Source organism: Scyliorhinus torazame, chromosome 7, assembly GCF_047496885.1.
Source record: "Scyliorhinus torazame isolate Kashiwa2021f chromosome 7, sScyTor2.1, whole genome shotgun sequence".
Classification (NCBI taxonomy): Eukaryota; Metazoa; Chordata; class Chondrichthyes; order Carcharhiniformes; family Scyliorhinidae; genus Scyliorhinus; species Scyliorhinus torazame.
The window spans coordinates 275,496,278-275,762,530 of record NC_092713.1 but is presented as its reverse complement, the minus strand read 5'-3'; the positions used below and the strand labels follow the sequence as shown (position 1 = coordinate 275,762,530).

At 51.9% G+C, this 266,253-nt stretch overlaps 1 protein-coding gene across 4 annotated transcripts; it reads left to right on the top strand.

Annotated features, from left to right (window-relative positions):
• Nucleotides 1-23,891: 23,891 nt before the first annotated feature.
• On the top strand, nt 23,892-238,325 carry LOC140427052 (organic cation/carnitine transporter 2-like). 4 transcript variants are annotated; one of them, XM_072512502.1, is made up of 10 exons: nt 23,896-24,380; nt 50,479-50,582; nt 74,408-74,562; nt 93,444-93,615; nt 117,832-117,958; nt 124,883-124,983; nt 174,020-174,234; nt 180,186-180,368; nt 221,164-221,299; nt 235,108-238,323. In XM_072512502.1, exons 1-10 carry the CDS (start codon nt 23,991-23,993, stop codon nt 235,145-235,147), a joined length of 1,623 nt encoding a protein of 540 aa, XP_072368603.1. In that variant the 5' UTR covers nt 23,896-23,990; the 3' UTR covers nt 235,148-238,323. The 4 variants fall into 4 exon arrangements, with proteins under 4 accessions (XP_072368601.1, XP_072368600.1, XP_072368603.1 ...); XM_072512500.1 differs by lacking the exons at nt 221,164-221,299; nt 235,108-238,323 and adding an exon at nt 197,525-198,094 and having other exon boundaries at nt 23,892-24,380; XM_072512499.1 differs by lacking the exons at nt 221,164-221,299; nt 235,108-238,323 and adding an exon at nt 197,522-198,094 and having other exon boundaries at nt 23,892-24,380.
• Nucleotides 238,326-266,253: the final 27,928 nt, after the last annotated feature.

The following is a 266,253-nucleotide window of genomic DNA, read 5'->3' as shown; positions in this document are numbered from 1 at the left end:
AGGTAGCTGATATTCAGGACGCCAAAGCGTGTAATGAGGCAGTAGGGAAGGGAACACTGACAAAGGAGAGTACTTGCAGGCACGGAGATGGGTTGAAGTGTGTATACTTCAACGCAAGAAGCATCAGGAATAAGGTGGGTGAACTTAAGGCATGGATCGGTACTTGGGACTACGATGTGGGGGCCATCACGGAAACTTGGATAGAAGAGGGGCAGAAATGGTTGTTGGAGGTCCCTGGTTATAGATGTTTCAATAAGATTAGGGAGGGTGGTAAAAGAGGTGGGGGGGGTGGCATTATTAATTAGAGATAGTATATCAGCTGCAGAAAGGCAGATCGAGGAGTATCACCCTATTGAGGTAGTATGGGTTGAAGTCAGAAATAGGAAAGGAGCAGTCACCTTGTTAGGAGTTTTCTATAGGCCCCCCAATAGTAGCAGAGATGTGGAGGAACAGATTGGGAAACAGATTTTGGAAAGGTGCAGAAGTCATAGGGTAGTCGTCATGGGCGACTTTAACTTCCCAAATATTGAGTGGAAACTCTTTAGATCAAATAGTTTGGATGGGGTGGTGTTTGTGCAGTGTGTCCAGGAAGCTTTTCTAACACAGTATGTAGATTGTCCGACCAGAGGAGGGGCAATATTGGATTTAGTACTGGGTAATGAACCAGGGCAAGTGATAGATTTGTTAGTGGGGGAGCATTTTGGAGATAGTGACCACAATTCTGTGACTTTCACTTTAGTAATGGAGAGGGATAGGTGCGTGCAACAGGGCAAGGTTTACAATTGGGGGAAGGGTAAATACGATGTTGTCAGACAAGAATTGAAGTGCTTAAGTTGGGAACATAGGCTGGCAGGGAAGGACACAAATGAAATGTGGAACTTGTTCAAGGAACAGGTGCCAGGTGTCCTTGATATGTATGTCCCTGTCAGGCAGGGACGAGATGGTCGAGTGAGGGAACCATGGTTGACAAGAGAGGTTGAATGTCTTGTTAAGAGGAAAAAGGTGACTTATGTAAGGCTGAGGAAACAAGGTTCAGACAGGGCATTGGAGGGATACAAGATAGCCAGGAGGGAACTGAAGAAAGGGATTAGGAGAGCTAAGAGAGGGCATGAACAATCTTTGGCGGGTAGGATCAAGGAAAACCCCAAGGCCTTTTACACATATGTGAGAAATATGAGAATGACTAGAGCGAGGGTAGGTCCGATCAAGGACAGTAGCGGGAGATTGTGTATTGAGTCTGAAGAGATAGGACAGGTCTTGAACGAGTACTTTTCTTCTGTATTTACAAATGAGAGTGGCGATATTGTTGGAGAGGACAGTGTGAAACAGATTGGTAAGCTCGAGGAAATACTTGTTAGGAAGGAAGATGTGTTGGGCATTTTGAAAAACTTGAGGATAGACAAGTCCCCCGGGCCTGACGGGATATATCCAAGGATTCTATGGGAAGCAAGAGATGAAATTGCAGAGCCGTTGGCAATGATCTTTTCGTCCTCACTGTCAACAGGGGTGGTACCAGGGGATTGGAGAGTGGCGAATGTCGTGCCCCTGTTCAAAAAAGGGACTAGGGATAACTCTGGGAATTACAGGCCAGTTAGTCTTACTTCGGTGGTAGGCAAAGTAATGGAAAGGGTACTGAAGGATAGGATTTCTGAGCATCTGGAAAGACACTGCTTGATTAGGGATAGTCAGCACGGATTTGTGAGGGGTAGGTCTTGCCTTACAAGTCTTATTGAATTCTTTGAGGAGGTGACCAAGCATGTGGATGAAGGTAAAGCAGTGGATGTAGTGTACATGGATTTTAGTAAGGCATTTGATAAAGTTCCCCATAGTAGGCTTATGAAGAAAGTAAGGAGGCATGGGATAGTGGGAAATTTGGCCAGTTGGATAACGAACTGGCTAACCGATAGAAGTCAGAGAGTGGTGGTGGATGGCAAATATTCAGCCTGGATCCCAGTTACCAGTGACGTACCGCAGGGATCAGTTCTGGGTCCTCTGCTGTTTGTGATTTTCATTAATGACTTGGATGAGGGAGTTGAAGGGTGGGTCAGTACATTTGCAGACGATACGAAGATTGGTGGAGTTGTGGATAGTAAGGAGGGCTGTTGTCGGCTGCAAAGAGACATAGATAGGATGCAGAGCTGGGCTGAGAAGTGGCAGATGGAGTTTAAACCTGAAAAGTGTGAGGTTGTCCATTTTGGAAGGACAAATATGAATGCGGAATACAGGGTTAACGGTAGAGTTCTTGGCAATGTGGAGGAGCAGAGAGATCTTGGGGTCTATGTTCATACATCTTTGAAAGTTGCCACTCAAGTGGATAGAGCTGTGAAGAAGGCCTATGGTGTGCTCGCGTTCATTAACAGAGGGATTGAATTTAAGAGCCGTGAGGTGATGATGCAGCTGTACAAAACTTTGGTAAGGCCACATTTGGAGTACTGTGTACAGTTTTGGTCGCCTCATTTTAGGAAGGATGTGGCAGCTTTGGAAAAGGTGCAAAGAAGATTTACCAGGATGTTGCCTGGAATGGAGAGTAGGTCTTACGAGGAAAGGTTGAGGGTGCTAGGCCTTTTCTCATTAGAACGGAGAAGGATGAGGGGCGACTTGATAGAGGTTTATAAGATGATCAGGGGAATAGATAAAGTAGACAGTCAGAGACTTTTTCCCCGGGTGGAACAAACCATTACAAGGGGACATAAATTTAAGGTGAAAGGTGGACGATATAGGAGGGATATCAGAGGTAGGTTCTTTCCCCAGAGAGTAGCGGGGGCATGGAATGCACTGCCTGTGGAAGTAGTTGAGTCGGAAACATTAGGGACCTTCAAGCAGCTATTGGATAGGTACATGGATTACGGTAAAATGATATAGTGTAGATTTATTTGTTCTCAAAGGCAGCACGGTAGCATTGTGGATAGCACAATTGCTTCACAGCTCCAGGGTCCCAGGTTCGATTCCGGCTTGGGTCACTGTCTGTGCGGAGTCTGCACGTCCTCCCCGTGTCTGCGTGGGTTTCTTCCGGGTGCTCCGGTTTCCTCCCACAGTCCAAAGATGTGCGGGTTAGGTGAATTGGCCAATGATAAATTGCCCTTAATGTCCAAATTGCCCTTGGTGTTGGGTGGAGGTGTTGAGTTTGGGTAGGGTGCTCTTTCCGAGAGCCGGTGCAGACTCAAAGGGCCGAATGGCCTCCTTCTGCACTGTAAATTCAATGATAATCTATGATTAATTTAGGACAAAGGTTCGGCACAACATCGTGGGCCGAAGGGCCTGTTCTGTGCTGTGTTTTCTATGTTCTATGTTGGAGGGGATGGGCAAAGTAATGTGAATCTTGGGGGAATTTGGCAATTTTTTGGGGTATAAATTGAACATGGGGAAAAGCGAGATGTTTGCGATCCAAGCAAGAGGGCAGGAGAAGAGACTGGGAGAGCTGCCGCTTAGAATGGTAGGGAAGAACTTTTGATATCTGGGAATCCAGGTGGCCCGGGAATGGGAGGTACTACACAAGTTAAACCTATCCCGGTTGGTAGAACAAATGGAAGGGGACTTTAAGAGATGGGACATGCTCTGGCTATCACTGGCGGGGAGGGTACAGACCTTGAAAATGACGGGCCTCCCCAGATTTCTGTTTGTCTTTCAGTGCCTCCCCATCTTCATCCCTAAGGCCTTTTTCAAGCGGGTGAATAAGGTTATTTTGGGCTTTGTGTGGGCGAGTAAAATCCCACGAGTGAAGAAAGTGTTGCTGGAGCGCAGTCGGGGGGGAGGGTGGGTTGGCGCTGCCGAACTTCTGCAATTACTACTAGGCAGCTAGTATAGCCATGATCAGGAAGTGGGTAGTGGGGGAGGGGTCGGCATGGGAGCGGATGGAGGCGGCGTCATGTAGAGACACCAGTCTGGGAGCATTGGAAATGGCACCTCTGCCGTTCTCGCCGGCCCGATACTCCACAAGTCCGGTGGTAGTGGCTGCTCTGAGGATCTGGGGGCAATGGAGGAGATATAAGAGAGTGGAGGGACCATCGATTTGGACCCGATTTATAACAACCACAGGTTTGTACCGGGTAGGCTTGATGGCGGGTTCCGGAGTTGGCAGAGGGCAGGAATTAGAAGGATGGGGGATCTATTTATAGAGCTTTCCCAGTTTGAAAGCTTTGGAGAATAAATTTAAATTGCCAGCAGGGAACGGTATTTGCAGGCGCAAGACTTCCTGAGAAAACATGAGCCAGCCTTTCCGCTGCTGCCGCCACAGGGGATACAGGATAGAGTAGTCTCCAGTACCTGGGTGGGAGAGGGGAAGGTATTGGATATTTACCAGGGGCTTTTGGAGGCGGAGGAAACTCCGGTGGAGGAGCTTAAGGCAAGTGGGAGGATGAGCTAGGAGGAGAGGTAGAGGCGGGTCTATGGCCGGATGCCCTAAGCAGGGTTAATACCTCCTCATCGTGCGCCAGGCTTAGCCTGATACAATTTAAGGTAGTCCACTGGGCACACATGACAGTGGCTAGGATGAGCAAGTTTTTTTGGGTAGAGGACATGTGTGCGAGGTGCGCGGGAAGCCCAGCAAATCATGTCCACATGTTTTGGGCATGCCCGAAGCTTAGAGGGTTTTGGCAGGGTTTTGCTAAGGCAATGTCCACGGTGTTAAAAACACGGCTGGTGCCAAGTCCAGAGGTAGCGATCTGTGGAGTGTCGGGATATCCGGGAGTTCAGGGGGCGAAAGAGGCCAATGTCCTGGCCTTTGCCTCCCTGGTAGCCCGGAGACGGATCTTATTAATGTGGAGGGATTCAAAGCCCCTGAGTGTAGAGATCTGGGTTAGTGACATGGCTGGGTTTCTCAGTCTTGAGAAAATAAAGTTTGCCTTCAGAGGGTCAATGTTAGGATTCTCCCGGTGGTGGCAGCCGTTCATCGACTTTCTCAGGGAGAATTAAAAATGTCAGCAGATGCACTATTCCAAGGCTGGGGGGGGGATTGTTGTTGAATGGTCGAGGTGTGTGAAGATTGGGATGGGGGGGGAAATGTTTATTTTTACAATGTTGATGTCAATGTTTTTGTTACTGTAAAAATTTTCAAATATCTTAATAAAATGTTATTTAAAAAAAAGATTTAAGATTCTTGCTCCCTGCGAGAGTGGGGACTGGAGGGTGGATCAGCAAACTGACCATACCACCATGGCACAGGGAATCATTCATGTTGGGGGAGAGAAAAGAAATGTAATTGCAGGGACGATAGTGACGTTTAAGGGGCATCTTGATAAATACATGAATAGGATGGGAATAGATGGGACCCCGGAAGCGTTGAAGCTTTTAGTTTAGACGGGCAGCATGGTCGGCGCAGGCTTGGAGGGCCAAAGGTCCTGTCCCTGTGCTGTACTTTTCTTTGTTCTTTGTTCTGTGTTCTTTGTTCTTTGTATTCGGAGATCATATAGTTAGGCGCACAGACACCGTTCTCTGTAGCCAGGATCGAGGTTCTAAAGATTGTTTTGCCTATCTGGTGCCAGGGTTAAGGATATCTCACCTGGTAGCAGAGGAACTTGGAGAGGAAGGGGAAAGATCCAGTTGTTTTGGTTCATGTAGGTACCAACGATATAGGTAGAATGAGGAAAGAGGGTCTGTGGAGGAAATACGAGCAGCTAGGTATCAAATTAAAAAGCAGAACCAAAAAAATAATAATATCCAGATTACTACCTGAGCCACGAGCTAATTGGCACAGGGTCAATAAGATTAAAGAGGCAAATACGTGGATCAAAGATTGGTGTGGGAGAAATGGATTTGAGTTCATGGGATATTGGCACCAGGACTGGGGAAAGAGGGAGCTGCTCTGTTGGGACAGGATCCGCTTGAATCATGCTGGGACCAGTGTCCTGGCAAATCAAATAACTTAGGGCTGTAGATAGGGCTTTGACATAAATAGTTGGGGGAGGAACTTAAAACAATCACCATCACTTTGGGAAAAAGTATTGAGCAAACTATTAGAATTAAGGACAGACACGTCCCCAGGACCGAATGGCGTATGTCCTAGCTTCTTAAAGGAAGTGGCAGCACAGATAGTGGAAGCATCGTTTGTAATATTCTTAAATTCCCTGGGGTCTGAAAAGATTCCAGTCGATTGGAAAATGACTCATGTAGTGCCTCTGTTCAAAAAGGGAGAAAGGCAGAAAGTAGGCAACTATACATTAGTTAGTTTAACGTTTGTCATTGGGAAGTACTAATGGGGCATTTGGAAAGTCAAAGCGTAATCCATTATTTTATGAAGGGCAAATTATGTTTGACTAATTTTCTAGAGTTCTTTGAAAATATAACAAGCAAAGTGGATAATTGAGGTCCTGTTGTTGTAATGTATCTGGATTTCCAGAAGGCACTTGATAAGGTGCCACACAAAAGATTAATACAGCAGCGAAGATCCCATGCAGTTGGGGGTAATACATTAGCTTGGATACATGACTTGCTAACCAACCAGTGAGTGGGGATAAATGGATTTTTTTCTGTTTGGCAAGTTGTAAATCGTGATGTGCCACAAGATTCAGTCATTGGGCCCAACTATTTACAATCTATATTAATGACTTGGAGGCAGGAATAGAAGATACTATAGCAACAGTTGCAGACAACACAAAAATAGGTATGAACGCAAGTTGTTGCAATGGGGAGATAAGAAATTTATAAATGGATATGGATAGGTTAGGTGAGTGGGTCAAAATTTGGTAGATGGATTTTAACATGGATAAGTGTGAGGTTATCCATTTTGCTTGGAAGTATAACAAAGCAACTTATTATCTAGAGACGAACTTCAAAATGCTTCGGTGCAGAGGGATCTGGATGTCCTCAAGCATGAATTGCAGAAAGTTGGTGAGCTCAGTTGGCTGGGTGGCTGGTTTGTGATGTGGAGGATGCCATGGGTTCAATTCCTGTGCCAGCTGGTGTATTCAATGGAGCCCCTGCCTTCTTAACCTTGTCCCTCGCCGGAGGTGTGGTGACGCTCAGGTTACATCACCACCATTCAGCTCTCTCTCTCAAAAGGGGAGAGCTTCGGTGACATGCATTTTTCACCTCTGGAATTCAGCTCTTTGGTCCATGTTTGAACCAAGGCTGTAATGAGGTGAAAAGCTCAGTGGCCCTGGCAGAACCCAAACTGAGCGATTGTGTAGGTTATTGCTGAGCAAGTGCCCTGACATAGCATTGTTGGTGACCTCTTCCATTACTTTCCTGGTGTTTGAGAGTAGACTGATGGGCGGTAATTGACTGAGTTGTATTTGACCTGCTTTTTGTGTACATATAACCACCCGAATCAAACAATTTTGGCAAAAGGCCCCCGATGTTAGTGAGGAGGACTTTGCATGGTCAACAGGGCTGAGTTTGCTGTTGTCGTTTCTGGTCCATAGTTTGATGCTGGGTGGTTGGTCGGTTTAATTCCTTTTTGTTTTCTTTGTAGCGGTTGAAAATAACCGAGTGACTTGCTAGGCCATCTCAGATGGCATTTTAAGAGCCAATTAACTGCACTTCTGAAGTTATTCATTTGTTGGGAATCACTTTGAGATAGCCTGAGAATGTGATCATTGATTTAAAATACAAATATTTTTAATTTTCTCTACCTCGGAATTTACTTAGGTGAGCAAGTTTTAGTGTTTTTTTAAATTCTTTCACTGGGTGTGGATAGCACTGGCTAGGCTGTTAGTTATCACCCATCCCCTTGAACTGCTGCAGGCCACGTCATGCAGGTACACCCACTGTGCTGTTAGGAATGAAATGGAATTTTCAATATCCTTTTCAAACTACATTTGAAACACACTATAGCTAACACACATAGGAATATACAGAGATTGGATAATGTTTAAATTAAATTCATTGAATCAGGTGGTTATATATATTTTTTAAATTCATTGCTGGGCTGCATATGTCAGGCTACTTGGCTGTTCTGAAACTCTAATGTTGTGTCAATTAAGGAAGCTGATTACAAAGCTCGGAAGGATTTTTCTAAGACCATTTCTTCACTCCCTTCCACGTTGCTGCTTTCTTGTCTCCACACAAGAGCTGACATTTACACAAGTCAGTCCTCCACTATAATGAGCAAAGCAGCAAGATTCACAAGAGAACAAGAAAGAGGAGCAGGTGACCAAATGGCCCATTGAATCCTGCTCCACCATTCAATACGTTCATGATAGATCTTCGCTTTAATTCCAGTTACCTGCCCATACCACATATCCCTTGATTCCCTAAAGACCATCAGTATCGTGCAGTTGGAACAAGGGTTTATTGGTAACAAGCAAAGGTAAACTATACACAGGCACAGAGTGACTGAACAGGTCTTCACTCTCTGGCTCCAGGGTCCACTATGCCTGTGACCCACCCGCTCCCAGGGCCCTCCCTCTTTTTCCTATTGGTCGGGTTTCGCTTGCTCCCACGCGATAGGCCCCAAGCCATTCACATGAACCACGATGGCTCGCCACTTAAAGGGGCCACATTGGCACATGGCCACCACTTAAGTTCCTTAATGTACAGTAACTATACACAATTAAAAGGCTGAGAAACACAAGGGGAGAGAATCCATAACAGTTCATCACAATCCCAATCTGTCAGGGACATTCTGGGTCTGGTAGACCGCCTAATTGGCCCCTCCAACTATGAGGTAGCAACGGAATCACCCATGAAAGATTCCCTCTGAGATTTGACCACTCCAGCAGGGTTATTCCCTTCTCAGGGTCCCTCCTGATTTGTTGATGGGGCCTCCTCAGAACTCTTAGGTTCCCTCTGTTCTGGCTATACCACAGGAGCACTGGTGCTGCCTGCCGACTCCAACTGTTCCGAAATTGGAGTTGTTGTCTCTCGGCTTCTTAAATGGCCAGCATGTTTCCGCACTGTCCTACCATTCAAATCTATTCAAATCAATCACTTATGAGACTGGGCCTGATTTTGATGCAATTTTGCCTGATAACCATAGTGGGCCTGAGGCCAAGTTCCTGAAGAGGACCACATCACCCATTTAAAATGACCTGTCACCTTTGTACAAAATATGCTTTCTCTGGGAGGCCTAACGTGCCTCTACTCTACCCGCCAAATCCAGAAAAACCAAGTCTAATCGGGTCCGGAGACAACAGCCCGAAAGGAATTCCACCGATCTGATGCCCATGGTGGCATGGAGGGGTCTTATTATAAGACAAAAGAAAATTGGTTAGCCTAAGGCATAGTGTTCAGCTAGACTGCTTCCATATGGCTGTCTTGAACATCTGCACAGCTCACTCCACTAGCACTTTTGAGGTGAGGTAATAGGGGGCTGTTATCGTACGGCAAATGAAATTTGTTCGGACAATGTCCTGAAACTCTTCTCCAGTGAAAGGAGTGCCATTGTCGGGCACTATTGCTTCGGGGATGCCATGGATATCAATCATCCACCACAGAACCTCTATTGTGGCCGTCAAAGTCATTGTTCCAATCTCTTAAGCCTGCAATCACTTTGAATGGGCATCAACCAAAACGAAGAACATTCTGCTGAAGTAAGTGCCAGCAAAGTCCACATGTACTCTCATCAATGGGCGACCTGGCCAATCCCAACGATGGAGGTTGGTTGTGGGTGGTAACATCTGCTGTATCTGGCTGCCACATTATGCATTCTGTTACGATTCCCTGTGATCAATTCCAGCCCCACTTGGCCCGGAGTCGCAACAGAATTGAATTAATCAATAATTCTTAAAAAAATACCCAAAATCTTTGGTCCTTGGCTGCCCAATAATTACAGTCACCAGGTTTGTAAACTTAAACACAATTACTTTTTATTTATATTTTTTATTCATAAAAAGAACTGTAATGAAATATGCAGTAAATACAACTGGTTAACTGTTATTTAATTCCTAACCCCAACTTGCACCCACCCTCTACACACATACACATACAAGACAAACAAACACAGAGGGGAAGAGAAAGAGATGGGTGGAAAATAATAAGTAAAAGTAAAAGTTAAGAATCTTTGTTTCAGATGGTTGGTTTGAGTACATTGTCCTTCAAACCAAGCTTTCAGATCCGGATTTCTGCTTTCCGGTCTGTAATGGTTTTCTCTGAAGACTCATTCAGTTCTCTGCAGTTTCAAAAATACAGCAACTTGTCGTGTTAAGCACACTGAGATAACACAGGCTTCAACTGGATGCAGCTATGACTGACATAGACTCCAGACCTTGAAGTTAGTTCAATTTGAATTATTGAACCTGTCACACAGTTAGCACAGTTCTCTGTGAGTTCGACTCTCTGCTAACCTAAGTGTGATCTCTCTGTCTGACTGAACCAGAGAAGCTCTTAGCCACGTGCTGTATGCGTTACGTGATATATACACCGGACTCACTCTGTAGATGTCCCTAGTGGTAAGAGGCGGAGTGTGAGTGCCTCGCGCCTTTTATAGTGGGAAACTTCCCCAAGTGTTCTGCCTGCTGATTGGTTATGTCCTGTTCTCTGTGCTCATTAGCTGCCTGTCTGGATCTCATTATGTGCATGTCTGCATATCATGACATCTCACCTTTTGAAATGTTTTTCTGCAGCCTATGTGAAAGTATTTACATGCGGAGGCCAAAAAACTATTACATGAGATGGCAGATGGGAACATATGTACATATCAAAACAGGTGTCTAATGTGTGAAAACAGAACATAGCTAACAAAACAAATGGTCATAACTCCAGTCTCTGGGGCTTGTGTCTGATCCTGGTCGACCGCTGAAGAGGTGGTGGTGGGGACGACGGCGCCTTGATGGGCGGGATTGCAGCCAGATTGGTGGCCTCGTGGTTCGAGGTATCAGGAGGTGGCACAATAACAGATGGAAACAACAAAGAATGTGGTTGCGGGCAGGCAACTGTGCGCAATGCCCGTCTGTTTCGCCGCACAACAGAGCCATCAGCCATACGCACAACGTACGATCGAGGAGCAGCCTGTCGAACAACAACAGCTGGAGCTGACCAGCCTCCATCAGGTAGCTTGATCCGAACAGCATCCGCCAGGGATAGCACAGGCAAATCGGTGGCGTGAGCGTCATAGTCCTGCTTTTGCCGGTCCCTGAGTTTCTGCACCTTCTGCAGCACCGGGAGGTGATCCAGATCAGGCAAGTGTATGGCTGGAAGAGTCGTCCTCAGGTCCCTGTTCATCAGGAGTTGAGCCGGTGACATGCCGGTAGACAGAGGGGTTGCCCTGTACGCAAGCAGTGCAAGGTTGACGTCAGAAGTAGAATCCACGGCCTTGCAGATGAGCTGCTTCACTATGTGCACCCCTTTCTCAACCTTCCTGTTGGACGGCGGGTAATGCGGGCTGGAAGTGACGTGATGAAACTGATATAGCTGGGCAAATCTTGACCACTCTTGGCCGCTGAAGCAAAGACTGTTGTCACTCATGACAGTGAGTGGAATACCATACCTGGAGAACGTCTCCTTCCAGACCTTGATGACGGTCTTGGATGTGAGGTCTGAGAGCTTCACAACATCTGGATAGTTGGAAAAATAATCGATGATGAGCACATAATCACGACCAGAAGAGATCTTTGGCTGTCTCGTCGCGAATGCAAATCACCTTTTCATCCGACGCCGGGAGGTTGCTGGCCCACAGCTGCACCTGTGATTCGATCCGTTGGATCAACGCCGGCTGGTCGGCAGGCAAGGTTATGGAGCGGGACAAGGCATCCGCAATAATGAGCTCCTTGCCAGGCGTGTACACGAGCTCAATGTCATACCGTCTGAGCCTGAAGAGGATGCGCTGCAGCCGGGACGTCATGTCGTTCAGGTCCTTGTGGATAATGTGGACCAGAGGCCTGTGGTCCGTCTCGACGGTGAACGTCGGCAGGCCGTAGACATAATCGTGGAACTTGAGAATTCCAGTGAGAAGACAGAGGCATTCCTTTTCAATTTGGGCGTACCGCTGCTCGGTGGGTGTCATCGCCCGTGATGCGTAGGCAACTGGTGCCCAGGATGAGGTGTCATCGCGCTGGAGCAACACCGCGCCGATGCCGTCCTGGCTCGCATCTGTCGAGATTTTTGTTTCTCTGTCAGGGTCAAAAAATGGCAGTACAGGTGCAGTGGTGAGCTTGGCTTTCAGCTCCAGCCACTCTGCTTGATGAGCTGCCTGCCACTCAAAGGCAGTGGACTTTTTCACCAGGTGCCTGGGGGCCGTGGTGTGTGAGGCCAGGTTTGGGATAAACTTGCCCAAGAAGTTCACCATTCCTAGGAAGCGCAGCACCACCTTCTTGTCTTCGGGGGTCTTCGTGGCTTCGATGGCCTTGACCTTGTCTGTGTCCGGGCGCACACCCTGCTGAGATATCTGGTCACCCAAGAACTTCAGTGTCGACATGCCAAAGCAACACTTGAGGCCATTGGCATGGACACGGCGGAATACCTGCTGGAGACAAGAGATGTGCTCTTCAGTAGTTGTGGACCAAATGATAACGTCATCCACATACACACGAACCCCTTCAATGCCCTCGATCATCTGCTCCATGATTCTATGGAAGATCTCCGAGGCCAAGACAATGCCGAACGGCATACGATTATAGCAGTACCTGCCAAACGGTGTGTTGAAGGTGCAGAGCCTTCTGATGGACTCATCCAGCTGGATTTGCCAGAACCCGTGTGACGCATCTAACATTGTGAAAAACCGGGCGTGTGCCATCTCACTTGTGGGTTCCTCCCACTTTGGGATGGGGTAGTGTTCCTGCATTATATTCTGGTTGAAATCCATGGGATCAATGCAGATGCGCAGCGCCCCCGAAGGCTTTTTTACACAGACCATCGAGCTGACCCAGTCAGTCCGTTCTGTAACTTTAGAGATGATGCCCTGGCCCTGAAGATCCTTCAACTGCGCCTTCAGGCACTCCTTCAGTCGAGCCGGGACCCGGCGTGGAACGTGGACCACAGGCGTGGCATCAGGCCACAGCAGGATCTTGTACCGATATGGCAGAGTGCCCACCCTGTCAAACACATCCGGATACTGAGTGAGGATATCGTCAAAACCGGCTTGAAGATCCGCGTTGGGGGAAGTCTTTGTGTAGACCTGCTGCACAAGGTTTAACTGCTTGCATGCATGTGCGCCGAGCAGGGAGGCCCTGCCTGACTTGATGATTTAAAACCTTAGTCTTGCGTGAATGCTCCTGTTGGAGACAAGCAGATGGCAGGATCCCAGTGCTGTGATGGCATTGCGATTATAGTCCAGGAGCTGGCAGGCTGCTGGAAGGAGCTTGGGTGGCTTCTTGATGCAGTTGAAATCTGCCTGTGAAAGGAGGTTGGCAGAAGCAACTGTGTCCAGCTTGAACTGGATTGAGCATTGATTTACTTGCACACCTCATGCCATTGGTCCGCAGAATCCACAGTGAGGATGGGCAGGCTCCGTGATGATGTCGGTGAGGCATGTTCACGTGTGGTGATGATGCGCACATGGTAGGGGGACTCCAGGCAATTGTCCTCTGGATCTGTAATGTTGCCAGCATCAGAATCCTGTAAACCTTGCTGGACACTCCGAACGCGCCTGCGTTGGAGTTGGGAGTGCTGGCCCTTGACTGGTGGTGCAGTCCTGCATAAGGCTGCAAAGTGTCCAGGCTTCCCGCAATTTAAACAGCGCCTGCCTCATTGCAGGGCAGTGTTTCTTTAAGTGAGCGGTGCCACAGTCCGTGCACGCCATGACGTTGTTAGGCTCCGTGCGTCGTCGCACATACGCAGTGCGGTCGGCAGACGTTCGCACCGGCGCAGTGTTTTGATCGGCCGCTTCGTTATCCCATCCGCATTGCGCATGCGTGGGGCTCCGGGCAGAGTGCGTGAAATGGACACTTTCATCAAGGCTGAGGCGCTGCATCCGGGCAATGGCCTGCACACTCTCTGCCTCGTGGGAGGTGAAGTGTTGGGTACTCTGATACACAGACGAGCCAACACGGTTGCGAATGGTACAATGCAGTTTTATTTCAATTAACTATTAACATAGTAAACTCTGGTACTCAGCACATGGTGAATGTCTGAGTGGCTGGCAATGAGGTCTGTGCCCTGAGCCGTCTCCTGCTCGAGTGCCCAGGAAGTGTCGTGTTCCCTGTTTTGTACTGTGTATGCTCTTGTCTGTGATTGGCTGTCGTGTTGTGTGTGTTGATTGGTCCGTTGTTCTGTCCATCGTTATGTATGTATGTATGTGCTATGATGTTCACCTGAATATCATGACAGGAGGCAAGTTTCTCATTTTCAGCCGATTTGTATTGGGAATACCGATTTTTGGCGTGCTCATGCACTGTATACGTTTCAATTGCACCTGGCAGGGTCAAATGCTTGATTTTTAAAAGCTGCTCTCTCAGAGGATCAGTGTGAACGCCAAAAATGATTTGGTCACTGATCATGGAGTCAGTAATATCACCAAAGTTGCAGGATAGCGCTAGTAGACGGAGATGAGTTAGGAAGGAGGTGAAAGATTTGTCTTTACCTTGTAGGCGTTGTTGAAATATAAAGCGCTCGAAGATTTCATTGGTGTCCACTTCACAATGACTATCAAACTTGTCCAGGATGGTCTGAAACTTTGCCTTGTCCTGGCCTTCGGCGAAGTTAAACGAGCTAAAGATTTGGATGGCTTGATCCCCCGCAGTTCTACTCCCACTTCCACTACTCCCCGAGGAGAAGCACGATCTTTCTTGTATCAGACGCACCCGCGAAGTCTGAGGCTTCGATGTACAGCAGAAACCTTTGCTTGAATGTCCGCCAGTTGGCACTGAGATTGCCGGAGGTCCGCAGCAGTTGAGGAGGCTCGATCTTCTCCATAGTGCCGGGATGTCTTTGCTGGTCATCACGGAACAGATTGAGGTGAACCACCTAAGGATAGTAGTCTACTACTGGTACCATGTCGTGTTAAGCACACTGAGATAACACAGGCTGCAACTGGATGCAGTTATGACTGACATAGATTCCAGACCTTGAAGTTAGTTCAATTTGATTTATTGAACCTGTCACACAGTTAGCACAGTTCTCTGTGAGTTTGACTCTCTGCTAACCTAAGTGTGATCTCTCTGTCTGACTGAACCAGACTAGCTCTTAGCCACGTGCTGTATGCGTCACGTGATATATACACCGGATTCACTCTATAGATGTCCCTAGTGGAAAGAGGCGGAGTGTGGCTGCCTTATGTCTTTTATATTGGGAAACCACCCCCAAGTGTTCTGCCTGTTGATTGGTTATGTCCTGTTCTCTGTGCTCATTAGCTGCCTGTCTGTATCTCATTATGTGTATGTCTGCATATCATGACACAATTCACAGCCTTTCTTGAGAGAGAGAGAGAAGGTCCTTTCCCCCGAGTGACCAGGAACCTGACTCTGATTTCCTTAGATCTCTGGAAATTATCCCACTCAAGCAGTACCAATCACCACCTGTTACCGGGCAAAATACGACCTTTTGACACATTCATTGGCCACTCGTCAACCAATTGAACCCGAGTCCCACCCCATCTCTCGGATGCCACAAAGTCTGAGTTCTGTTGTCTAAAGCTAGCACCATATACTATATTGCGACTTTCTGAATTTCTCATTCTCTCTGCTGCTTGACTTTCCGATACCTGTCCATTAAGCATCCATGGTTCAGAATGATAATGGCAAAAAATAAAGAAAGCGGAAATAAGGGCATCATCAGGAAGGATCCTGACAGTTTGATATCCTTATCTATGCTGAGCCATCAAATGTAGCTTTGAACCTGCAACAGGGGTTGTATGACTCTATCCTTTCAATTGAGTTTGGACTTACAAGTAAGGTAAGGCCTTAACATGTCAGATTTATCATGGTGTCACTTGTTTTTTTAAATAAATTTAGAGTACTCAATTACTTTTCCAATTGAGGGGCAATTTAGTGTGGCCAATCCACCTATCCTGCACATCTTTGGGTTGTGGGGGTAAAACCCACGCAAACACGGGGTGAATGTGAAAACTCCACAAGGACAGTGACCCAGGACCGGGATTCGAACCCAGGTGCTCAGCGCTGTAGGCAGCACTGCTAACTACTGTGCCACCGTGCTGCCCCTTGGTGTCACTCGGTTAAGATCACGTGCTTCACTTTGGACAAGATTGGATCACACTGTGTCCAATTGTTCATTTGACCTGACGATACTGGCAAAGAGTCAAAGAAAGTTCAGGGTCAGGATTATTTCTTGAGACACCGGTGGTGGTGCCAGGTTTTTTGGATGTGAGAGCTGGCTTAGCGCATCAGTGTTCAAAATTTGTGTGCCTGTCCTCTGCTGAAAGATGTAATCATAGGTAGCCAGCAACAAAGCCCACTGTTGTACTCTAGGGGCTGGTTTAGCACAGTGGCCTAAACAGATGGCTTGTAATGCAGAACAAGACAGCAGTGAAGGTTCAATTCCCATACCGGCCTCCCCAAACAATGTGGCGGCTAGGGGCTTTTTACAGTAACTTCATTGAAGCCTACTTGTGACAATAAGCGAGTATTATTATTATGGTGTTATCAGCTTGCCTTCACGAAGGAGCCCCCACAGAAACTTGCGGTCCGTTATGTATATTACAGCAAAGCCTTCCTTCTTGATCTACATGTATTTCTGCTCAGCATTAGAAAGAGGTGAAGGCAATTGGCCTCGCAGAGCCATTTTCCATTTTATGGGATAGGACTGACCCTATTCCAGGTTAAGGTGATTGGCTTACCCTGGTCAAAATTAACCAATACACCCGATGATTGTAAGGCCAAGTTGACAAGCTGTAAGTGGAGCCTTCCAATGTCAATGATGGTGTTTTCCTAAGAGTAAGTGAAGTGGTGCTAATGTCATTGCTAGACTGGAATAAAATGACCATAGTAGTTTACAATCCCAAGGAAAGACTTGAATTCTGCTATGTTATTAGCTTGTCTTCGAGTGGGTTCAGGCCTTTTGAGTCCACTTTGAACCCTGGGTGAGTGACCTCACTAGCTTGAAAAGTGAAATTTGCATGCTTCAGATGGATTCCAGTATCTCTAAATCTTCTCAGCACCTCTTCTAGGCTTGCTAGGTGCTCTTCATGTGATGCTCCTGTTACTAGAACATCATCCAAGGAGACCACAAACTTCAGGATGCTCTGGAGTAGATTCCCCATTGTGCGCTGGAATATCATATAGTCTAAGGAGATTCCAAAGAGTAATCTGGTGCATTGAAAAAGGCCCTTATGCGTGTTCATTATCACAAACCTTCGGGAATCTTCGTCCAGTTCTAACTACAAATGAGCATGATTGAGGTTGAGTTTGGTGTACGTGAAGCCCCCTCCAACTTTGCATAAAGGTCTTCAATTCATGGAATTGGGTATTTATCTACTGGGGCTGTTTGGTTTATTTTAAACTTGTAATCCCTGCATATTCTAACTGAACAGTTTGGTTTGAACACGGGGACAATGGGCACTACCCATTCTGAAAACTGGGTCTGATAATTCCCAGTTCTGCCAGGTGTTTATGTTCAGCTTCCATTTTTTGGTGCAAGGAGTAAGGGACCGGTCTCGCTCTGAAAAGCTTTGGTCAGTTTTGATGTAAATCTTGGCCTTTATTCCCTTTATTCGACCCAACTCATACTTTGCATTTGCATAAGACTTCCTGGAAGACACTGTCTGAGAGTTTTGAAGATTTCCAACCAGTTCAACTTAATTTGCAACCAATCCCCTACCAAGAGATTTGGTCGATGTCCCTTGACAATAATCATCTGTAGTCGCCACCTTGTTGCTGATATGACACTGGCATCTTGGTTATTCATAACATTTTCAGGGTCTCCCCCGTATATGTCGCCAACTTGGCTGTTGTGCTATCCAGGTTCAAAGACTGAACTCCGCTTTGAAGATATTTAAACATTTATAATGCCGTCACTGCTTTCCACTTCTCTGTTCATTTTGGATGCTTTTCCTTTCCCCTCGAATTATTAGCTACTGCGGGCTTGTGATCAACTTGATTTGCACTCATCGCCAATGTGGTAGCTCGAAGCATTACCAGGAATGCTTCCAGTCCAACGGAACAAGGGTTTTGTGGCAACAAACAAAGGTAAACTATAGAGATGCCAAAGAAAAAATGCTGGCAAATCTCAGCAGGTCTGGCAGCTTCTGTAAGGAGAGAAAAGAGCTAAAGTTTCGAGTCCAAATGACCCTTTGTCAAAGCTGCGGCACCAAGGTAAACTATACACAGGCACAGATTCACTAAACTGGTATTCACTCTCTGGCTCCAGGGTCCACCCTGCCTGGGACCCTGCTACCTGGACCCCGTGTTTTTAACCCGTTGGTCAAGGTTTGCAGGCTCCCAAGTGATAGGCCCCAAATCAGTCACGTAGACCGCGAGAGCTTACCCCTTAAAAGGGCCACACTACCACATAGTCCCAATTTGCTCAACCTCCCAAGATATTACTTCCTTTGCTGTAATGTCTCCAATAGAAGTATATATTTTCTTAAATGTGGATACTAAAAGTGCGCATAGTACTCCACATGTGGTTGCACCAAAATCCCGTACAACTTTCCCAAATCTTCTCTATTCCAATACTCAAACCGCAACATAATTTGTCTTTAAAATTAGGGGAGGCACAGTGGTTAGCACTGCTGCCTCATGGCGCCGAGGAATTGGGTTCAATCCTGGCCCCGGGTCACTGTCCATGTGGAGTTTGCACATTCTCTCCGAATCTGCTTGGGTCTCATCCCCACAACCTAAAGATGTGCAGGTTAGATGTATTGACCATGCTAAATTGCCCCTTAATTGGAAAAAAATAATTGGGCACTCCAAATTTATTAAAATTAGCTCAAACAATCCATGTCAATAAAATGTATTTGAAGAAAAATTGGTTGGAAACAGAAACAGAAAATACTGGACATTCACAGCAGGTCTGACAGCGTCTGTGGAGAGAGAAAGGAGCGAACGTTTCAAGTCTGGGTGACTTGAGGGAACTGGAAATAGGGTCAGATTTATCCTGTTGTGGGGGTGCGGGGGGGGGGGGGGTGCGGGTGGAGGGGGACAGGACGGTGGAGGTATGGGGCTCATAGAGGACCAGCAATAGGTTGAGATTGACAAAGATGTTACGGACAGAAAGACAAAAAGAATGTAAATGGAGATGATTAAGGCAAAGAAGGGTGCTGTTGGCGGCACATTAAGAGATTAGAATTTGTTAATGGCAGAACATTGTATTGTGTCAAAGGACACCTCGGAACATGGAACAGATTGCTCAAAAGGGTGAGGTGGGGGAGGGGGAATAATTGTGAGGGAAAAACAAATCGATGGAAGAAATTAAAATAAATTGACAGAAATAAAAATGGTGTTAAGGTGGTGGAGGAAGCGCATCATCTGAAGTTGTTGAACTCAGTGTTAAGTCCGGAAGGCTGTAACGTGCCTAATCAGAAGATGAGGTGCTGTTCCTCTAGTTTGCGCTGGGCTTCACTGGAACATTGAAGCAGGCCAAAGACGGACATGTTGACCTGAGAGTAGGACGGTGAGTTGAAATGGCAAGCGATAGGAAGGTCTGGTTCTGCTTGCAGATGGACCAAATGTGTTCTGCAAAGTGGTCACCCAGTCTGCATTTAATCTCTCGAATGTAGAGTAGACCACATTGGGAGCAGCAAACGCAATAAACCAGATTGAGGGAGGTGTACATGAAGCGCTGTGTCACTTGAAAAAAGTGTTTAGGCCCTTGGATGGTGAGCAGGGGGGAGGCAAAGGGGCAGTTGTTGCACCTTCTGTGACTGCATGGAAAGGTTCTGTGGAAAGAGGGTGATGTTTTGGGGATGGACCAGGGTATTCCAGAGGGAACAGTCCCTGTGTAATTCTGACAGGCGGGTGAGGGAAAGATGTGTTTGACGGTGGCAGCATGCTGGAGTTGGAAGGACTGGCGATTAATGATACTTTGAATGTGGAGGTTGGTGGGGTGAAAAGTGAGGACAAGGGGGACCCTATCCTGATTCTGGGAGGGGTGATAGTAGAGGTGCGGGATATGGGTTGGACACAGTTGAGAGGCCTGTCGAGCACAATGGGTGGGAAGCCACGATTAAGGAAGAATTAAGACATGTCAACAGCACCGTATTGCAAAGTGGCATCATCAGAACAGATGCGATGGAGGTGAAGGAACTGGAAGATTGGAAATGGGAGGCTGGAAATACATATTGGCTGGGGTTTTCTACTCCTGTTTTTTGTGGGCTCGGGTGGGTTTGGCAACAGGAACGGAAAATCTCACGGGAGACCCAAATGGCATTTTATGTTGACCGGAAATCTCACTGTGATCATTAGCCCCCCCCACCCCCCAACTTCATCGCCAGTGACATAATGGATTTCCCATCAGAACTGTTCAGCACACAAAGTACATCCTCCATTGTGTGCTCGGTTCCCGGGATGTGTGCATACAGTTTGTGATTCATACATCCTCAGCTGCTCTCAGATCCCTGCCATGTTTGAGGACCCACAGTGGCTAAAGGGTTGGTTCCTTGGATGTAGACCAAGTGGCCGTGTAATCACGTGATGACGTGACTGCAGAAGAGGTGACGTGTTGGGAGTGTGGGAGTCAGTTGCCCCAGGAGCACGGGCAGAGCACAAGTGTTGAAGTAGCCGCTGAGCTGCAGAATAAACTATTCTTTGCTATAGTCTTTGTTGTCTGTGATTCAGAACACAACACATTTACATGGTGTCAGGAGTTGGCAGTATGGCACAAGGACTTAGCTAAAGCAGCTGTGGTGGTGGTGGAGCAGAGCGGTGGACCTGGGCAGAGAACCCAAGGTACAGAGGGAAGGATAAAAAGGCACAAAAAGGTAAGGCCTGCCTGTCTTAACTTACAGCAGCAGCGGGGACCATCATCGCCACCAACAGTGGCTTTCGGAGTTGATGTTACAATTTACAAAGTGACGCAGTCCCAGTGGAAACAGCTGATTGGTAAGTGAGACATGCAGAGTATCTTCTTGCTAGTTTTAAAGTATAATATATTAACTTAAATAAAGGTGGGGATTTTTGATTATAATAGAAATGGTTGAAACGATGCAAGGTCCCTAGCTTGATTAAATTCACTTAAATCTAAAGAGAAGTCACTTAATCTAGAGAGAAGTCATGGCTGGAGACCTCAGACCTGTGGTGTGCTCATCTTGCGTAATGTGGGATATAAGGGAAGCTTCTAGTATCCCTGACGACCACATGTGCAGGAAGTGTGTCCAGCTGCGGCTACTGGCTAACCACATTCCGTAACTGGAGCTGCGGGTGGACTCATTGTGGAACATCCACGATGCTGAGAACGTCATGCATAGCACGTTTACTGAGGTGGTCACACCGCAGGTGAGGATTGCACATGCAGAAAAGGAACAGGTGACCATCAGACAAATTAAAAGTTCAGGAAGAAAGTGCAGGAGTCTCGTGTGGTGATCCCCTCTCAAACAGATAAAGCGCTTTGGATACTGTTGTGGGGGTGAGCAGCAACAGGGGAAAGCAGCAACAGTCAAGTTCATGGCACCATGGGTGTCTGCTGCATAGAAGGGGTGGGAAATGAGTGGCAGGGCTGTAGTGATAGGAAATTCACGAGTCAGGGATACAGTCAGGTACTTTTATGGCTACAGACGTGAATCCAGAATGGTATGTTGCCACCTAATCCAAGGGCCAAAATATCACCGAGCGGCTGCTGGACATTCTGGAGAGGGTGGGTGAACAGCCAGTTGTCGTGGTTCACATAGGGACTAACAAAATAGGTAAACGAAGGGATGAGGATCTGCAAGCTGAATATAAGAAGTTCGGAGATAAACTAAAATGCAGGGCCTCAAATGTAATTATCTCAGGATTACTCCCAGTGTCACACGCTCGCGAGAGTAGGAATAAGAGGATAGATCAGATGAATGCAACGAAATGGGAGGTTGAACATGTGTTTATGATGTAGTTAGCGACTTGAACAGAAAAAAGAAACAAGGGTTAAAAAGCGTCCATCAAAGCAAATTGACAGAGTTGGACAGTTTATACTTCAATGCAAGGAGTATTACAAACAATGCTGATGAGCCAAGGGCACAGACAGATATGTAGCAGCAGGATATCGTTGCTGTAGCGAAATTCTGGCTAAAGGAGGGGCAAAATTGGCTGCTCAATATCCATGGATATAAAGTTGTTGCCAACCCAGGGCGTGTTGGGTCTGATGCACAAATTGTGCATTCTTCAGTGCCTACCCAGGCCCATCCATTCTCGCCCTCCCCCGCAGCCTCCTCGTCAGAGGAGGACTGGCTATACATCCTCCTCCTCCAACACATTGCCCCTCTGCTGTGCAATGTTGTGGAGGGTGCGGCAGGCCACCATGATGTGGGCGACCCTCCCAGAGTTATAGAGGGCCCCTACACTGCCTGGGCATTCTGGTGGGCTCGGCCCACATTGAAATGGCTGTATAGTGCCGACTGGGCAGATAGGGCTCCCATGATGGCATGGATGCACCTGTGCATCGAATTCTGAGAGATCCCGGACAGGTCCCCACTTGGCATCTCGAAGGACACTATGGCGGAATAGTTCAGGGCAAATGGCATTTTGACGGCCACCGGAAGTGGGTATCATCCCCATTCTCCCACAGTACCAGGTGTGCCATAATACGGCAGAAATGTCGCACTGACCTCCTGCTCAGCCGCAGTCTTCGACTGCATGCCCGGTCCAGCAGGTCCTTGAATGACAGGCTCTGCCGGTCCACGTGAGGCATCATGCGGTGTCTCCTTTACACTACCTCCTCCTTGGCCTGTTGGGTGGCCGGCTCTCCATCCTCACCTGCTGCCTCCTGTTCCTCTGGGGCAGGCCCTGCTTCTGCAGCCCCCTCCTCCTCGAGCAGCTCCAGCTCGTAGAGCCGCACGGCATCCCCCAGGGCTGCAACGACTAGGGGGAAGGTCACCATTGCTAATTGAATTCCAATATCCATTGTCTGCAGGGGGTGAAAGGCCAACAGGTTAGCATGGTGCATACCCCTGTGCCCAACCAGATCCAGCAGGCTACACGGTGGCCCCGGTTAGGACTGTGGACTCTGCCCTTGCATGTTCCCCTTACTCCCATCCCTGCCACCCTGGCTCCGTTGATGCCAGGCATCATGGGGGCATCTGGCTCCGTGCCCATCCCTGCTGCCACGGGTACCGTCAGGTGGCAAGACCCTTGCCAGCAGTACGCTCCGCAGCCCCAATCACCACCCTCCCTGTGGAGGCTACTGTGGATGTTGCCTTTGGGCGGGCCATGTACTGCTCTGCTGGCGGGTGCCGGCTGGCTGGCATGGTGGGGCACCCATATGGCCGGTGACACTCTGCAGAACCAGGGGCTAAGCTGGGTGGTCAGTGGGGTGCGCAGCAAGATGGCTGCCTTGCAAGCCGTGGCAATGGTGGTCCGTGCCTGGTCGCCGCCCCAGTCCCATTGGGGGTCACCTGGCCCCATCGCCCATCCCTCCATCACCACCTCCCCCCCCACCCCCCCCACCAAGCCCTTGCAGAGGCCCCCGCCGCCAGCACTGCCGGCGGTGTCAGGACTGGCAGCCCACTGTCGTGCCTCTGCGCGTCCTACCTCCTCTCTCCCCCTCATCAGCCACGGCACCTGCTTCACGATTTTTAAAAGCACAAGTGGATCGCGCTGTCGGGAATTCCCCCAGTTCAGGCTGAGAATAGCAGAGGGCCCAGACAAAGCCTGGTTAGGCCTGCTAATGATATGCAAGCGCCGTTAACTGTATGTGCGGAGTGGGGCGCATTGACCGTGCTATCGAGGCTCCGGAGAATTGCAATTTGGCGTGGACCCAGCGCCCGCAACGATTCGCCATCAAAACCAATTCTCCGCCCAATCGTGTTTCCCGATTGCGCCGTGGGAAGAAGTAGAAACATATCCCGTGTTTCTCGCTCCAAAAGAACAAAAACACTTCAATGTTGACGAACCCGTTTTTTATTGAAAGAAGTATGTGGTGAGGTTGGGAGGGGCTCTGGGGGCGGGGTGCGGATTGGATGTGTACGTGGAAACGATTGAGGTTTAAATGAATTTTGAAATAACTCCAGGCTGTGGTTCCGCTCCGCCCCCGAAGGTAAATTGCTGCAGTTTGAGGGAAGTCAGTCAGTCGCTCTCAGTCCTCCCGCTGTCACTAACATGCGGGATTACGATGAAATCACCGCTTTCCTCGGAGAATGGGGACCCTATCAGAAAATGATCTTCTTCCTTTTGAGCGCCAGCGTCTTTCCCAACGGTTTCTGTGGAATGTCCATCGTTTTTGTCGGGGGTATTCCGGAGCATCGCTGTTTAATTCCCGGGAATCTCAATCTGAGTGAAGCGTGGCTGAATCGGACTATCCCTCTGGAACAAGGAAGAGGCAAACTCCAGCACAGCCAGTGCAGACGGTACCGGTTGGATGTGATCAGGAATCTTTCAGCGACGTTTGCCGACCCAGGTTCCATCAATATGTCTGAGGTGGAACAGGAGCCCTGTTTGGATGGTTGGGAGTACAGTAAGGATCAGTACATCTCCACCATCGTCAGCGAGGTAAGTAGCTGGAGGAGTACAGTCATGACACTGGCAATAGTCAGTTTGAGAATTTGGCCATAACTTCCTGTATGCTTCGCATTTGGGGACTGCCTCAAAGATGCCCTGAGGAATCCCTCTTGGAAGTTCCCAGGAAGCGGTTACCTGAGATTGTCCAGAAGTTCGAATTTACCCTGGATAATTGCACTTTGCTGGGAACTCAGTAACATTGGGTGTTTCTGACAGTTTTACACTCATAATTAGTCTGATAGAGTGAGAAGGAAAAAATGCTTCTAGGTTCAGAGTAATATTTTAAAAACCCCATACCGAGCCCCACACAGGACACCGCCCACTTGCCTTCCCACCTATTTTTGTGTCATCCACAAACTTGGCAAAAGTACATTCATTTCCTTTGTCCAAGCTATTAATATGTATTGTAAATAATTGCACTCCCAGGACTGATCCCTGTGGCATACCACTGGTTACAGGTTGCCATCCTGAAAATGCTCCTCTTATCCCAACTCTCTGTCTTCTGTTAGTTAGCCAATTCTGTCCATGCTAATATACTATCCTTAATATCATAGAATCCCTGCAGTGCAGAAGGAGACCATTCAGCCCATTGAGTCCGCACAGACCCTCTGAAAGAACACCCTTCCTAGGCCCAATCTCCCACCCTATCCCCGTAACCCCATCTGGGGGCAAATTGACTTTCCAATCCACCTAATCTGCACATCCTTTGACTGTGGGAGGAAACTGGAGCACCCGGAGAAAACCCATGTAGACCAGGTGAGAATGTGCAAAATCCACACAAACAGTCACCCAAGGTTGGAATCGAACCCGGGTCCCTGGCACTGTGAGGCAGCAGTGTTACCACTGTGCTACTGTGCCCCATGGGCTCCCACTTACTAAAGTAGTCTTTTATGCCTCCCAAACAGGCGCCAGAATGTGGCGACTAGGGGCTTTTCAAAGTAACTGATGATCCCGACTTCCCACATGGAGCAAGAGGAGCAAACCAAGGCATTCAGCTCTCCTGCCATTACCTACCCCTTTAAATTATAACTTTGCAAGATGCTTGATATTATATTATATCCAATTATCAATGGCCCTTTTTTCCTTGTCCTCATTACTACCAATTATGCCCCTTACATTAGAAACCACAAAACATATTTTCAAACTGTAAGTAATAAATGTTGTAAAAAATTACCAACCTCACCCACCACTTGCCAACCATCTCTCTCCCATGTGGCCTCAGATGGAGCAGGGAAAGACCACTCTCAAAGCAAGGAGAAAAAGCAAAAGGCACCTCTTCCCTCTCTGCACCGATTTCCCACTCTGTTTCAAATTTCTGAGTTTCAAACTCACTCTGGCTGTGTCTCACTCCGGATGTGGTCTCTCCCACTGCTTGTGCGCAAAACTCACTGTGAGTGCACTTTGGAGCCCCTTTCTTAAATAGAGCTGCGATGGGCTGAGATCATCACACCCCAGTTAAACTTCAAACGTATGTCACAACACCTCTTGCCTCCTAATCAGGCTTCAGATCTAAGATGATCTTAGGCTCCCACCAAGCATGGACAAAGTCAAAGCCACCATCAAACACGTGAAGAATGGAAAAGCTGCAAGTGTGGTTGAGATTTCAGTGGGAATTTTAAAATTTAGAGGAGAAGCGATCACTCATCATTTTCAACACCTATTACTGAAAATCTCAGACAGAGAAGTATTTCCTGCCGATATCAGGGATGCCATCTTCACCACCATCATTAAAAAAGGAGACATAGCGGGCTGTACAAATTACCAAAGAATCTCCCTACTCACCTTTGCCGGGAAGATCATCACTAGAGCCTTTTCCCATCTCTGAAGAAACCCCTCTGGAAAGCCAGTGTGGCTTTGGACCAAACTGTGGAACAGTGGACATGATTTTCACTGCTTGCCAACTTCAAGAAAAATGCCAGGAGCAACATCAACCACTCCACATGGCCTTCATTGGACTGACTGAGGCTTTTGATTCAGTAAATGGTTAAGTGCTATGGAAGATGCTGTCAAAGGCTGGCTGTCCAGAGAAATTGATCAATGTCCTCAGACTCCTCCATGACACGATGTCGGCGACAGTCTTCACCAATGGAAATAAGACAGAAACATTTGAGGTCAAGCAGGGATGTGTCTCCGCCCCCACCCTTTTCTCCATCTTCATCGCCACCATCCTTCACCTTGTCAAGAACAAGCTTCCCATGGACATCATCAACATAATTGTTGGAAAAATCTTTCAATTGCAGGACCTTGAGAAGTACCGAGGATTAGAGGGGCCTTGGTGTGAATGAACGCTGGTCCCTGAAGGTAGAAACACATGTGGATACAGTGGTTTAGAAGGCACATGGTATATTTGCTTTTATCAGCTGAGGCACAGAGTTTAGGAGCAGGGAGGCTATGGAGGAACTGTATAAAACGTTGGTTAGGCCACAGCTAGAGTATTTGTGCAGTTCTGGAATCCACATCATGGGAGCGATGTGATTGCATGGGAAAAGGTGCAGAGGAGATTTACTAGGATGTTGCCTGGGCTGGAGAGTTTTAACTATGAAGAGAGTTTGGATACACAGGGGTTCTTTTCCTTGGAGCAGAGGAGACTGAGGGGGGACATGATTCAGATGTATAAACTTGTGAGGTACAGAGTTGGATAGACAGGAAGAAACTTTCCCCTTGGTGGAAGGGGAAGACATTTAAGGTAAGGAGCAGGAGATTTAGAGGAAAAGCTTTTTCACCCAGAGGGTGGTGAAAGCCTGAAACTCACTACCTGAAAGAATGGTGGAGGCAGAGACCCTCATAACATTTAAGAAGTATTTAGATGGGAACTTGCTATGCCAGACAAGGCTATGGGGGAAGTGCTGGAAAATGGGATTAAATAGTTAGGTGGTTGTTGTTGTGTTATGCTTCTTCATGAAGCATAAGCTGCTTCCTTGACGTATGCACTGACAAAGGAAGGTTCAGACTTGGAGATAGGTTTAACACATTTATTGAACAGTTAACAATTCTCCTACTTGAGTCCGACTCTCCTGCTCATCTTGCTATAGTAACTCAGTCTAACTAACCTGTCTGCTCCAAGCCATGCGGTGGGTGTGATGCCTCTGATCTGCCCCTGTTCTTCTCTCTAAGTGTTGCCTGTGGAAAGAGAAAGAGCATGTGTGCCCTGTCTTTTTATATGTGGGTTGTGTAATGCCCCCTTGTGGTAGTGTCAACTCTGGGTGTCTTGACTGCCCATTGGTCATGTCCTATTCTATGTGTTCAGTAGCTGTAAGTCTGCATGTCATGACGTCTCAGGTGCTCCCTCTAGTGTTTACTTCGTCTTAGTGTATTTACATTAACCCCTTGTGTATTTACAGTGATGCATATCACCACATCCCCCCTTTTTTGTGTTGTATATTTTCTGTGCAGTGTTAAGGAAAATTGAACAAAATAGGTGGATAAGTGCTGACATGTACAAATCATGATGACAGTGATGATTATACAATATCAAATAATATGTATGAGTCCAAAGTTCATGAATTTATATGGTCGAGTGGCTGTCTTGTTTTGTTATTGAAGTGTCGATGTTGATGTTGTCATTTCCGTGTGAACGCCGTCAGTGTCCCTGGGCTTAAGGAACCAAGAAGTCATCAGGAGGTGCGCAAATGGTCAAATCACTTTGTTGTCTGATTTGGACTCTTTTTTTCTCTGCTTGTGGTTGCGATTGTTGATGACATCTTTCTTGAAAGTTGGTTTGCTTGTCTGTCGTGTAGCAAATGTGAATTGGTAAGATGCGTTGTCATGCCATTGTATGTCATTGTACTGAGCTGAGCAGTAACATAGTCCTTCATGGGCAGAGTTGTACCATGTCGTACCAGTTATTGTTCTATCGTCGTAGTCATTGTTGTTATTGACGTGCTTGTCGATTTTGTTGCCTCTGGTACGCTGCTTGTTGTTGTCCTTGTTGTTTTTGTAGGTTTTGTTGTTGTGCTTGTTGTGCTCAATGACCACACCGAGTGGAGAATTCGAACTCTTCACAAAGTTACTTGTGTCAGTGTGCTTTGTGACATCTGCTGTTTCATTGAGCCTGCCGTCTCTGATTCCTCGGCGCTCCCCGTCTGGAGTCATGTCCGGTTCGCAGGAAACATCTTCGGCTTGTCGATGCTCCCCGTCTGGAGTCCTTTCTGATTCACCTGAATCACCTTTGGTTTTTTGACACTCCCCGTCCGGAGTCATTTCAGGTTCACTTGAATCATCTGAGATGTCACTTGAATCATCTGAGGTGTCTTGATGCTCCCCGTCCGGAGTCAAAACGTTCAGGAATGCATTTTCTTGTGGAGGGGCTCGAGTGGATGAGGTTTGAATTAACGTGATATCACTGGAGTCACTAGTAACCTCACTTTGATCGTCGAGTGCCTCTGTACATACTAGCTGAGGTCTGTCAGTTGCGCTGAGATGTCGCACATCTTGTATGGGAATTGTGAAGCCTTTGTCACTTGTCGCACATACAGTGGGTAGACCTTCAGTGTCTTCTTGTTGGTTAAATGAGCTGGGTAGATTGTCAGAGTCTTCTTCTGGTGGCTCAAATAATCTGGGTAGACTGTCATAGTCTTTTTGTTGTTCACGTGAGCGCGGTAGAGTGTCATAGTCGTCTTGCTGTGCACTTGAGCATGGCAGACTTGCATCGTCTGCTGCTGGTTGCTCAGTTAAGATTGCTAGACCTTCATGGTCTTGTTCATGCAAGGTCTGCACTCTGGAGTCTTGCGTTGCTTTCATCGTGGAGTCTGCCAACGAGCTCGCAGTGGAGGCTTGTATCGCTCTCTCAGTGGAGTCTGCTATTCCCTGTGTGGAGTCATGCAGTGGTCTCGCTGTGAAGTCTGTCATCGCTTTCTGTGCGGAGTCTTTGCGCAACTGCACATGCGCGGCTTCTCGCGGCTGCGCAAAACACTGTTTTGCCAGTTCGTGTCTTCTGGGGAACTGCGCATGTGCGGCTCCTATCGCAAGATGGCTGCCAATCAAAACTGCTGTTTTCCTCTGCTGCAAGCCTACCTTTGCCTCGTGGTGAGGATAGGCGCCAGTTTTACCGATTTCTGTTGTGTTCACCTCGCAGTAGTTTTCAAACTTGTCCAGGACTGTCTGGAAGTCTCTCTTGTCCTGCCCTTTGGACTACCTGAAGGAGTTGAAGATTCCTGTTGCCCTTTCACCCGCAATGGCGAGTAGAAGCTTTATCTTCTCAGCATCGGCCACACCATCTAGGTCCGATGCTACCAGGTAAATCTCAAATCTGTTTGAATGTACGGCAGTTGGCACTGAGATTGCCGTGGCATCTGAGCTGCTGAGGAACCGGAATCTCGGTCATCTTGCCTGGGTGCTGTTGCTTGTAGTCACGGATCTTGCTGAGTTGAACTATATAGATTCAACAGGCACTCACTGGTACCATGTTGTGTTATGCTTCTTCATGTAGCATAAGCTGCTTCCTTGATGTATGCTCTGGCTCCAAGCATAGATTGCCCCCTTAGTCCCAAATATGCCTAACTCTTTTCTTGGTTCCCTTCCCTTAATATACTTACTGAATGTAGCGCACAAAGACTCCGAGAGACGAATAGAGTGAAGTCGATGAGGCTTTATTAAGCGTGACTGTTCCCCCGCAGTTCAGTAGTAGACTGGCCTGCGGGGGAGGACTCCTGGTTCTTATACTCCGCCTTCAGGGCGGAGCTAGAGGTCAACGGCCAACCAGGACCCGGGATCTGTCAGCCAATGACATCACGGCTTCACAGTCCCACATGACCCCTAATGCATACTACCACATTGACCCCTTGTTAAAAATGAACCCGGCGGGGTGATGCTTCGCATGGTGGTAAGGGTTTACAAGGCTGGTCCTGGGAGGAAAACTTTTGCATGTTATTACAGTATGTACAAGGTTTTTTTTGTTTCTAACTATTTACAGTAATCGTCAGGAGAAAAAGACAAAATGTTCTCGTTAAAAGTCCACATATTGTAGTGTTAGATCGACGCCACGAGTCGGTCGGGCGGTCTGGTCGTCCGTGTAGATCGCCTCGGCCCCGGTGGTGGTGGTGGTGCTTGTTCCGGTGTTGTCGTCTCCGGGAGCCTTACGGTTTCAGCTTGGGCTTCACTCCTGGTCGGGCCTGGGAGGAGGACCGATCCTCCTGGGAAGGGGGCGGTCGCGGGGTGCGGCGGTGGCAGGGAGGGGGTGATTGGTGTCGGGGGGATGTGTGTGTTGCCGGCGGGCGCCAGATCTCGCAGGGAGACCGTGTCCTGTCGGCCGTCGGGGTACTCCACGTAAGCGTACTGTGGGTTCGCGTGAAGGAGGTGAACCCTTTCGACCAACGGGTCCGACTTGTGCGCCCGCACATGTTTTCGGAGCAAGATGGGTCCTGGGGCCGCCAGCCAGGTCGGCAGCGACGTTACAGAGGAGGACTTCCTGGGGAAGACAAGGAGGCGCTCATGAGGCGTTTGGTTAGTGCTAGTACACAGTAGTGACCGGATGGAGTGGAGGGCGTCCGGGAGGACCTCCTGCCACCGTGAAACTGGGAGGTCCCTGGACCGTAGGGCCAGTAGGACGGTCTTCCAGACCGTGCCGTTCTCCCTCTCTACTTGCCCGTTCCCCCGGGGGTTGTAGCTGGTCATCCTGCTCGAGGCTATACCGTTGCTGAGCAGGAACTGGCGCAGCTCGTCACTCATGAAGGAGGATCCCCTGTCGCTGTGGACGTATGCGGGACAACCGAACAGTGTGAATATGGTGTTCAGGGCTTTAATAACTGTGGCCGCGGTCATGTCAGGGCAGGGGATGGCGAATGGGAAGCGGGAGTACTCGTCCACCACATTAAGGAAGTATGAGTTGCGGTCGGTGGAGGAGAGGGGTCCTTTGAAATCCAGACTAAGGCGTTCAAAGGGGCGGGAAGCCCTAATCAGGTGCGCACCATCCGGCCTGAAAAAATGCGGTTTGCACTCTGCGCAGATGTGGCAGTTCCTTGTGACTGTACGGACCTCCTCCAAAGAGTATGGGAGGTTGCGGGACTTAATAAAGTGGTAGAACCGAGTGACCCCCGGGTGGCAGAGGTCCTCGTGGAGGGTTTGGAGGCAGTTAATTTGTGCGTTGGCACATGTGCCGCGGGATAGGGCATCGGACGGCTCGTTCAGCTTTTCGGGACGATACAAGATCTCGTAGTTGAAGGTGGAGAGCTCGATCCTCCACCTTAAGATCTTGTCGTTTTTGATTTTGCCCCGCTGTGCATTATCGAACATGAAGGCTACCGACCGTTGGTCCGTGAGGAGAGTGAATCTCCTGCCGGCCAGGTAATGCCTCCAATGTCACACAGCTTCCACTATGGCTTGGGCTTCCTTTTCCACTGAGGAGTGGCGGATTTCTGAAGCGTGGAGGGTTCGGGAGAAAAAGGCCACGGGTCTGCCTGCTTGGTTAAGGGTGGCCGCTAGAGCTACGTCGGAGGCGTCGCTCTCGACCTGGAAGGGGAGGGACTCGTCGATGGCGCGCATCGTGGCCTTTGCGATATCCGCTTTGATGCGGCTGAAGGCCTGGCAAGCCTCTGTCGACAGAGGGAAGGTCGTGGTCTGTATTAGGGGGCGGGCCTTGTCTGCATACTGGGGGACCCACTGGGCGTAGTATGAAAAGAACCCCAGGCAGCATTTTAGGGCTTTGGAGCAGTGCGGGAGGGGAAATTCCATGTGGGGGCGCATACGTTCGGGGTCGGGGCCTATTATCCCATTGCGCACTACGTAGCCCAGGATGGCTAGCCGGTTGGTGCTAAAAACGCACTTGTCCTCGTTGTACGTGAGGTTCAAGGCTTTAGCGGTCTGGCGGAATTTTTGGAGGTTGGCGTCGTGGTCCTGCTGATCGTGGCCGCAGATGGTTACATTGTCGAGATACGGGAACGTGGCCCGCAACCCGTGTTGATCAACCATTCGGTCCATCTCTCGTTGGAAGACCGAGACCCCGTTTGTGACACCAAATGGGACCCTTAGGAAGTGGTATAATCGCCCGTCTGCCTCGAAGGCTGTGTACTTGCGGTCACTTGGGCGGATGGGGAGCTGATGGTAGGCGGACTTGAGGTCCACGGTGGAGAAGACCTTATATTGGGCAAACCGATTGACCATGTCGGATATGCGGGGGAGAGGGTACGCGTCTAGTTGTGTGTACCTGTTGATGGTCTGGCTATAGTCTATGACCATCCTTTGCTTCTCCCCTGTCTTTACTACTACCACCTGTGCTCTCCAGGGACTATTGCTGGCCTGGATTATGCCTTCCTTCAGTAGCCGCTGGGCTTCGGACCGAATGAAGGTCCGGTCCTGGGCGCTGTACCGTCTGCTCCTAGTGGCGACGGGTTTGCAATCCGGGGTGAGGTTTGCAAACAAGGACGGGGGTTGCGAGGCCGCAGATAGTGAGTGGGGGTATTGGGCCGCCGAATTTGAAGGTTAGGCTCTGTAGATTGCACTGGAAGTCTAATCCCAGTAATGTGGGGGCGCAGAGTTGGGGAAGGACGTAGAGCCTGTAGTTTTTGAACTCCCTCCCTTGCACCGTTAGGGTAACTATGCAGAGGCATTTGATCTGTACGGAGTGGGATCCTGCAGCTAGGGAAATCTTTTGTGCGCTGGGACGGATGGTCAAAGAACAGCGTCTTACCGTGTCGGGGTGGATAAAGCTCTCCGTGCTCCCGGAGTCGACCAGGTATGGTGTCTCGTGCCCGTTTATCAGCACCGTTGTCGTCGTCATCTGGAGCGTCTGGGGCCGTGCTTGGTCCAGCGTCATTGAAGCCAGACATGGTTGTAATGGTGGAGCGTCTTCTTCGAACCCCGTGGAGCCGTCGACACTGGGGTCCGTTGTTGCCGTCCAAGATGGCGTCGGGGGTGAACAAGATGGCTGCCCCCATGCATCGCACATGGCTGGGGGGTCACAAGATGGCGGCGGGGGTGGACAAAATGGCCGCCCCCCTGCGTCGCACAGGTCTGGGGTGGTCCAAGATGGCGGCGCCCCTCCTCCCCTCGTGGTGGCCAGGACCCAAAATGGCGGCGCCTGCCCGTCGCACATGGGGGGCTCGGGGGGTTGGGGAGCGTTAGGAACACGCAGGACTCCCTCTTCTCTGGGGACAGCGGTGGCCGGGACCCAAAGTGGTAGCGCCGGCGGGTCATACATGGGGCGCGGGGGGGGGGGGGGGGGTTGGGGAGTGTTAGAGATGCGCAGAACTCCCTCTTCTCCGGGGAGAGCGGTGGTCGGGACCCAAAGTGGTTGCGCCTGCGGGTCGTACATGGGGCGCTGGGGGGGTTGGGGAGCGTAAAAGGCGTGCAGGGCTCCCTGTTCTCCTGGGACAGCGGCGACCTCCCGGGACCGGCACACAGCCGCAAAATGGCCCTTTTTCCCGCAGCTCTTACAGATCGCTGCGCGGGCCGGGCAGCGCTGCCGGGGGTGTTTCGCCTGGCCGCAGAAATAGCAGCGGGCTCCCCCGGTGCGACTTGGCGTTTGAACCGCGCAAGCCTGTGGGGTGTCCGGGGGGGGGGGGGGGGGGTTGTCGCGACGGGTGCGTACGGAGCCCAATGGGCTGCCGCGCGGTCGGGGCCGTAGGCACGGGCGTTTCGCGCGGCCACATCCAGGGAGGCTGCTAGGGCCCGTGCCTCTGAGAGTCCTAGCGACTCTTTTTCTAAAAGTCTTTGGCGGATTTGGGAGGAGTTCATACCTGCCACAAAAGCATCGCGCATTAACATGCCCGTGTGTTCATTTGCGTTCACCGGCGGGCAGCTGCAGGCCCGTCCCAAAATTAGTAGTGCGGCGTAGAATTCATCTATCGATTCTCCGGGACTTTGCCGTCTCGTTGCGAGTTGATAGCTATCAACTCGCAAAGAGAGGGCAAAGTCCCGGAGAATCGATAGATGAATTCTACTGGGCGAACATAGAGACTTTTTAGTGCTGCGAACGCCGTCTGGAAATCCTCTGCGTCTTCGATGAGAGAGAAAATCTCTGTGCTTAACCTCGAGTGCAGGACCTATAGTTTTTGGTCTTCTGTGACCCGGCCGGGGGCCGTTCTGAGGTCGGCCTCAAAACAAGTCTGCCAGTGCTTGAAAGCTGCTGCTGCGTTCACTGCGTGGGGGCTGATCCTCAGGCATTCCGGGATGATCCTGAGCTCCATAGTCCTTTAGTCACGCTTAATAAATTGTAGCGCACAAAGACTCCGAGAGACGAATAGAGTGAAGTCGATGAGGCTTTCTTAAGCGTGACTGTTCCCCCGCAGTTCAGTAGTAGACTGGCCTGCGGGGGAGGACTCCTGGTTCTTATACTCCGCCTTCAGGGCGGAGCTAGAGGTCAACGGCCAACCAGGACCCGGGATCTGTCAGCCAATGACATCACGGCTTCACAGTCCCACATGACCCCTAATGCATACTACCACACAGAATATCTTGAGATTCTTACTAATCTTTCCCGATAGTGCTTTTGCATGCCCCTCTTTGCTTTGCTCATTGATTTTTATAAGCTCCCCTCCTGTACGATCTGTATTCCACTAAGGTCTCCACTGATTTGTTCCCTATCCAGTTACCCTGCCATTTGACCCTAAAGGGTCTTCCCTTTGCCTACTCCTCCCATTGCCTTTATAAATGCCCCCTACTGCTCTGCTATAGAGTTTTGCACAAGAAGCTGTTCCCAGTTTACTTTGGCCAGGCTCTGCCTTATTCTTATAAAATGTGCCTTCCCCCTAACCAAAACCATTTTTCCAGACCATCTTTTTCCTTCCCAATAACAAATCAAATCATGTTGAGGTCATCATCATTAACCCAATAACCCCTCCCAGCCGTTTTGGATACTAAGGGCAATTTATCATGGCCAATCCACCTAGCCTGCACGTCTTTGGGCTATGGGAGGAAACCGGAGCACCCGGAGGAAACCCATGCAGACATGGGGAGAACGTGCAGACTCCTCACAGTGGAAAGAGCAGGAAGGCAGTGCAGGTGTCCCCTGCGGTCATCTCCCTCCAAAACAGGTATACTGTTTTGGATACTGTTGGGGGAGATGACTCACCAGGGGAAGGCAGTAGTAGCCAGGCTCATGACACCGTGGCTGGCTCTGCTGTGCAGAAGGGCGGGAAAAAGACTGGCAGGGCTATAGTCATAGGGCATTCAATCGTAAGGGGAGTAGACAGGCGTTTCTGTGGTCGGAAACGAGACTCCCGAATGGTATGTTGCCTCCCGGGTGCACAGGTCAGGGATGTCTCAGATCGGCTGCAGGACATACTGAAGGGGGAGGGTGAACAGCCAGTTGTCGTGGTGCATATAGGCACCAGCGATATAGGTAAAAAAACGGGATGAAGTCCTACAATCAGAATTTAGGGAGTGAGGAGATGAGTTAAAAAGTAGGACCTCAAAGGTAGTAATCTCAGGATTGCTACCAGTGCCGTGAGACAGTCAGAGTAGAAATTCAAGAATAGTCAGAATGAATATGTGGCTTGAGAGATGGTGCAGGAGGGAGGGGTTCAGATTTTTGGGACATTGGAACCAGTTCTGGCGGCGGTGGGACCATTACAAATCGGATGGTCTACACCTGGGCAGGACTGGAACCAATGTCCTAGGGGGTGCTTTTGCTAACACTGTTGGGGAGGTTTTAAACTAATGTGGCAGGGGGATGGGAACCAGATTAGAAAGTTAGAGGTCAGTAAAGAGGCAGCAACTAAAGCCAGTAAGGTACTAGATAATAAACTCAATGTGACTAAGGGGAAGAGTAGACAGGGAAGAGATGATGAACGCAAAGGGACAGGTGGTCTGAGGTGCATTTGTTTTAATGCGAGAAGTGTAGCAGGTAAGGCAGATGAATTTAGGGCTTGGATTAGTACCTGGGAATATGATGTTATTGGTATTACTGAGACTTGGTTGAGGGAAGGGCAAGACTGGCAACTAAATATCCCAAGGTATAGATGCTTCAGGAGGGATAGAGAGGGAGTTAAAAGGGGTGGAGGAGTTGCATTACTGGTCAGAGATGATATCACAGCTGTGGTTAAGGAGGGCATGATGGAGGATTCGAGCACTGAGGCACTATGGGTAGAGCTAAGAAATAGGAAGTGTGCAGTAACATTGTTGGGACTTTACTACAGGTCTCCCAAAAGCGAGCGTGAAGTAGAGGTACAAATATGTAGACAGATTATAGAAAAATAGGATCTTGTGATGGGAGATTTTAACTTCCCCAACATTGAATGTGGCTCATGTAGTGTTGGAGGCGTAGATGGAGCAGAATTTGTAAGGAGCATCCAGGAGAGTTTTTTAGAGCAGTATGTAAATAGTCCAACTCGGGAAGGGGCCATACTGGACCTGGTATTGGGGAATGATCCCGGCCAGGTGGTTGAAGTTTCAGTCGGTTATACTTTGGGAATAGCAATCACAATTCCGTAAGTTTTAGAATACTCATGGACAAAGACGAGAGTGGTCCTAAAGGAGGAGTGCTAAATTGGGGAAAGGCCAAGTATAACAAAATTTGGCAGGAGCTAGGGAATGTGGATTGGGAGCAGCTGTTTAAGGGTAAATCTACATTTGAAATGTGGGAGTCTTTTAAGGAAAGGTTGATTAGAGTGCAGGACAGACATGTCCCTGTGAAAATGAGGGATAGAATTGGCACGATTAGGGAACCATGGATGACGGGTGGAATTGTGAGACGAGCTAAGATGAAAAAGGAAGCATACATAAGATCTAGGCGACTTAAAACTGAGGAAGCTTTGGAGCAATATCGGGAAAGTAGGACAAATCTCAAACGCGCAATAAAGAGGGCTAAAAGGGGTCATGAAATATCTTTGGTGAACAGGTTAAGGAAGATCCCAAAGCCTTTTATTCGTATATAAGGGGCAAGAGGGTAACGAGAGAAAGGATTGGCCCACTCAAAGACAAAAGAGGGAATTTATGCGTGGAGTCAGAGGAAATGGGTGAGATTCTTAATGAGTACTTTGCATCGGTATTCACCAAGGAGAGGGACATGACGGATGTTGAGGCTCAGGATGGATGTTTAAATACTCTCGGTCATGTCGTCATAAGGAAGGGGGACGTTTTGGGTATTCTAAAAGGCATTAAGATGGACAAGTCCCCAGGTCCGGATGGGATCTATCCCAGGTTGCTGAGGGAAGCGAGGGATGAAATAGTTGGGGCCTTAACAGATATCTTTGCAGCATCCTTGAGCACGGGTGAGGTCCCGGAGGACTGGAGAATTGCTAATGTTGTCCCTTTGTTTAAGAAGGGTAGCAGGGATAATCCAGGGAATTATAGACCTGTGAGCCTTACGTCAGTGGTAGGCAAACTGTTGGAGAAGTTCCTGAGGGATAGGATCTATTCACATTCGGAAGAAAATAGACTTATCAGTGATAGGCAGCATGGTTTTGTGCAGGGAAGGTCATGTCTTACAAACCTAATAGAATTCTTTGAGGAAGTGACAATGTTAATTGATGAGGGAAGGGCTTTAGATGTCATATACATGGACTTCAGTAAGGCGTTTGATAAAGTTTCCCATGGCAGGGTGGTGGAAAAAGTGAAGTTGTATGGGGTTCAGGGTGTACTAGCTAGATGGATAAAGAACTGGCTGGGCAACAGGAGTGAGAGAGTAGTGGTGGAAGGGAGTGTCTCAAAATGGTGAAAGGTGACTAGTGGTGTTCCACAGGGATCCGTGCTCGAACCACTGTTGTTTGTGATATACATAAATGATCTGGACGAGGGTATAGGTGGTCTGATTAGCAAGTTTGCAGATGATACTAAGATTGGTGGAGTTTCAGATAGCAAGGAGGACTGTCAGAGAATACAGCAAAATATAGATAGATTGGAGAGTTGGGCAGAGAAATGGCAGATGGAGTTCAATCCAGGCAAATGCGAGGTGATGCATTTTGGAAGATCTAATTCAAGAGCGGACTATACGGTCAATGGAAGAGTCCTGGGGAAAATTGGGGTACAGGGAGATCTGGGAGTTCAGGTCCATTGTACCCTGAAGGTGACAACGCAGGTCGATAGAGTGGTCAAGAAGGCATACAGCATGCTTGCCTTCATCGGACGGGGTATTGAGTACAAGAGTCGGCAGGTCATGTTACAGTTGAATAGGACTTTGGTTAGGCCACATTTGGAATACTGCGTGCAGTTCTGGTTGCCACATTACCAGAAGGATATGGATGCTTTTGAGAGGGTGCAGAGGAGGTTCACCAGGATGTTGCCTGGTATGGAGGGTGCTAGCTATGAAGAAAGGTTGAGTAGATTAGGATTGTTTTTCATGGAAAGCTGGAGGTTGAAGGGTGACCTGATTGAGGTCTACAAAATTATGAGAGGTATGGACAGGGTGGATAGCAACAAGCTTTTTCCAAGAGTGGGGGTGTCAATTACAAGGGGTCACGATTTCAAGGTGAGAGGGGAAAAGTTTAAGGGAGATGTGCGTGGAAAGTTTTTTATGCAGAGGGTGGTGGGTGCCTCGAACGCTTTGCCAGCTGAGGTGGTAGAGGCGGGCACAATAGCATCATTCAAGATGCATCTCGACAGATATATGAACGGGCGGGGAACAGAGGGAAGTAGATCCTTGGAAAATAGGCGACAGGTTTAGATAAAGGATCTGGATCGGCACAGGTTGGGAGGGCTGAAGGGCCTGTTCCTGTGCTGTAATTTTCTTTGTTCTTTGTTCTGAATACGTCTCAATAACTCCACCCCCTCTAAACTATTTAAACTATGACTCTCCCCATTAACTTTGGGGAAGTTGAAATGCCCTAATATAATTACACTATCATTCTTTCTACATTCCTTAGTGAATCCTCTGGATAGCTGCTCCTCTATTGCCACTGACTGTCTGGGGGGCCTATAATACAGTCCTAGGACCCCGCATTATTCCTAATCTCTACCCACAAGGGCTCATTTCAAGACCCTTCTGAGATATTGTCACTCATTACCGCTATAATTGATTCCTTAATTAACAATGTGACGTCACTTCCTCTTTTACACCCTCCCCGTCTCACCTGAAGGTCCTATACCTGAAATTGCCAGTTCTGTTCCTCCCTCATCCATGCCTTTGTGATGGCAACAATATCACAATTCCCATGTCAATCAATGCACTTAACTCATCAGTCTTATCTATAATGCTCCAAGCATTAAAGTAGAGGCCATCAAGCCTCACCTTTCTCCCTTGGAACTCATGGAATTTACAGTGCAGAAGGAGGCCATTCGGCCCATCGAGTCTGCACCGGCCCTTGGAAAGAGCACCATACTTAAGCCCACACCTCCACCCTATCCCTGTAACCCAGTAACCCCACCCAACCCTTTTTCTTGATTGATTGATTGATTGATTTGATTTATTGTCACATGTAACGAAGCACAGTGAAAAGTATTCTTCTGCGGCCGAGGAACATACACAGTACGTACACAGTAGACACAAGAATAATCAACAGGGGACAGTGACAAATGGTACATCGACAAAACAGTGATTGGTTACAGTGCGGAACAAAGGGCCAAACAAAGCAAATACATGAGCAAGAGCAGAATAGGGTGTTGTGAATAGTGTTCTGACAGGGACCAGATCAGTCCGAGGGGGAGTCGTTGAGAAGTCTTGTAGCTGTGGGGAAGAAGCTGTTCCTATGTCTGGATGTGCGAGTCTTCAGACTTCTGTACCTTCTGCCTGATGGAAGGGTCTGGAAGAAGGTAATGCTTGGGTGGGATGGGTCTCTGATAATGCTGTCTGCCTTCCTGAGGCAGCGGGAGGTGTATACAGAATCAATGTGGGGGTGGCAAGTTTGTGTGATGCGTTGGACTGAGTTCACCACAGTCTGCAGTTTCTTGCGATCTTGGACTGAGCAGTTGCCATACCAGGCTGTGATGCAGCTGGGTAGGATGCTCTATATCGCACATCTGTAGAAGTTTGTGAGAGTCGATGCAGCCATGTCAAAGCTTTCTTTAGCTTCTGTAGGAAGTAGAGACGTTGTTGGGCTTTCTTGAGTGTTGCATAAACATGAGTGGACCAGGACAGACTTGGTGATGGTGACCCCCAGGAACTTAAATCTATCGACCATCTCCACTTCGGAGCCATTAATGCAGAGTGTGTGTCGTGCTGCGCTTCCTGAAGTCAATGATCAGTTCCTTGGTCTTTCCGACATTTAGAGAGAGGTTGTTTTCGGTCCATCATGCAACCAAGTGATTTATCTCCCTCCTGTAGTCTGATACGTCATTGTTTGAGATACAGCCTACCACAGTCGTATCATCTGCAAACTTATCGATTGAGTTGGGGTTAAATGTTGCCACACAGTCATGGGTGTATAGGGAGTACAGTAGAGGACTGAGCACACATCCTTGCGAGGCTCCAGTGTTGAGGACTATTGTGGAGGAGGTGCTGTTGCCTATCCTGACAGATTGCAGTCCGTTGGTGAGGAAGTCGAGGATCCAACTGCACAGGGAGGGGTCAAGTCCAAGATTGCAGAGTTTGGTTATTAGTCTTGTTGGGATAATGTAATGGTGCTGAAGGTGGAACTGTACTCTATGAACAGTAGTCTGACGTAGGTGCCCTTGTTGTTGAGGTGTTCGAGTGTTGACTGTAGGGCCAGAGAGATAGCATCTGCTGTGGACCGATTGCGATGATAGGCAAACTGCAGTGGATCGAGACCGTCTGGGAGGCTGGCAGTGATCCAGCCGGCTCTTGACTAGCCGCTCAAAGCATTTCATGATAACAGACGTTAGGGCCACCGGTCGGTAGTCGTTGAGACAGGCTACCTTGTTCTTCTTTCGTACTGGTATTATGGTGGCCTTCTTGAATGAGGTGGGGACCTCAGAGCGGAGGAATGAGGTGGTGAAGATACCTGCGAATACACTCGCCAACTGGTCTGCGCAGGCTCTGAGTGCTCGCCCAGGGACTCCGTGGGGGCCTGTCGCTTTCCGTGTGTCCTTTGGACACTAAGAACATAGAAAATACAGCACAGAACAGGCCCTTTGGCCCACGATGTTGTGCCGAACCTTTGTCCTAGATTAATCATAGATTATCATTGAATTTACAGTGCAGAAGGAGGCCATTCGGCCCTTTGAGTCTGCACCGGCTCTTGGAAAGAGCACCCTACCCAAACTCCACCCAACACCACGGGCAATTTGGACATTAAGGGCAATTTATCATTAGCCAATTCACCTAACCCGCACATCTTTGGACTGTGGGAGGAAACCGGAGCACTCGGAGGAAACCCACGCAGACACGGGGAGGACGTGCAGACTCCGCACAGACAGTGACCCAAGCCGGAATCGAACCTGGGACCCTGGAGCTGTGAAGCAATTGTGCTATCCACAATGCTACCGTGCTGCCCTTAAGAACAAATAAATCTACACTATATCATTTTACCGTAATCCATGTACCTATCCAATAGCTGCTTGAAGGTCCCTAATGTTTCCGATTCAACTACTTCCACAGGCAGTGCATTCCATGCCCCCACTACTCTCTGGGTAAAGAACCTACCTCTGACATCCCTCCTATATCTTCCACCTTTCACCTTAAATTTATGTCCCCTTGTAATGGTTTGTTCCACCCAGGGAAAAAGTCTCTGACTGTCTACTTTATCTATTCCCCTGATCATCTTATAAACCTCTATCAAGTCGCCCCTCATCCTTCTCTGTTCTAATGAGAAAAGGCCTAGCACCCTCAACCTTTCCTCGTAAGACCTACTCTCCATTCCAGGCAACATTCTGGTAAATCTTCTTTGCACCTTTTCCAAAGCTTCCACATCCTTCCTAAAATGAGGCGACCAGAACTGTACACAGTACTCCAAATGTGGCCTTACCAAAGTTTTGTACAGCTGCATCATCACCTCACGGCTCTTAAATTCAATCCCTCTGTTAATGAACGCGAGCACACCATAGGCCTTCTTCACAACTCTATCCACTTGAGTGGCAACTTTCAAAGATATATGAACATAGACCCCAAGATCAGGGCAATTTTTTTTTTACAATGGCCAATCCACCTAACCTGCACATCTTTGGACTGTGGGAGAAAAACGGAGCACCCAGTGGAAACCCACGCAGACACGGAGAGAATGTGCAGACTCCACACAGACAGTGACCCAAGCTGGGATTCGAACCTGGGACCTTGGAGCTGTGAACCAACTGTGCTAACCACTGTGCTACCATGGTGCCCAACTCAATATAGTTGAGCACCCTCTGTCTTGGTTTTTTTCACTGTAGCATGTGGTATCCCTATCGTACTAACACTCTGTGTTCTCTACCCCAGCCAAACTAGTTTAAACTATTCCCAACAGCACTCGCAAGCCCACCTGCAAGGCCATTGGTCCCATTCTGGTTCAAGTGCAGATCGCCCCGCTTGTATATATCCCACCTTCCTCAGAAATAGTCCCAGTGATCCAGGACTCTAAAACCCTCCCCCCCCCCACTGCAACAACTCTTGAGCCACACATCAATTTGCTCTTTTCTCCTATTTCTGTACTCACAAGCATGTGGCACTGGGAGTAATCCAGAGATTACAACCTTTGAGGTCCTGTTTTTTAATCTGCTGTTTAGCTAACTGAATTCTTGATGCAAGACCTTATCTTCATCCTATTCATATTGTTATTACCAATGTGTACCATGACTTCAGACTTATCACCCGCCCCCTTTAGGATGTTCTGCAGCCATTCAGTGACATCTCTGATCCTGGTCCCAGGGAGGCAATACACCATCCTGGAGTCACGTCTGTTGCTGCAAAACCACCTCTTTGTTCCCCTGTCTAATGAATCCCCTATCATTATTGCTCCTCCTTCCTTCTTGCGCTCATCCTGTATCGTTAGGCTGCTTGTGGTGCCAGAGGTTTGGGTCTGACTGAAATCCCTTGAGGAACCAGCACGCTCATCAGCTTGCAAAACGGTGAACTGATTTGCACTACCTGTCTTTTTCTCCTGGAATGCTCGGTGGTCAACCTTCTTTCCTCCAGTCTCTTTAGCTGTGCTGTGACCAATTCTTTAAATGTGCTATCCAAGTAATTCCCAGCCCTGGGAATGGCCACAGTGTCTTTTGCCACTGCTCGAGCTCCAAAGCCTGAAATACAATTTTCCGCAGTTGGGAGCACTTCTTGCACATGTGGTCATCTAGGTTGCAGTATGGTCCATGATTTCCCACATTTGACAGGTCACACATTCCACTCTGCTGACCTCATCTGCCATGTCTTAAACTTAAATGTACTTCATCTTACTTGCCAACTTTTCTAATTACTCAGTTTTCAAATATATTCCTCTTACCATAACTTAGTCTCCTTGCCTAACTCTACTTTGGCCTATTTACCCTTGTATTACATATTATCTTTACTTGTCACTTAATTCTGCTGGCTTTGATTTTTACCGATCCCTTGCACTGCTCAGTTAATCCCTTAATATTACTCTTTTCTAATTTATTATTGTTTATGGTCAGTTCCTAATGGTAGTTCCTTACCAGTCACATCCGACACACCCGACCTTACTCACCCAATCAGCTGCTTCAACTTTCCCCGAGTCACTTAATGACTTTTGACCTCAACTCAGAAGCTCTACCTCTGGGTTCAGTGAAGGTTTGCAGCGTTTGCTCTTTTTAAAATGTCCCCGCCACTCCAATCAGCTGCTCCCCACCAGGATAGCTCTCTGCGGACTCCGGTGCTCTGATTTATGCAGTTCCCACATATAGCTGAGTACCTGAATGATGCCTGAATGATGTGATATTGCTCCATAAGAGGCAGTGACTTTATATCCTCCTGGACTACCACATCTGGGTAGATCCTTTTCAGGTGAGGTCACAGGGAATCTGATGTTACAAACCCTGGTCCTCCAGTAGGGTTATAAAACCCATCCCCCTCCCCAAGTCCGATACATGGGCATTTGATGGAAGAGGGGAAATCCTTTGCCCTGTTCGAGAAGGGCTGATTATCCGGTGCCCGCCACTCTGGGCCCGAAAGGGTGTAGCAGACCGGGAAGCGTGTTTCCTGGTCGAACATCTGGGAGGTTCTCAGCCTTTTGTTCGGAGTTACCCCTGGACCTTTGTCGATGTCCATGGGCAAAAACTCCATGTCCGGCTCCTGGTCGGATTGGCCAATCTCCCGCATTTCGGAGTCACCCAGCTGCCTCGTTGGGTATCACTGGTAACTGCTCCGGACGGAGTGGCACCAGCGGGTTCAGGAGCCGTGATTGGTCCTCGGGTACCTGTTACATCTGGCTGCAGAGATGGTCCACTTGCCAATTTGAATCCTTCCCTTTCACCTTCACCATATACGAGAACGGCCCGGAGTCGCCAGCGGCGAATTCTCTCATGGGCCTGGCTCTCCTCACTCTGATCTGTTCCTGCTGGTGTTATGGGCCAGGGTTTAGAGAACCTCAAAGTGTATCATGGAGTTTACCTGACCCACAACTTTTAATAGATTGTGGTTATGGGGCGCACACGGCCCAATCTACAGGTGTGGTACAGCAGAAATCGAAAGTATTTTTAAAAGCAAAACAATGTTTATTCTATGAACTCAGGTTAACCTTTTTAAAACAGACAGTGAACATCTTAGCAATCATCAATTCAAATACAACTCCCAAAGAGTACAACACTAAGTAATGTTTATGCTGTCCTTTTAACATCCAGAAGACTTACAAAAAACATAACCTTTAACAGAAGCACATCAGGTTAAAGTCACTACTGAAAACATTTATAATTCTGAATTCACCAAATGATCAAAAGATAGTCTTTTCATGGCAGAGAGATCAACAGTACACCTGCTTTGTCTGGCTTCAGCTCCAACACTGAAAACGAAGCCAAAACTCACTATATAACAGCCGGCTCAAAAACAAAAGTAAAAAGCTGACAGACAGCCCAGCTCCACCCACACTCTGACATCACTGATAAACACCCATTTCTTAAAGGTACATTTCTTAAACACCCATTTCTTAAAGGTACTCTCACATGGCACTGGTCATAAATCTTGGGCGGGATTCTCCCCTACCCGACGGGGGGGTCGGGGTCCTGGCGGGACGGAGTGGCGTGAACCACTCCGGCATCGGGCCGCCCCAAAGGTGCGGAATCCTCCGCACCTTCAGGGACTAGGCCCGCCCCAGAGTGGTTGGCACCCTGCCGGCCGGCGGGATAGGGGCCTGGCGCCAAACCAACCGGCGCCGAAGGGCCTCTGCCGGCGGGCGTGAGTCGGCGCATGCACGGGAGCGCCAGCGCGTGCTGGCGTCATCCCCGCGCATGCGCAGAGGCATTCACTTCCGCACCGGGAATGGCAGATGACCAGGGCATCCGTTGCGGAAGAAATAGAGTGCCCCCACGGCACAGGCCCGCCGGTGGATCGGTGGACTCCGACCACAGGCCAGGCCACCGTGGGGGCACCTCCTGGGGCCAGATCCCCCCGCGACCCCCCATGAACCCCGGAGCCCGCCCGCGCCGCCAGATCCCGCCGGTAAGGGACCAACTCTAATTTACGCTGGCGGGACCGGCATAGAACGGGCGGGACTGCGGCCCATCGCGGGCTGGAGAATCCAGACAGCACCGAGGCGGGCGGCACGACTCACGCCGGGCCGGTTTTCGGGGGGGCGGGAGAATTGGGAGGATGGCGGGGGTGGGATTCACGTCGACCCCCGGTGATCGTCTCAACATTGATGAAATGCGTCCGCTCTGCGCCAGTCAATGATGGGGCAGTGGCGGATGGTTGAGTTTTCTTACTGGAGTCGGTGCCACCGACTCCTTCTGGCAGTGGCGCGTTCTTTCCGGTCATCAGGTATCTCCGGTGTACATGGTGCACAGCATCCGTTGGCGAGGAATTGATGCCATTGGTCGGAGTCCGCTGGAATGCGCCATTGACGGCTGGAGCCTGAAACTTCCGCATATGAGACGGGTGCCCTCTGCCTTACTGGGCAACTAAAATTCAGGACGGCCATTATTTAGAGCTCCTGGACACCCCGTTCTCCGCCCTCCGAGGACAACATAGGTACCAGCGACACAGGTAGGAAAAGGGATAGGGATGTAAGGCAGGAATTCAGGGAGCGAGGGTGGAAAATTAGATCTAGGACAAACAGAGTTATTATCTTTGGGTTGTTACCCGTGCCACGTGATAGCGAGACGAGGAATAGGGAGAGAGAGGAGTTGAACATGTGGCTACAGGGATGGTGCAGGGGGGAGGGTTTCAGATTTCTGGATAATTGGGGCTCATTCTGGGGTCGGTGGGACTTCTACAAACGGGATGGTCTACACCTGGACCAGAGGGGTACCAATATCCTGGGGGGGGGGGGGAATTTGCTAATGCTCTTCGGGAGGGTTTAAACTAGTTCTGCAGGGGCTTGGGAATCTGAATTGTAGTTCCAGTATGCAGGAGGTTGAGAGTAGTGAGATCATGGGTAAGGTTTCAAAGTTGCAGGAGTGTTCCGGCAGGCAGGAAGGTGGTTTAAAGTGAGTTTTCTTCAATGCCAGGAGCATCCGGAATAAGGTGGGTGAACTTGCGGCATGGGTTGATACCTGGGACTTCGATGCTGTGGCCATTTCGGAGACATGGATCGAGCAGGGACAGGAATGGTTGTTGCAGGTGCCAGGGTTTAGATATTTCAGTAAGCTCAGGGAAGGTGGTAAAAGAGGGGGAGGGGTGGCATTGTTAGTCAAGGACAGTATTACAGTGGCAGAAAGGACGTTTGTTGAGGACTCGTCTACTGAAGCGGTATGGGCTGAGGTTAGAAACAGGAAAGGAGAGGTCACCCTGTTAGGGGTTTTCTATAGGCCTCCGAAAAGTTCCAGAGATGTAGAGGAAAGGATTGCAAAGATGATTCTGGATAGGAGTGAAAGCAACAGGGGAGTTGTTATGGGGACTTTAACTTTCCAAATATTGACTGGAAACGCTGTAGTTCGAGTAATTTAGATGGGTCCATTTTTGTCCAGTGTGTGCAGGAAGGTTTCCTGACACTGTATGTAGATAGGCCAACGAGAGGCGAGGCCATATTGGATTTGGTAATGGGTAATGAACCAGGACAGGTGTTAGATTTGGAGGTAGGTGAGCACTTTGGTGATAGTGACCACAATTCAATTACGTTTACTTTAGTGATGGAAAGAGATAGGTATATACTGCAGGGCAAGAGTTATATCTGGGGGAAAGGCAATTATGATGCGATGAGACATGACTTAAATGCATCGGATGGAGAGGAAAACTGCAGGGGATGGGCACAATGGAAATGTGGAGCTTGTTCAAGGAACAGCTACTGCATGTCCTTGATAAGTATGTACCTGTCAGGCAGGGAGGAAGTGGTCGAGCAAGGGAACTGTGGTTTACTAAAGCAGTCGAAACACTTGTCAGGAGGAAGAAGGAGGCTTATGTAAAGATGAGACATGAAGGTTCAATTAGGGCGCTCGAAAGTTACAAGGAAGGACCTAAAGAGAGCGCTAGGAAGAGCCAGGAGGGGACATGAGAATTCTTTGGCAGGTAGGATCAAGGATAACCCTAAAGCTTTCTATGGATATGTCAGGAATAAACGAATGACTAGGGTAAAAGCAGAGCCAATCAAGGGCAGTAGTGGAAAGTTGTGCTTGGAGTCCGAGGAGATAGGAGAGGTGCTAAATGAATATTCTTCATCAGTATTCACACAGGAAAATGACAATGTTGTCGAGGAGAATACTGAGATTCAGGCTACTAGACTAGAAGGGCTTGAGGTTCATAAGGAGGAGGTGTTTACAATTCTGGAAAGTGTGAAAATAGATAAGTCCCCTGGGCCGGATGGGATTTATCCTAGGATTCTCTGGGAAGCTAGGGAGGAGATTGCTGAGCTTTGGCTCTGATCTTTAAGTCATCTTTGTCTACAGGAATAGTGCCAGAAGACAGGAGGATAGCAAATGTTGTCCCCTTGTTCAAGAAGGGGAGTAGAGACAACCCCGGTAACTATAGACCAGTGAGCCTTACTTCTGTTGTGGGCAAAATCGTGGAAAGGTTTGTAAGAGATAGGATGTATAATCATCTGGAAGGGAATAATTTGATTAGAGATAGTCAACACGGTTTTGTGAAGGGTAGGTCGTGCCTACAAACCTTATTGAGTTCTTTGAGAGGGTGACCAAACAGGTGGATGAGGGTAAAGCAGTTGATGTGTCTGTGGATATCAGTAAAGCGTTTGATAAGGTTCCCCACGGTAGACAACTGCAGAAAATACAGAGGCATGGGATTCAGGGTGATTTAGCAGTTTGGATCAGAAATTGGCTAGCCGGAACAAGACAAAGGGTGGTGGTTGATGGGAAATGTTCGGACTGGAGTCCAGTTACTAGTGGTGTACCACAAGGATCTGTTTTGGGGCCACTGCTGTTTGTCATTTTTATAAATGACCTGGAGGAGGGCGTAGAAGGATGGGTGAGTAAATGTGCAGATGACACTAAAGTCAGTGGAGTTGGGGACAGTGCGGAAGGATGTTACAAGTTACAGCGGGACATAGATAAGCTGCAGCACTGGGCTGAGAGGTGGTAAATGGAGTTTAATGCAGAAAAGTGTGAGCTGATTCATGCAAGCGGCAGTCACACCACACAGGAGCTAAACAATGATTATCTTCAATAAGAGAGAATCTAAACATCTCCCCATGACATTTAATAGTATTACCATCATTGAAACACCCACTATACAGGGGGTTTCCATTGAGCAGATACTGAACGAGACCAGCCGTATAAATGCTGTGATAACAGGAGCAGGTCAGAGGCTGGGAATTTTGCAGTGAGTAACTCCTCAATCTACAAGGCTCAAGTGAGGAGGCTGACTGAATGCTCTCCATTTGCCTGGATGAGTGCAGCTCCAACAACACTCAAGAAGCTAAACACCCTTCAGGAAAGTAGCTGATAGTCTTGTGCCTCCTGCACCCTCTTAAGACTCACTCCCTCCACCACTAATGCAGAGTGTCAGTAGTGTATACCATTTACATGGTGCACTGCAGTAACTTGATGAGACTCCTTCAACAGCACCTTCCAAATACACAACATCTACCGCCTCGGAGCACAAGGCATCAAAAGGCCTGAGAAACCAATACCTGCAAGTGCACAGAATAATACAGTGCAGAAGAGGTCCTTTGCGCATGCAAAACACCTGACCTGTCTATCTAATCCCATTTGCCAGCACTTGGCCCAGAGCCTTGAACGTTATGGCATGACAAGTGCTCATCCAGGTACTTTTTAAAGGATGTGAGGCAACCCGCCTCGACCACCTCCCAGACCATCCCCACCCTCTGAGGAAGAGGTTTTTTCCTCAAGTCCCCCCATTCATTGACTACTTCCTTGTCACATTACTCCTTCCAAAGTGTATAACCTCACTCTTTTCAGTGTTAAATTCCATCTGCCACTTTTCTGCCCATTTGACCACCCCGTCTACATCTTCTTGCATTCCAACACTCTCAGCCTCACTGTTAATCACCCGGCCTTTCTTTGTGTCATCCGCAAACTTACTGATCCTACCCCCCACATAGTCATCTATGTCATTTGTATAAATGACAAACAATAGGGGACCCAGCACAGATCCATGTACATCACTGGATACTGGCTTCCAGTCACTAAAGCAGCCGCCTGTCATCACTCTCTGTCTCCAACAGCTCAGCCAATTTTGAATTCACCTTATCAAATTACCATATATCCCATATGCTGCCTTCTTTATAAGTCTCCTATGTGGGACCTTGTCAAAGTTCCACTCCAAGCCTCACACCATCCCTGGATCTTTATTACATTTCCTTTACCTTTGCTGGGTAGAAATCCTGGAATCTCTTCCTAAAAATACTGTGGGTGCATCTGAAGCAGCTGCAGTGTAATGATTCAAGAAGGCGACTCACCCCACGTTTTCAAGGACAATTGGAGATGGGCAACAAATGTTGACTTTACCGAGGAATTCCACGTTCACTGAAAGAATTAAATACATTTGGCTCAGTGTCATATTTGGTTCAATAACAGCCCTGTAAAACATCTTGGAATATGTTATTCTTCCAAAAACACAATATAAATATAAGTTATTGTGGTTATTGTTGCAGTCACTGATAAAAGGTGCAAATGGTGCCATTGGTGCAGGCTGATATTGCTTCCGTGAGCCGAATAAGCTTTATCCTGTACCTTATTTTGTGCATGTTTAGATCCAATACAGAAATAACGATTGTCTGTAATTATCTTTAAATTACATATAAAAACATTTTCATTCATTTTTGCATTTCAGTGGGACTTGGTGTGTGACAACCACTGGAAAGGGCCGTTTGCTATGTCCATATTCTTCATCGGGGTGCTGCTTGGTTCCTTTATTACTGGACAGTTGTCAGATAGGTGAGTTATTTCTGTTTTTAAACTCTGCAAGAAGACATTTTCAAAACAGTTCTTCACCTCGCAGACCCGACAGGCAGCATGGTTTGTACGGGGAAGTCATGAATCACCAACTTGATTGAGTTTTTGGAAAAGGTGACAAAGAAAATTGATGAGGGAAGGGCTGTGGATGTAGTTTATATGGACTTTAGTAAGGCATTTGACAAGGTGCCACATAGCAGACTGGTACAAAAACTAAAATCACATGGGGATTCGATTTGGGCTGGCTAGATGGATACAGAACTGGCTTGGTTATAGAAGACAGAGAGTAGCGGTGGTAGGGTGTTTTTCTGAATGGAGATCTTAACTCGTAGTGTTCGAGCAGGGATCAGTGCTGGGACCTCTGTTATTTGTAGTTTAATGAATGATCTGGAGAAAAACGTGGATGGTCTGATTAGTAAGTTTGTGGATGACACAAAGATTGGCTGAGTTGCTGCTCGTGCCGAGGATTGTCAGAGGATACAAGATATAGATAGATTGGAGACTTGGGCACAGAAATGGCAGATGGAGTTTAATCAGGACAAATGTGAGGTGATGCATTTTGGAGGGAGAGAGTGTAAACAAGGTTCACTAGGATGCTGCCTGGTTTTGAGAATGTTGGCTATGAGGAGAGGTTAAATAAACTAGGATTGTCTTCACTGGAAAGACGGAGGCTGAGGGAAGACCTGACAGAGATCTACAAGATTATGAGAGGCATAGACAGGGTGAACAGGCTTTTTCCAAGGGTGGAAGTATCAATTACAAGCGGGGCACAAGTTCAAGATGAGAGGGGGAAAGTTTAAGGGAGATGTGCGGGATAAGATTTTCATGCAGAGTGGTGGGTGCCAGAGGATGTGGTTGAAGCAGGTACATTAGCAACATTTAATAGGCATCTGGATTGGTACATGAATAGGGAGGAAATAGAGGGATAAGGACCGAGAAAGGTAGGTTTTTTTTTAAGTTAGGACATCATGATCGGCATACACTTGGAGGACCGAAGGGCCTGTTCCTGAGCTGTGCTGTACTTTTCTTTGTTCTTGTTCTTTGACAAAGGCAGGATATGTAATGAAGACAGCATTGATAAAATAGGCACAGAGGATTTACCTCACTGTGTTGCATTCCCACCAACCATTCATTTAATTCTTGGATTTTACAAGGCATGTGGGAACTTGCTGTAGGCAGGTGGAGCCCTCACGAATGTTGAAAATTCCAGCTCTGGAGATATCATTCATACCCCAAAGAGATTTTTACCTGAGATTATGTGAATTGTGCGCCATACTGATGGTGCTGGGGAAAGCTATTTTTAACTGGATCCAGGCCTGAAGAGGCAAATCAAGATATTCATAATGCTAATGGCTTCACTGAGAGCCAGAGGTGACCTGGTTTGTAGGCATTTCCTCTGGGTCAGAAAGTTGTGAGTTCAAGCACTTCTCCAGGATTTGAGCACCACAATCTTGGCTGACATTCCAGTGTAGTACTGTGAGAGAGTTCTGCACTCTCAGAAAATTATAGAATCCCTATAGTGCAGAGGGAGGCTATTCAACCCTTCAAGTCTGCACTGACCCTTCGACTGAGCACTCTACCCATGTCCACTCCACCCTATCCCCATTAGCAAACCTGCAGATCCCTGGACACTAAGGGGCAATTTATCATGGCCAATCCATCTAACACGCACATCTTTGGACTGTGGGAAGAAACTGGAGCATCCGGAGGAAATCCACACAGACATGGGGAGAACATACAGGCTCCACACAGACAGTGATCCAAGGCCGGAATTGAACCCAGGTCCCTGGCGCTGTGAGGCAGCTGTGCTAATCACGTGTTGCCCTTTCCAGTCCTGAAGAGCTGCTGCATTTTGGAGGAGGTGTTTAACTGAGGCACCGCCTGCCCTTTGAGATGGGAATAAAAGATCCCATGGCACTATTTCAAAGAGCAGCAGAGTTATCTGCCGGTGTGCTTCACAGGAAATTTTCATTTCATTTCAGGATCTATCTCTCAATTAACAATGCAAATTAGATTATCTGTTTATTATCACATTGTTGTTTGTAGGAACTTACTATGTGCAAATTAGCTACGTCATTTCCTACATTACACAGTGCCTACACTTCAAAAGCACTTAAATGACTACGAAGTGTTTTGAGATATCTGGTGGTTGTGAAAGGTAATATATATAAATGTAAGTCTTCTTTTAAATCAAAAGGAAATTTTGGTACTTCCCTTGCCTCCCGCCTTCACATCACAAACCCTCTTATTTTTTAAAAATGTTTAACTGTTGATTTTGTTTCCTGTGCTGGGGACATTAATAGGGCAGGAAAAAAATGACTTGTGAGAAAAAGGTGAAAAGATAACTACATTCTTTTTGTGAGGGGCAACGAAAGGAGTTCACACCGAGTTGTTGAGAAAAACAAAACTTATTTTATTTAACACGTTAACCATTTTGTTCAGTTCCAATATTTCCCTACTGGTTCTTCTCTAGTCGGTGCCTGACTGGCCGACTGTATTTATGCAAAGACGCATGAACTTGTTAAGGGTCGCCTGCCCGCTTATTGGGCAGCTCGTATTCCACAAGCTCCACGGCGTAGTGGATCATCCCTACCCCGTGAGAACCATGAGGGATATAACATCCTTCCACCCCAAGGTTCGAAGAATTCTCCATATACTGTGGCAAGGGAGGCGCCTGACCCTCTTGATGTTTGGCTGGGTGTTGGGCGGAGTATATCTCGAGGACGAACGCCAATTCCAGAACAAGCATTGTGGTGCCTGCAGTTCCAAAGGCTGTATATCCAAGGTTTCCTGTTGGAGGTGGCATGTAAGTACAGGGGGGATATAGAGAGCCTAGTGGCATGGTGCAACAACAACAATCTCTGCCACAATGTCAGAAAAACTAAGGATCTGGTTTTCGACTTCAGGAAATGAAGTGTAAGGGCAGCAGGGTGGTGCAGTGGGTTAGCCCTGTTGCCTCACGGCGCCGAAGTCCCAGGTTCGATCCTGGCTCTGGGTCACTGTCCGTGTGGAGTTTGCACATTCTCCCCGTGTTTGCGTGGGTTTCGCCCCCACAACCCAGATGTGCAGGGTAGGTGGATTGGCCACGCTAAATTGCCCCTTAATTGGAAAAAATGAATTGGGTACTCTAAATTTATTTAAAAAAATAAAAATAGGAAGTGAAGTGTCGTACACACCCCTGTCTGTATCAAAGGTGATGAGGTGAAGATGGTTTACAGCTTCAAATTCCAAGGTGTGCACAACACCAACAATCTATCCTGGTCCACTCATGTCAATGCTACGACCAAGAAAGCACAACCCTCAGGAAACTAAGGAAATTCAGCATGTCCACATTGACTGTAACTATTTTTTACAGATGGACCATAGAAGGCATCCTATCTGGCTGCATCATTGCATGGTAGGCAAATGCTCGGCTCAGGACCATAAGAAACTACAGAGCCGTGAACACGGCCCAATCCGTCACGCAAACTTGCCTCCCATCCATTGACTCTGTCTACACCTCCCTTAGGAAAATGGGCAGAATAATCAAAGACCCCTCCCACGTGGGTTATTCTCTCTTCCAAACTTTTCCATCAGGCAGGAGACAGAAAAGTCTGAGAACACGCACTAACAGATTCAAAAACAGCTTCTCTCCCGCTGTTACAAGACTCCTGAATGGCCCTCTTATGGACTGAACTGTACACTTCAACAGATGTCTATGTATTTACATTGTGTATTTATCCTTTGTCCTAAGTTTTTCATGTATGGAATGATCTGCCGAGACTGTATGCAGAACAATACTTTTCACTGTACCTCAGTACAGGTGACAATAAATCTAAATCTAACCCTTACAATATTTAAAAAGCATTTAGATGAGCACTGAAATGCCACAGCATACAAGGCCAAGTGTTTCTGTGCTGTAAAGCTCTGTGACTCCATTACGAAATAATTTGTGTATGAGAGTGAAAGGACAGTGAATATTTGTAACTGGCATTTTATTTCTATTTTTCTGAAAAATCAGGCATTCTATACATGGAGTTGTGAGTGGAGTGAGCATGTGAACTTATGTGTGTTCAAACCAAGATGATGAAATGGATGCATGCCAATGCATGAGTGGATGTTTTTGGATAAAACCAATATTCTCATGATGTGGGCAACAATGATCAGACTGCATTTATTGATCTGAGTGGACCTTTGTGCGATTTTTACTGTTACGATCACAGTTGATGTTTGGACTGGGAGAGAAGATCCCAGAATGCAACTCTGGCTCTACAGTCTGTGATTTTTACTTTTTAAAAATAAAATGTGGAGGAACAGATTCCGTTCTGAACCCAAGTTGGTGTCTGTGGATTTCTCCTCAGAATACTTCTTATCCCATGAGCCACCTTATCTCACTGAACTCTGGCTTCCATAGAACCATAAAATCCTAGAAATTCTTCAGTGCAGAAGGAGGCCAATTGGTACATTGTGTCTGCACCGACCCTCTGAAAGAGCATCCTTCATGGACTCACTCCCCGCCATATTCCCATAACCCCACACAAGTGATTTCAATTCCACTTTCAGAAGGCACTTTCAAGTCCTCTTTTAAATTATGCTTGCCCCCTGGCTGCTTCCATCAAGGTTTCGCTTTCAGGTTTAACACCTCACCGTTCCGGTTTCCTTTGACTTAAAGGCTTTTACCCAAACTCTATGCCACCTGCTGTCCTGTTTTTTCCCATGTAGAGGTCATGCATTTGGAAGTTTTGTCGAAGGAACCTTGCCAAGTTGCTGCAGGTCATCTGACTCAGTGTGCTGGAGTTGGAGGAAATGAATTGGGATGTGTTTACAAGCTTTTGCTGTCCTTGGCCTTCAAGGTGGTAGAAGACACAGGTTTGGAAGGTGCCTTTAAAAGGAGCCTTGGTGAATTGATGCAAGTGCATCTTGTACACACACTGCTGCCTCTGTGTACCAGTGATGGAGAGAGTGAATGTTTAAGCTTGTACTTAGCGCGCTGATTAAGCCAGATACTCTGTTCTGAATGTTGTTGGGACTCATGGGAGTTCTTGGAGCTGCACTTTGTGGCGCACAAAGACTCCGTGAGACGAATAGAGTGAAGTCGATGAGGCTTTATTAAGCGTGTCTGTTCCCCAGCAGCCCGATAGTAAACTGGCCTGCGGGGGAAGGCACCGGCTTCTTATACTTCGCCTTCAGGGCGGAGTATGAGGTCAACGGCCAACCAGGACCCGGGATCTGTCAGCCAATGACATTAGGGCTTCCAGTCCCACATGACCCCCAATACATACTACCACATTCACCTCTTGTCAAAAATGAACCCGGCCGGGTGATGCTTCGTATGGTGGTAAGGGTTTACAGGGCTGGTCCTGGGAGGATAGAACAGTTACATGGTAGTACAGTATTGGACAGTATCGTCCTGTTACAACTATTTACAGAGGATATAGGAAAAACAAAATGTTCATTGGACAGTCCATCTTTGTTTTACATCGACGCCACGAGTCGGTCGGGCGGTCTGGTCGTCCGTGTCGATCGCCTCGGCCCCGGCGGTGGTGGTGGTGCTTGTACCAGCGTTGTCGCCTCCGGGAGCCGCACGGTTTCAGCTGTCGGTGCAAAGGGGAGGGGGACTGATCCTCCTGGGAAGGGGGCGGTCGCGGGGTGCGGCGGTGGCAGGAAGGGGTGCGGTTGGGTTGATGGTGTCGGGGGGGTGTGCGTGGTGCCGGCGGGCGCCAGATCCCGCAGGGAGACCGTGTCCTGTCGGCCGTCGGGGTACTCCACGTAGGCGTACTGGGGGTTTGCGTGGAGGAGGTGAACCCTTTCGACCAACGGGTCCGCCTTATGTGCCCGCACGTGCTTTCGGAGCAGGATGGGTCCTGGGGCCGCCAGCCAGGTCGGCAGCGACGTTCCAGAGGAGGACCTCCTAGGGAAGACAAGGAGACGCTCGTGAGGCGTTTGATTAGTGCTCGTACATAATAACGACCGGATGGAATGGAGAGCGTCCGGGAGGACCTCCTGCCACCGTGAAACTGGGAGATCCCTGGACCGTAGGGCCAGTAGGACGGCCTTCCAGACCGTGCCGTTCTCCCTTTCTACTTGCCCATTCCCCCGGGGGTAGTAGCTGGTCGTCCTGCTTGAAGCTATGCCCTTGCTGAGCAGGAACTGGCGCAGCTCGTCACTCATGAAAGAGGACCCCCTGTCGCTGTGGACGTATGCGGGGTAACCGAACAGCGTGAAGATGCTGTTCAGGGCTTTAATGACTGTGGCCGCGGTCATGTCGGAGCAGGGAATGGCAAAAGGGAAGCGGGAGTATTCGTCCACTACATTAAGGAAATACGCGTTGCGGTCGGTGGAGGGGAGGGGCCCTTTGAAATCGAGACTGAGGCGTTCAAAGGGACGGGAAGCCTTAATCAGGTGCGCTCCATCTGGCCTGAAAAAATGCGGTTTGCATTCTGCGCAGATGTGGCAGTCTCTTGTGACTGTACGGACCTCCTCTAAGGAGTATGGGAGATTGCGGGACTTGATGAAGTGGTAAAACCGAGTGACCCCCGGGTGGCAGAGGTCCTCGTGGAGGGCTTGGAGGCGGTCAATTTGTGCGTTGGCACATGTCCCGCGGGATAGGGCATCGGACGGCTCGTTCAGCTTTCCGGGCCGGTACAAGATCTCATAGTTGAAGGTGGAGAGTTCGATCCTCCACCGCAAGATCTTGTCGTTCTTGATCTTGCCCCGCTGTGCATTATCGAACATGAAGGCTACCGACCGTTGGTCAGTGAGGAGAGTGAATCTCCTGCCGGCTAGGTAATGCCTCCAATGTCGCACAGCTTCCACTATGGCTTGGGCTTCCTTTTCCACTGAGGAGTGGCGGATTTCTGAGGCGTGGAGGGTTCGGGAGAAGAAGGCCACGGGTCTGCCCGCTTGGTTAAGGGTAGCCGCTAGAGCTACGTCAGAGGCGTCGCTCTCGACCTGGAAGGGGAGGGACTCGTCGATGGCGCGCATCGTGGCCTTTGCGATGTCCGCTTTGATGCGGCTGAAAGCCTGGCAAGCCTCTGTCGACAGCGGGAAAGTCGTGGTCTGTATTAGGGGGCGGGCCTTGTCTGCGTACTGGGGGACCCACTGGGCGTAGTATGAAAAGAACCCCAGGCAGCGTTTCAGGGCTTTTGGGCAGTGCAGGAGGGGAAATTCCATGAGTGCGCGCATACGTTCGGGGTCGGGGCCTATTATCCCATTGCGCACTATGTAGCCCAGAATGGCTAGCCGATCAGTGCTAAAAACGCACTTGTCCTCGTTGTACGTGAGGTTCAAGGCTTTGGCAGTCTGGAGGAATTTTTGGAGGTTGGCGTCGTGGTCCTGCTGATCGTGGCCGCAGATGGTTACATTGTCGAGGTACGGGAACGTGGCCCGTAACCCATGTTGATCAACCATTCGGTCCATTTCCCGTTGGAAGACCGAGACGCCGTTTGTGACGCCAAAAGGGACCCGTAGGCAATGGTATAACCGCCCGTCTGCCTCGAAGGCTGTGTACTTGCGGTCACTTGGGCGGATGGGGAGCTGATGGTAGGCGGACTTGAGGTCCACGGTGGAGAAGACTTTATACTGGGCAATCCGATTGACCATGTCGGATATGCGGGGGAGAGGGTACGCGTCTAGTTGTGTGTACCTGTTGATGGTCTGGCTATAGTCAATGACCATCCTTTGTTTCTCCCCTGTCTTCACTACTACCACCTGCGCTCTCCAGGGACTATTGCTGGCCTGGATTATGCCCTCCTTTAGTAGCCGCTGGACTTCGGAGCGAATGAAGGTCCGGTCCTGGGCGCTGTACCGTCTGCTCCTAGTGGCGACGGGTTTGCAATCCGGGGTGAGGTTCGCAAACAAGGACGGGGGTTGCACCTTGAGGGTGGCGAGGCCGCAGATAGTGAGTGGGGGTATGGGGCCGCCGAATTTAAACGTAAGGCTCTGTAGGTTACATTGAAAATCTAAGCCCAGCAAGGTGAGGGCACAGAGTTGGGGAAGGACGTTAAGTTTGTAGTTTTTGAATTCCCTCCCCTGTACCGTTAGGGTAACTATGCAGAATCCCTGGATCTGTACGGAGTGGGATCCTGCAGCTAGGCAAATCTTTTGTGCGCTGGGGAAGGTAGTTAAGGAACAGCGTCTTACCGTGTCGGGATGTATAAAACTTTCCGTGCTCCCGGAGTCGACTAGGCATGGCGTCTCGTGGCCGTTAATTAGGACCGTTGTCGTCGTCGTCTGGAGAGTCCGGGGCCGAGCCTGATCGAGTGTAACCGAAGCGAGCCGTGGTTGTAGTAGTGGGGTGGGGTCCGTTGTTGCCGTCCAAGATGGCATCGGGGATGGACAAAATGGCCACCCCCATACATCGCCCGTGGCTGAGGGGTCACAAGATGGCGTCGGGGGTGGACAAAATGGCCTCCCCCATGCGTCGTACAGGTCGGGGGCGGTCCAAGATGGCGGGGCCCCTCCTCCCCTCGTGGTGGTCGGGACCCAAAATGGCGGCGTCTGCGGGTCGCACATGGTGTGCTGGGGGGTCTGGGGGGCGCTAGGACCGCGCGGAGTTCCTGCATTGCGAGCGCCCGGGCCGCGAGCGCTAGGACCGCGCGGAGTTCCTTGACTGCGAGCGCCAGGGCCGCGGGCGCTAGGACCGCGCGGAGCTCCCTCGCCGGGGACAGCGGTGGTCGGGGTCCAGGCCGGCGGGTCAGTACTGCGAGCGCTGGGACCGTGAGGAGCTCCCTCGCCGGGGACGGTGGTGATCGGGGTCCAGGTAAGTTGCGCCGGCGGGTCAGGCGTGGGGCGTGGGACGGGGGTGAGGGCCCAGGTCGGCGGCGCCGGCGGGTCAGGCGTGGGGCGCGGGACGGGGGTGAGGGCCCAGGTCGGCGGCGCCGGCGGGTCAGGCGCGGGGCGCGGGACGGGGGTGAGGGCCCAGGTCGGCGGCGCCGGCGGGTCAGGCGTGGGGCGCGGGACGGGGGTGAGGGCCCAGGTCGGCGGCGCCGGCGGGTCAGTCGTGGGGCCGCGAGCGCTGGCACTGTGTGGAGCTCCCTCGCCGGGGACAGCGGTGGTCGGGGCCCAGGCCGGCGGGTCAGGCGTGGGGCGCGGGACGGGGGTGAGGGCCCAGGTCGGCGGCTCCGGCGGGTCAGTCGTGGGGCCGCGAGCGCTGGCACCGTGCGGAGCTCCCTCGCCGGGGACAGTGGTGGTCGGGGTCAAGGTAGGTGGCGCCGGCGGGTCAGGCGTGGGGCGCGGGGCGGGGGTGAGGGTGGCGTTCGGGATGCGAAAAACCCCCTCCTCTCCGTGGAGAGTGTTGGCCGGCACCCAAATCGGGAGCGCCGGCGGCGGGTCGTACATGGACTGCGGGGAGGGGGGTTGGGGAGCGTAGGCGGCGTGCAGAGCTCCCAGTTCTCCCGGGGCCGCGGTGGTCGGGACCCAAAATGGCGGCGCCTGCGGGTCGCACATGGCGTGCTGGGGGGGTTGGGAGGCATAGACTGCCTGTAGGGCTCCCTGTTCTCCCGGGACGGCGGCGACCACGCGGGATCGGCACACCACCGCATAGTGGCCCTTTTTCCCGCAGCTTTTGCAGATGGCTGCGCGGGCCGGACAGCGTTGTCGGGGGTGCTTCGCCTGGCCGCAGAAATAACAGCGGGCGCCCCCGGTGCGACTCGGCGTTTGGACTGCGCAAGCCTGTGGGGTGTCCGGGGGGGGGGGGGTAGGGGGTTTGCCGCGGCGGGTACGTACGGGGCCCAATGGCGGTCGGGGCCGTAGGCGCGGGTATTACGCGCGGCTACGTCCAGCGAGGCTGCCAGGGCCCGTGCCTCTGAGAGTCCTAGCGACTCTTTTTCTAGAAGTCTTTGGCGGATTTGGGAGGATTGCATACCTGCAACAAAAGCATCGCGCATTAACATGTCCGTATGATCGTTTGCATTCACTGACGGGCAGCTGCAGGCTCTTCCCAAAATCAGCAGCGTGGCGTAGAACTCGTCCATCGATTCTCCGGGAGCTTGCCGTCTTGTCGCGAGCTGGTAGCGAGCGTAGATTTGGTTAACTGGGCGAACGTAGAGACTTCTCAGTGCTGTGAACGCCGTCTGGAAATCGCGGGTGTCTTCAATGAGGGTGAAAATCTCCGTGCTCACCCTCGAGTGCAGGACCTGCAGTTTTTGTTCGTCTGAGACTCGGCCTGTGGTCGATGTGATGTAGGCCTCAAAGCAAGTCTGCCAGTGTTTGAAGGCTGCTGCCGCATTCACTGCGTGGGGGCTGATCCTCAGGCATTCTGGAATGATCCTGAGCTCCACAGTCCTTTTTAGGCACGCTTAATAAATTGTGGCGCACAAAGACTCCGTGAGATGAATAGAGTGAAGTCGATGAGGCTTTATTAAGCGTGTCTGTTCCCCAGCAGCCCGATAGTAAACTGGCCTGCGGGGGAAGGCACCGGCTTCTTATACTTCGCCTTCAGGGCGGAGTATGACGTCAACGGCCAACCAGGACCCGGGATCTGTCAGCCAATGACATTAGGGCTTCCAGTCCCACATGACCCCCAATACATACTACCACACACTTAACCGAGAAAGTGGAGAGTATTCCATCACACTCCTGACTTATGCCTTTTAGATGTTGCAAGGCTCTGTAGAGTCAGGAGGTGAGTTTCTCGCTTCAGAATTCCTAACCTCTGACTTACTCTTGTAACCAGAGTATTTATAAGGCTCATCCTGTTAAGCGTTGTCATCACTGGTATCACCACCCAACACTCCTCCACTCCCCACCCCCCGACTCCTCCTCCCCACCCCCACCTTTCATCATGTTTGGACCAATGTTGGAAGGATGTCTAAAGCTGAGTTTTCCTTGCAGAAACCAAAGTGAACATGATATTTTTGAGGAAGTGACACCTTCCATAACTTTGTTAATAATTGAAAGTAGATGGACGGGTAGTAATTATACAGATTGGATTTTTCCTGCCTTTTGTGGAGAGGACATGACTAACCAATTTTCCACATTGTTGGATAGATGCCTGTGCTGTAGCTGAATTGGAATAGCTTGGTTAGGGAATTGCTAGATTCTGGAGCACAAGTCCTCAGTACTACATCTGGGATGTTTTCATCGCCTTTGCTGCAGTCAGTGTCTTCAGAAATTTCTCAGAGTGAATCAAACTATTTGAAGGCTGCCATTTATGATGGCAGCAACCTTAGGAAGAGGCCGAGGTGAATCATTCACTTCAAACGTCTGGCTGAATATAATTGGAAATGCTTCACCTTTGTCTTTTGCACTCATGTTCTGAGTTCCTGCATTGTTGCTGCGAAATAATCCGAAAGCCTTCCGTGTTCTCTCTTGGGCAGAATACATCGAGCAGCCATGCTGTCATCGTGTAAGGACTTGGAGCTATGCTCCAAAGAACAAAGAAAAGTACAGCACAGGAACAGGCCCTTCGGCCCTCAAGCCTGTGCCAAATGTTATGGGTGAGGCGTTTTCAGAACCCCAAAATGTATCATGGAGTTCAACCAACCTCTCCCTTTGATGGATTTGTTGCTTTTACTAGCACACGTCTTTTTCCCTAGGTGTGGGATTACAATTATGGACATGTGGGTTTTTAAACACAAAACACTGTTTGTTCCATGAACTCAACTTAACATCTTAAATAAACATTGGATCTCTTAACACCCCTTACTTCAAAGATAACTCAGAAAATATTGCAACAGTAAATAATTCCTTAAAATGTTCCTTCAAACTTCCAAGAGACTTAACACCTTTAAACAAAATCACATCCGGTTAAAGGCTTCACTATCATAAGTTTAAATCACCCAAATGATCCAGAGATAGTCTTTCATGTGAAAGATCCAGCTCACTGCAAAACACAGACACACACCAGCTCTTTTCAAAACTGCAAAACTTCCAAAATGGCTGAACTGAGCTGAGCTCCACCCACTCTATGACATCACTGTTTTCTTAAAGGTACATTGCTTAACCTTGATGGAAGCAGCCAGGGGGCAAGCATAATTTAAAGGTACCCTCACATGACACAAACATGATGCCCTACTAAAAAAAACTTCTACCCTTTTTCGGTCCATATCCCTCTATTTCCTCCCTATTCATGTACCCATCCAGATGCCCCTTAAATGTTGCTAATGTGCCAGCTTCCACCACATCCTCTGGCAGCACGTTCCAGGCACCCACCACTCGCTGCATAGAAAACCGACCCGGCACATCTCCCTTAAACGTTCCCCCTCTCACCTTGAACCTGTGCCGGCTTGTAATTGACACTTCCACCCTTGGAAAAAGCCTCTGACTGTCCACCCTTTCTCTGCCTCTCATAACTTTGGCGACCTCTATCAGGTCTCCCCTCAGATTCCGTCTTTCCAGTGAAAACAATCCTAGTTTATTCACCTCTCCTATAGCCAACACGCTCGAGACCAGGCAACATCCTGGTGAATCTTCTTTGCACTGTCTCCAAAGCTTCCACTTCCTTCTGATAATGTGGTGACCAAGCAATACTCCAAATGTGACCGAACCAAGGTTTTTTATAGCTGCAAAATGATTTCCCAACCCTTGTACTCAATTCCCCGGCTGATGAAGGCAAGCATACCATATGCCTTCCTAATCACCTTGGCCACCTGTGTTGCCACTTTTAGGGAACTGTGGACCTTGACGCCCAGATCCCTCTGTATATTAATATTCCTAAGGGTTCTGCCATTTACAGTATAATTCATACCTAGATTAGATCCTCCAAAATACATCACCTCGCATTTGTCCTGATTAAACTCCACTGCCATTTCTGTGCCCAAGTCTCCAATTTATCCATATCCTGTTGTATCTTCTGCCAATCCTCGGCACTATCAGCAACTCCGCCAATCTTTGTGTCATCCGCAAAATTACTAATCAGACCACCCACATTTTCCTCCTGATCATTTATATATACTACAAACAACAGAGGCCCTGTACTGATCCCTGCGGAACACCATTACCTACAGATCTCCATTCAGACAAACACCCTTCCATTGCTACTCTCTGTCTTCTATAACTAAGCCAGTTCTGTATCCATCTAGCCAGCCCACCCCGAATCCCATGTGACTTTAGTTTTTGTACCATTCTGCCATGTGGCACCTTGTCAAATGCCTTACTAAAGTCCATATAAACTACATCCACACCCTTCCCTGATCAATTTTCTTTGTCACCTCTTCCAAACTCTCAATCAAGTCGGTGAGAAATGACCTTCCCCATACAAAACCATGCTGCCAGTCACTAACTTGTCCATTTTCCTCTAAATGTGCATACTTGACAGGTGTTTCCAGGAGCTGGGATTGATCCCTGGACTCGAGATCACTGGTATTCCTTTCTGAGGCTCCCTTTCTCGGCCTCCTCTTGCTATAGGGTTTTCTCAAATAATTGTGTCTCTTCAAGTAAGTCTATTCTGAGCAAGGGTCTCTTGGGCCTTGCATCTATGATACATTTCTTGAAGTAAGCCTTCAGGGTATCTTCTTCGGGGACCTTCCTTGAGATGGGCGACAAAGATAAGATTTGCTTTGGCAGTCAGGACTCTGACATCCCAAGAAAATGGTCAGTCCAGCGGAATTGGTTTTGGATGATCAGAGTTTCTGAGCCACACAGGAGAGTTGGGAGGATGACTGCCTTGTACACGATCAGCATCAATGTCACATTTTTTGAAGACTCTCATCATTAGGCTTCCGAAGGCCGTGCTCGTGGATTGGATATGATGTTGGATCTCTGCAGCAATGTCAACCTTAGATGAGAGGCACCTCTCCAGCTAGGGGAAATGTTCCAAGTTTGCGAGGGTTTCTCCATTGATCTTAATAGAGGGAGTGATCAGATCTTGCCCTGGGGCGGGTTGGTAAACGACTTGTGTCTTCTTGAGTTTGAGGTTGAGGCTAATTCTTTGGTATGCTTCCGCAAATGTACCAAGCATGGCTTGGGGATTCTCTTCCGAGTGGAGATGGCATTGTCATCCACATACTGAAGTTCCACAAGCGATTTCAGTGTTTTTTTCTTGTCTCTCAACCAGTTGCGGTAGAAAAGTTTTCCATTCACCCTGTAAACGATGTCCACTCCAATGGGTTGCTTGTTCTTGACAAGGTGAAGGATAGTGGTGATGAAGATGGAGAAAAGGGTGGGGGGGCGGAGACACAGCCCGGCTTGACTCCAGTCTTGACCTTAAATGTTTCTGTCTTATTTCTGCCAGTGAGGACAGTTGCCGACATCTTGTCATGGAGGAGTGGGAGGATGTTGATGAATTTCTCTGGACAGCCAGCCTTTGACAGGGTCTTCCTCAGCACTTCCCAATTTACTGAGTCAAAAGCCTTGATTAATAATCGCTTATTGTCATAAGTAGGCTTCAAATGAAGTTACTGTGAAAAGCTCCTAGTCGCCACATTCTGTCGCCTGTTCGGGGAGGCCGGTACGGGAATTGAACCCGCACTACTGGCATTGTTCTGCATTACAAGCCAGCGATTTAGCCCACTGTGCTAAACCAGCCATTCCTGGTTAAATCAATAAAGGTCATTTAGAGTGGTTGATGTTGCTCCTGGCATTTCTCTTGAAGCTGCTCAGCAGTGAAAATCATGTTCACTGGTTTGGTCGGAAGCCGCACTTTTCTTTCCAGAAGGATTTCTTCAGAGACTGGTAGAAGACAGTTAGGAGGGTTCGGGCGATGATCTTCCCAGCAATGGAGAGTCGGGAGATTCCTTGGTAGTTTCCATGGTCCGCTTTGTCTCCTTTCTTGAAGATTCTGGTGATGACGGCATCCCTGATGGAGATGATGGGGTGATCTCTCTTCTAAGTTTGAAATGCTCCACTGGAATCCCATCCACTCCTGCGACTTTTCCATTCTTCATTTGTTCAATGAAGTTTCGACTTCATCTATGCTTGGTGGGCAACCAAGATTATCTTTTTGGGGAGTTGGGCGATTTCCTCAAAACCGTCTTTATCTTTGATAGTATCATGGTTTAGGAATTCTTTGAAGTGTTCTCTCCATCGAAGGCTGATGTTTTCTTGTCTCTAAATAGGTTTCAATCCTTACTCAGCACCAGTTTGAGGTCTAGGGTGTTGGGTCCATAAATTGTCTTGGTGGCATTGAAGGTGCCCTGGGTGTCAGATTTGTCGGTGAGGAGTTGCAGCTCATTAGCTTTCTCAGTCCACCATTGGTTCTTGATATCCCTAGTTTTTCTTTGTACCTCCACCTTTGCTGTTTGATGTGTTCTCCCTTTTGCCCTGCTGGTAATGATGTTTTGTCAGGCACGGAGAGCTTTCCTCACGTTGTCGATGTGGTCTTGGATATTGTGGTTGTTCTCGTCAAACCAGTCTTGGTGCTTCCAGGTCTTGTAGCCAATGGTTTCTTCAAAGTTTGAGATGATGGCTGTCTTCAGCTCTTTCCAGTTTTCCTCCAGTCCATTAGAATGAACGCTTTGGAGATTTCGGTGACATTGTTCGAAGTTCGCGAGCATGCTCAGCTCTTGAAAACATTCAACGTTGATCTTTTTCTGAGTTTGTTCACCTTCCACTGTTTTTAGTGGAGCTTGATGAACAGAGAGGAGCAGGTGAGCTGGTGGTCTGTCTATCAGGCATATGCACTGGTCATCGCTTTGGTGATGAGGGCATCCTTTTGGTCTCAGGATCGGACAATGACATAGTCGATCATGTGCCAGTGCTTTGATCGTGGATGTTTCCAGGAAGTCTTGAACTTGTTTTTTGGTGTAACAGTGTGTTAGCGATGCCAAGCTGGTGTCCCATGCATTTGGTGAGCAAGAAAATCCAGTTTGAGTCCAGCAATTCCCAACTCCTTCCTTTCCCACGGTTCATAGATCATAGAATTTACAGTGCAGAAGGAGGCCATTCGGCCCATCGAGTCTGCACCAGCTCTTGGAAAGAGCACCCTACCCAAGGTCAACACCTCCACCCTATCCCCATAACCCAGTAATCCCACCCAACACTAAGGGCAATTTTGGACACTAAGGGCAATTTATCATGGCCAATCCACCTAACCTGCACATCTTTGGACTGTGGGAGGAAACCGGAGCACCCGGAGGAAACCCACGCACACACGGGAAGGATGTGCAGACTCTGCACAGACAGTGACCCAAGCCGGAATCAAACCTGGGACCCTGGAGCTGTGAAGCAAGTGTGCTATCCACAATGCTGCCGTGCGGCCCTTTCTTTGGTTCCTTTCCAATGGTGGACGTCCTTTCCCATCCTGGATTTGAAATCCCCGAGGAGGATGATCTTATCTTAGACCATAAGACATAGGAGCAGAATTAGACCATTTGGTCCATTGAGTCTGCTCCACCATTCAATCATGGCTGATATGTTTCTGTGGCTGATGAAGATCTCCACATCTCTGTTTTAAAGGATCATCCCTTCAGTCTGAGGCTGTGCCCTTGGGTTCTAGTTTTTCCTACTAGTGGAAACATCCTCTCACACCCACTCTATCCAGGGGGGCAAGGTAGCACAGTGGTTAGCACAGTTGCTTCACAGCTCCAGGGTCCCAGGTTTGATTCCCGGCTTGGGTCACTGTCTGTGCGGAGTTTGCATTTTCTTCCCATGTCTGCGTGGGTTTCCTCCGGGTGCTCCGGTTTCCTCCCACAGTCCAAAGATGTGCAGGTTAGCTGGATTGGCCATGCTAAATTGCCCTTAGTGTCCTAAAAGTTTGGGTGGGTTGCTGGGTTACGGGGATGGGGTGGAGGTGTGGCCTTGGGTAGGGTGCTCTTTCCAAGGGCCGATGCAGACTCGATGGGCCGAATAGCCTCCTTCTGCACTGTAAATTCTATGATACTATGTTTCTCCTCCCCATTCTCCTGCCTTCTCCCCATAACCCCTGATCCCATATTAATAAAGAACCTATCTATCTCTGTCTTAAAGACACTCAGTGATTTGGCCTCCACAGCCTTCTGCGGCAATGAGTTCCACAGATTCACCACCCTCTGGTTGAAGAAATTCTCCTCATCTCTGTTTTAAAGGATCGTCCCTTTAGTCTGAGACTATGCCATTGGGTTCTAGGTTTTCCTCCTAGTGGAAACATCCTCTCCACATCCACTCTGTCCAGAATCACAGTATCCTGTAAGTTTCAATACAAGTACAGACCCGGAGTCCTCAACCGCTCCTCACATGACAAGCTCTTCATTCCAGGGATCATTCTTGTGAACCTCCTCTGGACCCTTTCCAAGCCCTTCCTTCGATACAGGGCTCAAGACTGCTCACAATACTCCAAATGGGGTCTCACCAGAGCCTTAAACAGCCTTAGAAGTACATCCCTCCTCTTGTATTCTAGCCCTCTCAACATGAATGCTGCTCTCCTCACCTGTCCAAGACTTCTGCAACCCCCCTTCTTCCTCAATACCCACATGTCCCTCTTCATTTGGAATATTGGAGTGTATGGTGTCCCGAGTGGAGTAGAGGCCTTCTTTAGACTCATCATTGGCATCAAGGGTTGGGATGTTGACACTCACAACTGTTTCCTAGTGGTCCTTGGCAAGTGCAAGTGTCATGAGGCATTCGTTAAAGTCAACAGTGAGCTCTGTGAGTTGGTTGATGAGTTTGTTCTTGGTGGGGAATCCAATTCCATGTGTCCTGGGCTGTTTCTGGTTTTCCTCGCCAGAGGAAGGTGTAACCACCACCTTCTTTGCTCAGCTGCTGCTTGCCTGCCCTCCGGGTCTCTTGTAGGGCCTTAGTTCACAGGCAATAAGGACAGTTCCCGCTCTGGTCAATTATTTTGATCATTATGCATTAGGGTTCATACATTCCATGTTGCAAAATGAAGCTGAACTTTGATTTCTGCCTGTAGGTAGATGAGCCTGCTGGATGTGGATTTACAGCCAGGTCGGAGATGGAACTGGCTATTTCTAGGCCGCCTTTTACAATCCTTTATCCAGCCTCTTGATATCGTACGAGTATCTTCTGCCTCATCTGCCGTTGAGGACTTGTTTTGGATTACGCTTTGTCTGATTCCTCCCCTCTGACCTTACTGTCAGGGGTGACCCTGCCAGGAGTTTAAGCCTCCCGATCTCATCACTCTCGGGATCAAAGCAACACTCAAGCCTCTCCACCCTGGCAAGGTGGCAATCTGTGGAAAGATCACTCCAACCAATACTATCATAAAGAACAAAGAAAATTACAGCACAGGAGCAGGCCCTTCGGCCCTCCCAGCCTGCACCAATCATGGAGAAATGCCTTTGCAAAAAGGTGGATCAGTAGATTTATGTGGACAGGGTCAAGTAGGATTTTTCTCTTAGTTGGCTCTCACCACTGCTGCAGGACCAGTCCAGCAGTTCTCTCCATCTGGTCTCTGTCAGGTCGATCAGTAGTGCTGTGACCGAGTCAGTGTTGGTGATGAACATTGATGTCCCCCACCCAGAGTACATTCTGTGCCCTCGGTACACTCAGTACTTCTTCAGGCTGATGTTTAGCATGGAGGAATACTGATTCATCAGCAGAGAGAGGGTGGTAGGCAGTAATCAGCAGGGAGTTTCCATTCACAAATTTGACTCAAATGACTTTGTGGAGTTTGGTGCCAAAGTTCGGGGGCTGGATTCTCCAATAATGGGGCGTTGTCCCCGCGCCAGCGTAAGAACACTGGCGTTTTACTCTGGACTTTCCTTAAGAAAGTCCTGAGTGATTCTCCCATCTGCAAGAGACTGGCAGGGCCCGGAGTGCTTCTCGCAGCTCTGGCTGCGGATATGGGGCCCCGCACTTACCCTCAGGAGTCCGTGCATGCACACGGCGGCGGCCTGCAGCGGCCGCCCCGAGCGATATGGTGGACTTGCACCGTGGAGCCGCACCAAAAATGTAGGCCCCTTGAGATCGCGCGCGCCTGTGGGTCCGTGCCGCCCGATCGCTCCTCTGGCCATCCATGAGCCCCCCCCCCCCCCCTTCCCCGGTGAACGATTTCCCTGCCCCCCCACCAGGGCGGCCGCAGACTGGGTCCGCAGCCACCACCTGACGTTCCCGACGGGCGATAGGTGGTTAGAACCACGGCGTTGGCAACTCAGCTGGTTTCGGGCAGAGGGGGCCTCTGTCAATGGCCCCCTACCGCGTAGTTCGCGCGCGAGAGACGCCCGCGGGAGCGGTGCCAGTCCGAAATTCCAGTTTGACGACATTCTCCGCCTCGGCGCGGACGCTCGGAGAATCCAGCCCAGGATTCCCATGGCCAATCTCTCCTGACTGTAGACCATTGTTCCACAACATCTGGTGGGATTGTCCTGCTGATTGGACAGGACATAGTCAGAATTATTAATTAATAACCTTAAATTTCTCAGCTGCTGTGGTTGGACTTTACTTCATGGCACCAGAGCATTAGGTTGCTGGGTTATTAGTCCAATAACATTATCACTATAATGTTTAAGACACCAGTTAAACCTCATCTGGAGCACTGCATCCAGTTCTGGGTGTGGTGTTGGGTGTTCTGACACACAGATGAGCCAACACGGTTGTATATGGTACAACGCTATTTTATTTAAACTTACTATGTACAGTTTTGTCTTGACACTCTGCACGTGGGGATTCCCTGTTTGTGATTTTGTAACAGCTCTTCTCCGTGTCTTTGTCCCCAGACCTACTGACCACCAGGTGTCGTGCTCGTGCTTTTTATGTGGTTGGTGTTCTTGTGTGTGATTGGTTGTGGTGTTGTGTGCTCTGATTTGCCTGTTGGTGTGTCCATCATGATGTGTGTGTTTGAATATCATGACATCCCCCTTTTTACAAAGATATGTGCCTACGTGGTAATAAATATGATCGTGTCGTGAGTGCATCTAAGAGTGTGTGTGTGTCGTGTACAGCATGTGCATATGACGGAACTATTTACATGGGGCGATGTCGGGTGCGTCACATGAACCAAGTTGTACCATAACATAACATGAATGCGAACGAGAGAAAAAAAAAACTTGAACAGTTGTCCAGTCAGACGATATCTGGAACGATAAACAACAACAGGTTATCATGTAAAATTGTGCAACTTGTTAGACATATGAACGGTATTATAAGTCCAGTCTAATGGGCTTGTGACGAGTTCGGGTTGACCATCAGGGTGGCACACCACTCATCGGCTGGATTGATGGCATTGACCTTGTTGACATCGATGACGGAAACGCGGAAGGCATCCTGGTCATCTGCATCACTTAACTGGAAGTCTTGATGCGTGGGCTGGACGGTCCTGACTTGTCTGCGAGATTGTCGGGGATGTGCCGGATCCATGGGTTGAGCCGAACGACAGTGGGCAGCGTAGTGGCCCATCTTGCCACATCTGAGGCACTGTCGGTTTTTTGCAGGACATTGCCCTTTTAAATGTAGAGCTCCACAATTGCCGCACGTCATGACGTCACGGCGTTCGTTGCGCCACTGCGCATGCGCAGTGCGATCTTGCGGTGGGCGCGCCTGCGCAGTGCGTCCCTCGATGTGGCCGTTATTTTTGGCGCGCACCAGCGCGGGAGACCGCGAAAAGCGCGGGAAGCGGCCGCTGTCGTCCGGGCCGTGGGTCGGGAAGTAATCGACGGCCTGGATGCGTTCGACGTCGTGGGCGGCCTGGCTTGCCGATTCGACGGCTGGGGACCCCCTCCGTGCCAACTCGGACGCCTGAAATCGGGCAAAACGGCAGGTAGCATTTTCGTGGAGGACACAGGCTTCCACAGCAGATGCTAAGGTGAGGCTTTTTATTTTAAGAAGCTGCTGGCGTAGGCCACTAGAGGCAACGCCAAAAACAATCTGGTCCCTGATCATGGACTCTGTGGTGGTGCCGTAACCGCAGGACTGCGCTAGAATCCGGAGGTGCGTCAAAAAGGGTTGAAAAAGCTCCTCCTTACCTTGCAGGCGTTGCTGAAAGAGGTATCTTTCAAAACTTTCATTTACTTCAACTTTAAAGTGCTGGTCCAGTTTGAGGATGACCGTGTCATATTTGGATTGGTTTTCGCCTTCTTCGAACACCAGTGAGTTGAAGACGTCGAGGGCGTGCTGACCTGCGTAGAAGAGGAGCATTGCAATCTTCGTTTCATCCGAGGCACTCTGTTTTTCGGTGGCTCGGATGTACAGGTCAAATCGCTGCCTGAAGAGCTTCCAATTGGTACCTAGGTTTCCCGCGACTTGCAACGGCTGCGGTTTGTCGGTTCGGTCCATGTCCAGAATGGCAGGTTAGTTGGCAGGTATCGATCCACTCCTGTACCATGTGGTGTTGGGTGTTCTGACACACAGATGAGCCAACACGGTTGTATATGGTACAACGCTATTTTATTTAAACTTACTATGTACAGTTTTGTCTTGACACTCTGCACGTGGGGATTCCCTGTTTGTGATTTTGTAACAGCTCTTCTCCGTGTCTTTGTCCCCAGACCTACTGACCACCAGGTGTCGTGCTCATGCTTTTTATGTGGTTGGTGTTCTTGTGTGTGATTGGTTGTGGTGTTGTGTGCTCTGATTTGCCTGTTGGTGTGTCCATCATGATGTGTGTGTTTGAATATCATGACACTGGGCACCATACTTGAGAAAGGATGTGAAGGCATTGGAGAGAGTATGGTGGAGATTCACAAGACTGATTCGAGGGATAAACAATTGTAGCTACAAGAGCAGACTGAGAGGTTGTTTTCCTTGGAGAAAAGAGGCCTGAGGTCGAGGGCTCGAATGCAAGAGCAAGGATGTACTTCTGAGGCTGTATAAGACTCTGGTCAGACCCCATTTGGGGTATTGTGAACAGTTTTGGGCCCCGTATCTAAGGAAGGATGTGCTGGCCAAAGGGTCCAGAGGAGGCTCACAAGAATGATCCCTGGAATGAAGAGCTTGTCGTATGAGGAACGGTTGAGGACTCTGGGTTTGGATTGGATTGGATTGGATTGAATTTGATTTGTTTATTGTCACGTGTACCGAGGTGCAGTGAAAAGTATTTTTCTGCGAGCAGCTCAACAGATCATTAAGTACATGAAATGAAAAGGAAATAAAAGAAAATACATAATAGGGCAACACAAGGTACACAATATAACTACATAAGCACCGGCATCGGATGAAGCATACAAGGGTGTAGTGTTAATGAGGTCAGTCCATAAGAGGGTCGTTTAGGAGTCTGTACTCATTGGAGTTTAGAGTTCAAGGTTTGGCTAATACAGGTGCACAGACCCTCCGCATTACAGCTAGGGTGTTGTCAAACAGATCGTAACATGTGGAGTTAACTGAATTTACTAGATGTTGACATCTGTGTTGCGAGGACCTCAGGAGGAGGTTGAAAAGGTTAACCAACTGGCAATTTAGGTTGAAGACAATCACTTAAGACTTAAAATCTGCAAAAAGGTTGTTTGCACCGCGAATGTTGAATTGCAGCTGTTCCAGGAACTCTGTCAATAACTCTTCCCAAGTTCACGAGGTAAATTTTCATTTTCAAGGCTTCGTGAGCACACGTCATTAACTGGGAAATGATGCTCTATTGGTTATGTGAGTGAAGGAGGCCTTGACAAATAATCCATTAAAACCATGAACTCAAATCCCACCTTGTGAGTATGGAAATAAAAAGTTGATATCTGTAGAAGTGAAGCTGTTGGGTATCATTAAAACTTAACTAGTTTGATAATATCCTTCCAGCTTGGGTGCCTGCCATCTCTTCCAGGTCTGGCACTTAGGTGAATCCATTCCCAAGCCAACTTAGTTGGCACTTAACTTTGTTCTGAAGTGGCCTAACAATTTGATCTGTTGAATCAAGCTGCTACTCGGGATAATTAAAGACCGATAATAAGTGTCAGCCTTGCCAGTGATGGCCATATTGTGAAAATATATTTATTTAACAAACCATAGAGACACAACTAGGACACATGCCTGTCAAAGTGGCTGGAAGTTCCATTAAATGTATGATTAGGGAGAGCAGAGGCCCTGGGTTCCGTACAAGCAAACAGCTTCCGCCTGTGGCTGCGGTCCCTTTGCGGGAAGGCACTGAGCCTTGAAGTAAATTTGGAAATTATTGGGACGGCACGGTAGCACAGTGGTTTGTACTGTTGCTTCACAGCACGAGGGTCCCAGGTTCGATTCCCTCTTGGGTCATTGTCTGTGTGGAGTCTGTATGTTCTCCCTGTGTCTGTTTGGGTTTCCACCGGGTGCTCCAGTTTCCTCCCACAAATCCCGAAAGATGTGCTTGTTAGGTGAATTGGGGACATTCTAAATTCTCCGTCTGTGTACCCGAACAGGCACTGGAGTGGGGTGACTAGGGGATTTTCACAGTAACTTCATTGCAGTGTTGATGTAAGCCTACTTGTGACACTATTAAAGATTATTATTATTCACGCTCCACCAGGCACCTGTCAATTCCACTGATTTACAATTGGTATTGTCACAAAATAAATCAACACCGATTTTACATTGGGTCTTGTTGAGGGTCAGAGACATGAAAACACTTGGCCCCACCCCCAAGCTTTCTCCATCTTATCTGAATAGCACATTGTTTTGGAGTGAGCAGTGGTTACACCCCGAACAAACTATCCCAAAGTCCCTGAGGCAAGATTCCAACTTAATTTCTAATAGTTGTGGCAACTGTGTCTGTATGTTAATCTAAATGTCTGTGGGGAAGTCTGAGTCCATGTGTGTGTAATTGAGAAGATCTAGATATTGCATGCCTCTCAGTTTACCTGACCCTGTATTTAGTTTGTGAAGAACTACTAGGGTAAGGTGTATGTTAGAAAGTATCCAATCATGTATATTTCAGAGAGCCACTTTTCTCAAAGAATCATCCAGACTTGAAGCATTTGCTCCCTTCTCTCTCAATAGAGACTATCAGACCTGCTGAGATTGTCCAGTATTTTCTGTTCTGGTTTCAGATTCCAGCATCCGCAGTAATGTGCTTTTATCAATCTATATTTCAAATTTGTTTTTTTTCTTCTTTGCAGATTTGGGAGGAAGTTAATTATGTTTGCAACTATGGCTGTCCAGACTGTATTCAGCATGCTTCAGGCATTCTCTCCAAACTGGGAGATATTCTGCATTCTCAATTTCCTTGTGGGTCTTGGACAGATTTCAAACTGGGTGGCTGCCTTTGTTCTTGGTAAGTTGCTGCATTATTCACTCATTTTTTAGCCCTTTCCTCGACAGCTGTGATAACTCTGTCATTTGCAATATCACACCAAGTTCTGGCCTTTGCACATTGGCCCAGAAGACTGGTAGAACACCCAGAAAGTTGTGGGGCTGAATTTTATTTCAATTTCTTCCTGTGGGAAAATGGTTGAAAACATTCTGAAACATGACAGGCAAGCAGCAAAAATGTTCCTGCTGTGCATAGAAATGAGAGGATTGACGAATATAAAAAAAAACTATGAACTACAAATCACAAAATTTAGTTTGACAAAATAAAAACTGCAAAAACACCCGACATCTGAAAATCCTCGGCCCTTCTGACATACGTGCTGTATCTCTGGCTCAATGCAGTGAAAGGGTCAACATTAAGTTGGTTATTGGACCAGGTCCTGTCCTAGGACATGAGCTTTTAAGCATTTTGCTCATGTTATTTGAATTGTTGGAGGAAACAGTCATTAAAAATATTTAAAGTTTTGTGCTCATCCTCCATTTCAAGCCCATTTATTTTATTATTTCACCTTTGATGTGTCTGTCCTCTTGGTGTTGTGAAACTGGAATCATGTTTTCTTGGTATCTTTATGCTCAGATGCAAATCTTTGTTCCAGGACTCTCATCTTACTTCTTTGCATATCTTTGCATGTTTGAATATTCATCCCAGTACTTCTCTCTGGCAGGATTTGAACATCGCTTATTGTCATGAGTAGGCTTCAATGAAGTTACTGTGAAAAGCCCCTAGTCGCCACATTCCGGCGCCTGTTCGGGGAAGTTGGTACGGGATTTGTACAAGCCATTTTCCCTCTTTATTTAATGTTAAATTCAACTATTAATCCATATCATGCTGTGTTTACTTAGTCAGAGCTTATTGCCTGTCAGAATTCCTGTAGTGTTCAGGATTACATTTTTAAAGTTCTGCTTGATGTACAATGAGGTGTTGTTGAACTATCTCTTCTAATTTGATTTGCTTTATTTGTTCCGTCATTTTGTGCACTTTTCCTGTTTACAGCTTCTGGACATCAGTATTTACTACTTCAGGATTATGCTAAAGTTTCTCATTCTATGGCAACTGCAACCACATCTTGTACATTTTTTGATCTCCTAATGAATAATAGATTAACATAAACTTTGCTGTTTGTGACGTCACTCATGAACTGGGTCAATAAGCAGTCATTCATTACATTTGCCAACTCTGATTCTAAGCCCCTTGGATTTTCCCAGTTACTATCTTGCTGATTAAAATTTCCATTAAAATTAGTGGTGGAGTCAGATTCTAACTGAATTTTCAAAAAGCAATGGATCTGCATTTGAAGCGAGCTGGGATATGGGTTGAAAGCTACAATGTAGGAACAAATTAGCCAGCTCTTTTAAAGGACCACAACAGGCTAATTGGTCCTATGATGTGCTATAACTATGCTGTTCTTGTGTCTTCATTGAACAACTGTCCTTTTTATTCTGACTAGGTGGTCAATGGTATAATCATTAGAATAAGGATTTTTAGCCCCTCCTGGAGCAGGGAACAATGGGGGCTGGACATGAAAAATAGTGCCACCATCCCATGTACTTGTTCGTTGGCATCACTGACCCCTATGGGCCATTTTTAATTGAACAAATTAAAAACTTGTTGAGGTCTGTGGTCCAAGACTGGTGTGAGTTTTCAAGTCATCTGCCAGGTTCCCACTGGCTGCAAGGGACAATGCAGTTGTCTGGTTGTTACCTCCTATTTCAAAACTGAGGGTCTGTGGTCCAGAGCATGTAGAACAGTGACTCACATTTAACAGTGCTGAGATGGGCTGTGAGGACACTTTAAATGTGGACTTAGCCTATGTAAGGTTCAGTGTTATGAAATATAAAAACCCTTCTCATTATTGTTTAAAAATTTAAGCATCCAAATTCTTAAGGTGCGTGCGATCAAACCAAAAATCAGAGTCTGTTCTGGGCGGTATTAGTGGGGTAGTTCCTGGTGCATGTAGCACCGGTACTCTGTTGCTATTTAAGTCCCCGGCGGGGAACGTACCTCCAAGGCCGCACTTAGTGTCATTTCCTGCACTGAGGAGCTCTGACAAACGGAGGATCTCGGTGCAGGAAGGGATTGGGACGCGCTTTTTAAATGGCACACCGATCACTCAACCCCCCAATGTGACCCCTGGATCCCCCCTGCCCCATCTCACCTGTTGGGAGATCCTCAAGACCTCCGCTCATTACCACATACTGGCAGGGCAACCCTGGGCCAGATATCTGACACGGGCAAAATGCCAGCTTGGCACCTTGACATTGCTAGCCTGGCTTCCTGGCAGTGTCCGTTCCAGCCTGGCAGTGCCACCTGGGCACCCTGGCAGGGTGCCAAGGTTGCCTTCCTGTTCCCCCATTAACTTGATTGTTAATTATTCAACAGAAATTCAAACTGACCCTTTTAGAAGTGGGGAAAGAATAAATTCTAAATATGTCGCCTATTCTAGAAAAGTAGTAGAATAATCAAAATCTTACACCTAATCCAATGAACCCTAAGGCTCAATCACTGACACCAACAGATCCTACAAAACGGTGGGTGTCTTAGTTGCTATTTGTGCCTGTATTCCTGATGATTGCAAAGGAGTAAATTGACCCCTGATGTTGAATCGCCTTGAAGAGTTTGTGAATAACTGGTTGGGGGCATTGAGAGGATGACTCTGCAATGCCAGTCATGGCTGCCTGGGTGGTTTTAGCAGCTTTGGAGACAGCGCAGTTTTTTTCTGACATGTCCCACCTCTTTACAGGCAAGGTATATCACACTGTCCAGAAGATGTGTTAGGCTGCTCCCTTGTGTTCACCATTAAAATATCCCTCAGAGCAATCCTCCCAGGCACTCCTGCGCGGGAGGAAATAATTGAGACAGCTGGAAACTGCAGGTCCCGTGACCTAATCATTGTGCTGATTGTGTCACATGGAGAAGCAGATGGGGAGGGCGACTGGGAAAAGGTCCAACACAAGGGAAAATGTGACAAAAAGGAAATCTCAGGCGAAGGATAATGACGGAATATTTTGGCTTAAATTATAACCAAGGAATAGAAAGATAGGCTCCAAACTAAAGATAGAGCTTCAGGGAGCAGACGTGATGCAAAGTGGGCTCCAGAGGAGCCTGGAAGAAGGTTGGCAACTCCATGCTGGGCACTGTAGGGCCAAAAGTAACCATTTGGGGCACTGGTGTTCTGCTTGGCGTGGCCGAGGATCTGAGATTGTGTTTGGAAGGTGAGGTTTGAGTCCATGCAGTGATCCAGGGGAAGGAAGCTCAGAAGGTGAAATTGATGTGTGAAACCCTGGCTATGGATCCTTGTTGGAGTCTTTCGCGGAAGGTGACATTTGGAGGGAATTCTAAGGAAATCTCGTCAAATGTGGAAATTGAAAACCCGAGTGGGAAAGACAAATTTCAGTGGGACTGGTTGGTTCATAATGTGAAAAATGTCTGTGGTGTGTTGCTGAGAAATCGATGGGGTCTGCTTTTGTTGCATCTGTCATTTGCTTTGTAGTGTGGTATGTCTGACCACAGATCACTTGTTCATTCTCATATACCTCATACTGCCCTGAATATTAGAATATAAAGTAGATATTAAAAATTGTTTTATCTTTCTAATAAAGATGTTGCTGGGGTGAGGGAATAGGGAATGTTTGAAGCATTTTTGGGGGGTTGGATTAAGATGCATCCAAACCCTTGTCTGGTGTAATATAGTTTATTTTTCTTGTTTCAATAAATATTTTTTTCTTTGTGTTATGGGCGAGGTGTTTTCAGAACCCCAAAATGTATCATGGAGTTCAACCAACCTCACCCTTTAATGTATTTGTTGCTTTTCCTAGCACGCGGCTTGTTCCCTAGGTGTGAGATTACAATTAGGGACACGTGGGTTTTTAAACACAAAACAATGTTTATTCCATGAACTCAACTTTACATCTTAAATAAACATTAGATCTCTTAACACCCCTTACTTCAAAGCTAACTCAGAAAATATTGCAACAGTAAATAATTCCTTAAAATGTTCCTTCAAACTTCCAAGAGACTTAACACCTTTAAACAGAATCACATCAGGTTAAAGGCTTTACTATTATGAGTTTAAATCACCCAAATGATCCAGATATAGTCTTACATGGCAGACATCACAGCAAATCCAGCTCACTGCAAAACACAGACACACACCCAACTCTTTTCAAACTGCAAAACTGCAGCTCCGTGGAAACACAAAGACACACACCAACTCTTTTTCAAAACTGAAACTAAAAACTGCCAAAATGGCTGATCTAAAGCCCAGCTCCTCCCACTCTCTGATATCACTGTTTTCTTAAAGGTACATTGTTTAAACACCCATGTCTTAAAGGTACTCTCACATGACATTTGTAATAAATGTTCAGCAGCAGACTCCTGTGAATTTGTTCAGTAACTTACTTTCATAGTTTAAATAAAGTAAGGATCTATCAGGCCAGGTTTTACTCTGGCATCTGACTAGTCCAAGACTAACATCATCTGGGATCATAACAGTTGGAGCACGACCAGAAGCAGCCACTCCAGTGTAGTTTTTGGCAGACCACATCACCAATTAAGATTATGTTGCCATTAAGTTTTATAAGAGACTCAACCACCCTCAAGTGCCCCGTGAAACAACACCTTTGGACAAAATATTAGAGTATTGGAGTGTAAAGAATAAGCACCACTCGTTACAAAGAAAATGGGAGCGGCTTCCCTTTTTTAAAATTCTAATTCTGCTGTGCTGCCTTAAAGGGACAGTGACCAAAAATCACCATTGTTGTTCTGCCATTAATGTTTTGTTTCGTTCTCTTCCCCCTTCCCTCCCACTAACCAAATATCGTTGATTCCTGTGTAGTGATCTGTACATCTGTACTGTTGTTGAAAACTCACCACTATTCTTAAAAGTCCCCCTATACCAAAAAGGGCCGACATTCTAAATGGTGAACAGGGATTCTCACTCCCTGACTCCGATGCAGGCTTTGGTGGGTGCTATTCAGGTCAAACTATATTTTCAAGTTATCCCCCGGTATAACCCATACCTTCACCGAAGATTTCATCTACTTACGACTTAGTAGCATCGATCCTGGGTCCTGCATTGCTAAGTAAGTAAAATAGACTTTGGAATAACCACTGTTTCAGGTTAAATTAAGTTATTTTATTATTATATTTTTTCTTTTAAAAGCTCCAATTACTTTATTTACAGGAAGGTAAAACGATCTTGCTTCTGGATCCTTCTGGTTGGTTGAAGGGACCTTCAGGCCCAACTTGACAATCAATCTTTTTAAAATCTGGTCTTCTTTAAATGTATTCACTGTTCTGCTCGGTTGCTATGTCCTATCTTTCCCATGTACCGAGCTATGAGAGCTGACTCTGCTGGCTGTCTCTGCGCTGACTCTGCCTCCTCTTTAAATTCTAGTCTTCCTTAGATGTATTAGCTGTTTTAGCTCGGCTGCTATGCCCTGTCCCTTTCCCATGGCCGAGCTGACTGTAATCTGACTCTGAGCTGCTTGTTCCTTCTCTGCTTCTCCGCCTCTCTGCTTCTCTCTGAGTTCTGCTAGTTCCTGCTCTGGTCTCTGGGTTTATATTCTCTTTCTAACAGTTATTACGTTTTTATGACTTTATTGTAAAGGAACTGTTTTCACTTTGATTGTAAAAAGTATCTTTGATCTAAACATTCTAATACAACTAAGTATTCATTTTGACATGACCTCACCTCTCAGGTCTTTGATTACATTATTGTTTCCTTTGGGATGATCAAAGTTCCTTTGTGATATTCAAAAATGCTTTGGTTTCAAGAGGTGTGAATTTTGGTTTGGTTCCTGTCATTTCTATAGTTTTATTTTCCAATTGTGTCCCCAGCTCATAATTCTGACTTTGATTTTGGCTTTAAATTATGTTTCTCGTGGACTGATAGTCTCCAATTTTCTTTAATTTACCTGGTGTTAGAACATAAGAACATAAGAACTAGGAACAGGAGTAGGCCATCTGGCCCCTCGGACCTGCTCCGCCTTTCAATGAGATCATGGCTGATCTTTGTGCACTCAGCTCCACTCTCCGGCCCGTACACCATATCCCCGAATCCCTTTATTCTTTAGAAAAGTATCTATCTTTTTCTTAAAAACGTTTAAAGAAGGAGCCTCAACTGCTTCACTGGGCAAGGAATTCCAGAGATTCACAACCCTTTGGGTGAAGAAGTTCCTCCTAAACTCGGTCCTAAATCTACTTCCCCTTATTTTGAGGCTATGCCCCCTAGTTCTGCTTTCCCCGACCAGTGGAAACAACCTGCCCGCATCTATCCTATCTATTCCCTTCATAATTTTAGATGTTTCAATAAGATCCCCCGCATCCTTCTAAACTCCAATGAGTACAGTCCCAGTCTACTCAACCTCTCGTCATAATCTAATCCCCTCAACTCTGGGATCAACCTAGTGAATCTCCTCTGCACTCCCTCCAGTGCCAATATGTCCTTTCTCAGGTAAGGAGACCAAAACTGAACACAATACTCCAGATGTGGCCTCACCAACACCTTATACAATTGCAGCATAACCTCACTAGTCTTGAACTCCATCCCTCTAGCAATGAAAGACAAAACTCGATTAGCCTTCTTAATCACCTGTTGCACCTGCACACCAACTTTTTGTGACTCGTGCACCAGCACACCCAGGTCCCTCTGCACAGCAGCATGTTTTAACATCTTACCGTTTAAATAATAATCCATTCTGCTGAATCTCACACCTAGAATTGTCACCAAATTCAACTGAACCTCATCCTTTCCTTTCCAGCTGCTTACTAAGATAGTTAATTTCAATGAAGGTGTGAACCATTGTTTTTAGCTTCATACAAAAATCCTGTGTTTTGTTTGCTAAGCCTGCTTGACCAAGGATATCTGCATTTTACAATCCTGCTCTTTGCAGCTGCTGTTAACCCTTCATGGGATCTTGCCCTGTATTCTCTCATGTTTCTCTCAGACCAGATATTGCCAGACTTCCATGTTTCAAATGACACATCTTTCCATATTTTCAATTACAGTACATCCGTCTGCACATACACCAGGGACTACAGACAGATGTAACAGCCACAGCATCACTAGCGGGCAGCATCAGAGACGGATATAAAGGGTCCAGCCCAAGGGAGGATCCACCTCTTTCAGAAGCACAAGGCTAGTGAGCAGCAACAGACAGAGACAGCACAGCATAGGCAGTTTACCTTAGCTTCACTGGTCATACTTCTTGACTGTATTATATCCAGTTAAGCTCTGGAAACAGAACAAACCCATTGAATAAAGTATTTGTGTTAACTGGAAGTCTACAATCCTTATTCAGACTTAGAGAATAACATATGATACCAGGAGTGATTTCAGAAAGCTAGCTAGACACCAGCAAGCGAAAAACTTAAACCGGATATTCGACTGTGGAAGACTTCGCAGCAAATGGATCCTCGATGACTAACTGATTCGATGGAACTTGTTGGGACTCCATGGCAGCTGGAAACAACCAGTAATTTAAGTTATAACTGGAAAATGTTTGAACAGCTGTTCCAAATATTTATCACAGCTAATGATTTAAGCACTGCCTCTGATGCAACGAAAATAGCCCTACTATTCTCAACAGGAGGGCATGAAGCTAGAGAAATCTTTAATTGCTTTAATTACTTCGAAGGTGAGGACAACACCAGTGTAGACGTTTTACTCAAAAAATTTGATGAATGCTGTAACAGACAGTCCGGTGAGATGCTGGAAAGATTTAACTCTTGTCAGAGAAACGGAGGGCCCACCTCTGATTTTACTACAAATCTCAAGTTAATACCACAAGGCTGTGATTATGCTGATTTCAGAGACACTTTGATAATGCATCAATTAATTTCTGGACTATCTGATAAAAATTTGAGGGAAGAACTTTCACAAAATAAGTATCTAACTCTAGAAATCGCCATACAAAAATGCCTTGCTTATGAACAAAAACATCCAACCATCAGACTCACCATGGACTACTCTCCAAAATCAGTTGCATTCTTGGACACACTCATCTCCATCAAGGACGGTCACCTCAGCGCTTCGCTTTACTGCAAACCCACAGATAGCCTCACGATGCTCCACTTCTCCAGCTTCCACCCTAAACACATTAAATAAGCCATCCCCTATGGACAAGCTCTCCGTATACACAGGATCTGCTCAGATGAGGAGGAGCGTAACAGACATCTACAGACGTTGAAAGATGCCCTCGTACGAACGGGATATGGCACTCGACTAATCGATCGACAGTTCCAACGCGCCACAGCAAAAAACCGCACCGACCTCCTCAGGAGACAAACATGGGACACAACTGACAGAATACCCTTCGTCGTCCAGTACTTTCCCGGAGCGGAGAAACTACGGCATCTTCTTCACAGCCTTCAACACGTCATCGATGAAGATGAACATCTTGCCAAGGTCATTCCCACACCCCCACTACTTGCCTTCAAACAACCGCGCAACCTCAAACAAACCATTGTTTGCAGCAAACTACCCAGCCTTCAGAACAGTGACCACGACACCACGCAACCCTGCCATGGCAATCTCTGCAAGACGTGCCAGATCATTGACATGGATACCACCATTACACGTGAGAACACCACCCACCAGGTACGCGGTACATACTTGTGCGACTTGGCCAACGTTGTCTACCTCATACGCTGCAGGAAAGGATGTCCCGAAGCGTGGTACATTGGCGCGACCATGCAGACGCTGCGACAACGAATGAACGGACATCGCGCGACAATCACCAGGCAGGAATGTTCCCTTCCAGTCGGGGAACACTTCAGCAGTCAAGGGCCTTCAGCCTCTGATCTACGGGTTAGCGTTCTCCAAGGCGGCCTTCAGGACGCGCAACAACGCAGAATCGCCGAGCAGAAACTTATAGCCAAGTTCCGCACACATGAGTGCGGCCTCAACCGGGACCTGGGATTCATGTCACATTACATTCATCTCCCACCATCTGGCCTGTGAAATCCTACCAACTGTCCTGGCTTGACACAATTCACACTTCTTTAACCTGGGTTTACCCCATCTCTGGATCTGTAAAGATTTAATCACCTGCTAATGCTCGCATTCCAAGCATTGTCTGGCATCTTTGAATCTGTCTATATATATGTTTCTGGAACATACCTCTTCATTCACCTGAGGAAGGAGCAGCACTCCGAAAGCTAGTGACATCGAAACAAACCTGTTGGACTTTAACCTGGTGTTGTAAGACTTCTTACTGCGCTCACCCCAGTGATCACACCCAAAATCAGTACTTTGAGTCTCTACAAACAGAAAATCATCATTTAAAAAACAAAATCGGTAAAAATGGCGCAAACACTCACCACGAGGCAGAGGCAGTGTTGAATCGGAGAAAGACAGAGGTTCTGAGCGGCAGCCATCTTGAGAAAGGAGCCGCACATGCTCAGTTGCGAAAAGAAGGCGCAGTACAGGAAACTCGGTGTGCGCATGGGCAATCGAGTCCTATGCATGACGTCACGAGCGCCATGACGTCAGAGGACCAAGCCCACGCCCACTTAAAAGGGAAATGCACGAAAATTAACAAAAAGAATTTTAAAGCTGCAAAACCCAATTTTCTTGCCTCAAAAGACAGAAGAATGCCCAAACTTACACCAGCAGTTGAAAATAACTTTCACAACACCCTGGAACAAACAGTTAGCACCGCCCTAGAAGATGATATGGTCCTTGTAGACTACGATTCAGACAAAGATTTAATCTTGGGAGATGGCTACCCCAGTACCAAATCCGAACCGCACCTAGAGATGTTGTACCATGAAGACCCCGACGATGAGTTTTTCAGAATGGGGAATCTTCAGCCCAGCATATATGACATCCCGACTCGTGAGTGCAGGATTATGCTGCGGCCTGACGCCAAGAAACAGAGAGTGGTCCACGCACCATGAAGGGTCCCAGCCTCCACACAAGAAGATGATTTGTTCATTGAACATGAAGAGAACGATCACAACTCCGAAACAAAAAGCGATGATTTGTCCAACGAACAATACACACAATACTGCTCAGACATGGCTGAGTTATTCAGAGATCCTGATCACAGCATCAGCAACACGGTTGAAAAGCTCAATACGACTCTTCTCATGGTAGATTAATCCAATACCATGGTGCCATGGCAGATCGTCGATACATTGGATGACAGTAATACCCAAGATGAAGAAGACGCCACACAGAGAGCACAGAACGACTCCGTTGAGAGAGCACAGATCGACTCTACAGCGAGAACACTGCACGACTCCACAAAGAGAGCGATGACAGACTCCACAGAGAGAGCGATGACAGACTCCACAGAGAGAGCGATGACAGACTCCACAGAGAGAGCGATGAAGGACTCCACAGAGAGAGCGATGAAGGACTCCACAAAGAGAGTGACGCAAGCCTCCACAGACAGCTCGGTGACAGACTCAAAAATGGAAGCAAGCAAATACTCCATAGCGAACGCCATGCATGAAGATCTATCAAGCTTATTTGAGCCACCAGAAGAAGACACTGAATGTCTACCCTCTGTATGTGAGACAAGTGACGAAGAAATCACAATTCCCATACAGGATGTGCAGGATCACAGCGAGACTGACATATCTCAGCTCGTCTGCACAGAAACACTCAATAATCAGAGGACAGCCACCCATGAGTCCAGAGAGACCACATCAATAGAAATCTTGAAGATTTTGACTCCAGAAAAGGAGCATTACGACCCACAACAAAATGAAATCGTGAAGATTTTGACTCCAGAAAAGGAGCACCAAGAGATCACAGATGATTCAAATGAACCTGAAATGACTCCAAAAAAGGAGCACCAAGAATTCAATGATGTCTCAAGTGAACCTGAAATGACTCGAGAAGAGGAGTACCAAGTAAGCAAAGAAGAGGAATCGAATCCACCACAAATGACTGATGTCACCAACATAAATGCAACATCAGATCATTCTCACAATTCTCAAGAAGATACGCACAATGTAGCAGATACCACATCGGACACTGACACCAATAACTGTGATAATGACTCAAATCATCCACATGGCACACTCACTGAGCGCAACAAGAACAAAAACTGCAAGAAGCACAGCAGAAGCAAGAGCAACAACAAAAACAACATGCAGCGCAACAAGAACGACAAAAGCAACAAGAAGCATCCCAGAAACAACAAGCACGACAAGAAAAAGAACAAGAATAAAAGCGAAAACAACAAAACAGAATCAACAAGCGTGACAAAAACAACAAGAACAACAACAACAAGAACGACAACGCAAACAACAAAGACAGAAACGACAACAATGAAACAACGACCTGTACAACATGGTACAACTCTGCACGTGGAGGACAATGCCACAGCACACTGCGAAACAATGACAAGACTACAAACATGACATGGCATGATAAAGAATCTCACAAATTCACATCTGCTCCAGAACAAACAAGGAAAACAGCTTTCACAAACGATGACATACAGAATCAATACCACAAACACAGGAAAAAGTCGAGGTCAGACAACGGTGCGACACAGAATCGCTACCCACAATCAAATGGAAAAGGGGAAAAAGGTGTCCACATCATAAAACAGCTCATCAGCAAAGCAACCGAGTCACATTCCGAAAGCAGCACTGGTTCTCGACGACATGCGGGCACTATGCTCCAAACAAAAACTATATTACGATCAACATGCGATCCCACTCAAGCCACTGACAATAGGTGACACCATCAGAATCAGGGACCCAGAAGGCAGATGGTCTGAGTTAGCCATGGTGATCAGGCAGGAGGCACCGCGGTCCTACATTGTCAAATCATTTGCGGGAGTACTTTTTCACCGTAACCAACGGGATCTATTAGAGATTCGACCTACAACGCCAGTATTTTCCACACTGGACTTGACCGAGTCCATTTGTCCACAGGACATTCCTTGCCACACAATGCCAGACAGTACTCTTGATGACATCAAACCATCATCCCTACTACCACCGTTAAGACGCTCCAGCAGCAGCAGTAAGGCACCCGACCGGCTAGATTTGTAACGACACTTCAACACACGCACAAGACGAATATGGACATTTCTCACGATGGACTCACAACACAGTTAATTGTTTCTGTATTACTTTTATCATTTTCACAGTGTGCAGATTTGCATATTCTCACCACTTGTTATGTACAGTTTTCTTGAGGCCAGTCTAGAAAGCATGTCCAATAAAAGGGGGGGGGGTGAATGTAGTGATCTGTACATCTGTACATACACCTGCACATACACCAGGGACTGCAGCACAGATGTAACAGCCACAGCATCACTAGCGGGCAGCATCAGAGACGGATATAAAAGGTCCAGCCCAAGGGAGGATCCGCCTCTTTCAGAAGCACAGGGCTAGGGAGCAGCAGCAGACAGAGACAGCTCAGCATAGGCAGCTTACCTTAGCTTCACTGGTCATACCTCTTGACTGTATTATATCTAGTTAAGCTCTGGAAACAGAACAAACCCATTGAATAAAGTATTTGTGTTAACTGGAAATCTACAATCTTTATTCATACTTAGAGAATAACATATCCTGAATCTGATGTTCCTTCTCCCATCTTCTCCTCCAAATATGGGCAGAGAGTAGCGTAGGATTTCTCACCCTTGTAGGTTTCAGATTCCTAGGCCTCAGGCTCCAGTTTCAGCAGCAACAGCCAAAGGGTGTCCAAAGGGAAGAAAGGTGTTCCTGGAAACTAGAAAGTAGGACTGTAATAAACTGCTCTTCTGAAGTGTGTTCTATTTGAAGTTAGCCCTGCCCAGTTGGCTGAATTTCACAAACCACAAGATAGCGATTGCTGGTCTCTGGCCGTTGCGATTCACTTTTCCCACCGCCAGTGGTTTTCACAGCAGCGTGTGTTGGTTTCAATGGGAAATCGGATTGACAAGCGGCGGGAGGATAGAATCCCGCTGCCAGCGAACGGCACACCGCCGAGAAACACCCGGCTGAGGGATCGGAAAATCCCGCCCCGTAAATATCTCAGAGCCAACATTACAACACCAGCTCACTTTCCAGATTCACACAATGCAGCCTTACAGATCCCTGCCACCTAACAATGCTAACCCAGTTACATCATAGATGATTATCATAGAATTTACAGTGCAGAAGGAGGCCATTCAGCCCATCGTGTCTGCACCGGCTCTTGGAAAGAGCACCCTACCCAAGGTCAACACCTCCACCCTATCCCCATAACCCAGTAACCCCACCCAGCACTAAGGGCAATTTTGGACACTAAGGGCAATTTATCATGGCCAATCCACCTAACCTGCACATCTTTGGACTGTGGGAGGAAACCGGAGCACCCGGAGGAAACCCACGCACACACGGGGAGGATGTGCAGACTCCGCACAGACAGTGACCCAAGCCGGAATCGAACCTGGGACCCTGGAGCTGTGAAGCAATTGTGCTATCCACAATGCTACCGTGCTGCCCCCTCTTAAACTCTGTTGAGTTCCAATAAAAGTAAACGAATTAACTATGGAACAGGTTAACAACCCGTTAAAGGAGCACTGTAACAAAAAGACAAGATTTTCAACGAAACTTTTCACTTAAATTAAAATAATGTTCCCTTTGGTGAATAGTGGCCAAAGGATTCCCAAGCTGTTTGTCAGTCTGTTGAACCACATCTTGAACACTCTTTCAATGGCCAACAAGTACTGAGTGTGGGGGTGGGGTGGAAGTGAGGGAGGTGTGGAGGTAGGGGTGGTGGTGAAGGTGGTGGTGTTGGGGGGAGGGGGGGTATTGGCATTTGTGTCACGGGGAACCGCAACTCAGCAGGGTCTCACTTCGTCGCTCGCAGCCGAACTCCACCCCGACAACCTCCCTTTCCTCCGGGCCGCCAACCACGTCCAGGGCACTCTGCTCTGCCATGGTCAGAGGCTGCAGGTCCGGCGTTCTCTCTCCAGTTTTCTCCCGCTCTCGGCGGTTATGGCCGGCCTTCTCCAGGCCCGGGGGGTGTGCAAACGGAAAAGGACAGTGTTAGACAGTTCAACACATGCAGCCGAAGGGGTGGATAGCTGGTGGCCTCAGTGGTCAGGACACCCGGCCATGGCGGCCGGTATGGGTGCCGGCATGTGGTGCAGGGTGGGGGTTAAGGCCCCCTCTGGGTTGGGGGGCATCGGGTTATGGGTGTGTGGGACGGGGGTTTGTGCCGGGGCACAGTGCTGCCTACTCACCCTGGCCGCACTGAGGAGGTCATGCAGTTTTTTCCGGCACTGCAGTCCAGTCTAGATGGTGTTACCCACAACGCTAATGGCCTCTGCCACCTGCGCCCAGGCACGGCAAATTGCGGTGGCTTGCCGTCTCCTTCCCAGGCTGGGGTAGAGGGTGGCCCGCTTCTCCTCCACGGCGTCCAGGAGGGTCTCCAACTCGACGTCGGTGAAGTGTGTTGCCGCGCATCTTGCTGCCATTTTGTTGGCTAGGATGGTGTGTTGGGAGTGAAGTGTGTATATGCGGCTGCAGCTTGTCAGCCTCCTGAATGTCAATCACGAAACCGGCGAACTGGCACCGTTTCTCATTGGAAACGATTGTGTTCCACGTGGCGCAGGCCATAGTACCTCAACAGTAGCTGAATCGGTTCAGATGCGGTGCCAGTTTTGCTCGAACTCCACGAATCCTGGCCGGTGTCAACACTTAGTCTGAGAAACGGAGAATCCAACCCAACATTGTTTCAGGCTGATGAAGCATTCCATGGCGGTGACCACCAGTTGCAGAAGGAGATTTTGCCCTTAGTCTTTAATCAAACAGTGCCCATCATTTGTATGTATGTATTTTTAACAACATAATTAACCACTATTAACATAAATGGGACTTGGTGCAATCAGGACATGGGCAGCAGTGTTCCAGATGACCTTTAGTTCATGTCGGGTGGAGTATGAGAATTGAAATTGTCAGGCTGCATTTTCCTGAGGGCTTCAGGACCCTGAAGTCATGATTTGGGCAGCACGGTAGTGCCGTCGTTAGGACTGTTGCTTCACAGCGGCAGGGTCCCAGGTTCGATTCCTGGCTTGGGTCACTGTCTGTGCGGAGTCTGCACGTTCTCCCTGTGTCTGCGTGGGTTTCCTCCGGGTGCTCCATTTTCTTCCCACAAGTCCCGAAAGACGTGCTTGTTAGGTAATTTGGACATTCTGAATTCTCCCTCTGTGTACCCGAAAATTGCCGGAAGGTGGCGACGAGGGTTTTTTCACAGTAACTTAATTGCAGTGTTAATGTAAGCCTACTTGTGACAATAAAGATTGTTATGATTTAGATACGAATGTAGGAGGGTTGATCAGTAAGTTTGCGGCTGTTAAGAAAATTGTGTGGTTAAATAGTGAGGAGGATAGTCGTTCATTATAGAATGATATAGATGGTCTGGTCTGATAGGCTGATCAGTGGAAATAGAATTCAATCTGGATAAGTGTCAGGTGATGCACTTGGGCAGGACAAACAAGGCAAGGGAATACATGGTGAATGGCATGACCCTCGGAAGCACTGAGGATCAGAGGGACTTTGGTGTGTATGTACACCGGTCCCTTAAGGTAGCAGGGCAGGTGGGTACAGTGGTTAAGAAGGCATATGGTGTACTAAGGCATGGAGTTATATGTAACGCATAGAGTTTAAGAGCAGGTAGGTTAAGTTAGACCTCAGCAAGGGTATTATGTGCAGTTGTGGAATCCACATTTTAGGAGGGATGTGATAGCTGTGGAAAGGGTGCAGTGGAGAGTTACCCAATGCTGCCTGGGCTGGAGAGTTTTAGTTTTAAAGAGAGATTAGATAGACTTATGAACTTATGTTGTGAAGGTTGAAATTTAAAAACGCCGTCCCGATCTCTTGCTACAAAGGAGAGTTCCGGTGGGCGGAGCAGCCCGTTGTAAAAAACAGGGAGGATTCCCCGTTCAGCCCCCTTATTCAAAGCGAGTCGCGTTTAATAGACATGTGTTTCTCGGCACTGCAAGCGCCAGGAAACACGCGGGTACTTTTATTGCCGTTTGGGAAGATCACGCCCTTATAGGGCTGCACAGTAGCACAGTGGGTAGCACTGTTGTTTCACAGCGCCAGAGTCCCACCTTCGATTCCCAGCTTGGGTCGCTGTCTGTGTGGAGTCCGCATGTTCATTGCAAGGATTGCAAGACGCCAGGTCCATGCACCTAAATACTTGCGACCAGTCACATCAGCGGGACTCTCAGCTGGGGGGGGGGGGGTGGGGGGGCATGCTGGAACATCCCTCTTGGCTCGTGAGTGGTGCAACCTGCCCACCACTGAAAAACAAACTAGTTCTTATGAGTTATTTGCATGGCCATCGGGAAGGTTCGCGACCAGTTTGCCGCCCGCCGCAAATCCCGATTTTGCCCCGCCACGAGATTCTCTGCATGATCGGGACTCCTAATCTTAGCGGAGGGAATGGAGAATCCCAGACATTATATTTAGCCCCCACAATCAAATAATTGATATAGGTTGTGAATAGCTTGGGCCCAAATATTGATCCTTGCGGACTGCCACTAGTCACAGCCTGCCAACTTGAGAATGATCAATTTATCCCTTTGATTTCTGTCCATTAACCAATCCTCACTCCATGCCAGAATATTTCCCTCAATCCCATGTGCTCGAATTTTGCTTACTAACCTCTTGTATGGGGCCTTATCCAAAACCTGAAGATCCATAAGACCAGAAGACCATAAGACATAGGAGCGGAAGTAAGGCCATTCGGCCCATCGAGTCCACTCCACCATTCAATCATGGCTGATTTCAACTCCATTTACCCGCTCTCTCTCCATAGCCCTTAATTCCTCGAGAAATCAAGAATTTATCAACTTCTGTCTTAAAGACACTCAACGTCCTGGCCTCCACCGCCCTCTGTGGCAATGAATTCCACAGACCCACCACTCTCTGGCTGAAGAAATTTCTCCTCATCTCTGTTCTAAAGTGACTCCCTTTTATTCTAAGGCTGTGCCCCCGGGTCCTAGTCTCCCCTGCTAATGGAAACAACTTCCCTACATCCACCCTATCTAAGCCATTCATTATCTTGTAAGTTTCTATTAGATCTCCCCTCAACCTCCTAAACTCCAATGAATATAATCCCAGGATCCTCAGACGTTCATCGTATGTTAGGCCTACCATTCCTGGGATCATCCGTGTGAATCTCCGCTGGACCCGCTCCAGTGCCAGTATGTCCTTCCTGAGGTGTGGGGCCCAAAATTGCTCACAGTATTCTAAATGGGGCCTAACTAATGCTTTATAAAGCTTCAGAAGTACATCCCTGCTTTTATATTCCAAGCCTCTTGAGATGAATGACAACATTGCATTTGCTTTCTTAATTACGGACTCAACCTGCAAGTTTACCTTTAGAGAATCCTGGACTAGGACTCCCAAGTCCCTTTGCACTTCAGCATTATGAATTTTGTCACCGTTTAGAAAATAGTCCATGCCTCTATTCTTTTTTCCAAAGTGCAAGACCTCGCACTTGCCCACGTTGAATTTCATCAGTCATTTCTTGGACCACTCTCCTAAACTGTCTAAATCTTTCTGCAGCCTCCCCACCTCCTCCATACTACCTGCCCCTCCACCTATCTTTGTATCATCGGCAAACTTAGCCAGAATGCCCCCAGTCCCGTCATCTAGATCGTTAATATATAAAGAGAACAGCTGTGGCCCCAACACTGAACCCTGTGGGACACCACTCGTCACCGGTTGCGATACCGAAAAAGAACCTTTTATCCCAACTCTCTGCCTTCTGCCTGACAGCCAATCGTCAATCCATGTTAGTACCTTGCCTCGAATACCATGGGCCCTTATTTTACTCAGCAGTCTCCCGTGAGGCACCTTATCAAAGGCCTTTTGGAAGTCAAGATAGATAACATCCATTGGCTCTCCTTGGTCTAACCTATTTGTTATCTCTTCAAAGAACTGCCAGTAGTTCTCCTTTAGCTATTCTACTAATAACATAGAATTCCGAAAGTGCAGAAGGAGCCTGCACTGGCCCTCTGAAAGAGCACCCTACCTAGGCCCAAACCCCCGCCCTATCCCTTTATTCTAACTTGTACATCCCTGGGTACTAAGGGGCAATTTAGCACAGCCAATCCACCTAACCTGCAAATCTTTGGACTGTAGGTGGAAACTGGAGCATCCGGAGGAAGCCCACGCAGACATAGGGGGAAAGTATCTGGTTTAGCACAGTGAGCTAAACAGCTGGCTTGTAATGTAGAACAAGGCCAGCAGCGCAGGTTCAATTCCTGTACTGGCCTCCTCGAACAGGCGCCAGAATATGGCAACTAGGGGCTTTTCACAGTAACTTCATTGAAGCCTACTTGTGACAATAAGTTATTATTATTATTGTTAAAGTACAAACTCCACACGGATAGTCACCTGCGTCCGGAATTGAGCCCGGGCCCCTGGCGCTAAGAGGCAGCAGTGCTAAACATTGTGCCGCTGTGCTGCCCCTCAAAAAAACACATCCTCAAAAAAACTCCAGCAGGTTTATCAAACATGAGATTTCCTTTTCATAAATCCATGCTGACTCTGCCCAATCTCTCCATTATTTTCTCAGTGCCCAATCATCACACTTTTTGCTACTAATGACAGGCTAACAGGTCTGAGGTTTCCAGTATTCTTTCTTCAAAAAGTGGGATGACATTTTCTACTTTACAATCTTCAGGCACTGTTCCAGAATGTATAGTATTTTACAAGATGATCACCAATATATTCATGATCTCGACAACCACCTCTTTCAATGCCCTGGAATGTAGATCATCAGGGATTTAATCAACTTCTAATTCCATTAATTTCTCCAGAGCTTTTTTTTATGAACACTGATTTCTTTCAGATCCTCTATCTGACAATTCTCTATTCTCTTCTTACAGGATCAGAACTCCTTGGGAAATCTATTCGAATTGTATTCTGTACAGTGGGAGCTTGTATTTCCTTTGCAACTGGCTACATGATCCTGCCTTTGATTGCATACTTCATACGAAGCTGGCCGATGTTGCTCTTAATCCTGGCTCTGTCTGGGCTCCTGTACGTTCCCTTGTGGTGGTAGGTAGGAATTGCAACTTTAACCAATGTCACCATTAGGTAAGAGCCTTTATTGCCGTTAACGTCTGCTATTGATTCCAGAAGGAAATCAATGGGGAAATTGATTCCAGAAGGAAAAGGTTGGGGATCAGCACTGACAGTTTATTAAAGAGGTATGGTGATGGCTGCTTGACAACGATGGAAGACCGGCGGCCATGTTCTTCATTCTTGGGTGTTGACACCGGGCAGAATTCGTGGAATTCTATGGCAGCAAAACTGGCTCCGTACCTGGTCCAATTCAACGACCGTTCGGGGGCTCGTACCTGCCCCACGTGGAACAGATTCGATTCCAATGGGAAACGGTATGGGATTCGCCGGATTCGTGATTGACACTCAGGAAACGACAAAGTCCAGCCATAGGTACTAATGTACCATCAATGACGACAGACGAGAGTCGGAAGAGTAAACTATGGCTTTAATCAGCTAAAAGACACCTGCTGGCAGCCGGTCCCAGAATGAGGGCGGGGCTGGAGGTTAGCTACCTTTATACTTGAACCTGAGGGGCGGAGCCAGCAGGGACAAACCCAGACATGTAACAAACAGTAAGAACAGTAAGTACCATAAGTAAGAACAGTAAGTACAATATAATACAGTGGTTGACCACATTCACCCCCTGTTAAAAAAGAGTCCGGCGGGGGTGAAGTGGATGGGTTGAATTAGAGATCGAGTCTGCCGGGGGCAATGACCTTCCGCTATGATCACCTCAGTCCCGGCTGTGGTGAGGACATTGGTGTCGGATGAAGTGTTGAGGCCTGCGTATCCAGGAGCGTGTCGTCTTCTGGATAAGTCGCAATGGAGGGAGACGGTGTAGAGTCGTGAGTAGCAACGGAGGGAGACAGTGTAGAGTCGGGGGTAGTGGTGATGGTTGCTGGGGAACCTGCGGGTGCCAAGTCCCAAATGAGAGACTGTGTCCTCCCGCCCGTCATGGTGTGCCACGTAGGCATATTGGGGGTTAGCATGGAGGAGAAGGACCCGTTCGACCAGGGGATCCAACTTGTGACTCCTCGCATGCTTTCGGAGGAGGACGGCCCTGGAACCGTCAGCCAGGACGGGAGCAATACCCCTGAGGTGGACTTTCTGGGGAAGACAAACATCCTCTCATGAGGGGTCACATTGGTGGCGGTACACAGGAGTGACCGGATGGAGTGGAGTGTATCGGGAAGGACCTCCTGCCAGCGGGAGACAGGGAGACTTCTAAACCGTACGGCAAGAAGGACAACCTTCCAGACCGTCATGTTCTCCCTCTCCACCTGTCCATTTCCCCGGAGGTTGTAGTTGGTAGTCCTGCTTGAGGCGATGCCCTTGCTAAGCAGGAACTGACGCAGCTCATCACTGATGAAGGAGGAACCCCGATCGCTATGGATGGAAGTGGGGAAACCGAACAAGGTGAAGAGGCCATGCAGGGCCTTGATGACTGTGGCAGAGGTCATGTCAGGGCATGGGATTGCGAAAGGGAAAAGTGAGTACTCATCAATGAAGTTCAGAGTGTACACATTACGGTCAGTGGAGGGGAGGGGCCCTTTGGAATCAATGCTGAGGCGCTCAAAGGGGCGGGAGGCCTTTACCAGGTGTGCTCTATCCGGCTGATAGAAGTGCGGTTTGCACTCTGCGCAGACCTGGCAGTCCCTGGTAATGGTCCTGACCTCCTCGATGGAGTAAGGCAGGTTGCGGGCCTTGATAAAATGGAAAAAACAGGTGACCCCCGAGTGACAGAGGTCATTGTGGAGGGCCCGAAGTCGGTCTACTTGTGCATTGGCACATGTACTGCGGGATAGGGCATCTGGGGGCTCATTGAGCTTCCCAGGTCGATACAAGATATCATAATTATAGGTGGAGAGTTCGATCCATTCTTGATCTTGCCCCACTGCGTATTGTTAAACATGAAGGCAATCATCCGTTGGTCAGTGAGGACAGTGAATCGCCTGCCGGACAGATAATGCTTCCAATGTCGCACAGCTTCCACAATGGCCTGGGCTTCCTTTTCGACGGAGGAGTGCCGAATTTCGGAGCCCTGGAGGGTACGGGAGAAGAAAGCCACGGGCCTGTCCGCCTGGTTGAGGGTAGCGTATAGAGCAAAGTCAGACACATCGCTCTCCACTTGGAACGGGATGGACTCGTCTACTGCGTGCATCGTGGCTTTGGCAATACATGTTTTGATGCGGTTGAAGGCCAGGCGGGCCTCAGCCTTCAGGGGAAAATGGTGGATTTAATGAGTGGGCGGGCCTTGTCCGCATAATTGTGACATACCCACTGGGCATAATAGGAAAAGAACCCCAGGCATCTCTTCAGGTCCTTGGGGCAGTGGGAGAGTGGAAGTTCCAGGAGGGGGCGCATGCGGTCGGGATCGGGCCCTAGCACTCCGTTTTCCACAACGTAGCCAAGGATGGCTAGGCGGGTTGTGCGGAAAATGCATTTCTCTTTATTGTATGTTAGGTTAAGGAGCTTGGCGGTGTGGAGGAAATGTTGGAGGTTAGCGTCATGGTCCTGCTGGTCATGGCTGCAGATGGTGACATTATCCAGATATGGGAACATGGCCCGTAGCCAGTACTGGTCAACCATTTGGTCCATCTCCCGTTGGAAGACCGTGACTCCATTGGAGATGCCGAAGGGGACCCTGAGGAAGTGGTAGAGGCGGCCATCTGCCTCGATGGCAGTGTATTGGCGGTCCTCCGGGCAGATAGGGAGCTGGTGGTACGCGGACTTCAAGTCAATAGTGGAGAAGACTCGGTACTGCGCAATCTGATTGACCATGCCAGATAGGCAGGGGAGAGGGTACGTATCGAGCTGCGTGTACCGGTTGATGGTCTGACTGTAGTCGATGACCATCCGGTGCTTCTCCCCAGTTTTGACGACCACCACTTGGGCTCTCCAGGGGCTAGTACTGGCCTCTATGGTCCCTTCCCGCAGGAGTCGCTGGACCTCTGACCTGATAAAGGCCTTGTCCCGAGCACTGTCTTCTCCTAGTGGCGACGGGCTTACAGTCCGGGGTGAGGTTAGCAAAGAACGGGGGTGGGGCGACCTTAACGGTTGAGAGGCTACAGACGGTGAGAGGGGGCAGCGGTCCATCGAACTCCAAGGTAAGACTTTTGAGGTGGCATTGGAAATCTAGACCTAGTAGTAGGGCAGCGCCGAGTTGGGGGAGGATGTAGAGCTTGAAATTTTTGTACTCGACGTCCCGTACTGTAAGGGTTGTGACACAGTACCCACGGACTTCACGGAATGTGATTCGGAAGCCAGGGAGGTTTTCTGGGTCGCGGGTAAAATTGGGAGGGAACAGCGCCGTACCGTATCTGGGTGAATGAAACTCTCCGTGCTCCCCGAGTCGAAGAGGCATGTTGTCTCGTGGCCGTTGATCCGGACGGCCATCATGGATTTAGTGAGGTGATGAAGCCGAGATTGGTCGAGGGTGATGGAGGCGAGCTTCGGAAGGTGGGTGGGCTGATTGAGGGTAGCGGAGGCCAGCATATGATCTGGTGAGCAGGGGTTCCGGGAGGCAGCGGGGTGATTCCAAGATGGCGGCCCCCACGGGTCGCACGTGGAGGGTGGCATTGAAGATGGCAACAGAGGGCCTGATCCAATGGAAAAGTTTCAAAGTGTCATTCTTGGCAGGGTTTGCTGGGAATTTCTGAGCCTGCGAGGTCCCCACCCCTATCTAACCACACAGTTACTTTTCTGGGCTCTGGGGAGTTTCTCAGTGGTTTAGCCTACGCTTAGAATTAATTTCATCACTGGTGAGCTGAACCTGCTAGCCAGACCGGCTCCTCAGAGATCGGGCCACCATTTTGCTCGGGTGCCCCGATCTCTAAGTGTACTTGTGAGTCCCACACACTCCCCACCCATGGACAATGTCAACACCAGATATAAGGGGCGGGATTCTCCACTTTCCGACGGAGAAATTGCAAAATGCGGTGGGCGGAGAATAGCCTCCAAAGTTAAAATTGCGGTCGGCACTGGTTTGAAGCCAAATCGGGATGCTCCAACATCGCTGGGTCAGGGGGAGGAGGCTGGGGGTAGGGGTGAGGGGGGGCGGGGTCTGGCAGAGTTGAGGGGGGTGAGGATTGAGAGGGGGGTGAGGGGTGTGTTGGTTGAGGGGGGTGAGGGGGTGTGGATTGAGGGGTGTGTGGGTTAGGGGGGTGAGTGGTGAGAGGGTGTGGGTTGAGGGGTGAGGGGGTGTGGGTTGAGGGGGGTGAGGAGGGTGTGGGGGTTATCCACATACGTGTCATGGGATCTGCTACTAGGCGGGGTCTCACTTCCTTCCCCGCCGCTGAACTCCATCTCGGTGACCTCCCTTTCCTCCGTGCCACCGACTACGTCCAATGTCCTCGGACTGACACCACAGGCGGGATTCTCCAATAATGGGGCTATGTCCCCACGCCGGCGTGAAAACAGGCGTCAACCACTCCAGTGTCAAAGGCCCCCGAAAGTGAGGAATTCTCCCCTCTCTAGGAGGCTAGGGTGTCGCCAGAGTGGTTCCCGCAGCTCCAGCCAGCGCCGATCGGCCCGCGTGAGTCCGCGCATGTGCGGAGCAGCCGGCGTATTTCCGCACATGCGCAAGATTTCCCTTCTCCACGCCGGCCCCTGGGCAATATGGCGGAGCCCTACAGGGGCCCGGCGCGGAGTAACATAGGCCCCCACAGAACTAGCCCACCCGTCGATCGGTAGGCCCCGATCGTGGGCCAGGCCACCGTGCGGGCCCCCCCCCCGGGGTCGCATCCCCCCAGGACGGCCCCCGTACACTTACATTCCAGGTCCTGCCGTGTGGGAGGTGAGTAATCCACGCCGACGGGACTGGGCCAAACACGTTGGCCATTCAGTCCATCGGGGCTCGGAGAATCGCCGGGGGGGGCCTCGGGGGGCTGTTAACGGCCCCTGACCGGCGCAGCGGGAATCCCGATGGCGCCTGAAAAACGGCACCGGCGAATAGGGACGGCGGCGGCGGGGCGAGATTCGCGCCTCCCCGCGGGGATTCTCCGACACGGAGCAGGGTCGGAGAATCCCGGCCACAGGCCGGGATTCTCCCATCCCGCGGCAGAGTGTCCACGCCGTTATGAACGCCATCGCGTTTTACAACGGCGTGAACGGGCCGCTGCCAGGAGTAACTCTGGTCCCTACAGGGGGTCAGCATGGCGCTGGGAAGGTTTGTGCCGCTCCAGCTGCCGATCCCAGCGCGAACTGTGCGCCGCAGGACCCGGCAGGCGCGGGCGCAGTGGCGTCGGCGCCATCGTGGTCATGCGCAGTGGCGTCCTTCAATGCTCCGTCCCAACGCAACATGGCGCAGGGCTACAGGGGCCGGCACATAGGAAAGGAGGCCCTCCGCCAGAGAGGACGGCCCACCGATTGGTGGGCCCCAATCGCGGGCCAGGCGACATCGGAGGCCTCCCCCGGGGACGGAACCCCTCCACCACAGGCCGCGCCACCTGACCCTTCAACGCCGAAGTCCTGCCGGCTCAGAGCAGGTTAGAACGGCGCTCGCGGGACTCGTTTATTTTTTACTGCCGCTCGGCCCATCCGGGCCAGAGAATCGCGGGGGTGCCCCGTACAGCCGGCCCCAAAGGCGCCAATACTCCGCTCTGCGGAGAATCGCGTTCCGGCATCGGAGTGGTGTGGCGCGATTCGCGCGGCCCGCCGGCGATTCTCCGACCTGGCGCGGGGTCGAAGAATCCCACCCCAGATATCAGAAATGTTGGAGAACAAAGGTTTAGTGAGCGGGAAGAACTGACGGAGATCGACATTAGTAGAGAAATTGTGCTGGGAAAATTGATGGGATTGTCGGCGGATAAATCCCCAGGGCCTGAGAATCCGCATCCCAGAGTGCTTAAGGAGGTGGCTCTGGAAATAGTGGATGCATTGGTGGTCATCTTCCGGGATTCTATAGACTCTGGAACTGTCCCTGCAGATTGGAAGGTAGCTCACGTCACACCAATATTCAAAAAGGGAGGTAGAGAGAAAGCAGGGAATTATAGACCAGTAAGCCTAACACCGGTAGTGGGGAAAATGCTTGAATCCATTATCAAGGACTTTATAGCAGAACATTTAGAAAGCAATGGAAGCATCAGTCAGTCATCATAGAGTTAGGAAGAGAAAATCATGCTTGACAAATCTTTTGGAATTCTTTGAAGATGTAACGAGTCCAGTTGACAAGTGGAGCCATTCGATGTGGGATATTTGGACTTTCAGAAGGCATTTGACAAAGCTCCGCATAAGAGATTATTGTGCAAAATTAAAGCGAATGGGATTGGGGGAAATGTATTGAGGTTGGTGATGCACGATCAATAACTCCAGAAGCGAGATTGAAGACAATTGAAGGCTTTAATACGCTAGATGTTTCCCCCAGCAGCGCAGGTACAGAAGAAAGCTGCTGGGGCGGCACGGGGTCTTATACCCCACCTTGCAGGGCGGAGCCAACATACAAGCTTATCCAATGGGAACAAGTACATTCTCCACCAATGGTATTCCGGCATTATCAGACACCGTAATCCTTCTAACACAGACTATCACATTCACCCCCTGTTAATAAAGAGTCCGGCGGGGGCGGTGGCTTCGTATTACAACATGGTAAAAGTGGTAGAAGTTACAGTTATGAAGGTACCGTAATACCTCTGTACAGCGTTTTGCCTTATTACATCTTAACTATTTACAACAGTAATGTACATTTCAAAATGAAGCAATTATTCGATCGGGGGCCCTGGTCATCCTCTACGATCGTCGTAGCTTTGGTGGTGATGCTGGTGGAGGTTCGGGCGTCTGTGACTCCGGGAGCGTGGTTTCGGCTTCTGTGGCAGCTTCATCACCCCTAGACGGGGCCGGTGGAAGGACCGACTGACCTGGGAAGGGGGCGGCTGTGGGGTGCGCCGGTGGGCGGGAGGGCCTAGACGGGGCTGGTGGAAGAACCGATCCACCTGGGAAGAGGGCGGCTGTGGGGTGCACCATTGGGGGGGAGGGTGGGACTGGTGGCGGGGGGGGGGTGTAGGGATCCAGCGGGCGGCAGGTCCCGTAGGGAGACCGTATCTTGTCGGCCGTCGGGGTACGCCACAAAGGCGTACTGAGGGTTAGCGTAAAGGAGATGGACCCTTTCAACCAATGGGTTCGATTTGTGCGCCCGCACGTGTTTTCGAAGCAGGATGGGTCCGGGTGCTGCCAGCCAGGTCTGGAGCGAGCTCCTAGAGGAGGACTTCCTGGGGTAGACAAGGAGACGTTCGTGAGAAATTTGGTTGGTCGTGGTACAGAGCAGTGACCAGATGGAGTGGAGGGCATCCGGGAGGAATTTCTGCCAGCGGGAGACTGGGAGATTCCTGGACCGCAGGGACAGTAGGACGGTCTTCCAGACCGTTCCGTTCTCGCTCTCTACCTGTCCGTTTCCCTGGGGGTTATAACTGGTCGTCCTGCTCGAGGCAATGCCCTTGCTGAGCAGGAATTGACGCAGTTCGTTGCTCATAAAGGAGGACCCCCTATCACTGTGTATGTAGGCGGGGAAACCGAACAGCGTAAATATACTATGGAGGGCTTTTATGACGGTGGTTGAGGTCATGTCGGGGCAGGGGATGGCGAATGGGAACCGGGAGTACTCGTCAATCACGTTCAGGAAGTGCGTGTTGCGGTCGATGGAGGGGAGAGGGCCTTTGAAATCCATACTGAGGCGTTCAACGGGACGGGAAGCCTTTATCAGGTGCGCGTTCTCTCTGGCCTGTAGAATTGCGGCTTGCACTCCGCACAGATTTGGCAATTCCTGGTGGCTGTCCTGACCTCCTCAATGGATTGGGCAGGTTGCGGGTCTTGATGAAGTGGAAAAATCGAGTGACCCCCGGGTGGCAGAGGTCCTCGTGGAGGGCTTGGAGGTGGTCCACTTGTGCGTTGGCACATGTGCCGCGGGATAGGGCATCAGGAGGCTCGTTTAGCTTCCCGGGACGATACAAGATCTCATAGTTGTAGGTGGAGAGCTCGATCCTCCACCGTAAGATCTTGTCGTTTTTTATCTTGCCCCGCTGTGCATTATCGAACATGAAGGCAACCGACCGTTGGTCAGTGAGGAGAGTGAATCCCCTGCCGGCCAGGTAATGCCTCCAGTGCCGCACAGCTTCTACTATGGCCTCGGCCTCCTTTTCGACTGAGGAATGGCGGATTTCGGAAGCGTGGAGGGTGCGTGAGAAGGCCACGGGTCTGCCCGCTTGGTTGAGGGTGGCCGCCAGAGCTACGTCGGACGCGTCGCTCTCTACCTGGAAGGGGAGGGACTCGTCGATGACGTGCATCGTGGCCTTTGCTATGTCTGCTTTGATGCGGCTGAAGGCCTGGCGGGCCTTTATCGACAGGGGATAAACTGTGGATTGGATCAGTGGACGGGCCTTGTCCGCATAGTTGGGGACCCACTGGGCATAGTAGGGAAAAAACCTAGGCAGCACTTCAGGGCCTTGGAGCAGTGCGGGAAGGGGAACTCCTTAAGGGCCCCTGGCCGGCGCAGCGGGAATCCCGATGGCGCCTGAAAAACGGCACCGGCGAATATGCGTTCATGATCGGGGCCTATAACTCCATTGCGCACTACGTAGCCGAGGATGGCTAGGCGGTCGGTGCTGAACACGCATTTATCCTTGTTATAAGTGAGGTTAAGGATTTTTGCGGTCTGGAGGAATTTTCGGAGGTTGGTGTCGTGGTCCTGCTGGTCGTGGCCGCAGATGGTGACATTATCGAGGTACGGGAATGTAAACCGTACCGGTCAACTATTCGGTCCATCTCTCGTTGGAAGACTGAGACCCCATTAGTGACACCGAAGGAAACCCTTAAGAAGTGGTAGAGCCTCCCATCTGCTTCGAAGGCAGTGTATTTGCGGTCACTAGTGCGGATGGGGAGCTTGTGGTAGGTGGACTTAAGATCCACCGTGGAAAAGACCTTCTATTGCGCGATCCTGTTGACCAGGTTGGATATGCGGGGGAGAGGGCACGCGTCAAGCTGCGTAAACCTGTTGATGGTCTGACTGTAGTCGATGACCATCCTATGCTTCTCCCCGGTCTTTACAACCACTACTTGAGCTCTCCAGGGGCTGTTGCTAGCCTCAATGACACCTTCCCTCAGTAACCGTTGGACCTCTGACCTAATCAATATCCGGTCCTGGGCACTGTACCGTCTGCTCCTGGTGGCGACTGGTTTGCAATCCGGGGTGAGGTTCGCAAACAGGGAAGGCGGATCGACCTTGAGGGTCGCGAGGCTGCAAAAATTAAGGGGGTTTAGGGCCGCCGAATTTGAAAGTTAGACTTTGGAGGTTGCACTGAAAGTCCAACCCTAGGAGTGTGGCCGCACAGAGGTGGGAAAGGATGTAGAGTCGGTAGTTTTTGAACTCCCTTTCCTGGACCGTGAGGTTAGCTACACAAAACCCCTTGATCTCTACTGAGTGAGATCCGGAGGCCAGGGTGATTTTTTGATTAACCGGGTGGACGGGGAGAGAACAGCGTCTTACCGTGTTGCGGTGTATGAAGCTCTCCGTGCTCCCAGAGTCGATTAGGCAGGATGTTTCATGCCCATTGATAAGCACCGTCGTCGTAGCAGTCGAGAGTGTTCGGGGCCGAGACTGGTCCAGGGTCACCGAGTCTACTCGTGGCAGCAGTTGGATGTTCTCCTCGGGCGGTATGTGGTCAGCCGAGTGGGGTCCTGGGAGTCCATCCAAGACGGCAGCGCCCACTGGTCGCACATGGCTGGGGGTGCACAAAATGGCAGCGCCCATCCATCGCACGTGGCGTCCGCGGGACAAGATGGCGGTGCCCGGAGGCCACATGTGGCCCTGGAGGAGGAAGATGGCAGCCCCGCTGGCCGCACGGGGTCCGTGGAGAGTGTTGTGGTGGCGGTCCGTATTCGCCTCCGGAGACCGCAGCGACCGCCCGGGCCTGGCATACCGCCACGAAGTGGCCCTTTTTGCCGCATCCCTTGCAGATGGATGAACGGGCCGAACAGCTCTGTCGGGGGTGTTTGGCTTGCCCGCATAAATAGCAGCGGGGCCCCCCTGGGTTGCCAGGCCGTCGCGCAGCACAAGCTTGTGGGGAGATGGGAGATGCCTCGGGGTCGGCCGGGGGGGGGGGGTTCCACGCTGCCCAGGGGGCTGCCGCGCAGTCGGGGACGTAAGTGCGGGGGGTTTCGGGAGTCCACATCCAGGGAGCCGGCAAGGGCCCATGCCTCCTTGAGGCCTAGTGTCTCTTTCTCCAACAATCGCTGGCGGATTTGGGAGGACAGCATACCTGCAACAAAAGCGTCCCGGATCAAAAGTTCTGTGTGGTCGCTCGCTGAAACTTGCGGGCAGCTGCAGTTCCTCCCCAACATCAGGAGCGCACGGTAGAATTCTTCCAGTGATTTCCCCAGGGATTTGTCGGCTCGTCGCTAGTAGATGTCGGTCGTAGACCTGGTTTACAGGGCGAATATAATGTCCTTTCAGCAGCTCCATTGCGGCATCGAAATCGTCCGCGTCCTCGATGAGGGTGTAGATTTCTGGGCTCACCCTCGAGTGCAGAACTTGTAGTTTCTGTTCTCCCGTGGGTGTGTTTTCGGACGTCCCGAGATATCCGTTGAAGCACGCTAGCCAGTGCTTGAAGGCTGCTGCTGAGTTTGCCACGTGGGGGCTGAGTTGCAGACTCTCCGGCTTGATTCGGTGCTCCATTCTTTAAAAAACTAGCATATTAAATTGATGCACGATCAATAACTCCAGAAGCGAGATTGGAGACAATTGAAGACTTTAATACGCTAGATGTTTCCTCCAGCAGCGCAGGAACAGAAGAAAGCTGCTGGGGCGGCACGGGCTCTTATACCCCGCCTTGCAGGGTGGAGCCAGCATACAAGCTTAACCAATGGGAACAAGTACATTCTCCACCAATGGTATTCTGGCATTACCAGGTACCGTAATCCTTCTAACACAGACTACCACAGTGGGTAGAAAACTGGTTGGCAGAGAGGAAACAAAGAGTAGGGATGATGTGGAGATGCCGGCGTTGAACTGAAGTGAGCACAGTTAGACGTCTGACAACACCAAGGTTAAAGTCCAACAGGTTTGTTTCAAATCACTAGCTTTCGGAGCGCAGCTCCTTCCTCCAAAAGCTAGTGATTTGAAACAAACCGGTTGGACTTTAACCTGGCGTTGTAAGACTTCTTAAAGAGTAGGGATGAATGGGTCCTTTTAAAATTGGCAGGCTGTAACTAGTGGGATACAACAGGGATCGGTGCTGGGACCCCAGCTATTCACAATATATATTAATGATTTGGATAAGGGAACAAAATGTAACATCTCAAACATCGACATTAGTAGAGAAATTGTGCTGGGAACATTGATGGGATTGAAGGCGGATAAATCCCCAGGGCCTGAGAATCTGCATCCCAGAGTGCTTAAGGAGGTGGCTCTCGAAATAGTGGATGCATTGGTGGTCATCTTGATGAACCAAGTTAGTTGGGAGGGTGAATTGTGACGAGGATGCAGGGATCCTCCAGCATGATCTGGACAGGTTGCGTGAGTGGGCAAATCAATGGCAGATGCAGTTTAATTTGGATAAGTGTAAGGTTATTCACTTTGGAAGCAAAAAAAGGAAGGCAGGTTACTACCTGAATGGTTGTAAATTGGGAGAGGGCAGTGTGCAGAGGGACCTGGGTGTCCTTGTGCATTAGTCGCTGAAGGTAAGCTTGCAGGTGCAGCAGGCAGTAAAGTAGACTAATGGTATTGTCATGTGAGAGTACCTTTAAGACATGGATGTTTAAGCAATGTACCTTTAAGAAACAGTGATGTCAGAGAGTGGGTAGGGCTGAGCTTAGGTCTGCCATTTTGGAAGTTTCAGTTTGGAAAAGCAGCTTGTGAGAGTCTGTGTTTGCAGCGAGCTGGATCTCTGCCATGAAATACTGTCTCTGGATCATTTGGGTGATTTAAACTCATAATCGAAAAGCCTTTAACCTGATGTGATTCTGTTTAAAGGTGTTAAGTGTCTTGGAAGTTTGAAGGAACATTTTGAGGAGTTATTTACTGTTGCAATATTTTCTGAGTTATCTTTGAAGTAAGGGGTGTTAAGAGATCCAATGTTTATTTAAGATGTTAAGTTGAGTTCATGGAATAAACATTGTTTTGTCTTTAAAAACCCACGTGTCCATAATTGTAATCCCAAACCTAGGGAACAAGCCATGTGCTAGGAAAAGCAGCAAATACATTAAAGGGAGTGGTTGGTTGAACTCCATGATACATTTTGGGGTTCTGAAAACGCCTCACCCATAACAGTATGTTGGCCTTCATTGTGAGAGGTTTCGAGTATAGAAACAGGGATGTGTTGCTGCAATTATACAGGGCCTTGGTGAGGCCAAACCCTGGAGTATTGCGTGCAGTTTTGGTCTCCTTCTCTGAGGATGGATGTTCTTGCTCTCAAGGGAGTGCAGCGAAGTTTTACCAGACTGATTCCAGGGATGGCGAGACTATCATATGAGAAGAGATTGACTAGGTTGGGATTGTTCTCGCTGGACTTCAGAAGAATGAGGGGGGATCTCATAGAGACTTATGAAATTCTAATAGAGGATTCAGGATAAACCATTTCGGACAGAGATAAGGAGACATTTCTTCACACCGAGTGGTGAGCCTGTGGAATTCATTGCCAAAGGAAGTTGTTGATGCTAAAACTTTGAATATATTCAAGAGGCGGCTGGATATAGCACTTGGGGAGAATGGGATCAAAGGCTATGGGGAGAAAGCAGGATTAGGCTATTGAATTGGATGATCATGATGGGGGTGAATGGCGGAGCAGGCTCGGAGGGCCAAAAGGCCTCCTCCTGCTCCTATCTTCTATGCATGTATCAATTAATAATAAAAGTCTATCTATTGTAAAACTGGGAATTAAACAAAGGAGACGCGGCAAGTATGATTTACTGAGCCAAAAATGATAGCTGGGCATTTTGAACCATTTCTGCCATTAAATAGACATGGTCAATTTTCTATAACAGTTCCATGTTTCCGCACTGCCCGCATATCCCTTGATATCTTTAGCATCCAAAAATGTGCCTTGACCATTTTGCAATGGCTGAGTATCCACAACCCTCTGGGGTCAAAAATTGAAAGATTCAAAACCCCTTGATTCAGGAGAAATATCTGCACTCACAGTCTCAAAAGCTTTAATCCTTATTCTCAGATAGTGACCTTCAGCCCAAGACTCCCCAGCTAAGTGTCATGGAAATGTCACTTTAAGAAATGTTTGTCTGCTCAAGTGGCTGTGGTGATGTCAGAGTGTGGGTAGAGCTGAGCTCTGGCTCTGCTTTTTAGTTTTTCGCTTTGAGAAAAAGCTTGGGTGGTGTCTGTGTTTTTTGGTTTCGTTTTATTTTTGGAGCTGAAGCTAGCTAAAGAAGGTGTAATTTTGATCTCTCTGCCATCTAAAGACTGTCTCTAGATCATTTGGTGAATTCAGAGTGATAACTGCTCTCAGTAGAGAATTTAACGCTGATGTGCTTCTATAAAAAGGATTTTTGTCTTATGGATGTTAAAAGGAAAGTTTAAGGATTACTTAGATTGTTGTATTCTTTGGGGGGTGTATTTGAATTTATGGTTGCTAAGAAGATCACTGTATGTTTTAAAAAGGTTAACTGAGTTCATGGAATAAAAATTGTTTTGCTTTAAAAATTACTTTTACATTTCTGCTGCACCACACCTGTAGAGTGGGCTATATGCTCCCCATACCACAATCTAGTAAAAGTAGTGGGTCAGGAGAACTCCATGATACACTTTGGGATTCTCTAAACCCTGGTTCATAACACAAGGAAAGCATCCTCTAAGCATTTACCCTTTCAAGTCACTGAAAATGTTATGGGCGCGATTCTCTGAAATGGAAACAGAGTGTTTGCGCCGTCATGAACGCCGTCGAGGTTCACGACGGCGCAAAACGGCCCCTATCCCGACCGATTCAGGGCCCGCTAATGGGTTAGGAGCGGCGCCGCGTCATTTACGCGCGCCAGGCTTGGCACCGCGTAAAGGCGGCGCTGCATACATGACGCGGCCGGCGCCGCATAACTGCCATCACCCGCGCACCCGCGTATGCGTGGTTGCCGTCCTCTCTGAGTCCGCCCCGCAAGAAGGCTTGCGGGGCTGCGGAAGAAAGGAGTTCCTCCTTCAGAGAGGCCGGCCTGACGATCGGTGGGCACCGATCGCGGGCCAGACCCCATTTGAGCCCCCCCCCAGTGCAGGATCCCCCCTCCTCCCCCCGCAGGCCGCCCCCACAGCGTTCCCGCGCTTTTCCCGCCGGCTTAGACCAGGTGTGGACGGCGCCGGGGGTAACCCGCCGTTTTGGGTAGGCTGCTCGGCCCATCCGGCACTGAGAATTGCGGGGGTACCGATGAATCGCCATTTTGGCTGTATCGGGTGATTCACTGGACCGCGCCTCGCAAAACGCGATTGTGCCGATCTGGCCGCTTCCGTGAATCGCGGGAGGGCGTCGGACCGGCGTGGCGGGAAAATTTGGCGATCCAGGCAATTCTCCCAACCGGCGCGGGAGCGGAGAACCGCGCCCGTTATGTTTCAGTGGGAACACTTCTCATTCCTCTAAATTCCAGAGAATCTCCCCTCATAGGATAATCCCCTCATCCCAAAAATCAGTCTATTGTGTCTTCTTTCCTAGGCCCAACCATCTTCAGTTTGCTTCAACGATGACCTCCCTTCCATCATAAGTTCAGAAGTGGAGATGTGTGCGGATGATTGCACAATGTTCAGCACCATTCGCACTCCTTAGATAATAAAGCAGTCCCTGTCCAAATGCAGCAAGACCTGGACAATATCCAGGCTTGCACTGACAATTGGCAAGTTTCATTCGTGCCACACAAGTGCCAGGCAATGATCAACTCCTACAAGAGAGGATCTAACCACCACCCCTTGACATTCAATGGCATTACCCTCACTGAATACCCTACAATCATCATCCTGGGGATTACCTTTGATCACTGGGGCAGAACGGTAGCATGGTGGGTAGCACAATTGCTTCACAGCTCCAGGGACCGATGTTCGATTCCCGGCTTAGGTCACTGTCTGTGCAGAGTCTGAACGTTCTCCCCGTGTGTGCGGATTTTCCTCCGGGTGCTCCGGTTTCCTCCCACAGTCCAAAGATGTGCAGGTTAGGTGGATTGGCCATGCTTAATTGCCCTTAGTGTCCAAAATTGCCCTTAGTGTTGAGTCAGGTTACTGGGTTATGGGGATAGGATGGAGGTGTGGGCTTGGGTAGGGTGCTCTTTCAAAGAGCCGGTGCAGACTCAATGGGCCGAATGGCCTCTTTCTGCACTGTAAATTCTATGATAAATTCTATGATAAAAAAGAAACTGAACTGGACTAGCCATATTAAAATTGTGGCTACCAGGGCAGGTCAAAGACTATGGGCGGGTTTCCCCAAATCTCTGGTGCGGCACGCCATCGGGATTCTCCCTTTTGCCGGCTCGTCAATGGGGTTTCCCCACGCCGTTGCAAAACCCCTGGCTGCCAGCAAAATGGAGATTCCCGACAGTGGAAAATTCAACCCCATGTATCCTATGGTGAGTAACTCACCTTCTGATCCCCCAAAGCCTGTCCACCACCTACAAGGCACAAGTCAGGAGTGTAATGGAATACTCTCCGCTTGACTGGATGAGTGCAGCTCCAACAACACTCATGAAGGTTGACACCATCCAAGACAAAGCAGCCCGCTTGATTGCTCCTCTTTCCACAAACATTCAAACCCTCCACCACCAACGAACAGTGGCAGCCGTGTGTACCACCTACAGATTGCACTGCAGTAACTCATCAAGCTTCCCCAGACTGTTCCTTCCAAACCCACAACCACTGCCACCTCGAATGACAAGAGCAGGAGGTACCTTGGAACACCACCACCTGGGGGTTCCCATCCAAGTAACTCACCTTTTTATTTGGAAATATATCGCCATTCCTTCATTGGTTCAAGGAACAGCTACTCCGTGTCCTTGATAAGTATGTCCCTGTCAGGCTGGGTGGAAGTGGTCGAGCGAGGGAACCATGGTTTACTAAAGTAGTTGAATCACTTGTTAAGAAGAAGGAGGCTTATGTAAAGGTGAGACGTGAAGGTTCAGTTAAGGCGCTCGAGAGTTACAAGTTAGCTAGGAAGGACCGAAAGAGAGAGCTAAGAAGAGCCAGGAGACATGAGAAGTCTTTGGCAGGTAGGATCAAGGATAACCCTAAAGCTTTCTATAGATATGTCCAGAATAAAAGAATGACTAGGGTAAGAGTGGGGCCAGTCAAGGATATTAGTGGGAAGTTGTGCGTGGAGTCCGAGGAGATAGGAGAGGTGCGAAATGAATATTTTTCGTCAGTATTCACACAGAAAAAAGACAATGTTGTCGAGGAGAATACTGAGATACAGGCTACTAGACTAGAAGGTCTTGAGGTTCTTAAGGAGGAGGTGTTAGCAATTCTTGAAAGTGTGAAAATAGATAAGTCCTCTGGGCCGGATGGGATTTATCCTAGGATTCTATGGGAAGCTAGGGAGGAGATTGCTGAGCCTTTGGCTTTGAACTTTATGTCATCATTGTCTTCAGGAATAGTGCCAGAAGACTGGAGGATAGCAAATGTTGTCCCCTTGTTCAAGAAGGGGAGTAGAGACAACCCTGGTAACTATAGACCAGTGAGCCTTACTTCTGTTGTGGGCAAAGTCTTGGAAAGGTTGATAAGAGATAGGATGTACAATCATCCGGAAATGAATCATTTAATTAGAGATAGTCAACATGGTTTTGTGAAGGGTAGGTCGTGCCTCACAAACCTTATTGAGTTCTTTGAGAAGGTGACCAAACAGGTGGGTGAGGGTAAAGCAGTTGATGTCGATTTCGGTGGCGTGAGAGCAGCTGGTTCGTCAGTTTCAGCGGGAGCATTGCGGAAGGAGGGTGCTGGGAGGTAAGTCAACCTTTAAAAGCACTTCTCTTTGCAGGGGCAGGCCAGTCGATTTCGGTGGCGTGAGAGCAGCTGGTTAGTCAGTTTCAGCGGGAGCATTGCGGAAGGAGGGTGCTGGGAGGTAAGTCAACCTTTAAAAGCACTTCTCTTTGCAGGGGCAGGCCAGTCGATTTCGGTGGCGTGAGAGCAGCTGGTTAGTCAGTTTCAGCGGGAGCATTGCGGAAGGAGGGTGCTGGGAGGTAAGTCAACCTTTAAAAGCACTTCTCTTTGCAGGGGCAGGCCAGTCGATTTCGGCGGCGTGAGAGCAGCTGGTGAGTGGTGAGTCAGTTTCAGCAGGAGCTGAGACTTTTTCTCTTTTCTTTAAATTAGTTTTTTAGGCGGGATCAGGAAGTCGACCCGCGGACGTCTGGGAAGACCCTCACCAATAAATTCTGGTGGAGAGGAAACCCGAGACACTACACGTGTAGTGTCTCCCACCCGCCCTCCTCCTCTAACCTAATAATAAAACCCATTGGTCTGAGGTAAGTACCATATTTTTATTATATTATTATTATTTTTTATAAAAATTTAATTTAGTTGTTAGCTAGATCTTGGTAGAAAGTTAGAGGAATGGCAGGGAAGGGAGTACAATGTTCCTCCTGCAGGATGTTTGAGGTGAGGGATGCAGTTAGTGTCCCTGCTGATTTTACCTGCAGGAAGTGCTGCCATCTCCAGCTCCTCCAAGACCGAGTTAGGGAACTGGAGCTGGAGTTGGAAGAACTTCGGATCATTCGGGAGGCAGAAGGGGTCATAGATAGCAGCTTCAGGGAATTAGTTACACCAAAGATTGGAGATAGGTGGGTAACTGTAAGAGGGACTGGGAAAAAACAGTCAGTGCAGGGATCCCCTGCGGTCGTTCCCCTGAGAAACAAGTATACCGCTTTGGATACTTGTGGGGGGGATGACTTACCAGGGGTAAGCCATGGGGTACGGGCCTCTGGCACGGAGTCTGTCCCTGTTGCTCAGAAGGGAAGGGGGGAGAGGAGCAGAGCATTAGTAATTGGGGACTCTATAGTCAGGGGCACAGATAGGAGATTTTGTGGGAGCGTGAGAGACTCACGTTTGGTATGTTGTCTCCCAGGTGCAAGGGTACGTGATGTCTCGGATCGTGTTTTCCGGGTCCTTAGGGGGGAGGGGGAGCAGCCCCAAGTCGTGGTCCACATTGGCACCAACGACATAGGTAGGAAAGGGGACAAGGATGTCAGGCAGGCTTTCAGGGAGCTAGGATGGAAGCTCAGAACTAGAACAAACAGAGTTGTTATCTCTGGGTTGTTGCCCGTGCCACGTGATAGTGAGATGAGGAATAGGGAGAGAGAGCATTTAAACACGTGGCTACAGGGATGGTGCAGGCGGGAGGGTTTCAGATTTTTGGATAACTGGGGCTCTTTCTGGGGAAGGTGGGACCTCTACAGACAGGATGGTCTACATCTGAACCTGAGGGGCACAAATATCCTGGGGGGGAGATTTGTTAGTGCTCTTTGGGGGGGTTTAAACTAATGCAGCAGGGGCATGGGAACCTGGATTGTAGTTTTAGGGTAAGGGAGAATGAGAGTATAGAGGTCAGGAGCACAGATTTGACGTCGCAGGAGGGGGCCAGCGTTCAGGTAGGTGGTTTGAAGTGTGTCTACTTCAATGCCAGGAGTATACGAAACAAGGTAGGGGAACTGGCAGCGTGGGTTGGTACCTGGGACTTCGATGTTGTGGCCATTTCGGAGACATGGATAGAGCAGGGACAGGAATGGATGTTGCAGGTTCCGGGGTTTAGGTGTTTTAGTAAGCTCAGAGAAGGAGGCAAAAGAGGGGGAGGTGTGGCGCTGCTAGTCAAGAGCAGTATTACGGTGGCGGAGAGGATGCTAGATGGGGACTCTTCTTCCGAGGTAGTATTGGCTGAAGTTAGAAACAGGAAAGGAGAGGTCACCCTGTTGGGAGTTTTTTATAGGCCTCCTAATAGTTCTAGGGATGTAGAGGAAAGGATGGCGAAGATGATTCTGGATATGAGCGATAGTAACAGGGTAGTTATTATGGGAGACTTTAACTTTCCAAATATTGACTGGAAAAGATATAGTTCGAGTACAATAGATGGGTCGTTTTTTGTACAGTGTGTGCAGGAGGGTTTCCTGAAACAATATGTTGACAGGCCAACAAGAGGCGAGGCCACGTTGGATTTGGTTTTGGGTAATGAACCAGGCCAGGTGTTGGATTTGGAGGTAGGAGAGCACTTTGGGGACAGTGACCACAATTCGGTGACGTTTACGTTAATGATGGAAAGGGATAAGTATACACCGCAGGGCAAGAGTTATAGCTGGGGGAAGGGCAATTATGATGCCATTAGACGTGACTTGGGGGGGATAAGGTGGAGAAGTAGGCTGCAAGTGTTGGGCACACTGGATAAGTGGGGCTTGTTCAAGGATCACCTACTGCGTGTTCTTGATAAGTATGTACCGGTCAGACAGGGAGGAAGGCGTCGAGCGAGGGAACCGTGGTTTACCAGGGAAGTGGAATCTCTTGTTGAGAGGAAGAAGGAGGCCGATGTGAAGATGAGGTGTGAAGTTTCGGTTGGGGCGATGGATAGTTACAAGGTAGCGAGGAAGGATCTAAAGAGAGAGCTAAGACGAGCAAGGAGGGGACATGAGAAGTATTTGGCAGGAAGGATCAAGGAAAACCCAAAAGCTTTCTATAGGTATGTCAGGAATAAGCGAATGACTAGGGAAAGAGTAGGACCAGTCAAGGACAGGGATGGGAAATTGTGTGTGGAGTCTGAAGAGATAGGCGAGATACTAAATGAATATTTTTCGTCAGTATTCACTCAGGAAAAAGATAATGTTGTGGAGGAGAATGCTGAGCCCCAGGCTAATAGAATAGATGGCATTGAGGTACGTAGGGAAGAGGTGTTGGCAATTCTGGACAGGCTGAAAATAGATAAGTCCCCGGGACCTGATGGGATTTATCCTAGGATTCTATGGGAGGCCAGGGAAGAGATTGCTGGACCTTTGGCTTTGATTTTTATGTCATCATTGGCTACAGGAATAGTGCCAGAGGACTGGAGGACAGCAAATGTGGTCCCTTTGTTCAAAAAGGGGAGCAGAGACAACCCCGACAACTATAGACCGGTGAGCCTCTCGTCTGTAGTGGGTAAAGTCTTGGAGGGGATTATAAGGGACAAGATTTATAATCATCTAGATAGGAATGATATGATCAGGGATAGTCAGCATGGCTTTGTGAAGGGTAGGTCATGCCTCACAAACCTTATTGAGTTCTTTGAGAAGGTGACTGAACAGGTAGACGAGGGTAGAGCAGTTGATGTGGTGTATATGGATTTCAGCAAAGCGTTTGATAAGGTTCCCCACGGTAGGCTATTGCAAAAAATACGGAGGCTGGGGATTAAGGGTGATTTAGAGATGTGGATCAGAAATTGGCTAGCTGAAAGAAGACAGAGGGTGGTGGTTGATGGGAAATGTTCAGAATGGAGTACAGTCACAAGTGGAGTACCACAAGGATCTGTTCTGGGGCCGTTGCTGTTTGTCATTTTTATCAATGACCTAGAGGAAGGCACAGAAGGGTGGGTGAGTAAATTTGCAGATGATACTAAAGTCGGTGGTGTTGTCGATAGTGTGGAAGGATGTAGCAGGTTACAGAGGGATATAGATAAGCTGCAGAGCTGGGCTGAGAGGTGGCAAATGGAGTTTAATGTAGAGAAGTGTGAGGTGATTCACTTTGGAAGGAATAATAGGAATGCGGAATATTTGGCTAATGGTAAAGTTCTTGAAAGTGTGGCTGAGCAGAGGGATCTAGGTGTCCATGTACATAGATCCCTGAAAGTTGCCACCCAGGTTGATAGGGTTGTGAAGAAGGCCTATGGAGTGTTGGCCTTTATTGGTAGAGGGATTGAGTTCCGGGGTCGGGAGGTCATGTTGCAGCTGTACAGAAATCTGGTCCGGCCGCATTTGGAGTATTGCGTACAGTTCTGGTCACCGCATTATAGGAAGGACGTGGAGGCTTTGGAGCGGGTGCAGAGGAGATTTACCAGGATGTTGCCTGGTATGGAGGGAAAATCTTATGAGGAAAGGCTGACGGACTTGAGGTTGTTTTCGTTGGAGAGAAGAAGGTTAAGAGGAGACTTAATAGAGGCATACAAAATGATCAGGGGGTTGGATAGGGTGGACAGTGAGAGCCTTCTCCCGCGGATGGATATGGCTGGCACGAGGGGACATAACTTTAAACTGAGGGGTAATAGATATAGGACAGAGGTCAGAGGTAGGTTCTTTACGCAAAGAGTAGTGAGGCCGTGGAATGCCCTACCTGCTACAGTAGTGAACTCGCCAACATTGAGGGCATTTAAAAGTTTATTGGATAAACATATGGATGATAATGGCATAGTGTAGGTTAGATGGCTTTTGTTTCGGTGCAACATCGTGGGCCGAAGGGCCTGTACTGCGCTGTATTGTTCTATGTTCTATGTTCTATGTTCTATGTGTATATGGATTTCAGTAAAGCGTTTGATAAGGTTCCCCACGGTAGGCTATTGCAGAAAATACAGAGGCATGGGATTCAGGATGATTTAGCAGTTTGGATCAGAAATTGGCTAGCTGGAAGAAGGCAAAGGGTGGTGGTTGATGGGAAATGTTCAGCCTGGAGTCCAGTTACTAGTGGTGTACCACAAGGATCTGTTTTGGGGCTACTGCTATTTGTCATTTTTATAAATGACCTGGAGGAGGGTGTAGAAGGATGGGTGAGTAAATTTGCCAATGACACTAAAGTCGATGGAGTTGTGGACAGTGCGGAAGGATGTAATACGTTACAGAGGGACATAGATAAGCTGCAGAGCTGGGCTGAGAGGTGGCAAATGGAGTTTAATGCAGAAAAATGTGAGGTATTTAATTTTGGAAGGAATAACAGGAAGACAGAGTACTGGGCAAATGGTAAGATTCTTGGTAGTGTGGATGAGCAGAGAGATCTTGGTGTCCATGTACATCGATCCCTGAAAGTTGCCACCCAGGTTGAGAGGGTTGTTAAGAAGGCGTACGGTGTGTTAGCTTTTATTGGTAGACGGATTGAATTTCGGAGCCATGAAGTCATGTTGCAGCTGTACAAAACTCTGGTGCGGCCGCATTTTGAGTATTGCGTGCAGTTCTGGTTGCCGCATTATAGGAAGGATGTGGAAGCATTGGAAAGGGTGCAGAGGAGATTTATCAGGATGTTGCCTGGTCTGGAGGGAAGATCTTATGAGGGAAGGCTGAGGTACTTGAGGTTATTTTCTTTAGAAAGAAGAAGGTTAAGAGGTGACTTAATTGAGGCATACAAGATGATCAGAGGATTAGATAGGGTGGACAGTGAGAGCCTTTTTCCTCGGATGGTGATATCGAGCGCGAGGGGACATAGCTTTAAATTGAGGGGTGATCGATATAGGACCGATGTCAGAGGTAGGTTCTTTACTCAGAGAGTAGTAAGGGTGTGGAATGCCCTGCCTGTAACAGTAGTGGACTCGCCAACATTAAGGGCATTGAAATGGTCATTGGATAAACATATGGATGATAAGGGAATAGTGTAGATGGGCTTTAGAGTGGTTTCAAAGGTCGGCGCAACATCAAGAGCCGAAGGACCTGTACTGCGCTGTAATGTTCTATGTTCTATGTTCACTGTCACTCGGTCAACATCCTGGAAAACCCTCCCTAACAGCACAGTGGGTGTGCCTACACCTCATGGATTGCAGTGGTTCAAGATGGCACCACCACCTTCTAAAGGGATGGGCAATAAATGCTGGTCTAACCTGTGACGCCCACATCCCGTAAATTAATTAAACAAAGCATCCTCCCAGACAAATATATGCTTCCTTCTGCGTGTAGATCAAAACTCTGTGTACCTTGTGACACCAAAACTTTATATATATATTTTGTAAATTGTATTTTTTAAGCATATCAAATATAACATGCACTTATGGAATCACACTCAAAAATGAGACACTACTTTGAGAGGAGACAAGAGATTGAACGGCAATCTATTAATTGCTTTAATCAGGAAAATTAAGGAGAGAAGGCAGATGTTTAGTGCAGCATAAAAAGTTAATTTGAACTACAATGCAGTAACCCACAAGTACAAACTCCTTATTCATTGAGAAGTTCAATACTTGCTGCGGATTCATCAGTTCCTTAGGATCATGATGGTGAATGTATTTGGTGAGTGTTGTCATTTGCTCACAGCAATAATTAGTCTTTGTGGAAACAGTGCTATCTGTGAATTCTTCACACTGCACCACTGGACTTTGCCAATCATGGAGTCTGCATTTATCTGACTGAACCTCAGGGTTTAGTTGTTCTGAAAGCCACATCTCCCCTTCACCTCACAAAATTCAAGTGAACCCATTGCAGCCCGAGTCCTTTCACACACTTGCCAAGATTCACTGGACCCCTCTGTCCCACATCACATCAACGTTAAGGTCAGATCAAGTTTCTGAATATTCTTCAACTGTTTTGTCCCATTCTCACACTCCACTTCTCGGAATCTAAATTAATACTTTTCTCCCAATTTTGAGTTATCGCTCAAGATTTTGGAATTTATCCCCAAACCCCTTGGCCTTACTCCAGGTTTTGCACCTGTCCAAAACTTGTTAAAAAGTTCCCTCCCCAAGTGGACCTTTCGTCCTTCTTGCTTTTCTCCTCACAACCAACCCCCCCCCCAACATACCCCCCTACACCCCCCTACACCCCCCCCACCCTAAAACTGCGCCCACTGCATCTCCCGCGCTGTCCGCACCCCCTTGCACCCCTCCCTAATCCCCCCAGCCTCTGTATTCCCCCACCTTCCTGCACCTCCCATCCTCCACCCACTGTGGGATAGATTTTCATTGCCACATGGGGTGTTACAAATTGCCTGGGCAGAGCATGATGAGGAAAGTCAATCCAGTACAATTGCAGGCTGGTAATAGAGGCTTTTACTTTTCCTTCCATTAAAACAAATGGAATTAAAATTCAGTAAGAGATGTGCAATTCCCACTGGGACAGTACCATACAAAATTTACCCCAGTTTCTTCGTTCTCTATCGGTTTCCCTGTATTATAATCTATATCAGGTGAGACACTGTCCAAAATTACCAGACATTTGTTAATTCGCTCTTGATCCAGAAAATCATCCTTTGCACCACCCACTACCAGTGCCATTTCTGAATCAACATATGTTAATATCCATCATTAAAGTGTATTTTAATATTAATAGGGACTGATCAAATACTTTGTGTGACTTTTGCACTCTTGATTTCAAACAAAATAATTATAATTCCAGGTTTATTCCTGAATCTCCACGTTGGCTGTTGATAAAGGGAAGGGTACAGGAGGCTGAAGCAATACTCCGACACGCTGCAAAGAAAAATGGTGTCACTCCACCAGAAGTGCTTTTCAATGATCTTGAGGTATTGACATACGGAATTGCATCTATTTCCTGTTTGCTCATTTGGCCGTTTAATACAGACCTGCCCTTTAATTGTCAATTTATCTCATACCTCTCTGTTGTGAAGGCATTGACTCTTTGCTTATGTTACCCTTCCATGCTGTCAGCCCCTTTCTAAGTGATTATTCTTTTTCAAGGATGAGCCCGGGGAGTGTGCTATCAGGTTATTTGACTGTCAAGGATCTCTCGGCCAAACCTAATCCTGTCTTCAAGCAAAAGCAAATAGACAGATTCATCACACAGCAATTAGGCAAAGAATCCTTGGGTTCTTTGGACAAACTTCATGCCACCAAATACACAAATGAGAGACCAAACTGATTTCTATAGTTCATTACCATTTACCATCCTATTCCTCACGGCGGTCAATTGTTTTGTCCAAATTATCACTGTTTAGCTAAGTCCCTGGAGCTGAACTTCATATATTACCTCGTCACTGGATCAAATTGTTGAACCCTACTTCTGGTGGAGGCCATGAGCTGAGCGGTCACACGAAAGGTGGCTCTCGTATGAAATCCTCGGTTATGACCTTTCAACTCCAGCCTATGCACAGCAATAATATCTACAATCTACAAGTCCCCAGCCTAACCCCCATTTACTGCACTGACAAGAAAAAAATCAGCCTCCCTGGAAAGCCAGCAAAGGCGGGGAGAGGGAAACCTCAGCCCTGGAGCCAGCAGCCACACGAGGTGACACGGAACCGGGATAGCCAACCCCACGGAGCTCCCAGCACAGATCAGGGCGCTGATGGACCAGCTTGCGGGTTTGATCACCTCCCAACTCCAAAGACACAGGGAGGGGCTGAGAAGAGACCTCCTGGCACCATTTGAGACAGCAGTGGAGGCTGACACGGCCCCCATGAGGGAGACAATGGGCAAAATGGAGTGGAGGCTCGAAGCCCAGGAAGCAACGGTAAGAGACCTCAAGAAGGCCACCATGGACCAAGGGGACCATATCGCAGCACTCGAAGCAGAGGTGGTGAGCCTGATTATGGCCCAGGTCAGGAGAAAAAGTCGATGACCAGGAGACTAGATCGCGTCAACAAAACTAAATCGTAGGGCTGCCGGAAGGAACGGAGGGGAAGAACCCCATGGAGTATATAGCGGAGATGCTCGGGAAACTGCTCAGTGAGGAGAGCTTCACCAGGCCCCCAGGGCTAGACCCTGCCCACTGGTCGCTTCGGCAACAGACCGACGTGGGGAATCCACCGTGGGCGATAATCGTGAGGCTCCATGAGTACCAGGACAAGGAGCGGATCCTGAGGTGGGGAAAAGGTGCAAGAGGGAAGGACATTCCATCCTCTTGTAGCAAGACATTGGGGCAGACCTGACCAAGCGTTAGACTGAATTTAACAGTGCCAAATCCACCCTGTATAAAAGCAAGGTGCGATTCGGCATGCTCTACCCTGCCAAGCAAGGAAAGGAATACTACTTCCATATCCCAGATGAAGCCAACAAGTTTGTCCAAAAGAACAGTCTGGGCAAACAGGGTTAGAATGCAACATATGTACGCAATGTATGTATTTATGTATGTATTTTCTTTTATTTCCTTTTCATTTCATATACTTACTGATCTGTGGAGCTGCTCGCAGAAAAATACTTTTCACTGTACCTCGGTACACGTGACAATAAACAAATCCAATCCAATCCAATAACCAGAACACGGGCTGCGATAGTCAAGCGGGGCAGGGGTGAACACAGGAAAAGGTGTGGAGAAAGCAGGGGCAGGGAGAAGGAGAGGCAGACGGAGGTTAAATAGGGGACCATGATCAATGGTCCGCAATGATGCGGAAGTCTGAGCGAAAGCACTGGCAAGGCGACTGGAGAGTTGCATGCCAGAAGTGATCGCCGAAGAACAGACCAGGGTTTTTAAAGGGCAGACAACTAACAGCAAACATCATACGCCTGCTGAAGGTGATAATGACCCCATCCAGGGAGAGGACACCAGAGGTGATCATCTCCCTGGACACTGAGAAAGCCTTCGAGCGAGTAGAATGGAGATACTTCATGGAGGTGCTTGAATGGTTTTGGTTTGGAGCAGGGTTCACCACGTGGGTGAAGCTCCTGTACAGCGCTGCTGTGGCAAACATACGGATGAACGCCACCAACTCCAAATACATCCAGCTGCACATGTCTCTAGCTGCAGATACGGCCCGGAGAATTGCCGGGTCCGTGGCCGTGCATGCGGACGGTGACGGCCTGCAGCGGCCACGCCGTGCAACATGCCGCTGGACGCTCGCAGACCCGGCCTACAAAATAGTGCCCCCACCTTTGGCCGGCTCGCATGACCCCGACCAGCCCCCAAAAGTGCCCCCAGCCCCTGGCAAAGTCCCCCCTGCCCACGGATCGGCCCTCCCCCAGACTGTGGCGGCGCTGGACTCAGTTCGCAGCCGCCACTCCGAGTTCCCGCCGGGTGACAACACACATGACTGACTCCGCTTTGCAGAAGGCAGAGCATCGCGAAAGCGGTGCCGCCCCCGATTCAGTCGTGAACGGGGATTCTCCGGCCAATCGCCGAACGTGATTTTGGTATCGGTAACCGGAGAATCCTGGCCAAAACACGCACAGAATTATAGAATCATAGAATTTACAGTGCTGAAGGAGGCCATTCAGCCCATCGAGTGCACCAGCCCTTGGAAAGAGCACCCTATTTAAGCCCATGCCTCCACCTTATCTCAGTAACCCCACCTAAGGGGGACACTAAGGGGTAACTTATTGTGGCCAACCCATCTGACCTGCACATCTTTGGACTGTGGGAGGAAACCGCAGCACCCGGAGGAAACCCACGCACACACGGGTAGAAGGTGCAAACTTCACACAGTCACCCGAGGCCGGAAATGAATCCGGGTCCCTGGAGCTGTGAGGCAGCAGCGCTGACCACTGTGCCACCATGCCGCCCACCACTGTGCCACCGTGCTGCCCACCACTGTGCCACCATGCTGCCCACCACTGTGCCACCATGCCACCCACCACTGTGCCACCATGTTGCCCACCACTGTGCCACTGTGCTGCCCACCACTGTGCCACCGTGCCACCCACCACTGTGCCACCATGTTGCCCACCACTGTGCCACCGTGCTGCCCACCACTGTGCCACCATGCTGCCCACCACTGTGCCACCCACCACTGTGCCACCATGTTGCCCACCACTGTGCCACCATGCTGCCCACCACTGTGCCACCGTGCCACCCACCACTGTGCCACCGTGCCACCCACCACTGTGCCACCATGTTGCCCACCACTGTGCCACCGTGCTGCCCACCACTGTGCCACCATGCTGCCCACCACTGTGCCACCCACCACTGTGCCACCATGTTGCCCACCACTGTGCCACCATGCCGCCCACCACTGTGCCACCGTGCTGCCCACCACTGTGCCACCATGCCGCCCACCACTGTGCCACCCACCACTGTGCCACCGTGCTGCCCACCACTGTGCCACCATGCCACCCACCACTGTACCACTCATTTATAGTGGTTTATGTACATCGTGGTTCAGGCACTAATTTGTCAGCAAACCAGCCTGTTATAGTTTCCCTCCCTTCTACTTGTCTCCTCTGTTTCTCTTGGGTGCATTTGTCCCGTGTCTCTCCTCCCCTTTCTTTCCCTTCCTTGTTCCGTGACTTGCTCTGTGTCCACCGCCCACCCCCCCCCCCCCCTTCCCCCTCCCCCTCACAACTTTATTGGTTTCTGGCCACAAACGGGTCTTGAAAGAAGTTGATGAATGGCTTCCATGTCCTGTGAAAGCTTCTTCTGACCCACGGATGGAGATTTTTATCTTCTCCAGCTTGAGAAATTCCGCCAGGTCGGACTTGGGTGGTGCTGTGCTGCTGACCGCCAGCTGAGCATGAGTCTCTGGTGGGTGATCAGGGAGGCAAAGGAGAGGGTGTCTGCACTCCTCCACATGAAGAGCTCTGGCTGCTCTGACACCCCAAAGACACCCAGTAGGAGGCACTATACAGAGCATGGGAGTGCTGTACAGTAATTCAACCCCCCACCCACCCACCGGGGACTTGGAGGTGTACAGCTCCCAGTAGAAGGTTGCAAAGGCTTCATTGATCTGTTCTGGGGCTGCAACTAGCTTGACACTCCTGTCTTTTATTTGGGCTATTTCCCTCCTGGCTGACTACTTTCTCAGCTGGTGGGCCAGCAGGCGGCTGGGTTTGTCTCCATGTTCGTAAAAGGCCCCCCTGTCTGGCACAGCTGGCGCACTGCTTTACCGTGGAGAGCAGGTCAAAGTCCATTTGAAGTTTTCCCCTCTGTCAATAGTCCACAGTCGGGGTCAAGGGTAATGCCAATTCAACTCCAGTACGGAATCAACCAGCTGTTGCTTAGCTGGCCTCTCCTTCCTAACTTTGCGCTCCTTGTATGCAATAATTTCCCACCTTATCACCACCTTCAGTGCCTCCCAGAACATGGAGGGTGCAACCTCTCCGTTCTGGTTGTTGGTAATGTACCCGCCTATGGCTTGAGATATCTGTTTATAGAATGGCTTGTCGGCAAGGAGGGCTGTGTCCAGCCTCCATGGAGTGTTGTGCCCGGTCCATCTCCAACTTCACGTCCACCTAGTGTGGCATATGGCCGGAGATCACAATTGTGGAGTACTCCGCTTCTACTATCCCTGGAAGCACTGCTTTCCCCACTACGTCAATCCTGGTGTGGGCCCGGGTAGAATAAGGAGAACTCCTTCTCCACTGGGTGTGTGATCCTTCAGGGGTCCACTGTCCCCATCTGCTCCATGACGTTGTTCAACTCTCTCGCCATGTTTGACAGTTTTCCTGATTTGGGGTTAGATCTGTCCGTCCATGGGTCCTATACGCAGTTAAAGTCCCTTCCCCCATAATGAGTCGGTGTGAGTCTATGTTTGGGATTTTCTTTTTTTAAGTTTCCAATTAAGGGGCAATTTAGCTTGGCTAATCCACTTACCCTGCACATCTTTGGGTTGTGAGGGTGAGGCACAAGTAGACACGGGGAGAATGTGCAAACTCCACACGGACTCTGACCTGGGGCCGCGATTGAACCGCTCTGCCACCCGATGGCGGAGATTTCTGCTATGGTTTTCCCAGTTGTGAGTGTACACATATATGAGGACCACTGGTGCCCCTCCCAGGACACCACAAACCATGACATGCCGCTCTGCTTAGGTCCGTAATCATCTTTGTTGCCGTGAATGCCGTCCTCTTATTGAGCAGCAATGCTACCCCCCCTAGCCCTTGTCCCTAAGCACGAATGGTAGTTCTATACTGCAAAATTGTCCTTTATTTTCTAAAACTAGAGTCAAGGGGAATGAGGGAGAAAACTTTCCATTGGTTGTAGTCATACCAAGCACAATGGAAGATGTTTGTGGTGGTTGGAGGTGAATCATCTCAGTCCCAGGACATCAAAGTAGAAGTTCATTAGCACAGTGCCCTTGTCCCAACTACCTTCAGCTGCTTACACAATGACCTTGCCTGCAACATAGGGTTGGAAGTGGGGATGATCAGGCGGCAGGTGGCGCAGTGGTTAGCACTGCTATCTCACGGTGTCGAGGACCAGGGTTCAATCCGGGGTCACTGGGTCTCACTCCCACAACCTAAAGATGTGCAAGGTAGGTGGATTGGCTATGCTAAATTGTCCCTTAATTAGAAACATTTAATAAAAAGAAGTGGGGATGTTGCACAATGTTCAGCACTATTCATTACTCCTCAGATTCTGAAGCAGTTCATGTTCATATGCAGCAAGAATATTCAGGCTTGGGCTGATAGGAGACAAGAATATTCATACCTCACAAGTGCAGGCATTGACCATTTCTATCAAGAGAGAACCTACCTTTTCCCCATGGCATTCAAGACCATTTTCATTGTGGAATCCCCCACTATGGACATCTTAGCAGTTACCATACCATACAAACCTTGTGGCTACACAAGCAGACTACACGCTGGGAACTTTGCAGAGAGTAATTCACCTCCTGACTCCTCAAAGCCTGTCCACCATCAACAAGGCACAAGTGAGGCATGTGATGGAATACTCTCCACTTGCATGGCTGAATGCAGCCCCAACAACACTCACGAAGCCCCAAACCACCCAGGACAAAGCAATTCACTTGATTGGCACCCTATCCACCACCTTAAAGGTTCACTCCCTCCACCACTGATGCACGATAGCAACTGTACCATCTACAAGGTGTACTGCAACAACTCACAAATGTTCCTTTAACAGAACCTTCCAAACCGTGAAGGTTAAAGACAGCAGCTGCATGGGAACACAAAGCACCACCTGCAAGTTCCCTTCCAAGCCACACACCATCCTGACTTGGAATGATATTTCCGGTCTTTCCCTGTTGCAGCTCCAAATTCCTGGAACTCCCTTGCTAACAGCAGTGTGGGTTAGGGAAATCAGGGGTGAACAATAAATGCTGGTCTAGCAATGCGCACATTCATTGACCAAATCAATGAAAATAAATATTAAATCCTGTGTGCCTATTTTCCAATACTCAGATCTGAAGGATATTACTGGAAGAGCTAAAATATAAAACTTAATTCCCCATCCATAACCCACAAAATCATTTTATTTATCCAATCACAGACTGAGAGTCTCTGATGTGAGCAATACTCCTCTGTGAAAATCGTACAAGTATCATATACTGTGACATGGCATTGCATGAATAAAATGGGGGATTTAAAATGTGTATATTGACCTCACCATTCTTATCTACAGGTGGCACAGAGTCAACATAACAGGTGTTGGGGGTACAGAAAGAAAGAAGCTGCAAATTTGCTAGTTTAGACTGCACTGTTTTCAAATTAATCTTCTGGATTATCAATACCTGTTATGAACAAATAGAAATAGCTGATAATTTGGATCTTTTCTGATAATCTGTGATAAAACTGAATCCTCTCTTTTTTCCTCACAGCACGAAGATATGAAAGCTAGAAGTAAACAATCTCATTCAATTATTCACTTGCTTAAAACACGCAATATCCGAGCCATCACTGTCATACTCTTTCTAGTGTGGTGAGTATTTGATAGCTGAGATGGAAGCCATTCAGCCCATTGAGTCTGCACTGACTGAATTGAAGAACAATCCAGTTGGTCTCACTTCCCGCTCTTTCCTCATATCTCTACTACTATTTTCTCCTTCAAGTTATTATTCAATTCCATTTTGAAAGCTACAATTGAGTCTCAATCCACCATCAGGCATTCGAAATCCAAGCCATTCCTTACTGAAAATAGTTCTTCCTTCTCTCGTCTTTGGTTCTTTGGCATTCACTTAAGTCTGTGTTTTCTGGTTAATCAAATCCCTAAACACGGAAAACATTTTCTCTTTCCCTATTCAACGAATAGAATTGTTCACCTCTTGCTCTTAAGGAGAAAAGCCACAGCTTCTCCACTTGATCCACTTAACTGTAATCCCTCATCTCCGGAAACATTGTGGTAAGTCTCTTCTGTATCCTCTCCGGTGCCTTCACATCACTCCGAAAGTATGGTTCCCAGGCATGGATGCAGTCATCTATTTGGGGCTGAATAAGGCTTTAATGTGTCTGTTCAGGGCAACTACCTTGCCTTTGTATTCCATGGCCTAAATATTGATTTGTTCTCATTTTAGCACGTGGGGGGTCTGGTTTCACGAGCAGCCCATGCTGAGACCATGGAGGCAGGCAGTGTGTAAACTTTGAGTTGTTTTCTCAGTTGCATTATTGTACCAGTCCAACAAGTGCAATCTGTGGGTCAGATTTTACACGTCCCCCACCGGGCATGTTTATGGCACAGTGACACGTAAAAATACAAAAGGTGCTAATCCTTTTCAAGTATTTTTATTGATTTTAATTTGTATTTATCGCAAAAAGGAAAAGATAAGAAAACATAGGAAACATACAAGAACATGAGGCATATTAACAGTAAAATCCAAGTGATCGTTTTCAACAACCATGCCATTAACTGTATACATGCCACCCACTTGTATTAAAAAATATCAGGGGTGTGATCGAGGCAACAAAGACGTAATCTATCATTTGCTGTGGCAGTACCAATGGGTTTTCCCCCTTCCTCAGCACCTTTTAGTCTCTCTGTAATGTTTTTTTCTGCAATCTGGATGTTGCCTCCTCTCCTTTCTCCCCTCCCCCCTCTTCGCCCCCTTCCCCAATCCTCCTCTTTTTGTCTGTCGAGCTCGATCTCCCACGCCACCACCCCCCCTCCCCTCCACTTGGTTGCTGGTCACGAACAGGTCTTCAAAGAGGCTGGTGAATTGCCTCCGTGTTTTGTGGAAGTTTTTTTCCAAACACCTGCGGCGTCATTCTCCGACCCCCCGCCGGGTCGGAGAATGGCCGTTGGCCGCCGTGAATCCCGCCCCCGCCGAAGTCTCCGCTCCCGGAGATTGGGCGGGGGCAGGAAGCGGGCAGTGCCGGTTGGCGGGACCCCCCGCTGGATTCTCTGGCCCGGATGGGCCGAAGTCCCGCCCAGGAATTGCCTGTCCCGCCGGCGTAAATCAAACCTGGTATTTACCGGCGGGACCAGGCGGCGTGGGCGGGCTCTGGGGTCCTGGGGGAGGCGCGGGGCGATCTGACCCCGGGGGGTGCCCCCACGGTGGCCTGGCCCGCGATCGGGGCCCACCGATCCGCGGGCGGGCCTGTGCCGTGGGGGCACTCTTTCCCTTCCGCCTCCGCCACGGTCTCCACCATGGCGGAGGCGGAAGTGACTCTCCCCACTGCGCATGCGCGGGAAACTGACAGCGGCCGCTGACGCTCCCGCGCATGCGCTGGGAAACTGACAGCGGCCGCTGACGCTCCCGCGCATGCGCCGCATTTCCGCGCCAGTTGGCGGGGCAGCAAACGCCATTTCCGCCAGCTGGCGGGGCGGAAATCCCTCCGGCGTCGGCCTAGCCCCTCAATGTTGGGGCTAGGCCGCCAAAGATGCGGAGACTTCCGCACCTTTTTGCCGGCGCGATGCCCGTCTGATTTGCGCCGGCTTTGGCGCCAGTTGGCGGGCATCCCGCCGTTGGGGGAGAATTTCGCCCCTGATGTTGAATTTTATTTTCTCCAATTTGAGCAATTCTGCCAGGTTGGGCAGCCAGTCTGCGGCCTTGGATGGTGCTGCCGATCTCCAGCTGAGCAGTAGTATCCGGCAGGCATCTGCCCCTCTCCTTGTAAAGTGCTTTGGCTGTTCCGATACCTCAAAGACCACCACCAGCGAGCATGGCTCCACCCTCACTCCCACAATGCTGGACATAGCTTCAAAAAAGGCAGTCCAGTACCCACCAAGTTTGGGGTAGTATAGTACCCACCAGAACATGTGGGTGTGCTTCGCGGGCCTCCCTGACACCGTTCACTGTGTCCGCCACCTCTGGGAAAAACCCACCCATGCGTCCTGTGTGCAATGTGCACTACCTTTAGCTGCTTTAGGCTCAGCGCTGCGCATGAGGAGGTGGAGTTCACCCTATATAGTGCTTCGATCCATCTTCATAGACCCCCCCCCTCATCTTCGTACCCAGCTCTTTGTCCTTCAAAACTTGGAGACAGGACAAAGGGGTACTGACAGTAAGGGACCTGTATGTGGAAGGTAGAGTAGTGACCCTGGGGGATCTAACAGAAAAGCTCCAGCTACTGAAAGGTAACGAGCTCCGATAGCTGCAACTGAGGAACTTCCTCTGCAGGGAAACCACAATGTTCCCCAGCTACCCAGTGGACAGAATGCTAGCATTGGGGGACAGTAACTGCGCCAATATGTACGGACAAATGTTAGAGGAGGTGAGGGCCCCGCTGGACGAAACATGGGAAAGGTGGGATGAAAAGGAGCCAACCCCACCATCTTCCTGCCCACCCACTCATCCCCTCTCCCCACCCCAAGTTCAACCCCACAACACCAAAATCGGCATCCCATCTACCGTATTTAAATAGAAAATCAATGGTTAATTGAACTTGCATCGTATCTGCTCCCAGTGCAAATACCTATAGTATTCACTGGTGGAATAAAACTCCTTCCAGTTATTGAAGGCTCCTGACAGGCTCATGGGAGCCTTGATAATCACTTGTGTGCAGTCTATGAGACCATGCCTTTGGTGACATCCAGCAGTAGACCCCACTCCTCTTGCTTTTGGTTTGACTGTTTCCATCAGTTTGGTAATGCATCACCATCTCGATGCAGTGCTGTGCAGTTGATTAGGAGATGCCACACATATTTCCACTGGACCCCGAAGTGAACCAGATTGACATAGAATCCTTACAGTGCCAAATAAGGCTGTTCGGCCCATCGAGTGTGCACTGACCCTTCGAAAGAGCACCCTACTTAGGCCCACCCCTCCACCCTATCCCCATAACCCCACCTAACCTTTTGGACACTAAGGGGCAATTTAGTATGGCCAATCCTCCTAACCTGCAGATCTTTGGACTGTGGGAGGAAACCGGAGCATCCGGAGGAAACCCACGCAGACACTGTGAGAATGTATAAACTCCACATAGACAGTCACCCAAAGTCAGCATCAAACTCGGGTCCTTCACACTGTGCAGCAGCACGACCACTGCCTCCACCATTCTAATCACTATGCCATCCATGTGCATAGATGTATAGAAATGTAGAGAAATTTAGGGGCATGGTGATTTTCATGGCATTGGGTGGCCACCAATGTAACTGGCATGGCAGAAAGACGTGGCTTTATAGGAGAGGCGAATATAGTGACACTGCCTCACCAATATTTTCAGGTAGCTTCTCTTCTATCTGTATACAATTGCCGCAGGATATCTCCTTCACTCTGCTAACACCTACTTGTGGTCCCGTCTGCTGCCTTCTGCCAATTTCCCAGCATGAAACTGCTTCTGCGGGTGGCCATGAGGTTGCTCCCTCACCGTCCTCCTCGCAAATTCTCCTCCTGAAAGAACGCTGCACATGGCAGCTGTGTACTGACGGCCGGAATAGGCCTCCCTGCAAATTAGAGCTTCAATGTGGCCCTCCCCACGCTACCATCAGCTTCTCTCAAGTGATCCCTCTGCTAGAAGCTCAGTGCATGATAGAGGTTGATCACAGATCAATGACTTTCCAGTTACCTCTGATCCATAATAAACACTGTGATTGAGCTGTGCCAATCTTGCTGTGAAGACATATTTGTCGTGTTAAGCACAGTAAGATAACACGGGCTGCAACTGGATGCAGCTTTACCTGAGAGATATTCCACACCTTGAAGTTAGTTCAATATGATTTATTGAACCTGTCACACAGTTAGGTCAATCCTCTGTGAGTTCGACTCTCTGCTAACCTAGTGTGATTAATCTGTCTGACTGAACCAGACTAGCTCTTAGCCACATGCTGTAGGAGCTATATGAAATGTACACCCTGACTCACACTGTAGATGTCACCAGTGGAAAGAGGCGGAGTGTGAGTGCCTTGTGCCTTTTATATTGGGAAACCACCCCCAAGTGTTCTGCCTGCTGATTGGTTATGTCCTGTTCTCTGTATTCATTAGCTGCCTGTTTGTATCTCATTATGTGCATGTCTGCACATCATGACAATATTGCCTGACTTTCTGACTGTCAATTGCAGCTATGTCCTGAGCTACCACCACGTGGCCATCCTCTAAAGTCTGCTGTGGCTCCGACGTCCTATGCCTCCCTTTCACTCTCACAAAGTTGCGAGAGGCTCATCAAATCACAGTCTATTAGATCCTTTAACTATGCTAAATACCTCCAAATTGGATTTGGATTTGTTTATTGTCACGTGTACAGAGGTACAGTCAAAAGTATTGTTCTGTGTCCAGTCCAGACAGATCGTTCCATACATGAAAAAGCATATGACAAACATAAATACACAATGCAAATACATAGGCACATGTATCGGTTGAACATACAGGAGTGTAACACTACGCAGTAGAGAAGATGTGTGAAAAGATCAGTTCAGTCCATAAGAGGATCATTCAGGACTCTGGTAACAGCAGGGAAGAAGCTGTTTTTGAACCTGTTAGTGCGTGTTCTCAGACTTTTGTAATTCCTGCCCGATTGAAGAAGTTGGAAGAGAGAATAATCTGTGTGGTCTTTGATTATGCTGCCCATTTTCCCAAGGCAGTGGGAGGTGTGCACAGAGTCAATGGGTGGGAGGCGGGTTTGTGTGATGGACGGGGCTGTGTTCACGTCTCTCTGCAGTTTCTTATGGTCTTGGGCCGAGCAGTTGTCACACCAGGCTGTGATGCAGCCAAATAGGATGCTTTCTGTGATGCATCGCTAAAACCCGGTAAGAGTCAGTGTGGACATGCCGAATTTCCTTAGTTTCCCGAAGAAGTATAGGCGCTGTTGTGCTTTCTTGGTCCTGGCATCGATGTGGGTGGACCAGGACAGATTGTTGGTGATGTGCACACCTAGGAAGTTGAAGCTCCACCTTGGCACCATTAATGCAGACAGGGATGTGTACGATACTTCACTTCCTGAAGTCAATACCAGCTCCTTAGTTTTGCTGACGTTGAGGGAGAGATTGTTGCTGTTACATCACACCACTAGATTCTCTATCTCCTTCCTATACACTGATTCATCGTTGTTCAGGATTCGACCCACTACAGTCATGTCATCAGCAAACGTTTAAATGGAGTTTGAGCCACATTTTGCTACATTTGTGTGATTATAGGGAGTAGTTGGGGGCTGAGTATGCAGCCTTGGGAGACCCCAGTATTGAGGACAATCATACGAGGAGGTGTTGTTTGTTGTGTTATGTAATTTGGAATAACACAAGCTGCCACTTGATGTAGTTTTGAGTAACAGATGCTCCAAACATTGAAGTGAGTTCAGTGCGTTTTATAATCAACCACCAAGTTGGGCAGTGAATTCCAGACGCCCACCAGATTTTCATTGTGACCCCTTTCATCCTTCTACCAATCTATGCCCCAGGTAATTGACCTCTCAGCTAAGGGAAACAGGTCTTCCCCTCTAGTCTATCTAGGCCCCTCACAATTTTGTACACCTCAATTAGTTCACGCCTCAGCTTCACCTGTTCTAAGGAAAACACCCCACAGCCTATCCAATCTTTCTTCATAGTTGCAATTTTCAAGCCCTGGCAATAATTCTAGTCAATCTCTTCTTTCCTCTCCACAGCATAATCTTCTGGCGCACACATGGCATGCCCATAACTGTGTCTTTTCCAGCATGGGACAACCCGGGGGCGATACCAAAAGTGGCCGTAAGCACGATATTTTGAGCGCTTCCGACCTCCAATACAAGAGCTCCAATAGTACCTTTGAGCAGCAATTTGAAACTGTATCCATTTAGAAATTCCAGCACCCCTTATATTGTTAACTGCTTTGTTAACCTTTCCTGCCACCTTTAATGATTTGTGCAGAAAAATTCCCAGGTCTCACTGCTTTTCTGCTCCCTTTAAAATTGTACCATTTAGCATGTATTGTCAATCCTGCCTGTTGCACTTTTGCAATAATATAAAGGCTCCAGCCATTAATAATAACAATGCGGACTTCCGGTGGCGGTGATGTGCTGAGCGGACGCACATCAGGTGGCTCTCCACCAAGTCGGACACAACACAGTAAATATCCTTGAGAGTTTGGCCCAAAAAGCCACCTAAAGCCCACCCGAACACAAAAGGCACCAACAGCGCGAGAAGGAAAGAGGATGCCTGCGAACAACAGGTTGAGGGGACGGCAAGAAGTCAGAAGCAGCAGCAAAGGAAAGGGGCAGGAACAAGGGGCTGGCGGACTAGCGGCCTCACAAAGCGAGGTGGAGGCCCAGGCGATCCAGGAGGGGGAAAGATCGGCGATCCAAACGACAGAGCAGGAGCAGACGACAACCAACACCCCCCCCTACACAGGGGGATGGGTGAAGGAACGTGTTGTAACAGGAACTGACCGCCATGAAGGAAGCGATCAGGATGGAGCTCCAGGTGGTGATTGTGGCGAATGTACTGCTGTGACAATTCACCATGTGCATATTTGTATTATGCTGTTGCCCATGTGGGCTCCACCGATGGACCATTGTAAGGTATTACCTATGATGTGGCATGTTGCGACCTGTGTGGGCTCCGCCCCTGGCTCCACCCCTTAAAGGGAGGTATAAAGATCAGTCGCCGTGTTGGCGGCTCCCACTAACAGATCAGTCGCAGGCAGGCACTGTTCTAGTTGATTAAAGCCACAGTTTACTTCTACTCCTGGTTTCGTGTGAATTGATGGTCGCATCAATTTAATCAACTACAACAGCACTATGGAATCGGCCCTCAAACCTGTCTGGCTGGAACTCGATCCGCAGGCTGCGGAGGCGAAAGAGATTTTTTCGCACCGGCTCCGCTGTTTCCAGGCCTACCTCGCCGTCTCCTCCTTGCCTTCCGTCACCAACAAACAGAAGCTGAGTCTCCTCCACGCACAGGTGAGCCATTGAATCTCTGTTCAACTTGAGGGAGCCTCCACCTACGCAGATGCCCTCGCGATGCTAGAGCGCCCCTACGTAAGGCCCGTGAACGAGGTATATGCACGGCATCTCCTCACCACTCGCCACCAGCGTCCCGGGCAAATAGCTGGAAGAGTACCTATGCGTCCTGAAAGTCCTTGCACGAAGCTGCAATTACCTAGCCGTTACGGCCACTCAACATATGGACCTCGCCATGCGTGACACCTACGTGGCTGGAGTCAGGTCCAACTACGTGGGACAGCGCCTACTCGAAAAAGATGCCCTAGACCTGGAAGAGACGGTAAAATTAGCCTCCTCGCTGGAAGTAGCGTTCCAAAGCCTTAACGCGTTCCCGTCCGATCACGCGACCCCCTCGTGGACCCACGACCAAAGAATACCCCAGGCCTGTGCCACGTGGCTGCCCGCCCGCCATTAGGGGCTGCCCTATCATTTCTGCAGCCAGCCTCAACACCCCCGGCAGTGCCTCCCGGCCCTGAATGCGAACTGCAGCAACTGCGGGAGAAAAGGACATTTTGCTAAAGTTTGCCTGGCCAGGTCCAAAAACTTTAAATCGCAGACACGACTCACAGGCCCGCAGATCCCGCAGTGTGGCAGCGTGTCTGCTGGCTCCGCCCACCCCGGACGCGTCATCGGCCTCGTGTTGTCCGTGGGGACAGCCATCTTCCAGCCCGCACAGCGTGTGCGACACACGGGGCCGCCATCTTGGCCATCCTCGCCTACGCAGCCCGCCACATGCGATTCATGGGGGCCGCCATCTTGGATGCTATCTTCCTCACCGCCCGACACGTGCGACCGACGGGGGCCGCCATCTTGGCCGCCAGCTGCAATGCCGCCGAACACGTGCGACCAACGGGGCAGCCATCGTGGAACCGCCCCAGCACCTCCGACCACGCCGGCTACCCGCAACTCAGCGCGGTCACCCTTGACCAGTCGCGACCCAAACACCTCCGGAGCTCTCTGATGACCGGAAACGGACACAAAACGCCCTGCCTCTTTGACTCCGGGAGCACAGCTTCATTCATCCAGACAGTAAGACGCTGTTCGCTCCCAATCTTCCCGGCGCATCAAACCATCCCTCTTGCCTCCAGGTCGCATTCTGTGCAGGTCCGGGGGTACACTACTGCAAGCCTCGCAATACAGGGCGCCGAGTACGCCAATTTTAAATTATATGTACTCCCAGACCTCTGCGCTCCTCTTCTAATGGGACTGGATTTCCAATGTAACCTCAGGAGTCTAACCCTGAAGTTCGGCGGGCCCCGACCCCCCTCATCGTATGTAGCCTCGCGACCCTAAAGGTCGACCCTCCCCGCTCTTCGCAAATCTCACCGCCGACTGCAAACCAGTCGCCACTAGAAGCAGGCGGTACAGCATCCAGGATAGGACTTTTATCAGGTCCGAGGTCCAGCGACTCTCGCGCGAGGAATCATCGAGGCCAGCAATAGCCTCTGGAGAGCCCAGGTGGTGGTTGTCAGGACCGGGAAAAGAACCGGATGGTTGTAGATTACAGCCAAACCATAAACCGGTACACGCAACTCGATGCAGACCCCCTTCACCGGATCGCAGACGTAGTTAATCAGATCACGCACTACCGGGTGTTCTCCATGGTGGATCTGAAGTCTGCGTACCACCAGCTCCCAATCCGCCCGGGGGAGCGCCACTACACGGCTTTTGAGGCAGACAGCCGCCTCTTCCACCTCCTCTGGGTCCCCTTTGGCATCACAAACGTTTCCGTACTTGGACAACGTCACCATCTGCGGCCATGATCAGCAGGACCACGATGCCAACCTCCAGAGATTTCTCCAAACCGCCCGAACCCTTAACCTCACTTACAACAAGGTGAAATGCGTTTTCCGCACAACCAGGCTAGCCATTCTCGGCTACGTCGTGGAAAACGGGGTTCTAGGACCCGACCCTGACCTTATGCGCCCGTACTAGCCCATAGTCGGTCATCCTGCGCGCTGGCGCATGTGCTGCAGGACAGGGAATCTGCCGGTTCGTTGGGTTTCCGAGGACGATATACTATATCGTAATTATAGGTGGAGAGTTCGATCCTCCACCTCAAGATCTTATCATTCTTGATCTTGCCCCGCAGCGTGTTATCGAACATGAAGGCTACCGATCGTTGGTCGGTGACGAGGGTAAACCTCCTACCAGCGAGGTAGTGCCTCCAGTGCTGCACGGCTTCCACGATGGCTTGGGCTTCCTTTTCGACTAAGGAGTGTAAATCCCTGTGTTATGGGCGAGACGTTTTCAGAACCCCAAAATGTATCATGGAGTTCAACCAACCTCTCCTTTTAATGGATTTGTTGCTTTTCCTAGCACACGGCTTTTTCCCTAGGTGTGATATTACAATTATGGACACGTGGATTTTTAAACACAAAACACTGTTTATTCCATGAACTCAACTTAACATCTTAAATAAACATTGGATCTCGTAACACCCCTTACTTCAAAGATAACTCAGAAAATATTGCAACAGTAAATAATTCCTTAAAATGTTCCTTCAACCTTCCAAGAGACTTAACACCTTTAAACAAAATCACATCAGGTTAAAGGTTTTACTAATATGAGTTTAAATCACCCAAATGATCCAGAGATGGTCTTTTATTGCAGAGATCCAGCTCGCTGCAAAACACAGACACACACCCAGCTCTTTTCCTCCAAACTTGCCGCTCTTTGGAAACACACAGACACTCCCAAGCTCTTTTCAAACTGGCTTTCTCCATTTAATCAGCTCACAGCAAAATAGCCAGGCACTTTGAAGCTGCTCTCAGTAAAACCAGCCAGGCATTTTTTTAAACTGCAAAACCCAACTCCCAAAATGGCTGACCTGAGCTGAGCTCCACCCACTCTATGACATCACTGTTTTCTTAAAGGTACATTGCTTAAACATCCAGTTCTTAAAGGGCACTCTCGCATGACACCTCCCCCCCAAGAAAAAAAAACCCATCAACTTCAAGATGGTTTCATTTTTCACTTTTGCACTATCCACTAAGAAATGCACACAGTAAAAATACATTTTCATTTAAAGAAAACAACACACTCAAACACGTATAAGAATATAGTCCATTTTTCTTTGTTCTTCTTCCTCCAACCGAAATCCTTCTTGATTGACCGTCTCTTTGAACAAAGTCTCTGCACGATCCATCCATTCCTCTACTCCTCTGCATTTCTCTTTAGAATCAGATACTTCAGTTCAATCTGACCACAGAGTCCCTTGCAATTCTCCAATACAGGAACATTGGGGATCACAGCTTTCAGGCAGTCAAATGCCTGTTGAAAGTCCGCTGTCCATTGAATTTTTTTACATTTCTTCAGCAATTCCATCAGTGGAGTAATCACGCCACAAAACCTTTGCACAACTGTTCGATCAAATCCACTCATGCTAAGAAATCGCATTATCTCCCTTTGTCTTGAGGATAACGGAAACTCCGCAAGGAAAGTCATTTGGGCTTCTCCAAATTCACTTTCAGCTAGGTTCATCACCAAACCCGCCACCTGAAGTCGATCAAAGAACTCCATACGATGTTTTAAATGTTCTTTCCATGTCTGGAAGTTGGAAATAAAAGCAGATTATCCCACTTTCTCCATGAAATCCTTCAATGGTGGAACAGGACAAGCGTACGTTCTTGTAACTGCATTCACCTTTCTATAGTCCATACACAAGCATTGGGTACCGTCTGGTTTAGGTACCATCACTATGGGTGAGCTCCATTGGCTGCAACCCACTTCAATTATGCCATTCTTCAGCATACTCTCAATCTCTCTGTTAACCTGTGCCAATTTTAAAGGGTTAAGTCTATATGGATGTTGTTTGATAGGAACAGCATTTCCCACATCTACATCATGTATAGCCATTTTAGTATGTCCCAATTTATCTCTACAAACTTGCCCATGTGATATCAATAACTCTTTCAGGTCAATTTGTTTTTCCTCTGGAAGGTACCTTAACAATTCATCCCAATTTTGAAGAACACCCTCATTATTCAATTTAATTTGAGGTATGTCAAATTCACAGTCGTCTGGATTTGGTTCGTTACTTTGAGTTAGAATCATTAAAACCTCCTTTTTTGCTCCTTCCCTTTCAAAGTACCTTTTAAGCATATTCACATGACACACTCGGTGAGTCTTCCTTCTATCTGGTGTTTTTACCACATAATTCACCTCACTTAATTTCCTTTCAGTCCGATACGGTCCACAAGACCTAACTTTTAAAGGCTCCCCTACCACTGGTAACAACACTAAAACTTTATCGCCACTGGCAAAACTACGAACTTTGGATTTCTTGTTCGCTCCCCGTTTCATCACATTTTGTGCAACTTTCAAATGTTGTCAAGCCAATTCACCTGCTATATTTAATCGTTCCCTAAAATTTGACACGTAATCCAATAGTGTAATTTCCCATTTCTCACCCACCAATTTTTCCTTAATCAATTTAAGTGGTCCTCTTACCTCATGACCAAAAATTAGTTCAAAAGGACTAAATTTGGTAGATCCGATTGAATTTCTATGGGTAGTCCACATCTAGTAAAGAATTTAAGTAACTCCTCAACAATCCTTTTAGCTGTAATATTACGTACTGGAATGGCCTCTGGAAACCTAGTAGACACATCCATTACAGTCAAAAGATATTGATTCCCACTTTTTGTTTTCGGAAGCGGTCCTACACAATCGATTAGGACCCTTGTAAAAGGTTCCTCAAATGCTGGAATGGATATTAAGGGCGCTGGTTTTATCACTGCTTGAGGTTTCCCTCTCACTTGACATGTGTGACATGATTGACAAAATTTAACTATAGCTTTATGTAATCCAGGCCAATAAAAATATTTCTGGATTTTAGCTTGAGTTTTCCTTATTCCCAAATGACCTCCCACTGGTACCTCATGTGCAACTCGCAACACCTCCTTTCTATACCATACCGGCAATACTACTTGATGAACTTCTGCCCACTTTTCATCCGCCTGCATATGCACTGGTCTCCATTTTCTCATCAAGACATAATTTTCACGGTAATAACACTCTGGTATCGTCTCAGATTCCTCTTCCGTATATGATTTCTGATATATCCGTTTTATTTCTACATCCTTCTGTTGTAATTTTCCTGAACTAAAAATATCCTCCGCCTCATCCTCCACCTGTTCTTGTTCTTTTTCAACCATGTGATCAAAAATCGTTTCAGTAATTGCACTTCAACTTCATCTTCACTCTTTGATTTCTCCTCTTGTCTTAACCTGTGACTTTGCGACCTTGTTACTACACAATCCGGAAAAATCCCAGGATGTTCGTCCTTCAACACTTCAGTTGACTGATTTTCCACTGGCTTATCAACCACAGTAGGCATCACTCCCACCTGTGGTCCAGCTATATCATTACCCAAGATAAACTGTATTCCTGGACAAGATAGTTTATCTGTTACTCCTACTACCACTTCACCACTCTTCACTGGACTTTCTAACCTTCCCTTATATAATGGAATGTTACTCCTCTCACCCTGAATTCCACATATTATCATCTTTTCTGGCAACATTCTTCCCAAACTACATAATTCCTCATCTCTTACCATTAAAGATTGAGTAGCCCCTGTTTCTCTTAAAATTGTGACTTCTTTACCTGCTCCTCCTGATACACAGAAGTAAACTTTACCCACACAAGTAAATTCTTTAAAGACATCTGGCACCTTCTTAACAATTACTTCTTGAACAGGCTGTACAATCGTTTGCACCTCCTTCGCTTTCCTTGGGCGTTCCTTTACCACTCTAACAAACCACACTGTCTTATCCTGTTTTACCACATCAGCCTTCCCAGTGCTTTTCTTCAATCACCAACACTGTGACTTTACATGGCCCAGTTTATTACAGTGAAATCATTTGAAACTTTTCATTTCTTTTCCACCGTCCTGGAGTTCTTTTTTAATCTGAGGTACACTCTCTTTATTGTCTCCCATCAGATCACCTTTCCCACTTGAGTATTTCTCATGTCCCCAGTTTCTATCCCTCACCGGCTGAAACTGATGTCGGAAACCAATCTTTGATTTATGAACTAATTCATAATCATCTACCATTTCCGCTGCTACTCTTGCAGTTTTAAACCTCTGTTCTTCCACATGAGTTCTCACTACATCAGGAATTGAATTTTTAAACTCCTCCAAAAGTATAATTTCTCTGAGAGCTTCATACGTTTGGTCTATTTTCAAAGCCCTTATCCACCTATCAAAATTACTCTGTTTGAGCCTTTCAAACTCCATGTATGTTTGACCAAATTCTTTCCTTAAATTTCTAAACCTTTGTCTGTAAGCTTCAGGAACTAGCTCATATGCACTTAAGATGGATTTCTTCACCTCCTCATACGTTTCAGATACCTCTTCCGGTAGTGATGCAAACACTTCACTAGCTCTACCTACCAGCTTTGTTTGAATCAGTAACACCCACATGTCCTGTGGCCATTTCATTTGTTTAGCTACCTCCTCAAGTGAAATGAAAAAGGCTTCCACTTCCTTCTCGTCAAACCTTGGCAATGCTTGGACATATTTAAATAGATTCCCACCAAGCCTTTGTCTATGACGCTCTTTCTCACTGTCCTCATCACTATCATCCAACTGTACTTTTCCCTTTACGTCTGCCAATTTTAACTGATTGTCATGTTTCATGGCCATTTTCTGAAGTTCAAACTCCCTCTCTTTATCTTTTTCCCTGATCTGTATCTCCCTTTCTTTTTCCTTTTTGTTCTGCTCGGGCTATTCTTTCTTTTCTCCTTTCTTCTCTCTCCTTTTCTTTTTCCCCTCTCTCTCTTTCTTTTTCCTCTCTCTCTCTCTTTCTCTTTCCTCTCTCTCACTCTCGTATGCCAGCCGCTTTAATTCTTTCTCATGTTCCATTTCTTTAATTTGCAACTGAATTTTTGCCATTTCCAATGAGTCAAACTCTATCTCAGGCAACTTTATGTGCTTAATCACCGCCATAATTACCTCATCTTTTCGCATTTTGTCAGGTAACGTTAACTGCAATGTTCTTGCCAAATCTAACAGTCTGCTTTTCGTTTCTGTCCGTAAGGTACTACGTGTGACCTTCTCCACCCCCAAAAACGTCTGAGCCTCTGAAAGAGCCATTGTTCACAACACTATCCCCACTTAAACTAAAATACCACACCGGAAAAGCAACAATCCTTCACTGCCTTTAAGTTCACAAAAACCAATCCAATAGATAGACTTTTATCCCCCTCGAGCCCCGAATTGTTATGGGCGAGGCGTTTTCAGAACCCCAAAATTTATCATGGAGTTCAATCAATCTCACCCTTTAATGGATTTGTTGTTTTTCCTAGCACACGGCTTTTTCCCTAGGTGTGATATTACAATTATGGACACGTGGATTTTTAAACACAAAACACTGTTTATTCCATGAACTCAACTTAACATCTTAAATAAACATTGGATCTCGTAACACCCCTTACTTCAAAGATAACTCAGAAAATATTGCAACAGTAAATAATTCCTTAAAATGTTCCTTCAACCTTCCAAGAGACTTAACACCTTTAAACAAAATCACATCAGGTTAAAGGTTTTACTAATATGAGTTTAAATCACCCAAATGATCCAGAGATGGTCTTTTATTGCAGAGATCCAGCTCACTGCAAAACACAGACACACACCCAGCTCTTTTCCTCCAAACTTGCCGCTCTCTGGAAACACACAGACACTCCCAAGCTCTTTTCAAACTGGCTTTCTCCTTTTAATCAGCTCACAGCAAAATAGCCAGGCACTTTGAAGCTGCTCTCAGCAAAACCAGCCAGGCACTTTTTAAAACTGCAAAACCCAACTCCCAAAATGGCTGACCTGAGCTGAGCTCCACCCACTCTATGACATCACTGTTTTCTTACAGGTACATTGCTTAAACGTCCAGTTCTTAAAGGGCACTCTCGCATGACATCTGCCTGCTTGCTCTGCCCAGTAGACGGCGTATAAATGTGTGTGCTCTCCGATGCTGCAGCCATTCTGGATCCAGCTATGGGAGGCACCACATCTTTGCTCAATAAAGCCTCGATTATTCCACTACTCTCGTCTTTGTGGTAATTGATAGTGCATCAATTTATTGAGCAAGATTTTTTTAAATGATGGATCTCCGCATCAAGCCTGATCGCCTGCAGCTGAGCCCTCAAGCAGCCAACGCTATGTCTGCCTTTGACCACTGGCTAGCCTGCTTCGAAAGCTACCTCCGAACAGCCGCTGAGGAACCCTCGGACTCGCAGAAGCTCCAAGTCCTCTATTCACGGGTGAGCTCTGACATTTTTCCTCTCATCCGGGATGCGCCCACCTACTTCGAAGCAATGGAGCTCCTGAAAGGACGTTACGTTCGACCAGTCAATCAAGTATACGCCAGGTACCTCCTGCCACGAGACAGCAACTCCCCAGGGAGTCTCTGGACGATTTCAGGCATGCCCTGCACATCCTAGGTAGGAACTGTGACTGCCAGGCAATTTCAGCAGTCCAGCACACAGAACCTTTAATTAGAGACGCTTACGTTATGGGCATGAAGTCTGCGTACATCCGCCAGCGGCTACTGGAAGGGGCCTTGATCTTGCGGGAACTAGGCTGCTCGCTAATTCGTTAGAACTGGCCTCCTGTGACGTCTCCAACCGCGCAGCACCCTCGTGGGCATCGTGGGCCCCACCAGCTGCCGACTCCAGCTCACCGCAAGCCTGCGCCGCGCGGCAGCCAACCAACTCTGGGGGGCCCAAGTGCTATTTTTGCGGGCAAAACAAACACCTCAGGCAGCGCTGCCTTTCTGTTTGCCAGGCTCGGTCGGTCGCCGCTGTTTCCAGGCCCGGCGTTCCTACACCCTCCACGTGCGACCCACGTGCAAGCCACGTGCTGCCTGTGGGCTGCCTGTGGGCGCCGCCATCTTCTTCACCGCAAGCCACATGCGGCCCGTGGGTGGCGCCAACTTTTATGCCGCCCGCCATGTGCTCCCCGTGGGTGCCGCCACCTTCAGCACCATTTTGGACGGCGCCTCAGGATCCCTGCTCGTCTGGCCGTTCATTGCCTGCCGCTACCCCCACCACCGCTGACCAGCCCGGGATCTCCCAGCATCTGCCGCAGCTCGCCTCTATCACCCTGGATCAGTCCCGGCTCCGCAACCTCGCGACCGCGACGATGACGGTGAAGATCGATGGGCATGAGATGACCTGCCTTCTTGACTCCGGGAGCACAGAGAGCTTCATCCACCCCATTATGGTAAGGTGCTGCTCCCTCCCAATACACCCCGTCATCCAGAAAATCTCCCTGGCCTCCGGATCCCATCCTGTGGAAATCCACGGGTACTGTATCGCGACCCTCACCGTCCAAGGTGTCGAGTTCAGCAACTTCCGACTCTACGTCCTCCCCCACCTCTGCGCTGCCCTGTTACTCGGCCTGGACTTTCAGTGCCATCTCCAAAGCCTAACTTTATAATTCGGCGGACCCCTACCCCCCTCACCGTCAGCAGCCTCACGACCCTTAAGGTTGATCCACCTTCCCTGTTTGCAAACCTCACCCCGGATTGCAAACCCATCGCCACTAGTAGCAGATGGTACAGTGCCCAGGACAGGACCTTCATCAGGTCGGAGATCCAACGGCCTCTGCGGGAAGGGGTTATTGAGGCCAGCAACAGCCCCTGGAGAGCTCAAGTGGTAGTAGTAAAGACTGGGGAGAAGCACAGGATGGTTGTTGACTACAGCCAGACAATCAATTGGTACACGCAGCTCGACGTGTACCCCCTCCCACGCATATCTGACATGGTCAATCAGATTGTGCAGTATCGAGTCTTTTCCACAGTGGACCTGAAGTCCGGCTACCACCAGCTCCCCATCCGCCCGGAGGACCGCCAATACACTGCGTTCGAAGCAGATGGCCACCTCTATCACTTCCTTAGGGTTCCCTTCGGCATCACTAATGGGATCTCGGTCTTCCAGCGAGAGATGGACCAAATGGTTGACCGGTACGGACTGCGGGCCACTTTCCCGTACCTAGATAACGTCACCAGCTACGGCCACGATCAGCAGGACAGCGACGCAAACCTCCAAAAATTCCTCCAGACCGCCAAATTCCTTAACCTCACAGACAAGAAGGAGAAATGTGTGTTCCACACCAACCGCTTAGCCATCCTTGGCTATGTCGTGGAAAATGGAGTCCTAGAGCCCGACCCCGACCGCATGCGCCCCCTCATGGAACTCCCACTCCTCCACTGCCCCAAGGCCCTGAAACGATGCCTGGGGTTTTTCTCCTACTGTGCCCAGTGGGTCCCTAATTATGCAGACAAGGCCCGCCCACTCATTCAATCCACAGTTTTTCCCCTGATGGCTGAGGCCCGCCAGGCCTTCAACCGTATCAAAGCAGACATCGCCAAGGCCACGATGCACGTGGTCGACGAGTCCCTCCCCTTCCAGGTGGAGAGCGATGCATCGGATGTAGCTCTGGCTGCCACCCTCAACCAGGCGGGCAGGCCCGTGGCCTTTTTTTCCCGCACACTCTATGCCTCCAAAATTCGGCACTCCTCTGTCGGAAAGGAGGCCCAAGCCATTGTGGAAGCTGTGCGGCATTGGAGGCATTACCTTGCCGGCAGGAGATTCACTCTCCTCACTGACCAACGGTCGGTTGCCTTTATGATTAATCGTACACAGCGGGGCAAGATCAAAAATAACAAGATCTTGAGGTGGAGGATGGAGCTCTCCACCTATAACTGTGAGATCTTGTATCGCACGGGGAAGCTCAATGAGCCCCCTGATGCCCTATCCCGCGGTACATGTGCCAGCGCACAAGTGGACCGACTCCGGGCTTTCCACAATGGCCTCTGCCATCCGGGGGTCACCCGGTTCTTCCATTTCATCAAGTCCCGCAACCTGCCCTACTCCATTGAGGAGGTCAGGACCGTCACCAGAGACTGCCAAGTCTGCGCAGAGTGCAAGCCGCACTTCTACCGGCCAGATCGAGCGCACCTGGTGAAGGCCTCCCGCCCCTTTGAGCGCCTCAGCATGAACTTCAAAGGGCCCCTCCCCTCCACCAACCGCAACAAATACTTTCTGAACGTGATTGATGAGTACTCCCGGTTCCCTTTCACCATCCCATGCCCCGATCTGACTTCTGCCACGGTAATTAAAGCCCTCCACAGCATTTTCACTCTGTTTGGTTTCCCCACCTACATCCACAGCGATTGGGGATCCTCTTATATGAGCGATGAGCTGCATCAGTTCCTGCTCAGCAAGGGCATTGCCTCGAGCAGGACGACCAGCTACAACCCCCGGGGAAACGGGTAGGTGGAGAGGGAGAACGGGACGGTCTAGAAGGCTGTCCTACTGGCCCTGCGGTCTAAAAATCTCCCTGTCTCCCGCTGGCAGGAGGTCCCCCCCCCCCCCCCGACGCGCTCCACTCCATCCAATCGCTCCTCTGCACCGCGACTTCACGAACGCGTGTTTGCCTTCCCCAGGAAGTCCACCTCCGGGGTCTCACTCCCAACATGGCTGGCAGTTCCTGGACCCGTCCTCCTTCGGAAGCATGTGCGGATCCATAAGTCGGACCCTTTGGTCGAAAACGTCCACCTCCTACATGCGGACCCGCAGTACGCCTACGTGGCACAGCCTGGCGGGCAGCAGGACACAGTCTTCCTCCGGGACCTGGCACCCGCTGGATCCCCACCCATGACCCCCGATCTGACACCTCCCCCCCCCCCACCCCCCAGTTGCCTCATTCACCCCACGCCACTTACCCTGCCTCCAGCGAACCTCACCGCAGCCCTCGCCCCAGTAGGATCCGTCCTCCCACACACACAGTAGGCGGCGTATAAATGTGTGCGCTCGCCGGTGCTGCAGTCATTCTGGTTCCAGCTACGGGAGGCACAACATCTTTGCTCAATAAAGCCTCGATTATTCCACTACTCTCGTCCTTGTGGTAATTGAGAGTGTATCACCGACACTGCAAAGGAGGAAAATCAAAGGTGGTTTGGCTTTACCGAACCTGCAGTACTACCACTGGGCAGCAACGGCGGAAAGAGTGAGGGGATGGGTAAACGAACCCAACTCAGAGTGTGTACAGATGGAGGAGGCCTCCTGCAAGGGAAAGACCCTCCGGGCCTTGGCTACAGCAGCACTCCAATCCCCCTTGGCAAAATACACATCCTGCCCAGTGGTAGCGGCCACTCTGAAAACATGGGCCCAATTAAGACAGCACTTTGGGCTGACTAGGATGCCCCCATGGCTCCTATCTGCAGCAATCACAAATTCCCCCCAGCCATGCTAGACTCTACCTTTAGGAAATGGAGACAGGACGGGGGCACACTGACAGTTAAGGACTTCTCCGTAGGGCATAGACTAGCGACACTGGTTCTATGTTCTATGTTCTATAACTGACGGAGGTGTCGGAACTGCTGACAGGACAGGAAATGAGGCATTTGCAAATAAAGCACTTCCTCCGCAAAGAGACAGTAGGGTAACCTGGAGCCCCAGAAACTACACTATTAGAGGACCTGATAAGCACAGACAGTAAAGAATGGAGACCAAATGGGAAAATGTATGGACAGTTACCGGACAGAGCCCAAACACCACTGGACAAGATCAGACAAAAATGGGAGGACGAACTGGGGACAGAAGTGGGGTGGGGACTCTGTAGCAAAGCACTGAGCAGGGCCAACTCCTCCTCCTCCTGCACAAGGCTTAGTCTGTTCCAGCTCAAAGTGGTGCACAGTGCACACCTGATCAGAACCCGAATGAGCAGGTTCTTCCCGGAGGTGGAGGACAAATGTGAACGGTGCCAGAAGGGCCCGGCCAACCTCACCCACATGTTCTGGGCATGTCCCAAACTTGCTGGCTTCTGGACAGCCTTCTCTGAGGCAATGTCCAAGGTTGTGGGGGTGAGGGTGAAGCCATGCCCGATAGTGCCAATCTTTGGGGAGTCAGAGCAGCCAGAGCTTCACATGGGGAAGAGGGCTGATGCCCTTGCTTTCGTTTCCCATGAGCCGAAGAATCCAGCTCGGCTGGCGATCAGCAGCACCACCCACAGCTGCAGACTGGTTTGCTGGTCTTTCGGAATTTCTCCACCTGGAGAAATGCCATCCGAGGGTCGGAGGAAGGCTTCCTAAGCTCAGGGGGGCAGTTCATCGGCCTGTTCCAAAACCTGTTTGGGTGCTGCAACAACGAGTAAGATGGGGAAATGGGAAAGAAAGAAAGGAAATGGAGAGGAAAAAGAATTGTCTCTAATTGAATTGCATCTCCGCACCCAAAGCCACCCCCATTGAGGTCACGGTTTAAGTCATTGGTCACCATAGAAAGCATCCTTTCGGGCTGCATCACAGCCTGGTATGGCAACTGCTCGGCCCAGGATCGCAAGAAACTTCAGAGAGTCATGAACACCACCCAGTCCATCACACAAACCTGCCTCCCATCCATTGACTCCATCTACACCTCCCGCTGCCTGGGGAAAGCGGGCAGTACAATCAAAGATCCCTCCCACCCGGCTTACTCACTCTTCCAACTTCTCCCATCGGGCAGGAGATACAGAAGTCTGAGAACACACACAAACAGACTCAAAAACAGCTTCTTCCCCACTGTCACCAGACTCCTAAATGACCCTCTTATGGACTGATTTCATTAACACTACACCCTGTATACTTCATCCGATGCCAGTGCCTTTGTAGTTACATTGTATATGTTGTGTTGCCCTATTATGTATTTTCTTTTATTCCCTTTTTTTCTCATGTGCTTAATGATCTGTTGAGCTGCTCGCAGAAAAATACTTTTCACTGTACCTCGGTACACGTGACAATAAACAAATCCAATCCAATCCAATCCCATTCCTAATGGAGTTGGACACTGATGTTGCTGTCTCGGTTATCGATAGGCACACTTTTGAGAAACTCTAGACATAGTGCAGCTGGGCCAGATTGTTTGGCCATGACTGGCTACAATGCCTCTACATTGATTGGCAGCAGGTCAATGGAAAAACAATGGCACCAAGGAAAAATTAATAGGTATTTACTTAAATGCGTGTAGCATTTGGCACAAATTAAAGAATTAACAACATAATTGAGGTTAATGGGTATGATCTTGCAGCCATTACAGAGACGTGGTTACAAGGAGTGATAATACATTTATAGCTTTGTTCAAGTTAAAGCTATTTTGCGCCAACCATCCTGAATTTAGCAACACAAAGAACACCACAGAGAATGAAACTGGGGAAACAATAATAGGGAACCAGGAAATGACAGAGGAGTTAAACAAATACTTTGACATCAGACTTCACATTGGAAGACATTAATAACATTCCAAAAATCCTAAATAATCAAGGGGCAGTAAATAAATACAATAATTATCACTATAGAAAAAATGCGATGGAAACTAATGGGGCTAAAGGCCAATAAGTCCACTGGATGTGATGGCTGCATCCCAGGAAACTAAAGGAAGCAGCTACAGAGTTGGTTGATGCACTGGTGGTAATCCTCCTAGAATCCCTGAATTCTGGAGATGTTCCAGACGATTTGGAAACTGCCAATGTAACACCCTTATTCAAAAAGTGAGGGAGACAAAAAACAGGGAGCTGCAGGTCAGTTAGCTTAACGTATGTCATTGGGAAACATGTCAGAGTCAATTGTAAAGGATATACTAGCAGAACATTTAGAAAAATATAATATGATCAAGCAGAGTCAGAACGGCTTCATGACAGGGAAATCATACCTGACAAATTTGTTCGAATTCTCAAGGTAGTAACGAGCAGGATAGATAAAGGGGAGACAATAGATGTAATGTGTTTGGATCAGCAAAAGTAGCTTTCGATAGGTACCACACAAAAGGCTGCTTAATAAGATAAGAACCCATGGAGTTGGGGTAGTATATTAGCATGGATAGAGGATTGGCTATTTGACAGAAGACAGAGAGTTGGGATTAGAGCAGCATTTTCAGGACAGTAACATGAAACTAGTTGGGTGCCACAGGGATCAGTGGTGAGACCACTATTATTTACAATATGTATTAATGACTTGGGTGAGGGAAGCAAATGTCTTGTTGCCATGTTTGTGGGTGACTCAAAAATAGGTGGGAAGGCAAATGATGACGACGGCAGAGTCTACAGAGGGATATCGGCAGGTTAGGTGAGTGGGCAAAAAACTTTGCAGATGGAATATAATACAGGAAAATGTGAGGTTGTGCACCTTGATAGGAAAAATAAAGGAACTGAATATTATTCCAATGGAAAAAGTTGCAGCACAGAGGGATTTAGGGGTCCATGTGCATAAATCACAAAAAGTTTGCATTTAAGTTCAGCAGTTAATAGGCAAATGAAATGTTGGTCTTTATTTCAAAGGGACTGGAGTATAAAAATAGGGAAGTTTTGCTAAAGCTGTACAAGGCACCAGGTGGACCACACCTGGAATACTGTGAACATTTTGGTCCCCTTATTTAAGGAAAGATATATTGGTATTGGAGGCTGTCCAGTGAAGGTTCACTAGGTTGTTCCCAGGTATGGAGGGATTTATTTATGACAAGACATTGAGTAGGTTGGGCCTGTATTCATTGCAGTTTATTAGAAGTTAGGAAGAAGTCTTACAACACCAGGTTAAAGTCCAACAGGTTTGTTTGGAGTCACTGGCTTTCTGAGCGCAGCTCCTTCATCAGGTGAGTCTAGGTGGGTCCCTGGCGGCACATCAGGAGTGGAGGCGGCCTGCTGCGATTGACGCCCTGTGACCTTGGTCCCCTTTGGCGGCCGTCCTCTGAGATGACTGTGCCTGGATGGGCCCTGCAGTCGCTCAGTTGTCCCAGGTAGCGTGGTGCCACCCTGATTTGACCACTGCCCATCAGATGTACCAAGGACGGGAGAGGAAGAGTCCATGGCATTGTGGTGTTAGAGCATCACCTCTGCGACATGGATCCATCACCTCATCTTCCTTCGGGCTGCCTGATTGCCCCCGAGCTACACCTTGCTGCGGGTACAACAGGAGATAACCCCCTGGAGCCCCCCGCCATCTAATGTTGCCAATCCTGGAGGCCTGCTCCCGTCTCGACCAGGGTCTCAATGGTCACGGCCAAAGGGCACAGGGAGTGGGCCACCTCCTTCTGGGACTGTGTATATCAGCCAATGACCATGCCACCTCCCTCTGGGGCTGGTCAACCTCCCTCTAGGGTGGCACGGTAGCACAGTGGTTAGCACAGTCACTTCACAGCTCCAGGGTCCCTGGTTTGATTCCCAGCTTGGGTCACTGTCTGTGCGGAGTCTGCACGTTCTCCCCGTGTGTGCGTGGGTTTCCTCCGGGTGCTCCGGTTTCCTCCCGCAGTCCAAAGATGTGCAGCTTAGGTGTGGATTTGCCATGCTAAATTGCTCTTAGTATCTATAAAATGTTAGGTGGGGTTACTGGGGTACAAGGATAGGATGGAGGTGTGAGCTTAATTAGAGAGCTCTTTACAAGGGTCGGTGAAGAGTCTATGATCTATGATTGTGCCACATCACCTGGTCAGTGTGCCACCTCCCTCTGTGTTCGGCTCAGGTCAGCCGGCGCCGGGCAATGCCACTGATGACCTCAACCATGACCTGTTATCACTGGGCCAAATTCTGGAGTACTGCTGCAATGTGATCCTGGTACATGACAGGGATCTCTCTCCTGTGCCTCGTCCAATGCCAGCACACAATGCCCCAAGACTTGGACATCCTGACCAATGGCCGATACCTTTGACCCCCCAATTCCTCCGCTGCGGACGCCACAGTGTAGGCCTATTTGGCATGCATGGTTGGCACCACCTCCTGCTCCTGCAGGCAGTTGGACTGCTCCAACTGCACCTGGATGCTCGCCGATAGTCCCTGGCTCTGCGCCTGCATCTCCACTATTGATAGGAAAGAGATACCCTGTAATGTACCAGGACCACCTGGACATTGCAGCAGCACTCCAGAGCTTGACCAGTGACAACAGGTCATGGCTGAGGTCATCGGTGGCATTGCCCGGGCGCTGGCTGACCTGAGCCGAACAAAAGGGAGGTGGCACAGTGGCCGGGTGATGTGGCAGAGTTATAGATCATAGATTCTTCACCGACCCTTGTAAAGAGCTCCTTAATTAAGCTTACCAGAAGCCCGTGACCCATCAGGATGGCAACTAGTCCCTCGGGTCGAGCCGCCCTCTCGAGGGTTCCTATCTCCACCTGATGCACCGCTGCACATGTGTGGTGCACATCAAATAGTGCCCGAGGAGCCTCTTCACTAATATGCCCAACTGAGATGAGTGTGTCTGGGATGGTGGAGAGTATTAGAGAGAGCTGTGGCAGCAACTCAGCGTCATCCCAGGACTGGTACTCCGACGTGTCTCGGGCTGTGGTTTGGGGGCTCTCATTGCTTTCTTTGCCTTGTCGTCGCTGGTATCTGCTTGGGGTTGGGTTCGGGGTCAGGGGACACCCGAAGGGCCCACCACATTGCCTACTGATCCTGCAAGACACGACGCATGATTGGATCACGGGTTGGCATAGTGGGTGGGAGTGGTGACAGGGTGGTGTGCGGGTCGTGAGGGTGTGTGTGGGTGGTGTGAGGTGATGAGGATTGGTGTGGGGGTGGTGCTGTGGTGGTGTGAGGCTGGTATGGGGGTGGTATGGGGGTGTGGGGCTGGTATGGGGGTATGGGGGTGTGGGGCCGCTATGGGGGTGTGGGGGTGGTGCTGTGGTGGTGTGGAGCTGGTATGGGGTGTGTGGGTGGTATGGGGGTGTGGGGCTGGTATGGGGGTGTGGGGCTGGTATGGGGGAGTGGGGCTGGTATGGGGGTGTAGGGCTGGTATGGTGGTGTGGGGCTGGTATGGGGGTGTGGGGCTAGTATGGGGGTGTGGGGCTGGTATGGGGGTGTGCGGGTGGTATGGGTGTGGGGCTAGTATGGGGGTGTGGGGCTGGTATGGGGATGTGGGGCTGGTATGGGGGTGTGGAACTGCTATGGGGGTGTGGGGCTGCTATGGGGGGGTGGGGCTGGTATGAGGGTGTGGGGCTGCTGTGGAGGTGTGGGGCAGGTATGGGGGTGGGCGGATGGTGGTGTGGGGCTGGTATGGTGGTGGGCGGGTGGTGGTGTGGGGCTAGTATGGGGGTGTGGGGCTGGTATGGGGTTATGCGGGGGATGTGGGGCTGCTATGGGGGTGTGGGGCTGGTATGGGGATGTGGGGCTGGTATGGGGGTGTGGGGCTGGTATGGGGAGTGGAGCTGGTATGGGGGAGTGGGGCTGGTATGGGGGATGTGGGGCTGCTATGGGGGTGTGGGGCTGGTATGGGGTGTGGGGCTGGTATGGGGGTGTGGGGCTGGTATGGCGGTGTTTGGCTGGTATGGGGGCGTGGGGCTGGTATGGGGGCGTGGGGATAGTATGGGGGCGTGGGGATAGTATGGGGGTGTGGGGCTAGTATGGGGGTGTGGGACTGGTATGGGGGTGTGGGGCTGGTATGGGGGAGTGGAGCTGGTATGGGGGAGTGGGGCTGATATGGGGGGGTGCGGGTGGTGTGGGGGTGTGCGGGTGGTGTGGGGTTGTGGGGCTAGTATGGGGGTGTGGGGCTGGTATGGGGATGTGGAGCTATTATGGGGGTATGCGGGGGATGTGGGGCTGCAATGGGGATGTGGGGCTGGTATGGGGGTGTGGGACTGGTATGGGGGTGTGGGGCTGGTATGGGGGTGTGGAACTGCTATGGGGGTGTGGGGCTGCTATGGGGGTGTGGGGCTGGTATGGGGGTGTGGGACTGCTATGGGGGTGTGGGGCTGCTGTGGAGGTGTGGGGCATGTATGGGGGTGGGCGGATGGTGGTGTGGGGCTGGTATGGTGGTGGGCGGGTGGTGGTGTGGGGCTAGTATGGGGGTGTGGGCCTGGAATGGGGTTATGCGGGGAATGTGGGGCTGCTATGGGGGTGTGGGGCTGCTATGGGGGTGTGGGGCTGGTATGGGGAGTGGAGCTGGTATGGGGGAGTGGGGCTGGTATGGGGATGTGGGGCTGCTATGGGGGTGTGGGGCTGGTATGGGGGTGTGGGGCTGGTATGGGGGTGTGGGGCTGGTATGGGGGTGTGGGGCTGGTATGGCGGTGTTTGGCTGGTATGGGGGCGTGGGGCTGGTATGGGGGCGTGGGGATAGTATGGGGGCGTGGGGATAGTATGGCGGTGTGGAGCTGGTATGGGGGAGTGGGGCTGATATGGGGGGGTGCGGGTGGCGTGGGGGTGTGCGGGTGGTGTGGGGGTGTGGGGCTGGTATGGGGGTGTGCGGGTTGTGTGGGGGTGTGGGGCTGGTGTGGGGGTGTGCGGATGGTGTGGGGGTATGCGGATGGTGTGGGGCTGGTATGGGGGTGCGTGGGTGGTATGGGGGTGTGGGGCAGGTATGGGGGTGTGGGGTTGGTGCTGTGGGGGTGTGGGGCTGGCATGGCGGGGTACAGGTGGTGGTGTGGGGCTGGTATGGGGGTATGCGGGGGGTGTGGGGCTACTATGGGGGTGTGAGTCTGGTATAGGAGTGTGGGGGTGGTATGGGGATGTGTGGCTGGTATGGGGGTGTGGGGCTGCTATGGTGGTGTGGGGCTGCTATAGGTGTGTGTGGCTGCTATGGGAATGTGGGGGTGGTATGGGGGTGTGGTGGTGGTATGGGGGTGTGGGGGTGGTATGGGGGTGTGGGGTTGGTGCTGTGGGGCTGGTATGGGGATGTGGGGCTGGTATGGGGATGTGGGGGTGGTATAGGAATGTGGGGGTGGTATGAGGGTGTGGGGGTGGTATGGGGGTGTGGGGGTGGTATGGGGATGTGGGGGTGGCATGGGGGTGTGGGGGTGGTATGGGGGTGTGGGGGTGGTGCTGTGGGGCTGGTATGGGGATGTGGGGCTGGTATGGGGATGTGGGGGTGGTATGGGGGTGTGGGGGTGGTGCTGTGGGGCTGGTATGGGGGTTTGGTGGTGGTATGGGGGTGTGGGGTGGTATGGGGGTGTGGGGATGGTGCTGTGGTGTTGTGGGGCCGATATGGGGGTGTGGGGCTGGTATGGGGTGTGGGGCTGGTTTGCGGGTGGGGGGGTGGTATGGGGGTGTGGGGGGGTATGGGGGTGTGGGCGTGGTATCGGGTGTGTGGGTTGTATGGGGGTGTGGTGCTGTGGGGGCGTGGTGCTGATATGGGGGGTGCGCGTGGTGGTGTGGGGCTGGTATGGGGGTATGCGAGGGGTGTGGGTGAGCTATGGGGGTGTGGGGCTGCTATGGGAGTGTGGGGGTGCTATGGGGATGTGGGGGTGCTGTGGGGGTGTGGGGCTGCTATGGGCGTGTGGGGGTACTAAGGGGGTGTGTGGGTGGTGTGGGAGTGGTATGGGGGTGTGTGGCTGGTATGGGGGTATGCGGGGGGCGTGGGGGTGCTGTGGGGTTGTGTGGCTGCTATGGGGGATGAGGCTGCTATGGGGGTGTGGGGCTGCTATGGGTGTGTGTGGCTGGTATGAGGATGTGGGGGTGGTTTCGGGGTGTGGGGCTGCTATGGGGGTTTGTGGCTGGTATGGGGGTGTGGGGCTGGTATGGGGGTATGCGGGGGGTGGTGTGGGGCTGGTATGGGGGAGTGGGGGTGGTATGGGGGTGTGGGGCAGGTATGGGGGTGGTATGGGGGTGCGGGGCTGGTATGGGGGTGTGGGGCTGGTATGGGGTGTCGGGCTGGTATGTGACTATGCGGGGGGTGGTGTGGGGCTGGTATGGTGGTGTGGGGCTGGTATGGGGGTGTGGTGGTGGTATGAGGGTGTGGGGCTGGTATGGGGGTGTGTGGCTGGTATGAGGATGTGGTGGTGGTTTCGGGGTGTGGGGCTGCTATGGGGTGTGGGGGTGGTATGGGGGTGTGGTGGTGGTATGAGGGTCTGGGGCTGGTATGGGGGTGTGGGGGTGGTATGGGGGTATGAGGGGGGTGGTGTGGGGCTGGTATGGGGGTGTGGGGGTGGTATGGGGGTGTGAGGCTGGTATGGGGGTGTGGGGGTGGTATGGGGGTGCGGGGCAGCTATGGGGGTGTCGGGCTGGTATGGGACTATGCGGGGGGTGGTGTGTGGCTGGTATGGGGGTGTGGGGGTGGTATGGGGGTGTGGGGGTGGTATGGGGGTGTGGTGGTGGTATGAGGGTGTGTGGCTGGTATGAGGGTGTGGGGGTGGTATGGGGGTATGAGGGGGGTGGTGTGGGGCTGGTATGGGGGTGTGGGGGTGGTATGGGGGTGTGAGGCTGGTATGGGGGTGTGGGGGTGGTATGGGGGTGCGGGGCAGCTATGGGGGTGTCGGGCTGGTATGGGACTATGCGGGGGGTGGTGTGTGGCTGGTATGGGGGTGTGGGGGTGGTATGGGGGTGTGGGGGTGGTATGGGGGTGTGGTGGTGGTATGAGGGTGTGGGGCTGGTATGGGGGTGTGGGGCTGGTATGGGGGTGTGGGGGTGGTATGGGGGTGTGGGGCTGGTATGGGGGTGTGTGGTTGGTATGGGGGTGTGGGGCTGGTATGGGGGTGTCGATCTGGTATGGGACTATGCGGGGGGTGGTGTGTGGCTGGTATGGGGGTGTGGGGGTGGTATGGGGGTGTGGGGGTGGTATGGGGGTGTGGGGCTTGTATGGGGGTGTGGGGTTGGTATGGGGGTGTGGGGCTGGTATGGGGGTGTGGGGTTGGTATGGGGGTGTGGGGCTGGTATGGGGGTGTCGATCTGGTATGGGACTATGCGGGGGGTGGTGTGTGGCTGGTATGGGGGTGTGGGGGTGGTATGGGGGTGTGGGGGTGGTATGGGGGTGTGGGGCTTGTATGGAGGTGTGCGAGTGGTATGGAGGTGTGGGGCTGGTATAGGGGTGTGCGGTGGTATGGGGGTGTGGGGCTGGTATGGGAGTGTGGGGCTGGTATGGGGGTGTGCGGGTTACTGGGGTACAAGGATAGGGTGGAGGTGTGAGCTTAATTGGAGAGCTCTTTACAAGGGTCGGTGAAGAGTCTATGATCTATGATTGTGCCACATCACCTGGTCAGTGTGCCACCTCCCTCTGTGTTCGGCTCAGGTCAGCCGGCGCCGGGCAATGCCACTGATGACCTCAACCATGACCTGTTATCACTGGGCCAAATTCTGGAGTACTGCTGCACTGTGATCCTGGTACATGACAGGGATCTCTCTCCTGTGCCTCGTCCAATGCCAGCACACAATGCCCCAAGACTTGGACATCCTGACCAATGGCCGATACCTTTGACCCCCCAATTCCTCCGCTGCGGACGCCACAGTGTTGGCCTGTTTGGCATGCATGGTTGGCACCACCTCCTGCTCCTGCAGGCAGTTGGACTGCTCCAACTGCACCTGGATGCTCGCCGATAGTCCCTGGCTCTGCGCCTGCATCTCCACTATTGATAGGAAAGAGATACCCTGTAATGTACCAGGACCACCTGGACATTGCAGCAGCACTCCAGAGCTTGACCAGTGACAACAGGTCATGGCTGAGGTCATCGGTGGCATTGCCCGGGCGCTGGCTGACCTGAGCCGAACAAAAGGGAGGTGGCACAGTGGCCGGGTGATGTGGCAGAGTTATAGATCATAGATTCTTCACCGACCCTTGTAAAGAGCTCCTTAATTAAGCTTACCAGAAGCCCGTGACCCATCAGGATGGCAACTAGTCCCTCGGGTCGAGCCGCCCTCTCGAGGGTTCCTATCTCCACCTGATGCACCGCTGCACATGTGTGGTGCACATCAAATAGTGCCCGAGGAGCCTCTTCACTAATATGCCCAACTGAGATGAGTGTGTCTGGGATGGTGGAGAGTATTAGAGAGAGCTGTGGCAGCAACTCAGCGTCATCCCAGGACTGGTACTCCGACGTGTCTCGGGCTGTGGTTTGGGGGCTCTCATTGCTTTCTTTGCCTTGTCGTCGCTGGTATCTGCTTGGGGTTGGGTTCGGGGTCAGGGGACACCCGAAGGGCCCACCACATTGCCTACTGATCCTGCAAGACACGACGCATGATTGGATCACGGGTTGGCATAGTGGGTGGGAGTGGTGACAGGGTGGTGTGCGGGTCGTGAGGGTGTGTGTGGGTGGTGTGAGGTGATGAGGATTGGTGTGGGGGTGGTGCTGTGGTGGTGTGAGGCTGGTATGGGGGTGGTATGGGGGTGTGGGGCTGGTATGGGGGTGTGGGGCCGCTATGGGGGTGTGGGGGTGGTGCTGTGGTGGTGTGGAGCTGGTATGGGGTGTGTGGGTGGTATGGGGGTGTGGGGCTGGTATGGGGGTGTGGGGCTGGTATGGGGGAGTGGGGCTGGTATGGGGGTGTGGGGCTGGTATGGGGGTATGCGGGGGGTGGTGTGGGGCTGGTATGGGGGTGTGGGGCTACTATGGGGGTGTGAGTCTGGTATAGGAGTGTGGGGGTGGTATGGGGATGTGTGGCTGCTATATGTGTGTGTGGCTGCTATGGGAATGTGGGGGTGGTATGGGGGTGTGGGGGTGGTATGGGGGTGTGGGGGTGGTATGGGGGTGTGGGGTTGGTGCTGTGGGGCTGGTATGGGGATGTGGGGCTGGTATGGGGATGTGGGGGTGGTATGGGGGTGTGGGGGTGGTGCTGTGGGGCTGGTATGGGGGTTTGGTGGTGGTATGGGGGTGTGGGGTGGTATGGGGGTGTGGGGATGGTGCTGTTGTGTTGTGGGGCCGATATGGGGGTGTGGGGCTGGTATGGGGTGTGGGGCTGGTATGGGGGTATGGGGCAGGTTTGCGGGTGGGGGGGGTATGGGGGTGTGGGGGGGTATGGGGGTGTGGGCGTGGTATAGGGTGTGGGGGTTGTATGGGGGTGTGGTGCTGTGGGGGCGTGGGGCTGATATGGGGGGTGCGCGTGGTGGTGTGGGGCTGGTATGGGGGTATGCGAGGGGTGTGGGGGAGCTATGGGGGTGTGGGGCTGCTATGGGGATGTGGGGGTGCTGTGGGGGTGTGGGGCTGGTATGGGGGTGTGGGGCTGCTATGGGGGTGTGGGGGTGGTGGTGTGGAGCTGGTATGGGGGTGTGCGGGTGGTATGGGGGTGTGGGGCTGGAATGGGGGTGTGGGGCTGGTATGGGGGAGTGGGGCTGGTATGGGGGGTGTGGGTCTGCTATGGGGGTATGCGGGGGGTGGTGTGGGGCTGGTATGGGGGTGTGGGGCTACTATGGGGGTGTGAGTCTGGTATAGGAGTGTGGGGGTGGTATGGGGATGTGTGGCTGCTATATGTGTGTGTGGCTGCTATGGGAATGTGGGGGTGGTATGGGGGTGTGGGGGTGGTATGGGGGTGTGGGGGTGGTATGGGGGTGTGGGGTTGGTGCTGTGGGGCTGGTATGGGGATGTGGGGCTGGTATGGGGATGTGGGGGTGGTATGGGGGTGTGGGGGTGGTGCTGTGGGGCTGGTATGGGGGTTTGGTGGTGGTATGGGGGTGTGGGGTGGTATGGGGGTGTGGGGATGGTGCTGTTGTGTTGTGGGGCCGATATGGGGGTGTGGGGCTGGTATGGGGTGTGGGGCTGGTATGGGGGTATGGGGCAGGTTTGCGGGTGGGGGGGGTATGGGGGTGTGGGGGGGGTATGGGGGTGTGGGCGTGGTATAGGGTGTGGGGGTTGTATGGGGGTGTGGTGCTGTGGGGGCGTGGGGCTGATATGGGGGGTGCGCGTGGTGGTGTGGGGCTGGTATGGGGGTATGCGAGGGGTGTGGGGCTGCTATGGGGCTGTGGGGGTGCTATGGGGATGTGGGAGTGCTGTGGGGGTGTGGGGCTGCTATGGGCGTGTGGGGGTACTAAGGGGGTGTGTGGGTGGTGTGGGAGTGGTATGGGGGTGTGTGGCTGGTATGGGGGTATGCGGGGGGCGTGGGGGTGCTGTGGGGTTGTGTGGCTGCTATGGGGGATGAGGCTGCTATGGGGGTGTGGGGCTGCTATGGAGGTGTGTGGCTGGTATGAGGATGTGGGGGTGGTTTCGGGGTGTGGGGCTGCTATGGGGGTTTGTCGCTGGTATGGGGGTGTGGGGCTGGTATGGGGGTATGCGGGGGGTGGTGTGGGGCTGGTATGGGGGAGTGGGGGTGGTATGGGGGTGTGGGGCAGGTATGGGGGTGGTATGGGGGTGCGGGGCTGGTATGGGGGTGTGGGGCTGGTATGGGGGTGTCGGGCTGGTATGGGACTATGCGGGGGGTGGTGTGGGGCTGGTATGGTGGTGTGGGGCTGGTATGGGGGTGTGGTGCTGGTATGGGGGTGTGGTGGTGGTATGAGGGTGTGGGGCTGGTATGGGGGTGTGTGGCTGGTATGAGGATGTGGTGGTGGTTTCGGGGTGTGGGGCTGCTATGGGGGTGTGGGGGTGGTATGGGGGTGTAGTGGTGGTATGAGGGTCTGGGGCTGGTATGGGGGTGTGGGGGTGGTATGGGGGTATGAGGGGGGTGGTGTGGGGCTGGTATGGGGGTGTGGGGGTGGTATGGGGGTGTGAGGCTGGTATGGGGGTGTGGGGGTGGTATGGGGGTGCGGGGCAGCTATGGGGGTGTCGGGCTGGTATGGGACTATGCGGGGGGTGGTGTGTGGCTGGTATGGGGGTGTGGGGGTGGTATGGGGGTGTGGTGGTGGTATGAGGGTATGGGGCTGGTATGGGGGTGTGGGGGTGGTATGGGGGTGTGGGGCTGGTATGGGAGTGTGGGGGTGGTATGGGGGTGTGGGGCTGGTATGGGGGTGTGGGGTTGGTATGGGGGTGTGGGGCTGGTATGGGGGTGTCGGGCTGGTATGGGACTATGCGGGGGGTGGTGTGTGGCTGGTATGGGGGTGTGGGGGTGGTATGGGGGTGTGGGGGTGGTATGGGGGTGTGGGGCTTGTATGGGGGTGTGCGAGTGGTATGGAGGTGTGGGGCTGGTATGGGGGTGTGCGGTGGTATGGGGATGTGGGGCTGGTATGGGGCTGGTATGGGGGTGTGCGGGTGGTATGGGAGTGTGCGGGTGGTATGGGGGGGTGCGGCTGGTATGGGGGGGTGGGGCTGGTATGGGGGTGTGTAGAGGGTTCCATCTCTGCTACTCCACTACTGGGCCGATATCTGGGGTTTGAGTATCTGTGTGTGTCTCTCTCCAGCTGGCACTGAAACTTCAGAGGCCAGGGGATGCCGCACTGGGACACCTCCACGGGAGAGAGCACTGAATCAAGCCTGCCGTTTATCCCTAACCGGAAGCCTGAGGCTTATATCACACAGATATCCAGACCCCCACCAATGCCCAGGTGATTCTCTCTCTTGCTGGTGGTGCAACACCCACCCGGTTCCTACTTCGCTGGAGTAGCTTTCCCAAGAGAGAGAATAGGACACTGCTGTTTATTACCTAACCAGCAGCCTGTCCTGAGTGAATCGTTCAAGATGACCCTAGATTCTCGACCCCGGAATTAAGGTGAGGAATATCTTAACAATGACTTGGTCAGAGATCGCTGGTGAGAGATTGAAGAATTTAAACGACTCCAATTATCAGCAAATCAAGGTTCATTGCAAAACCCAGGTCAAAATCGTCAAACAGAAGAAATTATAATAAAATCTTAAACTCTAACACAAACTAAGTCTATTCAGAAAGTACTATAACGGACACAACGTAAAATCTTATTGTTACACAGTTTTAGCAATGACACAGAACACAAATCAAGTCCCCTTCCCCAAAGCCTCAACCACTATCAAAGTCAAGGGAGTTTCGCAAGCTGCTGCAGGGTACTTACGGTCACAGGCTGCAGGAGGTCAAGTCGAAGGTGGAGAGGTCAAGCCAAGAGACCCTCAATCGAAACACAGCCCCTTTTATATCCGTTTTACCTGGCTTTTTCCTGTGTTCGGCCAGCCCCTTTTGCATTGAATCCATAAGGTTTAAAGTTCCCGCTGGTCCTGCCCCCTTTGTGCCGGTCAGACCTGTCAAGGTGGGAGTACCTCCCCTAGGTCCGCCTCCAGTCTGCTTTTTGAGATAACGAGGTTGAGCTCCCTTGTGAAGATTTTCAAAGTCTTCCATCTGCTCTGGAGATCGCTGCTATGTTGATGGGGTATTGATTGGATTCTGCTCTGGTGGAGGCAAAGTCATTTACATCTGCATGGGGCTATGACCATCCCATTGTCCTGCTTGCAGGCAGGCCCCTTACAGCATTACCATGCCCCTTTGTCTCTGTGTTTAATCTTATCTAGTTGTCTGGCTCCTTCTTCCTTGTAGCTCCTGGGGGGGGGTTTGTAAATACCTATGCCCCTACTCAGCTCAGCGGACCAAGCCTGCTGGGGAATTTGGTTACGTTCCTTTGGCTGAAAAGTGTCCAGTTTAGTCTCTGGGTTTTATTCTTGGGCAGTCCAAAAAGGGCCGAATTGCCCGAAAACCTTACAGGTGTGCGGGTGGTATGGGGGTGTTGGTCTGGTATGGGGGGTGCGGGTGGTATGGGGGTGTTGGGCTGGTATGGGGGGTGCGGGTGGTATGGGGGAGTGGGGCTGGTATGGGGAAGTGAGGCTGGTATGGGGGTGTGGGGCTGGTATGGGGGAGTGGGGGTGGTATGGGAGAGTGGGGCTGGTATGGGGGTGTGGGTCTGGTATGGGGGTGTGCGGGTGGTATGTGGGTGTGGGGCTGGTCTGAGGGTGTGGAGCTGGTATGGGGGTGTGTGGGTGGTAAGGGGGTGTGAGGCTGGTATGGGGGTATGGGGCAGGTATGGGGAAGTGAGGCTGGTATGGGGGTGTGGGGCTGGTATGGGGGTGTTGGGCTGGTATGGGGGAGTGGGGGTGGTATGGGGGAGTGGGGCTGGTATGGGGGTGTGGGGCAGGTATGGGGGTGTGTGGGTGGTATGGGGGTGTGGGGCTGGTATGGGGATGTGGGGCTGCTCTGGGCATGTGCGGGTGGTATGGGGGTGCGGGGCAGGTATGGGGGTGTGGGGCTGGTATGGGACTATGCGGGGGGTGGTGTGGGGCTGGTATGGGAGTGTGGGGGTGGTATGGGGTGTGGGGGTGGTATGGTGGTGTGGGGCTTGTATGGGGGTGTGCGAGTGGTATGGGGGTGTGGGGCTGGTCTGGGGGTGTGCGGGTGGTATAGGGGTGTGGGGCTGGTATGGGGGTGTGGGGCTGGTATGGGGGTGTGCAGGTGGTATGGGGGTGTGGGGCTGGTATGGGGGGTGCGGCTGGTATGGGGGTGTGGGTCTGGTATGGGGGTGTGCGGGTGGTATGGGGGTGTGGGGCTGGTCTGGGGGTGTGGGGCTGGTATGGGGTATTTCGGGTGGTAAGGGGGTGTGAGGCTGGTATGGGGGTGTGGGGCTGGTATGGGGGAAGTGAGGCTGGTATGGGGGAGTGGGGCTGGTATGGGGGTGTTGGGCTGGTATGGGGGTGTGGGGCTGCTATGGGGGAGTGGGGGTGGTATGGGGGAGTGGGGCTGGTATGGGGGTGTGGGGCAGGTATGGGGGTGTGCGGGTGATATGGGGGTGTGGGGCTGGTATGGGGGTGTGGGGCTGCTATGGGGGAGTGGGGGTGGTATGGGGGAGTGGGGCTGGTATGGGGGTGTGGGGCTGGTATGGGGGAGTGGGGGTGGTATGGGGGAGTGGGGCTGGTATGGGGGTGTGCGGGTGGTATGAGTGTGTGGGGCTGGTATGGGGGATTGGGGCTGCTATGGGGGTGTGGGGCTGCTATGGGGGAGTGGGGGTGGTATGGGGGAGTGGGGCTGGTATGGGGGTGTGCGGGTGGTATGAGGGTGTGGGGCTGGTATGGGGGATTGGGGCTGCTATGGGGGTGTGGGGCTGGTATGGGGGAGTGGGGGTGGTATGGGGGTATGGGGCTGGTATGGGGGTGTGGGGCTGGTATGGGGAAGTGAGGCTGGTATGGGTGTGTGGGGATGGTATGGGACTATGCGGGGCGTGGTGTGGGGCTGGTATGGGGGTGTGGGGGTGGTATGGGGTGTGGGGGTGGTATGGTGGCGTGGGGCTTGTATGGGGGTGTGCGAGTGGTATGGGGGTGTGGGGCTGGTCTGGGGGTGTGCGGGTGGTATAGGGGTGTGGGGCTGGTATGGGGGTGTGGGGCTGGTATGGGGGTGTGCGGGTGGTATGGGGTGTGGGGCTGGTATGGGGTATTTCGGGTGGTAAGGGGGTGTGAGGCTGGTATGGGGGTGTGGGGCTGGTATGGGGAAGTGAGGCTGGTATGGGGGAGTGGGGCTGGTATGGGGGTGTTGGGCTGGTATGGGGGTGGGGGCTGCTATGGGGGAGTGGGGGTGGTATGGGGGAGTGGGGCTGGTATGGGGGTGTGGGGCAGGTATGGGGGTGTGCGGGTGATATGGGGGTGTGGGGCTGCTATGGGGGAGTGGGGGTGGTATGGGGGAGTGGGGGTGGTATGGGGGAGTGGGGCTGGTATGGGGGTGTGGGGCTGGTATGGGGGAGTGGGGGTGGTATGGGGGAGTGGGGCTGGTATGGGGGTGTGCGGGTGGTATGAGTGTGTGGGGCTGGTATGGGGGATGGGGGCTGCTATGGGGTGTGGGGCTGCTATGGGGGAGTGGGGGTGGTATGGGGGAGTGGGACTGGTATGGGGGTGTGCGAGTGGTATGAGGGTGTGGGGTTGGTATGGGGGATTGGGGCTGCTATGGGTGTGTGGGGCTGGTATGGGGGAGTGGGGCTGCTATGGGGGAGTGGGGGTGGTATGGGGGAGTGGGGCTGGTATGGGGGTGTGAGGCTGGTATGGGGAAGTGAGGCTGGTATGGGGGTGTGGGGCTGGTATGGGGGAGTGGGGGTGGTATGGGGGAGTGGGACTGGTATGGGGGTGTGCGGGTGGTATGGGGGTGTGGGGCTGGTCTGTGGGTGTGCGGGTGGTAAGGGGGTGTGAGGCTGGTATGGGGGTGGGGGGCTGGTATGGGGGTGGGGGGCTGGTATGGGGAAGTGAGGCTGGCATTCATAGACTTTACAGTGCAGAAGGAGGCCATTCGGCCCATCGAGTCTGCACCGGCTCTTGGAAAGAGCACCCTACCCAAGGTCAACACCTCCACCCTGTCCCCATAACCCAGTAACCCCACCCAACACTAAGGGCAATTTTGAACACTGAGGACAATTTATCATGGCCAACCCACCTAACCTGCACATCTTTGGACTGTGGGAGGAAACCGGAGCACCCGGAGGAAACCCACGCACAAACGGGGAGTATGTGCAGACTCCGCACAGACAGTGACCCAAGCTGGAATCGAACCTGGGACCCTGGAGCTGTGAAGCAATTGTGCTATCCACAAGACTACCGTGCTGCCCCGTGGTATGGGGGTATGGGGCAGGTATGGGGGAGTGGGGCTGCTATGGGGGAGTGGGGGTGGTGTGGGGGAGTGGGGCTGGTATGGGGGTGTGCGGGTGGTATGGGGGTGTGGGGCTGGTATGGGGGAGTGGGGCTGCTATGGGGGTGTTGGGGTGGTATGGGGGTGCGGGGCAGGTATGGGGGTGTGGGGCTGGTATGGAGGTGTCGGGCTGGTATGGGACTATGCGGGGGGTGCTGTGGGGCTGGTATGGGGGTGTGGGGGTGGTATGGGGGTGTGGGGGTGGTATGGGGGTGTGCGAGTGGTATGGGGGTGTGGGGCTAGTATGGGGGTGTGCGGGTGGTATAGGGGTGTGGGGCTGGTATGGGGGTGTGGGGCTGGTATGGGGGTATGCGGGTGGTATGGGGGTGTGGGGCTGGTATGTGGGGGTGCGGCTGGTATGGTGGTGTGGGGCTGGTATGGGGGTGTGCGGGTGGTATGGTGGTGTGGGGCTGGTATGGGGGTGTGCGGGTGGTATGGGGGTGTTGGTCTGGTATGGGGGGTGCGGGTGGTATGGGGTGTTGGGCTGGTATGGGGGGTGCGAGTGGTATGGGGGAGTGGGGCTGGTATGGGGGTATGGGGCTGGTATGGGGAAGTGAGGCTGGTATGGGGGTGTGGGGCTGGTATGGGGGAGTGGGGGTGGTATGGGGGAGTGGGGCTGGTATGGGGGTGTGGGTCTGGCATGGGGGTGTGCGGGTGGTATGGGGGTGTGGGGCTAGTCTGGGGGTATGGGGCTGGTATGGGGGTGTGCGGGTGGTAAGGGGGTGTGAGGCTGGTATGGGGGTGTGGGGCTGGTATGGGGAAGTGAGGCTGGTATGGGGGTGTGCGGGTGGTATGGGGGTGTGGGGCTGGTATGGGAGTGTGCGGGTGGTATGGAGGTGTGGGGCTGGTATGTGGGTGTGCGGGTGGTATGGGGGTGTTGGTCTGGTATGGGGGTGCGGGTGGTATGGGGGCGTTGGGCTGGTATGGGGGTTTGCGGAGGGTGAGTGGGTGTGGGGCTGGTATGGGGGTTGGGGCTGGTATGGGAGTGTGGGGTGGTATGGGGGTGTTGGGCTGGTATGGGGGTTTGCGGGGGTGAGTGGGTTTGGGGCTAGTATGGGGTGTGGGGCTGGTATGGTGGTGTGTGGCTGCTATGGGGGTGTGTGGCTGGTATGGGGGTGTGCGGGTGGTGTGGGGGTGTGGGGCTGGTATGGGGGTGTGCAGGTGGTGTGGGGGTGTGGGTCTGGTCTGGGGGTGTGCGGGTGGTGTGGGGGTGTGGGGCTGGTATGGGGGTGTGGGGCTGCTATGGGGGTGTGGGGCTGGTATGGGGGTGTGCGGGTGGAATGGGGGTGTGGGTCTGGTATGGGGATGTGCGGGTGGTGTGGGGGTGTGCGGGTGGTGTGGGGGTGTGGGGCTGGTATGGGGGTGTGCGGGTGGTATGGGTGTGTGTGGCTGGTATGGGCGTATGCGGGGGGTGTGGGGGTGCTCTGGGGGTGTAGGGCTGCTATGGGGGGGTGGGGCTGCTATGGGGGGTGTCGCTGCTATGGGGATGTGGGGGTGGTGTGGGGGTGTGGGAGTGGTATGGGGGTGTGGGGGTGGTGCTGTGGTATTGTGGGGCTGGTATGGGGTTGTGGGGCTGGTATGGGTGTGTGGGGCTGGTATAGGGGTGCGGGACTGGTATTCCAGTGTGGGGGTGGTATAGGGGTGTGGGGCTGGTGTGGGGGTGGTATGCCGGTGTGGGGATGGTATAGGGGTGTGGGGCTGGTATAGGGGTGTGGGACTGGTATGGGGGTGTGGGCCTGGTATGCCGGTGTGGGGGTGGTATAGGGGTGTGGGGCTGGTATAGGGGTGTGGGGCTGGTAATGGGGTGTGGGGGTGGTATGGGGGTGTGGGGGTGGTGTGGGGGTGGTATGGGGGTGAGGTGCTGTGGGGGTGTGGGGCTGGTATGGGGGGGTGCACGTGGTGGTGTGGGGGTATGCGGGGGGGGTGGGTGCTATGGGGGTGTGGGGCTGCTATGGGGGTGTGCGGGTGGTATGGGGGTGTGGGGCTGCTATGGCGGTGTGTGGCTGGTATGGGGATGTGGGGGTGGTTTGAGGGTGTGGGGCTGCTATGGGGGTGTGTGGCTGGTATGGGGGTGTGGGGCTGGTATTGGGGTATGCGGGGGTTGGTGTGGGGCTGGTATGGGGGTGTGGGGCTGGTATGGGTGTGTGGGGGTGGTATGGGGGAGTGGGACTGGTATGGGGGTGTGGGGGTGGTATTGGGGAGTGGGGTTGCTATGGGTGTGTGTGGGTGGTATGGGGGAGTGGGACTGGTATGGGGGTGTGGGGGTGGTATTGGGGTGTGGGGTTGGTATGGGGGTGTGGGGCTGGTATGGGGGTGTGGGGCTGGTATGGGGAAGTGAGGCTGGTATGGGGGTGTGGGGCTGGTATGGGACTATGCGGGGCGTGGTGTGGGGCTGGTATGGGGGTGTGGGGGTGGTATGGGGTGTGGGGGTGGTATGGTGGTGTGGGGCTTGTATGGGGGTGTGCGAGTGGTATGGGGGTGTGGGGCTGGTCTGGGGGTGTGCGGGTGGTATAGGGGTGTGGGGCTGGTATGGGGGTGTGGGGCTGGTATGGGGGTTTGCGGGTGGTATGGGGGGTGGGGCTGGTATGGGGTATTTCGGGTGGTAAGGGGGTGTGAGGCTGGTATGGGTGTGTGGGGCTGGTATGGGGAAGTGAGGCTGGTATGGGGGAGTGGGGCTGGTATGGGGGTGTTTGGCTGGTATGGGGGTGTGGGGCTGCTATGGGGGAGTGGGGGTGGTATGGGGGAGTGGGGCTGGTATGGGGGTGTGCGGGTGATATGGGGGTGTGGGGCTGGTATGGGGGTGTGGGGCTGCTATGGGGGAGTGGGGGTGGTATGGGGGAGTGGGGCTGGTATGGGGGTGTGGGGCTGGTATGGGGGAGTGGGGGTGGTATGGGGGAGTGGGGCTGGTATGGGGGTGTGCGGGTGGTATGAGTGTGTGGGGCTGGTATGGGGGATGGGGGCTGCTATGGGGGTGTGGGGCTGCTATGGGGGTGTGGGGCTGGTATGGGGGAGTGGGGCTGCTATGGGGGAGTGGGGGTGGTATGGGGGAGTGTGGCTGGTATGGGGAAGTGAGGCTGGTATGGGGGTGTGGGGCTGGTATGGGGGAGTGGGGGTGGTATGGGGGAGTGGGACTGGTATGGGGGTGTGCGGATGGTATGGGGGTGTGGGGCTGGTCTGTGGGTGTGGGGCTGGTATGGGGGTGTGCGGGTGGTAAGGGGGTGTGAGGCTGGTATGGGGGTGGGGGGCTGGTATGGGGAAGTGAGGCTGGCATTCATAGACTTTACAGTGCAGAAGGAGGCCATTCGGCCCATCGAGTCTGCACCGGCTCTTGGAAAGAGCACCCTACCCAAGGTCAACACCTCCACCCTGTCCCCATAACCCAGTAACCCCACCCAACACTAAGGGCAATTTTGAACACTAAGGACAATTTATCATGGCCAACCCACCTAACCTGCACATCTTTGGACTGTGGGAGGAAACCGGAGCACCCGGAGGAAACCCACGCACAAACGGGGAGGATGTGCAGACTCCGCACAGACAGTGACCCAAGCTGGAATCGAACCTGGGACCCTGGAGCTGTGAAGCAATTGTGCTATCCACAAGACTACCGTGCTGCCCCGTGGTATGGGGGTATGGGGCAGGTATGGGGGAGTGGGGCTGCTATGGGGGAGTGGGGGTGGTGTGGGGGAGTGGGGCTGGTATGGGGGTGTGCGGGTGGTATGGGGGTGTGGGGCTGGTATGGGGGAGTGGGGCTGCTATGGGGGTGTGGGGGTGGTATGGGGGTGCGGGGCAGGTATGGGGGTGTGGGGCTGGTATGGAGGTGTCGGGCTGGTATGGGACTATGCGGGGGGTGCTGTGCGGCTGGTATGGGGGTGTGGGGGTGGTATGGGGGTGTGGGGGTGGTATGGGGGTGTGCGAGTGGTATGGGGGTGTGGGGCTAGTATGGGGGTGTGCGGGTGGTATAGGGGTGTGGGGCTGGTATGGGGGTGTGGGGCTGGTATGGGGGTATGCAGGTGGTATGGGGGTGTGGGGCTGGTATGTGGGGGTGCGGCTGGTATGGTGGTGTGGGGCTGGTATGGGGGTGTGCGGGTGGTATGGTGGTGTGGGGCTGGTATGGGGGTGTGCGGGTGGTATGGGGGTGTTGGTCTGGTATGGGGGGTGCGGGTGGTATGGGGTGTTGGGCTGGTATGGGGGGTGCGAGTGGTATGGGGGAGTGGGGCTGGTATGGGGGTATGGGGCTGGTATGGGGAAGTGAGGCTGGTATGGGGGTGTGGGGCTGGTATGGGGGAGTGGGGGTGGTATGGGGGAGTGGGGCTGGTATGGGGGTGTGGGTCTGGCATGGGGAAGTGAGGCTGGTATGGGGGTGTGCGGGTGGTATGGGGGTGTGGGGCTGGTATGGGAGTGTGCGGGTGGTATGGGGTGTTGGGCTGGTATGGGGGGTGCGAGTGGTATGGGGGAGTGGGGCTGGTATGGGGGTATGGGGCTGGTATGGGGGTGTGGGGCTGGTCTGGGGGTATGGGGCTGGTATGGGGGTGTGCGGGTGGTAAGGGGGTGTGAGGCTGGTATGGGGGTGTGGGGCTGGTATGGGGAAGTGACGCTGGTATGGGGGTGTGCGGGTGGTATGGGGGTGTGGGGCTGGTATGGGAGTGTGCGGGTGGTATGGAGGTGTGGGGCTGGTATGTGGGTGTGCGGGTGGTATGGGGGTGTTGGTCTGGTATGGGGGTGCGGGTGGTATGGGGGCGTTGGGCTGGTATGGGGGTTTGCGGAGGGTGAGTGGGTGTGGGGCTGGTATGGGGGTTGGGGCTGGTATGGGAGTGTGGGGTGGTATGGGGGTGTTGGGCTGGTATGGGGGTTTGCGGGGGTGAGTGGGTTTGGGGCTAGTATGGGGTGTGGGGCTGGTATGGTGGTGTGTGGCTGCTATGGGGGTGTGTGGCTGGTATGGGGGTGTGCGGGTGGTGTGGGGGTGTGGGGCTGGTATGGGGGTGTGCAGGTGGTGTGGGGGTGTGGGTCTGGTCTGGGGGTGTGCGGGTGGTGTGGGGGTGTGGGGCTGGTATGGGGGTGTGGGGCTGCTATGGGGGTGTGGGGCTGGTATGGGGGTGTGCGGGTGGAATGGGGGTGTGGGGCTGGTATGGGGGTGTGCGGGTGGTGTGGGGGTGTGCGGGTGGTGTGGGGGTGTGGGGCTGGTATGGGGGTGTGCGGGTGGTATGGGTGTGTGTGGCTGGTATGGGCGTATGCGGGGGGTGTGGGGGTGCTCTGGGGGTGTAGGGCTGCTATGGGGGGATGGGGCTGCTATGGGGGGTGTCGCTGCTATGTGGGGGTGGTGTGGGGGTGTGGGAGTGGTATGGGGGTGTGGGGGTGGTGCTGTGGTATTGTGGGGCTGGTATGGGGTTGTGGGGCTGGTATGGGTGTGTGGGGCTGGCATAGGGGTGCGGGACTGGTATTCCAGTGTGGGGGTGGTATAGGGGTGTGGGGCTGGTGTGGGGGTGGTATGCCGGTGTGGGGATGGTATAGGGGTGTGGGGCTGGTATAGGGGTGTGGGACTGGTATGGGGGTGTGGGCCTGGTATGCCGGTGTGGGGGTGGTATAGGGGTGTGGGGCTGGTATAGGGGTGTGGGGCTGGTAATGGGGTGTGGGGGTGGTATGGGGGTGTGGGGGTGGTGTGGTGTGGGGGTGGTATGGGGGTGAGGTGCTGTGGGGGTGTGGGGCTGGTATGGGGGGGTGCACGTGGTGGTGTGGGGGTATGCGGGGGGGGTGGGTGCTATGGGGGTGTGGGTCTGCTATGGGGGTGTGTGGCTGGTATGGGGGTGTGGGGCTGGTATTGGGGTATGCGGGGGTTGGTGTGGGGCTGGTATGGGGGTGTGGGGCTGGTATGGGTGTGTGGGGGTGGTATGGGGGAGTGGGACTGGTATGGGGGTGTGGGGGTGGTATTGGGGAGTGGGGTTGCTATGGGTGTGTGTGGGTGGTATGGGGGAGTGGGACTGGTATGGGGGTGTGGGGGTGGTATTGGTGTGTGGGGTTGGTATGGGGGTGTGGGGCTGGTATGGGGCAGTGGGACTGGTATGGGGGTGTGGGGTTGGTATGGGGGTGTGGGGTTGGTATGGGGGTGTGGGGCTGGTATGGGGGTGTGGGGCTGGTATGGGGGTGTGGGGCTGGTATGGGGGAGTGGGGCTGGTATGGGGGAGTGGGGCTGGTATGGGGGAGTGGGGCTGGTATGGGGGAGTGGGGCTGGTATGGGGGAGTGGGGCTGGTATGCGGGAGTGGGGCTGGTATGGGGGTGTGGGGCTGGTATGGGGGAGTGGGGCTGGTATGGGGGAGTGGGGCTGGTATGGGGGTGTGGGGCTGGTATGGGGGTGTGCGGGTGGTATGGGGGGTTGTGTCACACGTGCCATTAGGAACCACGACTCAGCAGCGGCTCATTGGCTTGTCCGATGCCAACGTCGGCGACTGCCCTCTCTCCGGGCCCAGCAACCAGGTCCAGTGCCCGCCTCTCCACTGCAGCGAGGTTCAACAGAACCTACTGTCCCCCTCCAATGTTCTCTCTCCCCCAGCGATTACACAGCACCTTCTCCTGGGAGAGAGAATGGACAAAGTATTAGGCAGTCCGAAGCATGCAGCACAGGGAGTGGGTACCTGGTGGCCTTAGTGGCCAGGGCACCCAGCCATGCCGACTAATATGGTTGCAGCCATTTGGTGCATGATGGGGTGCGTGCACACTGCCGGAAGGTGGGGTTCAGTCGCCCTCAGAGTTGGGGCAGGAGGTTATGGGTGAATGGGACAGAGATTAGTGCCAGGGGCACAATGCTGCCACTCACCCTGGCCCCCTGAGGAGGTCGTTCAGCTTTTTACGGCATTGCTGTCCGGTCCTGGCAGTAGGGCCCACGGTGCTCACAGCCTCTGCCACCTGCGACCACGCACGGTTTACGGCAGTGGATGGCAGCCTTCTTCCCACACCAGGGTGCTGAACAGGGTCTCCAAATGTGCTGCCATTTTGTTGACTGGGTTGAGTGAGTGTGGAGACTGGAGTGCTAATATGCGGCGGCAGCTTGTCAGCCTCTCGAGTGTCAATCCCGCCCCCCGACGAATCAGACACCGTTGTTCATTGGAATCGCTTGTGTTCCACGTGGCGCTGATGGAAGCCCATTAACGGCTCATGAATCGCTCCGAGGCTAACGCCAATTTAGTTGTCGTATCAGGCCACTGATTCAGTCCCGCCGTCAACACTTGGTTTCTGAAACTGAGAATCACGTCCATAGCTCTGCACATTGTTTAAACATTTTGAATTTGGTTAAGAGGTCAGCTGTATTCCAGTTCAAACCGAGGAATGCTTTGGGTATTCTGAATATATCCCTTTGACGTTCTTCCTCCGTTTATTGTTCCTCAACTCCTGAAACCACCCCTTATAATTACAATGTTATCTGCCCAATCTTTGCCAGTTATTGTTTTTAAATAAATTTAAAGTACCCAATTCACTTTTTTCCAATTAAGGGGCAATTTTAGCGTGACCAATCCATCTAGCCTGCACATCTTTGGGTTGTGTGGGTGAGACCCATGCAGATACGGGGAGAATGTGCAAACTCCACATGGACACTGACTCAGGGCCGGGATCGAACCCAGGTCCTTGGCGCTGTGAGCTGGCAGTGCAAACCACTGTGCCGCCCTGCCAGTTATTTTTGTATTTGTAAGTTTCTTCGTCTCTCGCTATCGCCCCGGCCCACGCTCTGGTCACTTTCCTTTCCCGACTGACATCACCCGGTGCTGGTACTCTCGGCACACCGACCCATTCACCAAACTGTCGAGCTATATGCGGCAATCTCACCATGGGGGATTGCTCTGCTTTCCAGCTCTTTATTTGATCATTATTCTGGACTGTGTCTTCAAAGCTTTTCTGTGCAGTCTCCCTGCTGTGATTCCAATGCTCTCCGACACTGCAGCTTTGTTGCAGTCTGGACAAAGTATTATGGGTCGGATCTTGTCATGTTGCACGATGTAAGGCTGTTCACCAGGCTGTACCCACTTTTGCTGCCATGCTGTTTGTCCACCGCTGAGCACCATGTCTTGTTTTTTGATGATACTTTGGCACCAATGACTCATAAGGGATTAGGTTACATGTTGTGGGTTTATTTATTGAAATTCAGCACACAAGAACATATATACATGGATATAACACATGAAGGCATCAGCAGCAGGGCTGTGCCTGCTGTGGTCTGCTTTAGGCCCAAGCGAAATTGAGTCGGATCACATGACACATGCCTTCTGGTGATGACACACTGCTATCCCTTACAGATATTTTGCAACACTGACTCTTCCCACCATAATATAGTGGGTGGAATTTTCCTTAAAAAATGGCAAAGTATCATGGTCAGACTAAAAACTGATGTATTCCTCCCCAGAACCACAGCCAGGTTTTCACTCCAGATCTTCTGACACTATGTCAAAAGAAACAGTGGGGCGAATTTTGCAGCATCATTCTGGCAGGGCAGCACCTGATAGAGCTGGCAAGCCCGTCTACACAAAGGCTGGTGGCCATTTTTAAAGGATGCCCCGATATCAAAGCCAAAGGCCCCCCTCCCCACCCCCAATGGGCACTGGAACCCCAGAATACAAGGGGAACACCCCTGTAAGCGGGAATTGATCTGAAAGAATTACTCGACACTCGGGTCTGCTTCAATCGTCAGTTTATTGAGGTTACATCAGCGGGGAGTGAGTCTCTGGGCGATCCAGTTACTTCTCTGCCAAGCAAAGAAAATTAAGCGATCTTTATACAATTTCAAACAGTTATTTAGCCCATCCTAGCTGGACACAATCCAACCATAATGATTATAGATTATATATATTGAGTTTTACAACCAATGAAATTGGTTACTGGGCAGCAGGGAATTGGGTGATCATCTGGACAATTGCGGGTGGGGGGAGGTTGCATGGTTTTATGACATCTTCCAAACCTCCTTATCGACCATCCTTGGGTCTTTATGCATCCATAGTTCCCTTATCTTAATCTCGTTACAAGCGTATCCATTGTGAGCATCCCACAAGAGCATCTGCCTAAGGATTGCTGATTAGGAACAGTCTTGCTGGGTGTACCTTGTTGTGGCTGCTTCTGGTGAAACAGCCCATATAAGGAATACAGTCAAGTTAGTTAGTTAAGTTCCCTGAAGCCTTGCAAACATCTCATAGTTACGAATATATATTTATACGGATGTATTTATATAGAAGACACATGGGTTATATAATATTTATTGTAGGTGCCTCTGCCTCAGGAAACTCACTTCAACAATCCCCCTAGGGTCTAGCTCGAGCCCCTTAACTGACACTATTCATTTGTCTTATTATTATTGTTTTGTATTTGCTTTTGATATCGCCTGGTATTTCATGTCTCAAACGTGTTGGTAAGTCACGTGATTTCAGGAGTTCTGTCATTTAGATCAAATTCATGTGGTCCAAATTAACCCACCCCTCCGGATCCTGTTCTGGCAAAATGTATGGGGACAGGGACAATTTCTAGGACACAACCATCAGTTCCGTTAAACCCACAGTCATCGATTTCTCCTTGTCCCAGCAGATGAGGGCATACTGTAATGCCACTCCTTTGCTTACATCCTGTGAGGAAGATCCCATACAGTGTATTATTCCTGCGTATGGTGTAGGCCTCCGTAAAATAATAACGGAGGGAGGTTATGGTGATATGCATAAGCTATCATGTAAATATTAACAGACATAATGTCCAACCAGCAGGTGGCAGTAGAGAACAACCACGTGACACTGTTACCTTAGGGAGTCTGGAGATAGTTGTCGTAGTGGATAGTTGCATTTATGGTAGCACTTGGATAATTTATAGTAGTGATTTATAGTCAGTAGATTTTGATAGTTTTCTTGTTGTTATCTGACCCACGTTATTGTTTAATAATAAACATTTAACTAATCATGAACTGGACGTTCTCTAGTGCACTAAATCCGGCCAAACACCAGAACGTAACATGGTACCAGGATTGGTTCTCAAGGTATAAAAAGACCAAAGGCGAAGTTAACAAAGAAGAAAGAAAAAAAATGCTACCAACCACAAATAGCACTGACAGAATATAGCTCAACCCATTCCTAGTCATCAAAGTCAATGATGGAAGGTTTGAAGATACCACTCCAGCTTTGAGTCACTGGTAATGTAGATGCAAATTGGCCTGCTTTTAAACAGCAAATCCGTACTCTACGTAGCAGCTTTAGGTCTTCAGGCACAGCCTGATGAGTGTAGAATAGTGTTGCTGCTCACTGTAGCAGGTCCACAGGCGATATAAATCTTTAGTACCTTTGCATTCGATAGCGAAGCTGATAAAAATAATTTTGACAAAGTCGTAAAACAATTTGACCGCGACTGTGCGCCAAAAAGGAACGATACGTTTTTCGAACATGCACACAATGGGCAGGTGAATCGTTGAACAGCTTCCTAACAGACTTGAGGTTAAAGGCTCAGACATGTAACTTTGGAATCTTGCAAGCGTCCATGATCAGAGATCAGAGTGTGTTCGGTGTAAGCAATGACAAAGTTTGTGAAAGATTATTGAGGGAGAATGAACTCTAGCTCGATGATGCCATTAAAATTTGCCATGCCAACAAGCTAGCTGCACAGCAGATTAGCACAATAAATTTAAAGAATTTTGGCGTGAAACCCAGAGATGCAGCCGACGCCATTAATGTTGTGACACACCCTCAGGCAAAACATAGTTACAACAGCGGACGCCATTTTAAAGCAGTATCCAATACAACCATTTTGTGAAAACGGTGTGGCAACAAGCATTTGCAAAGGCAAATGTCCAACATCCGGAAAAGTGTGTGTTAAATTACTTAACTAAAAATCTGGACCCAAAAGCTAGTTTGTGGAAGGGTGGCTCTGTGACACCTGGATTGTGATAAAAGAAACACCACTGAAGCAGTCTGTGTCCATTTGTAACAAGATCTGCACAACATTCAGTCTTTTGCATCCCAATAAAAGGGTTAGGCCAAGGTCAAATTATATAGGAGTGTGAACCAATAAAATGCTTCAATACACTTAAGTAAAAGTTATAGGTATATATTAGATATATATATACACACACACACACACACATCAACCAAGGGTAGGAAAAAAGGGAACTCACTGGATGGATAATTGGGAACGGCTATACTATTCCATGGGCCACGAGAAGGATACAATTTGGCAGGTAGTGTGTACAGTATTTGATTTTCCAAACATATTCCAATAAAGATGCTGCTGTTTCCCAATGGAGATGGGGCACCTTTTGAAGATTAGTTGTCTGCAGGGAATGTTCCTGTTCAATTTCTAATATTTAACATTAATGAAGAGCAGGTCAGATACCTCCCCCTTGGTGTGAAATGATAGGTAGAATAGGAAACACAAATCAGCAGGAAAGAAAATCAAAATGGGGTGGAAGAGGAATGTTTTAAAAATAGTTCTACAAGATGATTTTTTTTTTTGCAGGATGATTCTAACAGCTGAATACTTTGGTCTGTCTTTGAACACACCCAATCTCCATGGTGATGACTACTTGAACTGTTTCTTCTCTGCTGCCGTCGAAGTTCCGGCCTACACAGCAGCTTGGCTTTTTCTCCGGAGGTTTTCCCGAAAGTTCAGCCTTTCAGGCTCACTTCTTCTTGGTGGAGTTGTCCTGTTCTTCATTCAGCTCATACCTTCAAGTACGTTTTTACAATGCAGTTACAAATTATCATTGCTTATCTATCGTTAAACGTTTTTAAGCAGAATTTTATGATCAGTTGAAACGTACAAGTCGTGTAGCCTTTAAGAAACCTCAGCATTCTGGCACACTATTGACAAACTGTGAAAACTGATCACAACTTCACTGATATTAGTTGTGTGGTAAGGATGGGATGCTGAGAAGAGAACAGTGAGGGAAGGAAAATTGATGGTTCCTGAGCCAGTCTGGTATTCCTCATACCTTACTTAACATCCACACTGGCCGAAGAGCTGAATTGTTCAACCACCTTTTCACCTCTTGTTACACAAGATTATACATGGGTGCAAAACTCTGGATGGACCAACACTGGAGCTGCTCCCTCCAGTCTCCCACAAAACTACCACACACCCCACCCTCCCCATGTAAGATGTACTGGGAGATACCGCAGAAGTCCCCACACACTGATTACATGGGAATTGCCCAGGAGGTTTGGTCATATGAAAGTCAATTATCCTGCATCTGGAACCATCCGAAACTTAATGAAAGTTGGAGATTTTGGAATTTTTCTGACTTAATTATCATAATAGTTTCCCAGAAAATGTTAGACATTTAAAACCATTTCTTAATCCTGGATAACTATACTACTGACCCTGCAACTGCCCACTGGACATCCCCCCTGAAGCCCCAACTATCCAACTAACCAAAGTCCCCCCCCCCCCCCCCCCCCCCCGCCTACCCCATTGAGCCATTCACCACCTCCTGACTATCCCCACTCAACCACTTGGTTTACACACTTACCTTCACTCCATACTTCCTTAAGTATTTTTTGGACGTTTAAATCTAATGGGATATCGCAGCTAATGCAATAAAAAAAGAGGGTGTGGCGTGTGTTCCCCTGACGATCCAGCATTGTGAAGGAGAACCCTGCACTCCATTATTTTTTAAAGGCCTGGGTGAGAAGTCCGGGCAAGAAATGCGGCGCTTTGGTGCAAGGTGAGTAAATAGAAACAGAATGACCATCTGACAGTGACTGTCGCTCCTTGGAAGATTTAACCCAAAGTCTCATATTTTGCCCAAGAACGATATGGTGGTATGGCTGAAATTTATTCTAATTATATTGCAATTAAATACCACAACTGGGGCCAACATAGTGTGGAACATGACATACATTAAACTGTGCGTTAATCTGTTCAATGTGTATTTACCTGTGCATCTGTAATCCTCTCTCCATTACCCACCCTTACTGTTCACTCACACAAGAAAGTAAATGCGTCATCTGTCACCTCGAGAGAATTAAACCCTGTATATAAAGTGTTGTGTTTTCCATTGAGTTCCAGAGTGCCAGTGCTTAAGTACAGGCACTGCCGTAATGCATTAGGTGGAATTCTACTGATGGGAACCCTGACATGTCATAAATTCACACACTGCCACAAACAGTTTGATAACCCCACTTCATTTTCTCGACCCAAGATAACTGTGTTATGAGTTGGTCCTTCATCAATAAGAGTGTTTCTCTTCAAAACTACCATCATTAGGGTCTCTTCCTCAAAATACCCATAATTGAACTTCAACTTAGTTCTCAGCTAATCCTGCCCAAATCCTCCCTACTCAATGTAGATCTGTCCTGCAATTCTTTCTTTAAATTCGGCCAATCAGGTTTTCGACCTTGCACAGTGCTGCCTTCACTAACGTTATGACCAACGTTCACTGTGAATGTGACCATCATGTACAATCCTTCCTAATCCTCGTCAATCTCGATGCAGCCTTTGACAGTGTCAACACTATCTCCTCCAACACCTGTCACCTGTCAGTCAGAGGGATGTTGGTGAAAATGATTTGAATTGTCACATTAAGACGCAACTAAAGGTGTATACATTTTTTGTTTTGCAAATATATCATTTTTGTTCATATCCGACTTTGAGTATCAGCAGCGTATCATTATGTCTGGAGCAGCAAGGGAGCACAAGCTACACTTTGTGCTGTGGGACATACTTACCAACAGACAACACTGATTATCTTTGTTCAATGATCTACTCCAGCCATGGTCAGCACCTTCCTTCTCTGCGCAGGATTTTTTATAACTCCCATCTCCCTTTGAACTGCTTCCCTTCATACCCTTTCCTGCAACTGCAAAGTGACAATTTTGCTGCAATGAGCTTTTATTTTCTCGCTTTCTGACGGGCCTTATCACATTTTTCTGAATAATTGTGTGTTGATGTCCTTTCCAGCAGTACTGGGAAACAGCTACTTTTGACACAACATATTCTTTCCCTTTCTGAAGCTGTTGGATTCCAGGAGCAATCCCATTAGCACACCTTAACATTCGCAAGGATATTTCCAAAGGACAGAAACTTAACTGGACACGATACATGAATGCTGAGCCTGCAAGAGCAGGTCAAGTACTGAGAATTCTGTGGTGGGTATCTCAATCTGACTCCCAAAAGCGGTTCCACTATCGACATGACACAAGTCAAGAGGGTGATGGAATACTCCCCAGTTGCCTGGATAAATGCAGAAACAATTCATGAAGCTTAACAACATCCAGACAAGGCAACACATTTGATTAGCACCTATTTATTGCCTTTAGCACTTACTTCCTCCAGCACCAGAGCAAAGTGGAAGCATTATTTGCCATCTACAAGTCGTATTATTATAATAATAATTATTATTATTCCAGCAATTTAACCAGGCTCCTTTAACAGTACCTTACAAACCTGTGACTCCCGAGAAGAAACATGGGAACATCACCATCTGAAAGTTTCCCTCCAAGTTGCACCATTCAAATTTGGGAGATACAGAAGTAAAAAGCAGACATGCATTTATATCTTCTTTTTAGGCAGTTGCGTGGAGTTGAGGATGATTTGGCTCCACATTAAAAATGAGTTCTGAGGTGACTGGGGAGTCCAATGCACGACTTGTAGTTTCTGTCACAGATGTGGCAGACACAGGTTGGAGGAACAGACGGATGGGGTGTCTCGTGCTCCTTTCACCATCAATTTGCTCTTGACGATGAAACTCGAGATGTTAAGCTCCTTCTCGACTTTGGGCGGGCTTTGGCCAGGGATTTCCAGATGTTGGCGGGGATGTTGAACTTTTTCAAGGTTGTCGTTAAAGTGTTTCCTCTGCCCTCTCGGGCTTGCTTGCCATGTCGAACCTCTGATAGAGCACTCGTTTCAGGAATCCCCTGTCAAGCATGCAGATGATGTGACCCAAAAAAAGGAGCTGATCGAGCATGGTCAATGCTTCAATGCTGGGGATGTTAGACCGAGCGAGAACACTGATGTTGGTTCAACTGTCCTAAAAAAGCTCATGGTTTTGGAGGAAACATATTGGCATGGATTGTAGATTACCTAGCTAACAAGAATGAAAGAGATCGCATAAATGGGTCTTTTTCTGGTTGGCAGGATGTGATGAGTAGTCACAGCGGTCAGTGCTGGGGCCTCAACATTTTACAAATTACTTGGATAAAGGGATGGAAGGTGTGAATGTTAAACTTATTATTTTCTGAAATGTACAATACCCAATTATTTTTTTTCCAATTAATGGGCAATTTAGCATGGCCAATCCCCCTAACCTGCTCATTTTTGGGCTGTGGGGGCGAAACACACGCAGACACGAGGAGAATGCGCAAACTCCTCACGAACAGTGACTCAGGGCCGGGTTTCGAACCTGGGTACTCAGCACCGTACTCAGCACCGTTAGCACTGTACCAGTTGCTAAACGTATTGACAACACAAAGGTAGGTAGGAATGTAAATTGTGATGGGGACAAAGGAAGGCTTCAAAGAGACATAGCGAAGTTGAGTGAGTGGGAAATGAACTGGCAAATGGAGTGTACTGTAGACAAATGTCAAATTGTCCATTTTGACAGAATGAATAAAAGAAAATCTAAATGGGTGAGAGATTGCAGAGCTCTGAGGTGCAGAGGGACCTGGGCGTGCTCGTGCATGAATCATAAAGGCTAGAATACAGGTACAGCATGTTTTTGGAAAGCCGATAGAATGTTATTGTTTATTGTGAGGGGAATTGATCTCCTGCGCTTTCTCCATCCACCCTCTCTTTAGGTCACAGGAATATTGCTGGACTTCAGCCTTCAGCCATCTGTTGAGCTAATTTCTTCCTCTTGAGTTGGGATGCTCTTTCAGATTCAGGAACGCCTTGCTCTTGCGGCTTACCAACTCCTGGATCTCCTGGCCATTCTCATTCTTCGCAAGTGCAAATTATGGAGATTTTGAGGGCAGGCGAGATGATGTGGACATTCTATATCTCTGGGTCATCTGGAGTCGTCAGTTGGAAGTGAGGTGCTGGCTGAATAGCTCCATGTTACCTAGGTCCTTGAGTAGCTGTAGCATTGCTTCTGTTTCCATCACTACTTTGGTCTATATTGATGTTGATTACAGAGTGGATTAGGCAGTGGTCCTTCGAACAGTAATTGGTTCCTGTCATACGTGGGTAATATGCTTGTCCTTGCGATCCCTCACTAGGGTGATGACGTAGACCAGCAGGAGTCAGTGCCTGCAGCGAGGGTGTTACCATGAGCCTTGCACATGTCTGTCTGTACGAACAAGGTGTTGGTTAATGCAAGATTGGGTTCTAGACATTTTGTCAAGAGCAGCGTACCGTTGGTGTTGGATTTCCTTACCCCCTCTCTGCTGATTACACCTTCCCAAATGTCTGTGTCCTTTCTAACACTGGCATTGGAGGGGCCAAGGCGGATTAGCTTGTTGGCTGTTGGCCAAGGATTGTTCAAGGCTGGAATAAAATTCCTCTTTGGATTGGTCTGTAGTTTCCAGTGTTTGGCTGTACGAGCTGAGGACTATAGCATATTGGTTCTGGGCCAAGGTGAACCAAGAGTCATGTGGCATTCATTTATCCCACAAGGGGAGTCTCTTAAATGGCCAACTAATTTCTTTTGAATGGTGAAGCCAACTCTGTGGAGGGAAGGATTTTCTGGTTTACCTTTCCAGAAGAAGATATAACCACCAGCTTATTTCTCGAGTTGGCCTTCTCCTGCCTGCTGGGTTTCGCCTAAGGTGGCAATGTCAATATTGGAACATCTGAGCCCCGGGCAATGAGAGCAGTATGCCACTCTGGTCTGTCACTGTTGGGGTTGTCCATGAAGGTCCAAACTTTTCAGGTCCAAAACTTCATTTTAAAAGGTGGAATCTGCCTGTGCATGAGTTATTTAAACATGCACACCAACTACCACACAGGCTTGACAAAGCAAGGCCTTGGTCCAATGTCAAGAGACCCCAAGATATTTAGAGACCAGGCTCTGCTGCATGGGCATAGAAGATGCAAGCACACATACTCTGACTGTCATCCTCTCCCCTTCCCACAGCATCTCTCTCACTAGCATTTATATGGCATCTTTCACAACCACCAGAAGCTTCAAACACCTTTATAGCTAATTAAGTACTTTTGAAATGTAACTATTGTCAAGTACGAAAAGTGACAACCAATTTTCTGTCATTGGCGCCCTCATCCATCTCTGATTATTGCACTGTTATCCTGGCCAACCACAGTCCTCCACCCTCTGTAACTTTAGTCATACAAAACCTTGTTGTTCAAATGCTCACCCACATCAATGATCTCTCACCCATCACCCCTGTCTCCAGCGACCTGTATTTGCTGCCAGTCCCTCATGCCTCAAATTAACATTTTCATTCTTGATATTAGGTCCTGGCATTTTTAATCCTTCAATGTAGAATCTAAAACATCTGGAACATTTATTGGGAAATTGTGGACCCATACATTTTCATCCATTAACCTCAATGCATGGAGAGCACCATCATAAATTCTCAAAATATACCCCAGCTGCTGAGGTTTCATGTCTGAAGTGCCTATTTGGAAAGTCTGCCTGTGTTTTGATTGTAAGAGAAGATTATACAGATATGTGTGTGTAAACAGATGCACCTTCCACTATATTCACTGTTACCTCTATATTTTCTAGATCTTTTAGCAATTTCCACCTTTCTGGCCATTATTGCAAAATTAGGGATCACAACTGCCTTCTGCGTGATTTATGTCTACACTGCTGAGCTGTACCCAACTGTAGTAAGAAACACGGGTGTCGGAGTGAGTTTGATGGCTTCCAGGTTGGGCAGCACCATCTCACCTTACATTTTTTACCTTGGTAAGATAAATCATTTAACCTCTGCATGGAGGTAGAATATAAGAATATTTATTGTATTACCCCAATAATACTGTTCCCAAATCCATACTATTCGTGTGCACTTGGTGTAAATGATGAGATGAATGAGGCAATAAATATGCAGGAGATACCTGACCAGCCTGTCCGTCCTCAGAGCAACATATCTCTCACCCACCATCCACTGTTCCTTATCCGGCTGTCCGCGCCTATGTCTAAGTGAAATCATTATCCCAATGAATGTCTCCGAAAACTGGTTGAAATTGTCGAAATGATGGGTGGGATTTTCCATAGCCGGGGTGGGAATAGCGAGTGTTTCTCGTCAGAGAGGCTGGTGGGAATTCACTCTGCGTCACATGACAGTGGCCTAATTAATTCTGCAGTCAGGGGCTTCCAGAAGTTTTCCAAAGCAGGACAGGCACAACAATCTGGGTGCCATATTTAAAACGTACCCACCATTGATGGAGAATATCCATCTCCTAGAAGGTCCTGAAGTTAGACGATCCATGTCATAGATGCTCCATGCATTCAATGCTGAATGGGGTGTTCCAGGGTTCAGCTGCTGGAGTCGCCCATCTTCCCTTCTGACCTGCATGAGCTGCCCCACCTTCATGCATTAAGTCCAACATTTGTACCCCATGTTGCTCCAGACGCGCAACATCTGCAAGGGGAATCTCTTAAATGGCCAACTAGTTTCTTTTGAATGGTGAAGCCAATCCTGTGGATCCCAGTACATGTCTCAACCTGTCCCGGATCACAGACCAAATCTGAAAGACTTAATCTAAAGGGTGGGGCTGCCTCCTTGAACAAAGCCGTCAGCTAATTTTCTCCCCTCCCCCTGTCCTCTTGATGCATCGTGGTGCGTTAAGCTTTACTTAAGCTCATCAATTCTAGACTGAAGCTCGTTGAACTGCAGACACTTACTGCAGATGTGGTTGCCGTGGATCATATTGGTGTTCACCAGTTCCCATATGCTACAGCTGCATCACATCACCTATCCTAACATCATTATTCTACTTTATTTAACTAATTACATTATCAAGTTTGGACTTATCACTTCATACTTATTTGTACTTCTAGAGAATAGTTTATGAACTGTTTATATTTTGCTGGACCTAGTTTAAGCTCCAGCTTAGAGAAAAAATATGTAAAGCTCATCAACCAATCACCTAGCTGCCTACCAAGTTAAGAGCCCAGCTCACAGGCCTCCCTTTCCATCATGGATGCTCTTTATGTTTTAAAATTCTAGAATAGCACTTGCTCCCTCACTGTGTCAAATCCCCTCACTCACCAGATGCCCAACTTATGTGCTTGACATAAACTGTATTCCATCAAAGTGGATTTGATGTACAGGTTCAGCATTGATTTTAATCGCTGCTGGGGGAGGATCCCAGTTGTAACACTTACTCCTCTTCCTCCTAATTACTGCAGTTTTCCGCCTGGGAAGTGTATACGATGAGGACCAGTTTTGACCGTTGAAAAGTGTAGGTGGCATTTGCTGTCAAGCAACAGATTGCCTATTTGTTCAAGTTGAGGGTGGTGGTTTTAGTATAACAGTAAACAACAACTTTTATTTACACAGCAACTTTAAGGTGGTAAATTATCTCAAAGTGTTTCACAAGACTAATTTATAGCAGAATTTGACACCGAATCAAATGGTCAGATGACCAGAAGCTAAGTGTAAGAGGTAGCCTTTAAGGAGATTCTTAGAGGAGGAGAGAGATAGAAAGGCAGAGAGGCCTATGGCGGGAGTTTCTAGTGCCCCGGCTGCTGAATGGTTGGCAAATGGTGAAGTGGCCAAAATCAGGGAGGAGTAAGAGTCCAGAATTGGAGGAGTGCAGGTATATCGCAGTGTTGTAGAATCACGTGAGAGTGTGAGATACAAGGTGGGTGAGGCCATGGAGGGGTTTGAAAACAAATATGATCATTCTAAAACTAAGACATTGCAAGAGATAATGTAGACCACAGGGTTGGTGGACGAACGATATTTTGTACAAGTTAGAATACAGGTGACAGAGTTTTGGATGACTTGAGGGGTGGGATTCTCCGACCCCCCGCCGGGTCGGAGAATCGCCGGGTGCGGGCATGAATCCCGCCCCCGCCAGTTGCCGAATTCTCCGGCACCGGATATTCGGCGGGAGTGGGAATCGCACCACGCCGGTCAGTGCCCCCCCCGGCGATTCTCTGGCCCACGATGGGCCGAAGTCCCGCTGCTGGAATGCCTGTCCCGCCGGCAAGAATCAAACCACCTCTATTCCCGGCGGGACTAGACGGCGCGGGCGGGCTCCTGGGGGGAGGCGCGGGGCGATCTGGCCCCGGGGGGGGGGTGCCACCACGGTGGCCTGGCCCGCGATCGGGGCCCACCGATCCGCGTGCGGGCCTATGCCGTGGGGGCACTCTTTTCCCTCCGCCTCGGCCACAGCCTTCACCATGGCCGACGCGTAAGAGACATCCCCCCTGCGCATGCGCGGGGATGACGTCAGCAGCCGCTGACGCTCCCGCGCATGAGCGGACTTCCGCCGCCGGCCGCAGTCCCTTCGGCCCAGGCTGGCGTGGCACCAAAGGCCTTCCCCACCAGCCCACGGAGCGCCAACCAGTCCGGCGCAGGGCTAGCCCCTCAAGGTGAGGGCTTGGCCCCTAAAGGTGCAGAGAAATCCGCACCTTTGGGGCGGCCCGACGCCGGAGTGGTTCACCCCACTCCATCCCACCGGGGCCCCCCGCCCCGCCCCGCCGGGTAGAGGAGAATCCCGGCCAAGGTGTTTGGAGGGTAGAGGCTGGCCAAAAAAGCTTTAAAATACTCAAGCTTAAACATGATAAATCAAGATGAAGGGTTCAAATAACAGGTGATCTGAGGTGGGGCAGTGTCTAAAGATTCTACAAAGGGGGAAATAGTTGGTGTTGATGATGAAGAAGATATTTGACTAGAAGCTCATCTTGACCATATTGAACTCAAAGATTAAGAATGGTCTGGCCCAACATCAGAAAGTTGCCAGGGAGAGAAATGGTGGCTGTGTTTAGGGAGTTTGCAACGGGACCTAACGGCTTTGCTCTTCCTAATATTTAGTTTGAGGAAATTTTAGCTCACGTGGGATTGGATGACTGGCAAGTAGTTTGACAAACCAGAGACAATGGAACTCTGGAGAGAAGTGTGAGTGAGATAGAACTGAGCATCCTAAATGTACATGTCCAATGTGACACTACTGGCGGGATTCTCCGTCGGTCGCCGTCGGAACTGGGAAATGTGATTAGGCGGAGAATGGCGCATGAGACAAAAATCGTGGACGGCGCCAGCCGCCCGAGAGAATGCCATGCCCCAGAGCCTCGACAGAAGCGTCAGTGTGTTCTGCTTTGCACATACAGTAAACACCGTTGGTATATCATTAGCAGGCCTGACCCGGTATTCTCTGGGGCCTCGGCGATGCTCCACCACCACCAGGAGGAAGTACCAATGATGAGTTTCACTTGTGGTTTCAAAAATCAGAACATAGGTGCCATGGCTACTGAGGGAGAGAGGGGGGGATATAATAAATGCCCAACGTCACTATAGTGTGCTGACAGTTGTGTCTCTGACCAGGGGCTTCTGCCAGGGCTGGGGGGGGGGGTGGAGTATTGGGGGGCGGTGGCCAGGAGGTGGGCCGTGGGGTCATGGTGGCTGGGTACCATTGCCACAGCCTGCAAGGCAACCATGCCGCTGCGCATGCCGCTGATTGTCCACTGTGAACTTAGTGCCACGAGTCGTATGCCCCCCCACCCCAGGACACCCCCTGAGTATTCTCTGGCCCCCCACCTAACCCATCAATGGGATGGGTGCACTCCAGCGCAACCAGTCTCACCTTGTTTGCTGGGATGAGTGTGCGTGGGGAGTGGAATGCTAATATGCAGCTGCACCTTGTCAGCCTCTCGAGTGCCAATCCCGACCCGGACAAACCAACACCGATTTTCAGTGGAATCGCTCGTGTTCCACATGGTGCTGGTGTTGGCCCATTAACGGTTCCGGAATTGCTCTGGAACCGGTGGCAATTCTGCTGTCATAGAAGTCCACCGATTCAGTCCAGCGTCAACAATCAGGGCGGTATTCTCCGTGGTCCAGTTGTAAAATCAGGAAAAGGCGATTGGGCGGAGAAACAGTTGTGAAGACAACATTGTGACGGATGCCAAGCACACGGCAATTTACAGCGGCGTCAATGCATTCTACTCCGCAGGTACAGTGGGCACCGTTTGCAGCATCCGCGGGCCTGACTGGTATTCTTTGGGCATTAGCGATGCTCCGTCAAGGCGCGAGATAACGCCCGACGGCGATTGGCACTTGTGCTTTTAAAAATCGGGAAACAGGAACTGTGGTCGATGACACAGAGCGAGAGGAAGTAGGACATGCAGAGGCTGCTAGTCTTTCCCCACGCAGGGCTGGCGGGGGTGTGGAAGGGGGGCGGGGGGGCGGGTGCTCCTCCTGGCCCAGAGGTGCAGCAGGGGTGACCAGGAGATGAGCCATTGGGTCGGTGTGACCCCCCATAGGGACCTGGGTGTCCAGGCATGGACCACCATTTCCGCATCCTGCAAGACAGCCATCATGCTGTGCACACCACTGACCACCCACCGTGGCCCCTGGCCGTGCAGAGTGACATTGGCCATATAGGTGCCCCCAACCCCTGCACCCCAGCCCCTGCCAAGTCCCCCATCCAAACCGTCTGCCACCAGGCGGCAGGACAGCACTTGGCCCACCATAAGACAATGCCCACAGTAGTCCCTGCACGACGGTGCCAGACATTGGCCGCGGAGCCCACCACCGGCATGGGTACCATCAGCCACCAGTACCCCTGGCAACAGAAACAGGCACCAGGGCTGGAGGCCGCCATGGTGCCCTGCACCAAAGGGATTAGGGGTGCAGTGGGAAGAATGCTGGGAGAACGGCTGGGGTTGGGTGTGGGAAAGGGATGGGGGCATGGGCTGCAGTGCAGACTGGGGCCACCGTGTAGCCGATGGACCTGGAAGGGCGCGGGGGTATGCTCCATGTTAACATGTCTGCCTTTCACCCCTGTTATGTTCTTGTTGGATGACGTGGTTTATAATACAAGAACACTTGTAGTTAAAGCTATAAACAATTTATTAACATTAACTGTGGGGAAACTATATTAAAAACAACAGATGAATATCAGTGTTAACATGCACAAGCAAACTCTCTTCCCGATCTCCAGTCAGTCTGAGGGGTCACCTGACACTCATTCACTTATATACTAATGAGACTCTTAGTGGTCAGTCAGTGAATTACAACACAACCACGATATCATCACATCCCCTTTCCCAGGAAGGAATAAATTAATAAATTATCATCAGTATATTTACATGTGATATCATTAGTCTATGATCTAACAGGATTAATTGTTATTATTTTAAAACTGGTTTAACAAATATATATTTTATAGAACAGCAAGCATAGTGGGGCGGAATTCTTCCCCCCCCCATGCCGGGTGGGAGAACCGCCCATGCACCGCGCAAGTCCCGCCACGCCACCCCGACGCACGCACGCGATTCTCCCACCCCCCCCCCAAACTGGCGTGGCGTGAATCACGGCCGGCCGCTGGGAGAATCGGCGCTTGCCGTTGGTAATGGGTGAGCGGCGATTCTCCCAGCGGCCCGGATGGGCTGAGCTGCCTGCCCAACACGACAGGTTCCCGCCGGTGTCATCCACACCTGGACGCTGCCGGCGGGAATGGCGCGGGAACGCTGGGGGGCGGCCTGTCGGGGGGCGAGGGGGGTTCCTGTATCCGGGGGGGGGGGGCTGAACAGGTGTCTGGCCCGCGATTGGTGCCCACCGATCGGCGGGCCGGCCTCTCTGAAGGAGGATCTCCTTTCCTCCGCTGCCCCGCAAGATACATCCGTCATCTTCTTGCGGGGCGGCCGCAGGGAGGACGACAACCGCGCATGCACGGGTGACGTCAGTTACGCGGCGCCGGTTGCGTCATTTACACGGCGCCACTTTTACGTGGCGCCAAGGCCCGGCGCGCGTATATGACGCAGCGCCGCTCCTAGCCCCCCGGGGGCGGGAGAATAGGGGGCTGGGTACGGCCTCCGACGCCGGAGTGAAACACTCCGGTTTTCACTCCGGTGTCGGGATTTAGTCTCCCGATGGGAGAATTGAGCCCAGTTTGTACAAATAGTCCAAATCGATCAGGTTTTCTTCTGACTGGTTGATCTTCTCAAAGTTTGACCTTGCTGCTCAGAACTTGTAAATTCAATGTTCTCCATGACAGGATGCTCATGAACTGCTGAATTATCTGACGCTGGACTGACGTTGATTCTGACGCAGATTCGTCATCCATCATGATGTTGTGAAAGTCTTCTCTGGTTTTCAAGAGTTTGCGATGATTTCTTAAAACCAACCCTTCCTCTGTCTGTACATTACAGGAACAAGGTGCTACTTCTTCTGTGTGGGAATGGTGGGGGCAGTGTGGGGGTGGGGGGGCAGTGTGGGGGAAGGGGGAGGAGGTGGTAGTGTGGGGGTGGAGGGGGCAGTGTGGGGGTGGAGGGGGCAGTGTGGGGGTGGATTGGGCAGTGTGGGGGTGGGGGGGCAGTGTGGGGATGGAGGGGGCAGTGTGAGGGTGGAGGGGGCAGTGTGGGGGTGGAGGGGGCAGTGTGGGGGTGGAGGGGGCAGTGTGGGGGTGGAGGGGGCAGTGTGGGGGTGGAGGGGGCAGTGTGGGGGCAGTGTGGGGGTGGAGGGGGCAGTATGAGGGTGGAGGGGGCAGTGTAGGGGTGGAGGGGGCAGTGTGAGTGTGGAGGGGGCAGTGTGGGGGTGGGGGGGCAGTGTGAGGGTGGAGGGGGCAGTGTGAGGGTGGAGGGGGCAGTGTGGGGGTGGAGGTGGCAGTGTGGGGGGCCTGCACCGGAGTGATTTCCGCCCCGCCGGCTGGCGGGAAAGGCCTTTGGCGCCACGCCAGCTGGTGCCTAAAAGACTTCGCCAGGCGACGCATGCGCAGGAGCGTCAGCGGATGCTCACGGCATCCCCGCGCATGCGCATTGGAGGGGGTCTCTTCCGCCTCCACCACAGTGGAGACCGTGGCGAAGGCGGAAGAAAAAGAGTGCCCCCACGGCACAGGCCCGCCCGCGGATCGGTGGGCCCCGATCGCGAGCCAGGCCACCGTGGGGGCTCTCCCCGGGCCCAGATCGCCCCGCGCGCCCCCCCCCCCCCCCAGGAACCCGGAGCCCGCCCGCGCCGCCTGCTCCTGCCGGTAAAGTAGGTGGTTCAATCCACGCTGGCTGGCGAGGGATGACAGCGGCGGGACTTCGGCCCATCGCGGAGAATTCGAAACACGGCGGCGGTGAGATTCACGCCAGCCCCCGGCGATTCTCCGACCCGGCAGGGGGCTGCCATATGTCAGAACAAGTCAGTGAATCCAATATGAAAAGGTTCATAAATTAAGTCTCTCAGGTAGGCGACGAATTTGGGTTGGCCGCCTCAAGGGTGGGTCAGGATCCACCGGCTGAGGAAGGGGCCGGGCCACGGTCGAGTGAGGAGGATGCAGGGTGTCCGGAAGGTCAACAAAGTCCATTGCAGGGACAACAGGAGGGCATGGCACCGGCGCAGGATCACATAGCGAGCGTGGAACCAGATGAAGGGCACGCCGATTGCGGCGGCGAATAGAGCCATCAGGCATACGAACAAGGAATGAGCGGGGAGCTATCTGTCGGAGAACCTCAGCAGTTGCCGACCAGCCGCCCTCCGGAAGGTGTATGTGGACATTATCTCCAGGCGCCAGGGCAGGAAGATCAGTCGCCCGAGCATCATGTGCCGCCTTTTGTTGCTCACGCTGTTGCTGCATCCGCCGAAGTACCGCAGCATGGTCGAGGTCTGGGACATGAATGGATGGCACAGTGGTCCTGAGGGTGCGACCCATAAGCAGCTGGGCCAACGATAGGCCCGTGGACAGTGGGGCCGAGCGATAGGCCAGCAAGGCGAGGCAGAAGTCAGATCCTGCATCAGCAGCCTTGCAGAGGAGCCTTTTTGCGACATGGACGCCCTTTTCTGCTTTGCCATTCGACTGAGGATGCAGAGGACTGGACGTCACGTGTGTGAAGTTGTATGAGCTAGCGAAAGAGGAACATTCCTGATTCGCGAAGCAGGGGCCATTGTCTGACATCACGGTGAGCGGGATGCCGTGGCGAGCAAAGGTCTCTTTGCAGGCCCGGGTGACAGCCGATGACGTGGTGTCGTGCAGGCGTATGACCTCTGGATAGCTGGAAAAGTAGTCGATGATGATGATGTAATCCCTGCCGAGCGCATGGAACAGGTCCACGCCCACCTTCGACCAGGGGGACGTGACCAACTCATGGGGCTGAAGGGTCTCACGAGGTTGTGCCGGCTGGAACCGCTGACAGGTGGGGCAATTGAGCACAGTGTTAGCAATGTCCTCATTTATTCCCGGCCAGTATACAGCCTCTCGGGCCCTCCGCCGGCACTTCTCAACGGCGAGATGGCCTTCGTGCAGTTGTTCTAAGACAAGCCGGTGCATGCTGTGTGGGATCACGATGCGGTCCAGCTTCAGGAGGACACCATCAACGACTGCCAAGTCGTCCCGAACGTTGTAAAACTGTGGGCATTGTCCCTTGAGCCACCCGTCCGTCATGTGGCGCATCACACGTTGCAGAAGGGGGTCAGCCGCAGTTTCACGTTGAATGTGGGCCAGGCGTGCATCAGTGGCCGGCAGATTGGCAGAAGTGAAGGCTACATGTGCGTCGACTTGGCAAACAAACCCCTCAGGGTCGGACGGCATGTTGACTGCCCTGGACAGAGCGTCTGCTATTATGAGGTCCTTACCCGGGGTGTAGACAAGTTGGAAGTCGTACCTCTGGAGTTTGAGCAGAATGCGCTGGAGGCGAGGGGTCATATCATTGAGGTCCTTTTGAATGATGCCAACCAGCGGGCGATGGCCAGTCTCCACAGTGAACTCGGGAAGGCCGTACACATAGTAGTGGAACGTGTCAACGCCAGTCAACAGGCCTAGGCACTCCTTTTCAATCTGCGCATAGCGCTGCTCTGTGGGTGTCATGGCCCGTGACGCATAGGCGACTGGGGCCCATGATGAGGCGTCATCCCGTTGCAGGAGGACCGCCCCAATGCCGGACTGACTGGCGTCAGTCGAGATTTTCGTCTCCCTTGCAGGATCGAAAAACGCCAGTACCGGGGCGGTGGTGAGCTTGACCTTGAGCTCCTCCCATTCACGCTGTTGGATGGGAAGCCACTGGAATTCAGTTGTCTTCCTGACAAGGTGCCGGAGAGCTGTAGTGTGGGAAGCGAGGTTAGGGATGAACTTCCCCAAGAAGTTGACCATTCCTAGAAAGCGCAGCACCGCCTTCTTGTCTGTCGGCTTCTGCATGGCCGTGATGGCTGCCACCTTGTCGGCATCCGGCCGCACCCCCTGTGGTGTTGGGTGTTCTGACACACAGAAGAGCCAACACAGTTGCATATGGTACAACGTTTCTTTATTTAAACTCACTATTTACAACTTGGTCTTTTGCACTCTGCACGTGGGGGGCTCCCTGCTTGTGGTGTTTCAACAGCTCTTTCTTGTTTCCTTCTCCCCAGACCTACTGACCTCCAGGTGTCGTGCTCGTGCTTTTTATGTGGTTGGTGTTCTTGTCTGTGATTGGTTGTGGTGTTGTGTGCTCTGATTTGCCTGTTAGTGTGTCCATCATGATGTGTGTGTTTGAATATCATGACATCCCCCCTTTTTACAAAGATATGTGCCTACGTGGTAATAAATATGATCGTGACGTGAGTGCATCTAAGAGTGTGTGTGTGTCGTGTGCAGCATGTGTCTATGACGGAACTATGTACATGGGGCGATGTCGAGTGCGTCACATGAATCCAGTTGTACCATAACATAACAGAAATGCGAACGAGAGAAGAAGAAAAAAAAATTTGAACAGTTGTCCAGTCAGACGACATCTGGAACGATAAACAACAACAGGTTATCATGTAAAATTGTCCAACTTATTAAACATATGAACTGTATTATAAGTCCATTCTAATGGGTTTGCGACGAATTCGGGTTGACCGCCTTAAGGGTGGATCAAGAACCACCGGCTGCTGTGCAGGCATGGCCATGGGTGGCGATGGAAAGGGCGTGATGTGCGGCAGCTCCACAAAGTCATCCTCGGAAGCCTGTTGAGGATCTGGCGTGTTGTGTGGCTGTGAGCGTGGAAGTCGGCGAAGGGCGCGCCGATTGCGGCGACGCACGGAACCATCCGGCATGCGAACCAGGAACGAGCGGGGAGCCACTTGTCGGAGGACTTCGGCCGGTGCTGACCAGCCACCATACGGTTGATGGACGCGTACTTTGTCTCCGGAGGACAGGGGGGGCAGGTCCGTCGCTCGTGTGTCGTACCGACCTTTCTGGCGATCACGCTGCAGTTGCATGTTCCGAAGAACCGCCTCATGGTCTGTTGTCGGTGCCAGGACGGAAGGTACCGTCGTCCTGAGGGAGCGACCCATTAGTAGCTGCGCTGGCGAGAGGCCCGTGGATAACGGGGCCGATCGATAGGCCAGCAAGGCAAGGTTAAAGTCCGATCCGTCATCAGCCGCCTTGCACAGGAGCCGCTTTGCGATGTGGACACCCTTTTCAGCCTTCCCGTTCGATTGTGGATGCAGAGGGCTGGATGTCACATGAGTGAAACCATATGCTGCGGCAAAGGACGACCATTCACGGCTGGCAAAACAAGGTCCATTGTCTGACATGACAGTCCTTGGAATGCCGTGGCGAGCAAACGTTTCCTTGCAGGCCCCAATGACTGCGGACGACGTCAGATCATGGAGAGGCATGACTTCCGGGTAGTTTGAGAAGTAGTCTATAATAACAATGTAATCTCTGCCGAGCGCGTGAAATAGGTCAACACCCACCTTCGCCCAGGGGGACGTCACCATCTCGTGTGGTAGAAGTGTTTCCGGAGGTTGCGCTGGCTGAAACCTCTGACAGGTTGTGCAGTTGAGCACCATGTTGGCTATGTCTTCATTAATACCCGGCCAATATACCGCCTCCCGGGCCCTTCGTCTGCATTTTTCGACGCCCAAGTGGCCTTCGTGTAGTTGACGAAGAATCATCTGGCGCACACTGTGTGGAATGACGATCCTATGCGATTTCATAAGGACCCCGTCTATATTGGTGAGATCATCTCGCACATTATAAAACTGGGGGCACTGCCCTTTTAGCCACCCTTCCGTCATGTGGCGCATCACTCGCTGCAGCAGAGGGTCAGTCGCCGTCTCTGCGCGTATGTGGGCCAGACAAGGATCATCAGCTGGCATATTTGCTGCTGTCAGAGTCACGTGTGCCTCAATTTGACGCACGAACCCCTCCGCATCTGGTGGTGTGCTCACTGCTCGGGAAAGAGTGTCCGCCACTATGAGTTCCTTCCCCGGAGTGTAGATCAGTTCAAAATCGTACCTCCTGAGTTTAAGTAAGATGCGCTGGAGGCGAGGAGTCATGTCGTTCAGGTCTTTGTTAATGATGTTGACCAGGGGGCGGTGGTCAGTTTCGACCGTGAATCGTGGCAGGCCATACACATAGTCGTGGAACTTGTCCAGTCCAGTTAACAAGCCCAGGCATTCTTTTTCGATTTGCGCGTAGCGCTGTTCGGTAGGGGTCATGGCTCGTGAGGCATACGCAACCGGGGCCCATGATGACGTGCTGTCTTTTTGCAGGAGTACCGCTCCAATACCAGATTGGCTGGCGTCTGTTGAGATCTTTGTAGGGCGAGTCGTGTCAAAGAAGGCCAGCACTGGTGCCGTGACCAGTTTGTGCTTGAGCTCCTCCCATTCCCGCTGATGCGACTGGTGCCAGTTGAATTCCGTCGATTTTTTTACGAGATGGCGCATGTTTGTTGTATGAGAAGCCAGGTTGGGAATGAACTTCCCAAGGAAGTTGACCATGCCCAGGAATCTTAAGACAGCCTTCTTGTCAGCCGGTCGTGGCATGGCTGTGATGGCGCTAACCTTGTCTGCATCGGGACGGACCCCGGACCTTGAGATGTGGTCCCCGAGGAATTTCAGCTCCGTCTGGCCGAAAGCACACTTCGCACGGTTGAGACGCAGGCCATTTTGCCGTATGCGGGTGAAGACACGTCGAAGACGATGCATGTGTTCCTGCGGAGTGGTGGACCAAATGATGATATCGTCCACATATACACGTACCCCTTCGATGCCTTCCATCATCTGCTCCATAATGCGGTGGAATACTTCAGATGCCGAAATGATGCCGAATGGCATCCGGTTGTAGCAGAATCTGCCAAAAGGGGTGTTGAATGTGCATAGTCTTCGGCTGGCCGGGTCCAGTTTGATCTGCCAGAATCCTTTGGACGCATCCAATTTAGTGAATATGTTGGCTCGCGCCATCTCGCTGGTGAGGTCTTCTCGTTTCGGGATGGGATAGTGTTCCCGCATGATGTTGTTGTTCAGATCTTTTGGATCTATACATATACGGAGCTCGCCAGAGGGCTTCTTTACACAGACCATGGAGCTGACCCATGGCGTGGGCTCCGTGACCTTGGATAGGACCCCTTGGTCCTGAAGAATCTGCAGTTGTGCCTTGAGGCGGTCTTTGAGAGGCGCAGGAACCCTGCGAGGTGCGTGAACGACAGGGATGGCGTCCGGTCTGAGTCGAATCTTGTACGTGTGTGGCAATGTCCCCATGCCTTCAAAAACCTCCTGGTTGTGAGCGAGGAGGGAATGGAGATTCGCGTGGAACTCAGCATCCGGGAAGTCGGATATCTCATCTGGAGAGAGAGACATGATGCGCTGTACCAGGTGAAGGACCTTACACGCTTGTGCGCCCAGTAACGAGTCCTTTGATGAGCCCACAACTTCGAAGGGGAGTGTGGCCGTGTACCTCTTGTGAGTCACCTGTAGCTGGCAAGATCCTACGGACGGGATAACGTTCCCGTTATAGTCAACCATCTTAAGCCGGGATGGTGTGATGGGTGGTTTGACCTTCATGGCCTGGACTGCAGAGTAAGCAATCAGGTTGGCGGATGCGCCGGTGTCCAGACGGAAGGCGACGCGCGATCGGTTGACCGTCAGGGTGGCACACCACTCATCGTCTGGATTGATGGCATTGACCTTGTTGACATCAATGACGGCAACTCGGAAGTCATCCTGGTCATCTGCATCACTTAACTGGAAGTCGTGATGCGTGGGCTGGACGGTCCTGACTCGTGTGCGAGGTTGTCGAGGATGCGCCGGATCCATGGGTTGAACCGCACGACAGCGGGCTGCGTAGTGGCCTATCATGGCACATCTGTTGCACTGTCGGTATTTTGCAGGACATTGCCCTTTTAAGTGTAGACCTCCACACTTGCTGCACGTCATGACGTCACGACGTTCGTTGCGCCACTGCGCATGCGCAGTGCGATCTTGCGGTGGGCGCGCCTGCGCAGTGCGTCCCTCGTTGTGGCCGTTATTCTTGGCGCGCACCTGCGCGGGAGACCGCGAAAAGCGCGGGAAGCGGCCGCTGTCGTCCGGGCCGTGGGGCGGGAAGAAATCGACGGCCTGGATCCGTTCAACGTCGTGGGCGGCCTGGCTTGCCGATTCGACGGCTGGGGACCCCCTCCGTGCCAACTCGGACGCCTGAAATCGGGCAAAACGGCAGGCAGCATTTTCATGGAGGACACAGGCTCCCACAGCAGACGCTAAGGTGAGGCTCTTTATTTTAAGAAGCTGCTGGCGTAGGCCACTAGAGGCAACGCCAAAAACAATCTGGTCCCTGATCATGGACTCTGTGGTGGTGCCGTAACCGCAGGACTGCGCTAGAATCCGGAGGTGCGTCAAAAAGGGTTGAAAAAGCTCCTCCTTACCTTGCAGGCGTTGCTGAAAGATGTATCTTTCGAAAGTTTCGTTTACTTCAGTTTGAAAGTGCTGGTCCATTTTGAGGATGACCGTGTCATATTTGGCCTGGTTTTCGCCTTCCTCGAACACCAGTGAATTAAAGACATCGTTTGGGTGGGGGCCTGCGTAGAAGAGGAGCATTGCAATCTTCGAATCATCCGAGACATTCTGTTTTTCGGTGGCACGGATGTACAGGTCAAATCGCTGCCTGTAGAGCTTCCAGTTGGTGCCTAGGTTCCCCGTGACTTGCATCGGCTGCGGTTTGCCGGTGTGGTCCATGTCCAGAATGGCAGGTTGGTAGGCAGGTATCGATCCACTCCTGTACCATGTGGTGTTGGGTGTTCTGACACACAGAAGAGCCAACACAGTTGCATATGGTACAACGTTTCTTTATTTAAACTCACTATTTACAACTTGGTCTTTTGCACTCTGCACGTGGGGGGCTCCCTGCTTGTGGTGTTTCAACAGCTCTTTCTTGTTTCCTTCTCCCCAGACCTACTGACCTCCAGGTGTCGTGCTCGTGCTTTTTATGTGGTTGGTGTTCTTGTCTGTGATTGGTTGTGGTGTTGTGTGCTCTGATTTGCCTGTTAGTGTGTCCATCATGATGTGTGTGTTTGAATATCATGACACCCCCAACCGGGAGATGTGGTCCCCCAGGAACTTCAGCTCGGTTTGTCCAAAAGAGCATTTGGCTCGGTTGAGATTCAGGCCCTGGTCACGTATCAGTTTAAAGACGCGCTGGAGGCAACTGATGTGCTCCTGCGGTGTGGTGGACCAAATAATGATGTTGTCTACATAGACGCGCACCCCTTCGATGCCCTCCATCATCTGTTCCATGATGCGATGGAACACTTCAGAGGCCGAAATGATGCCAAATGGCATCCTCTTGTAGCAGTATCTGCCAAATGGAGTGTTGAAAGTGCACAGCTTCCTGCTGGACTGATCCAATTTAATCTGTCAGAAGCCCTTTGAGGCATCAAGCTTGGTGAATATTTTTGCCCGAGCCATCTCGCACGTGATCTCCTCACGTTTGGGCATGGGGTAGTATTCCCTCATTATGTTGCGATTTAAATCTTTCGGGTCGATATAGATCCGAAGTTCGCCGGAAGGCTTCTTGACACACACCATGGAGCTGACCCATGGAGTCGGCTCCGTTACCCGGGAAAGCACTCCTTGGTCCTGAAGGTCCTGCAGCTGTTGCTTGAGGCGGTCCTTGAGGGGTGCTGGGACCCTGCGAGGTGCGTGAACTACCGGGGTGGCATCCTGTTTGAGCTGGATTTTGTACGTGTAGGGCAGTGTGCCCATGCCCTCGAAAACATCCTGGTTGTGCGTGAGGATTGAGTTGAGCTGCGCCCTAAAGTCAGCATCTGGGAAATCGGACGTGCCTTCTGGAGAAAGAGAGTGTACACGCCAAACGAGGTGGAGGATTTTGCACGCCTGTGCGCCTAACAGAGAGTCCTTTGAGGAGCCCACGTTTTCGAATGGTAGTGTGGCTTTACATGAGTTGTGTGTCACTTCGAGCTGGCACGACCCCGTGCCGGGGATGACGTTGCCATTATAGTCAACGAGTTGACAGTTGGATGGCAGAATAGGTGGTTTAACCTTCAGGGGCTGGAATGCTGATCATGCGAGGAGATTGTCGGAGGCACCAGTGTCCAGGCAGAATCTGATCTGGGATCGGTTGACCGTCAGGGTGGCACACCACTCGTCGTCCGGATCAATGTTGTGCACTGACAGCGGCTGGTGCGTTCGACTCGGGGACAGCTTGTTCTTGTTGATGACAGCAACGCGGAAGGGCTCCCTGTCCTCAGTGTCACTGGTCTGTGTGGCGTCGGGATCGGACTCGGTGAACGTGGGTTGAAGTGCCTGAATGTTTCTGCGAGGCTGGTTAAGCGGGTACGATTTGGCTGGGTGAGCTGCTCGACAGCAGGCAGCATAGTGGCCCAACCTGCCACAGCATAGGCATTGTCGCGCTTTGGCAGGACATTGCTGCTTTAAATGGGCGGAGCCACAGTTGCCGCACGTCGTGACGTCAGTGCGTTCGTTGCGCCACCGCGCATGCGCGGTACGGTCTTGCGTAGTGTGCGCCTGCGCATCGCGTTTCTCTGCGTCAGCATCCCCTCTTTTGGCACGTACAAGCGCGGGAGGCCTCGGAAAGCACGCAAAATGGCCGGCTGTCTCCTGGCCGCAGCCCGGGAGGTACTCGATCGTCTGGACCCGCTCCGCCTCGTAGAGCCCGTGTCGCGCCGTTTCAACCGCCTGGAAGTGTGAGTACTGGCTGGTGGTGTTCTCATGCAGGACGCAGGTCTCGACGGCAGTCGCCAGGGTGAGTTGCTTGACCCGAAGGAGCTGGTGGCGCAGGGTGTCCGACATGACTCCGGAAACTATCTGCTCAAGTATCATGGAGTCAGAGGTGGTCCCATAGCCGCAGGGCTGCGCGAGGATGCGGAGGTGTGTTAAGTAAGACTGGAAAGGTTTGTCCTTACCCTGCAGGCGCTGCTGGAACAGGTACCTCTCGAAGCTCTCGTTTACTTCAACGCTGAAGTGTTTGTCGAACTTCAGGAGCACCATCTTGTATTTGGTTTTGTCCTCGCCGTCCGTAAATGTAAGGGAGTTAAAGATGTGGATGGCGTGTTGCCCCGCCGTGGAGAGAAGAAGGGCAATCTTCCTGGTGTCCGATGCATTCTCCCTGTCTGTGGCCTCGAGGAAGAGTTGGAAGCGCTGCTTGAACAGTTTCCAATTGACCCCGAGATTGCCAGAGATTTGGAGCGGTGGCGGCGGGTTGATGTTCTCCATGGTGCAGGACGGTGAATTGCTGAAACGTTGCAGGTAGGTCTCACAGGCACTGGCTTGCGTCCACTTCTGGTATCATGTCGTATTGGGTGTTCTAATGTACAAACAATCCAACACGGCTGGAGATGGTGTAACTCAATTTTATTAACTGGTTAACTGTAAGAACACACTGCTAACTTGGGTACGTGCATTACCAGCTAATCTGTGGACCCTGTCCTATCACTATCTGGGTGAGGCACTCAGCACATGGTGAATGTCTGAGTGGCAGGCTCTGAGCTCCGTGCTCTGAGCTGGCTGCTGCTGGAATGGGCGGGCACTGTAGTGTCCACTTTTTGTATAGTGCGTGTGCTCTCACTGGTGATTGGCTGCGATGTTGTGTGTGTGTTGGTTGGTCCTACTGCATGTCCATCAGTGTATTTGATTGCACCATGATATGCTGATCTAAATATCATGACAAACCACATGTCATAAATCCTAGCAGAAGGCGACGCCACGCAGAGAGCACAGATTGACTCCACTGAGGGAGTGATGCCGGCCTCCATAGCGAGTTCGTTGACAGGCTCCAGAATGGCCACAAGCGACGACTCCGGAGCGACAGCCGTGAACGAGGAAGACTATGCCGGGCTATCTGCCTTGTATGAGCAGCCAGCAGCAGACATTAAATGTCTACCCACTGTTGATCAAAGCAGTGAACAAAACCACCACAACAACAACAACAGATCTCGTGATTTTGTGTCTGCGCCACAGCAATCACCCAACCCAGCTTGCAAAAAAGATGACATACGGGGTCAACACACATAAAAGTCCGCTACTAACGTCAACTTACTTCGACCATTCCGATGTCTCATGATGTCCTCACGGACACACATAAACACTGACGGTCACAGCGACATGGCGACATCAACACTGCCACCTCACCGACAGGCGAAAGGATCAACCCACCTGATCAAAGGCATTCAGTCTGGACTCACAAAGTGTTTTGTTAGAATTGGACTTTTTAAACGTTGATTGACTTTGTACAGTCATTAAATCCATCCCATTCTGTACACAGCGTTACTTGTTTTATCTGTTCCCAGTTGACTTAATTCATTATGTTTGTTTAGTTTTTGTTACCATTTGTACACCATACAGAAAACCTGTAGCACATTAAAAAGGGGGAGATGTGGTGATCTCTGTAGGTGCATGCACACAAGGGGTTAATGGGCAGATAGCATCACATGATCACCAGAGGGCTGGACCAACAGGGGTATAAAGGGCAGCCACACGGGGTCTCTCTCTCTCGGGTGTGCTGTGAACAGGGAAACATCAGAATCACACAGATAGTTAGTGGAGTTACATTTAGTTACAATTGTTAAATCTTGCTTTCCAATTCCTAGTTCCCATGTTAAGGTAAAGAACTCATGCATTAAAAGTTATAGTTACTCAATAAACCTTTGTTGTTACTGGACGGGTTTGAGTCTTCAACAAGATCCAGAGGACCTCACCATCAACCAAGGATTGAGTAACACATGTTACTGACCACGCAGGTAACACAATGGGGGCAGTGTGGGGGGTGGAGGGGGCTGTATGGGGGTGGGGGAGCAGTGTGAGGGTGGAGGTGGCAGTGTGGGGGTGGAGGGGCTAGTGTGGGGGTTGGGGGGGCAGTGTGGGGTTGGGGAGTGGAGGGGGCAGTGAGGGGGTGGCGGGGCAGTGTGGGGGTAGCAGAGGTGGAATGGCTGTATGGGAGTGTGGGGAGCAGTGTGGGGATGGAGGGGGCAGTGTGGGGGTGGAGGGGGCAGTGTGGGGATGGAGGGGCTAGTGTGGGGGTGGAGGGCCTAGTGTGGGGGTGGGGGTGGAGAGGCAAGTGTGGGGGTGGAGGGGCTAGTGTGGGGGTGGAGGGAGCAGTGTGGGGGTGGGGGGGCAGTGTGGGGATCGGGGGGAGGCAGTGTGGGGATCGGGGGGGCAGTGTGGGGATCAAGGGGCAGTGTGGGGATCAAGGGGCAGTGTGGGGGTGGAGGGGGCACTGTGGAGTGGAGGGGGCAGTGTGGGGGGGGAGGGGGCAGTGTGGGGGGGGAGGGGGCAGTGTGGGGGGTGGGGGGTGGAGGGGGCAGTGTGGGGGTGGAGGGGGCAGTGTGGAGTGGAGGTGGCAGTGTGGGGGTGGAGGGGGCAGTGTGGGGTGAGGGGGCAGTGTGGGGGGTGGAGGGGGCAGTGTGGGGTGTGGAGGGAGCAGAGTGGAGGGGGCAGAGTGGGGGTGGGAGGGACAGTGTGGGCGGTGGAGCGGGCTCTGTGGGGGTGGGGGGGTGGAGGGGGCAGTGTGGGGCTGGTGGGGTGGTGGAGGGGGCAGTGTGGGGGTGGTGGGGGGTGCGGATGGAGGGGCAGTGTGGGGGTGGTGGGGGGTGCGGATGGAGGGGCAGTGTGGGGGTGGAGGGGGCAGTGTGGGGGTGGAATGGGCAGTGTGGGGGGGGAGGGGGCAGTGTGGGGGGTGGAGGGGACAGTGTGGGGGGTCGAGGGGACAGTGTGGGGGGTGGAGGGGACAGTGTGGGGGGTGGAGGGGGCAGTGTGGGGGGTGGGGGGGCAGTGTGGGGCATGGTGGGGGCAGTGTGGGGGTGGAGGGGGTGGTGGGAGGGGCAGTGTGGGCGGTGGAGGGGGCAGTGTGGGGGTGGGGTGGTGGAGGGGGCATTGTGGGGGTGCGGATGGAGGGGTGGTGCAGATGGAGGGGCAGTGTGGGGGTGGAGGAGGCAGTGTGGGGGTGGAGGGTGGAGGGGGCAGTGTGTGGGGTGGAGCGGGAAGTGTGGGTGGTGGAGAGGGCAGTGTGGGCGGTGGAGGGGGCAGTGTGGGGGGTGGAGGGGGCAGTGTGGGGGGTGGAGGGGGCAGTGTGGGGGTGGGAGGGGCAGTGTGGGCGGTGGAGGGGGCAGTGTGGGGATGGGAGGGGCAGTGTGGGCGGTGGAGTGGGCACTGTGGGGGTGGGGGGGTGGAGGGGGCAGTGTGGGGCTGGTGGGGGGGTGGAGGGGGCAGTGTGGGGGTGGTGGGGGTGTGCGGATGGAGGGGCAGTGTGGGGGTGGTGGGGGGGTGCGGGTGGAGGGGCAATGTGGGGGTGGTGGGGGGATGCGGATGGAGGGGCAGTGTGGGGGTGGAGGGGGCAGTGTGGGGGTGGAGGGGGCAGTGTGGGGGGTGGAGGGGGCAGTGTGGGGGTGGAGGGGGTGGAGGGGGCAGTGTGGGGGTGGAGGGGGCAGTGTGGGGGGTGGAGGGGGCAGTGTGGGGGGTGGAGGGGACAGTGTGGAGGGTGGGGGGGCAGTGTGGGGCGTGGTGGGGGCAGCGTGGGGGTGGAGGGGGTGGTGGGGGGGTGGAGGGTGTGGTGGGGTGGTGGGAGGGGCAGAGTGGGCGGTGGAGGGGGCAGTGTGGGGGTGGGGTGGTGGAGGAGGCATTGTGGTGGTGCGGATGGAGGGGTGGAGGGGTGGTGCGGATGGAGGGGCAGTGTGGGGGTGGAGGGGGCAGTGTGGGGGTGGAGGGTGGAGGGGGCAGTGTGTGGGTGGGAGGGGGAAGTGTGGGGGGTGGAGGGGGCAGTGTGGGGGGTGGAGCGGGCAGTGTGGGGGGTGGAGGGGGAAGTGTGGGGGGTGGAGGGGGAAGTGTGGGGGGTGGAGGGGGCAGTGTGGGGGTGGAGGGGGCAGTGTGGGGGTGGGATGGGCAGTGTGGGCGGTGGAGGGGGCAGTGTGGGGATGGGAGGGGCAGTGTGGGCGGTGGAGTGGGCACTGTGGGGGTGGGGGGGTGGATGGGGCATTGTGGGGGTAGTGGGGGGGTGCGGATGGAGGGGCAGTGTGGGGGTGGTGGGGGGGGTCCGGATGGAGGGGCAGTGTGGGGGTGGTGGGGGCAGTGTGGGGGGGGGGGGGCAGTGTGGGGGGTGGAGGGGGCAGTGTGGGGTTGGAGGGGGCAGTGTGGGGCTGGAGGGGGCAGTGTGGGGGGTGGAGGGGGCAGTGTGAGGGGGGCATTTTGGGAGTGTAGGGGTCAGTGTGGGGGTGGGGAGTTGGGAGGGGCAGTGTGGGCGGTGGAGGGGGCAGTGTGGGGGTGGGGTGGTGGAGGGGGCAGTGTGGGGGTGCAGATTGAGGGATGGTGGGGGGTGCGGATGGAGGGGCAGTGTGGGGGTAGAGGGGGCTGTGTGGGGGTGATGGGGGAGCAGTGTGGGGGTAGAGGTGGCAGTGTTGGGGAGGCGGGGCAGTGTGGGGGTGGAGGGGGCAGAGTGGGGGGTGAAGGGTGGAGGGGGGGGCAGTGTGGGGGGTGGAGGGGACAGTGTGGGGGTGGAGGGGGTGGAGGGGGCAGTGTGGGGGAGGGGGGCAGTGTGGGGGTGGGGGGTGCAATGTGGGGGTGGGATGGGCTGTGTGGCTGGGTGGAGGGGGTAATGTGGGGGTGGGAGGGGCAGAGTGGGGATGGGGGGGTGGAGGGGGCAGTGAGGGGGTGGTGGGGGGGTGGGAGGGGGAGAGTGGGGATGGGGGGTGGAGGGGGCAGTGAGGGTGTGGTGGGGGTGCGGATGGAGGGGCAGTGTGGGTGTGGTGGGGGTGCGGATGGAGGGGCAATGTGGTGGAAGAGGGGGCAGTGTGGGGGTGGGGGTGCAATGTGAGGGTGGGAGGGGCAGTGTGGCAGGTGGAGGGGGCAGTGTGGGAGTGGAGGGGGCAGTGTTTGGGGTGGAGGGGGCAGTGTGGGGGTGGAGGGTTCAGTGTGGGGGGGGTGGGGGGGAGGGGGCAGTGTGGGAGGTGGGGGCGGTGGGAGGGGGCAGCGAGGGGGTGGTGGGGGGTGCGGATGGAGGGGCAGTGTGAGTGTGGTGGGGGTGCGGATGGAGGGGCAATGTGGTGGAAGAGGGGGCAGTGTGGGGGTGGGGGTGCAATGTGAGGGTGGGAGGGGCAGTGTGGCAGGTGGAGGGGGCAGTGTGGGGGTGGAGGGGGCAGTGTTTGGGGTGGAGGGGGCAGTGTGGGGGTGGAGGGTTCAGTGTGGGGGGGATGGGGGGGAGGGGGCAGTGTGGGAGGTGGGGGCGGTGGGAGGGGGCAGTGTGGGGGGTGGAGGGGGCAGTGTGGGGGTGGAGGGGGCAGTGTGTGGGTGGAGGGTTCAGTGTGGGGGTTGGGGGGGGTGGGAGGGGGCAGTGTGGGGGGTGGAGGGGGCAGTGTGGGGGTGGAGGGGGCAGTGTGGGGTTGGGGGTGCAATGTGGGGGTGGGAGGGGCAGGTGGAGGGGGCAGTGTGGGGGTGGTGGGGGTGTGCGTGGTTGAGGGGGCTGTGTGTGGGTGGGGGGGTTGAGGGGGCAGTGTGGGGGGTGGAGGGGGCAGTGTGGGGGGTGGAGGGGGCAGTGTGGGGGTGGAGGGGGCAGTGTGGGGATGGAGGGGCTAGTGTGGGGGTGGAGGGCCTAGTGTGGGGGTGGAGGGAGCAGTGTGGGGGTGGGTGGGCAGTGTGGGGATCGGGGGGGGGGCAGTGTGGGGATCGGGGGGGCAGTGTGGGGATCAAGGGGCAGTGTGGGGATCAAGGGGCAGTGTGGGGGTGGAGGGGCAGTGTGGGGGTGGAGGGGGCAGTGTGGAGGTGGAGGGGGCAGTGTGGGTGGGGAGGGGGCAGTGTGGGCGGGGAGGGGGCAGTGTGGGGGTGGAGGGGGCAGTGTGGGGTGTGGACGGAGCAGTGTGGAGGGGGCCGAGTGGGGGTGGGAGGGACAGTGTGGGCGGTGGAGGGGGCACTGTGGGGGTGGGGAGGTGGAGGGGGAAGTGTGGGGCTGGTGGGGGGGTGGAGGGGGCAGTGTGGGGGTGGAGGTGGGGTGCGGATGGAGGGGCAGTGTGGGGGTGGAGGGGGCAGTGTGGGGGTGGAATGGGCAGTGTGGGGGGTGGAGGGGGCAGTGTGGGGGGTGGAGGGGACAGTGTGGGGGGTGGAGGGGACAGTGTAGGGGGTGGAGGGGACAGTGTGGGGGGTGGAGGGGGCAGTGTGGGGGTGGGGGGGCAGTGTGGGGCATGGTGGGGGCAGTGTGGGGCATGGTGAGGGCAGTGTGGGGGTAGAGGGGGTGGTGGGAGGGGCAGTGTGGGCGGTGGAGGGGGCAGTGTGGGGGTGGGGTGGTGGAGTGGGCATTGTGGGGGTGCGGATGGAGGGGTGGTGCAGATGGAGGGGCAGTGTGGGGGTGGAGGAGGCAGTGTGGGGGTGGAGGGTGGAGGGGGCAGTGTGTGGGGTGGAGGGGGCAGTGTGGGCGGTGGAGGGGGCATTGTGGGGGGTGGAGGGGGCATTGTGGGGGGTGGAGGGGGCAGTGTGGGGGGTGGAGGTGGCAGTGTGGGGGGTGGAGGGGGCAGTGTGGGGGGTCGAGGGGGCAGTGTGGGGTTGGGAGGGGCAGTGTGGGCGGTGGAGGGGGCAGTGTGGGGATGGGAGGATCAGTGTGGGCGGTGGAGTGGGCACTGTGGGGGTGGGGGGGTGGAGGGGGCAGTGTGGGGCTGGTGGGGGGTGGAGGGGCAGTGTGGGGGTGGTGGGGGGGTGCGGATGGAGGGGCAGTGTGGGGGTGGTGGGGGGGTGCGGATGGAGGGGCAGTGTGGGGGTGGTGGGGGCAGTGTTGGCGTGGAGGGGGCAGTGTGGGGGGTGGAGGGGGCAGTGTGGGGGGTGGAGGGGGCAGTGTGGGGGGTGGAGGGGACAGTGTGGAGGGTGGGGGGGCAGTGTGGGGGGTGGAGGGGACAGTGTGGTGGGTGGGGGGGCAGTGTGGGGCGTGGTGGGGGCAGTGTGGGGGTGGAGGGGGTGGTGGGGGGGTGGAGGATGTGGTGGGGTGGTGGGAGGGGCAGAGTGGGTGGTGGGGGGGTGGAGGGTATGGTTGGGTGGTGGGAGGGGCAGAGTGGGCGGTCGAGGGGGCAGTGTGGGGGTGGGGTGGTGGAGGAGGCATTGTGGGGCTGCGGATGGAGGGGTGGAGGGGTGGTGCGGATGGAGGGGCAGTGTGGGGGTGGAGGCGGCAGTGTGGGGATGGAGGGTGGAGGGGGCAGTGTGTGGGTGGGAGGGGGAAGTGTGGGGGGTGGAGGGGGCAGTGTGGGGGGTGGAGGGGGCAGTGTGGGGGGTGGAGGGGGAAGTGTGGGGGGTGGAGGGGGCAGTGTGGGGGTGGAGGGGGCAGTGTGGGGGTGGGATGGGCAGTGTGGGCGGTGGAGGGGGCAGTGTGGGGATGGGAGGGGCAGTGTGGGCGGTGGAGTGGGCACTGTGGGGGTGGGTGGGTGGATGGGGCATTGTGGGGGTAGTGGGGGGTGCGGATGGAGGGGCAGAGTGGGGGTGGTGGGGAGGGTCCGGATGGAGGGGCAGTGTGGGAGTGGTGGGGGCAGTGTGGGGGGGGGTGGCAGTGTGGGGGGTGGAGGGGGCACTGTGGGGGGTGGAGGGGGCAGTGTGGGGGGTGGAGGGGGCAGTGTGGTGGGGGCATTTTGGGAGTGTAAGGGTCAGTGTGGGGGTGGGGAGTTGGGAGGGGCAGTGTGGGCGGTGGAGGGGGCTGTGTGGGGGTGATGGGGGGCTGTGTGGGGGTGATGGGGGGAGGGGGGGCAGTGTGGGGGTAGAGGGGGCAGTGTGGGGGTGGAGGGGGCAGAGAGGGGGTGAAGGGTGGAGGGGGGGCAGTGTGGGGGTGGAGGGGGTGCGGATGGAGGGTGCAGTGTGGGGGAGGGGGTCAGTGTGGGGGTGGGGGGTGCAATGTGGGGGTGGGAGGGGCTGTGTGGCAGGTGGAGGTGGCAGTGTGGGGGTGGAGGGGCAGTGTTTGGGGTGGAGGGGGCAGTGTGGGGGTGGAGGCTTCAGTGTGGGGGGGGAGGGGGCATTGTGGGAGTTGGGGGCGGTGGGAGGGGGCAGTGTGGGGGGTGGAGGGGGCAGTGTGGGGGTGGAGGGGGCAGTGTGGGGGTGGAGGGTTCAGTGTGGGGGTTGGGGGGTGGGAGGGGGCAGTGTGGGGGGTGGAGGGGGCAGTGTGGGGGTGGAGGGGGCAGTGTGGGGGGTGGGGGTGCAATGTGGGGGTGGGAGGGGCAGTGTGGCAGTGGAGGGGGCAGTGTGGGGGTGGTGGGGGTGTGCGTGGTTGAGGGGGCTGTGTGTGGGTGGGGGGTTGAGGGGGCAGTGTGGGGGGTGGAGGGGGCAGTGTGGGGGGTGGAGGGGGCAGTGTGTGGGGTGGAGGGGACAGTGTGGAGGGTGGGGGGGCAATGTGGGGCGTGGTGGGGGCAGTGTGGGGGTGGAGGGGGTGGTGGGGGGGTGGAGGGGGTGGTGGGGGGGTGGGAGGGGCAGAGTGGGCGGTGGAGGGGGCAGTGTGGGAGGTGGGGGCGGTGGGAGGGGGCAGTGTGGGGGGTGGAGGGGGCAGTGTGGGGGTGGAGGGGGCAGTGTGGGGGTGGAGGGTTCAGTGTGGGGGTTGGGGGGGTGGGAGGGGGCAGTGTGGGGGGTGGAGAGGGCAGTGTGGGGGTGGAGGGGGCAGTGTGGGGGGTGGGGGTGCAATGTGGGGGTGGGAGGGGCAGGTGGAGGGGGCAGTGTGGGGGTGGTGGGGGTGTGCGTGGTTGAGGGGGCTGTGTGTGGGTGGGGGGGTTGAGGGGGCAGGGTGGGGGGTGGAGGGGGCAGTGTGGGGGGTGGAGGGGGCAGTGTGGGGGTGGAGGGGGCAGTGTGGGGATGGAGGGGCTAGTGTGGGGGTGGAGGGCCTAGTGTGGGGGTGGAGGGAGCAGTGTGGGGGTGGGTGGGCAGTGTGGGGATCGGGGGGGGGGCAGTGTGGGGATCGGGGGGGCAGTGTGGGGATCAAGGGGCAGTGTGGGGATCAAGGGGCAGTGTGGGGGTGGAGGGGCAGTGTGGGGGTGGAGGGGGCAGTGTGGAGGTGGAGGGGGCAGTGTGGGTGGGGAGGGGGCAGTGTGGGCGGGGAGGGGGCAGTGTGGGGGTGGAGGGGGCAGTGTGGGGTGTGGACGGAGCAGTGTGGAGGGGGCCGAGTGGGGGTGGGAGGGACAGTGTGGGCGGTGGAGGGGGCACTGTGGGGGTGGGGAGGTGGAGGGGGAAGTGTGGGGCTGGTGGGGGGGTGGAGGGGGCAGTGTGGGGGTGGTGGTGGGGTGCGGATGGAGGGGCAGTGTGGGGGTGGAGGGGGCAGTGTGGGGGTGGAATGGGCAGTGTGGGGGGTGGAGGGGGCAGTGTGGGGGGTGGAGGGGACAGTGTGGGGGGTGGAGGGGACAGTGTGGGGGGTGGAGGGGGCAGTGTGGGGGTGGGGGGGGCAGTGTGAGGCATGGTGGGGGCAGTGTGGGGCATGGTGAGGGCAGTGTGGGGGTAGAGGGATGGTGGGAGGGGCAGTGTGGGCGGTGGAGGGGGCAGTGTGGGGGTGGGGTGGTGGAGTGGGCATTGTGGGGGTGCGGATGGAGGGGTGGTGCAGATGGAGGGGCAGTGTGGGGGTGGAGGAGGCAGTGTGGGGGTGGAGGGTGGAGGGGGCAGTGTGGGCGGTGGAGGGGGCATTGTGGGGGGTGGAGGGGGCATTGTGGGGGGTGGAGGGGGCAGTGTGGGGGGTGGAGGTGGCAGTGTGGGGGGTGGAGGGGGCAGTGTGGGGGGTCGAGGGGGCAGTGTGGGGTTGGGAGGGGCAGTGTGGGCGGTGGAGGGGGCAGTGTGGGGATGGGAGGGGCAGTGTGGGCGGTGGAGTGGGCACTGTGGGGGTGGGGGGGTGGAGGGGGCAGTGTGGGGCTGGTGGGGGGTGGAGGGGCAGTGTGGGGGTGGTGGGGGGGTGCGGATGGAGGGGCAGTGTGGGGGTGGTGGGGGGGTGCGGATGGAGGGGCAGTGTGGGGGTGGTGGGGGGATGCGGATGGAGGGGCAGTGTGCGGGTGGAGGGGGCAGTGTTGGCGTGGAGGGGGCAGTGTGGGGGGTGGAGGGGGCAGTGTGGGGGGTGGAGGGGGCAGTGTGGGGGGTGGAGGGGACAGTGTGGAGGGTGGGGGGGCAGTGTGGGGGGTGGAGGGGACAGTGTGGAGGGTGGGGGGGCAGTGTGGGGCGTGGTGGGGGCAGTGTGGGGGTGGAGGGGGTGGTGGGGGGGTGGAGGATGTGGTGGGGTGGTGGGAGGGGCAGAGTGGGTGGTGGGGGGGTGGAGGGTGTGGTTGGGTGGTGGGAGGGGCAGAGTGGGCGGTCGAGGGGGCAGTGTGGGGGTGGGGTGGTGGAGGAGGCATTGTGGGGGTGCGGATGGAGGGGTGGAGGGGTGGTGCGGATGGAGGGGCAGTGTGGGGGTGGAGGCGGCAGTGTGGGGATGGAGGGTGGAGGGGGCAGTGTGTGGGTGGGAGGGGGAAGTGTGGGGGGTGGAGGGGGCAGTGTGGGGGGTGGAGGGGGCAGTGTGGGGGGTGGAGGGGGAAGTGTGGGGGGTGGAGGGGGCAGTGTGGGGGTGGAGGGGGCAGTGTGGGGGTGGGATGGGCAGTGTGGGCGGTGGAGTGGGCACTGTGGGGGTGGGTGGTTGGATGGGGCATTGTGGGGGTAGTGGGGGGTGCGGATGGAGGGGCAGAGTGGGGGTGGTGGGGAGGGTCCGGATGGAGGGGCAGTGTGGGAGTGGTGGGGGCAGTGTGGGGGGGGGTGGCAGTGTGGGGGGTGGAGGGGGCACTGTGGGGGGTGGAGGGGGCAGTGTGGGGGGTGGAGGGGGCAGTTTGGGGGGTGGAGGGGGCAGTGTGGTGGGGGCATTTTGGGAGTGTAAGGGTCAGTGTGGGGGTGGGGAGTTGGGAGGGGCAGTGTGGGCGGTGGAGGGGGCTGTGTGGGGGTGATGGGGGGCTGTGTGGGGGTGATGGGGGAGGGGGGGCAGTGTGGGGGTAGAGGGCGCAGTGTGGGGGTGGAGGGGGCAGAGAGGGGGGTGAAGGGTGGAGGGGGGGCAGTGTGGGGGTGGAGGGGGTGCGGATGGAGGGTGCAGTGTGGGGGAGGGGGTCAGTGTGGGGGTGGGGGTGCAATGTGGGGGTGGGAGGGGCTGTGTGGCAGGTGGAGGTGGCAGTGTGGGGGTGGAGGGGCAGTGTTTGGGGTGGAGGGGGCAGTGTGGGGGTGGAGGCTTCAGTGTGGGGGGGAGGGGGCAGTGTGGGAGTTGGGGGCGGTGGGAGGGGGCAGTGTGGGGGGTGGAGGGGGCAGTGTGGGGGTGGAGGGGGCAGTGTGGGGGTGGAGGGTTCAGTGTGGGGGTTGGGGGGTGGGAGGGGGCAGTGTGGGGGGTGGAGGGGGCAGTGTGGGGGTGGAGGCTTCAGTGTGGGGGGGAGGGGGCAGTGTGGGAGTTGGGGGCGGTGGGAGGGGGCAGTGTGGGGGGTGGAGGGGGCAGTGTGGGGGTGGAGGGGGCAGTGTGGGGGTGGAGGGTTCAGTGTGGGGGTTGGGGGGTGGGAGGGGGCAGTGTGGGGGGTGGAGGGGGCAGTGTGGGGGTGGAGGGGGCAGTGTGGGGGGTGGGGGTGCAATGTGGGGGTGGGAGGGGCAGTGTGGCAGTGGAGGGGGCAGTGTGGGGGTGTGCGTGGTTGAGGGGGCTGTGTGTGGGTGGGGGGGTTGAGGGGGCAGTGTGGGGGGTGGAGGGGGCAGTGTGGGGGGTGGAGGGGGCAGTGTGGGGGGTGGAGGGGGCAGTGTGTGGGGTGGAGGGGACAGTGTGGAGGGTGGGGGGGCAGTGTGGGGCGTGGTGGGGGCAGTGTGGGGGTGGAGGGGGTGGTGGGGGGGTGGAGGGGGTGGTGGGGGGGTGGGAGGGGCAGAGTGGGCGGTGGAGGGGGCAGTGTGGGGGTGGGGTTGTGGAGGAGGCATTGTGGAGGTGCGGATGGAGGGGTGGAGGCGTGGTGCGGATGGAGGGGCAGTGTGGGTGTGGAGGGGGCAGTGTGGGTGTGGAGGGTGGAGGGGGCAGTGTGTGGGTGGGAGGGGGAAGTTTGGGGGGTGGAGGGGGCAGTGTGGGGGGTGGAGGGGGCAGTGTGGGTGGTGGAGGGGGAAGTGTGGGGGGTGGAGGGGGCAGTGTGGGGGTGGAGGGGGCAGTGTGGGGGTGGGAAGGGCAGTGTGGGCGGTGGAGGGGGCAGTGTGGGGATGGGAGGGGCAGTGTGGGCAGTGGAGTGGGCACTGTGGGGGTGGGGGGGTGGAGCGGGCATTGTGGGGGTAGTGGGGGGGTGCCGATGGAGGGGCAGTGTGGGGAGGTGGGGGGGGTCCGGATGGAGGGGCAGTGTGGGGGAGGGGGTCAGTGTGGGGGTGGTGGGGGGTGCGGATGGAGGGGCAGTGTTGGGGTGGTGGGGGGATGCGGATGGAGGGGCAGTGTGGGGGTGGAGGGGGCAGTGTGGGCGTGGAGGGGGCAGTGTGGGGGTGGAGGGGGCAGTGTGGGGGGTGGGGGTGCAATGTGGGGGTGGGAGGGGCAGTGTGGCAGGTGGAGGGGGCAGTGTGGGGGTGGTGGGGGTGTGCGTGGAGGGTGGGGGGGCAGTGTGGGGCGTGGTGGGGGCAGTGTGGGGGTGGAGGGGGTGGTGGGGGGGTGGAGGATGTGGTGTGGTGGTGGGAGGGGCAGAGTGGGTGGTGGGGGGGTGGAGGGTGTGGTTGGGTGGTGGGAGGGGCAGAGTGGGCGGTCGAGGGGGCAGTGTGGGGGAGGAGGCATTGTGGGGGTGCGGATGGAGGGGTGGAGTGGTGGTGCGGATGGAGGGGCAGTGTGGGGGTGGAGGCGGCAGTGTGGGGATGGAGGGTGGAGGGGGCAGTGTGTGGGTGGGAGGGGGAAGTGTGGGGGGTGGAGGGGGCAGTGTGTGGGGTGGAGGGGGCAGTGTGGGGGGTGGAGGGGGCAGTGTGGGGGGTGGAGGGGGAAGTGTGGGGGGTGGAGGGGGCAGTGTGGGAGTGGAGGGGGCAGTGTGGGGGTGGGGGGTGGAGGGGGCAGTGAGGGGGTGGTGGGGGGGTGGGAGGGGCAGAGTGGGGATGTGGGGTGGAGGGGGCAGTGAGGGGGTGGTGGGGGGTGCGGATGGAGGGGCAGTGTGGGTGTGGTGGGGGTGCGGATGGAGGGGCAATGTGGTGGAAGAGGGGGCAGTGTGGGGGTGAAGGTGCAATGTGAGGGTGGGAGGGGCAGTGTGGCATGTGGAGGGGGCAGTGTGGGGGTGGAGGGGACAGTGTTTGGGGTGGAGGGGGCAGTGTGGGGGTGGAGGCTTCAGTGTGGGGGGGGAGGGGGCAGTGTGGGAGGTGGGGGCGGTGGGAGGGGGCAGTGTGGGGGGTTGAGGGGGCAGTGTGGGGGTGGATGGGGCAGTGTGGGGGTGGAGGGTTCAGTGTGGGGGTTGGGGGGGGGTGGGAGGGGGCAGTGTGGGGGGTGGAGGGGGCAGTGTGGGGGTGGAGGGGGCAGTGTGGGGGGTGGGGGTGCAATGTGGGGGTGGGAGGGGCAGTGTGGCAGGTGGAGGGGGCAGTGTGGGGGTGGTGGGGGTGTGCGTGGTTGAGGGGGCTGTGTGTGGGTGGGGGGGTGGAGGGGGCAGTGTGTGGGGTGGAGGGGGCAGTGTGGGGGGTGGAGGGGACAGTGTGGAGGGTGGGGGGGCAGTGTGGGGCGTGGTGGTGGCAGTGTGGGGGTGGAGGGGGTGGTGGGGGGGTGGAGGGTGTGGTGGGGGAGTGGGAGGGGCAGAGTGGGCGGTGGAGGGGGCAGTGTGGGGGTGGGGTGGTGGAGGAGGCATTGTGGGGGTGCGGATGGAGGGGTGGTGCGGATGGAGGGGCAGTGTGGGGGTGGAGGGGGCAGTGTGGGGGTGGAGGGTGGAGGGGGTAGTGTGTGGGTGGGAGGGGGCAGTGTGGGGGGTGGAGGGGGCAGTGTGGGGGGTGGAGGGGGCAGTGTGGGGGGTGGCGGGGGCAGTGTGGGGGGTGGAGGGGGAAGTGTGGGGGTGGAGGGGGCAGTGTGGGTTTGGGATGGGCAGTGTGGACGGTGGAGGGGGCAGTGTGGGGATGGGAGGGGCAGTGTGGGCGGTGGAGTGGGCACTGTGTGGGTGGGGGGTGGAGCGGGCATTGTGGGGGTAGTTGGGGGTGCGGATGTAGGGGCAGTGTGGGGGTGGTGGGGGGGGTCCAGATGGAGGGGCAGTGTGGGGGTGGTGGGGGCAGTGTGGGAGTGGGGGGGTGGAGCGGGCATTGTGGGGGTAGTGGGGGGTGCGGATGGAGGGGCAATGTGGTGGAAGAGGGGGCAGTGTGGGGGTGGGGGTGCAATGTGAGGGTGGGAGGGGCAGTGTGGCAGGTGGAGGGGGCAGTGTGGGGGTGGAGGGGGCAGTGTTGGGGGTGGAGGGGGCAGTGTTTGGGGTGGAGGGGGCAGTGTGGGGGTGGAGGGTTCAGTGTGGGGGGGGAGGGGGCAGTGTGGGAGGTGGGGGCGGTGGGAGGGGGCAGTGTGAGGGGTGGAGGGGGCAGTGTGGGGGTGGAGGGGGCAGTGTGGAGGTGGAGGGTTCAGTGTGGGGGTTGGGGGGTGGGAGGGGGCAGTGTGGGGGGTGGAGGGGGCAGTGTGGGGGTGGAGGGGGCAGTGTGGGGTGGAGGGTTCAGTGTGGGGGTTGGGGGGGTGGGAGGGGGCAGTATGGGGGGTGGAGGGGGCAGTGTGGGGGTGGAGGGGGCAGTGTGGGGGGTGGAGGTGCAATGTGGGGGTGGGAGGGGCAGTGTGGCAGGTGGAGGGGCAGTGTGGGGGTGGTGGGGGTGTGCGTGGTTGAGGGGGCTGTGTGTGGGTGGGGGGGTTGAGGGGGCAGTGTGGGGGTTGGGGGGCTGGGAGGGGCAGTGTGGGGGTTGGGGGGCTGGGAGGGGCAGTGTGGGGTGTGCAGGTGGAGGGGGTAGTTTGGGGGTTGGGGGGCTGGGAGGGGCAGTGTTGGGGTTGGGGGGCTGGGAGGGGCAGTGTGGGGTGTGCAGGTGGAGGGGGTAGTTTGGGGGTGGGAGTAGGGGGCTGTGTGGGGGTGTGCGTGTGAAGGGGCAGTGTGGGGTTGGATGGGGCAGTGCGGGGGGTGGAGGGGGCCGTGTGGAGTTGGGGTGGCAGTGTGTGGGTTGGGGGGTGGAGGGGGCTGTGGGGGGGGGGTGGAGGGGGCAGTGTGGGGGTGGAGGGGGCAGTGTGGGGTTAGCAGGGGTGGAGGGGGCTGTGTGGGGTTAGCAGAGGTGGAGGGGGCTGTGTGGGGGTGGAGGGGGCTGTGTGGGGTGGAGGGGGCAGTGTGGGCGTGGGGGGGCAGTGTGGGGTTTGGGGGGTGGATGGGGCCGTGTGGGCGTTGGGGGTTTGGAGGGGGCAGTGTGGGGGTGGATGGGGCAGTGTGAGGGTGGAGTGGCAGTGTGGGGTTTGGGGGGTGGATGGGGCAGTGTGGGGGTGGAGGGGGCAGTGTGGGGTTAGCAGAGGTGGTGGGGGCTGTGTGGGGGTGGAGGGGGCAGTGTGGGGGTGGGGGGCAGTGTGGGGTTTGGGGGGTGGATGGGGCCGTGTGGGGGTTGGGGATTTGGAGGGGGCAGTGTGGGGGTGGAGGTGGCAGTGTGGGGTTAGCAGAGGTGGAGGGGGCTGTGTGGGGGTGGGGGGGGCAGTGTGGGGGTGGGGGGGCAGTGTGGGGTTTGGGGAGTGGATGGGGCCGTGTGGGGGTTGGGGGTTTGGAGGGGGCAGTGTGGGGGTGGAGGGGGCAGTGTGAGGGTGGAGTGGCAGTGTGGGGGTTGGGGGGGTGGATGGGGCAGTGTGGGGTTGGAGGGGGCAGTGTGGGGTTGGGGGTCAGTGTGGAGGTAGCAGAGGTGGAGGGGGCAGTGTGGGAGTGGGGGCGGCAGTGTGGGGGTTGAGGAGTGGAGGGGGCTGTGTGGGGGTGGAGGGGGCAGTGTGGGGCTGGGGGGGTTGAGGGAGAAGTGTGGGGGTGGGGTGGCAGTGTGGGGGGGCTGGAGGGGGCAGTGTGGGGTTGGGGGTGGAGATGCAGTGAGGGGCTGGGTTGGTGGAGGGAGCTGTGTGGGGGTGGGGGGGAAGTGAGGGGGTGGGGGGCAGTGTGGGGGTAGCAGAGGTAGAACATAGAACGATACAGCGCATTACAGGCCCTTCGGCCCACGATGTTGCACCGACATGGGAAGTCAAAAAACAAAAGCCATCTAACCTACACTATGCCATTATCATCCATATGCTTATCCAATTATCTTTTAAATGCCCTCAATGTTGGCGACTTCACTACTGTTGCAGCTAGGGCATTCCACTGCCTCACCACTCTTTGCTTAAAGAACCTACCTCTGACCTCTGTCCTATATCTATTACCCCTCAGTTTAAGGCTATGTCCCCTCGTGCTAGCCATTTCCATCCGCGGGAGAAGGCTCTCACTGTCCACCCTATCTAACCCCCTGATCATTTTGTATGCCTCTATTAAGTCTCCTCTTAACCTTCTTCTCTCTAACGAAAACAACTTCAAGTCCATCAGCCTTTCCTCATAAGATTTTCCCTCCATACCAGGCAACATCCTGGTAAATCTCCTCTGCACCCGTTCCAAAGCTTCCACGTCCTTCCTATAATGCGGTGACCAGAACTGTACGCAATACTCCAAATGCGGCCGTACCAGAGTTTTGGACAGCTGCAACATGACCTCATGACTCCGGAACTCAATCCCTCTACCAATAAAGGCCAACACTCCATAGGCCTTCTTCACAACCCTATCAACCTGGGTGGCAACTTTCAGGGATCTATGTACATGGACATCTAGATCCCTCTGCTCATTCACACTTCCAAGAACTTTACCATTAGCCAAATATTCCGCATTCCTGTTATTCCTCCAAAGTGAATCACCTCACACTTCTCTACATTAAACTCCATTTGCCACCTCTCAGCCCAGCTCTGCAGCTCATCTATGTCCCTCTGTAACCTGCTACATCCTTCCGCACTGTCGACAACACCACCGACTTTAGTGTCGTCTGCAAATTTACTCATTGGTAAATTACTCATTACCTCTAGGTCATTGATAAAAATGACAAACAGCAACGGCCCCAGAACAGATCCTTGTGGTACGCCACTTGTAACTGAACTCCATTCTGAACATTTCCCATCAACCACCACCCTCTGTCTTCTTTCAGCTAGCCAATTTCAGATCCACATCTCTAAATCACCCTCAATCCCCAGCCTCCGTATTTTCTGCAATAGCCTACAGTGGGGAACCTTATCAAACGCTTTACTGAAATCCATATACACCACATCAACTGCTCTACCCTCGTCTACCTGTTCAGTCACCTTCTCAAAGAACTCGATAAGGTTTGTGAGGCATGACCTACCCTTCACAAAGCCATGCTGACTATCCCTAATCATATTATTCCTATCCAGATGATTATAAATCTTGTCTCTTTTCATCCCCTCCAAGACTTTACCCACAACAGACGTGAGGCTCACCGGTCTATAGTTGCCGGGGTTGTCTCTACTCCCCTTCTTGAACAAAGGGACCACATTTGCTATCCTCCAGTCCTCTGGCACTATCCCTGTAGCCAATGATGACATAAAAATCAAAGCCAAAGGCCCAGCAATCTCTTCCCTGGCTTCCCAGAGAATCCTAGGATAAATCCCATCAGGCCCCGGGGGCTTATCTATTTTCAGCCTGTCCAGAATTGCCAACACCTCTTCCCTACGTACCTCAATGCCATCTATTCTAATAGCCTGGGTCTCAGCATTCTCCTCCACAACATTATCTTTTTCCTGAGTGAATACTGACGAAAAATATTCATTTAGTATCTCGCCTATCTCTTCAGACTCCACACACAACTTCCCATCCCTGCCCTTGACTGGCCCTTCACAACCCTATCAACCTGGGTGGCAACTTTCAGGGATCTATGTACATGGACACCTAGATCCCTCTGCTCATCCACACTTCCAAGAACTTTACCATTAGCCAAATATTCCGCATTCCTGTTATTCCTCCTAGTCTTAACCTAGTCATTCTTTTATTCCTGACATACCGAGAGAAAGCTTTTGGGTTTTCCTTGATCCTACCTGCCAAATACTTCTCATGTCCCTTCCTTGCTCGTCTTAGCTCTCTTTTTAGATCCTTCCTCGCTACCTTGTAACTATCAAGCGCCCCATCTGAAACTTCACTCCTCATCTTCACATAGGCCGCCTTCTTCCTCTTAACAAGAGATTCCACTTCTTTGGTAAACCACGGTTCCCTCGCTCGACGCCTTCCTCCCTGCCTGACCGGTACGTACTTATCAAGAACACGCAGTAGCTGTTCCTTAAACAAGCTCCACATATCCAATGTGCCCAACACTTGCAGCCTACTTCTCCAACCTATACCCCCAAGTCATGTCTAATGGCATCATAATTGCCCTTCCCCCAGCTATAACTCTTGCCCTGCGGGGTATACTTATCCCTTTCCATCAATAACGTAAACGTCACCGAATTGTGGTCACTGTCCCCAAAGTGCTCACCGACCTCCAAATCTAACACCTGGCCTGATTCATTACCCCAAACCAAATCCAATGCGGCCTCTCCTGTCAACATATTGTAGGGAAACCCTCCTGCAGGTGGAGGGTGCAGTGTGCGGTTGGGGGGGGGGCAGTGTGGGGGTTGGGGGGTGCAGTGTGAGGGTGGAGGGGGCAGTGTGGGTGTGGAGGGTGCAGTGGGGTTGGGGGGGCAGTGTGAGGGAGGAGGGGGCAGTGTGAGGGAGGAGGGGGCAGTGTGGGGGTGGAGGGGGCAGTGTGGGGGTGGAGGGGGCAGTGTGGGGGTGGAGGGGGCAGTGTGGGGGTGGAGGGGGCAGTGTGGGGGTGGATGGGGCAGTGTGGGGGCAGAGGGGGCAGTATGGGGGTGGAGGGGGCAGTGTGGGGGTAGCAGAGGTGGAGGTGGCAGTGTGGGGGTGGGGGGCAGTGTGGGGGTTGAAGGGGGCAGTGTGGGAGTGGGGGGCAGTGTGGGGGTTGGCGGGGTGGATGGGGCAGTGTGGGGGTGGAGGGGGCAGTGTGGGGGTGGGGTGGCAGTGTGGGGGTTGGGGGGGTGGAGGGGGCAGTGTGGGGTGGAGGGGGCAGTGTGGGGTTGGGGGGCAGTGTGGGGGTAGCAGAGGTGGAGGGGGCAGTGTGGGGGTGGGGGTGGGGGGCAGGATGGGGGTAGCAGAGGTGGAGGGGGCAGTTTGGGGGTGGGGGGCAGGATGGGGGTAGCAGAGGTGGAGGGGGCAGTTTGGTGGAGGGGGCAGTGTGGGGTTGGGGGGCAGTGTGGGGGTAGTGGAGGTGGAGGGGGCAGTGTGCGGGTGTGGGGGTGGGGGGCAGGATGGGGGTAGCAGATGTGGAGGGGCCAGTTTGGTGGAGGGGGCAGTGAGGGGGTGGGGGGTTCGTGTGGGGGTAGCAGAGGTGGAGGGGGCAGTGTGGGGGTGGGGGGCAGTGTGGGGGTAGGAGAGGTGGAGGGGGCAGTGTGGGGGTGGGGGGGCAGTGTGGGGTTGGGTGGGTGGAGGGAGCAGTGTGGGGTGGCAGTGTGGGGGGGGGTGGAGGGGGCAGTGTGGGGTTGGGGGGTGGAGGGGCAGTGAGGGGGTGGAGGGCAGTGTGGGGGTAGCAGAGGTGGAGGGGGCAGTGTGGGGGTTGGGGGGGTTGAGGGGGCAGTGTGGGGTTGGGGGGCAGTGTGAGGTGGGAGGAGGCAGTGTGGGGGTGGAGGGGCCAGTGTGGGGGTGGAGGGGGCAGTATGGGCGTGGAGGGTGTAGTGTGGGGTTGGGGGGGCAGTGTGGGGGTTGGGGGTGCAGTGTGAGGGTGGAGGGGGCATTGTGGGGTTGGAGGGGGCATTGTGGGGGTGGAGGGGGCAGTGTGGGGGTGGAGAGGGCAGTGTGGGGGTGGAGGGGGCAGTGTGGGGGTGGAGGGGGCAGTGTGGGGGTGGAGAGGGCAGTGTGGGGTGGAGGGGGCAGTGTGGGGTGGAGGGGGCAGTGTGGGAGTAGCAGAGGTGGAGGGGGCAGTGTGGGGGTGGAGGGGGCAGTGTGGGGGTGGAGTGGGCAGTGTGGGGGTGGAGGGGGCAGTGTGGGTTTGGGGGGTCAGTGTGGGGGTTGGAGGGGCAGTGTGAGGGTGGAGGGGGCAGTGTGGGGGTGGTGGGGGCAGTATGGGGGTTGGGTGTCAGTGTGGGGGTTGCGGGGCAGTGTGGGTGTGGAGGGGGCAGTGTGGGTGTGGAGGGTTCAGTGTGGGGTTGGGGGGCAATGTGGGGGTGGAGGTGGCAGTGTGATGGTGGAGGGGGCAGTGTGAGGGTGGGTGGGCAGTGTGAGGGTGGGTGGGCAGTGTGAGGGTGGAGGGGGCAGTGTGGGGGTGGGGGGGGCAGTGTGGGGGTGGGGGGCAGTGTGGGGGTGGAGGGGGCAGTGTGGGGTTGGGGACAGTGTGGGTGTAGCAGAGGTGGAGGGGGCAGTGTGGGTTGGGGGCGGGGGGGGCCGTGTGGGGGTAGCAGAGGTGGAGGGGGCAGTGTGGGGGTGGGGGGGCAGTGTGGGGGTAGCAGAGGTGGAGGGGGCAGTGTGGGGTTGGGGGGCAGTGTGGGTGTTGGGGAGTTGGAGGTGGCAATGTGGGGGTGGGATGTGGAGGGAGCAGTGTGGGGGTGAAGGGGGCTGTGTGGAGGTGGGGGGGTGGAGGGAGCAGTGTGGGGGTGGGGTGGCAGTGTGGGGGGGTGGAGGGGGCAGTGTGGGGTGGGGAGGTGGAGGGGGCAGTGTGGGGTTGGAGGGGGCATTGTGGGGGTGGAGGGGGCAGTGTGGGGGTGGAGGGGGCAGTGGGGGGGTGGAGGGAGCAGTGTGGGGTTGGGGGGGGCAGTGTTGGGATTGGGGTGCAGTGTGAGGGTGGAGGGGGCAGTGTGGGTGTAGAGGGTGCAGTGTGGGGGTGGAGGGTGCAGTGTGGGGGTGGAGGGTGCAGTGTGGGGTTGGGGGGGCAGTGTGGGGGTTGGGGGGTGCAGTGTGTGGGTGGAGGGGGCAGTGTAGGTGTGGAGGGTGCAGTGGGGTTGGGGGGGTAGTGTGAGGGAGGAGGGGGCATTGTGGGGTTGGAGGGGCATTGTGGGGTTGGAGGGGGCATTGTGGGGGTGGAGGGGGCAGTGTGGGGGTGGAGGGGGCAGTGTGGGGGTGGAGGGGGCAGTGTGGGGGTGGAGGGGGCAGTGTGGGGGTGGAGGGGGCAGTGTGGGGGTGGAGGGGGCAGTGTGGCGGTGGAAGAGGTGGAGGAGGCAGTGTGGGGGTGGAGGGGCAGTGTGAGGGTGGAGGGGGCAGTGTGGGGTTGGGGGACAGTGTGGGTGTAGCAAAGGTGGAGGGGGCAGAGTGGGGGGTGGGGGGTCTGTGTGGGGATTAGCAGAGGTGGAGGGGGCAGTGTGGGGGTGGGGGGGCAGTGTGGGGGTAGCAGAGGTGGAGGGGCAGTGTGGGGTTGGGGGGGGCAGTGTGGGTGTTGGGGAGGTGGAGGGGGCAGTGTGGGGGTGGGGGGGGTGGAGGGAGCAGTGTGGGGGTGGAGGGGGCAGTGTGGGGGTGGTTGGGTGGAGGGAGCAGTGTGGGGGTGGAGTGGGCAGTGTGGGGGTGGGGGGGGTGGAGGGGGCAGTGTGGGGGTGGGGTGGCAGTGTGGGGGGATGGAGGGGGCAGTGTGGGGTTGGGGGCGTGGAGGGGGCAGTGAGGGGGTGGGTGTGCGGTGTGGGGGTAACAGGTGGAGGGGGCAGTGTGCTGTGGAGGGGGGCAGTGTGGGGGTTGGGGGGGCAGTGTGGGGGTTCGGGGGGTTGAGGGGGCAGTATCGGGGTGGGGGGTGGAGGGTCAGTGTGGGGGTGGGGTGGCATTCAGGGGTTTTATGAGCGTGGAGGGGGCAGTGTGGGGTTGGGGGGGTGGAGGGGGCAGTGAAGGGGTGGGGGGCAGTGTGGCGTTGGGGGGGTAGTGTGAGGGTGGATGGGGCAGTGTGGGGGTGGAGGGGGCAGTGTAGGGGTGAAGGTGGCAGTGTGGGGGTGGACGGGGCAGTGTGGGGCTGGGGGGTACAATGTGGGGGTGGGAGGGGCAGTGTGGCGTGTGGAGAGGGCAGTGTGGGGGTGGAGGGGGCAGTGTGGGGGGTGGAGGGCGGAGCGGGGCAGTGTGAGGGTGGAGGGGGCAGTGTGGAGGTGGAGGGGGCAGTGTGGGGGTGGATGGGGCAGTGTGGGGGTGGAGGGGGCAGTGTGGGGGTGGAGGGTGCAGTGTGGGGGTGGAGGGTGCAGTGTGGGGGTGGATGGGGGCAGTGTGGGGGTGGGGGGGAGGATGGGGGTAGCAGAGGTGGAGGGGGCAGTGTGGGGTTGGGGGGCAGTGTGGGGGTAGCGGAGGTGGAGGGGGCAGTGTGGGGGTGTGGGGGTGGGGGGGCAGGATGGGGGTACCAGATGTGGAGGGGGCAGTTTGGTGGAGGGGGCAGTGAGGGGGTGGGGGGGCCGTGTGGGGGTAGCAGAGGTGGAGGGGGCAGTGTGGGGGTGGGGGTCAGTGTGGGGGTAGGAGAGGTGGAGGGGGCAGTGTGGGGGTGGGGGGGCAGTGTGGGGTTGGGTGGGTGGAGGGAGCAGTGTGGGGTGGCAGTGTGGGGGGGGTGGAGGGGGCAGTGTGGGGTTGGGGGGTGGAGGGGCAGTGAGGGGGTGGAGGGCAGTGTGGGGGTAGCAGAGGTGGAGGGGGCAGTGTGGGGGTGGGGGGGTGGAGGGAGCAGTGTGGGGGTGGGGTGGCAGTGTGGGGGGGTGGAGGGGGCAGTGTGGGGTTGGGGGCGTGGAGGGGGCACTGAGGGGGTGGGTGGGCGGTGTGGGGGTAACAGGTGGAGGGGGCAGTGTGCTGTGGAGGGGGCAGTGTGGGGGTTGGGGGGGCAGTGTGGGGGTTTGGGGGGTTGAGGGGGCAGTATGGGGGTGGGGGTGGAGGGTCAGTGTGGGGGTGGGGTGGCATTCAGGGGTTTGGGAGCGTGGAGGGGGCAGTGTGGCGGTGGGGGGGGGCAGTGTGGGTGTGGGGGGTAGTGTGGTGGTGGGGGGGTGGAGGTGGCAGTGTTGGGGGTGGGGGGCAGTGTGGGGGTAGCGGAGGTGGAGGGGGCAGTGTGGGGGTGTGGGGGTGGGGGGGCAGTGTGGGGGTTGGGGGGGCAGTGTGGGGGTTTGGGGGGTTGAGGGGGCAGTATGGGGGTGGGGGTGGAGGGTCAGTGTGGGGGTGGGGTGGCATTCAGGGGTTTGGGAGCGTGGAGGGGGCAGTGTGGGGGTGGGGGGGGCAGTTTGGGGGTGGGGGGTAGTGTGGTGGTGGGGGGGTGGAGGTGGCAGTGTTGGGGGTGGGGGGGCAGTGTGTAGTGGGAGGGCAGTGTGTGGGTTGGGGGTTGGAGGGGGCAGTGTGGTGGTGTGGGGGTAGTGTGGGGGTAGGGTGGCAGTGTGGGGGTTGGGGGGTGGAGAGGGCAGTGTGGTGGTGTGGGGGCAGTGTGCGGGTGAGGGGGCAGTGGGAATGTGGGGGTGGGGGTAGTGACACACATGCCACGAGGAACTGGAACTCTGCTGTATCAGTTGCTCGCCTGATGACGGCCTCTACCTCGGCGACAGACCTTATCAACACGGGACAAATTCTGATGTATTTCTCCTTGGATTGGGGGGGCGGGGGCTGTGTGTATGGTGGGTAGACAGAAAACACACAGTGCTCAATGTTCAGGCGCTTGCAGCACACGGCGTGGGTAGCTGCTGGCCTTCGTGGCGAGGGTATTAGGCCATGGTGGGCAGTATGGGTGCTGGCATGTGGTGCAGGGTGTGGGTTTGGTTGCCCTTTGCGCATGGTGGGTGGGGGGGGTTTGTGGGGTGGGGGGGGTGGTTTACAGGTGTGTGTGGGAGTGGGGTGAGTGCCAAGGGCAGATTGCTGCCTACTGCCTGTGCGGAGTTTGCACGTTCTCCCCATGTCTCTGTGGGTTTCCTCCGGGTGCTCCGGTTTCCTCCCACAGTCCAAAGATGTGCAGGTTAGGTGGATTGGCCATGCTAAATTGCTCTGATTGTCCAAAAATAAATTTGGTCGGGTTACTGGGTTACGGGGATAGAATGGAGGTGTGGGCTTAGGTAGGGTGCTCTTTCCAAGGGCCGGTGCAGACTCGATGAGCCGAATGGCCTCCTTCTACATTGCAAATTCTATGTTTCTATGACCTCTCCCATCTGCGCCCAGGCCCAGTGCATGGTAGCGAGTGGTAACCGCCTCCTGACGCCATGTGCAGGGACAAGCACCTGGAAGCTCGCTGCAGGTCCTACTCGTTGCCACACTCAGAAACCTTTTCATTGAAAATAATAAGACTGTATCTGCATTGAAGATAAGAGTGGTTATTGAACACATGGCCTGTGCGACCTGCATTGTTTATGTATTTATGTAAATGTGTTGATCTTTCCAAACAGACAACTTACGCTCTGTATTTCCACAGGTGTTTATTCTGAGTTTCTGCCTTATATTCTGATGGGAAGCCTGACAGTGTTTTCAGCATTTCTAGTCCTGTTTCTGCCTGAAACACTCAATGTTCCTCTCCCTGAAACCATTGACCAGATGCAGAAAGTAAAGAGGTACGTCTGTACAGTCTTCTTCGACTGGATATTTCCAGAGGAGGAAAATGGGAATGGAGGTGGGGCTGTGAGAGGAAGGGGTGTTGGTAAAGTTGGGATGGAGTCAACGGGGGTCAAATTCTTTTGCATTTCCGCCAGCAGGAAGCTTTCTCAATGTCGGGCTGGTAATAGTTTCAACTGCACACTGCAGAAAGGTGGGCAGCCAATAGGAGTCACTTAGGTCCCAATCGGGATATCTTTGCAGGATCGCCTCACACAGAAAAAGCACCTTCCCTCCTCCGCACCCAATAACCACCTGTTCATTGGAGGAAGCCTCGAATGTCAGGTAGGAAATCCATCGGAGTCAAAGGCTCCAAGCCTCAATGACAGGGCCGCATGAGTGAAAGAATCCCAGGATAATACAGTACAGAAGAGGCACAGGGCCGCATGAGTGAAAGAATCCCAGGATAATACAGTACAGAAGAGGCTCTTCAGCCCATTGAGTTGCACTGACCCATGAAAAACAGCTGTCCTGCCTACCTTACCCCATTTGCCAGCACTTGGCCCATAGCTTTCAATGTTAAGACATGGCAAGTCCTCATCCAGTTACTTTGTAAAGGATGATGTGGAGATGCCGGCATTGGACTGGGGTGAGCACAGTACAAAGTCTTACACCACCAGGTTAAAGTCCAACAGGTTTGTTTCGATGTCACTAGCTTTCGGAGCGCTGCTGCTTCACCTGAGGATGGAGCAGCGCTCCGAAAGCTAGTGACATCGAAACAAACCTGTTGGACTTTAACCTGTGTTGTAAGACTTTGTAAAGGATGTGAGGCAACCCGCTTCTACCACGCTCCCAGGCAGTACATTCTAGACCTTTGCCACCCTCTGGGTAAAAAGGTTTTTCCTCACATTCCCCTAAACCTCCTGCCCCCTCACCTTGAAACATGTGTCCCCCTCGTAACTGACCCTTCGACTAAGGGAACAGCTGCTCCCTATCCACCCTGTCCATACCCCTCAACATCTTGTACACCGCGATCAGTTTGCCCCTCAGTCTTCCCTGCTCCAGTGAAAACAACCCAAGCCTATCCATCTAACCTCTCTTCATAATATAAATGTCCCATCCCAGGCAACATCCCTGGTGAATCGCCTGTGCACCCACCCCGGTGCAATCACATCCTCCCTATAATGTGGCGACCAGAATTGCACACATTACTCCATCTGTGGGCTCACCAAAGTTCTACACAACTCCAACATGACATCACTGCTTTTGTAATCTATGCCTCGATTGATAAAGATAAAAACAAGTGTCCCCATACGCCTTTTTCACCACCCTATTAACCTGCCCTTCTGCCTTCAGAGATCTATTTACAAACACGCCAAGGTCTCTTGATTTCTTGGAACTTCGCAGTGTCAGGCCATTCATTAAATATTTCCTTGTCACATTACTCCTTCCAAAGTGTAACACCTCACACTTTTCAGGATTAAATTCCATCTGCCACCTTTCTGTCCATTTGACCATCCGATCTATATATCTTCCTGGAACCCAAGACACTCAACTGTTAACCACCCCTGCCCATCTATATGTCATCCGCAAACTTACTGATCCCTATGCCCCACATAGTCATCTATGTCATTTCTATAAATAACAAATAATAAATTAGCCAGCACAGATCCCTATGGTATGCCATTGGACACTGGCTTCCAGTCACTAAAGCAGCTGTCTGTCGTCACCCTCTATCTCCCACAGCTAAGTCAATTTGAATCCATTGTATCATGTTACCCTGTATCCTATGTGTATTTGCATTTTTTATAAGTCTCTCATGTGGGACCTTATCAAACGCTTTGCTGAAATCCATGTAAACTACATCAACTGCAGTACCCTCATCTACACACCTGGTCACATTATTCAAAGCATTCAATCAAATTTGTTAGGCATGGCCTCCCTCTGACAAAGCCATGCTGACTATTCCTAATCAAACCTTGCCTCTCCAAGTGCGACTTATCTGCCAGGTAATGATGCACATAGCGCCGCGGGGGAATGGGGGACCATTCCCTACCATTGACGTGAGACTCACTGGTCTGAAATCCCTGGCTTATCTCTACAATATTTCTTCAAAGGTAGGACCACATTATCTGTTCTCCAGTCCTCTGTCACCTCCCCCATGGGCAGACCTATAAAAGGTCCCCCATGGGCAGAGAAGAATTAAAGGGTCAGAGCCCGTTCAATCGCCTCACTCGCCTCCCACAGAATCCTGGGACACCAATTCGCCTAAACCTGGCAATTTGTCCACTTTTAAGCCTGCCACAGCTCCAAAACCTTGTCACTCCCTGTGGCAATTTGTTCAAGAACCTCATAGTCTCTCTCCCTGAGTTCCATATCTACCTCCTCATCCTCTTGGGTGAAGACAGATGTGAAATGTTTGTTCAACACCATTCCAATGTCCTTTGGCTCTACCCACAGATTTTTACCCTTGGTCCCTAATGGGCCCTGCTCTTTCTCTGGTTATCCACTTCCCATTGATATACATATCGAATATCTTGGAATTTTCCCTACTTTTACCAGCCACAGCTTTCTCATATCCCCTCTTTGCTCTCCTCATTGCTTTCTAAAGCTCAGTCCTACATTTTCTGTACTCCTCTGATGCCTCCGTTGATTTGCTCCCCTTGTACTTTCTAAAAGCCTCTCCTTTCCTCCTCAATGCCTTTGGGCTTGTTACTCCTTCCTAGTGCCCGAGAAGGAACATGTTGGGCCTATACACTTGCCATTGCCTTTTTGAATAGCCCCCCCTCCTGCTCTTCTGTGCATTTCCCCACAAGTAACTCTTTCCAGTCTACCTTGGCCATATTCTGCCTTATTTTGATAAAATCCGCTCTCCCCCAATCCAAAACCTATCTTTGCAACTTCTCTATTTCTTTGTCCATAACAAACTTAAATTGCACCATGTTATGGTTGCTATCACCAAAATGCTCCCCCCACCATCACATCAACCACCTGTCCGGCTTCATTCCCCAGAATTAGGTCCAGCACCGCACCATCCCTTTTTGGACTCTCTGCTTATTGAGCTAAAAGGTTCTCCTATGTACGTTTGAAGAACTCCACTCCATCTAAGCCCTTAACATGATGACTATCCCAATTAATTTTGGGAAAGTTGAGATCACCGAATGTCATTACTCTATTATCATTTTTACACACTCTGTAAATTGCACACTATTTGCTCCTCAATTATACGCTGACGTTCTGGGGATCTAAAATAAACACTGAGCAATTTGGTTGCTCTTTTTTATTCCTAATCTCTAACCACAAAATTTCATTTGATGCGCCCTCCAAAATATCGGGTGGAAATATCCATGCCAGAAAGTGTGTGGTGACTCCAGGATTGAATCAATGGTGTTCTACGACAGTAAAATTAGCGCCTTTCCTAGATTAATCCATCGATTGTTAATGAGCTAGCACTGGTGCCACATGGAACACGACCGATTCTACTGAAAAACAGTGACTGTTTTGCCGGATTCGTCATAGGCACTCAAGAGATTGATAAGCTGCAGCCACATACAAGCTCTCCATTCCCCACACACATTCATCCCAGCCAACAAGATGGCAGCAAGACGAGTGGCACCACGATTCACTGATGTGGAACTGAAGCTCCTGCTGGATACAGTGGACGTGAGGCGGGCTACCCTGTACCCTGGGGGGGGGAGAGGCGGTTGCACCAGGCCTGGGTGCAAGTGGGAGAGGCCTTAAGCACGGTGGGCAATACCACGAGGACCAGCCAGCAATGCAGGAAGAAAGTGCACAACCTCCTCAGGGTGGCCATGGTGAGTAGGCAGCACTGTGCCCCGGCACTAACCCCCATCCCACCCCCCCTAGAACCACCCCCGCCACGTCTCCCCGCCCCCCCCCCCCCCCCCCCCCCCGGACATCGACAGAACCCCCCACACCACCTGCCAGGACCCATCCTGGCAATCCATGGCCTGGTCCCCTGGCCACGATGGCCACCAGCTACCCACTCCCTGGTCTGCATGCGATCAGCTGTCTAACGCTGAGCATTTTCTGTCTCCCTCCTCAGCAGATCGCCCCTCTGCTGCTCAATGACGTGGAGGGCGCAGCAAGCCACCATGATGCGGGCGCCCCTCTCAGCATCATACTGGAAGGACTCTCCAGAGCAGTCCAGGCACCTGGACTGCATCGTCAGGAGCCCGAAGTACCACTCAAACAGGCTCCTGGTCGCTGCATGGGCGTCGTTGTAGCAGGTCTTCCCTTCGATCTGTGGCCTCTGGAGAGGCATCATCAGCCACAACCGCAGTGCAAAGCCCCTGTCGCCCAGGAGCCACACCCCCAGCCAGAGGGACAGTCTCAAAGAGTTCAGGAACCTCGAGTGTGCCAGTATGAAGTCGTCATGCACACTGCCTGGGAATCGGGTGATGACATGAATGATGCGCATCCCATTGCCACACACCAGCTCAACACGTTCTTCGAGTGGAAGGACCAGGGGCATCTCGGTGATGATGGTGAATCCCGCTGCCCTTCCATCCTGCTGGGCTTGGTTCACATTGAACTTGATGTATTGTGGCGCCCAGGCATATAGGGCCTCCGTGACAGTGCGAGATTCTGGACAGGGCCCCACTCGGCGCCTGGTAGGACCCTCTGGTCTGAACGTTCAAGGCGACTGTCACCTTGACAGGCAACGGGAGCAGGTGTCCTCCCCATTTCCCCCGTGGCGCCATGTGCATCATTACCTGGCAGATAAGTCGCACTGTCCCCTGCTCAGTCGGAGTCTTCAACGGCATGCCCGCTCCGGCAGGTCCTCGAATGATGGGTGCTGCTGGTACACACGAGGCCTCATGCGGCGCCTCCTTTGCACCTCCTGCTCTTCGGCCTGTTTTGCTGCCGGCTCCCCACCCTCATGAGTTGTCTCTGTTCCTCTGGGGCGGGCTCCACTGCTGCAGCATCCTCCTCGAGCAGTCCCAGCTCGTGCAGCCTCAGTACATCCCCGTGGGCTGCGGCGACTAGAAGGAAGGCCAACATTCCTGGTTGAATTCCAAAGTCCATTGTCTGCAGGGGGTGCAAGTCAGGCATGTTAGCATGGTGCGCAACCCCGTGCCCGAACAGGTCCAATGGGCTACACGGTGGCCCCAATCTGCACTATAGCCCCTGCCCCCACACATCCCCCTCCCCCCACACATCCCCCTCCCCCTCCTCCCTCATCCCCACACTCCGCCGTTTCCCCTGCACTCTGCCCACCATATCCCTGGCCCCGTTAGTGCCCGGCACCATGGGGGCCTCTGTTGTGACGCTGCCCCTAATGCCAGGGGTCCCAGTGACTGGCGCTACCTATGCCAGCGTACACTCCACAGGCCCCATCCAGCACCCTCCTGCAGGGTGTACTGCAGCGTTGTCTTTGGGTAGTTGTCTGTGTTATGCTGTGTTCCTATTCTGCTAACAGTCAGTGCCCCTCCCCCTGCTGGATTAGTTTTAACTTCTCCCAAAAACACAAACAAACCTGTCAGCAAGGATGTTAGTCCCGCTCAGGTTCAGATATCCGTTGGGAAGATCCTGAGCGATATCCTTCCACAGAAACCTCCAGGTTCCTGGCCCTGAATTGAAAACAATATTGGGGCCCTGACAATCCGGGAAAAATCTAACCCCTTGATTCAGTTTATTTCACAGTTTTCTGCGCTGAACAACAACTTGCAATTATAAAATGCTTTTAATATTGATCCTGTCCCAAGGTGCTTCACTGAGGAGAAATGGAGCAAATACATGTTCTTTGTGAATGAGTTGGAAGGGGTGATCAAAAGCCTGGTTGAAGATGTCTACAGTAAATAGAAGGGGAGGGACAGAGAGTTGGAGGCATTTGGAGAGAGATACTAACAGAGCTCTGCTATAGGAGCTATTACAATGTTGAGGAGCAGTGTCACCAGGAAAGGTGATGGTCAGGAGGAGGGTGAAGAGCGGATCTAAAGGGAAGAAGAAGCATCTTGTGTAAGAGCTGTGCATCCATGAGTTACATTTGTGTATTTTTTATAAATGTTTTTATTCAAGATTTTTCCATAATTTTTTACAAAACACTACAATAGAAAATATAATGCAAAGAAGGCAAAACACTGTGCCACCAAAACAACTTAACCCCCTAACCACCTAAAATAGTTACATTTGTTACTCCTGTTAGAGTATTCGTGTATTAGATGCCATCCCCACTTTTAGAGCTAATTGGCCAGGACAATGAGAGCTGTTGGAACATTGGGCAACATGGGGCACAGTGGTTAACACTGCTGCCTCACAGCGCCAGGGACCCGGGTTCAATTCCGGCCTTGGGTGACTGTCCATGTGGAGTTTGCACTTTTTCCCCGTGTCTGCGTGGCTTTCCTCCGGGTGCTCCGGTTTCCTCCCACAGTCCAAAGATGTGCAGGTTAAGTGAATTGACCATGCTAAATTGCTCTTAGTGTCCAAAAAAGGGTTAGTTGGGGTTACTGGGTTACAGGGATAGGGTGGAGGTGTGGGCTTAGGTAGGATGCTCTTTCAAAGGGCCAGTGCAGACTCGATGGGCTGAATGGTTTCCTTCTGCACTGTAAATTCTATGATGAGGTTAGGTGGATTGTTCATGCTAAATTTCCCCTCAGTATCAAAATGGTTAGGTGGGGTTACTGGGTTACGCAGATAGGCTAGGGCCTGACCCTCGGTAGAGTGCTCTGTCAGAGGGTTGGTGCAGACTCGATGGGCTGAATGGCCTCCTTTTGCGTGTAGGGATTCTATGATTTGACTTTTGGGGCTCATTTCAATTCCACAACTGTACCTTCCAGTTGAGATCCCGTGAGAATCTTAGCTTTTCATGCACCCTACCCACACGCCCCTATTTTACAGAGATTACCAGGATGGCAATTCTAATTGGATGTATTCCTGGAAGTTTCATCATATCAACTTTGCCTTCCAACCAACCCATCCAGTCAAACAACCACCAAAGTTTTTATCATTGGGGACTGTAACTTCCGAGCTCCAGGACATAATATTTAGGAGGGGATAACCCCACAGATATTCTGGGGAACCCCTGCACTGCCCATCCTATCCAGAGGTATCCCGGTAAGGGTTGCACCTACATTGCCCTGGAAGTGCAAATACTATGCAGACCCACACTGACCACCCACAGACTCCTGCCACACCCCCAAACTCCTGATGGATTCTTCTACCACCTGAGTAATCACACAACCTACCCCCTCCACCTACTGCGCAAGGCTTCCCACATCCCCCACCGGATATCCACCATTTCCAAGTACCTCCACCCCTCACCAGGCCCAGTCCAATTTGACCACTTTCCAACACCCGTCCTCCCTACCGACTGCACAATGCCCACGTTCTACCCCCAAACTGGCCTGGCCAACACCTCCCACCCTGTGATGGCTGACAATCTCCTGACACCCTGATTGGCCAATTGCCTTCCCTTCCACCAAATGTGCAACAGCACCCCCACTCCCCGATTAGCCTACATACTCCCCCCAACCGCTCCCCCTTCCCCCCCCACTGCCCATTCCAAGGAGTCACTCACCCACACCTCCGGAATGCCCCACAATCCATCCCTCTCACTACAAATGCCTGTAACCCCCTTCCTTTGACTACCAAAAACCCCATCCCAGCCTTCGTTCCCCAACTTCCCAAACCCTCCACCCTCCCATCTCCCCGAACGGATGAAACAACCCAGATCCCTGAGTGTCCAAGCTCTCTACATGCCTTCACCCGCCCCCCCCACAACAACCAAAGACCTCTTGTCCCCCAGTGGCTCCCCCCCCCCCCTACCCCCCCCCCCCCCCCCCCCCCACCCACCAACACCATGCCACCACCAACCTACCTGACTGGAAGGAAACGCCCACTCTCCTGACTGGTCGAAACCACATCCCATCCCCTCCCTCCCCCCCCCCCCCCACCCAGCCTCTCAAGTGGCTGACCTGCCGCACCCCCATCCCCCGACTGACTAAACTGCCTCACCCTGATTAGCCAAACCCACCGTTCCAACTGACAAATCCCCTACCTCAAATTCTAACCACTGACCTGACAAACCTGCCTTCTGCCTTGCTTGACAGTGCCAGAACCTTTAAACTCACCTGATTTATGTCAGGCGGTACTGTGAAGACACATCTTCCTTCCATCAGATCTAGCAACGCTTGATCGAAGGTGTCAGGCAGCTTTCGCCTGGGCCTGAATCAGACTTTTGGGCAAGATGGGATTGAAAAAACTTCATGGTAAAGGAAAGAGCAGCAGAGTGGTAGTAATACTCTGATTGCCAATCCATGGAATTTCATTGATTGTCACGTGTACCAAGGTACAGTGTAACTTTGTTCTGCGGACAGTCCATACCGATCGTTACATGCATGAAAAAAATACCATAGGATACAAATACACAAAGTAAATACATAGACACAGGCATTGGATGAAGCATACAGAGTATAGTACTACTTAGAGAAGATGTGTGAAGAGATCAGATCAGTGCACAAAAAGGTCATTCAGGAGTCTGGTAACAGTGAGGAAGAAGCTGTTTTGAAATCCGTTAGTACTTTTTCTCAGACTTTTGTATCTCCTGCCCGATGGAAGAGAGAATAACCCGGGTGGGAGGGGTCTTTGATTATGCTGCCCATTTTCCCGAGGCAGCGTGATACGCCATCAATAATAGACGACGAGTGATGAACGTAACTGAGGCTTTAATACACTAAACAGCAAGCCTCCTGCCTCTGGACCCGAGCTGGGTCTGGAGGTGGAGACTTGCCACTTTGATACGGAAGCCCCAAGGGGAGGAGCCACAGGCGGAACCAGCCTTGACAAGCCCAGGCATGTACAACACAGCACAGTGAATATAATACAATAAACACAATAATGTGGTTTACCACATTCACCCCTTGTTTAAAAAAAAGTCAGGCGGGGGTGAAGTGGTGTTAAAGGTCAAGCCTGTTGGGGGCCTTGACCTTCCGCTGTGACCACCTCAGTTCCGGCTGTGTTGTTGGCACCGGCGTCGAGACCTGCACGTCCGGGAGCATGTTGTCATCTTCTTCACCCAGATGTTGAGTCGGCGAAGGGGGGGGGCGGTGTATGGGCGGGGGGGGGGGGGGGCGGGGGGGGGGTGATGCTTGTCCTCGGTGGGCCTGCGGGAGTCAGTTCGTGAGGGAGGTGGGCGGAGGTGGGGGGAGACGGTGTAGGGTGGGGTGTGGTGGTGGTGGTCTATGGGGAGCCTGCAGGAGCTAAATCCCGAAGGGAGACCGTGTCCTGCCGCCCGTACTGGTGTGTCACGTAGGCATATTGGGGGTTCGCGTGGAGCAGCAGGACCTTCTCGACGAGGGGGTCAGTTTTATGGCTCCTCGCATGTTTGCGGAGAAGAACGGGCCCTGGGACTGTCAGCCAGGACGAAAGGGAGACCCCGGAGGTGGACTTTCTGGGGAAGGCAAACATACGCTCATGAGGCGTCTCGTTAGTGGCCGTACATAGAAGTGACCGGATGGAGTGCAGCGCATCGGGGAGGACCTCCTTGCAACGGGAGACTGGGAGATTTTTCGACCGTAGGGCCAGGAGGACGGCCTTCCAGACCATCGCGTTCTCCCTCTCCACCTGTCCGTTTCCCCGGGAGTTAACGCTGGTCGTCCTGCTGGAGGCGATGCCTTTGCTGAGCAGGAACTGACGCAACTCATCGCTCATAAAGGAGGAGCCCTGATCACTGTGGATATAGGCGGGGAACCCGAACAGGGTGAAAAGGCTGTGCAGGGCCTTGATAACGGAAGCAGACTTCATGTCAGAGCAGGGGATGGCGAAGGGGAATCTGGAGTACTCATCAACGATGTTGAGGAAGTACACGTTACGGTTAGTGGAGGGGAGGGGCCCTTTGAAGTCCATGCTGAGGCGCTCAAAAGGGAGGGAGGCCTTTACCAGATATGCTCAGTCTGGCCGATAGAAGTGCGGTTTGCACTCCGCGCAGACCTGGCAGTCCCTGGTCACGGACCTGACCTCCTCGATGGAGTAGGGCAGATTGCGAGCCTTGATAAAGTGGAAAAAGCGGGTGACTCCCGGGTGACAGAGGTCGTTGTGGAGGGTGCGGAGTCGGTTTTCTTGTGCGCTGGCACATGAACCGCGGCAGAGGGCATCTGGGGGCTCATTGAGCTTCCCAGGTCGATACAAGATATCATAGCTGTAGGTGGAGAGCTCGATCCTCCACCTCAGAATCTTGTCGTTCTTGTTCGTGCCCCGCTGTGTGTTATTGAACATGAAGGCAACCAGCTGTTGGTCAGTGAGGAGAGTGAATTGCCTGCCGGCCAGGTAATGCCTCCAATGTCTCACAGCGTATACTATGGCTTGGGCCTCTTTTTCGATGGAGGAGTGTCGAATTTCAGAGGCATGGAGGGTACAGGGAGAAGAAAGCCACGGGCCTGCCCGCCTGGTTGAGTGTAGCGGCCAGAGCGAAGTCTGACGCATCGCCCTCCACTTGGAAAGGGATGGACTCATCCATAGCGTGCATCGCGGCTTTGGCGATGTCTGCTTTGATGCGATCGAAGGCCAGTCGGGCCTCAGTCGCCAGGGAAACATGTTGTACTTGATCAATGGGCGGGCCATGTCCACGTAGTTGGGGTCCCACTGGGCATAGTAGGAGAAGAACCCCAGGCATCTCTTCAGGGCCTTGGGGAAGTGGGGAAGGGGGAGTTCCAGGAGGGGGCGCATGCGGTCGGGGTGGGGCCCGAGGACTCCGTGTTCCACAACGTAGCCAGAATGGCCAGGCGGGTTGTGCAAAAGACGCATTTCTCTCTATTATAAGTGAGGTTCAGGAGTTTTGCGGTGTGGATGAAGCGCCGGAAGTTCTCGTCGTGGTCCTGCTGGTCACGGCCGCAGATGGTGATGTTGCCTAGGTACGGGAACGTGGCCCGCAGACTGTACTGGTCAACCATTCGGTCCATTTCCCTGTGGAAGACCGAGACCCCGTTGGTGACGCCAAAGGGAACCCTGTGGAAGTGATAGAGGCGGCCGTCTGCCTCGAAGGCAGTGTATTGGTGGTCCTCCGGGCGGATAGGGAGCTGGTGGTACGCAGACTTCAAGTCGACTGTAGAGAAGACTCGATACTGTACAATCTGATTGACCATGTCAGATATGCGGGGGAGGGGGTACGCATCGAGCTGTGTGTACCGGTTGATGGTCTGGCTCTAATCGATGCCCATCCAGTGCTTCTCCCCAGTCTTGACGACCACCACTTGGGCTCTCCAGGGGCTGTTACTAGCCTCAATAATCCCCACTCGCAGGAGTCACTGGACCTCCGACCTGATGAAGGCCCTGTCCTGGGCACGGTAGCGTCTGCTTCTGGTAGCGACGGGCATACAGTCCGGGGTGAGGTTTGCGAAGAGGGAGGGTGGGGTGACCTTAGGGGTCGCAAAGCTACAGACGGTGAGGGGGGGGCAGGGGTCTGTTGAACTTTAGGGGAAGGCTCTGGAGGCGGCACTGGAAATCGAGCCCCAGTAATAGGGGAGGACGCAGAGCCTAAAGTTGGTGGACTCTACGCCTTGCACAGTGAGGGTCACGACACAGTACCCCCAGAACATGCGTGGGATCCAGAAGCCATGGAGATTACCTGGGTCACGGGTAGGATGGGGAGGGAGCAGCGCCTTACCATATCTGGGTGTATGAAGCTGTCCGTGCTCCTGGAGTCGAAAAGGCAGGCCGTCTCGAGCCCGTTGATCCGGACGGTCATTGTAGACTTTGTGAGGTGGTGCGGCCAGGACTGGTCCAGTGTGACGGAGGTGAGTGTCGGAAGACGGTTGGCGGACCGGTCGGCGGTAGCGGCGGCCAGCGCACGGTCGGGCGAGCTGGGTTCCCGGGAGGCAGCGGAGGGGTCCCAAGATGGCGGCCCCCATGAGTCGCACGTGGCGGGCGAGGTGCTAGATGGAGTCCAAGATGGCGGCCCCCATGGGTCTCATGTGGCGGGCGAGGTGCAAGATGGCGCCTAAGATGGCAGCCCCCATGGGTAGCACGTGTCAGCTGAGATTAAAGATGGCGGCGCCCACGGGTCGCACCTGGCGGTGGCACGGCAGCTGGGGGTGGCCCCGACCGGCAGCAGGCAGTGCTGCTGGGCCAAGAAGATTTAGGGGGGGTTGGGCCTGGCAGGCTTTTGCGAAGTGGCCCTTCTTCCCACAGCCATTACAAGTAGCGTTCCGTACCGGACAGCGTTGTCGGGGGTGAGTACCCTGGCAGCAGAAGTAGCACTTCATGCCTCCGGCGTTGGTGGGCCGCTGCGCGGTGCAGGCTTGCATTGCGCCCCGGTTGGTTGATGGCTGCGCCCACGAGGCCCACGAGGGTGCCGCGCGGTTGGAAGTGTAGGCCCCCATGTTCTGGGAGGCCACCTCCAGTGAGTTGGAGAGCTGGACTGTCTCTGGGAGGCCGAGTGTCCCCCCTGCTAATAAATGCTGGCGGATATAGTTCGAGTGCATGCCCGCGACATAGGCGTCCCTGATCAGCAGCTCCGCGTGCTGGGTAGCCGATATCGCCCGGCAGTCACAGTTTCGACAGAGGATGCGCAAGGTGGGTGCACAGGAATTCTGCGAGTGATTCCCCAGGGCATTGGCGTCTTGTGGCGAGGAGGTGCCTAGCATATACCTGGTTGACGGATTTCACATAATGTCCTTTTCGCAGCGTTATCGCCTCCGCGTACGAGGGGGCGTCCCTGATGAGGTTAAAAACTCTTGGGCTCACCCGTGCGTGGAGATCCTGCTTCTTCTGGAGGTCCGTGAAGTCTTCGTTAAAAGATGCGAGGTACGCCTCGAAGCAGCTTAGCCAGTGTTCAAAAGTCTCTGTAGTGTCAGCTGCTTGTGGGTCCAGTTGCAAGCGATCAGGCTTGAGTGAGGAGTTCATCTTGAGTGAAGAGTCCATCTTTAGAAGTTTAGTGTATTAAATTGATACACCATCAATAATAGACGACGAGTGATAAACATAACTGGGACTCAAGCCTCCTGCCTCTGGACCCTAGCTGGGTCCGGAGGTGGAGACTTGCCACTTTTATACAGAAGCCTCGGGGGGAGGAGCCACAGGTGGAGCCAGCCTGGACAAGCCCAGGCATGTACAACACAGCACAGTGAATATAATACAATAAACACAATAACGTGGTTTACCACACAGCGGGAAGTGCAGAGTGAATGGATGGGATGCAATTTTGCGTGATGGACTGGGCTGCGTTCACAGCTCTCTGTAGTATTCGCACTCACATCTCTGATCGTCCAAGGTGTGGGCTGAACCTCCTGTCCTGGAGACTTCACTGATTCTCCACTTATTGTTACCATGCTGTGTGAAAACTGACTGCTACGTTTTCTAGATTAAGGAAAAAACAGCAGCTGGAGTTCATTAACTGGAGAGCAGAGCCTTGAGGTCAAGAAAGACACTATCAGGAACTCCTGCAATATTTATTTTAAGCATGTTAAAAATCCTTACAAAGAAAATAAACCTAAGGCACATATCAGCTTGATGGGTCTTAATGTCTTAATTCTAGCGTGTTTCCCTCCACTGGCACATTTATTGCTGAATATTGACAGTTTTTGCTTGTGGACCCTGTCCATTGAGGTGACATTGATTTTTCCGAACACCTGATTGCAAGGTGCCGATCTCAGGTATAAAGCTTACCTTAACATCTTACCTGACATTCCAGCCTGTGTTATTCGTAGCAATCTGTGGAACATTGTCACATCACCTGACCCGACACCGTTTTGAGTTACTCAAATAAAATTAAACTGCTAAGAACTAAGTAACTGTATCTACTGAGCGGAACATGACAGGAAAAATGCAGCTCATGCAAATTATTTATTATGTTTTTAAAATCTGATTGCAGGGTCAAACGTGGACGCACTGAATCAGTACAGTTTTTATAAACCTGGAGCAGTCGAAGAAACCAATATGGTGGCCAGTAAAGGGGAGGAAGTTTAACCCAGTCCTGACCACAGATCAGTGGCAATGCAGAAATGGACGAGGAATCGATTATCTCAAGTTGATCTCACAGAGTAACATTATTATGAAATCATAACATACTTAGCGATGGAATCAATGGGGCGGCAAGGTAACACAATGGTAGATCCAGGAAGGATGTTCCTGATGGTGGGTGTGTCCAGAACTTAAAAAAAAAAAAATAATTTTAGAGTATCCCATTCATTTTTTTTCCGATTCAGGGGCAAGTTAGCGTGGCCAATCCACCTACTCTGCACATCTTTGGGTTGTGGGGGCGAAACCCACGCAAACATGGGGAGAATGAGCAAACTCCACACTGACAGTGACCCAGAGCCGGGATCGAACCTGGGACCTCGGCGCCGTGAGGCAGCAGGGCTAACCCACTGCGCCACCCTGCTGCCCTGGGTTTGTCCAGAACTAAGGGTCACAGTCTGAGGGTACGCGGTAGACAATTTAGGACAGAGTTGAGGAGAAATTTCTTCAGCCAGAGAGTTTTCGGCCTTTCGAATTCGTTACCACAGGAAGTAGTTGAGGCCAAAACAGTGTATGTTTTCAAGAAGCAGTTAGATATATCACTCAGGGTGAACGATTTCAAAGGATATAGGGGGAAAGTGGGATTGGGCTATTTAGTTGGATGATCAGCCATGATCATAATGAATGGCGAAGCAGGCTCGAAGGGCGAAATGGCCTCCTCCTGCTCCTATTTTCTATGTTTTTATGGTTAGCAGTGCTGCCTCATAGAGCCAAGGACATGGGTTTGATTTCCACCTTGGGTGACTGTCTGTGTGGAGTTTGCACATTCCCCCTGTGTCTGCGTGCGTTTCCTTTGAGTGCTCCGGTTTCCTCCCATAGGTCAAAGATGTGCAGGTTAGGTTGATTGGCCACGGTAAATTGCCCCTTAGTGTGAAAGGTTAGGAGGACTCCTTTGGAGGGTTGCTGCAGACTTGATGGGCTGAAAGGCCTCCTTTTGCACAGTAGGGATTCTATGAAAACACTCGGGGACCATTGTCAAATATTCAGATCAACAGGATGCTGCACCACTTCATGTTTCTTACATTTTCTCACTTTCATTTGGAACCACCAGTGTATTTGTGTGGAACGCAAAACCTTGTATCACAGATGGGTGAAAAGTGTGTTATGGAGTTAATTTTGGAGAACTGGAATAAGCAATGATTAAAATATTAGTCTGGCTGAAATGATAAGGATGAGGGAATATTGGACAAATCTTCCGGTCTCCGGTTAATTGGAGACCAGGGTCTTGATTCTCCGTCTGTTGATGGTAGCGGGATTCTCCGTCCCGCTGCAGTGAATGGGAGATTGGCTGAGCCCAAAATTCTCCATCCTCGCTATCAGCGCTGGTGGAGCGGACTCGCAATGGAGAATCCCGGCCCAGATGTACCCCTCAAAATACGCTAGGCGCTAGAGGAATCCATGGAAGTCCCAACGCAATGACTCCATGGGAATTGGCCATGAAATGTGAACTTCAAATGGGCAATTCTGCTGCTTCCTGGGACCCACTGAGAAAACCTCCAACTCTGAGTTAGAGTCAGGGACTTCGGACAATCTGACTTACTAAACTGGATAATTATCCAGGAAATATTAGATTAAAATCTAGTCGAATACCTGGGGAACTATACAACTGACCCTCCAATCGCTCACACTGACCACCATGACTATCCCCTTGATTCCCATCTCCACTCCGCTCCCTCGCTCCCACCAACCCCCTCTCTAAACTCCACGAGCACCAGGCTCCCCCATCCCATCCTAAGCTAACTATCCCCACTGATCCGACCTGACCTTGCCTTACTCACCTGAACCCCTTACCCACCTTTTCCTTTCTTTACCCAACCTCTTCACCTATTTATCTGAGACTTCCTACCACTTCACCTACCTAATTGCCTTGCACATTTAACTTCTGTCCACAGAGTTGGGAAGAACATTTGGGGCATTTAAACAATTTACTTAATGGAATATGGCAACTAGAGCCTTAGGATCCCTACAGTGCAGAAGGCATATATAGTCTGCACCAATCCTCTGAAAGAGCACGTGACCTAGGCCCGCTCCCCCAACACTATCCCCACAACCCCACCTAACCTGCACCCCTTTGCACACTAAGGGGCAATTTTAGCATGGCCATTCCATCTAACCTGCACATCCTTGGCCATCTGGGAGGAAACTGGAGCACCTGAAGGAAACCCACGCAGATACTTGGAGAATATGCAAACTCCACACAGTCACCTGATGCAAGCATTGAACCTGCGTCCTTGGCGCTGTGAGGCAGCAATGCTAACTGTACCGCAAAAAAAGGGTGCGTGGTTTCTGAGCAGATTCACTGTGTTGCTCCCTTCGAGATTTCTTGCACTGATTGAGTTCTCCGTGATCTTACATTAGAAAGTTGCCCAGAAAAATCAGAGGAAGATCTTTTGGTTTTATCAGATTCAGGAATAGGGGGTGCAATCCTGAAGGGAAGATTTGGCCATTATACTTGTGGATGATGACATGTAGCTGACAATTTTGGTTTGGAAGAAATATTGTAATTTTTCTGTAAATTTGGGTGAAAGTTTAGAGATTATTTTACAAATGGTGCAGATTATAAACTAGTACTAATGGTATATTTTTTGAACATATATCATGCTCGTGAAAGAGAATTGGACTGATGTCTGCAGCAATAGTTTAATTGTGAATTGTGAAAGCTGGCATTCATGATGTTCAGGTCAGTTATGCAATACTTTCTTTATTGAATTGTTTTCCTGAAATGATTATTTTTCTGGTCGATCACAGGATTACAATTATTCTCCTTGTGAGGAAACATAGTTATTAAATCTACAGTTGGATTGATATGTCTGAGAAAAAGGCAGTCATGGAGGATTATATTTTCCCTGATTTAGATGGAAGTGATTTATGGAATTAATTTAAACCTTTTTGTTTATGAGATATCTATCTTCTGTTATTAAAGTGGTTTCTCAAACATGCAACTGTCATTGGTGATAATTATCTGGACACAATCCCATTCACCAACAGTCGCACATCTTTCCGTCCCATGTTACTGACCATCACACATTTCTCTTCGCCAAAATGTTGAAATAAAATAAAAAGCCTCAAAAAACGAACATTCCAAGTTGATAAATCAAACTATCCAAATTTCATGCAAAATCCATTCCAGAATACCACTGCAGGAGTTCCTCAGGGTATTTCCCAAGACTCAACCTTCTTCATCAATGTCCTTTTCCCCATCATAAGGTCAGAAGTTTGCTGATGATTGTAGTGCTTAGTACCACTCACAACTCCTCAGAAGAAGCACAAGCCCATATGCAGCAAGACGTGGACAACATTCAGGATTCGGGTGACAATAATAATAATCTTTATTTAGTGTCACAAGTAGGCTTCCAAAGAACAATAAAGAACAAAGAAATGTACAGCACAGGAACAGGCCCTTCGGCCCTCCAAGCCCGTGACGACCATGCTGCCCGACTAAACTACAATCTTCTACACTTCCTGGGTCCGTATCCCTCTATTCCCACCCTATTCATGTATTTGTCAAGATGCCCCTTAAATGTCACTATCGTCCCTGCTTCCACCACCTCCTCCGGTAGCGAGTTCCAGGCACCCACTACCCTCTGTGTAAAAAACTCTAAACCTTGCCCCTCTCACCTTAAACCTATGCCCCCTAGTAATTGTCCCCTCTACCCCGGGTAAAAGCCTCTGACTATCCACTCTGTCTATGCCCCTCATTTACACTGCAGTGAAGTTACTATGAAAATCCCCTTAGTCCATGCCATAGAAGTGCCAGGCATGACCACCTTGAATAACAGAGAATATAATCAACCCTCTTGACATTTAACAGCACTGCTATCGCTGAATCTCCCAGCATCATCATCCTGGCAGCTAGCATTTTCCAGAAATTTAACTGTGCTATGTTATTCTCGAATTCTGAATAACGATTGTAGACTTACAGTTAACACAAACACTTTATTCAAAGGTTCGTTCTGCTTCCAGAGCTCAACTAGATGTAAAACAGTCAAAAGGTATCACCAGTGAAACTAAGGTAAACTGCCTATGCTAAGCTATCCCTGTGTGCTGCTGCTCACTAGCTCTGTGCTTCTAAAAGAGGCGGATCCTACCTTGGGCTCCACCCTTTATACCCGTCTCTGATGCTCCCTCTAGTGATGCTGTGGCTGAAGTCCCTGGTGTATGTGCAGATGTATGTACAAATGTACAGATCACTACATCCCCCCACTTTTGACTTGATATGTTTTCAGACTGGCCTCACGAAAACTGTACATAACATGTGGTGAGAATAAGCAAAGCTGCACATTGCGAAAATGATAAAGTAATACAGAAACAATTAACAGTGTTATGAGTCCATCGTGAGAAATGTTCATATTTGTCTTGTGGGTGTGTTTAAGTGCCGTTACAAATCTAGCCGGTCGGGTGCCTTACGGCTTCTCCTGGAGCGTCTTAATGGTGGTGGTGGAGATGGCGGTTTGATGTCCTCAAAGGTACTGTCTGGCGTTGTGTGCTGAGGAACATCCTGTGGACTAATGGACTTAGTCAAGTCCAGTGTGGGAAACACCGATGTTGTAAGCCGAAGCAATAACAGATCCCGGTGGTTACGGCGAAAGAGTACTCCCGCCGACGACTTGACAATGTAGGACCACGGTGCCTCCTGCCTGATCACCGTGGCTGGCTCAGACCGTCCGCCTCCTGGGTCCCTGATCCTGACGATGTCGCCCATGTTCAGTGGCTTGAGTGGGATCACATGTTGATCGTAGTATTATTTTTGTTTGGACCGTAGTACCCGCATTTTGTCGAGTACCAGAGCGTTATCGGGGTCTCGGAACTGAGTCGCCGGGAGGGTTGTCCGGATGTCCCTGCCGAAGAGCATCTGCGCTGGCGACAGTCCTGAGCTCAATGGGGTTGCTTGGTCGGACAACAGCGCTAGGTTGATGTCCGAGCGTGAATCTGTTGCCTTGCTAATAAGTTGTTTAACAATGTGGACACCCTTTTCCACTTTCCCATTTGACTGTGGGTAGCGCGGACTGGACGTTACATGCCGAAAGCTGTAGCAGTCTGAGAACTCTTCCCATTCCCAGCTCGCGAAGCAGGGACCATTATCTGACATCACCACACGCGGGATTCTATGTCGCGCGAATGTCTCCTGGCAAGCCTTGATGACAGATGACGATCTGAGATCATGGAGTTTCAGTACCTCCGGATAGTTTGAGTAATAGTCCATGATCAAGATGTAATCACGCCCTGTGGCATGAAATAGGTCAATGCCCACTTTGTCCACGTCGCCATTGTGAGTTTGTGTTGCTGCAGCGATTCTTTACACTGTGCGGGTTGATATCTTTGACAGGTGTCACATGTCATGTCCGTTATGTCGTGATTCATGCCGGGCCAGTCCACAGCCTGTCGTGCTCGCCATTTGCATTTCTCAATTCCAAGGTGGCCTTCGTGAATCTAACGTAGCATCTCGGCGCGGAGTGTGGCCGGAATCACAATCTGCGCATTGCATAGCAGCAGGCCGTCAACTTCAATCAGGTCTGACTTGACATTCTGAAATTGTGGACATTGTCCCCTCATCCAACCGTGCTGGAGTAGGTGCAGCACCCTCCGTAAGGGGCGGATGGTGCGTTGTCAGTGCCAATGGATCGGGACAGTGCGTCGGCAATGGCAAGGTCTCTTCCCGGAGTGTATACTAGGGTGAAATCATACCTTCGCAGCTTCATCATGATGCGCTGCAGACGAGGTGTCATGTCATTTAGATCCTTGTCTATGATATGGACCAACGGTCTGTGGTCGGTTTCCACTATGAACGTGGGCAGGCCGTACACATAGTCATGGAACTTCAGAATCCCAGTGAGGAGTCCAAGACATTCTTTTTCGATTTGTGCATATCTGCACTCAGTTGCGGTCATGGCCCTGGATGCGTATGCCACCGGGACCCAGTCAGACTGGTCGGCCTGTTGGAGGAGAACGGCGCCAATCCCGTCCTGGCTGGCGTCAGTGGAGATCTTGGTGGGTCTGGTTGCATCAAGGAAAGCAAGGGTCGGTGCCCTCGTTAGTTGCTGTTTGAGATCCACCCAATCATTTTGATGACGTTGTGTCCACTCAAACGCATTGGCTTTCGTAGGAGATTGCGTAAAGCTACCGTCCGTGCGGACAGGTTTGGGATGAACCTGCTGAGGAAGTTGACGTAGCACCGCCTTCTTGTCGTGTGACGTCTTCATGGTCCATATTGCAGCGATTTTCGCCTCAGCAGGGCTGACACCCTGAAATGATATGGTGTCACCCAAAAAGGTTACAGACTCCTTCGCAAACGTGCATTTTGCTTGGTTCAGTTTCAAACCGTATTTATGAATCCTCTGAAACACCTTCTTCAGACGACAGTGGTGTTCTTCTTCAGTGGTGGGCCATACGATGATGTCATCCACATAGACTCTGACACCCTCGATGCCCTTGGTCATTTGCTCCATTATCCTGTGGAAGATCTCTGATGCAGAGATAATGCCAAAGGGCATGCGATTGAAGCAGAAACATCCGAATGGCGTGTTGAACGTACACAGTAATCTGCTCGAGTCCTCGAGCTGTATCTGCCAAAATTCCTGCGAGACATTGAGTTTGGTGAAGGTACGAGCATTCGCCATCTCAGATGTGATCTCTTCACGCTTGGGGATGGGGTAGTGTTCCCGGCGAATGTTCTGGTTCAAGTCCTTCGGGTCTATGCATATGCGAAGATCTCCAGAAGGCTTCTTAGCACAGATAATGGAGCTAACCCTGTCAGTCGGCTGTGTGACTCGCGATATTACACCTTGTGACTGCAGTCTGTTGAGTTCTGCTTTCAAGTGCTCTCGCAGTGGAGCTGGAACCCTCCTGGGCGGCTGAATGAAGGGTTTGGCGTCTGTCTTCAGCATGGTTTTGTATTGGCTGGGTAGGGTGCCCATTCCTTTGAATACGTCGGGGTATTCTTGTAGCATGCTGTGGATTTTAGCTTCCAGGCTTGATGGATCCTGGGTGTGCATGTAAATGTGTTGCACCAACCGCAAGTCTTTGCAGGCCTGAGCGCCTAACAGTGATGATTTATTGTCGTCTACAATCTTGAATCGTAGCTGCTTGCGTATCGTCTTGTTGTCCACCCGGAGATGGCACGATCCCTTTGAGGCGATCTGACTGCCGTTGTAGTCCTTCAGCCGACATGCAGTGACCTTTCATGGTCTCCTGGAATCGAATGGAGATCCTTATTGGTGTGGAGGTTAGCTGAGGCCCCAGTGTCAAGCTTGAAGATTAATGGAAAGTCATTGACTTGCACAGTCGCAGTCCACTCACTGCTGGAATCAATGCTGTTGACTGGGTGAGGCATGGTGATTGGTACGTCATGTTCCTCAATTGTCTCGATCGTGTCCACGACAACGACAAACGAGTTGTCGCAAGCGAGATTGGCCTCATCCGAGGAATACTCATCATTGTTTTTTTTGTGCTCCGTCGAGTCTATGTTTTTTACGTTGAAGTTCATGTGTTTCTGTCTTGTTGTCTTCATTTGTAGTGCAGCTCTGCACTGTGAGACAAAGTGATTGTATTTGCCACACTATAAACATTGTTTTCCAGAAGCTGGACATTGCCCTTTTAAGTGGACGTGTCCGCAGCGGGGACACGTCATGACGCTGTCCCTCCACGCTCGCGCATGCGCAGTAGGCCTTTCTCCCATGTCAAATCTTCGGGAGAACTGCGCATGCGTGTGGCCTGCATCCAGGTTTGCGCGCGCGGGATTGCCGATAGAGGAGCGCCTTCTGGACGCCTGGGCCACCATTTTGACGGGATTGACCCCGTGGTGAAGGCCTTGGTTCCGGTAAGTAAACTCCTCATATTCTTCTTTACGTTTTTCATAAGTAGAGCATCTTTGCATGGCTGTTTCTCGGGTTAGGTCTTTTCGTTTTAATAAGGATTTTCTAAGTTCCTCATCTGATATGCCATTGACTATCTGGTCTCTGATGAGGGAGTCACGCAGGTTTTCAAAGTTGCAGGATTGAGCTTGTAATTTTAAATCAGTTACAAAACTGCTGAAAGATTCTCCCGGTTTTTGCAAACGCCTGGAGAACTTGAATCTTTCAAATATCTCATTGACTTCAGATTGACAGTGGGTTTCAAATTTTTTGATGATTATTTCCAGCTTGCCCTTGTCCTCCCCTTCCAGGTAGGTAAAGGAATTATATATTTCTAATGCCTGCAGACCTGCCAGGGATAAGAGCAAGGCTATCTTCCTGGCATCAGATGCTGAGGTTAGATCCTTAGCTTCTAGATATATTTTGAACTGTTGTATGAAAAGTTTCCAATTGGAATGCATATTACCAGTGGTCTTGAGCAGGCGTGGAGGTTGGATTGGGTCCATCGTGCCGATTGGTATCTGAAGGGTCCGAATGCTGCGAGGCCTTCCTTGGTCGAATGTCTGGTTTAAGTTCTCTTCTCTTGCTGGTGTCTAGCTGGCTTGCTGAAACCACTCCTGGTACTATATGTTATTCTCTAATTCTGAATAACGACTGTAGACTTACAGTTAACACAAACACTTTATTCAAAAGGTTTGTTCTGCTTCCAGAGCTCAACTAGATGCAAAACAGTCAAAAGGTATCACCAGTGAAACTAAGGTAAACTGCTTATGCTAAGCTATCCCTGTGTGCTGTTGCTCACTAGCTCTGTGCTTCTAAAAGAGGCGGATCCTGCCTTGGGCTCGACCCTTTATACCCGTCTCTGATGCTCCCTCTAGTGATGCTGTGGCTGTCACATCTGTGCTGCAGTCACTGGTGTATGTGCAGATGTATGTATAGCTGTACAGATCACTACATGGGCCAGCCATTTAAATACTGTGGCTACAAGAGCAGGTCAGAGACAGGAAATCGTGAATTAGTAACTCACCTCATGACTCCCCAAAGTCTGCCCAACATATACATGGGACAAGTCAGGACTATGTGGAATATTCTCCATTTTCCTGGATGAGTTTGGTTCCAAAAGCACTGAGGAAGCTTGACACAATCCAGGATAAAGCAGACTGCTTGATCAGCACATCATCCACCACCTTAGGCATTCATGCCCTCCACCACCAAGGCACAGTGGCTGATGTGTGTACCATGTGCAAGATGTACTGCAGCAACATACTATGTGTCCTTCAACAGTATCTTCCAAATCCATGAGCTCTACTTACCTAGAAGGACAATGGCAACAGACACAAGGGACTACTTGCGCCTGCAAGTTTGCCTCCAAAACCACACACCATCCTGACTTAAAACAAAATTGCTTTGTCTTAACTGTTGCTTGGTAAAAATAACTTCCTAACAGCACTATCATACTCTGCCCGACACCAGATAGACTGTCATGGTTCATGAAGGTGACTCACCACTTCCTTCTCAAAGTAATTTGGGATGAGTAACAAATGTTGGCCTTGCCAGCAATATTCACATCCCCGAATGAAGAACATATAGAAATGTGTGAAGATAGATTGCAGTCCTGCTGTCACACCCTACATCCTTTTGCACACCAATATCAGCAGCAATGATGACAGCTTTCTGAGCTTTCACACTAACAAGCTGAGCTTGATAGAAGACTGAGCTTCCAATGTAACAGTCAGATGTTAGATACATTCGGCTTGTCCAGCAATGGAGCTGAGATATTAGTCATCAAATTTTGCTTCCTGGTTGGACTTCTGTCATGTGAGAGTGCCTTTAAGAAATGGATGTTTACGCAATGTACATTTAAGAAAGTGCAGTGATGTCAGAGTGTGGGTGGAGCTAGGCTTTAGATCAGCCATTTTGCAGTTTGGAGGAAAAGAGCTTGGGTGTGTGTCTGTGTTTTGCAGTGAGCTGAATTTGCTGTGATTTCTGCCATGAAAGACTATCACTGGATCATTTGGGTGATTTAAACTCATAATAGTAAAGCCTTTAATCTGACGTGATTCTGTTTAAAGGTGTTAAGTCTCTTGGAAGTTTGAAGGAACATTTTGAGGAATTATTTACTGTTGTAATATTTTCAGAGTTATCTTTGAAGTAAGGGGTGTTAAGAGATCCAATGTTTATTTAAGATGTTAAGTTGAGTTCATGGAATAAACATTGTTTTGTGTTTAAAAACCCACCTGTCCATAATTGTAATCCCACACCTAGGGAACAAGCCATGTGCTAGGAAAAGCAACAAATACATTAAAGGGGGAGGTTGGTTGAACTCCATGATACATTTTGGGGTTCTGAAAACGCCTCGCCCATAACAATTGGGGGCTCATCTGGGATTAAAGTCTATCTATTGGATTGGCTTTTGTGAACTTAAAGACAGTGAAGGATTGTTGCTTTTCCGGTGTGGTATTTTAGTTTAAATGGGGAGTGTATTGTGGACAATGGCTCTTTCAGAGGCTCAGACATTTTTGGGGGTGTAGACTGTCACACACAGTACTTTACGGACAGAGACAAAAAGCAGACTGTTGGGTCTGGCAAAAACATTGCAGTTAACATTACCTGACAAAATGCGAAAAGATGAGGTAATTATGGTGGTGGTTAAGCATTTAAAGTTGCCTGAGATAGAGTTTGACTCATGGGAAATGGCAAAAATTCAGTTGCAAATTAAACAAATGGAACATGAGAAAGAATTAAAGCGGCTTGAATACAAAAGAGAGAGAGCGGAAAAAGAAAGAGATAGAGAGGAAAAAGAAAAGGAAAGAGAAGAAAGAAACAAAGAAAGAGATAGGAAAGGGAAAAAGAGAGAGAGTTTGAATTTCAGAAAATGGCTCTGAAACATGAAAATCAGTTAAAATTGGCAGACACAAAGGGACACGTACAGTTGGAGGAGATGGATGAGGATAATGAGACAGAGCGTCATAGTCGAAGACGTGGTGGGGATCTATTTAAATATGTCCAAGCATTGCCAAAGTTTGACGAGAAGGAGGTAGAAGCTTTTTTCATTTCATTTGAGTAGGTAGCTAAACAAATGCAATGGCCACAGGACATGTGGGTATTACTTATTCAAACAAAGCTGGTAGGTAGTGCTAGTGAAGTGTTTGCATCACTACTGGGGGAGGTATCTGGAATGTATGAGGAGGTGAAGAAATCCATCTTAAGTGCATATGAGCTCGTGCCTGAAGCTTACAGACAAAGCTTTAGAAATTTAAGGAAAGACTTTGGTCAAACCTACATGGAGTTTGAAAGGCTCAAACAGAGTAATTTTGATAGGTGGATAAGGGCTTTGAAAATAGACCAAACGTATGAAGCTCTCAGAGAAATTATACTTTTGGAGGAGTTTAAAAATTCAATCCCTGATGTAGTGAGAACTCATGTGGAAGAGCAGAGGGTTAAAACTGCGAGATTAGGAGCGGAAATGGCAGATGATTATGAATTAGTTCATAAATCAAAGATTGGTTTCCGACATCAGTTTCAGCCGGTGAGGGATAGAAACTGGGGACATGAGAAATACTCAAGTGGTAATGGTAAAGGTGATCTGATGGGAGACAATAAAGAGAGTGTACCTCAGATTAAAAAAGAAATCCAGGAGGGTGGAAAAGAAATGAAAAGTTTCAGATGTTTTCACTGTAATAAACTAGGCCATGTAAAGTCACGGTGTTGGTGGCTGAAGGAAAGCACTGGGAAGGCCCTCAGGGTGTTGGGGTTGTTCGGGTGGGTTGAAGTGTTCCAGGTTTTTATTTTTTAATTTAGAGTACCCAATTAATTTTTTCCAATTAAGGGGCAATTTAGCATGTTCAATTTGACCTACCTTGCACATCTTTGGGTTGTGGGGGCGAAACCCACGCAAACACGGGGAGAATGTGCAAACTCCACACGGGCAGTGACCCAGAGCCAGGATCGAACCTGGGACCTCGGCGCCGTAAGACTGCAGTGCTACCACTGCGCCACCGTGCTGCCCTGAAGTGTTCCAGGTTGATTGGCGCCCCTGGGTCGGGGGGGGGGGGGTGCGGGGGGGGGTGAGGGGCTTGCATTTGTGAGGCCTTCAAGCCATCTTTAAATAATGTGGAAACCCATAACAAGGGCAACCACCATAGCTGCAGCCTGCCTGCCCTACCAAACTCTTTGAGGCCAGAGTCATGCTGAAACTTCTCTCATAAAGGTCAATTTCACTCTCTTTGACTGTGACCAGCCTCTCGCTTCATAGCTGTAGGCTATTTCAAATGAGGAATTAGCCTTGTTAGTTGAGAGAGCACTTCATGCTCCTCGGGTCTCAAGTGCCTCCTGAAAGGCACAGGTGCCATGTCTCAGAGGATGATGAGCGCATTGCATGCTCAACAAACGTTAATGGACAAACAGTGCGCCTGTACTCCAGCAGATTCAGCACCACAGAGACAGCTGCCATCAATCAAACAGTAAAGCGCAGGGCTTTACTACAGAGGATCCTCTCGTGATCAAAGGGTAAGTGCCTGGATGAGTGGAAGGCAGCTCAACATGGCCTCCCTGATGTTCCCAGCAGAGGTCTGAGCTCTAGAGGCTGCAGGTCTGGCTGGGTGGAAGAGCGAAGAACAACGTTTGCCAGCACAACTGCCTAGTTGGATGGCACCCTGAGAGAAGGCGGGACAGTCGAGGTAAGAGCAAGGGAGGTTTGGGGAATTTGAGAGTCCGGGATGGAAACCCTACTGGATTGTCGGTCTCTTTCCTTGTCCAATTCCTTCCAGGTAACAACATGAGTGCTGGTGTGGATTCCGCGGAGGCTGCCCTTGCATTGCTTGTGCCAGCCACAACGGACAGATTCTATAGAAAGCAGCAGTGACAATGCAGGCCAGAGGCGGCACTCCATGTGCAGGGGGCCACTGCAAATCCTGAAGATCTGGCCGCCCATCAGACTGATGATGCAGCCAAAAGGGGAGGCCAGTGACAGCCTTAGGTGTACAGGCGTCTTTGGTCATTCCATGAGCTGATGCACAACATATGCCACAGAAGGCTTTGCCTCAGCAGAGAGACAGTGTGGCATTTGTGCCACGTCCTCGTGGACATGGCACTCCGAGGTGGAGGACACCAGCTCCTGATGGCCATGAAGGTCACTGCGGCCCTCAGTGTCTGAGCCACCGTGTCAAAGAACAATACAGCACAGGAACAGGCCCTTCGGCCCTCCAAGCCTGTACCGGTCAAGATGCCACCCTTGGCCCAAACCCCCAGCACTTCCTTGCGCCGTATCCCTCTATACCCATCCTATCCATGCAATTGTCAAGTTGCCTTTTGAATGCCATTAATGTATCTGCTTCTACAACCTCCCCTGGCAACGCGTTTCATGCACTCACCACCCTCTGCGTAAAAAACCTGCCTCGCACATTTCCTCTAAACCTTGCCCCATGGACCATAAACCTATGCCCCCTGGTGACTGACCCCTCCACCCTGGGAAAGAGTGCCTGCCCATCCACTCTATCCATGCCCCTCATAATCTTGTAGACCTCTATCAGGTCACCCCTCAACCTCTGTTTTCGAACTAAAACAGTACGATCTATTCAGCCTCTCCCCATAGCTAACACCCTCTAGACCAGGCAACATATTGGTAAACCTCCTCTGTACCCTTGCCAAAGCCTCCACATGCTTCTGGTAATGTGGCGACCAGAATTGTGCGCAATATTCCAAGTGCGGCCTTACCAAGGTTGAATACAACTGTAGCATGACTTGCCAGTTTTTATCCTCGATGCCTCGTCCAATGAAAGCAAGCATTCCGTATGCTTTCTTGACTACCTTGTCCACTTGTGTTGCCACTTTCAAAGATCTGTGGACCTGCACGCCAAGATTTCTCTGACTTTCTGCATTCCTAAGAGTTTTGCCATTTACGGTATATTTCCCCTCTATGTTAGACCAACCAAAATGAATTACCTCACATTGTCTGGACTTAACTCCATTTGCCTTTTCCCTGCCTAAGTCTCCAACCTATCTATGTCCTGCTGTATCCTCTGACAATCCTCAACATTATCTGCTACCCACCAGCGAACTTACTAATCAGACCAGCTACATTTTCAGAGAATTAGAATTAACAGTGCAGAAGGAGGCCAATCGGCCCATCTAGTCTGCACCGACTCTTGGAAAGAGCACCTCACCCAAGGTCCACACCTCCACCCTATCCCCATAACCCAGTAACCCCACCCAACACTCAGGGCAATTTTTGGACACCAAGGACAATTTAGCATGGCCAATACACCTAACCCGCACCTAACCCAACTTAAGGCCATGCCTCCACCCTATCCCGTAACCCAGTAACCCCACCGAACCTTTTTTGGACACTAAGGGCAATTTTATTATGGCCAGTCCACATAACCTGCACATCTTTGGACTGTGGGAGGAAACCGGAGCATCCGGAGGAAACCCATGCAGGCATGGGGAGAACGTGCACACTCCGCACAGACAGTGACTCAAGCCGGGAATTGAACCTGGGACCCTGGAGCTGTGAAGCAACTATGCTAACCACTGTGCTACCGTGCTGCCCTTTAATTCTTACGCACAGTCCATAATGGGTATGATGACATGTGTACACAATAGAGAATTATGTACCATGTGAAGGTTTTTGTAGATGAAAACAGGTAAGATGTGGGAAAAGAAACATTGGTAGAACAAACTAGTCTTCAATGATCATCCAATTTCTTTTTGAAATCATGAATCATCTCTGCTCCCTTGTGGGCAGCGAGAGTAACTGCAGTTTTGAAGCTATCCATCGGTTCGGAATTATTTTAGGATGTGATAAGGCAAATACACTTTTATTTTCATTCTCTTCTGCACCCAAATATTTACATCTGTGAGCCAGTTTTAATTGATTTGTCAATACTTTTTTTGCAAACGCATTTATAAATTCATTATAGCTCATATTTTAATTAAATAGATTGAGAGGGTTCGTAGTTCCTGGCACTTGTTCCCAACTCAGGATCAAAGATCCTGGGCAAAGAATACAGGAAATAGAAGTTTAACATTTTAGTTTACTTTATCAGCATTCAGGAAGACATTCCAGCCAGAGAATAATACAAAACAGAGCACTGATTAATATGATGATGAGTTTTATCAGTGAAACAGTATTTGATAAGGATGAGACCGCTATGGTTTTGCATGTTCAGCAGTCAGTGTGATGATCCAAAGGTCATATGATTCCCAATGAAGGTAAAGTCAGTGCCCTGAGATTCACAGTGTAAAACTTGATGACTCAAGTAAATTGTAATACTTCCAGGCGTGACGACCTATGGACCATAAAATTGCTACAAAGAGAGGAAAAACCCGTGCTATTTTGCATTGCTGGAGAAAAAGAGACAATGCCCAAACTCAGCCAAAAATCCCCAAGCATGAGTACACATTTAACTACTTAGTTCTGCTTCATAGAATCATAGAATTTACAGCGTGGAATGAGGCCATGTGGCCCATCGAGTCTGCACTGTCCCTTAGGAAAGAGCACCCCACCCAAGCTCACGCCTCCACCCTATCCCCGTAACCCACTTAACCTTTTTGATACTAAGGGCAATTTATCATCACCAATCCATCTAACCTGCACATCTTTGGACCATGGGAGGAAACCAGAGCATGCGGAGGAAACCCATGCAGATACAGGGAGAACGTGCAGACTCCGCACAGACAGTGACCCAAGCCGGGAATCGAGCGTGGGACCCTGGAGTTGTGAAGCAACTGTGCTAACCACTGTGCTACCGTGCTGTCCAGCTTGTTAGCTTTCTGTGTCTAACTAATAGTGCAGTAAGAAGTCTTACAACACCAGGTTAAAGTCCAACAGGTTTGTTTCAAATCACTAGCTTTCGGAGCGCAGCTCCTTCCTCAGGTGAATTCCTGAGGAACCTGGTGTTCTAAGACTTCTTACTGTGCTCACCCCAGTCCAACGCCGGCATCTCCACATCATAACTAATAGTGTGTTGACTTTTGACTGATATATGTGCTGAAGTTTATTAAAACCAGGACATAACGTTTAATAGGTAGGATTTACCCCCCCCCCCTCCCCTCAGCACTTCAAAACTCATGCAGCTACGAGACCACTTCGGATCACCCAACTGATCTTGCATCTTGTAGCGTGCCATTGCAAGTGGGATGCTGGAGAGATGTTTGAAGAGGCAACACCTTCTGACATTTGATGCCAGGATGTCCTTTGCCAGTTAACACCTCATTTCATCAAGGACACATGCTCTCAAGGCTTTCTCATCATCAAAATGGTCAAGACAATGTGATCCTGATGTGTAACTATTCAATCTCATGCTGAAGTGCATTGGTGAACTTAGAGGAATAGCAAGGCTGGTGTTCATGTTGACCCATGATGAAGGGCACTTGTCCAAGAGAGTACTCACTACAACTTGTCATCCTTATTTGGAATCTGGTGCAATGAGGCCCTAATGCATATGCCTGCCTCGTCTGGCCCATGCTATGACCTTGCAGTCTCGTGTTCCTCAAACTCATCACCCTCACCCCCTTTGAGATCTTCGTCATTGGAGGAGATGCACAGCTGTTACATCTTGCCATCTGGAATCTGCTACCATCTTTGCAGCGCCAGGTTGTGTAGTGCGCAGAAATTCACAATGATCTGTGAGACCCACTGATGACTATACTCTCATGCTCCACAATAACTGTCCAGGCATCGGAATTGCATCTTGAGGAAGAATATGGGGCGGGATTCTCCTCTGCCCGACGCACCAAAATCATAATCGACGATCGGGCGGAGAATCGACTCCGACGCCAGAATCGGGGCCGGCTGGTTTGATGCCAGTTTGCGATTCTCCACCCCCTCCAAATGGGTGCCATTGTGATGCGTGGCACGCGGAGACGCAAGGCCATTGGCGCCTCATCGGCTGGCCCACCAGCGATGCACTGCCCCCGAAGGCCTGAGTTCCCGATGGCGTGCCGGCTGCGGACTGTGTCCAGCGCCGCCACACTCGAGCCGACATTTAGCCACAGAAATGGAGAATGCCACCCACAGTGTGCTCCACCAATGTTCAACTAGCAGCCTCGTTGTACCTTCTCTCTGCCGAGTCTGAGCCCGCCACACTGGCATCACCAGTCAGGTACTTTGTGGGTAACCTTTCTCAACCAGAAGCCAGTCCTGGATCCTGCGTGGCCCCTCAAAGATGTCCTGGATCCTGTGTGGCCCCTCAAAGATGTCCTGGATCCTGTGTGGCCCCTCAAAGATGTCCTGGATCCTGTGTGACCCCTCAAAGATGTCCTGAATCCTGTGTGGCCCCTCGAAGATGTCCTGGATCTGCCATCTACTCAGGATATATGAGTCATGGATGCTTCCTGGGATATCAGCCACAAAGTGCATGATCAGATGGCTCCCTGCATTTGTGGGATTTTGGCAATATCAACAAAACCCAGTGCTCTAGTATCATGGTTTGCTTGATCTTTGATGGTGTTGACATATTTGTGGGCCTTGATAAAAAGGGCGCCTGTGAATTTAAGAATGCATTTTTGTAGAGTTATGAAAGAGGCTATGGAGGCCCCCAATACAGCCCTGGAAGGAGCCCCTAGTAGAACCATAGACTTTACAGTGCACCGAGTCTGCACCGACCCTTGGAAAGAGCACCTGATTTAAGCCCACACCTCACCCTATCCCCATACTCCAGTAACCCCATCTAACCTTTTTGGACACTAAGGGCAATTTATCACGGCCAATTCACCTAACCTGCACATCTTTGGACTGTGGGAGGAAACCGGAGACCCAGAGAAAACCCACGCAGACATGGGGAGAATGTGCAGACTCCGGATAGTCAGTGACCCAAGCCGGGAATCGAACCTGGGACCTTGGAGTGTGAAGCAACAGTGCTAACCACTGTGCTACCATGCCGCCCTGGCCATTACATTCACAGACACCGACAATGGATATTCTCCCAGCCAGCTTGGTGCCAACTCCTGGAGAATGTGGCAAATCTGAGTCACCAGGTCCATGGACATGTGGAGCTATCAGTGACACTGGTTTCTGGGTCTTGTAAACTACCCACTATTGACATCTCTGTGAGCCTCATCCTCTGTGTATGGAGGATGCCCTGCTGGCCTTTGGTCCTGAGGGTATCGCTCTTCCATTTATTTCCACACTGACTGCTGAAATGATGGTCAGTGCAGGGTACATAAGCCCCCTAACATGACTAACTATTTTAGCCAAGTGCTTGGATATGCTGCTTTTAGTTTAGGTGCTGTGATCATCATTAACTGCACTCCAAAATTGGAATGAACAGAATCTTGAGGGTAAATGATTCGCCAGGAAATGAGAATAACTGAAGGGGTCCAGGGGCTTCTCCTTTTGGAACTGTCCAGCACCACATTTCTAACAGGGGTCTGAACCTTCTCCATTTGACCAATTGCTCTGTGGAATTTACAGACTATGAAGAAGTTACTAAAACAGGACATTGATCACTTTCACTTAGTGGGATTAGTGTTGCAGGAATGTACATAATTGCCTCACTTTCCTCACTCCATGCATAGCCATTGAAAGGCTGCTAATATGTCCCAGCTGTGCCTATCTCCTTGTTGGGAATACGCAGTTCTCTTTGGTGCCATTTTAATCCTCCACCCTGTGCCCCCCGATCTGCCACCGAGCCCTCGCCAGTAGGTATTATGCTTACTTTAATTATGTGCTGCACCATTGCTGCAGGTTGGAAGATGGAGGTGCAGAGTTCTGACAGCCAGACCCTGTTGGAGATGTCTCCCTTGACTGAGTGTGGCAGCTGCAGCCCAGGATTGTACAAACCCCACACACGAGTGTAATGATACGTGCCTGCAGTCATTACAATGTAAGATGCACGGCAGGGTTAACATGGGACTGGAGGGTGGCACTAAGTACAGTGCGATGTATTAGTCAGACGGTCAGTGAACAGTCTAGAACACCACTCGGTAAGCAGCTAGCCTACATGGCAGAAGCAACACCATGCCAGACCATACTTGGAACTGTAAATAGTTAAAGTCTACTGATCAAAGTGTTCATGTTTAAACACACAAGCCTCAAGATCTCAACGAACCAACACCACAGAAACATAAAGAAGCCATATTAAGTATGTATTATGACATGGTGTCGGAACGGGATTTGGTGATAGTACCAAAGTGATTGACGGTGATGATCAACAGCGATAAGAAAGGTGGCAACTAAATGAAGGAGCGCAGAACAGGATCACAAACCCGGGAGATGCGCACATAGAGATATTGCCAGATCCTGAGTGATGGGGAGTCAAAGAAGATTGACAGTTACAAGATGGGTGAGCAATGACTAGAACACAGCAAGACCCAGGATCTGAATGCAGAAGGATGATGACTAAAATAGTAAATACATTGGAGGTGGTCCCAGGGCGTTCAGTCGTTTGAAGAAGCTGAAAGATACACACAGCAAAACCTGGAACAAAAAAGGCAGAGAAAAACTTGTTACAAAAAGGAAACAGGTCGAAATGAAAAAAATCCTGTAAAATTGGCTGGCAGATTGGATTGGATTGGATTGGATTTGTTTATTGTCGCGTGTACCGAGGTACAGTGAAAAGTATTTTTCTGCGAGCATCTCAACAGATCATTAAATACATGGGAAGAAAAGGGAATAAAAGAAAATACATAATAGGGCAACACAAGGTATACAATGTAACTACATAAGCACCGGCATCGGATGAAGCATACAGGGTGCAGTGTTAATGAGGTCAGTCCTTAAGAGGGTCATTTAGGAGTCTGGTAGCAGCGGGGAAGACGCTGTTTTTGAGTCTGATCGTGCGTGTTCTCAGACTTCTGTATCTCCTGCCCAATGGAAGAAGATGGGAGAGTGAGTAAGCTGGGTGGGAGAGGTCTTTGATTATGCTGCCCACTCTCCCCAGACAGCGTGAGGTGTAAATGGAGTCAATGGATGGGAGGCGGGTTTGTGTGATGGACTGGGCGGTGTTCACGACTCTCTGAAGTTTTTGCGGTCCTGGGCCGAGCAGTTGCCATACCAGGCTGTGATGTAGCCAGATAGGATGCTTTCTATGGTGCATCTGTAAAAGTTGGTAAGGGTTAATGTGGACATGCCAAATTTCCTTAGTTTCCTGAGGAAGTAAAGGCGCTGTTGTGCTTTCTTGGTGGTAGCGTTGACGTGGGTGGACCAGGACAGAATTTTGGAGATGTGCACCGCTAGGAATTTGAAACTACTAACCATCTCCACCTCGGCCCCGTTGATGCTGACAGGGGTGTGTACAGTACTTTGCTTCCTGAAGTCAATGACCAGCTCTTTAGTTTTGCTGGCATTGAGGGAGAGATTGTTATCGCTGCACCACTCCACTAGGTTCTCTATCTCCCGCCTGTATTCATGCCCATTAACTTGTTTTTTCTCCCTTGAAGTCAAACTCAGTGGTGGAAATATTCTTTAAAACTATTGTCAAGGATTAAATAAATGCTCATTTGGAAATTAATCAGTGTCAGCTTGCATTGATTTCTTAAAGTTCATAAGTTCAAAAGTTCATAACATATAGGAGCAGTTCTCCATGACATTCTCATGCTCAGGAACTGCTGAACTATCTGATACTGGAGCTGACGTTGATTCTGACGTAGATTCATCATCACAACAAGGTTGTGAAAGTCTTCTCTGGTTTTCAAGAGTTTGCGATGATTTCTTCTTAAAACCAACCCTTCCTCTGTCTGTACATTGTAGGAACGAGTTGGAATAAGGTGCATCTTCCTCGTGTACAATGGCTTTTCTTGACCAATTGCCAATCCTCTAATCTCACAATGACATCACTCTTTAGAGGTGGTAAAGTTCCAGACACTCTATCATAGAACTGCTTTTATTTTGCTTTAATGTTTTGTATTTCCTGCAGTACCACTGCATTCTCCTTCTTCTTCTCCATGTGTGGAAGTGTGGTACGCAACCTTCTATTCATGAGTAACTCTGCTGGTGATCTACCACGTGACAATGGTGACGCCTTGTAACGTGATGTGGTAGTCTGTGTCGAGGTATTACGGTACCTGGTAATGCTGGAACACCATTGGTAGATATTGTATGTTTCCTATTGGTCAAGCTGTAGGGTAGCTCTGCCCTGCAAGGCAGGTATAAGAGCCCGTGCTGCCCCAGCAGCCTTCATTCTGTACCTGAGCTTCTGGGGGAAACACCTAGCTTATTAAAGCCTTCAGTTGGACGACAGCCTCGCTTTAGTGGTCATTGATCGTGCATCAATTTAATAAGCGAGATTTAAAAGGATGGAGCTCCGAATCAAGCCGGAGTGTCTGCAACTCAGCCCCCACACGGCGAACTCAGCGGCAATCTTCAAGCACTGGCTGGTGTGTTTTAAAGAATATCTCGGAACGGCCGAAAATACACCCACGGGAGAGCAGAAACTGCAAGTCCTGCACTCGAGGGTGAACCCGGAAATTTACACCCTCATCAAGGACGCGGAAGGCTTCGATGAAGCAATAGAGCTGCTAAAAGGACATTATATTCGCCCGGTAAACCAGGTCTACACCCGACATCTGCCAGCAACGAGGCAACAAATCCCTGGGGAATCGCTGGAAGAATTCTACCGTGCGCTCCTGGTGTTGGGGAGAAACTGCAGCTGCCCGCAAGTTTTGGCGAGCGAAACACAGAACTCTTGATTCGGGACGCTTTCGTGGCAGGTATGCTGTCCTCCCAAATCCGCCAGCGATTGCTGGAAAAAGACACCCGAGTCCTCAAGGAGGCACGGGCCCTTGCACGCTCCCTGGATGTGGCCTCCAGAAACACCCGCACGTATGTTTCCGACCGCGCGGCAGCCCCCTGGACAGCGTGGAACCCCTCCGCAGCCGACCCCGAAACATCCCCCATCCCCCCACAAGCTTGTGCTGCAAGGCAGCCTGGCAACGCCGGGGGGCCCCACTGCTACTTTTACGGGCAGGCTAAGCACCCCCGGCAGCGCTGGCCTGCCCGCGCATCCACCTGCAAGGGATGCAGTAAAAAGGGCTACTTCGTGGTGGTATGCCAGGCCCGTGCGGTCGCCGCGGTCTCTGGCGGCGAATGTGGACTGCCACCACAAACCTTTCCATGGTCCCCGTGCCGCCAGCGTGCGCCGCCATCTTCCTACTCCAGGGCCATGTGCGGCCCCCATGCGCCACCATCTTGTGCTGCGGACGCCACGTTAGATGGATGGGCGCCACCATTTTGTGCACCCCCAGCCATGTGCGACCAATGGGAGCCGCCATTTTGGATGGACTCCCAGGACCCCAGCTCGGCTGACCACACACCGCCCGAAGAGAACAGTCAACTGCTGCGATTAGCCTCGGTGACCCTGGATCAGTCCCGGCCTCGAACACTCCCAACTGCTACAACAACAGTACGAATCAACGGGCACGAGACGTCCTGCTTAATCAACTCTGGGAGCACGGAGAGCTTCATACACCCTGACAAGGTAAGGCGCTGTTCTCTCCTCGTCCACCCCGTTAACCAAAAAATCTCCCTTGCCTCCGGTTCCCACTCAGTAGAGATAAAGGGGTTTTGTGTAGCAAACCTCACAGTCCAAGGAAGGGAGTTTAAAAATTATCGGCTCTACGTCCTTCCCCACCTCTGCGCGGCCACACTCCTACGTTTAGACTTCCAGTGTAATCTCCAAAGTCTAACTTTCAAATTCGGCGGCCCTATACCCCCCCCTTACTGTCTGTTGCCTCGCGACCCTCAAAGTCGATCCATCTTCCCTGTTTGCGAACCTCACCATGGATTGCAAACCCGTCGCCACCAGGAGCAGACGGTACAGTGCCCAGGATCGATCTTTATTAGATCAGAGGTCCAAAGGCTACTGAGCGAAGGAGTCATTGAAGCTTACAACAGTCCCTGGAGAGCTCAAGTAGTGGTGGTAAAGACCGGGGAGAAGCATAGGATGGTCATCGACTACATTCAGACCATCAACAGGTTTACGCAGCTGGACGCGTAACCTCTCCTCCACATATCCGTCCTGGTAAACAGGATCACGCATTACAAGGTCTTCTCCACGGTGGATCGTAAGTCCGCCTACCACCAGCTCCCCATCCGCACTAGTGACTGCATATACACTGCCTTCGAGGCAGATGGGCGGCTCTATCACTTCTTAAGGGTTCCCTTCGGTGTCGCCAACAGGGTCTCGGTCTTCCAGCACGAGATGGACCGAATGGTTGACCGGTACGGTTTACGGGCAACATTCCCGTATCTCGATAATGTCACCATCTGCGGTCACGACCAGCAGGACGACACCAACCTCCGAAAATTCTTCCAGACCGCAAAGAGCCTTAACCTAACATACAATAAGGATAAATGCGTGTTTAGCACCGACCGCCAAGCCATCCTTGGCTACGTAGTGCGAAATGGAGTTATAGGCCCCGACCCTGAATGCATGCGGCCCCTTATGGAGTTCCCCCTCCTTCACTGCTGCAAGGCCCTGAAGCGCTGCCTAGGGTTTTTCTTTTACTATGCCCAGCGGGTCCCCAACTACGCGGACAGGGCCCGTCCCCTGATCCAATCCACAGCTTTTCCCCTGTCGAAAGAGGCCTGCCAGGCCTTCAGCAAGCAGACATTGCAAAGGCCACGATGCACGCCATCGACGAGTCCCTCCCCTTCCAGGTCGAGAGCGACATGTCTGACGTAGCTCTGGCGGCCACCCTCAACCAAGCAGGCAGACCCGTGGCCTTCTTCTCACATACCCTCCATGCTTCTGAAATCCACCACTCTTCAGTCGAAAAGGAGGCCCAGGCCATAGTAGAAGCTGTGCGACATTGGAGGCATTGCCTGGCCGGCATGAGATTCACTCTCCTCACTGATCACCGGTCGGTTGCTTTCATGTTCGATAATGCACAGCGGGGCAAGATAAAAAACAATAAGATCTTGCGGTGGAGGATCGAACTCTCCACCTACAACTACGAGATCTTGTATCGTCCCGGGAAGCTAAACGAGTCTCCTGATGCCCTGTCCCACGGTACATGTGCCAACGCACAAGTGGACCGCCTCCGAGCCCTCCACCCGGGGGTTGTCGTGTTGGGTGTTCTGTTTAAGCCGGATTTTGTACGTGTAGGGCAGTGTGCCCATGCCCTCGAAAACATCCTGGTTGTGCATGAGGATTGAGTTGAGCTGCGCCCTAAGTCTGCATCTGGGAAATCGGACGTGCCTTCTGGAGAAAGAGAGTGTACACACCGAACGAGGTGGAGGATTTTGCACGTCTGTGCGCCTAACAGAGAGTCCTTTGAGGAGCCCACGTTTTCGAATGGTAGTGTGGCTTTACATGAGTTGTGTGTCACTTCGAGCTGGCACGACCCCGTGGCGGGGATGACGTTGCCATTATAATCAACGAGTTGACAGTTGGATGGCAGAATAGGTGGTTTAACCTTCAGGGTCTGGAATGCTGACCATGCAAGGAGATTTGCGGAGGCACCAGTGTCCAGGCAGAATGTGATCTGGGATCGGTTGACCGTCAGGGTGGCACAACACTCGTTGTCCGGATCAATGCTGTGCACTGACAGCGGCTGGTGCATTCGACTCGGGGACAGCTTGTTCTTGTTGATGACAGCAACGCGGAAGGGCTCCCTGTCCTCAGCATCATTGGTCTATGTGACATCGGGATCGGACTCGGTGAACGTGGGTTGAATTGCCTGAATGTTTCTGCGAGGCTGGTTAAATGGGTACGAGTTGGCAGGGTGAGCTGGTCGACAGCAGGCAGCATAGTGGCCCAACCTGTCACAGAGTAGGCATTGTCACGCTTTGGCAGGACATTGCCGCTTTAAATGGGTGGAGCCACAGTTGCCGCACGTCGTGACGTCAGTGCGTTTGTTGCGCCACCGCGCATGCGCGGTGCGGTCTTGTATTTGGTTTTGTCCTCGCCGTCCGTAAATGTAAGGGAGTTGAAGATGTGGATGGCGTGTTGCCCCGCCGTGGAGAGAAGAAGGGCAATCTTCCTGGTGTCCGATGCATTCTCCCTGTCTGTGGCCTCGAGGAAGAGTTGGAAGCGCTGCTTGAACAGTTTCCAATTGACCCCGAGATTGCCAGAGATTCGGAGCGGCGGCGGGTTGATGTTCTCCATGGTACAGGACGGCGGATTGCTGATGCGTTGCAGGTAGGTCTCACAAGCGCTGGCTTGCGTCCACTTCTGGTATCATGTCGTGTTGGGTGTTCTGGTGTACAAAAGATCCAACACGGCTGGAGATGGTGTAACTCAATTTTATTCACTACTTAACTATAACAGCACACTGCTAACTTGGATACATGCATTACCAGCTAATCTGTGGACACTGTCCTATTACTATCTGGGTGAGGCACTCAGCACATGGTGAACGTCTGAGTGGCAGGCTCTGAGCTCGGTGCTCTGAGCTGGCTGCTGCTGGAACTGTGGTGACCCTGTTTTTATCGTGCGTGTGCTCTCACTGGTGATTGGCTACGATGTTGTGTGTTTGTTGGTTGGTCCGGCTGCATGTCCATCAGTGTGTGTTTGATTGCACCATGATATGCTGATCTAAATATCATGACAGTGGTCACTAGCTTTTTCCACTTTATCAAGACCCGCAACCTGCCCCACTCCATCGAGGAGGTCAGGACAGCCACCAGGGACTGCCAAATCTGCGCGGAGTGCAAATCGCACATCTACTGGCCAGAGAAAGCACACCTGATAAAGGCTTCCCGTCCCTTTGAATGCCTCAGCATGGACTTCAAAGGCCCCCTCCCCTCCACCGACCACAACACGTACTTCCTGAACTTGATTGACGAGTACTCCCGGTTCCCATCCCCTGCCCCGACATGACTGCAACCACCGTCATCAAGGCCCTCCATAGCATTTTTGCACCGTCTAGGGGTGTCGAAGCTGTCACAGAGATCGAGGCCATGCCCCCGGAGTCACAGACGCCCGAGCTTCCACCGGAGTCACCACCGAAGTCTCGACGATCACGGAGGACGACCAGGGCCCCCGATCGACTGATTGCTTCATTTTAAAGTGTATAGTTAATTATGAATCATAAATTGTAAATAGTAAATAGAATTGTAAATAGTTACAAAACGCTGTATGGAGGTATTACGGTACCTCCATAACTATAATTTCTACCACGTTACCATGTTGTAATATCAGGCCACCACCCTCGCCGGACTCTTTTTTAACAGGGGGTGAATGTAGTAGTCTGTGTAGAGGTATTACGGTACCTGGTAATGCTGAAACACCATTGGTAGATATTGTATGTTTCCTATTGGTCAAACTGTAGGGTAGCTCCGCCCTGCAAGGCGGGGTATAAGAGCCCATGCTGCCCCAGCAACCTTCATTATGTAACTGAGCTGCTGGGGGAAACATCTAGCTTATTAAAGCCTTCAGTTGGACTACAACCTCGTTTTAGTGGTCATTGATCGTGCATCACGTGATTTGAAGAGTTTGGGATCATACTGGCTGTCTATTGCTTTCTATAATGATTGTTTTACAATATGTACACTTTTTACTTTCAGATCTTTGGGACGGAACGAGGCCCCCAGCCAGAGAAGCCGGCCCGCCGATCGGTGGGCCCCGATCGCGGGCCAGGCCACATCGGAGGCCCCTCCCCCCCCCACAGGCCGCCCCCCAACCCTTCGATGCCGAGGTCCTGCCAGCTGAGAGCAGGTGTGAATGGCACGGCGGGACTCGCTGTTTTTACGACGGCTGCTCAGCCTGGTTGGCGGGCCAGACACGTCGAGTGGCCCCCCATCTGGCGCTGCGCCAACCACGCCGGCACCAATGGCGCCGATTCTCTGCGGAGAATCACGTGCCGGCGTCGGGGCGGTGTGGCACAATTTGCGCCGGTCGTGGTGATTCTTCGGCCCGGCCCCGGGCTGAGAGAATCCCGCCCCATAACCTTGCAGAGATACTTTGTGATTTCTTCGAACCGGCTGAATTTTTAGATTGTTTAAATCAGTCATGCTGATTAAATTGGCTTTGGCACCAGTGTCTAACTTCAATTGGACCACTGTACCATTCACTTCAAGTGGTAGCAGCCAATTGTCCTCAACAACACCATTTATTTTAAATGGAGTATCAGTTTACATTTCCTTAAGTGCTAAAGCATTTATTGATGTCTGGAACAAAACTTGCCAAATGGTGGACACTGCCTTAATTTCTGCCTTTGGCCACATCATTTACACAGAAATACTTAGTCCTGATCTTTAGCTTGTTTGTTGGTGTGCGAGGAGCTGCAGGACCTTTCTCCCCTTTTTTTTGGACATTTCTTGCCTTTTTGGAGAAAGGGCGGCAACCGGAGTGCTTTCCTCCAAGAAGATGTCACCATTACTGAGAAACATTTTAGAATGCTGTGCCATTAGCTCGTGAACCTGACAAATCTTAACTGTTTGTTCCAACAACAGCTCCAATTCCCTCAGCAACCGTTCCCTCAGCTTATTTTCATTCACACCAAACACAATTTGGTCCCAAATCATGGAAAATCCCACCGCAGAAAAATTACAGGTTTTAGCTTTTAACTTTAAATCAGTGATGAAGTGATCTATTGACTCTTCTGTCTTCTGTAAATGTGATCTAAACACATAGTGTTCATAAATGTAATTCTTTCTGGGGGTGCAATGTTCATCAAATCTTCGATTTACTTTGTTAAATGTTTTACCCTCTTCAGCGTTTGCAAATTTAAATGTATTAAACACAACAATTGCTTCGGGCCCTGCTGCAGTTAGGAGCATCGCTACCTTACACAAATCTGATTGATCTCCTAAATTTACTGCAGTACGAAACAGATTAATTATTTGCTTAAACACATGCACGTTGCTGTCCACATTACCATGAAATCTGAGACTCATTGGCGGCTTCAATGACTCCATGTAGTTCATTCTTGTAGTTTGCAAAATCTTCAAATCTCCAAGAACCTCGTAGCAGGCTTCACTCGATGATGTGATAGTTTTTTTCTCGTGTTTAATACCATCCAGACCTGGTACCATGTAATGTTCTTGTCGGATGCCCTGATTTATATTAAAAGAACTGCAGGTTAAATATATACAAAACAACAGATGGATAACAATATAAACATGCACAAACAACCTTTCTCCTGGCTTGCTAGTCAGTCTGAAGTCACCTGACTCTAACATTCACTTATGTACTAATGAGACTCCTAGTGGTCAGTCGGTGAATTACAACACAGCCATGATATCACCACACCGAGAATAATTTTAGAAGAGAGGTGGACAGCTACTTGAGAATGAGGAACGTACAGGGTTATGGACAAAAATACAAGGATGCAGGACTAGGCCCATCTGCTCTTCCACAGAGTCAGGACAGACATGATAGGCCAAATGGCCACCTTCTGGGCTGTAAGGTTATCTGATCTGATGGGTGGAATTTAATGCTCGCAAGGCAGGTTGGCAGGCGTGGAGGATGGGGACGGGGGGGGGGGCAGAATTGTGCAGCATGCTGAAAATTGCTTATTGTCACAAGTAGGCTTCAAATGAAGTTACTGTGAAAAGCCCCTAGTCACCACATTCCGGCGCCTGTTCGGGGAGGCTGGTACGGGAATTGAACCATGCTGCTGGCCTGCCTTGGTCTGCTTTAAAAGCCAGCTTTTTAGCCCGGTGTGCTAAACCAGCCCCTATTGGCTTCGCCCTGCCATTTTCTGACCTGCTCCCAGCACACTTTTACCCATGGTGGGTCAGGTGTCAGAAGGCTTGCCCACACATGTGGCAATGAATGGCCACTGCTGCTATTGGAATTTTACCTGTGGGGGTTGGCGCCAAGTGTGAAACCTTGCAGTTTTCACTGTTCAGGTTGCAGTGGGTGAGGCATATCCCTCCTTTATGGCATGCCCATACCCATTGGTGACGTGCTGTCCAAAATCTTCCCACCCCTTGTGTATCCCTCATATTTTGTTCCACTGACACCCCACTCAGGCCCTCACGATGGCCTGCCATTAACGGTCTGTTGGGAATTAGATGCAGTGTTCATCGCTCCTGGTAGAAATACTGAGATCAGAGAGCCTTTGGCATTTTGATTGTCCGGCTACTCTTGGAGTGGGATTTTGTCTCCTGATGGAAATGGAAGACCCGGGTGCAGATTTAGTTCGAAGGAGGACGAAGAGTCTCTGGGAGGAGGTGGCAAATTAGCTAAGTGAAGTTTCTGTGATAAAGATGTCAACCTCCAAGATGAGAAAGAAATGCAACATCTTCAAGAATTTCACCAAATTATGTTACTGCTCATTTCTCCTGCGCTCTTCTTTGGTATTTCTGAAACAATAATGACAAATTCTGGACAAACATGATTAGGAATTGGCAGAGGATCTCATTGTGATGTGAACACGATCAGCAGGACCATGACGCCAACCTTGCCAAATTTCTCCACACCGCCACTCTCCTCAACCTAACCAACAACAAGGAGAAGTGCGTGTTCAGCACGAACCGCTTAGCCATCCTTGGCTATGTGGTCCAGAACGGAGTTCTGGGGCCTGATCCTGACCGCATGCACCCCCTCATGGAACTACCCCTCCCCCACTGCCCCAAGGCCCTCAAATGATGCCTGGGGTTCTTTTCTTATTATGCCCAGTGGGTCCCAAACTATGCGGACAAGGCCCGTCCATTCATTCAATCCACTCTTTTTCCCTTAATGGCCAAGGCTCACCAGGCCTTCAACCGTATCAAGGCCGACATCGCCAAGGCCGCGATGCACGCGGTCGACGAGATGTTACCATTCCAAGTCGAGAGCGATGCAGCAGACGTCGCTCTAGCCGCCACCCTCAACCAGGCAGTTTTCACGAACCCTGCATGCCTCCGAAATTCGGCATTCCTCTGTCGAGAAAGAGACCCAAGCCATCGTTGAAGCTGTGCGGCATTGGAGGCATTACCTGGCCGGCAGGAGATTCACTCTCCTCACTGACCAATGGTCGGTTGCCTTTATGTTCAATAACACACAGCGGGGTAAGATCAAAAACGATAAAATCTTGAGTTGGAGAATCGAGCTCTCCACCTACAACTACAAGATTTTGTATCGTCCCGGTAAGCTCAACGAGCCCCCCAATGCCCTATCCCAAGGTACATGTGCCAGCGCACAGGGGGACCGACTCCGGACTTTGCACGACAACCTCTGTCACCCGGGGGTCACACAATTTTACCAAATCATCAAGGCCCGCAATCTGCCCTACACCATCGAGGAAGTCAGAGCTATCTCCAGAGACTGGCAGGTCTGCGCGGAGTGCAAACTGCACTTCTGCCGGTCAGACCGTGCGTGCCTGGTGAAGGCCTCCCGCCCCTTTGAACGCCTCAGCGTGGACTTCAAAGGGCCCCTCCCCTCCACCGACCGTAACATGTACTTCCTCAGTGTGGTCGATGAATATTCTAGATTCCCCTTCGCCATCCCATTCCCCGCCTACGTCCACTGCGACAGGGGATCCTCATTCATGACTGATGAGCTGCGTCAGATCCTGCTCAACAGGGGTATCGCCTCGTGCAGGACGACCAGCTACAAACCCCGGGGAAACGGGCAGGTGGAGCGGGAGAATGGGACGGTCTGGCGGGCCGTCCAGCTGGCCCTACGGTCCAGAAATCTCCCGGCCCCCTGCTGGCTGGAGGTACTCCCCGACGCCCTGCAGCACTCCAATCGATCGCTCCTGTACACTGCGACTAATGAAACACCCCATGAACGTCTCTTTGCCTTCCCTAGTAAGTCCACCTCTGGACTTGGCTCGCAGCTCCAGGACCCATACTCCTCCGTAAACATGTACCACTCTACAAGGCGGACCCGTTGGTTGAGAGGGTACAGCTACTCCACGCCAACCCACAGTACGCCTACGTAGCATACCCCGACAGGCGCCAAGATACAGTCTCCCTCAGGGACCTGGCACCAGCAGGTTCCGCACACTCACCCCCCCCCCCCGGCCCGGTGCCACCCCCCTCCCCCCCACCCCCCCCCACCCCCCCCGGCGCACCCAGCCGCAACCTCCGCCCCAGGAAAATCCGTCCTTCCACTGCCCACACCCAGGAATGAAGTGGACTTCGACATGCTCCCGGAGCCACCGAAGACCAGACCGACACCAGAATCACCACCAGCACTGAGGTGCTCCCACTGGCAGATTAAGGCTTCGGACCGACTGAATCTGTAACATGACCTGGACTTTTAAAACATCATCACTCTGTATATAATTTTCCCCTCCACCCCGCTGGACTCAATTTTTTTTTCTCTCTGTACTTT

What these genes read in the sequence shown, in the direction of transcription:
- LOC140427052 (XM_072512499.1), top strand. Translation starts at nt 23,991, where the DNA reads ATGCGGGATTACGATGAAATCACCGCTTTCCTCGGAGAATGGGGACCC. An exon ending in GGTGGCTGCCTTTGTTCTTG is followed by an intron (nt 74,563 to 93,443) that starts GTAAGTTGCTGC and finishes CTCTTCTTACAG; the next exon opens with GATCAGAACTCCTTGGGAAA. An exon ending in GTCATACTCTTTCTAGTGTG is followed by an intron (nt 124,984 to 174,019) that starts GTGAGTATTTGA and finishes TTTTTTTTGCAG; the next exon opens with GATGATTCTAACAGCTGAAT.